This window comes from Scardinius erythrophthalmus, assembly GCF_964197995.2.
Source record: "Scardinius erythrophthalmus genome assembly, chromosome: 5".
In the NCBI taxonomy this organism is placed as follows: Eukaryota; Metazoa; Chordata; class Actinopteri; order Cypriniformes; family Leuciscidae; genus Scardinius; species Scardinius erythrophthalmus.
The window spans coordinates 9,794,273-10,018,981 of record NC_138225.1 but is presented as its reverse complement, the minus strand read 5'-3'; the positions used below and the strand labels follow the sequence as shown (position 1 = coordinate 10,018,981).

At 37.9% G+C, this 224,709-nt stretch overlaps 2 protein-coding genes across 5 annotated transcripts; one reads left to right on the top strand and one right to left on the bottom strand.

Annotated features, from left to right (window-relative positions):
• The first annotated feature begins 10,387 nt into the window (after positions 1-10,387).
• Positions 10,388-145,701, top strand: gnb1l (guanine nucleotide binding protein (G protein), beta polypeptide 1-like). 3 transcript variants are annotated; one of them, XR_014030132.1, is made up of 8 exons: positions 10,406-10,454; positions 20,709-20,868; positions 20,972-21,100; positions 21,676-21,838; positions 25,172-25,264; positions 31,334-31,543; positions 38,726-39,847; positions 40,040-40,323. XR_014030132.1 is itself a non-coding variant. In XM_081364586.1 (8 exons), exons 2-8 carry the CDS (start codon positions 20,759-20,761, stop codon positions 145,582-145,584), a joined length of 882 nt encoding a protein of 293 aa, XP_081220712.1. In that variant the 5' UTR covers positions 10,433-10,454; positions 20,709-20,758; the 3' UTR covers positions 145,585-145,701. The 3 variants fall into 3 exon arrangements, 2 of the variants coding, with proteins under 2 accessions (XP_081220711.1, XP_081220712.1); XM_081364586.1 differs by lacking the exon at positions 40,040-40,323 and adding an exon at positions 145,567-145,701 and having other exon boundaries at positions 10,433-10,454; positions 38,726-38,884; XM_081364585.1 differs by having other exon boundaries at positions 10,388-10,454; positions 38,726-40,323.
• On the bottom strand, positions 45,073-55,222 carry tbx1 (T-box transcription factor 1). 2 transcript variants are annotated; one of them, XM_081364582.1, is made up of 8 exons: positions 54,903-55,222; positions 53,309-53,699; positions 50,627-50,728; positions 50,243-50,414; positions 49,169-49,324; positions 47,896-47,963; positions 46,865-46,965; positions 45,073-45,591 (listed from the first exon to the last, which is right to left on the bottom strand). In XM_081364582.1, the coding sequence occupies exons 1-8, from the start codon at positions 55,087-55,089 to the stop codon at positions 45,209-45,211; spliced, it is 1,560 nt and encodes a 519-aa protein (XP_081220708.1). In that variant the 5' UTR covers positions 55,090-55,222; the 3' UTR covers positions 45,073-45,208. The 2 variants fall into 2 exon arrangements, with proteins under 2 accessions (XP_081220708.1, XP_081220709.1); XM_081364583.1 differs by having other exon boundaries at positions 53,309-53,648.
• Positions 145,702-224,709: the final 79,008 nt, after the last annotated feature.

The window sequence follows — 224,709 nt, the reverse complement described above, 5'->3', positions numbered from 1 at the left end:
TTCCTGACTTGATTTTTAGTTGTTTGACCCCTAGAGTGAAGGTATGCGTTCACCTTGAGAACTTCATCTTTGTTTCCAAACGCAATGACTTCAGTTTTGTCTTTGTTTAACTGAAGAAAGTTTTGACACAGAGATAGGCTACGTTAACAAATGTCTTCCTGGCTCTTCCAAGCTTTATAATGGGAGTGAGTGGGGGGTGAGATTTTGAAGCCCAAAAAATGCACCCATCCATCATAAAAGTAATCCATACATTCATAAAGGCCTTTTGAAGTGAAGCGATGTGTTTGTGTAAGAAAAAAAATCCATATTTAAAACTTTATAAGCTCTAATAATAGCCATAGACAGTATATAAACTGGACACAGCGACCCCATTGGATTCAACGGAGACAAGTGAAGTCAATTAGAAGCACTAACTTCCTGATGGTCGAGCGTTTTCGTGTTTCTTTGGAAATAAATAATGGACAAATGGAGTCTTTAAACGCCTCAGATGTAAAGTTATTCGCTGTCAAAGTGACGCCAAAATGAATGGGAGTCAATGGGATGCTAACAGCAGGTGATGGTCTGCTAGCCAATGGCGGCGCCCGGGAAACTTCAAAATAATATGAAACGCTGCCCCCCTGATAATAGCTTCCGGAGAGAATACGCATACTGCGCAAGTCGACTTGCGCCACAAGAGTAACCCGTGACGCGTGTATGACGTAGGATGTAGGAGTATCGTAAACTTTGACGCATCTCGCGGTTTAAACAAACAGGGCTGGGCAACAAACTCAAGCTCCTCTTATCTTATCGAAATCCTCCGACATGTCTCTTTAAAAATTCTTCGGTGTTTTGTTTAGCTCTATCCTCTGCTCTTTCGCGTTCGTCATTGCGTCAGGTCAGTGGTTACTTTTCCCCTCAAATCGCTGCGTACAGCCGTCTGCCTGAAACTAAAGCTAATAACGTTTTAAATATATATATTTTTCTTTCAAAAACCCATGATTTCGGTTTATGAGGCCTTCATTAACACCCTGGAGCCGAATGGATTATTTTTTATGTTGGATAAATGCATTTTTTGGGCATCAAAATCTCACCCACCCATTCACTAACCATTATAACGCTTGGAAGAGCCAGGGTATTTTTAAATATAACTCTGATTGTGTTCAACTGAAAGAAGATAGTCATATACACCTTGGATGGCTTGAGGGTGAGTAATTTTTGGGTGAACTATCCCTTTAATTCCCGCCCCACGTTTTTTCTTGTTTGAGAAGCCGTTTCACTTGGACAACCAAGCCACACTATCAAGCCTCATTTATTTGTGCGGTTTATAGTTTTTTTAAATGTAATAGTACACATTCAATTTATTCAGATATTTATATGGATTTATTTAAAATGGTGTCCTAAATTTAATGGTAATACTTTGTCTGTTGATCCTAATAGGTCATTTCCCTCACGTACGTCACACTAAGCTTGAAATCCCAATCGTCCACACAGCAACAGAACAGCATTTCTTAGCTACTCCTTTCTTAGAGTAATTCAGATTTACTCAGCCTGAAATATTTTCATCCAGGTATGTATATGAGGTTAATGTAAGACAGAAAGACAAATGAAAGTCATATTTAGATAAACACTTAAATAATTCTACTTCCCAGCTAACAAAAAATATGGGTAGCGCTTTATTTTACAAAGCACTTAATTGTGCATGTTCCTCATGTACATACAAATGTACTTATTACAGTAATTAGCTACAGTAACTGGGTAATAACGAGGTATTAACACTGAACCCACTCCTAAACCTAACCTTAAAGGAGAACTCTGGTCAATTTTAAAAATTTTATTTTATTTTTTTTATATTTACATCCTGTTTTCGGTCGAAGGCCACAGTAGTCGATTGTCGAGTTCACGCGCGTGATCATATGCGCGTGAACTCGACAATCGATTACTATGGACTTCGACTGAAAACAGGATGTAAATACAGGTATGTGCGCTGGCTGAATAAACATCATTTTTATTAATATCTTTCACATCTACTGCAGTCAGATTGACCCGCGTTCACTCTGAAGGAATCACTCACATTAGCTGTGCACTTGTAATGACATATCAAGGATGTTAAGAGACTAAAAGCAGGTTTAAAACTTGCCCCATTGAAGTCAACAGGGTGCAAATTTTAAAAAGAGGATAACACGATGTAGGCAACACCGATTTTTGTCGTTGTTCTCTGTACTGACAGCACTACAAATGTACAAAAAAATGAGCTCAATGTTAAAAAATTGACCGGAGTTCTCCTTTAACCCCTGTATTTACCTTACACAGTATTTTCTTATAGGTACGCTGTAAGTACATGTACTGTAAAATAAAGTGCAACCAAAATGTGTTCTAAGAACGTTTTGCTAACATCCTATTAAGTTATTAAAACATTATTTTCTTGAATGTACTCTGAACACCCACTATTGTTGTATAGATATTCAGTTTGTGATTTGCTTATGAAACCAAACAAAATGGGAAGTGGTGAATCACCTGTCATTATCTCAGAAATCTTCTTTATTTGTTTTTCAGTAATTAAATAATGACAGTCTGCTCTCAGACTTTATTTTGCATAATACAATATATCAATAAAAATGCCACTGAGATAATGAGGCATTTGATTTGCTACATAATACCTGAGAGGGTTTGTTCGGTTGTTGTCTGCTTTCGTTCCTGTGAGACGGTGTGAGACATGCCTCACGGGCTCCATCAACTGCACCATCTCTGAAACCTCCCTCGTGCTGTTTACAGTAAACACTCGCAGTTATGCAGAATGCAGTACTTTTACTTCACAGGGAAATCATTTTTTAAGTGTTTTGTTTGTGTATGCCCAGCACTTATTTTAACAGAAAACGTAGGGTTGATTGTGTTTTTAAGCAATCCTACTTTTCCATCTGTGATAGTTGGGATCCGATGCTTGTGTCTTTGCCATTTAAGGAATAGTTTGCTCAAAAATCTAAATTTGAACTCTATGACTTGCTTTCTTCTGCTTATAGTATTCAGAGGATGTTTCAAGCTAAAAAAAAAAAAAAAAAAAAAAAACAGTTGAAAAAAACACGAAAGTGGCATAAAAGTCTATTGACAGAAAATCTTCAAATGACAGATTTAATTGACATTTGAAACACTTGGGATGTATAAACTTTTTTTTTTTTTTTTTTTAGCTTGACATCCCCGGTTTTACTATAGTTTTATGTACGGTAAACAGCAACAATAATTTATGGCTAAACATCTCCTCTTGTTTTCCCATATAAAATAGAAATTCGGACGACTGAGTAAATGATAATGAGTTCTCCATTGGTTGAATTCCACCTTTCAGTTCGAATGTAGAAGCAGATTCATCTCTCCAGCTCTTCAACACAGCGTGTCTCTTACTCACTGTTCAATCTTCATTCAGGTGATTAAATGCTCATTGAATCTGGTTCTGTGTTCTTTCACTCAAGTCTTCAGGTCTGCAGTGGTGAGAAATCCCTGCCAAAACATTTCTTCTTCACTCCTACTCTCCGTCCTCTCTCTCTGCCCTGTGGCACTGTGATTATTATCCTCACGCTCTCTGTCATAAATCACCTTATCTTTACTGGCTGTGACAATACTTCCCACTTTACAGCCACAACATTAACCCTGGGCTGTATGACTTTCAGTGAGCATGCCACATTCTCTCTCTCTCTCTTTCTCTCTCTCACTCACTCTCTCACTCACTCACTCTCTCACTCACTCACTCACTCACTGTGGATCAGGGACATACACTACTAGTCAAAAGTTTCAAGACACCTACTCATTCTTTGTAAGGACTATTTTCCAGGGAATTTTATGAAACTTATATATCTGCCTGACAGGTTTTGGCAACTCATCCATCCATCCAAAAAATAAATAAATAAATATATATATATATATATATATATATATATATATATATATATACTAGCCTACCATTCAAAAAAAACTTTTTTTTAAGAAATAATACTTTTATTCATCAAGGATGCATTAAATTGATCAAAAGTGACAGTGAAGACGTGTAATGTTAGATTTCTATTTCCAATAAATGCTGTTTGTTTCATCAAAGAATACTTAAAAAAAAAAAAAAAAAACATTTATCATGGTTTCCAGAAAAATATTAAGCAGGACAACTGTTTTCAACATTGAAAATAATAAGAAATATTTCTTATGCAGCAAATCAGCATAATAGAATGATTTCTGAAGGATCATGTGACACTGAAGACTAATGATGCTGAAAATTAAGCTTTACATCACATAACATTTTTTAATTTTAAAGTATATTCAAATAAAAAAAACATTATTTTAAATTGTAATATTTTTTGTTATTGTATTTTTAATCAAACAGGAGATTTTCTTCAAAAATATTACAAAAATGCTGAAAATTCTGATTTACATCACATAGGCCTAACATTTTTTAATTTTAAAGTAGCCTATATTCAATTTAAAAAACATTATTTTAAATTGTAATATTGTTTGTTACTGTATTTTTAATCAAACAGGAGATTTTCTTCAAAAGTATCACAAAAATCTTAACCCAGACTTCTGGACGGTATATATAAACAGAATGTGAATGTAAATTTGACATTTGGTTTAATGTCTGTACAGGACATTAGCTGTGTTGAGCATCATATAGATGCTGATATTTATCAGTGATCTTGCATTTCTTATACAATAAAGTAAATTATCCATTTAATGTTATTTAGACACTTAAAGACACATTTATAGTAAACCTCATTGCATTAGATAACAAAATATCAAACCAAGTGGCATCTGCAAACAAATGCTGCTCCTTTTTTCAGAACTACTGTAATTATTCTGCAAATGCAATGCCGTTCATTCTTTGTGTGTTTCACAGCTGTGCGGTATTATGAGATACCATTCAGGGTGAGGGCATCAGCCAGAGCTGTAGGGAGGTTCAAACCTCTGAGATAAGGCCGTGAGGCTCTAATGTACGATCCTCTCTCATCCCCTTCACCAGCTCCAGGGAGGATCTTAACCTTGTGCTGAGAGGAGCAGGATATCTGCCTGGCTTGGGTCTCTGCCATGCCCTCACTGGAGGAGTGTTATTAGATTCTGCTTTTCACAGACACCATCAGGTGCCTTCCAGACCCCAGCAGTCCGTCCTCACCTTCCCACCCACCCACACACACACACACACACAGAGACGGCTGGGAGATGATGCAGAAGTCCAAAACATCTCAACTGAGGTTGTGTTATCCAAAATCATGCAAACATGTCTTAAATAAACATACCTCTCCCCATTTAATTTGGCTTGGTTCTGTATGCATTTATAATGTTGCGAAAGATTATTTCAAATAAATGTTGTTCTTTTAATCATATTAGAATGATTTATTGAAGGATCGTGTGACTCTGAACACTTGAGTAATAATTCTGAGAATTCAACTTTGACATCACAGAAATAAATTAGGCTACATTTTAAAATATATTTTAAATCGCATTGCACTTAACTTACTTTCTAGGGACCTGAGATGTAAATAATCTCTATTTGCATTGTATTTTGTTTCTCTGTATTTTCAGCTACGATTATATTTTTGTTCTCTCCCTACAAATAAACTAAAATATAAATATAGCTGCAAGCAGCAATAATGGGGCCAAGCACAACGAAGGCACGATCAGTCATGACTACATGTCTGGGAACATCAGACCAACTGCAACAATGAGCACTTTAAGACATTAAGAAGATTCACAATGGCTAAACAATCATAAATAGTGACTAGAATATGATTTAATGGTTTATCACTTTTGACCAGTAGGTGGCGCTGTTACAAAATTGATTTGGTGTGGTCAGAGTAAGGTGACAATGATACTTTGGTGTCAATATGCCAAAGCATTGCAGAGATACATCCTCGGTCAGAGTCGTTTTGGCATCATGCCATCAAGTTTGTTGATGCGGTATATGAAAACAGTTTTGTTTATCGACACAAAATCCATAACTTTTTTGCAGGCATGGTCTTAAGATGATACGATTCGGTTTTGGTGAAAATCAGACTAACAGTCTAGGAGGACTTCGAAAAAGTAGTTCAAAATCAAAATGGCGGACAAAGGCAAAATTGGAATCCATGTTCTCGGTATGACCCAAGGAATCTATTTATGCCAGATTCATTACTATAAGCTAATTTAAGCAAAAATATTAACATTTTTGGAAATTTGATTAACTTTTGACCAAGGTGGCACTCTTAAAACTTTTTGAGTACTTTCAGGGCATGGTGTCAATTATTATCATTATGAACACACACATAGGTTCATAATGATACACCAATGCGTTCGTAAAATATAGCATTTTAGACAAAATTCTAAATGGGTTTTGTTCGACTAGGCATGATGCACTGAATCAAAAGAGACCAGAGACCATAAACTCAAAAGCGGAAGAATTCTAAGAAGAAAACCCCACACCTCTGGCGCTTGGCCCCTAATAAATAAATAAATGCTTCTGAATGAGATGTGCATTCAGTAACTGATGTAGATTATATGAAAATATCATGTTGAAGGTATATGTTGAATAAGCAGATTTCGTTGTAATGTAGCTTCTTTAGTGTGACACAGAAGTGATCACGTTAAGCTTAAAATATGTGAAATGTTTTTAAATTGTACATGTAAAAATTTTAATTCTCATTACTTGGTTCAATTTACTAACAAGTGGTAGGTGTGGAATCCACACGCACCAGATGTGGGCCGGATCTGGGCCGACACTGTGTTGTTAACTGGGCTGCAATTTTTACGTCACTGTAAATAATGTACCACTGAACGGCTAATAATGTACTACAAATACAAAACAGAGCCACAGATGCTATGTAAAATGTAAGTAAATGTATTACTATTAGAATAATGTGCAGTATTTACTGTAGTTGTTTTTCAAAAGGATCTGTAATATCAAGTTCATGCCTGACTGGTCTAAAAGAGAGGCTTGTTTGACTAAAAGCTTATCTAATTTAGTGATGAGCTGTAAGCTGACCTACACGCCCCTGTGACGAGAGAGAGCCAAGGGATTTCCTTTCCTTTTCCACCATCAAGATGGACAATGTTCGGCCCCCTCCTCAGGCCCAGGGAGACCGCAGCGCTCCCTCACTGGCATTGTGGTATATTGTGGGTAATCTGAGATGGCACCAATAATTAATGGTTACGTGGGGCATGGCATCTGACCAGTCTGAGCAGAAGATGCCGTTTTTAAGGGCCCCCTCTGCAGGGTCACCGGCCTGCCGCCTTCCATTTACGTTAATTGCATCTCATCACTCCATGACGGCCCGAATAGAATACTAGCTTACTGAATACTGATCAGTGTAAGTGGAACATGATGCATAATGCATTTTAATTTCTGGTTCAATTATATACTTAATAGAGTTTGTGTGTATGAGTCTATCTATCTATCTATATATCTATCTGTCTGTCTATATGTCTGTTTATCTATCTGTCTGTCTATCAGTGTGTCTATCTATCTATCTATCTATCTATCTATCTATCTATCTATCTATCTATCTGTCTGTCTGTTTGGTTTTCTATCTATCTATCTATCTATCTATCTATCTATCTATCTATCTATCTATCTATCTATCTATCTATCTATCTATCTATCTATCTATCTATCTATCTATCTATCTATCTATCTATCTATCTATCTATCTATCTATCTATCTATCTATCTATCTATCTATCTATCTATCTATCTGTCTGTCTGTCTGTCTGTCTTTCTGTCGGCCGAGACTTTATGATCAAATTAGCTTGTGATATATTTTGTATTAATGCAGATTTTGTGCAATGGAAATGGAGATTTTATCACAAACAACAATAAACTATTTAAACAATACTATTCTAGATCATTGTCAATAAATATGGTTATTTCGTGTTTTTTTCTATTTGGGCTACATTTATTTTAATTGTATATATTTTAATATACCCTTAATCATTTATATATAATTAAAATGCAGTGTATTTATTTTTTAATTAAATTTTCTTAATTCAGTTCATTTGTCACACTAAACATAAAGTCAAGTGCATTGCATTCTGATTCTGTGGACAGTATCGTGCAGAAATAGAAAGAGTTATTAAAAGATGGAGTGGAGAAGTGTGTAGGTTGTTCCCACGCTGTTTGAGACTCTCACCGTGATGAGTTTTCAGAACCACCTTGAAAAAAGTGTAATAATGCTTTAAATTTCCTCATCTATAGATCGCCTCACATTCCTTCAACATTCTGCGCAGCACCTGTGTCCTTGTGGATCTTATTGTCTCATTTAAGAGAGATGAAGAGATGCATGGAGAGATGGAGTAACCCTCAGTTGAGCTAATCCAGGGCCTCTAAAGAGGTTTAAACTGCTCTGGTTACATCTAATCTTTTTGCTCAGACCCAGCTGAGCCTGAAACCTCTTCTCCATGATCGAAACGTACAAATAAAGGTCTCTCTCTCACCCGGTGCAAGTATGAAAGGCGGCTATGTGCTCTGTGGATTAGAGTGGACTTTCCCCCTCCCGGTTTCTCAATTAGAGAAAGGATGAAATAGAGGAGGGAAACAAAAAAGACCTGAACTGTTTGCAGAGTAGCTGCTCTATACCGAGCAAGGGGACCTTTCAGAGGGTTTGTGTCATTTTTAGGCAGTATCATCATAGCATTTTCACTTGGTACTCCAAAGAAAAACATGACCATGATGCCATAATAGTAAAATCAGAAAGACTCTTAAAGCTTCTCAAATTGTGCTCATTTATTTATTATGATTTTCAAATCCTTAAAGGTTGACCCAAAAATGAAAATTCTGTCATCATTTATTCAAGTTGTTACAAACCTGTATGAATTTCTTTCTTCTGCTTAACGCAAAACAAGATATGTTAAAGAATGTCGGTAACCGTTGATGGACCCCATTGACTCCACATTTTTCCGTCTACAATGGAAGTCAAGGCCCATCAACTGTCTGAGTACCCATATCTTCAAAATAACTTCTTTTGTGTTCAGCAGAAGAAGGAAATTCATACAGGTTTGGAAAACTTGAGGGTGAGGGCTGCCAACTCCCACGCATTCAGCGTGAGACTCACGCAACTGACACTTTTCAAACTCTCTCAGGCCACACATCCATTTTCTCACGCAGACAAAAATCGTCAAGCAAAGAGGACACTGACACCGACAGACAAGACAGAGCAGGTTACTTTTCATATGAAACAAAATCTCAGCTCTCAGATTCAGTCCATTTTATTACGAAATTCAAACAATAAATACCGTTTTGGCGCTTGTAAAAATGACGTGGCAGATCGCTGTAGCGCCTCAGTTCAAGCGGCACGTGAACCGATAGTTAATAGTTAAATAAACACGAATAAACAATAGGCATGTTGAAAGATACAGACAGTGCAACTTACCGAAATGAATATGCCTTATACATAATATCGATCAATCAGTGTTTTTCAATCGCGGAAAGAGGTCAATAAAACAGCTGGAGAACAATAGTTAGACTATACCATTTACATCAGTAAAATTAGCTATAGAGAGGAGTAGTTTGCTAAATTTGTGCACTATATAAAATATTTATTATATTTTAACTTACATCATTAAAATTTTATAACGTTGTTATAATAAAATCAGCATTATATTTAATTTGAGTTGTTATTTTTGACCTTTAATAAGCTGACAGGGCTCTATATATATGTTTACATTATTTTGTAAGATAGGCCTTTTTTTTTGTATCTACTGTAGCCTACCAAATATTTAGCCTATCCAAAAGGGATCAATATTGAATCAAGATCGAATCAAATCACAAGAACTGAATTGAATGAAATTGTGAAATTTGTGTCAAGCAATTATAAAAACAGTTGCCTATCATTGGACCATGTCAACATTGTAACATGTTGTCCCGAAACTTAATAAAATTCTGTTTAGTTACCAAATGTTTTGACAATCACAGTTATTGTGATGCAAGTGTTTTTGTGTGTGTGTGTGTGTGTGTGTGTGTGTGTGTGTGTGTGTGTGTGTGTGTGTTTACATCCCCCAATCCAACCATCCCTAAACAAAACAAAAATAGATTAAATAAATAATCGAAATGTCAGAAAGATTTTTTAAATATTCTCACATTGTTTGATGATCTTCCAAACTGCTAATTTGCTATCAGCCACCACTGTCAAATAAATAGCCTAAATAAATAAATAAACTTGTTTAGGCTAGGAAAATTGATAATCAACATTTTGATGGATGTTATTTTTTTTAAATAGCCTACACTGGTCAGAGTAATTAGTAATTGTAAAACTATTTTTCACTATTTTTCCTGAAGAAAGCAAATGAGAAAGAAAGACTGTTCTCCTTTTACTTGTTGGTAAGTAATGTTAATAAATTAGATCAAACTTGTTTTTCAACTTTTTTTTCTTTCAGGCAATGCTGAAGACAGCTCTCCTCCTCCACGGGGCTTTTCATGTTCGCTGTCGCATGTTCTGATTCCATTCGTCGCACGCGGGATTCCGCCGTTTGTACAGGTACCGTGTTTACATTCCTAAAACGGATTGCGCAATGTTTGTTTGAGCTTTTACTGATGATTCCGTGCAAAATAATCGTCCGCGGAGATATGTTGTTACATCGCGCGCTGTTTTGTGCTTATCAATGCTTCAGTTGGTTGTGTTTATGCCATAATGTGAGCAGTGAGAGCAGGTTTCTGCGTGTAATGGAGCTGTCAGTGGTTTATCACAGCTGTCAACACTGAATGCTTCACTCATCCACTGCAGTCATGCTGTCAGACTCATCAGCGATCTGTTTTGTCTGGACTGTAGGGTTCGGAGAGTTACAAGCTATAATCCATACTTCATCTACTCTAATATGGGATTACCATTAATGTCTGATTCGTGGTAAACTTGATGACACAAAGTGGTAAAACTGTATTTATGCATATTGTGACCCCAAAAAGCAACGCTTAACCATGAAAGTCATTGCCTTAATATTGCATTCAATCTACTGAAATATCAAACTGGCATTTCAATATTTGATTTATTATTATTATTATTATTTTTTGGCTTCACAAGCAAAACATTTTCGACCCTTTCTGTTTGACTAATGTAAGTAGAACATGCTTATAACTTAGTTATTATGATAAACACACCTGTGATTACGCTGCTAGGACAATTGTGTGAACTTGATGGAAACTGACTAAAATAACTGTCTGTAAACTATGAAGCTGCTCAGTCAATGACCAGCGGCGTGTATAAGTTAGGACGTTGATGTCAGATCAGGTTCAGTGGTATCACAGAGTCGTATCTAATGATCTAGTACAGTGGTTTTGCAACTTTTCAGAACTACAAAGTATAGTCTCTCAATTCCATTGTTCAGTTCTTTTTCAGCATTGCTGCAAATATAAATCTTTTTGAGTGCTAAGGATGTTTAGGATATGCAAGCAATACATTTTTATTATTATTAATATTCCTGTAGTTCAAATAAATCATGCAAGAGCCTCATCAATCCCTTGACTGGACTTTTGCATATCTGTGAAAGAGTTTTATCAGACATTAGAAATGAAACATTGAAAAATAACACTTAGAGTAAATGTTTTGGTGACACTTTGCAATATTTGCTTTGGTTAATGCATTAATCAACATTATCTAACAATGAGCAACAGATTTGTTACAGTATTTATTAATCTTTGCTAACTTTAGTGAACAGAAATACAACTGTTCATTGTTAACTCATGTTAGCTCATTAAATAATGCTGACACAACTTTTAACAACAGCTAATACATAATTTTCATTGTTATTTCGTGTTAACTTACATAGTTAAATAATGTTAATAAATGGACCCTTAGAAATTGTTACCCTTTTTTATTATTTTAATTGTATGTCAAATTCCAGGTCATGGAATACTACTTAAAAGTTTGAAGTCAGTAAGATTATTTTGTAAACATTTTGAAGTAATTAATACTACTTTTATGCAGCAAGGCCACATTGAATTGATCAAAAGTGACAGTAAAGACATTTATAATGTTAGAAAATATTTCTGTTACAAATAAATACTGTTCTTTTGAGTTTTCAATTCATCAGTGAATCCTGAAAAAAATGTTTCACAAAAATATTAAACAGCACCACATCGATGATAATAATGTTTCTTGAGCAGCAAATCAGCATATTAGAATGATTTCTGAATGATCATGTGACTCTGAAGACTGAAGTAATGATGCTGAAAATTCAGCAAATTACATTTTAAGATTTAAAATGATTTTAAATTGTAATGATTTTTACTATGTTTGATCAAAGAAATGTAGCCTTGGGGAATATAAGACACTTCTTTCAAAAACCAAGAAATCATATCGACACTATATAGTCTATGCACTATGGTGCTCTAGAACAGATTTCAGTGAGCTCTCTAGAGACAACCAAGCAAAAATGTAGTCACTAAAATTTTATATATAGATATGCTCCTTTAAACCACTCCAAAAGGCGCAATTTTTATTCTGTCCACTGCAAAACCAAACACACTATTGTGGGATAGGCAGTGAAATGTCTGAAATTGACTAGGGTGTGTGTGATGCATGTTGTTACTAGTTATGCATCATTTGTTTGCAGGTTCCATGTGGTTTCATATTTTGTATTTAATGCAATTAAATGTATACAGTTTAAGTGTGACTTAAGCAAGTGCACATGAACCTGTCTGTCCAGTAAACCTCCGTATCACTCAATACATCATTGCTAGGAAGCAGGTGATAATGTCCACAGATAAACATGTTACCTGCAGGTCTCTTTGGTAATCAGCTCTAAAGCCCCTTAAGTCCGGGTGCAAAGACAAAGTGGCCACCATCACTTCCCTCACACGCAACTATGCATTCAGCCCTTATCTGTGTCAGCCTCCGCGTGGCATTCACGCCATGGGCAGGAACAATGAGGCCTGTCGCTCGCCTCCGTCAGCTTGAGTGACAGTGGGTGTGGAAGCACTTGTGTCTGACTTCAGCTCTCTATCTTCCACAGAGCTGTTTTTCCAGTCCAGAGACTCCCCCCTTCCCTCCATTTTCCTTTACCGATGCACGGCAAGCACAATAAAGGGTGTGTGTGTACCCCGCACTTCCTCCTCTGTTTGTTTAACTGAGCTTTAGAATGGACCTGCCGGCCCGTTCGCCACATTTGTTTCCTCCACTGGAGAATTTGACTTTTTTTTGGCACAAGGGGGGTCGAAAGAAACGCTGACTAATGAGTATGTGGGTGTTGGGCTCGGTGAGGTGGAAATGTCAATGAAGTCCAAAATAAGAATGAAGAAAAGAATGACTAATATCTGAGGTATGATATCATTAAAACCAGGGAGTACAGCACACAGCCATCAAAGTCATTCTACTCCCTTTATGTTCTTTTTATTATGATTCATTTATGTTTTATCTCAAAAATTGGATTACATTCAAACATTTGATAACATTCCCAAACTACATTTTTAAATTGTGACTGGTGCTTGTCTGTGAAATGGTTGTTGGTGTTTTCCAGGGCATTGGTATTCAGTTGCTAAGGTTCTCTGAGTGGCTGTTAGCATGTTGCTATGTGTTTGCTTACTGACTGGATCTTCTTAAGAAGATCTTTTTTTGGGGGATAAATGAACTCTATGCACAACGAATTTTAAAATTATAATATGCTTGCTGTACAACTCGTATTTACCTTGATTGTAATCCTAATCCTTCGAAACTTTACTAGCGAGACGCTGGTTTGCGTAACATCTGGCCATACATTGGTGGAATGTCTTGACGTTTCGTTCAGCGATGCGTGAGGTCTTGCGCTCTTTAGAAACAATTACATAATATGACAGAGAGAGGTCATGTTTTAAAGCGAAACACTCACTGGAATGAATAATTCACTTAAAACGCAACGTGAGTCTCTGTTCTCTCTGCCATCTGTGATGTAATCAGCCTGGTTTTCTTTACATTAGTGCTGTTTTGGACTGATTGTTTGAATGAATTCTCTTACTGGATCATTGGACTGAAAACTTTCCCGGAGTTTAGCGTCTTAAAATTATCTGTTCAGTTCTCTTAGTTTTTCTGGTCTGGATCAAAAAAGAAAATTATATATTTAGTTCACTTAGTGTTCACTCTGACATTTTTAAAGTGCTTTTTCACACATTACCTTTCATGCATTGAGTAATACAGCAGTTTGTGAATGTAGAAGCTCTACAAAGGTCAAAGTGCACAATGAATGTAAATGAGTTATTGTCTCCCAAAAGAAAGAAAAACTGCCTGAAGTGAGTCATCAGTAATTCCAGCCTTACTTCCTGCACAACCCTACGTAGGTTTGTAACAAGTGTGCATAATGCCCATCTAGGGTCTTCATTGGCTGCCTGCAAACAACCTCTACTTTTGCCGCGTTTCCACCGAAATTACCCGGAACAATTTGTCCCAGGAACTTTTTTTCCCCCAGACCTGTTGCTAGCCGCGTTTCCACCTCTGTCTAAAATACCGTGAAGATTAGGCAAATACTCCGGTGACGTAGGACTGCATGCGACTTTACTGTTCCCATTGGATTTCATCCTCTAAAAATTAAAGCTTAATAAAGCCTAAAACCTCTTCGTCAGGCCATTGGTCATATTTTTTTGATAACTCCATTGTTGATTCGAATAGCAGACGACTGTTACTGCACGCACCGCAACATATGATGGTTGAATAAAATGCTGCTGAGTCAACCAATCATGAACTGCGGCATGAACTCAACCAATCAGCATGTTCAGCGCCCAAGTCCCACCCCTGAAAGTTCCTGAACTTTGAAAAAGTACTACCTCGCGAGCAGGGACTTTCAGAGGGGTAAATATTTTCCCGTAACTTCATTTAGACCCTGGTTCCTGCAGTGTAAACACACCGAGTACCACCCCAAAGTTCCTACTTCCTGGGGAAAGTTCCTGCGGTGGAAACGCAGCTTAAGACATCCTTTCAAACACTAATTGTAGCTGAGGCTTGGAACGGTTTGGGTTCTATAATCGACATGTCAAGAAGACGCTGTTTTCTGCACTGCGAAAGCAAATCCAATTTGCATGCACATCGATTCAGTTCAAACGAACTGCAGTTGCACCTTTCGATTTAATTAAACCATATCTGCAAAGTGTGAACACACCCTAAGCCCACATGATTTTTGCCTGGTGTACAGTAAAACAAATGAAAAAGCCCTAAGTCTGGTTAGATGGGTAATAGCACAATCTTTTTGGCCTTTTGCAACGTTTTTATTTACAGGGAAGAAAATGGAGAACACAAAATAACTTGTGAACTTAACTTGCATCTCCTGTGTGCACACCTCAATTCACTAACCACAAGGACACAGCTCCTGAAAATCAAACGCAAGGTAATAAGCCGCCTCCTCAGACTTTTTTTTTTTTTTTACGTTTCCCATAATGCTTTGTCACAGCAGCGCTTTAAAGATGGCATCCACCTGCTCCACGAGGGCAGCAGTAATCACATTCTATATTCCCACAATCTGCAGGATCTTAGTTGGGCTTATTTATGAATGGCAGCACATGACAGTGGTTTGGGCAGAGGTGTGTGGCTGCCCATCACTGAATCCACTGATTCCACAGAGAGAGGAATGCGGACCGCCTATCCTCGATCTTTGAAGCCCACATTAAAATGACTGGTGCTCCCCCTCCTCCGGTAGAAGTCGCAGCGCAGGGGGCACAGATAGAGCCTGTGTTTGATCTGAAGGTCGCCAGCCCTTTGCCTGTGTTGAGAGATACCTGGCTGACGTGGCTGCTTCTTATTTAATAACATGAAGGGGAAGCGAACTCTCTCTCATAATTAGGCCTAATTACCAAGCAGGTGTTGACAGACGGCCCACGAAGAGACAAACTGCCTTTATCCAGAGTCTTAGAGTCAGATTACTGGAGCTGTCTTATCTGTTACACCAAGAGAGCTGAAAAACGCTCTCTCTTTCCTCCCATCAGAAACAGGCATTCTCATTTCATATCTGCTTTTGCTTGTACATTTAATTACAGATCCTGAATAATTATGCACAATATTGACATTCATAATAATTATGATTCAACGATCGTGACTCATAATCATGGCTTTGCTGTCAGATGTAATAACATTATATCACTGTTGAGAGAAATATCTTGCGTGAGGTAAAAATTGATATTTTGGATGGATATCAAAAATACAGAAAAAAGTCCTTCAGATATCTTTATATTATGCGGATTCGGCGCTCTAGGAACATTTTCTGTTAATATTAATGTTGAAAACAGTTGTGGTATCTAATATTTTCCAATAGAACATTCAAAGGAACAGCATCTATTTGAAATGCAAATCTTTTTGTGAATGTCTTTACACATTTGATCAATTTAATGTATACTTGCTAAATTAAAGCGCTAATTTCATAGCTTATGTTCAATGAGAGTTATGTTCTGGGCGTTCCTGAAACGTCAGTGTGAGTAAAGTGGTAAAACTCAACTGTGGTAAATGAAGTAGTCTTCTCTTAATAGTCTACTGGTTAGTGCTGTGGTTGACCAATATGGGGTTTTTATTGGCTGATTCAGATATCTAGAGAGCATGTTGGCTGATGGATGCTGTAATGCCAATAAATATAACAGATACAGTCCACTAATTTAATGGGATAACTTGTGACAAGTAGGCTAATTATGGAAAACAAGAGTTTCACAACAGCACGGGAACTTTTTCACTGTTGTATGATTCACTCCACTTGTTTATTTGCTATATAGAATTCCTATTCTCTGTTTTGCAACATTGTAACTCGAGTATTTTTGTTAACAGCAAAAAATAAACAAATATTGTCTGAAATGTCAGGTAATTGATATCAAAAGTTTTGTAGAAAAGCTTTATCACACTCTCTCACTCTTGTTTGTGTAATTTTTACTCAAATGGATAGTTCAACCTAAAAAAAAATAATAATTTATTAACCCTGATGTTGTATGATATAAAATATATATATATATGATTTGTTTTTTGTCCATACAATTGAAAATCAATGGGGTCCAATCAATGTTGTTTGCACCCGATATAGTTTCAAAATAAGTTTATAATAAATGGCGATGAAATCTTTATTTTTGGGAGACGTATCCCTTGAAATATACATTATCCAATTTTAATAATGCCAGCAAATGAACACCCCCATAACACTATGCGTTCTGCTCTCCTCTGTCTCCATCCATGTCTCTATCCTCTATGAAATAATGATCTTTCTTGACTCTTTGGCCTAGTTCCTCAGCCTGTTTTTCCACTCCATCCATATCTTTACTTCTCTCTATCTCTGACTGACAGCACCGTATGGCAGAGGTATGTTTTGATGCGTCGTGTTTGCACAACGAGAATATGCGTCTCCAGACCCGTGTGTCAGTGAACTTCACAATACGGGCATGTTAATCCTCTTTAAACCTATGAAAACCTCACTGTCATATGGACGATCGTCCGATAGTGCATTCCTCCAGGTTTTTTTCTTTTTTTTTTTTTTTTTGGTTGGGGGAGTTATTAAAGTTGAAGGTGCCTATATTATCCTATTTGAAATTCTTAATTTTATTTTGTAGCCCAGGAGGCCTTCTACAATCAATTTCCATGCATCCCATTCAAGGTCAAAAAACACTTTAATTTTCCCATAATAAAGTCTACATCACCTCATTTCTCAAAGAGTCTTAAAATGGTTTGTTCGAAAATTCAGTCTCTCTAAACCCCTTCTTTCAGACAGCCCAGTCTATTGTGATTGGTCTACAGCTCACAGCACGTGTTGGAAAGGAAATGCGTATTACCATATCAAAATATCAGGCTTCCTCCTTGTATAGAGCTGGTAAGTCCCGCCCATCCGTAAAACCCCAAGTGGACCTCTAGGTTGAAAAATCGTCAATGCAAGTGAATGGGGGAAAATAATTATTTTCTGGTCCCATTTGAATTTTGCCATGAATGTGAACATGTTGTCTGTGAATTTTCTATATCATAATTTTCATGTTACGAGTTTGACAGTATATGGTATGATTCTTCGGCTAGCAGTTGTGGAAAAGACATAACGAGAAAGACTACATGTCGCCTATGTGACGTCACCCCATAAAGTTGACTTACCCGTGGTTTTCGCCAACCTCAACGATTTTGTCCTCTCCCTGAAAGAAGGCGATGAAGTGCACCAAAGACACAGCCATGTTTAGCGGGATCCGTGAGCTAGTGTCCGTGTGCTAGTGGTGTTGACGTTTCAAACGCGTCGAGAGTTGTAGTCCACAAAGTGCTCTCACACAAAGTCTAACCGTATCAAACTTCTACCCGCTAAATTGTAGCATTCTTTACACGAAAACTTATATTAAAAATTCACAGACAACATATGTTCACATTCATGGCACAATTCAAACGGGACCAGAAAATAATTATTTTCTTCCATTCACTTGCATTGACGATTTTTCAACCTAGAGGTCCACTTGGGGTTAGCGGAAGGGGCGGGACTTACCAGCTCTATACACAATGATACGAAAGATGGCGTCGGTTTTTCTGTTTCAATTCCAGCGAGAGTCCTCATGGTTTTGACAATTTAATCATAATCATACACTGTTCGTTCATTGGCCAGAGGAGAACTGCCACCCCGACTGAGCCTGGGTTCTCCTAAGGTTTTTCTTCTCCATTCTGCTCTGCTATATATATATATATAAAATAACTAAATAACTTTTTTTAAACAAAAATCAAACATCACTGAACTTACTTAAGCCAGACTGTGAGGCTATTTTCTTCTGGAAACAAACTTTTTTGCATTTTTTTTCCTGTTATCTCTGTAAATCTGCTTTGAAACGATCTGTATTCTAAAAAGGCTATATAAATAAATGTGAATTGATTTGACTTGACTTTTGAAATGCCTGCAAAGTGCATATCGACAACACAAATCAAACTTTTCCAGGCCTCAGCTACTACTACAGTGTTTGAGAGTGGGTCAAAGTTACGACGTTCGCAGGCAGCCTATGAAGAACATTTGCTGGCATTATGCGAATTTGTTACATTTTTTGTGTAGGTATGTAACAGGAAGTGAGACTGGAATTGCAGTTTCAACAGTTCAGAATCAGTTCTTTCTTTTAGGAGAAAAAACAATTATTTGTCGTACAAATATATCTTTAAAACTTTGGCGATGTTTTCACATACAGCTATATTACACACTGCATGAAAGGCAATGTTCAAAAAAGGGAAACAGTACTACTTGTTGAATGTCAGGATTTTTTTTTTTTTAGGCGAACTGCTTGCTAACTTAAGCTAGTTTAAGATGTATTAGTATTCCTTACTTACCCATGATCCCCTTGTGGCTGGAGACCTTCACTGCTCTTTAAGCCAAATTGTCATGTTTGTATAATTATATGTGTGTAAAGTCAAGTCATATTTATTTGTAAAGCACTTTTTACAATATACATTTAAATTTACTTTGTTTCAGTATTGTGTATGCAAGTTCCAATCGAACAATCTAAGTTCTGAGTGTCTTCTTTAAAAAGAGACCAACCTGTATTCCAAAGCATTCATGAATTTAAGTTCAGATCTATGCTCAAAAAAGGGGGTCAGAGTTAGCAAGTTAAAGGCCCTATTGCAATTTTTTGGCCATTTTAAATCATTTCTAACTGCACTATTAAGGTAAATGGCTTTAGTTTAAGATCTAATTCAGCTGGATAGGCAGTTCCCCAAACCAGAGTTTTAATTTCAACCCCTATATGTGCAGTAGACAGGGTCTGGCTCCTATACAGGCCTGATGGCGACTGATAGTCACGGGTTCTAATCCCACTGCCTCCCTCCCAGCTCTCCTGTAAGAAACTAGAGGGGCGTTTAGTGACTGTCCCCTTTGTGAGGGGTTCATATGGGGCGGCTGGGGGCTCGACTCTTAATTAGGAAGGTAGGGCAGTGAAGAATCTCCGCTTGACAGATTAACATGCACAATTTAACCACTAACCTTCCGAAATGAGCTACCCCAAAATACCTGTGGGTCCGGTTTCAGCGCAAGGGCAGAGGTGACCAGAGATGACACTGAGCAGAAGGGTCTTCATTAACCGAGCGGCTCCATATCTTAAATCAGCAATATCAGTCACCACTCAAAGGACAAACCTGGCTCAGTCTGTGGTTATGTAGTTATTTTTGTTTAATTGTGTTTCAGTTTAATTTTCGCTTCCCTTTTAAATGGTTTAATTACTAATATTATGGTTATGAAACTTTTCTCAGTGTCAAGTACCTGAAGCATTTCTAAGGTGAGTCGAAACTTGAAACTGACATCTTATGACGTCTTGCAGGTTCAAAACCACATCAATGTGTCAAATTTTGAACGTTTTCTTTTATGACGACCTCAACAGATGTAGCTTTTTGCGGCCGTTTGAAAGGGATTTGTCGCTGACATCTAATCGTCTAATTTTCGTCTGGATTTTTGTGGTCTGTTGCATCTCCACTGTGGCCCTCCCTGCAGCCATCAGCGCTGTTTGCGCTCGCATGTGCTTTGAAACCCTTTTTTTTTTTTTTTTGCTGTTGATGAAAATAAAAATTAAAAAGACTGTTTCCAGTCTGTTTACAGTGATTAAGTTGTCTCGCTATGATTTATGACGTATTGAGCAAGAGGGTTTACAAAGGAGAAGGAAGACAAGGGAAAAAAATAACATGATCACATCTTCCTTTTGCCAAAAGGCCTTTAGTGTTTACAGTGTTAACCAAGAGATATCAGTGTATTCATAGGGGCTGGTGCTAATAATTATGAGTAAGTTGTGTAAACAAATTCCACCTGTGCTGGTCATGTGGTCGATACATTTTTCTAATCTTTTTGAATGTCAGGACTTGATTTTTTTTTTTTAGGCAAACTGCTACAAAATCCTAGGATAAAGATCACTGATGTTACTGTGGTGATGTCCCGCCCTCCTCCAGACCCGCTGTACATCCTGAGGGGTTCAGGGGCCGCAGTGAACACCCTTCACTTCTGCTGTGGTGGAGATGGACCTCCATTTCTCTACTCTGGGTTGGTGCCAACTTATTATATGAGTTGATTTTCAACATTTTCAACATTTTGGTTGCCTTAAAACTGCCATGTTTATGGTAATCTTGATGCTTGTGTGCTTTAGGTCAGGTAAAGGTGCAATCCATGTCTGGAACCTGACCACTAGGAGAGCAGAACATGTTTTAGAGAGCCATGCCGGGAACTCTGTTATCTGGCTCCACACCTTCAAAGACAGCAGCAGCAGGCTCATCAGGTAGAGGAGAGGGGGGTATGGCCCTGTTTACACCTGGTATTAAGATGTGTTTTTGGTCGATCGGATCGCCAGTTAGAAATGGTGAGAGAACTTTGTGCTTGGCAAGTTCTTCGCCTTCAAACCAAACTTGGGTCTCAAGCTGACAAAGTTTAAATCCCGTCTGGCTAGTGCACTTCCCATAATGTTTACGCGTTAAGTCAGTAGGCAGAGAGTTGGTGGATTTTTTTGCTGTTCGAACGCTTTTGACCACATGAGCATTTACACTATGAAAGCAATCTGGTCGAATGCGTTTTCGACTACCTCTGGAATTTAGCGCCATCCGCTTGTGATCCGATCAACCGAAATGCATCTTAATACTAGGTATAAACAGGGCCTAAGATGTGTGTCACTGCGTAGCCTATCAAACTGTGCATTATTATGTGACCATCTAAAACGCATGCATCAAATATGTTAAGCTGTGATGCTCATGCCATCTGGCCAAACTGGTTCAATTCATTTGTGATATTCAGTGTGATTGCTATGATAGGTTTGTGTTTTTGTTCTGCTGTGCGTGTGTTTGTTTCTGTGGCTGTCAGTCAGGGTCGAGACATGCGGGTGTGTGTGTGGGATCTGTCCGAAGACCGCAGCACAGTGACGGACTCTGTCCTCACGGGCAGTGTGGGGTTCAGTCAGTGCTCTCTGCTGGAGTCCCGGCCCGGATCCGCTCTACTGGCCCACCCCACAGAACATATGGAGGAGGTTAGTGACTGCAGAGATAATAGCTTCATCACACACATCTCAGGACAGTGCCCACCAACACTCCGGAATAAATTTAGTTGCTTAAGGTACTGTCATCAATAGTTGGATTTTAGCCAGTGACCAATAAAAAGATTCTATAATTCAATGGCAGTGGCAGTTCTTGCTTGAATGTCGCCCTGGGCAAACCACAGGTTTGTTTATTTTAGAGGCAGTCATGGCCTAATGGTTAGAGAGTCAGACTGGTAACCCAAAGGTTGTGGGTTCGATTCTAAATACCGGCAGGAAATGACTGAGGTGCCTTTGAGCATGGCACCTAACCCCCAATCACTCCCCGGGTGCCGCAGTGAAAATGGCTGCTTACTGCCCACAAATCTTACCAACCTCAGACTTTTGAATGCTAGTGTATTTTTAATTAATTAACCAAGCAGTTTCATATATAATTCAATATCAGATTTCAAAATAGCTAAATATTGACCAATAACCAAGCATTGCAGGTACTGTATGTTAAACCACTACTAGTTAGAATTATTTTAATCTGGTACTACTGTAATTTTGGCAAGTGTTATTATGACTTTTTTAAATCATGTTGATACTAGTTGGGTAGTGGTCATTTTAGGTAAGATTCAGTCAAACCGGAGGTGTGATTTGGGCAGTCAAGCAGACAACAGAGAACAGAGAGTGTGAGTTCTGCTCTGTCCTGGCTTTTATTGCATCCAGATTCATGTTTCACTGTTCAGTCTGCCAGTTACTCACTTGAGAGAGCTTGAGCTGTCACTCGATCTACATTTACCATGCTTCAGCTACCAGCAGTCCTGCAGCCAGACCTAACACAGAGCTTCAATATTGCCGTTATCCTCGTCCTTTTCCCTGCAATGCTCCAAATGCTCCAAATGCATCGCCCTTCCTCTTTATTTCATCACTCCATGCCCCCAGCCACTGTTATATTGAAACAAAACCGAACTAGATCGCTACCGTTACAATCAACAAAGGTGACGTCAGTCAGCGGTCGATGCTCCAAGCCACATTTTCCATTTTTGTCACATTGCCAAATTTTTGTCCTCATCCAGCTGAGAAATAAAAATCCATTTGTTCAAATTCCCATTTTATTTTCTATATACTGTACTGTGTGTGTGTGTGTGTGTGTGTGTGTGTGTGTGTGTGTGTGTGTGTGTGTGTGTGTGTGTGTGTGTGTGTGTGTGTGTGTGTGTGTGTGTGTGTATATACATATATGTATATATATATACACACACACACACACACACACACACACACACACACACACACACACACACATATATATATGTATATATATGTGTGTGTGTGTGTGTGTGTGTGTGTGTGTGTGTATATATATATATATATATATATATATATATATATATATATATTTATATTTATATTTATAAATAATCTTAATTTTTATATTTATATGTATTTAAAAAAAATCAATACATGTTTATTTAAATACATAATAATAAAAATATGAAATTAATAAATGTATACAGTAGTTAAAATAATTTTTGATATTAAGTGTTTATTACGGAAGCTTTTTTCTGTCACAGAATAAAACATTAAAAAGCGAACTGACTTTTTATTTCACAATTCTGACTTTTTTTTTCTCACTATTGCAAGTTTATGTCTCGCAATTCTGAATTTATAACACGCAATTGTGAGTTTATATCTCGCAATTCTGACAACTTTTTTTTTCAGAATTGTGAGATATAAAGTCAGAATTGTGAGATATAAAGTCAGAATTGCGAGATATAAAGTCGCAGTTATTGTATTTTGTTTTTATTCTGTGGCGGAAACAAACTTCCATAGTTTAAATATCTACCATTTTGGTGAAAAAGGGGTATAGGAGTATATATAACTTGATATGCAATGTAGTGTGCACTACCCAGTGTACTCTTTTCCCCATAGTGCTCAAGCATATGGAAACATTAGGTCTGGCATTTACAGCACTCTTACATCCCCCTCCCACCTTGTACTAACTAATGAAGGCCTTGTCAAAAGCCTGTCAAGGTAATAACCGTCACAAGATAACTGCAGGCAAACTACACCACTATACGTCTCTTAAAACAAATAACAATGCTGCAAGGCATGCTGGGAGTCCGGAACTCAACCTCATCTGTGTCTTCCGGTGTTTTTGGAGGCTTTCATGTTTAGCGTTCCAATGAGGCTGACAGTGTAGGGCTTTAATTAATAGACTCACTGTTATTTATCGACTCTCTCTCTCTCTCTTTAACCTGGGGGGATGAGAGCTGCCCTTCTCTACTGTTTATAGTTACAGGCGTAAACACATGTAGAACGTACAGATGTGTCTTAGTGTTAAAATATGAATTGGTCTGAAGTCAGAGATGTTAAATTGAACTTGATTAGAATGATTCTTAATCATGGCTGCCTCTGCAATCAGCCTAAGACATATGGGCCTGGACCAGTTACTCAGGGGTTAATACATTGTGTGTATGTCATATACAGTGACCCCAGAAGCATTTGGACACTTAAACACCATTAAAAAACATTGAAAGTCATTGCATTAGATAAAATATTAAACCAAGCACACTTTTCAAGCATAAGATGTCACCAAAACGTGTTCAAAATTGAGATAAAGTGGATAAAGGAAACTTTCTGGGTGTCAAACACTACTAGATCATGTTCATGGATAATGTGATGGACTCCACCTGTGGTTAGTTCTGTATGAACTTGAGGAGAACTGACTTCATACATCCACTAAAAATCACCTTGAGGTCAATTGTATATCATCATTCATTCGCAAATGCCTCTTGTTTTGATATTTTGTTGTTAAATGCAATGGCATTCTGACATTTTGGGCATTTTGAGACAATTGCTATGCACGTTCACCAATGCTCTTCACACCATTTTTATGTTGTTAGTCAGAAACATTAGTGGGTCAGTTACTTATTATTATTATTATTATTATTATTATTATTATTATTATTAATGGTCGTGTCCCTTCTGTGTTGGAAACTGTTGTGTTTTAAATCAATTGCCTCTGTTTGGAGTCCAACGAGTCGAGACAGGCAGAGTGCAGGAAAGTGGGAAGCTGCTGGCAACCAGCCCAATGTTGTCTGCACTCACTTACCACCTGTGAACATGCATCATGGCAAACTAACAGGACTGTTGTCTCATACACACCTGTGCAGTGCATTCTTTTGAATATAAATTATTTGGAGGGTATCACTAATTTTAGTCTGGATGTGCATTCAACTTGCAGTATTTCAACATTAATAGTGGTGACTCCTGTAAAGTTAGAAGAATGTTTTACAACACTGAAAATTTGAAGCTTTTAATGTGTATGATATTTTTTTTCAGGTGAGCGTGGTGGATATGAGGAGCTGGTCTCCAGTGTGCTCTCTCAAACCAGATTCAAAGCTGGGGATGCTCATGTGTATGAAGATGTGGCAGGTAAGAGTCACGACACTCCCCTACATATGTCCGAAAGTGTGCTTGGGAAAAAAAAATCTATTAAAAATCAGCCACCACTATATAAATTATGGAGAATGAAAGTGATTTGTTTTATGTAATGCTGACATTATTAGTCTATTACATTTTTCATTAACTTTAGATTATAAATCTATAAATAAATTAGGATTTTTAACTGGGAGTATATTTAAAATATCTTTTTGCACTGTTGAGGTTTAATGGATTACTTGCACCATTCTAATGTTAAAAAAGTACAGTAGTTATAGTGCATTCAAGTCATGTAGAAAAGATAGTTTTCACGAGTTGAACACACATGAACATCACCACAATGTCATAAATATAAATGGGAAGCTCTTGCTTTTCCCGAGTTTACGAGTTGGGGGCGTCAGTATATATACCACAATAGGTATTTATAGGTATAGGCATTTACATTTACAACAAATAAAGCTAATTGCCTGCACAAAATATAATAGCCTTTCAACAATATAATGTGTGATGATAAAGTTTAGTGGCTTTATAAATGAATCCCCCTCCCCCACTTTAGAAGCTGTGTCAGATTTTCCCAGGTTTGTAATAGTTGTCGTTTTAAATTTTGGCATTGCCAAGTGTTGCCTTTTGAGGTACTGACAAGCAAACCAAGAGCTCACAGGGTAACTGAGCAGTTGGCAAGTGTGTAAAGCAACAGAACTTATCTGATTTATGGCTGCGACCTGTCCGGGCTTTTCCTCCCCCCTCTACCCCCGCTGCACTGTAATCATAGTGTTTGGAACAACTTTGCTTCAGTGCCATATATCAGCTGCCCATGTGTGTGTTGGTTTTTTTTTTGCTTCCAATAACGAGACCTATAATTATTTTCACTGATAATTAATATCTCTTTTCTAGTATTTACGAGTTTTCCATCTGTACCCTGAGTTGATCTCAGGTCAGTTGACAGAAAGGAGGAGTTTCCTCGCAGTTAATTGGCAGCGCTAATCAAAGCGCTTGATGAAGACGGCTCTGGCCTCAGGCGTTTTGGCTGGTTTTATCTGTGTTGTAATTCTGTTTGTTTTTCACCAACATTCCCTCATCCTTTCTGCCTGTCTTGTGTAGACAGTGGGGCTCTTAGTGCCGCCTGCCTCGATTAGAATTGATAATTATGAAGTATTAATGGGGCGCCCCACAGGTAGGTGCTGACATCTAACAGCAGGACCCTGGGCGGCAGTGAATCGCTCCAAGCTGTCGTCTTTCATTTGCTCAGACAGGGAGATCTGTTACTGTCATGCTCAGTTCAGAGGTACCCGTCTACCCAGATGAGGAACCCAGCGTGAACGTGTTAAGCAGTCCTCTCTCAGTGTGGGCACACTTGGCCCGGTCACTTCCCCAGCGGCTGTAACACATTGCTCGCTCCCGGCGTCAATCAATCATGAAGCGGTTGTCTTGTTATCCTCATGATCCCTGCTGGTGCAGACTGCCGTTTCCTCAACCACACACACACACACACACACACACACACACACACACACACACACACACAGATGATCGCTATCCTCCTCACTCTTCTCTTTGAACACGTCTCCAATAAAACAGATTTATTGTCTTTCTGACTATCGGAACGGATTAAATGCCATATTAAGTAATGTTTTTTTGGGGTTTGGCTTGAAACTCACTTGGCACTTTTTGACTGTCTCCCTCTTCTTTGTTCTTATAGATCCACGTGGCTTATGATTGGTTAGAAGCGTCTCAGTCAGCGCTGTACAATTAGAGATGCATGATATACTGTACTGACATCGGTGGCTGATATTGGGGATTTTGTAGGCACTTTATTTGGTAACACTTTATTTTAAGGTGTCATTGTTACAGTATAATCATATAGTAATAATTACCTACATGTACTTACTATAGGTTTAGGGTAGGATTAGGGTTTGGTTGAGGGTTGGTTGCATGTAATTATGCATAATTCACCGTTATCAGTATGGTAAGTACATTTAACATACGTAACAAGGACACTAAAATAAAGTGTTACTCTTTATTTTACTGTCCTGTTCCCTATGTACATACTTTGTACTTATTGCAATAACTGGGTATTAACTAGGTACTCACCCTGAACCTTCCCCTAAACCTAACCTTAACCCATGTAGTTACCTTATATTACCCAGTACTTCCTTAAGTAAACCAAGTACATGTAAGTGCACGTACTGTAAACTAAAGTGCAACCGTGATTTTTAATTTATTTCCCTGTTGATCAATTCAGTGTTTTTGTTAACTAAAACTATTAAAAACAATTTTTAATTCATTTTTGTTAACTGAAATAAAGTATAAATATTAGATGAAAACCTAAACGAAAATTTTAAATGTTGCCTTGGCCCACTAACTGAAATAAAATAAGTTGAAGTACTAAAATTACTAAAATAAAAATAAATGAAAGCTAGATAGAAATATTTAAAAAAATAGCTAATATAATGACAAAATCACACAAAATGTAAGCTGAAAATATAAACTGCAGTCAATATTGGATATTTAATTGTTTACAGTAGTTATTTTTTAGCACTCACTTAAATCACCATCAGCATCTCAAATTTAATTCCTTTCATTCTTTAAATTATGCTGAGTAATTTTCTAATGGCAACATTCATTTATAGCTTTTTAAAACTGTCTTTTAGTGTGGTTTTTTTATTATTATTTACCAGTAATTGACCATAACAATTAAATAATTATGAATTGGTCAGTTTTAGTATCATCGCTTCCTTATTTTACTTGCACTTTTCGTATTCAATTCAACATATTGTGTGTTTGTGTATGATTTAAATGCGTTAATCATACTAAAATTGTACCAGTCCATTGTGAAGTTGAATAGGCAGATAATGTAATTGTAGCTTAGCTTCCTCCAGCTTATCTACATATATCTGTTACTTGGACCGATATATAGTATACAGATTGACTATGAAAATAAAAAGCCCCTCTGGTGTTGCTTAATTATAACTGCACATGTAAGCCTACTGGGTGAGATTGGACAAGCCTGATGTCAGGGATGCAGTGATGTTCAGATATCCATTAAAATCCCCCTGACATCACCCTCCACCAGCTCTGCTCCATATGTCCTCTCCCTAAGCGTTTGCGTTTCTTTGTACTCCTCATTATAGCCCCGTAAACCGCTTTCGCTTTCATCAGCGTGTTGCATATTCTTGTAACCCTGTAGCACATCTGTTCGCCCTTGCTCAGGTGTGGCTTACACACACGCCACCCACAGTCCTTCACACGACTTGACCTTGAGGAGCTCCTCTCTCCCGGTCTTCCTTTGAAAGCCCCCAGAGATGCGAGGAGGGTCTCTGCCGGGATCAACTCTGTGGTTTCCCACTCAGCGGGGGCTTCGCTGGTGCATGGCGACTTGTTGCCATCCAGTGGAACGCCACCGCTCTCCTCTCCTCCCCTCCGTTCTGTTGTGGCTTCAGTCTGGAGCATCCATCTGATGCAGCTGTTGGGATGATGAATCTTTCCCTGAAGCTCGAGTCCTAATCCGGCTAAAGCGCCCTCTTGTAGACCAGCCATGGAGGATATAATGAATTAGGTGTCTACCCAGGGTTCCATGACCCTTGACCTGTGACATCATCAATCAGGGAGCACCTACACTTAACTGAAGTGCAGGGGCCAGAGGGCAACAGACGGTAATGCTTAACAACTGTCTATGAGGCTTGGGGATTGATTTCCAGTTGTTTTATTTTTTATTTCATCCTAATACACTTTCACGGTGATGTGTTTACATGGCATTAGTGATTCGAGGGGGAATTTTGTTTAAGCGGTGCAGGAAAAAGAAATATACTATGAGAGGACAGTCTTTGCGAAAAAAGACGAGGCGGAGAAGGGGGAAAATGAGTCCCAACTTTTGGGCCCTTACACATATGGAAAGAATTTTTCCCTTGCCAGCTTTGCCTGTACCAAGTACACTACCATTGCCCAAGGGCACATGATTTGTAAAGATTCCTCATCCTTCTGTAGGTAAAACCCAAAGCGAAAACAGTCTGCCACCTTTTATTTATTTTATTAATTCATGTAATTTTGTTGTGTGTTTGTCTTTGTGTGTTTGTCTTGTTTATATCATTGAACATTACTGTTACAAATGTTTGGGTCAGTAAGAATGAGGAAAATCTCTTATTTATCAAAAAATCAGGAAAAACTAAAATATTGTGAAATATTGTGTCACATGATCCTTCAGAAATCATTCTAATATGCTGATTTGATGTTCGAGAAACATTTCTTATTATTAACACTGTTGAAAACGGTTGTGCTGCTTAAGATTTTTGTGGAAACTGGTACTTTTTTTTCAGGATTCTTTGAATGTAAGAACAGCATTTATTGTAGCATAGTCTTCTGTCACTTTTCATTTAGTTAATTGAATGCATCCTTGCTGGATAAAGTATTAATTTCTTTAAAAATCATACTGACTCCAAACATTTGAACTGTAGTTTAAGTATTTATTACAGTGTTTCTTGTTTCTAAAAAATGATAAGAAAACCCAATAAAAGTGTAATATTATTTAACAAGTGTTTTTATTGTGATTGATGCATACACAACGTAGTGTAAACCAAGTGTGGTAAATGGCACCGCTGTGTTGTCACTTGCACAAGGAGATGAATGATCTTCTGGAGGAGGGGTGTGTGTGTGTGTGTGTGTGTGTATTCGTTGTGTATCTGAGAAAGGAGGGGAAGGACACCTCCGTTGTAAATCTTGTTTTGTAGACAGCACGCCTGCAGCTCTGTTCTGAGTTATGAGAGTGTAGGCTTTTATCAGCTCCCTCATTCTGCTTTTATCCGCTAAACTGATTTATGAGACAGTATACTGCGTGTAGCCATGTAGCTCGAGCGCTTCTCCTTGCAGATAATGAGCGGGGAACCTCGGAGGTGCTGTAAATCTGAGTAAACAAACAAGCACATGCACCTGAGCTGTCGCTTTTTTTTTAGGTTAAGTGAAAAAAGGTCTGAGAGTGTTACAGGAAGTTAGAGGTCACACTGATTGTGGCGGTATAAAATGACCGAGGGCTCAGAGCGAAGATTTGTAGTGACGTGTTCAAGCAGTTATGGGTGTTATATGCAAATATTTTTCAGAGACTTTTCTGTTTATGGTTTGCAAATATGTCTGTCTACTTGTCTGTTTATTCACTCACTAGAGCTGTAGAGTAGGGCTGGGTGTTATTGGCCACAAAAAAATATATAATATTTAATATATCTCTGTTTATGTATTTGCTCTGAAATGTTGAGCAATTCTTATTTTATTTCATGTATTGTATATCTAAAACTTTTTTGGGGCTGGGTGATATAGCAAAATATTCTCTCTTTTTTTCAACTATTTGATGACATTTGATATCTCCATATTTGCTCTAAAATGTTGAGTATTTATTTATTTATATATTATATTATATTATATTATATTATATATATTTTTTATATAATGTTGATTATCCACACTGTTTTAACTAAATTAACACAAGGATGAAATTCAATAATTTTTAATGCAGAAACGGTGCTATTACAATAATATTCACCAATATATATTTACTAAAATACTTTGTGTATGTATATATGTGTATTTATATGTGTGTGTATATATATACATATACATACATACATACACACACATACATATATATATATATATATATATATATATATATATATATATATATATATATATATATATACACATACATACACACACATACATGCATACATACACATACATACATACACACATACATACATACATACACACATACACATACATTTAAATACACACACACAGTATGATTGTGTACATTATAACCACATGTATATAATGAAGCTCTAATGAAGTGTACAGTGACATGTCCTGTGATTGGCTAAAGGCAGCATCAGATGATTAATGCTGTGGTTCATCAGAGCATGAGCAGTCTGATAACCTCTGATAAACACTGCTGCCATGAGCTTCTGTTTGTCTCTGTTCCTCTCTCTACCTCCCCCTTCAGTATTTCTACACTCCTTTTCTTGGATCTCCATTATTCTCACATGTCCTCACATCTTTTGTTTGTTTCTCTCTATGTAGGCTGATTCTGGTCCGGTTCTGTGTGCCGGGTATGAGGACGGCTCTCTGGTGTTATGGGATGTTTCCCATCGCCGTCCGTTCAGCTGTCTGAAGGCGCATCCTGAGCCAGTCATGTGTCTAGACGTTGATGTATGCAGGCAGAAAGGCATTTCTGGATCTTCAGAGAAGATTCTCCAATCCTGGACATTTGACAACCAGCAAAACTTTCAGGTTAATTTAACATGAACACAAAACTGAGCCTCTTTACTTTTCTCACCAACTTTTCTTATTGAGAACTTTTCATCAGTGAATGTTTTTTTTTCAGTGAAATTATCAAAGGCCTTGTTTACACCTGGTATTAAGATGCGTTTTGGACGATCAGATCACAAGTAGACGAGGGAGATGATTCCCGTTTACACCAGTTTTTTTAATCTGTCTCTTTTGTCCACTTTCAACCACTTCAAGGGGGGAGGGTCTATGGGAGTGTAAATGTATGGACTTTTTAACTCCAATAAGCTCACGGAAAAACATAAGACGAGCATCAGCTTTCTTTTCTGTTCTGATAGCTGCAAGACCACGCTGAACAAGGCGAGTGCGTGTTAGAAATCAGGAATGGTGAGAGAACTTTGTGCTTGGTACGTTTTTCATCATCAAACCAAACTTAGGTCGTCTTTAGTCAAAGTTTAAATCATGTCTGGCTACTGCGCTTCCCATAATGTTTACGCATTTGGTCAGCAGGCGGAAAGTTGGTGGTCTTTTGTGGCTTTTCGAATGCATTCAAACACATGAGCGTTTACACCACAAAGGCAATCCGGGTTAATGCGTTTTCGACTACCTCTGGAAGTGCTCGAAAGTTGACAAGCTTAACTTTTAGACCCCGTTTACACCTGTAATTAGCGTCATCCACTTGTGATCCGTGCTTGCTACACCTCTAAATTGACTTTCTCTTTTGTCTGATTTCACCAAGGTCTTATGGACTATTGGTTAATGGTTAAATAGCATCAATGTTAACCAATATAGAAATGGCTATTTATGCATTTCTTCAGGATACTGTTGTAAGTAATATAGCCTTTCTAAAACCAAACTTTCCAATAGTTAATGCGGTTATTTAGTTTGAGTTATTTTAATAAAGGACAGCAATAATCACAAATTGCTTTAAATTTCGAAAAGAAGCGTTAGCATTGAGATGCGTCGAGATGCTCTCAAAGGTGAACTTGACCTTCAGCCTCAAAGTTCGGTCAAAAAGCCTTCTCAAAATTTGATAGCATCAGTATTTTAACAGGGTATTTTAGTCCTCCCCTTTTGACTGCAAACTCACATTCTGTTACAGGGCACTTTTCAGGTCCATGTTCTTGTTTTTTTTTGGTAAACATTTAGTTTCACTTTAAAAAGTTACATTAAGTAAAATGGGTTGCGAATGCCTTTTCAGTTGCAAAATGATAATCTTAGCAACGTTTTGTCGTTTCTTTGTCTTTTGTAGATGAGAAACAAGGATGCCAACAGTTTAACCCATTTAGTGTTGGCTATTTTTGGCCAAAGTAATATTAGCGACTAGAGATGTTTTTATAATTGTTCGTCAGTTAATAGTAAACTGCCATCTATCCAATTAGCAACTGGTTGTTCAGTTCAGTTCTCTACAAAGATTTAATTAAAATCCAAACTGTAATTAATCAAACAAGGTGTGTGCAGAACGATTTAGGGCTGAAATACACTACATCTGCCCAGATTTTAAAACACTAGGCATCATGCACTTGCCAACTTTGGTTACAGAGAAAAACAGGGCGTCATACACTAAACAACTCCGGCCCATAAGCTGCTTTTTGCACAAAAAACCTGTAAGGAATGGTTCCAGTTATATTTCCACCTGAGCTTGGTTCAGCGCGGCACGATTACAAACCGTTCTCGGCCCGGAATTCTCAGCACGGTTGGCTAAATATGTCAACTCCGACTGCCGCAAACCTTTAGCAACTATTGCCAACTCGTCCAGACTGCAAATTGCGGCAAAAATCTGAACAAATGTTGTGTAGTGAATTCCAGCCTTTAGTAGTGGACCGTGAACAGTATTGGAGTGTATTTAGCAGGAGTGTGTACGTGGCCATGTAGACACACACCTCCTGGTACACTTGGAAAGTATTTGGCTTGAATTTGAAGTTTCCTCATGTCTGTTATATAATAAATCAGTCTCTTTTACTTTAGATTGGCAACTCTCTGCTACACTCTGATGTCATACTGTAGGTCTAGGCCAGATTTTCCCCGTGACAAAAACATCTCTTCTCCCACAATACTGTGCACACACAAACGCTTTTATATTTATATTTACACAGCATTCTTAAAAAATGAGCACACACCAGAGCCGTGTTTTATCTTGCATAACACTTTACTCATCTGAAAGGTAATGCCTCATTAGCGGTCATATTCTCTGCAGTGTCTTACAGATTCAATATTTCATATTCGGCTAGAAAATCTGTGTGAAAAAGCTCTGATATACAACACTCCAGTCCTGCGCATGGATTGTTATTCTTTCCAGTGCCTTTTACACATGAATGGGTGAATTAGAAATATTCCCAAATATTCTTCCTCTCTATTTTGTCTAGCACGCAAAATATATTTGCAGTAATAAGCGTTTATTCACAAAATAGGATCTGTATCGACGGTTCAGTTTATTTTGCACGTCGAAAAAAATTTGATTTAAAATGTAATTCTTGGCGGAGAGGGCCTAAAAAAAGAGGAGCTCGGAAAAGGAGTCTGCCGGGGCTTTTAAATTACCCCGAAGTGCAGCGCAGTGTGACGTCCAGACAGCCGCTGCGAGCTCTTCCCACAGGCGTATTTTTGTGTGGCGGTAGAGCTGGGGGTATCTGCCGGGTGGCTGCTCCTCTCGCTCGCCCCGCTTGACGAACGACCCGCGAGAGGTAATAAAAACATCAAAACCCCGCAGGCTGCTAACCAAACAAAAAACACATCTGCAATAAAAGGAACAGTAGTTCACAGTGGGAGGCTCTACGAAAGGCTGAGAAGAGATGAAGCAACGGGGTCTTACACCGTCCGACCTTAACATGCTGCCGAAAAGCGCACGCTGCGGAAAACGCTAACACTATCAGCATCATTCGTTTTCTTTTCTTTTTTTCTTTCGTTTGTTTCTGTCAAAGTTAGAATTTTGAAGAAAATGATCATTTTGTACAGTATTTTAGTCAGTTTTACTCTGACTTAGATGCTAAAATGGTATCTAATTTTAGTTGTTAAAAATTGAATTTTAGTTTGAGAGAGTGCAAAATTTGACCAAATATTCAGATATTTTATTAATTATTTACATGTTATTAATGTTTAAAGCTTAAAGTATAATTTAACCAAAAAATTCATCATTTACTCAACCTCATTACTTGTGTATTTATGGTGTGTATACCTTTAAAGTTTGCGATCACTATCAACCCCAAACTTTTGAAAGGTAGTGTGTCTCTGATTAGTCTCATATCTGTATAGGATGCTTTTGGGTAAATTAATTAACTCTATAGCAAACCGCTTCATTTTACTGGAGTTTATTCGGTGTCAAGCGGGTCAATTCCTGAAAATATTGTCTACTATTGGATTGTTTTAGACGGTCATATATTGTCTTCAAAAAAAAACAATAATGCAGTGTTAATATAGTGTTGTGTTATTTTTGTCTCGTCCCATTTCTTGCAACAGTACAAATTGTTTAAATATTGTCATGAAGCGCATTTTTCGTCTCACCTTCCTTATCGTTGTGAAATAGACAAATAAATTGATTAGTAAATGTGTAGATAAGAAACCTTTCAGTTTCATCATTTTGCAGAGAAGTGTTCTGTAAGATGGTGTATGTGAGCTGAAGAAAGGGTTGCGGTTTTTATCAAGCAAAGATAAACAGTGGTTCGCCTGGGGCGGCCCGCCGTTCCACACTTGCTCATGGATATGATAGCCGTGGTGGTGGAATTCAGCAGCCGCATCTGTCACACAGGCTTGACTAAGAGTGATTACGCTTGCGTATCGCTTTGCATGTGTGATCCCAACAGTGTGTGTGATGGCAAAGGCAAGACGTTTGTTGATCAAGATTTGGCTATGGGTGGTTGTCTGCGCTCCTGACTATTGACAGATGTAGATGGACAAGATTTTAGAGGGTGAGGCAGAGATGGTTGTTGTATGTGTGTAAAGATTACTGTAAATCAAGCATGGCTGTCTGTGCATGCTGTTGGAGACGTGCTGACAGCACTCACAGGTGAATCTCCACATCTCTTCACATTCAATACCTACATTCCTACCGCTTCTCTCAATTAAACAGCCCTCCCTCCTACTACCCATCCTGCACCACACCAGGCTCCGTGCTTCAAGTATCCAGCATCTGTCAGCACTCAACTGCCCTATCAAGGGGTGTCTTGGAATGAGGAAGCAGGATGCTTTGTGAATTCCTTTTGCTATCGTCAATAATGTTAGGTATTGATTTCCCTTTTTTCATGCGCTTGTGCCAACATGTTTTTTTGTTCAGGTGTCCACTAGGTGTAATGCCAAATTGAGAGGTGCATGTTAAAAAAACCGCGATTAAAAGCGAAAGGGGTGTGTTGTAAAGCGCTGTCGCCGGAAAATGCAAACACACCCCTCATCTGTACTGGATTGTCAGGCTCAAGTGGACAAGTGATGATAACTGGTTTCAGTGGATCAGTGTGAAGTCAGTTGAGTCTGCCAAGTCCATGCTGGAGAAAGCAACATACTGTGCTTTGAACATCCCGTTCCGTTGCTGCCAAAAATCGTTCGCACTTAGCTTTTTAATTGGCTGTGCAACCAAGTGCGCTGTGAGTCATCGTGCACCCGTGTCCCGTTGCATTGCTTCCAAAAATGGTCAAGGTTAACTTTCTTTAAAATAAAGTGCTACAGGAATTACGTGTTTTTGTAGGCCAAGCCGGAAGTTAGCATCACCATGGTTCCCTCGACAAAAAGCCAATAGGATTTCTTTGAATTTTCGAGAATAAAAAAAGATGACCAACGAATTTTAAGATTCTTACATGTTTTGTTTGTCAAAATAATATTCATAAACAAACCCAACTTTAATGAAGCCTAAATTCAATCGCCAGAAGGAAAGAGCTAAAGTTAAGCTTTAAAGTACTACACCATGTTTGCATAACTTCAACGCCACCAACACTAAGCTTCTGACAACTTTCCGTCTTTATTCAAAATCTACAAGTTGGAAAGTTTGAGTTAGAATAGTGTGTAAGAGCCTGAGTATAAACACAACGGGGCTGTGGAAGCAGACTAGTGAGTAGATGAAAGTCCCATTTAGCTAACTTGTTAGCAACTGTCTTTTTCAAGAGAAAACATTGTAAACTATTGACTTTGGGACGATTGATCTAGAAGTGCAAAAATTCTATTTCTTTTCTGGGTTTTAGGACTCATTCCTGTGACGCTTTATTGGTCTTGATGTAGTATAACCAAGTAGATATGTTGTCCTCGAGTCCACCATTGGGCCTAAGGCAAGGTTTTGAGGTTTATTTTTGGTTAATCGTCAACAGGACTAGCATATGTGTGTACATTGCGTGCATAGATGGCCGTTTGCTTTGTATACCCCATCAGGAATCAATAATCCTACAGAGAAATGAAGGATAGTTCATAAAGACTGACCTCTTTGATGTCTGTATGTTCATTGTAGAGGATCTAAACCCATGGAGAATAGATTCCATAAATGAAAGCTAATGATATGACATTTCTCAGACTCTAAAGGCTGTGTTTGGTATGAATGCTTCCATATTGAATTTGAACGAGATTGAGTACGGGGTAGACACACCATTTAAATTCTGCATTTGTGTGAAAAAGCGATAGCCAGCCGTGCTAACTTAGCAAGACTTTTGGAGTAAACAAAAGAACTTCTGTTTTTAAACTCTCTGGAACAGTGAAAGCTGTAGGAAAATTCAGTTCATACGATTATCATTCAAAAACGAAAGTGTGGCAATCTGTAAATCATGGTTTTCTAATGGTTATTTCATGATACAGGCCTCGCAGCTCACTTTATAAACACCCATTTACCTTTTTTATCGCTTTGCTGTGACCTCTTAATTAAATTAATGTATTTTCCTGACACAAACTATGGGAAGCATAACAAACACAGATAGACACATTAACCCATCATTATCAACTCTGTAATATGGACCAGATGGGCGTTTAGTTCAGGCATACCAACCTCGGCTCGGAGCGATTCATCTTTCTCCCCCGTCCCTCTTGGCCGCAGCACGCAAACCCGTCTTTCTCCTTTTCCCTTTGTGGGAAAGTTTCTGCTCGCAGGTGACATCATTACCATTCTCCAACATTTTTAATTTGGACTATAATGTGAGTTGATTTCAGATATGAACAAAAGTAATGCTAGAGTCTTGTTTTGGCTTCTCTGTTAAAGAATAATGTTAGGGACGGTTTTCCCGGTGCATTCTTCTATCCGCTTGGGTCAGGAATACCTGACTGGCTTATATCTTCCACATGCAGGAGTGACTGGCTCTGATTTTCCAGGCAGAAACAGGAGCACGCCGACAAATTCTTCACTGTCTTCTCCCGCATGAGAGCCATTAGTCTCTCTGGACACCGCTTATGAAGTCAATTTTACGCTGTCCAGTTCGATTCCAGCTTCGGGACCAGATGCATCCCGTGGAGAGACGGCTCGTACGCTCGCGCACACACACTTAGAACACGTGTGTGCTATTCTCCAGGAAATACCTTGAACGTCCTTAAAGGAGAGGGGCCGAAGATAATGAGCTCTCGGTAATACTTTATACGTCACATTGTTGCCCATTACCGAGATTTATCTGGTCTCCTGGCCACTGTAGATCACGGAGAGCAAGGGAAGGTAATCTTTAGCCAGAGTTTGCTTCCCTTGCACTGTTGACCAGACCTTTCAATGCAAATGTAGTTCACCAGAGACTGTTAAAACAACAAGGCCTTCACAAACAAAGATTTCAGTGAAAACAGTCCTTGCACGGTGACAAAGGTAACTCACCCCACCTCCAACGCCTCTCGCTCCAAACCAAATAGTCATGCGCGTAGCGTTTTGCTCGTGCTCGAATGTTTTACGGCCGATGATTGAGGCGCTGGAGTCGCGCACGGATTTCCTCTGCCAGGTTCAACAGCTATTTAGCCGTTCATTTGCGGCTCAATCATCAGATCAGCCAAAGGTGGCTGGTGGGGAATCGCTCTCGCGCTCTGCCCCATTCTTTTTACGGATCTAAATTTGCTCTTGCTCAGGTCATTAAACAACAAGCTCATTTGTGTCTGGTAAATAGTTTATGCGTCGTGCATTTCAACTCTAATCCTTTCTACCCGCCTGAGACGGAAAAGCGTGAACTCCAATGGGGCCGTTTGTTAATTAAAGTCCTGCATTTGTCTATTGCGGCTCATTTGGATTAATGTCTGACTTGTGTTCCCTTACAGATGCACGACTCCGTTCAGATGACCAATCCTGGGGTCTCCCAGCTGCGCATCCGTGCCGACGGCAAGATCCTAGCAACGGCGGGCTGGGACAACAACATCAGAGTGTTTGGCTTGAAGAAACTGAAGCCCCTGGCTGTTCTGCAACATCATACTGACATGGTGAATAGTGTGGCCTTCTCAGACCATCAGGACCCCCCACAGAGGCTTTTGGCCGCAGGGTCTAAGGACCAGCGGATCAGTGTGTGGTCTATATATAGCAAAAGTTGAGTTTGAAAGACAGAGGCCCACTTTACCATTTCCTTCAAACTGATTGTTGCAAATTACTCTGACTTTATTTACATACTTGAGCGTGGTGCTAATATATTTTTCTTTGAATGAACGCGCCTAAATTAGTGGCTGACTGCAATTCGGAGGCGGAGCTTCAACGCCATCACATTTAGCAAGACGTTCAGCAGTGTTTGCCACTATTGACGCGTCCACGTGAACGAGTTCCTATTGGTGAAATGCTCAAGCAAAAGCAGCGAATATAAACACACTCCATCACCGTGTTTTGTTGCAGTTCGCCACAATGGCAAATAGTTATTTAAACGCGTTTTATTGTCAAAGGCAGAGCTTAAACCGTCCTCTCTGATATGTTTGCTTTACCTCAGGTTGATGTGCTTCACTAGGCGTATTTGCTCTTGAAGTCGCACCTGAGCGGCAAAGTAATCCAGCGCTGTTTTTCTAAATCTGCCTCTGAGTTTAAGATTGCCCTCTGGACTGACCTGCATACATCACACAGGGTTAATCACAAGGGCTCAGGCTTCGCAGACAGGCCTGTTTGTTAGAAAGATTCATTGAGCAAGTTTCGTTTCGTTCTTCCTTTAAGCTCATGAGCTGATGAAGGCGGCTCTATTTTCAGCCTAAAGACAAGGCTGACCTCTGTGTTCGGATGTGGCTAAAAGACAAACTAGTTGTTTTTGTATTTATTGCTTTTGCTCTGCGAAAACTGGACAGCTCACTCAGCAAAGCAGTTTGCACTTTTTGTTTTTCTTTTCTTTTCTGTGTGTGTGTGTATAAAGACTTGAAGTAACAGATTAGGAAAACTGATATCTAGTATTGTTTACACTATTTGTAAATGAGGTTCTTAAAGGGATAGTTTACCCAAAAATGGAAATTGTCACCATTTATTCACCCTCATGTTGTTCCAAACCTGTATGGATTTCTTCTGAACACAAAAGAAGATATTTTAGCCTAATTTTGTCAGTAGCCAAACAGTTGATGAGACCCCATTGACTTCCATGGTATTTTCCCCATGCTATGGACGTCAATGAGGTTCATCAACTGTTTGGTTTTCATTTGTGAAATACATTTTAAGTAGGCATAACCTATTCCAACCAACCAAAGTATAACTCATAGCCAATTCTTATTCAGATCCAGTTCCATTAAAAAATATATATTTGAATAACTTTTGATTCTGTTACCAATTTTCAAATGAATTACTGTTATGAACTGATTCTTTTTTGGTGAATCAAACATGACCAGTGTAGTTTGATTCGCTAATGAAAGACTTTTTAATGATTTGCTGTGAAAAGTCATTAAAAGTTATTTTGATTTGATTTCTTATTTGTTATACATGTTTTTGTTGAAATCTGAAGTAGGCCTAATTATTTGTTAACTCTGGCTATACTGTGTAGACAGTAAATGTGATAAATATTGCATCACTTTCTTCCAAATGTTTCTTACAAAAAAAATCCTTACGATTACCATCTCTATTCTTACGTGTTCTTCAGTGAAAAAATGTATAAAGATTCAAACAAAAACTGTTGGGTTTTCATATTTTGGCGATAAACATGGTATTTGGAAGCTCAACTGATTATTTAAAGCAGACATGAATATTAGGTGACTAACATGCAGAGAGTTTGAAGGTGAATATTTTTGTCAGCGTATATGCGGTAATAATAGCCACCCATGGTACTAAGCTAAGTGGGATTTCATGCGTCTCAGAGCGATGGCGGTGGAACTTCAAACGGGCCACAGCCGTCCTGCCCCATAAAGCACGTGTCTCTAGGGACGTACCCAGACTGGAATATCTCATCAGACGGTACAGGAAGCTCGGGGAACTTGGAGGCCATCCTTTTAAAGGAAAAACAACAGCGGGCGAGTCGCCGGTCGGAGAGGAAGACAAAACAGTTCATTTCACAGTCCGCCTGGTCATTAGCCTTCTCCTTGTCATCTGTGGACCCTCACGCACCTTTGTCCATGACCTCTGTAGAGCTTGTCCGATTGGTAATCACTTCCTACTTTTGTAGACTTTGTGGGGGGGCACAACAAAGCCATGCCAGGGGTGCCTTCCATCCGTTCTGTGAATAAGCACATGAGTGTCTATTGCTGGAGATTTCAGCTTATACCTCCCAAGTCAATAATAGATCACTTAAGCAGTCAGTATAAGCAGAACCTCGACATGGGCCACTGACAAAAACCTGCGGCTCACTGAACAACAGACACACGCCTGTCTATGGCATGAGGGGTCAGAGGTCATCTGACCATTCTGCGCCAGCTTAAACAAACTCATAGTCCCCCATAACAGACTCTACATGGCATGTTTTGCTGGTTTAAAGATACTCTGGGTTCTTAGGTAAGACTGGATGAATGGATGTTAGTTTTTGGAAACAAATAATAATCCCAGGTAATCACAGTCTGAGGAAATGGCCCTTTGAATGAGAGAAACTCAACACTGGTTGTGTTATAGTAAATTATTTATAAGTTGGCAAGCTCAGTCGGAATGAAACGATTTCTGTTGTCTGAGATAAGCACGGGGTGATTTGTTTTTATATGCAGCGTTGACAAATGGAACACAAATTCGCTGGAAGAAACGCGGGAAAATGTGAAACACGTGCATGGCTGTAGGTAAACATCTTTACAGGGTTGGTCCACCTTAATTTTTTTTTTTTTTTTTTTTTTTTTTTTTGGAAGAGCTGTCTTTGGACGTGCCAAGCAAGAAAAATGTACACAAAAGATAGGCTTGTCACAACAGATGTTCCAGATGCGACCCTGTGTCAGATGATTTCCAGTTATTTTTTCTTTAGCCCATAGTGTGATGTTTTACTGAGTTTTTAGTTATCGTCTGATAAGAAATATCCATATGCGGTGAGTTACACTCTTTCAGGCTTTCAACATGGACTAATATATAAACCAACATTTACACAATAAAATGTAGGCCTATTTAAAAATGTTCTACTAATGTTTCTAATCAGTTTGATTCATTGCGTCTCTCCGTAGCCTACACAAAAGATAGATTTGGACAATCGTTACAACTGCATGATGAATCCAGAACATGGCAGAAGACATTAAGGTAGCCTACAGTTAAATGAGAAACGGGGTCAACATTAATTTGGCATAATGCAATAATGTTCATTGGGAAATGTAAGCATGTTTTGTTTTAGGCTCTGGATGGCTGAGAGTCCTCGCGCCAGAAAAGGTTACAAAACCGGGAAAGTGCAAAGGTGGATGATAGGCTCTCGCGCTTTAGGATTTGTATATTGATTTCTATAGCCTGTTTTCATATATTGCCTTTTTAAGCAGGCGTGTAATATTGTTTTATATCCAGTGCCGACTGTACAACACTACGTCATTTTTTCCTCCGCTCGTCATGATCGTTAATATAGGCCTAATTCGATCATGTTATCGAAGTTAAGAGCATGGAATACCGAAATATAGCTACCTAAGGCCTGCATGTTATTTTTTTATGTAGGCTTTTACTTCGTTTAATTTTGTGTCTTTGCATAAAAATACTATTATCCAAGTTTGGGGAAAAAAACAATTAATGACATTTTTTTTAATCTAAGATATCCAATTAATTAAGATAGCCCTACTGGATTTAAGTTTTTGCAAACCACTTTTTTGGGGGGCCATTTTTGAATTTAAATAGTTATTTTAAATTATCCATTTGTATAAACGCATTGCTATTTAATTATTAGCAACACGTTTCTTTTAAAATGAATTATATTATGATCTAATTTAATCTAAATAGGCCTAAATTATTTACCTCAGCTTAGTCAAATTTAGCAATTTTACTTTCTTCTTTTTTTAAATAGCAATGTTGAATTTGTAGCATTAAATTGCTGAAACACCCTTGTTTTTAAACTTAAAATTAAGTAATTAAATAATGTTCGTAATTATGTGTTGTACACGTAGCCTAATTACTCGTATATGTCACTCTCTCTGTGTGTGTGTGTGTGTGTGTGTGTGTGTGTGTGTGTGTGTTTTCGATGCGCAGGTATTTCCTCTATAGGATCAAACAGTGTTTCAATGCCGAACTTCGCACGCATCGAGTTTAAACTTCAAAGACGGATACAATGTTCGGTGCATTTCGGCCCATAAATAATGATCATTTTTAGACGCGGTCATTGTTGGAAACAGCCGTCAGTCGTCATTCATGGATGCAGGTACAGACTGCGCGACCGAGGGCCCCAGTCGGCCCCTCTCATCAAGGCGAAGCGCTACCAGAGAAAACACAGATGGGTAGACCCCTGACGAAGAGCCATGGGTCCGGGTGTCCCGGTCTTCCTGATGGGCCAAACTCATTAACTCTAGCCGGGAACAGGCTCACGCGAAGGGAGGCACAATCCTCCAAACGGGCCCTTCCGGCCCCAAATGTACTAGGGAAATAACACGTACGCTTCACTTCACAATGAACGGATTGTTAAAAATATTGAATTACAAATTAGTATCAATATTATAGACTTTATGAAGAACTATAATCATCTTTGTCATTACGTGTTTGTTGTGAGATTAAATATTAAATAGCCTATATAGGCCTATCAAATATTTTATTTTTTATTTTTTTATTTTAAATAGCCTAACAGCTACAAAAAAAATAATACATTTTATATATAGGCTATATTTCTAATCTATATTTATTTTATTTAAAAAGAGAGAGAGTCAGAAGAACATTGCATTTTAAATGTTCAATTTATTTATATTAGCCTACTAATGTAATTCGGCTAGAAATAGAAATACATTTATAATGACATTAATAATGCTATTTGGAAACATGCATAAAATCCGTAATAATGAAATTCTCGTTCGTGTTTAAAGTTTTTCATTGCTCTTGTTTTTCCTTCATTCATTTTTTCCGTTTTAACGGTCCCCATTACATCGCCGGTCCCAGTGCATCGAGTTGTTACCACAAACAAAAAATTATACGACCAATTAGTCGTCGCTCAAATGGCTGGAAACATTGTTTAACCTTTGATACTTCAGAAAGTCGTTAGCTGTCAGAGGTCAAATGGTGTGCAAGCGTTTCTTTCCTCTACCATGGGATTACCTAAATCACTGTGTACAGAGAAACAGTATATACACTGCCAAGCGCGGTTTGCCGCATAGGTGAATCTAACGGTTCACTTTTATTTACAGTGGAATTACATCAATACTGAGCAATATCATCTAGGCTATAATATCCTTCTTATTTTGTGCATTTCTTTTCTTTTTGTAAATCCACATTAAGTCGTCTTGTTGTTCATGGACATTTTTTCTCTAGTTCTTGTTTTCTTTATGAGTCTAAGCGAATTTGCATAGTTTGACTGAGCACATTGACTTTATGGTTAAGCAAAAAAGTATAAGCGTTTTAAGTAATGCATATTAAAATGTAGCTGTATTCAACCATTTCATCTGATATTTTTAAACTACTAAATATTTTTTTTACTATCACAGGAGATAAAAAAAATAGTTCTGAGGTTGAAACAGGCCCAAACTGACAATATTGCAATTCTCTATGTGGTAATGCATCAATAATTTCTTTCCAAATGAAACATGTTTGGACTTCTGAGGAGAATGAAAGTTGCATTCCCTCTAAGTAAGGAAAGAATTAGATTTGCAAATGCTAATGGAACATGTTTAAAGGTAAAATATTTAATGTTTATTTTACAAGTTAAGCACAGTCATTCTGTTCATTTATTTATTTGAATTGCTGCAAGTCAGTGCCACGTTACAAGCTTCATGGACCTGCTAAAGTTGGTCTAGCGTTTTCAAAAAAAAACTATTCATTCTCAACCAGGAAAAAAAAAAAAAAGTCATTAGGGCATTTCAGCACCTTCAAAACAGCGCAACATGCAAATATTCCATCTATCTAGAAGCTCGATGGCTCAAGGGTAATATATAATTTATGGCTTTTTAAAAGCAAAAACAAAAAGTGCATCCAACACAAAAGTTCAGTTCCAGTCCGTGATAATGCATTAGAAGTCTTTGTCCTCCTCATTACTCCAAACACTGCAGTTTCCACGTGCTCTGCCATTGTCCAGAGCTAATGTTGGGCTCATCCTTATGATCCACAACATTTGTGACATTTCTCCCTTCAATAAATATGGCAGCTTCTCTTTCCATCTGTAAGAAGCCACTGCAAAAGATGTGCCCAACCGAAAACTGGGACACAAGAAAAAAGTGTTTGTCTTTTTTCATTCTGTTTTGTCCCGTGTGGCTCTCGATTTGGTGCCGATTGAGTCATTATCTGGGTCCGTAGTCGTAATTGGTGGGTGCGCTTGTTGCAGAGTACATGTTGGCTGTGGCCGGGTTCATGTGGGGGTGGTAACCGTGGCCTCTGATGCCCGGTGAGGGATACGGGGACGGCCTGGTTTTGGCTCCCAGGTAGTGTTCATAACTGGTCGGATACTTGTACGGATGATGGTGCAGGGTGTCAGGGGGTTGGGGGTGTCCGTCGAGGCGTAGTTCGTGGGGTGGGCTGCGGTGGCCGGCTGTGAGGGGTACGGCGTGGAGGCCGCCGAGGACTGGGAGGGCAGGGCTGAGGACTCGGGACATCAGCTGGTGAGTGGGGTCGGTGTGGAGGGGAGTGCCGCTAGGGTCACGCTCATATTCTCGCCTGCTGTCCTCTGTGTTCGGGACAAAAAAAGAAAAAGTGTAAGCTGTAAGATTTCAGAATATGATATGGTGCAAAATATAATCAGGCGTGAGTCATATTTTCAGGATTAGTTTGCACAATCACACTGTTGATTCTTAAAGGTTTTAAAATGAGGCTTTTCCAGCAATGCAATAGAAAAAAACATTTTGGGTAAACCTTTCTATAAACAGTTTTTTTTCTTAGTGAAAATATATATATATTTTTTTTAATAAAGAACCTTTTGTGCAATAGCATAGTTCCTTCATTAAAGGGATAGTTCACCCATAAATGCAAATGTTGTCATCACTTACTTGCCCTTATATTGTTCCAAACCTGTATGAGTTTCTTTCTTTTGTTGAACACAAAAGAAGTTATTTTAAAGAATCAGACAGTCGACGGCAACCATTCACTTCCATAGTATTTTTTTACTATGTAATTCAATGGCTGCTGTCAACATTCTTTAAAATATGAAGAAAGAAACTCATACAGGTTTGGAACAACTTGAGGGCGAGTAAATGACGACAGCATTTTCATTTTTGAGTCAACTATCCCTTTAAAGGTTCTTCTTCATCGATACCGATAATGAATATTTATTTTCTTGCGTATAGATGCAGTTTTGAATGGCTCTTTACAAATGTTGGAAGCCCAGACAATGAGTTCAAGGGGACCTGAGCTGGAATGAAAACGTGGTGTAATTTAGTTTGTTTGTGAGTGATATGTGCTGTGGTTGATTGGCAGGAGAAGTCATAAGTGTCCTTCAGCCGAAGAGGTAAATTCTCACAGGAAATCATTTTACGCTGAGCGTAGGACCGAAAAAATCTCAGTCTGAGCTTGTCCTCCGGGCATGCAGCTGTTCAAACCTTTGTGTATTGAAATTTGCAGCGCTCAACTAGACAAATGTAACTCTTTTGCGCAGTGGAACGTATATGCTGAGAGACCAAACAGACTGGAGCCATTACTCGACTGAAAATCCTAACTGCCTTTATTTGGGCCTGGTGCTCATTTCTAGCAAATTGGCTTTTACACGGTAATCACAGCTGAATACGGTTTAATGTTTATGCGTGTGAGTGTACATTCCTGTACGCACTGTTTGATCAGTAATGGATTTAAATGTGTAATAGGCACACAATATTATCCATACAGCAAATGTGACCATTCGTCTTGTCATGTTGTAGAAATGTTCATTTGTAAACTCAGGAATATTGTTTTAAAACATTTTTTCCCGTGCTAAATGAGATTTTGTTAGCTGTGTTTTATATACAGACCTTTCTCTGTGCCGTTCTGCTGCGGGGGAGAGGACATGGGGTTCCTGGTTCGAGCAAACGCACTCATGATTTGCAGAGAGCCCGGCCTGTGATTCCGGGGCCTGAAAAGCGGGCAAGATAGAATCAGTGACATGTTCTGGAATGCATTGTTTTGAATGAGTGGTATGTCTAATGGTATTCTAGCAGAAATGTAATTTTCATTCAGAGCAATAAATCATCGTCTTTCAACTTATTTTTTTTGGCTTATATATGCCCTAAATATAAATGTTAGGAATTTTCATTAAAAAAAGAACATCAAAATTGGTTAACTGTAATGAAATTTTTTTTTATATATTATATATTTTCATATTGTAAAAAATGTTTAGAAGTAAATGATATGATCAATAAGTTACGAAAACATATTTTGATGAGTTAAAGCAATTTATAAACATAAGTTAAGCAGTTTCAGCCTTTTTTTATAAGTTAGATTCAACTCATTTTTTTAAAGTCAGTTTAATGTAATTTAAGTTTAAATGACTTAAACATCCAAGTTGATTGTACTTATTTTAAGGCAGCAACTTTTTTCTGTTTTTTTTTTTTACAGTGTCCTGTATAATTTTTACTGTATAAAAAATGTTTATTACACTCTTAAAATAAAGGTTATTTATTGACATTAATGGTTCCATAAAGAAGCTTTAACATTCATGGAATCTTTCCAGGCACAAAGGTTCTTTATAGTGGAAAAAAGATCTTAAGATTAAAATGTTTCTCACACTAAAAAAGAAAATGCTATTGCTTTTCAAACTCCCTTTTGGAAGCTTTATTTTAAGAGTGTTCATGTTCGTTACTATTTTAATGGTTAAGTTAGCAAAAAAAATAGCCTAGTGTAGTAGCCTAGCCTATGGTTATGCTACAAATTTGAATTCCTTGTCTAATTTGTTAGTTATAATTGCATTAATTGTTCAATATAAAAATCAAATGTCCTTATAATATTTCCAATACATTTATCTTAGTTGAGCAGCAGCCAAAAAGAAAAGAAAAAAAAATCTCACCAGTCCTCCGGATCACAGTCTCTGAATCCCTTGGCAAACGGATTGCTGGCGATTTTCAATTGTGTTATCTGAGAGGAAGAGAGTGAAAACGTGAAAAATGTGGCAAAATTATTCATTTATTTTTATTAAGACAACGAGATTGTTTATATATATATATATATATATATATATATATATATATATATATATATAATTTCTCAAAGTCCACTCAAAGCTTGTGTTATTATAAGGCGTTTTTTAAATTGTAAACTCATTTTTCTGCAATGTTCGTTCCAACTAATCGCGTATACAGCACTGTTAATGTATGTGCAGTATTCCAGAAAGGGCGTAGACACTCGACGATTGTATTTATATTAACAATAACACATTTCAACATTTATTTGGACACCGACTGGAAACTATTTATGTTAAATATGAACACTCGAGGCGAGGTAATGCCTCATGGCTGTGGAAAAGCGCTGGATGAAGATGTGTGCGTGATTTTCCGGAATGAGTCGAAAAACAAATGTAAAGCCCGCGGTGAGAGTTAGAGATCAAGAGGTCAAACTGATAGAAGACAGAGCAGGAAAGACAGATGAAAAAGGAGAAGAAAAACACTGGACAGCTGCGCGAGAGCATCGGTGACACCACGGTCTTTATTTAGAGCTCATCTGTAGTCAATGTATCGTTTTAAATTTCATTTTTAATTTAGCCTTTCATTAAAATGATTTGTGTTCAGACACTTTAAAAAAAAAATTGATCAGTATTTTATGTCAACATGTTTTTACATTGCTTTAACTCATCAAAATAAGTTAAGGTATTTTCAACTTTCAGATTCAACTCAGTTTTTTTAAGTCAGTTTAATGTAATTTAAGTTGAAATGATTTAAACATCCAAGTTGAATGTGCTTAAAAAATTAAGGCAGCTTACAGGGAACAGTGTGTTAATTATAATAGCCTACATTTAAATACTTATTGCTTTTAAAAGTAAATTGACATCACATGAAAACAATAGTTTATTTTAAAAACTACATACGTTTTTTTTTTTTTTTTTTTTTTTTTTTTTTGCATTTTAAAGAAGCCATCAAGTCGATTCTAAAAATACTTTCACCATACTCGGATTTATTTCTATTAGGTTCGTGCTTTAGGAAACCGCCATGATTGACAAACAATAAATAGCTACATACAGCAAAATAATTACATTAGCACTTCTCCGTAAACTTCTAAAGGGTTTAACTTGCCAACAGGACGTCCTTTCTAAAAAGTGGTAATTAGTGTCAGAGCTGAGCACTTACTCTGTGGTTTTGATAGGCTGTAACGGCGGTAAATCTGGTCTCCTCGAACACAAATGTCTTGTAATTTTCCTCGGCGTATTTCTCACTGTCTTTTCTAGGATCCACGTAGACCACATGGAATCTGGGCTGGTATCTGTGCATTGAGTTCAGTATGATCTGCAAGAGCAATAAATATCATTTAGCATGATTTAAAAAATTAGAAATCAGGCTGTCATCGCATCTTTTGAGGCGAATTACGTGTCGCGCTTTACCAGTAGGCTACTAATAAAATAATACGTTTTATTTTCAAAGCGCCTTTCCCAAGCTCAAGGTCGCTGTACAAGTCAATGAGATAATAGCCTACATAAACACCGCATCAAACATAGGCTAAATACATGCAGGCCCTACAGTACATACACATACATCGCATATAGCCTGCACAATAACTTAACAACAAATCAGAGGGCTGGAAATACTATAAGAAAAGATACGATTTAGTGGTTTTTATTTATTTATTTATTTATTTATTTTAGTTGATTAAAAGTGTCACGAAGGGCTACCACCCATTGATGAAAGACAAAAACGAGGTACAGTAAGCAGGTAAAAGTCAGATTACCGAAGAGCATACATTAATTAGACCTAGATAGAAACTTATTTGGAAAGTGTGAGGTACTTCACATTAATACATTTGTAAAATAAAAATACATTTTAAATGTGAAAACTAAGAAGCAATCAAAAGTCTAAATTATTATTGGCAATTAATGTAGCTTTCATGTGGATATAATTTTTTTCCATGCTCATTTGTGTTTACGCCGTTAATGATAGGCTACAATATAGGCATAAATAACGTCCGAAATATGCAGAATATACATAAATAGCCCTACACTAATTAGTTCCACTTCCACATCATTAAATATTGCCTTTAAATGTGCAGATTTGTCACATGCGATATTTACTCCTCTCAATCTTCCACTGGTCTGTGCTGTTCTCAAATAAAAAATGACAAAAGCCGAATATCTCATAATTAAAGGCAATTTACATTTATAAACATTTCTTTTTTAGGACTCTGGTTTAAAAAGAAAAGGTAACACCTACATGTCCGTTGTCGTCCAGCAGATTGTTGGTTAGTTTTAGTTTATCGAAGGAAACGATCTGTTTCATCCACTGCGCGCCTTTGGCAGGTGAGTCGGGGTGATAGTGCACTCTTCCTGGAGTCGCTGGGTCAGCCTTCCCCGCCACCAGCCACGATGAACTGTGGAAGGCATACCTTCAGAACAGAGAAGAGAGAGAATGAGTACTCAGCTTGCAACGTCAATGTTGTGCTCTTTGGGTAACACTTTATAATAATATTCACTAGAAATATGATTCACTATGACATTTTGCGCATTCAAATAGTAACGTCGAAACATGTTTATTCGTTTTGATGCAGAGAGTGTATGCATAAAAGTAGGCGTAAACGTATGTGCCATTATTGCATACCTGTATCGTTTATCATCCACTGGTAGGAAATCCATCAGGAGCATGTAATCTGCCATTGGGTCCATTCCAAATATTTTGACTTGAAATGTAGGAAACATTCGTCTGGAGAGGAGAATGCAACCCGTTGGTTATGAATAAACAATCTACTTACTTATAATGAAATCATTTCATATACATCTTTCTCTATAAATGGACTCTTTTCATTGTGATGCCACGGTATTTTTGCAAAATGTTGCTGACAATTTGGAATTTTACTTGCATTCTTATACAGACTGCAAATATGTGTTTAAATGATAGGCTGTAGAATATTAGGCCCGCGTTACGCGCAAGAATTATCTCCAGCAAACCTCGGACCTTCAATGAAACATAGCACTTTTCTTTCTCTCTCTCTCTTTCATTCACAAACACACACATAACCCTGCGCACAAGGATGCATTTGTCGATTATGCCGAACAAACACATAAGGACGCATACATTATTCTGAAACCGTATAAGCCCTTCTGCATGCAACCTTCTGAAGGAAACATGCTGCATACCAGTGAAAGTGATACTGGAATCATTGTTCAGTGAACGTGAGTGTCTTTTCAGAGCGCTAGTTGTGGATAGGTGAAGCTAAAGTAGCTTTTAAAGTGCCTTCCCTTAGATTCAGTGTAGTGAGCACCTTTGGAATGACAGATGACCTTGCGCGCGCGCACACACATAAGCGGACAGACAACCAGGTAAAATGTCGCACTATTAGTAGCCCACCTTTTTTAAATGTCCCTTCATCTTTCTCTTTTAGCCGAATCTTTCACCGTTTAGCATCGAGCATTACGCAGATCATTGTGAATCAAAGCTGTGACTTCATAAGGGTCATTGATGATCCTCTTACGCCGTATTGCAGATAAATTAAAGAAAATCACACTGTTTCTGTAGTTTGAATCAGTACTTGTAGTCTTATTACTTGCTTTTAGTTCATAAATTTGTATGAATTATTGGTTAAATAAATTTATGTTTTTAAGTGTATAGCTGCTTAGCATGGTGGCTATTGCATTTGAGATATTTGGATATTAAACTTAATTTGTTATTTCACAAAAACTTCCAGATTTCTTTTCTTTTCTTCCTAAAAGCGTGCAGTGAAATTAATAGATTTTCTTGTTTGTTGACATTCAATATATACACGTAAAAAAAAAACCTACTAAAATTAAGCTGTCTTCATTTATTGAAATCAAATTGGTGCTAAAGTTTAAGTGATAAGTTAGTTGAAGTGGTAAATTCATTGCCCTTTTCGACCACTTTTAATTCAATCCGGCCTACTGATGAGAAAAAGAAAAAAAATATCTTTAAAAAGAACGAGTAGCCTAGCCTATGAATATAGCAGAAATGTTGACAAGCTAAATGAATGGTAACAAAAGAGCTATAATTCCATTTCGAAACATTTGTAATGTGTATAGTTTTTCCCCCAGACGTACAGCCATTCATCGCTATAGGCCTATTGGAACGGATAGTGACGCTATAACTGATGCACCGTGAAAGAAAAATTGTTCTGTGCAAATGTTTAGCCATAAGGCAAATTGGACTGAAATATAAGTAGAATAATACATGCCTTGGGGGGGAAAAAAGCATTTTATGTGTAACATGTCTGGGGTCTGTAGCAAATATTAACAGTGAGATTAGTGTTATCGCGATGTTCTGCTACCTATCAGAATAAAAGCCCAATTTGATTCCGACGCCTGCAATGTTTTATTCGCCTCTGAACTGCTTCGGGTTAAAGTAGGCCACAGCAGCTGCAAGAAATTAACACTAAACTAGATGAACTGTCCATGTAGTGGTCTAGTGACCTCATTTACGAAGATGCGACGCTTCTAAAATTATGGTATGTGTCATTCAGCTCCCTTTTGCCTTCTCCCTGTATGTGATTTTTATTTAAAAGATTTATTTATTTAATTTGCTGATAGTAACGTACCTTGGAGCATAACACTTCCTGGCTGAGGCCTGGTTATACCCAAATACATGTGTGAATTTGTATGTGTGTACGCTCGCGCGCATTTATCTTAGTCATTTAGTGTATATATATTCATTTATTTTGCATTAATTTAATCACGGTTTGTTTTGCACGATGTAAATGCAAGCTAAAACTTGACATTCACCTGAATAAACAGACCGTTCTGTACAAACAAGACACTATAGCTATGTATATTAATCGTGAAAGCCAGCGAGGAGCCCTTTAGCACATAGGTGAGCTACAAAATGTACTGTATCTCATGCTATCTGTCTTATCACTGTGTAAATACACACAATAGACTGTTTACACTTCATTTTAAATGGCCATGAGGATTGTGCTAAGCTAATGCACTGTTAAGGGAATTTATTCAGAATCAGACCTATTGAACTTTCTGACAATAAGATGATAAAAGTAGATTTTAAGATTTCTTTAGTTGCTCCTAAAAATGGTCAATAGTTTATTCATTCATTAAGAAACGATATGTAATGCTTAATCCATCTGTAGTTCAAGTACATTGATTATGAAGTACATTTAAAACATTTAATTGCATGTTAAACGTTATACGTTTTTTAGTGTTAAATTAAAAATCGCTACAAGTCTTTTATAATTTCCTGCGCGTAAAAGTCGATCAATTATATTAAAACAACAACTTGATGTCAAATGATCTCAAAGTTCAGTATAGAAACCTGTCAACTCACCTCCCAGCTTTTGTGACAATCATTTCAGTTCCAAGTTGATTAAATTCATCCCAGAGCGCCTTCATTTCCAACTGTACATTAATATTGGCTACTTTAGGGTTCTTTTTGATCAGCGTTTTGTTCGGAGTTGAGCTTGAGGACGACGAGGAGCAGTTGGACGTCCCGCTGTCTCCCTGTGCCGGGGCCTGTGCTGGGTTGGATCCGGAATAGTTGTAGGCGTGCTGGGCAGCCGGGCACGGCTCAAACTGGGTTTCATGGTGGCCGTAGGGATCCCCAGGCGACGGAGAGAGATGGTAACTCCCGGGCGTATTGAGGCTGCTCAGGCTGCTGGTCGTGAAGGCTGCAACATCGCAAAAATGGGACAGCTGCGTCAGCCACGGGCTTGATATTGCTGAAATCATTCCAAAAGTTGGGTTTACAATTTGCGCAGGACTCGAGTGTAAAAGCAACAATATGCAAGTGAATACAGGAGTTCGCCTATGATGATCAAATATACAGTGATGTCCTCGAGTGTGTCGCGTATGGGAAAGTTTCCCGTTTTAACGAGTGTATCCAAGAACGTTTAGAACGATGGTCTTCTTCTAGGTTAACGCATATTGCCTAGATGAGGTGCTTAGAAAGGCCGCCTTAGAAATTCCCTCTTTTTCGCTGAACCTGTAAAACGCCTTCCTAAGTAGCTTCGTATTGATTACCGATGGTCTAAAGTTGTGCGTATATGCGCGGTCCGTTGTCTTCAAAGGCTTGCGCGCTGTGAACTGTTCCAATCGGCCTCTGTCCTGCCCCTCTGCTAAACTGAAATCCAGACTTCTCTCTTATCTCACACATAGGGCCTCCCCTTTGCGATAAAACCGGTTCTTATTTCTATTTAGATAAGGAACTGCAGGTAATGTGCCTTTCCTCGCCTTGGGACGAGACTGATTGACAGAGAAGTGCGCCCCTTATAATGGGCTTTCCGGCACCCATTTACTTTTGGATAAGTGTATCGCCCACACCACCCTCCTCTAACAATAGACTGGTTAGCTGGCACGACGGAGAGTAATTTTTTTTTCGCAAAGCAAACAAACACCCGCGCAACATGGACAAACAACTAATTTTGCAAAGGAACAAGTCTCCCCGTCAATTTCTTGAACGCTATTTCCTTTTGTTCACAATTTTGCTGTTGGCCACTGCTCGTCTGACAGGCTCATCCTTGGGTTGGAGGTGGAATCCGAGTTTCCTAGACTTCTGAGGCACTTTGCAAGCTTTTGCATTGCGCGCGCTACTTAATGCTTACTTGGTCGGTTTACGTTATTGGAGGACCATGCAAAGACTATCATGTTTTAAAAGTTGCAGCTAATGTGCAGCTTAGGACATATTAGCCTTATTTGCATGTCTGTCTATTGTTCAAATTAGTGCACGGAGAGGAAAGCGCGGCGGTTTATTTACTACGTAAATAGTCAGAACGTGCCGTTGAATTTTGCTTTACAATATTAAAACAAACGTGTCTTTGGCGATAACTGAACGTTTCTCGCGCGCTCTAGGCGACGCGAAAGTATTTAAACAAACAGCGCGAGCCCTTCAAATCACAAGGTTATTGTCAATATCGTACCCGTACCTTCCATCTCCCGCGTGACAGTGCTGTAGTGCATTTTAATGGATCTGGAGCAGTTTTGCACCACTTGCTTGTCCAGGCTAGTGGCGTGTTTGTCAAATGTTGTGTTTCCTGCTTGATCCCTCGCTGAAATCAGACAGGCAATACTGAAAGCATTTGCCTTTGGAGAAAGGGGACTACTGTCGTCCATAAGCGAGAAACCGAGTCAAGGAACACCGCTTCCACCTCTTCCGAGCTACTCCATGTCGAGAACACAGACAGTACAAACAATAAGTCGAAGTACACGAAGTTTCATTCTTTGAGAAAAGGACCTATTGGCGATGTTGGTGCTCTCCACTGTTTTCAAAACAAACTATTCCCACGGAATTTGCTCCGCTTTATACGCTCCAATTAAAAGATCTGCTCGAACACGTCCGGCTGTATTAAAACATCGCTCTTCCATACACACACACGCACACACACACACACACACTTGAGAAAAACAGTTTTCTTCAGCCGCGGTGTCTGGGTGATGTCATTAGGGCTCGCTGGAGAGGAGCTACTGCGGGAGAGAGTGTCAGAAGCGCGAGCTCCACGCCTCCCGTGCACGGTTGAAAAAAAAAGTGTGCACGCTCTCCACGGGATGTTTTATTTGAATAGGACCTTGTCAATCATTGTACCAAATTTGAATTCACTGGCAAGAAAAAAAGAAAAGAAAAAGAAAACGTCAAGCGAATGTCCTGCTGTACTTTTACAGCAAATTATATGTTGTGACTTTTCCCACTGGTAGAGGAAAGCATTACAAGCACAGACACTCCGAACTGTACACCGGTGATCTGCACGCAGACACTCTGAACTGCTTGCTAAATGAATCCAGTTTAAAGCGGTTGACCTATCAGTGCATTCAACGAAGGTTCTTTGCAGCATCTGAGGATCGCTGTATATTGTTTCCTTAAAAGATTCTACAGTATAGGCTCTTCAAATCGTCATGTTTATGGATTTTTAAAAGCTATTACACTGTAAACATTATTGTTGGTTTAACTTAATAAAGTTAATTACCTTGTTGCCTTTCATTTAATAGTCAATACAACGGAGATTGGTTTAATCAACAGAAAAACAAAAAACCCTTTGTTTATTTGACAAGAAAAATAAATCATGAAAATAATGATTTTTTTTTTTTTTTACATTTCAGGAAGTTTAAGAAATTTATACTGCAGCTGTGAACCTTTTTTTTATTATTATTCTATTGGAACCTTTAAAAATATATAGGCTATAACTAACCCATTGAACGTTTTCATGCCTTAGTTAAGCTTTTCTTCTTTGCTTTAGGACAGTGCCCTTACGCACTGATGACAGCTACTTTTATATTTAATTTAATTTGCTAGTTTGTGTCATGCCATTTTGCTTTTTTTCTGAAATAATTTATTTACTGTTCTCAATGGGCAATAACTGCGAGCAAGACATTGTCTTGCTGAAATGTTTGCTTTTTTTTGTTGTTGTTGTTGCAAGTAAGTCTGTCGCCAAGCATGCACGTCTGCAGCCAGCCTTGCAACCCAAGTGCACGTGAAACGTAAGCAGTGTATCGCGTGGCTCAGGCACTTGACCCTTCTCTCTGGTATACAATATCTAACTGGTTATCGGCTTATCAAGGTTCATAATTAATGAATAGAAACAAAAGTTATGTTTTGTTGACCTGCGGCGATAGCAACCGGATTGAATCTAATTTACACTCGGGCGATTGAATAACAGGCAAAAGCAGCAGGGCTCTAATGAGATAACCTAGTTAACGACACCACTGTTTTCACTTCAGCTTAACACTATTTGTTTTTGGATGTTTATCTTACGCCTAGCATGCTATCGTTCGTAAATAAACAAATGTTCTTTTCTTCTATAAGGAAATATCCTTAAGGAAAAATCATTTACATGATTTGATTGAATTAGATTTGACATACAAATCCTAAAATACTTCCAAATTATTATTGTTTCATCATTATTTAGTATTGCATTCTAAAGTGCGTTTGCAGTAGCATTAAAACAGACAACCAAATTGTTGCATTGTGTCGCATTCCTCATTTGTCTTAGTTTTTCTTTCTTTATTTGCAGGAAAGATTGCAATGATTGAGATTTTGTGGCAGATCAAGAGTCAGGCGTGCGTAAGTATTTCCTTCTTTTATCAGATGCTTCTTTTGATTCCAGATCACTTCATCACTGTCAAGTCGGAAGCGTCCTTTGTAAATACTCAGGTGATAACAGACACAATTCAGAGCTTGATAAAAAAACTGGACAGACCGTAATGTTGCGTAACGGAAAATAGATCTTAGCCTACTTTTTGCGCAAGGAGGTTATATTCAAATAATAATCATTAAGTGGCGCATATATTGTTAAACAGCCACCCTCCCCCTCCTGATTTTTCCACAGCATCTACAAGTAGCCTAGAAGTTCAAAATTGGCCAACATCGGGTTCCGACCTTGGAAAAAAAAATGTCTATATCCACTCATATAACCCAATTTGCCTCACAGTGAAGTATTGTACACCCTTTGTCTTTTTTGGCACCCGTATTTTTTTCTTTACAAATTATGTTTTAGAAAAAGAATATTTTAAAATAGACAATACTGTGTAGATTTTTTAAGATTCGAGGCATTTATTATATTTTTTCTTGTATAGGCTATGCAAGCTCCTCTTTATCAGTATGTTTTAAATTAATCAATTAAATTCACGTTTATTTAGCGCTTTTCACAATATGGCTACACATCGTTTCAAAATGCATGTGTCTATACAATTTAGAGTGATTTGTTAGATGCACAAAAATGTACAGTTGTAAGATAATAATCTTGCAGTTAGCTAACATCATTTTAATTTAAGGAAGAAACAATGAGCTCATAAAAGTAATTATTACAAATTGTGAAAATAATAGCTTACAATATATAGAAAATTTGGCAGTGGTGCAATAAATAGTCTAAGCCTATGTTTTTCTGAAACTTCCGTTGGATTAAATTTGACGTTCACAGTTTAATCACAGTGATACGATTGCATAAGATTATGCTTTAATGGAATTAGCATGTATCCTTAATTTGTGGTTTGGATGATGTTTTCAATGGAGACACACTTCCTGTTTTGTCTCTCAGCGGCGCCTTTCAGAATCCACCAGGTGTGTATGTGTGTGCGTGTGTGATTTCTTTCTGGATACCGTATTACATCTAAAGTAGAAGCCATTTTTCCTCCAGACACGGATAATGCGAGATAAAATGTCAAGTCTTTAAATGAATCATTGTTTTGTTTGTTTGTTTTGAGAGATTTGGAATGTATCTGAGCAAACTCTTGTTTTGCAAGTTCACGTCTAGACTATAATTGACACGAGTACACGGTTGATAAAAATATTTATTTATTTTCTTAAAAAAAATCATTTTGTAATGATGGCCGTATTGTTCATATGCAAATTGAGAACAAATATTGTTAAACTTATTTCTCTGTTTTAATATCAGAGCACCATTTGGAGATGCTTGAATAAAATGAAAATTACAGTTAATGTTTTAGGTAGGCTAATTAATTATTAGACGTTATTTTTTCCTGAAATAATGAAAGTAAGGTTGAAAATCACCGCTTACAATTCATTTAGTTCGGATGATCAAATAATCAACGTTTTTAATGAATAAGTAGGCTATAATTTAATCTGAGATCATTTTTCATCATTTATTTTACGGCTCTTTTGTTGGTAGGCTAACTCTTACAAAACGCTTAGGCCTATATTGTTTAAGAACAAACAACAGTGCTCATTTATGCAAATATACAGAACATATTATTAGCATTAATTGACTCGATAGTAGCCTATTAATATGAGGATGTTCTTTAAATGCTGGATGCTGCTTGTGGAACATGAGAAAATGAATTTATAAGCCTTAATTCTTTACCCCCGACAAGCCGTATAAGAACATGCTCCATAATAATAGCCTTTTAATTAAATTTATTATTAAATGAAGTAGATTGCTCAAAGAACACAACTTCATATCGAATTATTTTTTAAGTGTTTTTTTAATTATCTTGTCTTTATTTTCGGAAGCAGTTCTTGACATAAAAATATAGAAATAAACTTTTTCGTAACCTAAAACGATTCCCGAATCCCGTATACATATTTCTGTAGCCCTATGACTTCAAGTTTTTATGTTTTATTTCGGTCTTCAGTTGTAGGTTTACCAAGGTTTGTAGGTTTGTAACTATACTGAAATATATAGGCTATTGTTTTCTCGTTGTGATTCTTGGTGGTTATTTTTGTTGTTGCAGCAGTATTAATAGTAATGAGTTTCCTAATCATTGTAAAGAAAACGAGATTTTCTGGAGGATGTTGATGAATATTTATGAAGGGGCTTAACTCGCAGTGTTTGGTGAACTGTGTGGTCCTGCGCGCGGGATTTGGGGGTTCTGCTGTGGTAACACGAGACTCGATGCCTCATTAGAAACTTTCATATGTCAAGACATGTTCTGTATCCTTTCAAAGGTGTGAAGATGATTAACCTGCAGGGAAAGGCATTGCAAACACCTAAACAACAATAGCCCCCTATAATTTCCGTCGTCGTTTTCATGTTTTACATGGGATCTGTTTGTAATATTTGCGTCTATCAGCATCCAATGATCATGAATGGGATCCTTCCACACTGCATATATCTCCCAGTGCCTTCAGGCGTTTTTAGCTATCTCTCCATTTTTTTTACAAAACCCTGGAGAGAGAAAACGGTCAGATGTTAATTAGAACCCGATATCAATTAGCAGATAATAAATCATGGCGTGTCAGAGGAGCGCGCGGCGCTGATTTTCGAGCATTCATGTATGGGGACGGTATATAAAATCCTATCCTATATAAATATTAGCCCAAATCCCTGAATAAGACCCGCAGGAAGTGAGCAGTTGACCGCTGACAGTTGGGTTGCTGAGTAGATGTCCCTTGATTCCCAGACCGGTTTCACATAGCAGTCGTGTGCAAATACCCCCTCCAAAATAGATTCTGCATGGCTAATTGAAAAAGTAATTGTCCTTTTGCAAATACTGCATAAAGTTGGGCGGAATGTTTTCATTCATCATGTCACACATGATTAATGAAATCAGTTTCAGAGGTATTGTAATTTTGTGATCACATAATAGTGATTTGTATCACACAAGCCCTTCGAAGGCTATTCGCGGGATTAGTTTTATTGTCGTGCATGTCAAATCTTTTCTATTCCCGGTGATATAGGAATGTTATAATTATAATAATACTATTATTAATAACTTGTTGTTAGTGTTAGTCACATGAAGGTTCCAACAGGGGGTTTTCGCAGCGATGCCATAGAAGAACCATTTTTTGTTTCCTCAGAGAACCTTTCAGTGAACAGTTCTTAAAAGAACATTTGAAGAACATTTTATAATCTAAAGAACCCTTTTCCAGTATAAAGAACCGCGTTTGTGCATTGATGTTCTTCATGAAACTAGACATGCCAATAAAGAACCTTTATTTTTGGGATGGTGGTTGTGTTGGTGTATTAGATTATTATTGGTGGTAGCATACTTTTTTTGTTACTATAATAGGCTTTTAGTTGTTAAAGTCCTAAATAAAACATCATATTAAAAAAAATAATATATATATATAGGCTATATATATTGATGTGGGTTTTTTTTTTTTTTTTTCGTTGATTGAAGAGACCGAATACATTTTATGTTCGTATATGAACTATATTTTCTATTCCTGGTGAGAAGCTTAACAAGTTAAAATTCATAACAATCAATTAATAATAAGATTATAGCAGTTTTTGTTCATTTAGCCAGGCTGTTTAAAAATCGATCAATATATCTAAATGTCTTGGGGGTTTTATCAGTATGTTTTGAAACAAATTCATCGTCACATATTATGGTGTTTGTTTGTCGTGTCTTTAGAGTTTTTAGAGTTTTGTTCAGCATCCCTGTCATGGGATCTGTCTGTCAGAAACGGGAAATGTGACAATAACTGGGGACACGAACTGGGCATGGTTAAAGAACATTTACTGTAAACACGCTTCCTTTTTGGCTCAAAAATTCATGTTTCCTGTTAAACTGTTCGTTTTTTTATTTTGGTCATTTGAGTATTGGGACATAAAAACACAATGGTCATGGATACAATGAAACAGTTATCCTCATGTGTCCAAACAAATATAGGAATTGTTTGTCACGCACATTTTGCGCTTTAGGCAACAGAGAGTTCAAATATCAAGTTGACCCTTGAATTTGTTCCCGTTAGATGACAGTATAAATGCAATTTTTTATAGCATTTATCATATTTGTTTTTTATTCGTAGTAATTCAGTTAATTGTTAGATTTTAGGTCATGTATTTCTTTTTATTATTATTGGAAGCTCATTGCGTATGCTCTCGATAGTACAAATTTGTCCACCTCTTAGAGTTTTGCTTATATGTTAAGAATTTTCATAGACCACTGAATTAACTAGCAGTACTCACTAAACCATGACACTTGATATATAGCTATTCATTTATAGAGAAAAAAAAATATATAGTTTTAGACAGAAATGCCTACATTTGTCATTATTTTCATTATTAGGAAATCCACATTTCAGCTCCACTGACTTGTGATTAACCCTGCATTGATTTTCTCTTTGTATAATCCAAATGAAAAATAGATTGGCTATGTTATATTTGCGTATTCATGGATTAATCCTTCCAACTGTAAGTTTCCTTCAGTATGGGAATGTTTGGGAGGATGGTAATGATTTTATAGGTGCCTGCTTTTAATGTTAAATGTGCAGATGATTGACCATTTCTGACAGATTTCTCATCCTTTTTTCATTTTAAACTTGGCGTGTATTTTTTTCCACTGTGTATCTAATGATAAATGTGGTCTTCCACAGGTTCACGCTGCATATAAATCCAGGCAGTCTTGAAAGGGTCACGAAAACATATTTTGTCGAGCAGATTTCTCACAGAACACAGAGAGACCCTGGAATGTCCCACGAATGAGGTTTTTCAGAAAAAAATCACCCCCCTCCTTTGTTTTAAAATGGGAAAGCTTTTAGCTTTTGAAAAGTATCCTTTTCCTATCTGAGCAGAGGCGGCAAGCCCATCATCACCTAACCCCTCTCCAGCCCTCTCATTGGCCAGCTGATAAATAGCTGGCATTCCTCTTACAAAAAACCCATGATGTGGACTCACGGCCGCAGTGATCTTCCAAATTAATTAAGACCTTTTTCTCCGTCTCAGATGGATCTGGTGCAGTTGCAACTCTAATTTGTTTTAAGCTCTGAATAAAATATAAGGAGAATCTCTGTTACTACTTAATGTAGAGTCCGCATCTCACCATTTTCCTCCAGTTGACCTCTTCAGCCAGTGTTTATTTCAATATGCGAAGGTCTCATGTTGTTATTCCGGAGAGATTGCAAGCTCATCTCTTTCTTTCTCTCTTTCTCCCCCCTCCTGCTGCTACTGCTGTCCTCTCTCTATTACCTTCACTCCGTTTCTGAGAACTGGAGCCTGTTTTCAGCTGCTCGTGTCCTTGGACTATACAGTAAAGGCCAACCGTGATCGACAGCAGTTAAGGACTCCATGTCTTGCTGTTTCTCTCTAGCTCCCACTTTTCTGTCTGTTTTCTGTTTTAGAGTTTTCGCCATTTTAAGGAGGGTGATGATCTTTGCACATGGGCACATAACTTGTTCATTTCGTCAAATTTAGCATAAGATGCTTTAAAATCTCTGAATGGTGAATTTATACTCATCACCCCTAGTCACAATGACCAAATGATGTGGTTGGAAAACCAACTAAAATAAAGTTTGGTCCACAGAGGGCAAAACCTAGAGGAAATCACCATGGCTCTTTCCTGTGCTCCTCATCTCGGCCATCCAGATGAAGAGCAGGAAGTCACATGGGCTTGTGAACAATATGGGGTTTGAGTGAAATGCTAAATTTGGAAGAACTCTGGTCCTTCGCCAAATGTAAATTGATAGAACATTCACTGTGAAAAAATCTGTAAATAAAGCAAAGATTATTGGAGGAGGAAGTTTTACAAGAAAATACAAGGTCAGTCATTCTACTTCAATGTTTTACTTGTCACTTCTTTAATTATTTGTGAAATTTCCTATAGGGATTTAGTAAATCATACCAAATTGCATGCATTTGGCAGATGCTTTTATCTAAAGCGACTTGCATTTAAGGGATACATTCTGTCATGTATTCTCAGAGAATCGAACCCATGACCTTGGCATTGCTCACGCCATGCGCTACTGTTTGAGCTACAGGTCTAATCTCAATGAATAAACTCTAAATCAATGCCGTAAGCATAACCACGGCAAACTGAAGTGTTCAAAGTTGTGACCAAATCCAAATCCGTGGCGCAGCCTTACGAGAAAGAAAACAGCCTCTCAGCCAATCAGATGGCAGGGCAGGTCAGACGATTACGATTCGAGTTATTCATCATCTTGACGCTGGCTGCCTCCACACGTTTGTTTTGATCTTTTTGTGAAGTGTGTTCTAACACCGAGAGATGAGGTAGCGTGTGGCCCAGTCAGGTAGCTGCGGACGGTGCTGTGCACTAAATGTCTGTGGAATGTGAAAGTGCATGTGTTTTTCTGTTGGTGTCATTGACAGAACTGCATATATGCAGGTGCATATGTCTGAAAACGTGTGTATGCGTGCAGTTGTGTGTGAAGACCACGGCATGTTGACGTTTGCTCACTGGGACCAACACCCCCTCACCAGTTCTGGAAATCCCTGGCACTGCAGGAGCACACCAGGGCTAAGGCTGTTTATGGTGGCCGGAGTGTCATGGGAGAGGTGGAGATTGACCGCCGTGTCTCGCAAAGCACGTACAAGCCATGTGTTACGTTTGTCACGCACTTCCTCCATTTGCATCCATTAAGGCATGTTTAGTAGGTGGCACGAACATTTGAGACTGAGAAAAATAGTACGGCAGATTATGTTTCCTGTTTATAATGTAAGGGTTCATTCCGTTCTGGCATTTCCATTTTCTGAATTCCGAAGTTCTTCGTCAAAACATATTTGTTCCTAATAAGGCAAAAGAAAGGAAGACAAATATAAAGTATCTGTTTTGATATTTGTTTACCTCTTCAAAATTGTTTGTTTGTATTATAATTAATGCCTACAAATAAGATTAGTGAATATTTTATTATATAATAAGCGAATAACTTAATAACTATAGTTAATAATAGATATTTTCTTCTTTTTTGATCTTTTTACCATTCTAATTTACAAACTTTGATCTAATGTTGCATATAGTTGAGCTGAATTTCTCGGAATATACTAATATATTTTAATTATAAGTACAATATTCATCATATTTTATGTTTTTCTACTGAATATTAGTGTATTTATGTTGTTTTACTTATTGTTATACAGACAAATTATTAATTTACATTTCAGTTTAAGTTATTTTAGTTTGCTGATATAGAGGAAGTGTGTGTTTATATATATATTCTAAATTAACTTTTATATTCTTTTAGATTTAGATAGAACAACAGAATCTAAATGATCTTTCTAAACCAAAAAAATCAAACAATTTGCACATTAATTCTTAAACATATACTGCATTCTTGAGGATTTTGCATGTACTTAACTTAAATATTTTAATTTAAGGTCTGTGTTGTGTTTTAATAAACAACAACAACAACAACAAAACACTTTCAAACATGTATACAATTTATTATTATTTGTTTGTCTCCCTCTGCATAATTTCACAGTTTCTGAATCACCTGCCTCTCAGCACCTTAGAAATGCAATCACACACCACCCTAAATCCCTAAAATCCCTCTTCCCGTATCCAGTACATCAACACAAAACGTTGTGATTTTCTCAGGATTTTCTTTTATTTTCACTTGTCAAAAGAATTGTGATTTGTGTGAGCATATTATTTGTTTTTTTGGTCTCCTTTTCTACTCTCAGCCGCACAAAATTCACAACACAGACCTCTTTTTTTACACCCTCACCCAGATTGAAAAATGGAGCGAATCTTGGGCGAGCGGAGAAAAGAAAAACAGACAACATAGTGAAGTCTCTTGCTGCAGCGTGTTGTAGTAACCTCCCATGTGGTTAAAACGAGAGGAGCGAAAACACATAATGAGACGAGGGTAAAAAAAAAAGACAGTGTGTGTGTGTGTGTGTGTGTTTGGGTCCAATTTCTCCCTCCATTCATCTTCACAGCCCTGGGTTTGTGTGGGACTTGGAATGATGGGATATTTGGCACAGCCCATGTGTGATGATATTTACTGAAGCGTGTTTACGCCCTTGGACCGCCTCGCAGTGGTGTTGTGCTAAAGACTTTTGCGATTTATTCTCGAGGTCTTATTTAGAATTTCTTAAAGTTATTCGTTTGTTGAATTGTCAGGGGTTTCTAGACATGGAGCAAACGTGTGTGTGGTTCAGGTATTCCTTACATTGTGGGATGTTTTTTGGTCCCCATAAGGAAAACAGTCTACAAATCATACTAAATGATAGGTTTTTTTGAAAATGTGAAAATGCAGGAAGTTTTCTGTGCTGGGTAGGTTCAGGGTTAGGGTTAGGGTATAGAATATGGAGTTTGTTCAATATAAAAAAAACCCAAAAGTTCCCATAAAACACGTGTGGGTCTGCAGTTTTCCAAAAAGCTGCAGCTCCCCTTTGTGGTCCAGCAGTGCTCTGCAGTGCAATGCGATGGACGTGGACAGATGGAAAGGGAACGGAAACCCTGTTTTGTGTCAGCCTATGCAGAGCCAGGAATGATTGTCCATCAAAGATCAAAATAATTGCTTTTGTCATTTTATGTAATTTTCCCACTCAAAAGAATGCTTTTAAGCACACCGAAATTCTAAATTGTTATATTCTTGTTTCTTTTCACATGGGATATTTTTGTTTTGTTTTTTACAATAGATCATTGAATTGCTTCCTGATGTTTCTTGTTTATGCATATGGAAATTTGCAGATGGATGAAGAATTTTTGATGGGATCCTAAATGCAACATTTACTGCTAAATCTGCCATCCTCATCGAGCCCACTCACGCACAACCGATGCGCTTTCGGTTGTTTGCCCGTGGCACTTTAGTTCAAGTTTGTGTTTGTGGTGCGGTGATCATCAGAGGAGTACTGCTTCTCTAATGTTGTATCAGGTGACCCATCTATATTAGGCGTGTTTGGACACACACATGTTTTCGGGTCGCAGGCCTGAGATGGCTCACTCTCTCTCGTGATGGACCACTTCACCTTTCACACACCTGTCGATGCAACCTGGGTGGCAATGAAGGCGCATATATGCAAACACGCTTAGAGCACACGATTATGCTTGCTCTCTTTTGATCATGCATATTGGACAAACCCTTATGCAAAAATACATACTGGAAACTTATGCAGAATTGTAAACATGAAGTTCAATGGTAATTTACATTGGAGCAAGAATCAATAAATGAACACACGCACACGCACACACGCACATTCCAGCATCATGGCTCATTGCCCGCTGTGCTTTGAAGGAGCTGCATGAATGTTTACTGATGCAAATTAGGCTTCAGAGGCAGAGCCTGTAGATTTTCAGTGTGTGTTAATGGAATGTTGAGCGAGGCAGTGGCCTCTGCTGCTTCCTGCCTTTTCCTCTCGTTTCTACAGCTCTTCTCACAACTGAAAGAGCAGATAGAGAAAGAAATGTCGACACCTATCAATGCTTAGTAATTTTCTTTTTAGATCAACAAATCCATTGTTTAGCTTTAAACAGGCTTTAATCCCCCCGGATTACATTTGAATCTTAATTTAGAATCTTAGAGGGAACTTTAGAACGTCCAAAATAAGACATATATAAGGGAAAGTGATACCCTAAAAATAAAATGTTCAGTATTTTTGTCTTGTTTTGCTATAAAAAATATCTAAACAATCTTAAATCAAGATACATTTACTTCAGATGCTAAATTACATGAATTATGTTTTATTTTCTGAAACAATATATTTGAGTTTTTGCAGAAAACAGCAAGTAGAGTATAAGAAAAATAAACCGTTTTCCCCCTTTAAATTAAAGTAAATTTTCACATCTCAGTGGCAGATATTTTTTTTTCTTGTTTAAACATAAACTCACTTAATTTTGATAATAAAAAAGAAAAGAAAAAAGAAATATTGCTCCTTAAGTAGGCTATGTATCAAGTATCTTGATTTAATAATATTTTAGTTATATATTTAAATTAAGATATTTGTACTGGAAAACAAGGCAAAAATACTGAAAAAAAAAACAAATTTTCGTATGTGTATTTTAAGTGCTGTGACTGATCTTTTTTTCTTCTTGTCTTTCTTTATTTCTTTTTCAGACAAATGAGAGTTTAGGTAGTCAATTAATGTTATCATAAAATCAGTATGCTAATACAATAATTCGAAAATTAAATGAAGTAATCAATTCAATTTAAATACATAATAATTCAAATCATTCTAATTATAAAATAATTCAATTGAAAACAATTAAAGAACAAATTAAAACTATTACAATAGTTTTAAATATGTCAAGTCTACTACTGTATTATTTGTTATGATACATGCAAAAAATGCTAATAGGTGTTTATTTATTTATTTAAATGCAGTTCTCTGTTAGGGTTAGGTTTATGAATTCATGAATATGTGTTTCTAACGTACACGAGCTATACGTTTGGCAGAGAGAGTTCTCAGTGGTTGGTACAGTTACTAATACATGACCTCACTTGACCCTGCAGAGAGATGAACTATCTAACTAGCGATTATCAAAATGGATGGCATGATTGGCACCCTATTTTATAATAAATATGAACCATATATATAATTTATATATATTTATATACATATTAGATTTATATACATATATATATATATATATTTATAATATATATGAATAAAACCGTTTGCTTTAGTGTGATTCAATGGTGAAATCAGTGTCCTAAGTCAATCCTCCTGTACGTAAAGAATGTTTATGGCTTGTAAAACACCCAAATTTAGCCCCTATAAATAAACTTGCAGTGATGAATGGGTCTGTGATAGCTTCAGAAGCCTCGCTGAATCAGGGCTGGATTTTCTGCGGTGGTTTTAAGTGTGTTTTTCCTGGCTCTGCACAGCAAGCTCATTATTGCTGATGCAGATGAGCTCCTATGGCTTAAACCAGCAGCGGGTGTTTTTCTTTTAGCGGCCGTGTGTTGGTTTCTCTGTGGAGAGAGGAAGCCAGACCACAGAGGCTGACTGCACGACCCCGAGCGGCAGGGGTCAAGCCCCGCGCAGAGCTCAGGAGCTTTCTGTGGGGAAGAGGAGTTGCAGAGGTACTAGCTTGTAATAGAGATGCCAAACGAGTCTATGAAATAGGGAGGAGAAATGTCATGAAGGAGAGCTCAGATGTTTCTCCTAGACAGCAACAGTCTTCCGCTTCTCAGGGGTTTCAGGAAAAAAAGTTCCTTTTATGTTTTTTCTTCTTCATCTGTAACGAATATGTATTTATATTATGCTTTTATTATGTAAGTGTATTATATATGTGCTTTTTATACTGAGCTTTATATGCTTTTTACCTGTTATTTTACTTTCAGGCAAATGGACTGTCGATGAAAACTTGGGTACTTTTATATTAATGTGAATATTAATGATACATATATTAATGTACACGTGGAGAGTGGAACTGGCAGATATCTGAAGGTGTGACTGTTTCCCGCCACGCCTAATATGTTTTAATCTGGAACGATCAGAGTTAAGGAGCTATTAGCCTTTAATTGCATTTCAAGTTAAGTCAAACTTACTGTTGGAAAAACAAACAATGATGTGACTTAATGCATCTGCCGTTTCAAATTACATGGAATCTTGCTGGCATTTTTCAATGGCGTATATGTGTAGGTGTGTAACGTGCATGCGAGAGTGTGTGAGGGAGACGGCAGCTCTCTCCCTCCTGGTGGCTGTTTGTAGATGGAGCTCTCGGATCTCCTCAGGGTCTCATCACTCCTCCAGCAGTCAATGATTCAGTGGGTGGTCCACTGGTCTCTCTCTCTCTCTCTCTCTCTCTCTCTCTCTCTCTCTCTCTCTCTCTCTCTCTCTCTCTCTCTCTCTCTCTCTCTCTCTCTCTCTCTTTCTCTCTCTCTTTCTCTCTCTCTTTTTCCTCCTGTACTTTTAATGTAACAAACATGAAGCAAATCCGGGCCTCTTTGCCTACACAGCCATTTATGTGCAAACCAAACACACTCACATACTCACACATACAGTGTGTCTGGAACTGGAATGGTGAAACTCTGTGATTATCATCTACTGACACCTGTGCGGTTTGAGACATTTTAAAATTCCTCAGATCAGGTGGTTTGTCTTTGCTCCCACACCCTCTCTCTCTCTCTCTCTCTCTCTCTCTCTCTCTCTCTCTCTCTCTCTCTCTCTCTCTCTCTCTCTCTGTCTATTTCCCAGCCCTACAGCTGTACTGCTCTGTGTTGTGAGTTATATTTCTTCTGAAGTATGTGTGTCTGTATAATAGGTTGTGGCGTTTAAAGTGCCTGAAGTGCTTTGCCTGTTGTGTAATATGTTTCCTGTACTTCTCTTTACTCATTTTTGCACTCTGTAACACATGACACACAATGTACAGACACATGATCCAAAATGAGCTTTTTGCCGCACCTGCCAATGGCAGTTGAATCGAAAACATTTACTATATGTAATTTTCTTTTTTAAAACCCTGTGACAGTGGAATAAAATTTTTATTAGGAATTTTGGTCACTCTTTATACTAATTGTCTTTAACTATTATGTAGTTTCATCAGTAAATAAGTTCAGTGTACTTATCGTGTTCATGTTGTATTGCGAAACACTTTTGCTGCTATTGAGGTGGGATGCAGGTACAGTTAGGGATAGGTTTGGTGGCAAGTTTAAGGGTCGGTTAAGGTGTAAGGGAAGGGTTAATGGTGTAATTATAGGTGCAGTAAATTGATTACAGCAGTAATTACATGCAGGTACTTTTTGAAAATAAGTATGTGAAAACATGTATGTACACAATAAGTGCATTGTATCAAATTATTAATTTAAATTTTAATACATGGTATTTAAACACCCAATTTTTTTTTTTGATAATAAGAAACGTTTCTTTAGCACCAAATCAGCATATTATGAGTTTTTTTTTTCTGTATTTTTGATTATATAAATGCAGTCTTGGTGAACATATGAGATTTCTTTCAAAAACGTTTAAATGATAATGTACTGGAATTTTCTCCCTCTTTTTTTTTTTTTTATCTCACTGCTATATTCAATTAGATTTATACTTAATTTGCCAGTGGGGTAAGAAAAATAAATCTTATTCAAAATATATTTGAAAATAAGTCTTATACATAGTTTAGTAATATTGCTTTAAGGATGTTAAGATGTTAACTGAAAAACTTGATTTAATATTTTCCAATACTATCCAACTTGCGAAAGCCAATTTTACTCTCATTTGAGGTGTGTTCTGCAGACACTCAAGGGCAGAGACGTCCTCATATCAAAAGTGATAATGAAACCTGTGATGAAATAGCTGGGTACTGTCCTTATTTTTCTTCCTTTTCTTCCTCCTTCTCACTCTCTCTCGCGCTCTCTGTTTTTTTCTCTCTCTCTCCCTCATGCTGATTTATTTGGTCGACTGTTTTCTCTAGCCCACATGATCCTGGAGTTTGCATGAAGCTTCCTCAACCAGAACCGATGTCATTTAAATCCAGTTAAATGAATGACCCCATAAATTTTCTCCAATAATAAGTGGGACAGCTGAGAGGAATGCCAGGAGGTGAGATGGAGAACCAGCGTCTGGCCACTGTGTTCTGCTTAAAGAATCTGCCATCTCTCTCTCTCTCTGTGTCTCTGTCTCTATCTCTCTCTCTCTGTGTCTCTCTCTCTCTCTCTCTCTCTCTCTCTCTCTCTCTCTGTCTGTTTCCGAGGCTGTTCCCTGAGAATAGGACCTCAGGGGGGTGGGGGTAAGACAGCCCACCCAGGGTCTGGATTCACTGGAGGCCACTAAACCTATGCATTCATGAGAAAGAAACAGACGTTTCTCAAACATTCTCTTTCCTTTCTACATCCACATTTCATGCCTCTATTTCATGTTACTTTTGCGACTCCGCCCCCCTTCATACTATCAGGTGTCTTTATCTTAGACAGGCTGATAAACCCAATAAACCACATCACCTACATTTTCAGTGGCCTTGGTGCTTGGCATTTAATTCATCTTTATAATTTAATTAAAATAATTTGTTTTCAGAAAACAGCACGAGTGTCCTTTATACTGCAATGCTCCATCCCATGATACACATTTAAAAGTTTTGGGTTGTAAAGATCTAATGTTTTTGAAAAAAGTCTCTTATGCTCACCAAGGTTTCATTTAATTGATCAAAAATCTATAGTAAAAACAGTAATATTCTGAATTATTTTTACAATTTAAAATGTCTGTTTTCTATTTTGTAATGTACTTTTTTTCCCCCTGTGATGGCAAAGCTGAATTTTACTCCAGTCGCCAGTGCGACATGATCCTTTATAATTAATTCTATTAAGCTCAAGAAATCATTCTATTATCAACTTGAGCTTGAGCAGCTCAATAAACATTAGTTGTTGTTGTTGTTGTTATCAAAGTTGAAAACAGTTGTGCTGCTCAATATCATGTAAACCCATGACAGTTTTTTTTCAGGATTCAAAATGTATTTTTTTAATAGATAAGTTTTGTAAAATTATAAATGTCTTCACTGATACTTTTTTGTCAATACTATACATGCCGAATAAGTAGTATTTATTTTTCCCAACAACAATAACAAAAAACGTACTGACTCCAAACTATCGAACGGTAATGTAAGTAGCCAGCTAGGTAAATAGCCATAGTTACTAGTAGGCTACCTACATTGTAGAGACTCAACAGAATAAAAATGGCCACTTTTTAATTTCCAAGGCAACAACGGCTTCTATGCTTCTTTGGGTTCATGGACAGTGACGTTCTTCAGTTGAAATTAGACGAATTCAGAAACCCTTTGTTATTAGCGACACCGGTGGCCGTTAAGTGAACTGCAAGCCAGCAACTTATTGCTCGTGCTCGCACTCTCGTGCTCACGTCACGTAACGTACCAGCGCGTGATTCATTTCGTTGCTCCTCACGGCTAACGTTATTCACAGCGAAGTTCTTTTTTGTTGTAAATTGCAGCAATGTACTTTTAACGAACATCCCGACGGCACTCACGATGTTGAGAACGACATTTAGTGTAGCTTAATGTGCTGTGTGCTTTCCACACAACAAAAAAGACAGGGGCGAGAAAGCAACGGTCAAGAAAACATCTGATCAGAGCGATGTGGATATGTTTGCACCACAAGCTCTGCACTTCACAGGCATCATGTCGCCAGATGAGGTAATTAAACACTGTTATTATATTTTGATTACAAAGTAGGCTATATCTGACACTAGAACAGCCTACTTGCCTATAGATCTGGCTCGGTTCATGTCTCGTATTACTTAAGAGCGGGAACTCGGGAACGCGCGTAGATTTCCCTGGCAAAAAGTCTACAGGCTTTTCATAGACAGTTTTGTCAAGCTGTTCACACATTGGCAATAAAAATGTGATTCATATTTTTTATACAACACAATTCTTATAGGCCCCTTTAAACTTGTTTTTTTTTTTAATCTGAGAAATTTGGCTGAAATAACACGGACTACAGAAACATTGGCTACTGTATATATATATATATATATATATATATATATATATATATATATATATAAAAATCTAATTTTTTTTCCCGCTGGTTTGTACTATTTCCTCGTGTGCTTTATTTGTTGTGGAGCTGAATTAATGTAGCAAGTATTTTGCTGTTGATAACAATACACAGATTGATTTGAGGTTGTAAGCATTGCAGTAGAAACTCCTAGGATGTGAACTTGTCTGTTGACATCTCATAATTACATAATTACTGTGATTCTGACACAAAGTAAATGCAGCACTTAATGGCCTTTTACCTCACAAATCCTACTCCTGTTGTAATGTGGTCTGAGGGCACTGACATGTCGGGTACAAATCTGAGCTGGGATGAATCTCTCTCTTGTGAAGAGACGAAGGGCTTTGTCAGGTCAAGTGTTTGTGAATATGTGTGTTGTTGGACTGATGTGAAATTTACTAAGGCTTCCACAACTCTGTAGCCACTGCTGCACTGTGGGAAACAGGAAATCTCAATATTATTCCAGCTCACAGCTCAGAGATGCGCTAAAGTGAGAGAGGTCGAGAGAGATGGAGTGTACAAGCAAGACGGGACCCAAAGTAAAGGGTAGACTTCAAGACAGCCTTAAAGTAAGGGTGATGTACTGTACACATTACAGGCTCTTTAGCTGAAATAGGGCTTACTAGTCTACTGTTTTTTCTAATGAAAGTAACATGCTGTTTGTTTACTGTGGAAAGTATGCAAAGTGAATATTCTGCATAAGGTAACTACAAAATGGGCAAAGCAAAACACTGCATGGAATGCTATCTCACAATTCAGTCACATTTTTTTAAATGAATTTATTCAGCCAAATATTTTGCTTATTTGATTGGACTGCTAAACATTAAGAAATATTTGCATATGTCTTAATGTCCCCCCCCCCCAAATATGATATTTGTGATGTCAAAAAAGTAATGTTTTTAGGCTGGTCTGCCTCAGTGCTCTAACAGCACTCGTCAAAATAATTGATGTACTAAAATAATAGATTTTTTTCAATTTGTGATTGAAAATAATATAGGCTATAATTTACGTATATTAATTCATAAAATTCGTACTGAAATTCAATTAAATGTGACTAGACCAAAAACATTAACAGGCCAGTTTTCAACATTAACAACCCCCCACCCAATTACAAATTACATTTTCAGAATAACCATTTGAATGAAAAGTTTATTTAAAAAATAAATTTCACAATGTGTTATTATTGACAAGGAAATTACAAAAAAAATCTGCCCTTTTGTACAATGGAGTTCAAAAGTTTTATTTTTTTTTATATAATGATACAAATGAATGATATATTCAATTAAATTTGGACTCAAACTTTTGTACTCACTATAGGATTCTAGATGTCACTTGCTGAATTTAACATGCAACATGATAAGGTTTTTTTTGACGAGTGTAGCATATACTGTTTGAAACATGAATTGTTGCATACTGTTTCCACATGCTATTTATTAAAATATTTTCGCAGTATGCAATATATATTGTGCAATAAGTTGTAAGCAGTACGCAAGTATTCTGTTCAAACATAGCCATTTTCTGCTGCATTAATCGAGACACAAATATACAGACCCTGCCATCCAACACTGTGTGAAATGAGGAGGCCATTGAACCCTCGTACCCCAAACTTAGAGCGAGAGGAGGGAGTAAAGAGGGTGCCGTGCTTCCCGGGGAGTGTGCTGACTGAGGTACTGTGTGATTTCAGTGACCCAAATCCCATAACTGCCTTTCCAGGTCTACTTAAAGAGAAAAATGGGTGAGATACTTTTAAATGGGGTGGTTAGGTTTAAAATGAGCTGGTCTTCTTCTTTCGTATGGCTGTAGCTAATATGTTGGTGGACTTTTTGTCCCCCCCCCAGAGGGCTGGGTCTAGTTTGCTGCTGCTGGTTGAAATGGGCCAAATTAACCGCTACTGACAAGCCGTAAGTTGATGGATATTACCCAGTTTATATGGCCTACAAATGTAAACCAGTAACTCAATATTTAACAGCAGAATCATCATCATTAAACATCAGAATGCATTATGTAACTACAATTCCCTCCTCAGTGTAAAATATCCTCTTGACTATGTGTGTGTATTTGAATGCGTGTGGCTTGTAATCAGCAGAGCACGTACATATATCATTTTCATTCTGCTTACCTGTCGTCTCAGTCATGTGTAAGTCGAAAGTAAACAACATTTATCATTTCATGCAAATGACCGATTTTGTATCTTAGTATCAACAAAGAAGGCCATTCAACCAGTCTGGTTTCTGGCCTCAGATGAACTGATACAGGAAATTACAGACTTGTTCTTTTCCCATGTTTTTCTCGTTAAGCAAACTATAAGCATAAACACTTCTATCTACTCATTTACCTATACAGTATGTGTTTTTATGTACAGTACGTGTGCATGCATGTTGAGAGCATGTGTTTAGACAGTTTGCATGTCAAACCCTCTTAGAAATGTTCTGGTTTTTTTTTTTAAGTTAAAGGGATTTTTCACCCAAAATTTGTAATTTTTAGGGATGCACCGATGCATCGGCTGAACATCGGTAACGGCCGATATTTGCCTCGTTAACTGCCATCGGCCATCGGGAAATAAAAATGACATTCGCCGATGTCACATGGGCGTCAGTTTGGTTTGATATGCTGGGGACAGAGACGCATTCGGAAGTGCATTTTCAGAAGTGCTGGGTACAATGACGCATTTATTTATTTATTTTTCTATGAGAAAACTCCTTTTCTCGAGAAAAGAACGACCATGGTGTGTAGCAGAAGAAGCGGCGGAGTATGCACGATCCGCGAGTGCTGAAGACGTTCTGCACGGCTTTGATGGGTGCGCAGGAGGACACAAATGGGCGGCGACCGCTTCTTCCAGTGGCGGGAGCTTTTCCCTCAGCGCCGTCAACAGATAGAGCGTTAACTGTACACACCGCCGCCGACTTGAGCTGCAAAGAAGCTCTGGCCTCCCTGTCAAGGACGCTTGTCAAAAAGTACGGGGAAGCTTGACCGCTCTGAATAGTGAGTGAGAGCGCGCGCGCGGTCGGGGCTCTCTCTCTCTCTCGCAGAAGAGCGCGTGCGCGTTTAAAATTTAATATGAACATTCACCCGTGTTTTTTCCCTCATAAATGCGAACACGAAAAATAAAATGAATATTATAATGTTTTTTTTGTTGGGTCAGACAATGATTACCAAATTTCTCTCTCATATTGCTCCTCATAACAACTGAAAAAGAACTTATAAATAAGGTTATAACTGTCAACCAGAAAGTGACATTAAAGGTTTTTTTTGTTTCATAAATTGCTTGGTCTGATTGAATTTGTGCTCATTCTAGGATAGTGTGATCAAGAGCCGAAAGACTTGTATGTTTCAGTGGCACAAAAGAAGGAATAAATAACAAAAAGAAAAAACATCGGCATCGGCATCGGCCATCGGCCAAGTTGTTATGTTAAACATCGGTATCGGTATCGGCCCAGAATTTCCCAATCGGTGCATCCCTAGTAATTTTGTCATAATTTACTCACACTCATGTCGTTCCAAACCCGTAAGACTTTCGTTCATCTTCAGGACACAAATGAAGATCTTTTTGATGAAATTGTGAGCTTTCTGTCCCTCCATTGACAGCTACTCAACTACCACTTTGACGCTTCAGAAAGCTCATAAAGAGTTGGTAAACCAAACCATTTGAATTGAGCGGTTTAGTCCAATTTGTCTGAAGAGACTCGATTACTTTATTTGATGAACAAATTCAATTTATTCACATTTAAACAATGATCAGCGAACATAAACAGAAGCTCAACCGAACCTGCTTGATGCACGAGAGCAAACCTCATTGGTTCTTGCTAAAGCTCAAACGTGCTGCGCAACACGAGAATGAACCTCATTACTTGAGCTTCCGTTTACCACAAATCATGTGTGAGTTGATGAATATTTGTAAAAGACTAAATTAAATCTGTTCATCATATAAAGTGATTTTGTCTCTTCGTAAAATTTGGATCCGTTTTCCGATCTCTTTATGAACTTTTTGAATATTGAAAGTGGTTGTTGCTTAGCTGTCAACAAAGGGCCAGAAAGCTCTCAGATTTCATCAAAAATGTCTTTATTTGTGTTCCGAAGATGAACAAAATTCATACAATTTGTGGGTGAATCCCTAACACCTTTTAAAGTCATGACCTGACTGCTTGCTTCATGCCCATTTTTTTAAACCTCCACTAGGTTACCATCTCCTTCTCTATTTTGAAAATCGCTAATGTAGAGCTTTAGCTGTTTGTTCTGAGTTGATGATGAGTATCGTTTAATGCTAAAGCCAAATGGCGGTAACTTGATTTTGAGGTTTACCTGTAACTCTGAGGGAGGTGTAGTCTACACTATTATTGTAGTAATTTTGTGGTAAAACACCTTTGGCTATATCCGCTTCTTGTGTGGTTAAGGTTATGAAGTCTAACGTGAAGTGTCAGTACGGAAGGAGTTGATTTATGTGCAACTAATAAGCAGTGTGTTTATTTTCAAAGAAAGGTACAGACCGTCTCAAAATGAAAGAGACAAACACAGAGAGAGAGAGAGAGAGAGACGAAGCGAAAATTGAGACTCATAAATAACTGACTCATGCTGTTTTGGATGCACACCAGCGGTAATTAGCTTTCAAGAATTTAGATTCAAGATGCTAACGCATTTGGTTTCTGTAACCAGATTCAGCCTCTGTTAAACTACTTCACAAGTCATTTCAAAACCAAAATAGCTAATGAGCACAGTCAGACTCAAGAGTCTTAAAGGGCAACTCTTGCCAAAATGCAACCTAGGGTCTTTTTGTTAATCTACCCAAGGCAAACTTTCGTTTAAAAGCATAATTAGAATGGAAATGCAACTTTTAAATTTGGCCGTATTTCCGTTTTCGGTGAAGTGCTTGGGGCACTTCTATGATAGCATCAAAAATCGCTATTTTTTAAACACTAAGAAGGCTTGACACAACATGAAACTGTGCTCGAAGTATCACCAGGGGCTCTACACATGAACTCTTTGCAGAGCATTGACAACATTGTTTGTGTACACAAAGTTTACTAAAAAGAAAGATTTTGAACAACTCACTCTAGCTGTGTCTGCCAGCATTTTGACAGTCAAAAATAGTCGATCTCCGAATGCAACGTAACAGGGAAGAGAGTAAAGATGGAAAGCTCCTAAAGCTTAGTTTCATATAAATTCACGGATAATTTGTTGTTTTGTCGTTAGTGAAAATCAATATTGACCATGTATTTGAAAAAGGATGCTCATATAAGAAGCAATACTAAAATTCAGAGTCAGTTCATTCACATTCGGAGATCGACTCTTTTATCAGTACTAAATTGAATTCTTTTTTGCTGCTTATTATGCATACTGTATACAATTAAATACACACAAAATAATGTCAATATGCCGGTCTTGGTGAGTATTCACATAAACACAGTCAGTTAGCCTATGTTTTAAGTGAATGTAAAATGTTTTAATGAAAATGCATGTGTAACTGTATAATGGATCTGTGTGTCAGGTCTTAAAGTGACAGCAGCCTAATCTACCTGATATAAAGACATAAGATATCTTTGTGTCTGTGTGTATGTCTTTCATTTTAAGAAAAATATTGGACAATTTATTTTAACTTGCATTTGCAGAATGAATTGCATGTGGGGACTGCATGAAGTCAAACTTAGCTAAAAACATTCTTATTTAGAGTATGTTTCAAGCCCCCTAGGTAACAGTTCTTCATTCAGGACAGGTAGGCTACTTAAATAAATTGTTTTCTTCGACTAAAGTTTTCTTTGCGTATGACTTATAAATTGCTTTAAGAGACCCTTAAAAAGCAATAGACAATTATAGAGGCTCTTTGTAGGTTACTGGGTGAGGACTAATCACACTCACTGCAAACACAGTAGATCCAGGTTGGTTGAGCGTACAGGTGTCGGTCCAGACATGTTCCTCCAGCTGCCTGAAGTGCATCAAAGTGCCGTGTACTAGTCTGAGACAAGCTAACAATACACACAGACCTGTGCAGGTAGACAAGGCCCTTTTTTAAGAGGGGGGTGAATGAAGGATTTGGTAAAATCACTCAGTTTGAGAAAGACATGGGGAATGAGGAACCACACAAACTGCAGGTGTGCAGCGTCTTTCCAGACAGCTGTCTGCACACAAACACGCACATGCACATACTCATTCACTGATACATTTTTTTTAGACGTTTACTTATTGGTGGCAGCTGCCTGACTTTCTCAGGCGTTCGTAGAAGTGGGATTACAGGGCTTTTATGAAAGCAGATCCTGTGTTTATGTGTGTGCATGTGTGTGTTTGTGCTCAACCACCAATGACGGCGCAGTGCCACTCCATCACCTCCATAAACACATTCTCCAGCCTTTACATGCACAGCAGCAGGGATTACAGAGGCTCACTTTCACTCGCTCTACATATACACATTTGCTGAAACACATAAAAGTATGTTGATGTTATAATCTTAGTTATGTCGAATTTTAAACACTCATGTCTTTCCAAAGCTGTATGACTTATTCGTCGTTGCAACACAACATGAGAAATGTTGAATTATTGATTCTTTTTTTTTTTTTCTATGACAATTTACAGTGAATGGGGACTGGAGCTGTCAAGATTAAAAAAGGTTTCAAAAACATCATAAAAGTGAAGCTGTATGATAACTTGACTTAACATGAGATGGACTAATGGAAATTTAAGTTGTCATTCACTTTTAATTGTCCCCTCATGTGAGCAGTTAATGGAGTTTAGTCTGATTCATGAATGAATCATTCAAACTGGTTTTTGAACTGGGTTTTAGCAGATTGTTTGAAAGGGTAACACTTTATTTCAATAGTCCACTTTAGACTTCTACTAACTACAAATAACTTTGCAACTACATGTCAACTAACTCTCATTAGAGTATTAGTAGACTGTGTGCTTAATATCTGCTAACACTTTATTTTGATGCTCCCTCAACAGACTGGACTATACTGTATGTAACTTTTCAAGTACATGGAAACTTATTCTACTAACCCTAACCTCTAACCCTACCAGTCTACTAATACTCTAATGAGAGTTAGTTGACATGTAGTTGCAAATTAATGAGTTAGTTGCCTTGTAATGCAAAGTTACTTAGTAGAATGTCTAAAGTGGACTATTAAAATAAAGTGACTCAGAAGAACTGAATGTGCCAAGCAGTGCTATTTTTGTATTATTCATGTACTATTATAGTTTTATTAATATTTGCAATACATTTTTAGTAATTATGTAATGTGATTCTGTCATTTTTATTAGTTTTTTATTATTTATTTTTAGCTTTAATTCTTAGCTTTAGTTTTAGTAATTACAGCATTTTAACTTATTTTATTTCAGTTAATTGTCAAGGCAACATTTCTAATTTTCATTAACGTTTTTGATTTAAGTTTTTCATACAGTGTTTAGGCTATATTTTATTCTATTTCAGCTTTATTTGAATTAGGATATTCTTCAAAATGAAGAAAATCAAATAAAATCACAGAACAAACTGAGTGTGAGTAAATAATGACAGAAAAGTCATTATTGGATGAACTTTTACTTATTATATTCAACATTATGAAATGACTGCTTGGCTAATGACAGTTTATACTGAGGTTTCCTGGATGAAGCTTGTGGATTGATGATGCTTTTGTCCGTTGAGGGCTCCACAGGAAAACGCCGTAATTAGGAGTTAGAGATGTGGATCCATCTATTTACTTTCCCTGAGTGATCATTAGTCCGACTGTGGCTGTTTCATTAGTCACTGATGAAGCATTTGGCATCAAACCCACCTTCAGTCTGTTGGGCCTATCCCACGATCCCTCTGTTCTGGGGACATCATTAGGACATTTAACACTTACATTTAACACTTTTAACTAACAAATTATAATTTAGAACTGGTTGCTGATTATTAGACTGAAAACTATTGAAGGTCAATTAGATTTGCATGCTTTCTGAAGAAATGGCATGTGAGTTGCTGCCACAATTTTGAGTGTTATGACCGGTTGCCAGGGCGTTGCTATGTGATTGCTAAGGGCGTTCTGAGTAATTCTTAAAATGTTGCAATGCAGCATGTTCGAGGTAGTACAGGGTGTTCGAGGTAGCACAGGGTGTTCTAGGTAGTTGCTAGGATGTTTTATAGGTCAGCCCAAGTGAAATTTTCCATCCTCAAGTATTTATACGTTTCAGAAGTTTGGAGGCAGTAAGATTGAAAAAAAATTTTTTTGAAAGTTGTCTCTTATTCTCACCAAGGCTGCATTTATTTGATCAAAAATGCAGTAAAATAGTAATACTGTAAAATATTAGCTATTTAAAATAACTTTCTATTTTAATGTCATTTATGAATGTGATGGCAAAACTTAATTTTCAGCAGCCATTATACACCCTTCAGAAATCATTCTAATATACTTATTTTGCACTCAAGATTTCGTAATTCGTATCATCGTTGAAACCAGTTTTGCTGCTTAACATTTTAATGCATGCTTGCTGAATGAAAGTATAAAAAAAAAAAAAATGTTGTGCTTGTTTTATCAAACGGCAGGCAAAAACCATATGCCAGACCACTTAGAAAAAAAAAGTAATAACACCTCTCCTCAAAACCGTTTGGTGGTTTAATAATTACATTTTGTTTGTTTAAAATGTACTGGATCAGACCGTGAGAGATTTGTGCTGTCGTAAAATTAGTTTTACATATGCTAAGGTATAGAACAAGAAAAAAAGAAAAAATGTTTAGTTGGTGTTTAGTGAGACCAGCTACTTCTTAGGTGGTAAGTTATATGGTACAAGCTATAAGTTAATGTGTATTTATGTGTGTGTGTGTGAAATTCAGAGGGGTCCAGCAGCTGTGATTTATGAGGCTAGGATTCTCTCTGACTGCAGTGTTTAGTGTATGGCTTGCCCTTGTCAGCTCACACTACACAATGCCATAAATTATTGATCATTTAAAACAACAAAGCAAAAACGTGTGTGTGCGCATTGGAGAGCGTGTGCATGTGGCTTTTTGTTATGATGTGTATATACATTTGTGTGTGTGTGTGTGGAGAGAGAAAGAGGGAAAATGGAGAGCAAACAATTGATTTACGACAGGGCCATAGAACTTAATTTCACCGTTTAGCGAGCAGCTAGCTAATACCCTATGAATCCTCCATGTTTTTACAGCAAAACGATTGACTCTAAATCAAACGCTTCACTTCCCTCTTGAATGCGAAGACAAGACAAAAGTGAAGTGTGTAGGCGGCATATGGCACAGCAAACTGAAACCTTTATTTTAAAGTTTTTTGAAACTCTGTTTTAAAGGTTGATTGGGCTATTTGTTGTAGAAAAAGTTTACATTACATCAAATAATGTCTATTTATACTATAGCCAAATTAATATTAACTAAAAGGATGCTGAGCCTGCTCAGTTTGAACATTGATAATGCACTTGAATATTTTGTTTTTGGTCAAAGCATTTTGGAGACTTTTGAAAAAAAAAAAAATTGTTATTCAAAATTATTAGATGTTTTAGCTCTATCATAGTGATTGTAAGTATTTTTGTAAAAGTTTCAAGAATGTTTCGTGTCACCATTACAGTGATTAGTGTTCACTTCGGTGAAGTTTCTTCCATTTTAGGAAGTATAAACAACTTTTTTTGGTATAAATAACTCTATATAACCTTTTTAGTTTGCTCAACAAACTGATCCAATGCAATTGCATACGATTCAATTTTTTCACTGAGGAATCTAGAAATGGCAAGTAACACATTGAATTAAACATGAAATTCTGAAGTAGAAAGACTGAAATAATATTTCCTTGTAAAATGTAATCAATAATCTTGGTGCATTTAAAACTTTGAAAAATATTTTTTACAGTCAAGTTACTGTTATGTAATAGCGCTTTATATAATACAGATGGGTTCAAAGCAGCTTTACAGAAGCTTTTTTCACTTTTATGAAATTTTTATCTTCAGTTTAACTTAAAATGTAAGCTTATTGAAATTGTATAGACAAATAAAAAGTCATTATTTTTGAGTTTTAGAGCTTATTATGTTTAATGAAAGTACAGACCAACTTTAATTTAACTTAAAAGTTATGGAAGAAAATGTCATCCTTTTCTTATGAATGGGAAAGAAGGATCCTGTTTGGACTTGCACGGCCCAATAAAAGACTGAGACAATTAAAATCTTGTTTCCTGGAGACAGCCCACAGATATGCTATGAGCTCCTCAGGTGTTTACTTGCGGCGTGAGTGCATGTGCGTTTCCTCCACACACCCTGGAATGTGTGTGTGTGTGTGTCACATGTAGGAGAGTTCTGTCTACATGAAGTTCATTGTAAACTGATACTATATTGGCAGCTCCTCTCTGGTAGGTGGTCCCATTTTTGCGGTAGGCCACATACAGTATGTGTGTGTGTGTGTATGTTTCTATATGTTTATCAGTTCCGGGCCGGCACTTGTGGTACCCTTTAGAGGCTGGGTTAAATTCTGAGCAAATGTGTGTAGGTTACAGTGTGTCTCTCCGAAAGTCTTCCCCAGGGATGGAGGCTGGTCTGGCTGGCTCTCAAAGACAGCCTTTTTTCATCCTGGGGGAGCTTCCCCTCCCTCCTGTTCTGAAATTTATGCAAAGACAATACTCTCTAATTGCAGTATCACATTACCAGCACATTCTTCCAAAGCCCATTACAATTTGCTGATGTAAAACGCTAGCATTTCTCACAGACAGAGAGACAGAATGAATGAGGGAATGAAAGAAACATAAATAGAAAGAGATTATCATTAAATGTGAGTGCCTCTGTGTCTCTTTCATCCATTAACACTGGGGATTTTCCTTTGGTATTAAAATTTGGCATGCAACTTGTCCGGCACCATTTGTTGAACCGACTTTTTGTTGAACTTGAACCACCAACCAACTTAACCCATAACAACCTAGCGATCACATATGCTCTAAGAAACGACTCAGATCACCTTAGCAATGGAAAAATATACAGTAAACATATAAATTAGGGCTGTCAAATCGATTAATAAAAGTTTGTGGTTATATAATATGTGTGTGTGTGTGTGTGTGTGTGTGTGTGTGTGTGTGTATACACATACAGACAGACAGACAGACATACATACATATAGCCTATACTATATTATATTATTGTATATAACAATATATATACACACTCAAATATTATATTAAAACAAACAAACTATATATATATATATATATATATATACTGTACATACAGACAGACAGACAGACATACATACATACATATAGCCTATATATACTATATTGTATTATTGTATATAATAATATATATACACACTCAAATATTATATAACATTTTTATTCTAAAATATTTTCTTATTATATTATGTTACATTATTGCGGTGTAAAGCTTCTCTCTTCTCTTCTTTTTTTTTTACTATGACAGTATAGCTACTTGCATATGAATCTGAGAGAGAGAAATGGTGAGAAGAAGATGGAAATAGAAGAGAAAGAGACCAAACTCCGAAATCCATAAACATATTTTACAGTTCCATTTCAGTTCAAGTAGGTGTATTACAAAAATGAGATGATTCACTGTTTTCCAGAGCGACACACTGCTCTGTCTCCTGGTAAAACACAAACATGGCTATACTTCTTTTATGATACAAAAATACTGGCTTTAGACTGTCTGTCCCGCACTGTTTGGACATGTTAAAGGTCGTCTGTGGACAAAGACGCGGCTTATCCCTCAAAAACCAGTTGGCTGTTCGCCCCATGGATGGAAGTGTAAAACAAGCCAACACCCCCATCCGTCTTTGAAGAAATGGTACAGCTAAATCTCACGGCACACAAACCTCACCGCAAAACCACACGCCCTGGCAGAGACTCGTACAGCTGGGCACCTCTCTATAGTATCACACATTTCCCCTCTCTCTCCCACTCTCTCCTCTTAAGTGGTTTCCATTATCAAGATTGTTCATTTCAGATGCGATGCATGGTCGAATCTTTTCTCTGCCCGGGGGTTTTACGTGTCTTTGTGCTCTCAAAGCTGTCTAAACAGACAACACCTGAGAAGCAAGGAGGATTATGGGCCTTTGAGGGTGGCGGGTGCACATGTGCGCTGCAGTGTCTGAGTCAGATCTAATATCGGTCAGGCCCGTTCACCTAAGCCTGCTTTATTGGGTCTTCTTTCTATTCCTTTAATGTGAGCATTAAGCACTGCCTCGTGCATTGTGCGTGTCACGATGGGCCGACGGGTGCGGGTAGGAGATGATATGAGGATCAGTGTAAGATTGAGACGAAAGCAAACCCCTGTAATTAAAAGGTTGCAAATTGAATTTGAACTTTGATGTGTTTGAGTGCTGGTGTCCACATGGTAGTAGTTTGGAGGAAGTCAGAATATGAAAGATTAACCTTATTATGTTTGTCTCAAAGCTTTTCATACCAGTGTCTGGCTAGATGGGAACAGCCATGATGAAGACTCAACAGAATATGTTGATTACAAAAGGAATGCACACAACCCTTAGGGATACACTAAGATTCTGTAAAATTTACGGGCGGAAAAATGGCACCTGTAGTTGCCAGAACTTTACCGTAAAAAAATACAGTAGCAATATTTTAAGTTTAACAGATTGAACCTTAAATTTACAGTACTAAAACGTATATTCTGTAACTGATATAATGCTAATATTACTAAAATATGTTTATAAGGGAACTTATTTTAACCAACTTACTGGTTTTTTAAGAGTTAAAATTACGGTCACAGAAATGAAAATTGCCATTGTTCACAAACCACTAAATTTGTATGACTTTCTTTGTTTGATATAGAAATTCGTAAGAGTGTAATGGTTTTCCATGCAATAACAATGAATGAGGACTAAAGCTTTCAATCTTCAAATAAAGACTGAAATTTGTCATTGGTCTTTGAAAAGAGAAGTAGTGATTTTATGAACATATTATATTACATATTATTATTATTATTACAAATAACAAATGTATTATTACATTTTAATGGAAAATTTTGACTTTTTTGGTTCACTTTTAAAGTGGACACAAGTTTGAAAACATTCAACATGAACATTCCACATGAATGACTTGTTCACAAATCAGACGAATCTAAAAACACACAGAAATTTTGTGTTATAGATAAGAAAGAAAGTCTTACAGGTTTTGAACAACAGGAGGGTGGGTAAATAATGACATAATACAATTTCTTTGGTCAATAATTCCTTTAACTTTTTGGTCATCCTGTGTTAGCAGAGTCCTGAAAGTCAGGAATTCGTTGTCCTTTCCTTCGCTTTCTCTCTCTCTCTCTCTCTCTCTCTCTCTCTCTCTCTCTCTCTCTCTCTCTCACTCTCTCTGTCTTTGCTCTTGCTCTGCAGGCAGTAGATGTGTTTATTAAAGCCCACAAAGTCCCAGCAAAGCGAATCGCTGGCCCACGGCTCTACATTTGCCCCCTCTCCCCTCCATAACTGACGCTACGGCCCCTCTGTGTCTGTCTACAGCTGTGGTCCTCACGACTCACAGAGGGCCCTGCCAATCACGCTGCTTTCTGTACTGCCATTAATAACACATGAACACGCATCCTGTCTGCACTGTATCTTCCTGTTCGTCTTGATTTTTTTGTGTCTCATAGTTTGCACATCTTCGTGTTTGACAAATGGATTCTTTTGAATTCTTTAGGTTGTGACTTTCATGCATGGCAGCTCTTGAAAAGTGTGAGTTAAAAGTCACTGTAATTTTCAGCCTGAATGTCAAGACAAAAATTAGACAATGTTGGCGTCCCCAGCAGATAAGCTAATGGAATGGTGGCAGCGTGGGAGTTTTAGATGTAATCGGTTTGTTAATCCTAGAGTGAAACGAGTGCGAACCTGCAACCGACCACTGAGCTTACAGTCATACATGAATTAATGTAAACACTCCAAACAAACTCAGATCCCTTTTAAGTAAACCAAAGTAATGTCGGGTTTAGACTACACAATAATTTTGTCTGTTACGATAGTCACTGTCATATTATGTGATTTTGACTCCTATATTCTTGTGGTGTCATGGACAAGAAACATGTCAGACTACACGTTGCTTCCTGACCAATTGTTGCTTGCCGTTTATAATGAGATGGCGGAACAAGCGACTGACTTCCGGAAACAAGAGCAAACAAACTACCGAAGTGGCCGTTATCATTCGTTATCATTCGACACCATTTATATTTTTTCACACCCGAACCTGTCATAATTCCACCTAGCAGCACCAATACCATCATCTCTCTCGTTTCGCCATGTTTGAAAGCGGCGTACGGGGCACTTCTGTGATCCTATTGGTGTTTACATCACAGATGTGATGGATCCTGTTGTGGATGACAGGAAAAAATTAAGCATACCAGTCTCTCTGTCGTGACATTGTGAAGTGGCGCAGCTGCAGCGTCAGTTGTTGTCCACTATGACACACTATACAAGATGAAATGATTGATTCTTGCATCCCCTTGTATTACGAATCACCACGACACCCTCTGTCAAGTGGATCATGCCAAAATCGGGCTGATAGTCTGAACCCGGCATAAGACCGCATCTCAGTAAGTTTGCTGTGTCCCAAATCTCATGCTGTCTGAATAAGTACTACATTTGAATTAGAATTTTCTTTGCAACTGTTTAAAAAAGTATGTTACATATACGCGTAGTATGAATGAAATTTGGACGTACTACATCCAGCATGTTGTTACTGTCACGTGACCAACCATCGTCAGCTGCATCACTTTATGAATCCTCTCCCGTGGCCACATGGGATAGTAAAATGTCCATCAAATGCATAGAATTCAGAATTGCAGTGGAAGTAGTAGGTCATCTGGGTACATTTCGCCAACTGTTTTTCGAATACTATGTATTCAGACATAATACTCTTTAGGAGTACTGTTTTTCCGCATACTATAGAGTAGGAAAGTAGGCCTATTAAATTTCAGATGCAGTGGTTATATGAGTGTTTTGAGATTTTTTTCTTCTAGTTCTTCTTCTACTACTACTACTACTTATAGTGATAATACTAATATCTATAATTGGGTCTCAGTCCACTTTCCATTCACACTATAGTATTTTACCATTATTGTGATTATTTATTACGCAACTGACATTTTGACGCTTCAAAAAGTTCATAAAGAGATCTTAAAGCTAATGCGTAAAGCTAATCCATGTGAATTGAGCAGTTTAGTCCAAATTATCTAAGAGACACAATCAATTTACATGATGAACAGATTGAATTTAGCCTAGTTTTTTACCACTCATCAGTTGTGTAAACAGAAGCTCAAGCATGTTCGCTTGACGTGCGAGAACCATTGAGGTTAATTCTCATGTTACGCAGCACGTTTGAGCTTACGCAAGAACTAATGAGGTTTGTTCTCGTGCATCAAGCAAGTACAGTTGAGCTTCTGTTTATGTTTGCTGATCAATTTAAATATTAATATTTTTACTACTAAGGCATGATGTGAACATAAAATCAACTTTGTTCTCTTTTTGGTTTATTTAAAAGCCTCTGAGTTTGGTTCTTTCCAAAGAGGACACAAGTGTGAAAACTTCCTTAAACTCCAGCTACTCACTGTAAACTGCTTCATCCTTTAATTCCTGTAGTTGTGCTGGATAAAGGAGAGCTAAATGATAAATGACTCCATATTCTGTCTACTGACAATATACTGGTGTGCACTCACCTTTGTAGTGGGGATTACACATCCACTTATGTTTGTGTCTGCACAATAGATATACAAACACAACAGTACCATATTTGTTTGATCAGTCTCTTAAATACTTGCTATAATTTGTAGTAGGATCTAAGGCCTTGCTTAGACAGGATTGTGCTCGCATTCTGTCGTATTTGTCATGTGTGAAAAAAATCGATGACTCTAGATCTAAAGATTAGCTGAGTACACTGTACCAAGATTTGTCCCCTTTGGCCCAGCAGGCGCTTGAAATCCAGCAGGAATTTACTTTCAAAGGTGCTACACCTGAGCACACTTGTACGCAAAACACAAGATTAACTGTGCCCATCTATTCTGAGCAATATGAGTGTAAAGCAAAACAACTCTCATTCTTATAAACGGGTTTGAACAATCCAGACTCTAATGACATTAATGAAAGGGATGGAGAGTGCTAGATAATTCCGCAAAGTTAACTAACCAGAGCTAACACACATGCATACACAGCACAACCATCCCATACTGTGCATATCACATATATTTTTATACACTGTATATATATACATTTCATGTGTGATGATTTAAAAAATGTAATAATGTAATGTAAAAAAAAATGAAAATGTAAATAATTAAAATATAAAAACATAAAATACATTTTACAACCCCAAATCCAGAAACGTTGGGACATTTTGTAAAATGTAATAAAATCAAGAGTCTGTGAATTATTATTATTATTATTATTATTTATTTTTTAACCTTTATTTAGGCTAACTGACAAACGTACAAAGATGAAATTTCCAATGTTTTCACTGGCCAAATTAGTTGTATTTTGTAAATATATATAATATTCCTCTTGCAAAACTTCAAAAATCAATATCCTCAATTCCCAAACATTTAAGAAGTGCAATTAAAAGGAAAGGTGATGTGACACAGTGGTAAACATGCCTCTGTCCCATCTTTTTTGGAATGTGTTGCAGCCATCAAAATAAAAAAATATTATATTTATAAAATACACTTTAGTGAAAACTTTTCTGTGTACTTTTGTCTGTTAAAATGGTTAAAAAGAAATAACAAGATTCTCACAGATTCTTTATTGCATTTTACAAAATGTCCCAACTTTTCTGGATTTAGGGTTGTATATAAATTATAAAATATATTTGAATATACATACATATATACATACATACAAATAAAACATAATGAGTAAAGTAAAAAAGTAAATCCTTGATACTGTCATTCAGTTTTTTTTTCCCTAGAGGCCTCGTACTACTGAAGAATTTAAGAGTGTGCATTTTATTACAATGTTCGTTGCAAACACTATATTGTGGGTCGTAAAGTGGGAGATTCAATTCCTGCTCGTGCCAGATTGGCTTGTAGCTTTTGATGGTAAATGACAGGGTGAAATCTCTAACAGCTAGCATGTAATTTGGCTGGCCCAAATGTGGATGGGCACAAGCCTTACACATCATGTAAGAAACCTAACCTTGGCATTTTTCCGAAAATCTTGTCAGAGAAAGAATTAATGCATTGCCCTCTGGCCTCTCTCCTCCTCTGAAAGCGGAATACAAAAGCACTGCAGTCAGAACAGATTCTTCAGTCTTAAACATGTTGCCGTAGCTTGCCAACTGTTGTAAAAATATAAAGCAAGAGAGAAAAAAAGATTGTAATCGTAAAAAAAAGAGCAGAAAGGGCAGAGATGCCAAGCTGAATATTATCCCCAGAGTAACGCAGGCGCGCCTTCTAGAATGACTAGAATGTTATTTTATATGGATGACAAATTGCAGGTATCTTCTTTTGGCGTTTACTAGGCTCAGATAGGGCATGCTGCCAAAGTCTGCGGTTGGGTCTGAATTCGCCCGACTACGCCATCTGAAAAAACACAAACACACACATACACGCACATTGTGTAGCGTGACACTCACTTGTACATGTCCGGTCTGTCAGCCCCCACTCTCGCCCACCACACACCCTGAGAATGCACAACTGAAATCTGACATTAAATATAAGTCTAATAGCTCATGCACTGATGATGAGTTGAGTTTTGCACAATATGGAAATTACTTGATTTTATCTTAATGTTAACTGACAAATCAGGCATGTCAGTAGGTTTTTTTTTTTTTTTAAGCAGACACTAACCACACCTATGCATTAATTTTGGTCTCAGTAGTTTATCTGCAAGAAAACGCTGATGGTACATGCGTCTAGATTGTTGCAATCTTGACAGCCCGCATTGAGAGACATTGATTTATGCAATTCTTGTCATATTTGTACGATTTTTAACGTTTGCATGTGTAGATTAGCACTGGGAAGAATGCTTGCCCATTGTTTGAGGCTGAATCTGGTTTTGGCAATTACAACTGTGTAGTTATACACACCGTGACATTAGAGAGGTAACTTCCACAGTGTAAAGGGTCTAAATTGTAAAAAAAATTCTAAATTCATCACTTTTTTTTCTTTGTGAAGTCAATCGGTAGGCCTGCACCATTAAGACTTCTGTTTATTCAGTAGTTTATAATTGGCTAATCTCTTTGCATGTGAAATAAGTAATTATGCTGCCTTCACGTGCTATCGGAATTAGCGTAAATACGAGTTTCCTGGTTGGAAATTGGACATGAACACCCTCTCAAGTCATATTTAGCTTACTACTGGGATACTCTGAGATAATTTTACCTGATAAAGATACCTGAGTTTGGGTGTACCATAAACTTAAAACATGACAAACAATTGCTGCCGTGACCTTGTCACCCTTGTCATTAAAGTAGGGCATATTAACATGTATGAATAACCATTTGAAGCATGTTGTATGTTTTATACACAGTGAAAGCATGTATTTGACTGAAAGTCCAGAATAGTCAGCAACAACTATTAACATTTTAGTGAGGATCTGTAGGCAATTTTAACTTTGTTGTGAATGTTCTTTCCAACAACTAAGCACTTGAACGTGACAAACTTGTGACATAAGTAAGTTAGAAATAAGGAAGTAGGGAATTTCTGATAAAATTCATATCAAAGTTGAGAACAGTTGTGCTGCTTAAAGCTGAATATTTTTGTGGAAACATAAAAAAATTGTAAGATTCTTTTTTTTATAATAGAAAGTTCAAAACACCATTTATTTGAAATAGAATAAAAAATGTATATGAAGAAAATAAATAGAAAAGTTAAGTCTTCACTGTCACTTTTGATGCATCCCTGCTGAATAAAAGTATTAATTTCTTTAAACAAAATCTACAAATCTCTTTTACTGAACTTTTTGTTTGGGGGAAAACATGTACCTTTAAATATATATATATATATATTTATTTTTTATTTTTTTATAGTAGCTGACATTGAAACATATAGGCCTGGTTTCACAGACAGGGCTTAGATTAAGGCAGGATAAGGCCTTAGTTTAATTAGGACATTTAAGTAGCTTTTAAAACATGCCTTAGAAAAAAACATTACTGGTGGATATCTTGAGACAAAAATGGCACTGACATATTTTAAGATATCTCAGTGCATGTTGCTTTCATTTAAAACAGCGCAAACATGCATTTTAGTCACTAGCTTAAGCCTTGTCTGTGAAACCAGGTGTAAGATCTTTAACTCTGTTTATATTTACAACTGAAGTAAAGAAGAAATGCATGTATTAAGTTTACGTTGTGTATCTGTGAATCATCTCATATTTCTGCAGATATTTAGTGGATGCAGATGTGTTTTGCTGGAACAAATGGATGAAGAAAGCATGTGATTGGAGGTTTTTTTTAAGATGATACAATCAGTCATTCTGTCAGAGTCAGCACACAGGCTAAAGCCGTAAAACGTAATAAAGATCTGGATATTTCAGGCCCTCATGAGCAAGTATGCCTTTCGGATTGCTGCTGGCAGACCTGTGGCTCCCTCAGGCAATGAAACTCTCTCTTCTACCCTGTAGTCTCTTTCTCCATGAACTTCCTTCTCTGCCAGATCATGCTGAGCCAAGACAGAAAAACCAACAACTGCACTCCATGATGAAAGCAGGGACAGTGGGGGGCTTCCCATAAACGACTCTCCCACTCTTTCTGCTGTCATTCCGATTTCCACAGAGCACCATTATACACGTCGCTCTGATGTGAAAGGCATGCTGACATCTCTCTTTCCATGCAGGCGAGGGAGTGCGTCTGTGTGTTTGTGTATAGATTAGTTCAGGTGTATGACACTTGACAAAACTCCTCCCCATTTTAAGTCAAGGTCTCTTGCTAAATCTAGTTTGTCCTGTTTAAAAAAACAACAACAACAATTGTTTTTAAGAATGTATGGCAGCTGTATAACCTACAGTTTTTGCTGTTATCTTTTAACCGACTGCCAGCGACCCATATAGGAGAAAATATATCGGGTGCAAATTGATTGAAATGACATGGTAACACTTAACGATAAGTTTAGTTAACATGAGCTAAGAATTAACAGTCTTCAGCATTTATTAATCTTGGTTAATATTAATTCCAACATTTACTAATACGTTATTAAAATCAAAGGATGTATTTGTTTATTAACATTAGTTAATGCACTGTGAACTAACATGAAAAAACAATGAACAGCTGTATTTTTAACTAACATTAACAAAGATTAATTAATACTGTAACAAATGTATTGCTCATTGTTAGTTCATGTAAGTTTATACATAACTAATATTAATAAATGAACCTTATTGTAAAGTGTTACCAGTTACATAATATACAAAAAAAGGTTGAAAGTAGACATGCATATATATATATATATACTGTATATATATATATATATATATAGTATATATATATATATATATATGTAATTATTATTTATTTACTTCAGTTTTCATGATCCTTTAGAAATCATTCTAATCATTTTGAATTTTATAATCTATACACACACACCCTAAACAGCACCAAAAACATTCTCCAATAATGCTTTCATATAACGATAGAGACTGTGTTGCATAACTCTTTCACAAATTTGTGGTAAAGTTTTCCAACCCCCAGTCGTCTCCTTTTCAAAGCACCACCATAGTGCAGACCAGTTACTTCCTGTTGGAGAAGATGTAATGCCCCAATAAGAGCAAATAAATACAGCAAAAACCCCATAGCAGCCTGACATGGGCCTTCCATCTCTCCGCTTACTCTTTTGATTCCAAAGAGAGCAATACACACAAACACTCTCTCATACCAGGACAAGCTATTTGTTTTCCTGCTGGCTCTCTGCGTTTGTTCTGGTTGGAGCGATGAGGAAAGGCTTGAAAAATCCATGTGATTTGACTCTCGCTCTTGTGGCGAAGCGTTTTTGCACATGGAGCCCATCAGAAGCTAAATGAGCTGTTAATACCACATTAGCTGAGCTGGAAAGAGCTTTACGTTACCGTTCTGCCACAGATTCAAGCAGGAAAATGTATGTAATATTATCCCTGCAAACCAACTTTTTTAGTGCCTGTGTGAATTTGGTCCCACAACAGTCAAGATAAGTCAAGATAATCAAGATAAGTTTTGTGTTGTTGTTGTTAATAAGGCTTTTATTTTGGCATACAGGAAGATTGTGGGCATGGAAGGTCATTTTCTTTGTGATAAAGATCTGGAAAGACTGCTTGTTAATTCTTCAGAGTGTTCATACGATCTAGAATCTTGGCAAGCGGTACACAGGGAAAGAGTTCGCAGGAGGCGGGCAAGTTAAAACCTAGCTCTTTTCGATAACACAGAGGTGGTCTTACACACCTCCTCTGGAGGCCCCAACAGTAACTTTGGTCAACAGAGACACAGAATATCAAAGTGAGGTTTCATTTCAGCCTCAGGCAGTCATCTCAGTGAAACACTTACATAGCCATTAATTTGTGGGCCAGGAAACATTAGTGACAGAGTGTGTTTGGACAGAAATCTGGTTATTTTAGAGAGGCTACTATTGCACGGCATAGAAGGCGGAGCTACATACTTTGCATGCAGAAATCATGTTTTGTTTTGTTTTTGTTATTGTTATGTTTCTGGACTTTTTATTCTTGCTAAGCATGCGAACAATCACTTTACCCTAAGTATTAAACTTTTGGAACATGACTTATCTTTGTTTGCATTGTTTGTGCATTCAACATTTCTGACTTACTTTTTTAAGCTTTTGTGGGTGATAAATGGGGGGTTTGCATTGAAGGACTATATTAGGGTCTACAATATCACTTGAGGTTGGATTCAATTGTTTTTTTTTACTAAAACGAAAACAACCAAAAATCACTAGCAAATGCATAGCAAAAACTGCCAACCACCATAACATACTAGTATAGTGATTGCATGGACAAACACACTCATTTTGTTCAGGAAAAAAAAAAAATCTTGTTAGGCTTAGGTAGGTCTTGAATATACTGGATCATATTACAGCACTCACACAAGTACATACACACATCAGAAGACCGTTACTGTTCAGTGATATTTTTTGGCTGCTGTCATTCTATTGCCTGCTCATTGCTTTAAAAAGAGCCTGTACCCTGACAGAAAGGAGCTCTGCCTTTTTCTTGTGACACCTTTTGGAAAAGTAAGCTGATCCTTATCACTGCCGAAGCACGTGTGTGAAATTGTTGAACAGTATGTAGGTCATCCAATTGCTGCAGTTCAAGAAGCCCCATCAGAATTTTCCTTGCATGCCAATTAAAACACATTACACATCGCAGCTCTTCCGCAAGGAGACTGGTTCTCCAGGGTGCATTCGGGGAATATAATCTATGAGTTAGTCAGCGGAAGAGTGAAGTCAGCAGAGTTTTTATTTTTCTTTAGTTCAGTCCATGTTTGCAGAACATTTGATATGTAATGCACCGTCGTTCCAACACACAGTACAGGTCAGAGGGATTGACTGATATGTATCAGTTTGGGTTGACATGCTGGGCTCTGGTTTAGGTCATTTAAATATAAGTCATGCACACTTTATTGTTGCACATTTCCAGACAGTATGTATTCGTATTTTGACAATGCGCATTTTAAAAAATTGAGGTTTAGATTTGATTTGTTGCCGTTGGTTTGTCTTTATTTTTCTGGCACATTTTGGGCTACTTGGTATACCAAAGTTCACATCATACAGTATTTTTTTGGTGTATAATACTTGAGCACTTCCTTTATGAGTTTTGCATTGATTAATGCCCCTTGAAGTTATTAGAGTTTATTAAAATATATCATTAGAATTTAATGTTCTCAAATTGATTTGTGAACTTTGGCATACCAAGTAGCCCAAAATGTGCCAGAAAAGTAAAGACAAAACAACGGCAACAAATCAAATCTAAACCTCAATTTTTTAAAATATGCATTGTCAAAATACGAATACGTACTGTCTGGAAATGTGCAACAACGTTGGAACGACGGTGCATTACATATCAAATGTTCTGCAAACATGGACTGAACTAAAGAAAAATAAAAACTTTAAGTTATTAGAATTTATAATACAATATTATAAGACTTTAAATAAATGGCTTAAACTATATTAATTTCAATGTAATTACTGCCTATTTCAAAGTATAAAAATTGATTGAGTTAATGTTTTTTAAGAAAATACTCTTGCTTTATCATTTAAATGTCTGTTTTAAATACACGAACCATGTTTTTAACATTTTAAATGTTCATCTTCCTGAAGTCAAATTGAGTACTTCACCTTTATTTGAATGACATATCCTTTTTTTCCAATAACAATTATTATGTTATTATATTTCATCAGATAGATAATAGACAATACAATTTATGAATATATAAATCTTGATCATTTCAGTTTGTGATTCAGTTTGTGATTTGTGACATAAGTGACAAAGTTTTTAATGACCTGTTAGTAGCCACTGACTCATGCTCCTAGATTTTACGGCAGTATTTGATACTGTAGACCATAATATCTTAATTTCTCGTTTGGAGCATTGTATTGGCATTAAAGGTACTGCGTTGGTGTGGTTCAGATCCTATCAGTCAGACAGAATTTTTTTCTGTCCGCCTTTGGGATTTTGTGTCCTCCTCGGAATCTCTCTCATGTGGAGTCCCTCAGAGCTCTATTCTTGGGCCTATCCTGTTCATCTTATACATGCTTTGTCAGAATGAGAGTCGTAGATCCAAATGCAAGCAAGCAGTTTATTGAAGACAAGTAGAAACAGGGATAATACTCAAAACACCATGTATAGCAGGCGGGCGACCAGGATACAAATTCTCAGGAGAGGATGAGTGATATGAATAAACCCAGCGCGGATGCCAAACTGGAACTGGATGAGGAGAACTCCAAACGATCTCCAGAAGTCTGGAAACACAGACGAGATTGAGGAAATAACTCTGTAAGGAAACTCAGGCACCGGAACTGGGTAAGAGAGCACAAACAAGAGTGACGGACCGACACCAAGCAATAATCACTCCCGCTAGATATAGGCAGCTAACAACAGAAGTAACTAGCTGCAGCTGCGGGCTGATTAAGTGATCAGCTGGTTACTAAGCAACAAACTAGCACTACACACTCAGACCCCACACCCACAACAACCAACAGATACACAAAATGAACACACAGATCGATGAACCGTGACATGCTTCCCTTAGGGTCAATTTTTAGGATGTATGGCATCTTGTTTCATTGTTATGTAGAAGATACACAACTCTATCTGCCTTTGAAAAGAAAGGAAAGATGCTAACTCCCTAGCACCATAGTTGGACTGTCTTGAGGATATTAAAGCCTGGATGGCCTTCAATGAAGGGAAAACAAAAGTCATGGTATTTGGACCCGGCGGTGCTCTTGGGTCCCCTTATCTGGATATGGGTGCTATAAAACCATATGTGAAGCCCACTGTAAAAAAAAATAAATAAAAAAATACCTTGTTGTTGTTGTGGACAGTGACTTTAAACTGGATAAACAGATTAAAATCCAGTTGAGGCAATTATCCAAAGTCAAGTCTTTTCTGTCTTTTAATGATTTTGAAAGGGTTATATATGTTTTTTCTTGACCCACCTTGACTACTGTAATGGCCTTTATGTAGGTATTAGCCAATCCTCCCTAACACGTTTGCAGATGGTACAGAATGCCTTTGCTCATCTGTTAATAGGAATGTGCAAGTGAGAACATATCACACCAATATTGGCCTCTCTTCACTGGCTTCCTGTTCTGAGTTGAGTTGAGAGAAAATGAAATGGTCAATGTTATTTATTTAGATTTATGCAAAATTTTATATTAACTTTTTTTAAGTTAATAATTTAAAATTCTATTATTATTTAAGGATTAAATTGACATTTTGTAAACTTACAAAAGTTGTTTCTCATTCCTCAGATACATTTCAAGAATAAATCACTGTCCCTCTGAGTGGCAGTGCTTGTGGGTAAAAGTGTGATTTATTCCATCCTCTTAGCCTCTGCTCTGCCGCTGTGGGAGAGCTGACACAGCTGATGGATGGTGGAAGCCGCTCTGCCCAGCAGGCTTTGTCAGGCTTCATCTCTTTCTGCTGTTGGAATTAGTGAAACCTTAATCAGCGAGAAGTAACTGATATCTTTCAAATGGTGAGGCAAAACTGATCAATTTCAAAAACTGATAATGGTCAGCTAAGATCTCCTCTACTGACCCACAGCCAATCACATATTTGTGAACTCTCCTCCTAAACATCATCTTGTTATTCAGCATGTTACTCACCCTGCAAAGTTTATTGCTCTGGATATGGATGATACCTCAAATTAGGTACAGTGTAACTCATCGAGGAGAGGCGTGTTGTTTCTTTTTAAAGCAATCAGACTTCTCTGGTCCCATATCTAGACTATACATTGGGGTAGATTCTTTTGACTTGGGCCAGTAAGCAACCAGATTAAAACGGACGCCCTCAGAACACCATAGCAACTGCATAGCAACTGGCTAAAAAGTACGTCTTTTATCTTACAAAAGTACATCTTAACCAGATGACAAGACCTTGATAACCACCCACTACACCATGGCAGTGAGTTTTGCAGGTAAAAATCAAGTTTATTATTTGATTCAGTATCTGTACATTAACTGAAGCAATATTCATATATTAACTCTTTACCCGTCTGCATTTTTTTTGTAAATTTGCCAGCTGACATTTTTGACCATTTCAACAAGTTTCATGGCCCTCAGAATATATATTTTTTTTTGTATGAATATCTGAACATGCAATATACAGTATGGTAGCAATATATAAGCAGACCCTCTTCTCCCTCTACTGATCACGTTATTTTACATATATGCATCTGCTTACATATGCTATCGCTTGTTTTCTGCTTCTTCTTCGCATGTGTTTTGATCACTATATTCTGTACTCTTTCAGAAGATGCACTGTAGTGCCCCCTACCATATAAGAGTGAAAACACGGAAAGTCGGAAAATGGCGACAATGGCAGGGAAAGAGTTAATATTTGGATATAATTTTGTAGATAGGTTTTGCATAAGAAACATAATACATTCATAGTGGAAGCAATTAACTAGACTATCAGCATCCAACATTAATAACATTTAAGAAAAAATATGATGATTTGCTTTCATGTTTCTTATTCTATAGATTACTTTCAAAATTTGAAGTAGATTTGCTAGAACATTTTGACTAGATGCCAAAACCACACATTTGATAAATGTAGGTAAGGACGGTTGAGTTTGCTGTGGGAACTTGTGAGCGGGAGCTGAGGTTGTCTGAAATTATAAAGGCGATCAAAGAGTCTGCTGGAGATAACTGATGATTCCTCTGTTCTATTTTCTCTTCTCTTTTTCTCCCTTTCACTTTCCACATTGTTCTGGAAAAACCAACGAGCTGCAGCTGAACAACATTTGTAACAAATTCCTCATGCTTTGACAACATGTGCGGTGGGATGTTTCTATAGTTCGGGGCAGCCCTGGTCTTTCGGCCTGTCCCATAGGTTTTACATTACATCCATGTGGAAATGTCCCAAAAAGAACAAGGCCGACTGGCACACATGTCCTTGTACGCTCCTCTCTTCTTAAACACAGTCCAATTGTCCGAGATATCTCCCTTGAATGATTTGCAGTTGGTTTATTTTTTCATGTTGCTGTTTTCCACAGAGCAGTTTTACAGACCGCAGAACTTCAAAAGACGTGAGCTGTGTTTCAGTAAAATTAGGCTCAAAAACAACTCTTGATGCCAATTTTCCACCATAAGTAGTAAAACTACCTGTTGCTCTTGGCTTTATTCAGTTGCAGTTTTGTGGCTGGAATAGGAGAATCTTGCCACGCCCTCAAAAAAGTCATATGAGGTAACAGTATAATTAGTGATGGAAGAAGTATCTATTCTTGGTAATCACTGACATGAGGAACTTTATCCAAAACAATGCAGCTACATCGGATCATAAATGTTACCCATGGCGGGATGCTTTGTCCTATAAAACACTAACATATTAAGGTAATGGCAAAGTTTTGCTGTAGGATTTTCATGCACTGTTTAACTTCTTTTTAACCCCTTGACGCATTTTACTTTTTTTTTTTTTTTTTTTTTTTTTTTTTTACATTAGGTCTAATTATAATATTAGTAATTTTAATAAGATTTTTTTTTATATAATCATAAACATTAAAATAATAATCAGCAATAATCATAATATATTAGTGAAGTTGACCCCCCCCCTCCCTCTTAGAATTAAATGTGCCGTTTTGCTATTACTTTTAAGATGGCGAGACACATTTTTCTGTACAAATGTTTATGCACCATAATTTTGATGTATTGTGTCATCGACACATCAGATAAAGTCTGAACATAATGTACAAACAAAGTGAACTGTAGTTCGCCTCTTTATGTGTTGGTCAGATTTGTTGTTGTTTTTTCATTTAAATATGTGATTCCTATCTAGAAGAAGCTTCTTGCCGTCTAGTCAAAAGTTTTCGTATATCTGGTATCATCTTGCTTTCTCCCTATGACCTCATTGTGAATGGGCATGCAGGTCAGATTTCTGAACACCAAATATGCATTTTGATATGTGAATGTGATGTATCTGAATCAGTGATGCGCGGGTTGATCCGAAATGAGCGGGTGCCTGCGGTCACCCGCGGTCACCCGCGGTTACGAGTCATCCAAAAATATTTTTAATGATATTCGGATCGCGGTCGGTCGGGTCGTTTGAAATAAAGATGCCAATTAAACCTTTGTAATTTATATAGTACTAGAGAGCATATGAGCGGAGTGGAGCGGTGAGAATCTCCGCTCATCGCTCACGGAAATGTTCACCTCTCCGCTCCCCCGCTCAAAGCTACATCAGGCCGCTCCGCTCATTATCGCTCAGCGCTCAACGCAGTTTGCTCCGCGCTCCACTCGAATCGCCCCCTGCTCGCTCCAAAAAAGGAAAAAAATCTACATGTATATCACTTTTAGCTTAGACCACAGCCTTACCTCCTAAAGAACTAATGAGCAACAACAACATTTTTCAAATAGACTACATACATTTTTTAAAAGTAAATTTATTAGGCCAGAATTTTGATAAGTGAACTTTTGCGCAACGCGCACGATTAAAATTTAAATGGGCTTATATCCATTGTACACCCAAACTGCTGTAAAATAAAACGAATAAATGGGCCTAATAATATAAATAAAATTTATATAAACAAAAATATATAAAAAAAATACATAAACGTTTTAAAAGTAGGCTAAATTAACTATTAGGCCAACATTCTTATAACTGAACTTTTGCGCAGCGCGCAGGAATAAAATTTAAATGGGCTTGTATCAATTGTTTGAATATTAAGCTATATTTAATTTACACTTTGTAACAAGTTACCATATTCAATTTGCTAACCTTTTGCTTTCTTCCCAGCGTGTTCACATAGCACACTGCATGTTTTTGAGAGATGTGTCCTTTTAGATTCCAAAATGAATTTACTGACTGAAACGATGTCTCCACATTCGTTTTCTTCTACCACATTATAGTTAGTTTTATATTATAGTAGGCTAGGCTACACCTGTATGACTTCTTATTTTCCTTTTTGAAGTAGGCTAGCCTACTTTTTTAACTCCATTATTGAGCCGAGTTTTCACTGAAAATAGAATCCATCTTGCAGTCATCAACAGTAGACTGAGTCAGGCTTGACTGAGCATGCTTCAGAATCGTGGTGTGCGCGGAGCGAAATTGGAGCGGGAAACAGGGCGACGCTCCGTCCTTTTAAAAATGCCGCTCTGCGCTCTGTTCAAGATCCGCTCGCTCCCGCTCACATGCTCTAGGCCTACACTTTATTGTCTGAATAACTGGCGCGAAGATGACACACGAGCTCAGTCTGCAGGACAGGTAGAGATGGAGGCGGCAAGAGAAAAGGTGAAGACTGGGGAGTGGAAGCTACTTTTAAAAAATGCGGGTCGGGTACAATATTTTCTTCTTTTTTTTTTTTTGCGGTCCGAGTTGCGGGCGGGTTAGTTGAAAACGTCGGTCGGGTGCGGGTTGTTTATATATTGACCCGCGCATCACTGATCTGAATAACATAAAATTGTGCAAGTATGGAACTACCCCTTTTTTCAGTTTCAACAAATGCTCTTTTTGGACAGAGGAACACGTTTTAAGATCTGAAAGTTCTTTATTTAAAGATTATGATGTGGCAGTTGATCAGTTGATTAAATAATTCATCGTGCTTCTTTGTGGATAAATGTGGCCCCCTTTAATGTCAGTTGATTAAATAATTCATTGTGCTTCTTTGCAGGTAAGCAGTGTGTGTTTAGAAATGGTATATGGAATGCCCTAGTTGAATGTTCTTAGCCAACAATCCCAACTGTCAATACAACTCACTTAAAATGTTTCTAAAGTTGGTTATAAACATCATAAATGTTGCTTCTTTGCAGGTAAACAGTGTGTGTTTACTATGGAATGCCCTACTTGAATGTTCTTTGCCAACAATTGCAACTGTCAATACAACTTACTATAACTTTTTCTAAAGTTGGTTATAAACATCATAAATGTTGCATGGTTTTTACTGAAGACCTGCCAGTCAGTTCGCTTTTGACTAATTTCCATTGGAACTATCTCCTCAACAACCTCATCAGGCCCTGAGACACACATGCAGATTGGTTATGCATTCATACATTTTTGCATTTGCATATTGCTCAAGACAACCATGCATAAGGCCTGAAAATATTTCACGGTATGCCTCAGGTGAGTTTCATGTCTTGGGTGTGTGTGTTTGGGTATGTGTGCTTCCTGCAACTGCCAACAGACAGGAGTTAAGTGCTATGCTGTCCTGTCGGCCAACTCCTCTGTCATTCAGAAAAACAACATGTACAAATGATCTCAATCACACCTACAACCTGTCAGTCAACACCTGCTGGGGGAGTTTCAGGAAGACGGGCATCCTCAAAAAGAAAGCATGCCTGACATATATATATATATATATATATATATATATATATATAGAGAGAGAGAGAGAGAGAGAGAGAGAGAGAGAGAGAGAGAGAGAGAGAGAGAGAGAAAGTGCATTCCTGTGTGGCTGGCTCTGTGCCATTGCATTCACTGTTTTTTCTGTTGTGTTTTTTTTTTTTTTTTTTTTTTTTAATGTCTAGCTCATATACTTCTGAAGAAGTAAACTGCTAGGAGTCCTCTTTTCATTTCGAAATTCTCAAGTTTTAACTTATGTACATAACTTTACTAGCCTGGCAAGCCAGACCTACATCAAGATGTTAGGTCTGGAAACTCACCATTGTCACGGCTCAATCCGAGGGGCGGGATAAACGGCTGTCTTTCAAATTCCCTCTGCACGCAATAGGACAGCGCTTCAACCAACCAGAGCGTTTTCCCAACAGCGGAGCTTAGTTGATAGATTCAACTTTTGCCATATCTGGCTGGCAAAACGATGAACACATCTTCCTTTTTTTAAGAATGACTTAAGTGCCGTTCTTTGCTCTTTTCTCAAAGAAAAACTTAACTCCAAGTCCTCCAGAGTCGCGGCCAAAGCCGATTTGAAAGACCGTTGTTCTCCATCAGCAGCCGCCATTCTTTGTTTTCAAGTAGCAGCAGCCAGGTAACCGTCGCAACTCTGTCGTGTATGTTAAGCCCGCACCCGCCTACTCTATACACAACGTGATTGGCCTGACCCAATCTGGGTTTTTGCAGCGAGAAGGTTTATTGAGAGTTGCTAGACTACCCTGGCTGCGAAATACATGTTGCTGCCGCTAGGGTGCGTCTAGATTTCTAGGCTATAACTTTACACTCTTTAAACGAAAGCTTTTAATTTGAACCAATAAGGGTTTTATATTTCTCTTGGAGAACCCTTTCTCTACTCAGCCAACATTTCATTGTGGGACCAATCTAGACTAAAAACACATCTCTTTAACCTGGCATACACATAGCACATTATCAATTTCTATTATTTAAATCAGTTAAATGATTGTTAGGCTGCATAAATTACGTCAACTGGAACCGTACTTGTTACATCTTAAGAAGAATGGCATCTACGCTAATATTAGCGTATTATTATGTAGCGTCCCGGTCTACATTAATCGGGATACATTTGAAAACACTACACTAGCGTTACACTATGCCTCCACACTATCCACACTAACGTTTTCAGGCATTTTCAGTCATTACAGTATGGATGAGAAACTTTTGGGATAACGGCTGAAAACGCTAAATTCACCTTATGCAAACCTCACAAAAGCTCACTGAGATGTAGACGGAAAAATAAATAATAAAGTTACCGACCAATTCTTCTGAGAGGATAATTTTATTTAACAAATTATCTCAGCATTCACTTATGTGTCCAAGTCACACTCAGTCACTATATGTTTGATCTACAACGCAACTGCTCTTATGTATTGCTGCGGGACAGCAAATGTGAGTATTTTTTTTCTGTCATCTTTGCAGGACTGTGATATGAAGAGTGTACAAAGTAGGCCTAACAAAAGTGAATAGCACATAACAGGCACAATACCGGTATAAACATAAATATCTATTGGTACAATATACGTCACATGACTAAACTTACGTTTTCGTTTTTAAATACCTCCGTTTTGACAAGTCCACACTACAACACGAAAACGGTGTTTTCAAATATATCCACTTTTGGAGAGTGTTTTCAAAAGGAGTCAGTGATTGAGTCAGTGTTTTTGAGAACACCACAGAGTCTAAGGGAAATCAACTTATAATGCTCTTAAAGGTGGTATCAGTGATTTCAGGCCCAAAAATATTTTTATTTTTTTTCCTAACGATCCGCTAGCTGCCCGCCCCATAAGCATGCCGTCAAAAAACGCGTCTCTGTAGGCAGCCTAGGCTCTGAGATCTGCACACAAAAACAAATGGTTTAGCCAAACACTCAAAACCAAAACAAATAGTTTTCCAACCAATCACCGACAGGGGGAGGGTTTTGTGAGGTTTTGAGCCAGATTTTTCTTCAGCTCTGACTTCGCGTGCAGCCGTGCACGAGCACAAAACCTCACAACACCCTTCCCCTGTCGGTGATTGGTTGGAACACTATTTGTTTTGGTTTTGAGTGTTTGGCTAAACCATTTGTTTTTGTGTGCAGATCTCAGAGCCTAGGCTGCCTACAGAGACACGTTTTTTTGACGGCATGCTTATGGGGCGGGCAGCTAGCGGATCGTTAGGAAAGATTAGATGAATGTGATAAAATATTTTTGGGCCTGAAATCACTGATACCACCTTTAAGGAGCATTCACACAGATTGTGTTTTTGTGTTTAAAAAACGAAATATGCAAGGGCAGTGGAATGAAAAAAAGGCAAGGTCTCAAGACATGTTTTTTAAACTTTTTTTTTAGCTTGAGCACTGTGTTTTTAGAATACCTTGTCATTCGCAAGATGCTGCAAAAGACGCAAGATGGGAGGAAAACTGTAAACACCTCAATAGTGCATGTTTACAATGAAACAATGAAAAAGCAGCACAGTGAAATGCAAAAACACGTTCTGTGTAATTGGCCTATTATAATCGTTTTGGAGAGAGTGTAAATGGTCTGTTTTACATTTTTCTGTAATGTTTTATTAATTATAGGGTTATATGTTTTAAATGGGGAAAGTTACTTCTCAGTAACTTCATAAACCAACATGAATTGTGATAAGATCGTGGATTGTGATCGTGCCTGAAAAAAATGGTGATAAGGTATTTTTGCCATATCACCCACTTATTTTTCAATTATTACATCTGAAAAATTTGACACTTTATATACCGTTATGTTGTACAAAGAACATGTATCTTTTAGTTCTTTAGATTAGTTATTTCTATACTGGTGCTTTACAATAATTCACCAAGAACCAACAGACAGATGTGAAGAACCTAGAACATGTAGATATGGTTATAAGGTACATTATGTCATTCAGTGTTAGTCAGTGGATTTTTGTTGTTGTTTTTGCTTATCATATTGATTGCTTGACTAAAATAGTTTGTCTGATCACTTATAAAAGAACAGCACAGCTCTTCAGCAAGCCATTCATCAATTTGGCATCATTTCCATACCACAAACTATAAGGGATGAGTTTTGCATAAGTTTAATAGGCTTAGGGGTTTGTTCAAATCTCTAATCTTAAAGTATATGCAAGAGCTGATACACTCTGACCCTTTCAGACACTCAACGATAAGATATCCAGGATGTGCAGTTAACAAGTCGCCACACAGTCACAATCTCCAGCATTACTGCACACATCCTACTGTCTTATCACTGCTGTCTTCTGATACATTCCTCTTTGCAGCAGTCTGCTCTCAGCAAGAATGACACTGGCAGACTTTAATCTGTTTTACGGCTTAGACGGTCCCAGAAAACTGCACTTGACCAAGCTAGTTGCCATATGGACCAGGTCTACTTTAGTTTGTGTTTTTCAATAATGCACTGTTATAAATAAAGGTTTATTATTTGCACCTATGATTCCATGATGAAACTTAAACATCCACCGAACATTTTTATTGCACTAAAGATTCTTTATAGTGGAAAAGGGTTCTTTAGATTTTTTTTTTTGAACGTTCTTCACACATACACACACACCAAAAAGTTATTTTAAGAACTGTTCACTGAAAGGTTTATTGGAGAACCAAAAATGGTGGTTCCATGGCAACCCCTTTTGGAACCTTTCTTTTTTAAGAGGGTATCGACTTCAATTATCTTTAATTTATAACTCAGAAGGGTAGAAATTGTCCTGATATTTCTACTCAAGTCACCAGTTGTAATCCAGTGACAGGGATTTTGCCTTGTTGAAATGAAGGTTGTGAAATGATTTTTGACATAGTCTGACATGATTTTTTCTGGGGTTTTTGGGCTTTCAATCACTTTTGTAACCGTAAGTTTGATTTCAGTGGGACTAAAGCATTACTTGTTCTTTTTAAATTGTCATGTAAATGCCTGCATGAGCACCATAACACACTGTGTTATTACCACTTGGTTATGATGGGTCAGTGCATTTCGTGTACTGTTAAATTACCTCATTTTAACAATAGTTGATTTTGGCATCTGAACTTGAAGTATCAGTTTATCATACATCAAATCACTGAAGCCTGATGTAGTGATTCAGATTTCTTGGATCTAACTGGAGGAAGGTGCTGTTTGCATGTGAGTCTGTGTGTGTGCTCATTGCATGATTGGTTGAATTTATAGGTTTGCTTCATACCTCTGCCATTCATGGCAGGTTAGAAAAATAACAGCTTTCACTTTAATTTGATTGATTGTTAAATAGGAGCTTCTGCAGTTTCAGTCAAAACAGCTCTAAATCAAACATGTCACAAATTTCCGGATTTAACGAAGGCATCCAAAGTCAAGGAGCAGGGACACAAAAGTTTATTGTACACACACACACACACACACACACACACACACACACACACACACACACACACACACACACACACACACACACACACACACACACACACACACACACACACACACACACACACACACACACACACACACACTCACACAAACACACACACTTCTCTACAGTGATTTGGGCTTTTATCCTTCATAAACATTTGAGGTATTCAGCTCTCGTATTCACACACTCACCCATAACTCGATGTAAATGTGTGCTGTGTTGACATCCGTTCTGATTTGTGTAGAGCTAACTTTTTTTGTGCAAGTTGTTTATGGATATTTGAGATCATTTGACTCGATATCTCTGTTTATTTTCCCACCAGGACAGGAGGTGTAACAAGGTGTGAAAGCTTCAAATTCTATAAAGACGTGAGATTGTGTCAAAGGTGTTCCAGTGTGACTTTAATGATCCTAGAGGGACGCTTCCCTGTCGAACTGCTCCAATAAAACTCCAGGAATATTACAATAATGAGAAACTGAGCAACACACATACACAATTCACCAAGTCTTTATCTTTAATGGACTTTTGGAGTCCACCTGGACTTCATCATTTCGCTCTTTGCAGCAGCTGTTGTGTGTGTGTGTGTGTGTGTGTGTGTGTGTGTGTGTTCAGACAGCCTCTTACTGTGATGGATCAGTATTCTTTTTGCCCTGTGGCCTGTATAGATTCATCCCATAAGGAAACAAGTGTGTTTGTCCTGTGTGAGTGTGTTTTGTTTATCTGATTGTAAATTACATAAAACGTTCAAATGTTATTTTTTAATTATATTTAAAAGAGATAGTTCACTTAAATGGAAAATTTGGTCATCATCTACTCACCCTTGTGAACACAAACGATTTTGAAGAATGTTCAAAATCATTTTGGACCCCATTGACTTTCATTGTATGAAAATAAAAATAAATAACACTTTATCTAAAATAAATTTTGTGTTCTACAGAAAAAGGAATATGTAGGTTTGGAAGGACATAAGGGTGAGTAAATGATGACAGAATATTAATTTTTGGGTAAGATATCAGTTTTTGCAATATAAAGTCACATTCTTTGAAAGAATCAATTTAGTGAATGAATGAATGACTCACAATTTTTGTCACTGAATGAATCCGTGTTTTGAACAAACTGACTGACTCACTTATAAAAATGGTCCAGGTTTGTTACTGAATTGTTACTGGATCAGTGTTCTTGGATTGACTGAATAATAGTCTCACTCATAAAGACTACTGGTGTTTAAATGTAACCTACAGAAAGAGTCAATGAAAGGTTGTTTGATTCGTCGTCAAGCATGTGAACTCACAGTTCTTTTGGTTACAGTCCTTAAACACTATACTAAAAACCCATTGAAATTCCCAAGCAAATTAGTCATCATGAATGAACATTCTATAAGTTTATGTCAAGGGTGTGGTTCTGTGAACTCATCCAGTTAGATTGTCCAACCATCACAAACTCTTAACTTATTTATGTGTATTTGCTATACAGTAGCCGCACCCTGCCATGTGTGAATGACATCAGATGGAGGTTCAGTTGGTGTGTTTTGAGGTGCTATAGCTTGCTAAGCGTGAGGCCCTGACATAATGGCGCTGTATGTTTACACTTCACTCAGCATATTAGCTCTGCCTGCTCTTCACACTACCTTCATGCTGGTACCAAAAGTGAGTGTGTGTGTGTGTGAGAGAGAAACTGAGAGAACAACAAAGGAATGAATGTTTATTCACAAGCAACACAGTGTGTGTACAATGTCTGGATCATGGACATACAGCGCAGAAAAACACACATACATGCTCTCCTTCAGACTCTCATTCTCTTTTCGGCTTATCAGTCTTTCCTGGTTTCTTCTAACGGCACATCCATGTTATCTTTCTGTCTGGACCTGATACACATCACATATGGTCTGTGCACACTGCCAACAATAACTTCTCACTTAGAAGTAAAAAAGACATTTGTTTATTAAACAAACAGATAGTGTTTTTTTTGGAGCCATGGACCTTATGTATTCCAATTTTCCCATTAAGTCTGAACAATTAACTGCATGCAAACTTTAGTTCCAAACTCTGTCTATAATGGTTAAAATATTGACTATTCATTTTTATATCTATTGCTTTATTTACACTGACAGCCCAAATAAATTTTAGACCATATTTATTAAATTCTGATTGCAATTCCATTTTTACAAATCTGGTTCCTTAATGATTCCATTAATGATTCTTAAAGTAATTTTGAGTGAATTTTGTCATAATAAAAGCTTTTATATGCCTTGTATGTATGCATTTCATTTTGTAATGTGTAACCAGAGATGTGTACAGTAGCAGTCAGAGATGTGTACAGTAGCAGTCAAGTGTTGTTTAGAGGAAATTTGTTTTTAATGAACCTATACAAGTTTGATTGAACCATCAAAATATGAGAAAAATATTGTATATATATATTTTTAAAGATTTTAAATATGAGGGGAGAACAAAACACTAAACTTGGTTAAGGTAGGCTATATATCTGCCAAAATGTTTTGCCAGAAAAAAGGGCAAACTACATCTACAGGTTTTATTTTACTATGCAAAAAAAAAAAAAAAAAAAAAAAAGCTCAAAGGAAAAAGCACATACTACAACATAATCCGTTATTTTGTTGATTTTCTCTTGTTTTTGCATAACTTCTTTGTATGACAGCCTGGCCAAAAATTATGTCCACACAATTTGGCATGTTTCATTGCATTATCACAAGTAAAACAATGGACTCCAAGCACAACTACGCATTATGATTACAAAATCTTTAACAAATTTATAATAATATTTGAATAAAGTGTGAAGATGTCCATTTTTCTATGCCAGGCATCACTTTTGGCCTCTACTGTATGTGCAAACACTTGTATTTTGCTGCTTTTTAAAACAAAAACCTGGTTCTAAATAAGAACTGTTTTGATTTTTCCTGATTTCCAAAATAATAGTGCCAAAAACCAGTACATTTTCTGCAGTGTGAACATTGCCTGAGAAACATGTATAAGGTATACTATCCTGGAGCAGCGTGAATGGAATGTTGTGTCTTTGTGGGCGTTTTTTAGTGGTTTGCCGAGAAGAGAAACTAGGGCTAATGACGGCAGCGACGGGCAGCTGGGTCCTGTTTTCAGCATGATGTTAGAGAGGAGATCATGATTTACTCAGACAAAAGCCTTTCTTCCATTATATGCATTATACAGTGACGAGCCATGTCTGCAAGTGTATCAGGTTATATCGAAAAGAAACAAATGAAAGGGACAGAAGATCACCATGGTGTGTCTAAACCCAACTTTGTGCATTAAGTAGCATATTTTTTCGTAACACTTGATTGTGACTATAAGTAACTTTGCAACTTAATGTTAAATAACTCTCATTAGAGTATAAGTAGACTGTCTGCTTAATATCTGCTAACTCTTTATTGTAATATTCCCCCAACAGTCATTCTACTGACTATAAGTAACTTTGACAGAACATGTCAACTTATTCTAACCCTAAACCTATACCAGTATACTAATACTCTATTAATACTCTAATGAGAGTTAGGAAGCATGCATGTTTCCTAATACGAAAAATATAAGCTAGATTTTGTTTAAATTATTATTTATTACATTTACATTGGTATATTTTAGTTGGAATAATGTAGTAATAAGATTGTTGTGCATCATATATTTCCCCATTTATAAATAGCCTGTATGCCGATTTCTCTGGGTAAATGAATTTGTTGTCAAGTCCCCCCCCCCCCACTACACTTCTGTTCGACCTTTCTTGTAAGCATAGCCGTTCTGATTCTAACTGAATTTATAAACTCTTGCTGTTTCTGTTTTACACCATATATATTTTCCCTAGTTTAGATTCCTTGAATACCTGGAAATAGGTGGTGCACGACCCAATGAGGCCACCAGTGGGAGAAAAAAAAAAGTTTGAATGTTGCCGAGAACAGATGATTGAATTATTTAATGTATATCTGTAATTGGATCTATTTTTCTGTGATGCGGAGGTACTAGAGAGGTTCATTTGTCTTGTGCCACAGCTTGCTTTGGGTGGTCTTTTTGTTTGGATGGTGGATGCAAATCTTTGAATGGCCTAAGCGGGCTCGAAGAGCCCCCCTGAGCCCCTTTACCCAGCCTGCTCTGTTTAATGTGGTCTACGATTGCAGCCGCCTCATTTGGGTTTTGTAGTTTAACAGTATTCGCTTTCGTCTTTTTCTTTGTGTGTTTATTAAGAGATGAAACCCTACTATTTAAGAATGTAATATTAGCAACTGTTGTGTGTTGTTTCATACGAGTATCTTTGTAATGTAAAGCTTTTCTTGCTTTTTTAAATAATCTGCCAGCATGCCCATAACTGACATCAAGGCACATGACATTGAAACATACGCGATACTCGTATACATTCTCTTTTATACTTTTTCCTCACTCTGTACACTAGGGCTGTCACTTTTTATTCGATATTCGAATATGCATTCGAACATGACGTGAAATATCCGTAATCAAACTATAAATAAACTATCTGGTTTTTAAAGTGCCATGTGTAGTGCATTTTTTACAGTCTATGATTTGACCTTTGTTTTTTTATTTTATTGTTTGCCATCTCATCCAGTAGCAGGCGCTCTAAACGTATTGTAGCGTAGGCCCATGACCAAATCAAGCGAATAATAGCCAACAGCCACCCTGTTTTGAAAATGGAAGATAACGCACAGAACGGCCAGCCTGAGCAGACAGTTTTTTTTTTTTGTAGATATTCGAATATATTCAAATACATTGCTTGATATTTGATATCTGTTCGAATTTGATTTTTCTCAAAAGTGACAGCCCTACTATACACACACTGGCTCGGATGACTGCAGACTTCACCTGTCAAGTTATGTTCAGAAACAAAGCAAATAGGGTCAAAACAGAGTTTCTCACGCATAGATAGCCTACATAGATTGAATCAGACCCTGCTTCTGTTCATGCTGATCTTGGCTAAATTGCTTAATATGGCTTCCATATTGAATTCTCAGTTGCATCTCAATTGTTTCTCCTAGGCTTTTTTTCAGTATCCAGCTTCTCACTCATGTCTCCTAAAAACATTCAGAGGTAATTTTATCTGGCCAGAGGTTTTCAGACTGGGTCCCGAGACCCACAAGGAGGTGCTTGTTGGTTCCATGGAAAAGTTCCAGGAAAAATTACTGTACTGTTAGGCTACTCTATCTATCTATCTATCTATCTATCTATCTATCTATCTATCTATCTATCTATCTATCTATCTATCTATCTATCTATCTATCTATCTATCTATCTATCTATCTATCTATCTATCTATCTATCTATCTATCTATCTATCTATCTATCTATCTGTAGTATATAAGTGTGCTAAGTCTTATAAAATAGCACAAAAAAAAGAGGGCACTGGGAAGGAATAGTGTGATTTTATGCCTTTATTATTTGTGGTTTATTATGACATGAACAGCCTTTGAGAAAAGATTTTAATTGTCTTGCATCTTTTCTCGGGTGTCTTTTTTCAAAATGATTAATACGGCTAATAATGATTAATTGACTCCTCTATTTTATGATTCATCATCTGAAACGAAAGAATAAATTAATGCGTGCGGGGATGTCGGACTCACTCTACGTCTGGGGTTCCTGTGATGAAACCTTTTTTAATTTCCCTCAACACCAAAAGGAAAAGAGAAAAAACAACAGAGAAGGAACAAGAATCATAAATCACTTCATTGCAAATAGTGCTGACAAGGGAGTCCGATCTGAATTTTGATATACAATTCAGTCGACCTAAAACACTGAAATAGGATGGATCATAAAAGACCTTATTGTAGTCAACACGTATAGTCTCTGTATATGGAGCAGTATGAGAATCCCATTATTAATTTGCAGAACTTCTACGCAGGACGCTCACCCATTTGTAAACTTCCGTATTCGAGACAATGGACATCATTCAAGACCACTCACCTTCCATTTGTCTCCCTCCATCCTCCCCTACCCGTCCCTTTCCTGCCATCCCTCAATGTCTTGACAGAGACATTAGTTGGGACCTATTCAGAGTTTAGACCGAAAGGAGTTTATGACACAGATTGCTTGCTAACATGGTAAAGAGAGTGCCATCCTCTCTGACCAGATGTTGTACTCTAATTTAGGAAAGAGATGAAGCCATTCGGGATTCATCAATCAACACTATAACTACTTGTGACCCCGAGATCACAGGCTTCCTTTCTCATCACCTGCAACCTCTTATGCGCTAACCCGATATTGCGTAGTGAATTCACAATTTAGAGTCTCCCACTGAAATATATGTATTCCTCATCCGTGAAAACATTTTCATCACATATTCATATAACTTTTCAGGAAATATGACAGTTTTGTGACTTTCCTCTAAGGTCCAACCAGATGTGTCGTGTCAAGGAGACGCTAGCTATAGGGTGTCGACGGGTGGCTTTTATTCACAGCTGCTGATGAGAAAGACTGAATCCATCCGGTCACACAAGGTCAGTGTCGTCAGAGTACTTGATTAAGATCAGCACAATTGCAGATGTTTCAATAGAGATGTTTTAGAGCCTGATATATACCTGGGAACTGCTGTTTATTTATTATTCATGGTGTTTTGTCTCTTATCACAATGAACTGGCACTGTATGGTTTCTAGATTACTGGGGAACAAAACATAATCAGCGTGCACCATAATACAGCCATAAAATCATAATACAGGCTCATTGTCCACCTCCACACGTAAAAGCATTCAGACTGAAAGGCACATTTTGTCCTATAGTAGCATTTAAAGGATGTCAGTTAGTTAGCATGTGTGTATGTCTGTGAAGTCTGTTATTAAGGTTTAGGTTTCGGATGGGTGCTCACAAGCTCCCCCTTTGTGGCAGATTAGAAATGCAACACTCATGGTATAAATCAAGATGCTCAAAATGTGTAAGACCATAGCATTGTGCTTAAACCCATTCAAACCCTGCATACCTTACTTAAGAAATGAACATCACTTTTCTGCTTTTTTTCCCTTCCTTTTGGCCAGTATTATTTTACAACCCCCAGCATCAATACTCCTGTCTTCAGTGTCACGTGATCCTTCAGAAATCATTTTAATATGCTGATTTGCTGTTTTAGAGATATTTCTTATTATTATCAATGTTGAAAACAGTTGTGCTGCTAAAAAAATTTTTTTTCTTGATTCTTTAATGTATAGAAAGATCAGTAGGCATTTATTTAAAATATATTTTTTTTGTAACATAAATATATTTATTGTCAGTTTTGATCAATTTAATGCATGCTTGTAATTATTTTTAAAAAAGACCCCAAACTTTTGAATGGTAGTATAAATCAATATTCAGTACAATTCAATTCATTAAATGTATTGTCATTGAGTAAAGTATGAATACAAAGCCAATTGAAATACAATTAACATCCAACCAGGATGCAGGATAAGATAGTAATCATTCCAGGTTGTGCAAAAAAAAAAAAGTGACTGAATATAACCATATAGACATGACCATATACATTCACATACACACACTCGCACATTAAAATATATATAACATAAAATAGTAAGTACAGTTAGATGAATGCACTATATGAATCTCTGATCATGCCAACCACCGTGGTATCATCTGGAAATTTGATAATGATATTTGAATCATATACAGTGACACAATCATGAGTGAAGAGAGAGTATAAAAGAGGGCTCAACACACAGCCTTGGTGGCAAACCAGTATGCATGGTGAGAGTGGAGGACGAGCGGTTATCAAGCTTAACAACCTGGCGTCTGTTAGTCAAAAAATCGAACGTCCAATTGCAAAGTGAGGTGCTGATCCCTAACAGACTAAGCTTGGAGACTAGCAATGAATGAAGGAATCACCATATTGAACGCTGAACTGGACATGTAGAAATATCTGGCTTTTGCTGTTGTTCAGAACCCATGTCCATTTTAAATAACTTAAGAAATAGACATGTAAATATTATTAGAAATAAATTAGTACAAACATTGACCTCACTATTCAACTAGTATGTTGCCAGTCCATGAGTTTGCATTTCAAAAATAGGTAGCATTGTTTGTGAAGATTTCCTGACAAGTCTGCTGGCCCGGAGGCAGCTCGATGTTTGTTCTGGAAGTGTGTATGTTTGTTGTGTTAATGGCTGCGTTAACTATTCAGCAGGGTGGAAGAGTATATGCTCTGCTAATTAAGATAGGACACACACTGTTTACCTTTCATCGCATCCGCTCATGTGAGATGAAGAGATAAAGAGAGAGAGAGAGAGAGAGAGAGAGAGAGAGAGAGAGAGAGAGAGAGAGAGAGAGAGAGAGAGAGAGAATGAGATGGTTCATCTGGAGTGGTGATAAAAGCTGTCACACGTAGTCTCTCTCTCTCACTCTCTGCCAGTTCACGGAAGGCGGGTTATCTGTTCTCATATCTTCATTCTCTTCCTCACACCTGTTGATAAAAGAAATCCTTGCAAGAAACCTCTTTCCTGTCATCACCTCACAGTGTCTTGTGCTTCTGATCTTTGAAGTGTCAACGATATTTTAGTGCCTCCCAGTCCTGCCCAGTCTCTTTCTTTCCACTGTTCTCTTAAATCTATAATTAGAATAGGATAATATGCATCATATAAGCATCATATAAGAAGATAAGATCATAAGATCTTATAAGAAGTTCAAGGCTAAATCTAATCTCTGATGTATGTATATTCTTTTGGATAGTAGAGATATTAGATAACACTGATAATAGACAGATAAAACATGGATTAGGGATATTAGATTCAATAATGATTTATATATGCCTTGATGACAAGAACCCATGAAGAAAACATTGTTATTTGGCTATCTTGCATTTAATGTCTTTAAAAAGCACTTTAATTGACAGAGGGAGCTGAGACATTTCTAGAGACCTGAATATAATAGACTTGAGGGTTGGCTTTTTTTTTTTTTGTGACCATAAGTTGTGTATAAGTAACGTTCTTTTGTATGTTTTTTTTTCTTTGCTTAAGTAGTTAGTGGCAGAAACGTACATCCAGAATAATCTTGCAACCGGCAGAACACCACAATTTACATGCCCATCTTACTGGCTGACAAATTTATATTCAGTTATGTTAAGTATAATAATCTTGCCAATCATACATCACATCGATCAGGTTGCCAGTTTTGCCAGCTTTTTTGCATCATGGAAGAGTATAGACCCACCTTGGGGTCAAGAGGTGTAGAACTCTGACTTGTTGTCAAAGGAAGTATCGAAATAGCTATTTGAAACCAAACCCATTTATATGTACTTCACATGTACTAAACCTATACTCATTTTCTATCTCTATTCAGCCAAACACTGTAAACTGCCTTTAAGGGGTACCTTAGCACTAGATGAGAAAGACAAATCAACGCCTTCCATGTGTACATGTTTTTTCTTTTTCTTTTCCTTTTTCTTTTTCTTTTTTTGGTCTGGCTTTTATGCCATTATTTTCACTGCAAGTTTGCAAAACACCAGTGAAATGTTGATTTTTCACTTTCTTGGATGCCAAGTCATTTCTGATGTAATAATGCCAGTCAAGCATGCTTCAAAATGCATGCATGACTTCTAAACAATAATACAAAACACATGGGAAGTGTTTCAGCATGTTATTGTGCTATTTTTGCTCAGTTTTCAAAACTTAGTGAGCTGCTCAGAGAAAACATTAGGCTATTATCTAGTCCTGTCATTAGAACATGCTAACATTAAAACCCTGTTGAAAACTATTGCGAGTCTGGGATCCCATGCACAGCACTATTTGTATGACGTTCAGTTGCTGCCTATGTAGAGTGTTTCATATTGGTCAAGAAGATTAGACCTACACATTCAGGTTTATTGCATTTGGACACCAAAAGAATTATTCCTCTTATGAAATTCTTGACAGCATAAGCTGATCACAGATCAGTCTGTGCCCAAGCAGGCGTAGTGACTTTGCGAGTTTGATTTTATTTTTTCTACCCTGATACGGGAAAAGACTAGCGTGCTGCCATGATTTCTGTTGAGGTTGGCAGGGCAGGTAGACACAACATTGCATGTTTGTTTGCTGTCAGGCTTCAAAAAAGAGACAATGCAACCCGAGGCGATCCAGAGGTATGCTGTGAATGTGTGTTTTGAACAGCAACATTGATACCTTGGCACTGTGTCATTGTGAGAACTTTCACTTTAATTCCTTTTAGATCCTTTTGACTACATTAAAGTGCCTGCTGCTATACCACACAGTGACCCAGGTGGTCTTTTTCTCTTGCACATTCCCCTTCCCAAACCCAAAGCCTACCTGTCAACCTGAGATGTATGCAGGAAAAGGCAGGTTTCCTGTCTGAGAGCGCAGCGCTCACTCTGGGCCGAAACTCCGATGATGTGTACAGAATCCAGTGGTGTTGGTCATGTTAAACGTAGTCAGTTCTTCAAACGCGCTCTGCTTTACATCATCCAAGTCATTTTAAGGCAAGAAGAGGGAAGAGGACACAACAGTTCTTCTGTTACATAGTGTGATCTTATAAGTCATGTTTTGTTTTTTATTGTGATGTTTCCTGCGTTTTCCGTGTCTATACAATGCAAGGATTTTTGTTAATCAGTATCTTTGTCTAGTTTTCCAGTAAAAATGTACACTTAAAATGTATCTAATATATAGATACATTTATATTATATATATAAATGTAATTTTATCTTATACAAACTTGCTCAATTTATGATATAATTTTGTAATACATTATTTAATATATAATTTAAAAAACACATATTTTAATATTATATTTTAATATAACACATATTCTAATTTTTATTATTAATATATTTACATAATAAAATATTTAAATGAGTAACTATATTACAAATTACAATATACACACTGTTTATATAATATATAATTTTTATTATATATTATATTTTTATATTTTATGTTTATATAATATATCATGTTTTATTATATAATTATTATATTATATATAACATTATATTTATGTTTTATTTATATAATATATATAGATATTATTAAAATAATATAATATTTAATTGTGAAATCAATTAATACAAATTACCAATACATTTTATAAAATGTTTCTTTTTTTTTTAGGATGTTTAGGTGTTTTAACAGGAAACATGACACAAATACTGATTTAGTGTACTGCCGATTCATGGTACGTCGTCCAAATGTAAGTTACTTCTGTGAAATATAATGCTGTTTGTATTTCCTTGATTTTTTTTTTTTTTTAAATCCTAAACATTTACTTAGATTTTGCACATATGTTTCCTTTGACTGTGTCTTCTCATATTGGTTCTGGCTCCCCCAGAAACTGTAAAATGTCCCTCCTCCCACTCAGTGTAAACCTGACTCCAGACAGGTAAGACAACCACCCACTCAATCCTCGGCAGAAAGAGAGTGAGAGAAGATAAATATTCCCTTCACGTGGGGAATGTGGTAATGTAGGCCTTTGAAAAGCATAGGCTGTTCTTATCCATCATATTGCATCATATTTCACTGCAGGCAGACTCCTCTGCTGTGGACAATGTCACTGTGAACTCATACCTCATTTCTCACTGAGACCTGCTCAACACTGACAATTAGTCATTCACAAAGCTCTTGGGTCTTTGAAGGCATTGTGAATATGGTATTTTTATGACCCCTGACAATTTAGAGGCATTCTTGACAGCTGGTTTAAGTTAGGCCACATCAAACTGTCCAACAATTTTGTGACCAAATAATTTCATTTCATTTTCATTTACTCTCATTTCATTTTATTTTGTTTTTTGTTTTGTTGTATTTAATTTTTGTATATTTTTTATTTTATTCTATTTATTTAATTTTTTTATATTTTTTTATTTCATTTTTTTATTTCATTTTTAAAAATTGTATATATATATATATATATATATATATATATATATATAAATATATAAATAAATTATATAAATTTTTCGTTTTTTTAATTTATTTATTTAATTTAATAATTTTTTTTTTTTTACTTTTTAGAGGACCTCCAGCCTAAAATATGAATGCATCTTTATATTTTCATATACATAGATTTATTTTTATTTTTTGGGGAACTTTTCTCGTTGTTTTTATGTCTGGTTAGGATGAAAATGTGGAACAGACCGATTAGGACAAGGAGGTTGAAAATAAACGTTTTATTGTTAAAAATGTAAGCATAGCCGGACTGAAATCTTGAGGTCATTTTCTCCTTATTGCTTCTTCTACCATTGTAACACTCAGATATTGCTAATTTTTTCACCCAGTAACATCTAAAAAACTGTTTGTATCCCAGTCTGCTGTAAGGATTTAATGGAGAGAACAGTGGCACAAGAGCTATATGACCTTCCCAGATTATATCCCGCCAATTAAAGCACATCGGACTGAACGTTCTCCCTCTCAGACTACATTTGGTGTTTGCATTCAAAATACCAGAGCCCAGAGAGCCAAAATTACCCATTGTTTTATGCTTTACATAAATATTTACAAATGCAGCACCAGAGAAGTTTAGGCTAAATGGACCATAGAAATATTCTGAGCACAGGGAGAAAGATGGTCCCATGAGGGCCACAAGTTGTTAAAATTAATGTTTGTGGCAGAGAGTAAAGGGGATTACAGTTAAACGCCATGAAAGCTGTTATTTTTGGTGGATGCTATTTTTAAGAAAGGTTTGCTGTTCTCCCTGCTGAGCCTAAAGCTCAAACATTCTGTTTTTCTTCAGGTTGTCAACTTGTGGGATAGTTAGCAGACAGTTTCAGTACGGAAGAAAGTTTCCTTGTGTATTTAAAGTCATAATGAAATGGGCAAAAACAAAATAACAGTTGATTAAATAGGGGGGGATTTTTTTTATTTATGACCTTATCTAATGTATTGAGACCTGCATTCTCAGTATTTATGAGTACGTCATAAATATCAAAATACTGAGTCAGCATTGGTTACTGTTGCAACACTGAATGTGTGGGGGCTATTTATTTCTACTCAAAAAAACAAGAAGGTAGAGTCAGAACCACAGAAACTTGAGTGTAAAGATGATGATGATGATATTAATAAATAACTTGCAGTCTATTCATAACCATTGTATAGGTTTCATTTTGAACATTGGTGAGACGTTTTTCAAGAATAACACAATCAGGGAGCGTATGCTGTAGGCGTTACTGTTTGAGCTGACTATTATAGCAGGAGCATCGCCAACCTCATTTTTAGCTTCATTCATGTTTTCTGCTGTTTTTTAGTTTTCTGGTTGTTAATATTTCTGTGCTCTGGATTGGGTGTGTAATAGGATGTTAAGATTTTAACATTTATGTTGATATTGCTGTAACTTGGGTATGTTATGTGAAATAGTACAAAGTGTTTGGATTTCATGTAAGATCTTTACGAGTCTTTTGTTAGTGTGTTACCTATTGAAACACATTTTGGACAGGGCATATCAAAGTAATCAACAATCTCATCCTAGAAAGCATCTGATTGGATAAAGATGTGTGTGTAGTGCAGGATGAGTCATTAGTTTTGGTCTATTTTTCTTGGGGACAGACTACATTTTAAATGTAATTTATACAATAACTTCTAATGTAGTATTACATAATATACTAATGTGAAATTATTAGAATTCAAAATAACTTTTTTCTATTTTAATATTTTTTTTAATGTAATTTAAAACATTTGACATCAAACAAACTTTTGACATCAAAGCTGAATTTTCAGCAGGTATTACCCCATTCTTCAGTGTCACAGGATCCTTCAGAAATCATTTGGTGCTTTTAGTTTGTGTGTTTGCATCGAGATTTTATATATAATCTCGATGCAAACACACAAACTAAAAGCACCAAATTGTTTCAATCATGTGACAATGAAGACTGGGGTATATATTATTATATATTTGTAAATATATTGTATTTTATATATATATATTTTTTTTTTTCAAATGAGCAAGATTTAGGGTGACATTTAACCTTCTTCCTATGGTTTGCAAATGAATTAGTGAAAGATATATATATATATTGCAGATGAGAACTTGGCCACAGCAGAGGCCTGTTAAAGTGATTGTATCCTCACTGGCTATTTCACCTACAGCCCAATGACTCATTAATCTAATTGTCCTGCTCATTCTCATTCTCTCCATCATATGAATTTATTGTTTTTGGCTACCATAAGTCACTTAAAAGCCAACTTTATCTTAAGGGCCGATTATTTGGTTTCTGAATCAGCCTGACTGCACACTTTCAAGAGTCTTGACCTCTGAATTAACCCACCGATAGTATCCATTTAAACTAAGATGTGTGTGAGAGAGAGTCCTGTGCATCTGCTGAGCCTCAAGAGGACTTAATCGGAGTTTATTAATGATGGTTTGATTCCCTCAGAGTTCAGCGCCTCTCTTTAAACTATAACCCATCAACATTATCAGGGCTTTCTGTTTTCTGTCTCACAGATAGCCTGTCAAAGCCCAGGGGCGGACCTCAAATCTTTCTTAATAATACTCAAAGATCAGAACACAGCTGTGATGCTCATATAGAAACTAAGACACATTGCTTCCTCAACTAAGTGTTTTATATTTACTGCTGCATACTATTGCTCAAGCTTAGAGTTAAGGATTTAAACAAACCCTAAGCCTTCAGCTTGTAACTCGTCCTGCACAGTTTCACTGACATGAATGATACCTTGAATCATGTGGCTTGCTTAGGAGAGGTGTGCTGTTGTTTTCTTAATCGGACAGATTTATTTTCCCCTTGTGGTCGATAAAATCAAATAGACTTACATTGAAGTTTTGAGGGGACATCCATTTGTGGTGCTGTCTGAAACCATAGTGGACATTATCGAGTTCAGATAAAACAATATATCGATTTTAAATTTGTAAGAAATGTTTTGTGTAAGAAAGCTTTATGTGAGGAGGCGTGAACACATCATTAATATTGATAGCTTTCACATAATGGCCCTATCAGGTGCTATCAGGCCCTATCATTCTGAGCAACCTTGCACAAAGAATGAGGAGATTTAAAAAAGAATGGCTTTTTGATTGTTTGGATTTATTTTACAACACAACATAATCCAAAGATACACAAGAAATGACAAAAAGGACATTATTTAACCCACTGATCTAAAGACAGAGACTTGAACAGTCACACACCTTTGTGCAATTCCTGAAACGTACATACCAAGGTGTTTGATTTTTCCTTTTACCATGTTCATGTACAGAGACTCATGTGAATGAAGTCAGCAGGACTCATCAGTGGCATCTGGTTGGCGCGTTTGCTGACCCCCGAGGGTTAAACAGCAAGCACAAACTTTGCAAAAGTGGCAGCCCTTCTGGTGCACTCAGGGTCCAAATTAATGGACTAATGTAGGGAATAGTGATTGAGGGTATAGGGTGAGATTTCAAACACAGCCTCATTAGACACAATAAAATAAATAAAGAAAGAAATTACACACACAGAACATGGAACAGGTGTGTAACTCAATTAGCAACCTTAGAAACAAACAAGGAACTAGAACTCAGGAAAACAGGAACAGTGGAAACTAGGGTACGTTTACATGACAAAGTACTCCTTTATTTTTTTTCGCATGCAGACGAAAAAAGCAAAGCAACAACTTTGAAAAAAAGCAACTACTTGTCAAAACAATCCCTGCTCACATGGCTCTTTGAAAACGCTGTATTTTTCTGCCAGGCCAGTAGTTGGCGATGTCACTTTGTAAAGAAACACTACACTCCTATAGACTGCACATAATAGGCATGCGCAGGACGTCATCGTTTTCAGACTATAACGGTATCATTTTCAAAAACTTGCCCTTTGAAACCCGTTTTAAAACGTTTGTGTTTTCAGGCCCCCAAAACGCAGTTGTTGTGTAAATGAACGACCAAAACACAATAAAAAGTTCACCGTTTTTGGTTGAAAACAGTGTTGTGTAAACGGCCCCTTAAACACATTGAAACCAAACATAATCCTAACAAAAATATTGTGGCAGAGAGCAAAAACTATAATTGTTCATTAAAGACACTAAAATAACACACAATTCGTTCATTCATTCATTCATTCATTCATTCAGGATACCTTAGCATTGTGGCATCAAGTTTTTTTTTATTTAAATCCACAATACCTTAACTTAGTGGCAAGTTTATGAATAACATTTATTTATTTGTTTTTAAACCCAGAATAACTTAGTTTAGTGGCAAGTTTTGCACAGATAAGATATATTTATTTATTTAAACCCAGAATACCTTAGTTTAAGGTTTAAGTTTAATTTAATGAATAACATTATTTATTATCTTTTCATTTATTATCTTTTTTATTGAAGTACACTGTATTCTATTGTTGATTTAAAGGTCTTCAGTTTGAAAGCTTTTGCAGTGCTCTCTAAAACAGACACAGACATGTTGGCCTTCAAGCATGAATCGACGTACAAGCTATTTCTTAAGCCAGTCTGACAGCAGAATTTGATTTTTTAAGACACCTTCCATGACTGCCTTCCTACCCATCCTTAAATAATAAGAGATTATGGATAATCTCCTCTTTTTAAGCTACGCTGAATTTCACAGTGCTAAAATGGTCTTAAAGCTCGCAGGAGGGGACAAAATAGAGAAAAACCAGCCCTTTCATAGTAGAACAAATGTTAAAAGCTAGAGCTATTTCAGGCAGGTCTCCTTTTATGTCTGAGAATGAATTGAAAGAAACGTTAGTTCTCAAAGCGATCCATTTCATTTGTTTATGTAACATACAATCAGTGTTGTTCACCTAAGTATGTTCACAAAAAGTCAACACACTTCAATTTCATGCCACAACAGGCTTTACATCAAACGGCAAATTGAAAGATTGAAAAGCCTGTTTTCAGCAGGCTAAATATCAAGACATAGTCAGCCTTCAGGAGCCTTCACAAGATTGTGCTCAATGTGTTGTTCATTCACAAGTGATTGTCTGCAATGCATCTGATTCCCCAATGCCCGACTTGTAAAGACTTTTACAAAAAAAACATTTGAGTGATTGCAGGTAACTTGAATCCTATTTGTGTCAAAAAATGTATAGAGGGAGGCACAAACATACTATGAAGAACGATCAGAAGCATTTTTTTAAAATGTTAATAATATGTAAATGTAACAATATACTTGTCAGCGAGATTCTGTTAGTTGTATATGGAGAGAGAAAGTGCATGTTCTAGTAGTTTTTAGTGTTTTCACATGTGTTTAAAGCATTTGGGAGTTGCGTGCATGTGTGTGATTGTGTTCGTTTGTCTGCTATGCTTAGATAAGCTGAAAGATTTGATTGTGTTTTTGCCAAATCAGACGTGTCACTGTGAGCTCAGTGCAGCAGAGACAGATGAATATTTAAACGAATATCTTTCTGATTGATTAATCCCGGACATTTTCTTTCACCACCATCAAAGATTAGATTTTCACCACCGAATCCAACCTCTATTAATGTCTTTTCCAGCTAAGCTGCAAAGCTTGTGGTGACATTTCCAAATGTTTGATGTGGACCTTTATTACAGTTTTCAGGACAGTGACTCAAGTTCCTGTAGCTCAACTGGTAGATTGTGGCTCTAGCTATGCCAAGGTCATGGGTTTGATTCCCAGGGAAGTGTAAGCTTTGGATAAATGTGTGCCAGATCCATCCATCCATCCATCCATCCATCTATCATTCTATCATTCTATCTATCATTCTATTGTTCAAACTTTCATCTGTCTATATTTTTCTATGGATCTATCAATTTCTTGTTCTATCAATTGTTCTATGTATCTCTCAATCTGTCTATAATTCTATTTATCCATTTTTGATCCATCAAAACTTTTACAAGGCTTTATTAAGCCAACATTCAAAGTTTATCTTAAAACTTCAGTTAATTTTAATAAAATTTCTTTGCATTCAAATCCCCCCCCCCACCCCATATAACGACTTTATTCAACTATTCATTTTCTTCTGTGTAGGCCTCTGAGTGAGTTCAAGTAGTGTAACAGCGCTTTGCTTCTGTAGCCGCGTTTCCATTACCCTTCAAATTGAAATTGCGAGTTGAAAATACACCCAATGGAAACACGTCAATTTCGCAAAAACTCCATTTATCGCAAAAAAGTTTTTACGCTCGCATGAGGTGGATTTTCATGCAATTTGAAAAAATAAATATTCTGCAAAACTGCAATGGAAACAGTTTTTGCGCATTTACAGGTCACCTGACGTAGATGACGCGGTATGTTTGGAGAGGCGGTATTAACATTAAGTGACATGGCATCTGACGCACAGAAGCCAATGGCACATGTCACTATGCGCATTGGCACATCCGGTGGCACATCCGGTCTTCATTGGCATGTGCCAGTGGATAGTGGCATGTGTCACTGACATTATTGGCATGTGCCAGTGGTGGATAGTGGCATGTGTCACTGACATTATTGGCATGTGCCACTGACATCGCAACACACTGACACTGACATGTCACCTGACTGACACCGAGTCGCGGAACATGTCACCGTGTTGCGACACCTCCAGTAGTGACTGACAAATTAATCGAACACCTAATAGCCTACTGACGTAATTGTGCCACAAAACCCTAAATAAATAGCATAATTTTGTGATATTTAAAATACCAATTAAAGTGCATTAATATTTTTTCAAACGTGTTGTGTCACGTCTGTATTTGATTGGCATGTGCCACTGAATGTTTTGTTATACCAGAGCTACTTTATGTTGTTTATCTCGCAAAGTCACAAACTGCCCATTCTAGGAAAGACACGAAACAAATCTATCATGGGTCACTACGAATAACGTATTAACAGTCGCGTCCGTTTCTGTAAACCTTTATTTTTGCGTGATGCTGCACAGACGCACGCCAGTAGGTGTCAGTATAAGTGAGTGTAACACTGGCCAGCGCAAGATTCTCATCTGTGGCTTTAATATTTCAAAAATAATTGTATCGATTTATGTATGTTGTAGGCTACACATTAACTTAACGATGTTATAAATCATATTTTTTGACAGCATAAAGCAAATTGTTATGCAAGTGGCATATGACGCAATCCATTGGCACATCTCACGTTTTAGTGACACATGCCAATACCACTGGCACAGTATATGCCAGTTGGCCTGTGTCACTAAAACTGACATGTCTCTTTATATTGTGGCACCTCCAGTAGTGACACCTGCAGCTGTCTGCCGGAGTATAATGTAGATTATGTAACATATGCACATAGTTAATTTGTACAACAAAAAATATTTTATTTATTGAATAATTCCATAAAATTATTTTTGAAATATTAAAGGTAGCCTACTGAGGAAGGTCCTGCGCGACCGAACGTTTGTTGCACTGAGCACTTTTTTGCCATTGTATGCTAGTAGCTCGGTATACTCCTTTTCAGATACATAGCCTAACAAACAAATGATTTTTAATAAAAACATTTTTTACACTTTTTGGAAGGATTTGAAATATTAAAGCCACAGATGAGAATCTTGCGCTGGCCAGTGTTACACTCACTTATACTGACACCTACTGGCGTGCGTCTGTGCAGCATCACGCAAAAATAAAGGTTTACAGAAACGGACGCGACTGTTAATACGTTATTCGTAGTGACCCATGATAGATTTGTTTCGTGTCTTTCCTAGAATGGGCAGTTTGTGACTTTGCGAGATAAACAACATAAAGTAGCTCTGGTATTACAAAACATTCAGTGGCACATGCCAATCAAATACAGACGTGACACAAATAACACGTTTGAAAAAATATTAATGCACTTTAATTGGTATTTTAAATATCACAAAATTATGCTATTTATTTAGGGTTTTGTGGCACAATTACGTCAGTAGGCTATTAGGTGTTCGATTAATCTGTCAGTCACTACTGGAGGTGTCGCAACACGGTGACATGTTCCGCGACTCGGTGTCAGTCAGGTGTCATGTCAGTGTGTGTCGCAATGTCAGTGACACATGCCACTATTCCACCACTGGCACATGCCAAGAATGTCAGTGACACATGCCACTATCCACTGGCACATGCCAATGAAGACCGGATGTGCCACCGGATGTGCCAATACGCATAGTGACATGTGCCATTGGCTTCTGTGCGTCAGATGCCATGTCACTTAATGTTAAAACTGCTACTGTATGTTTGGACAGAATACGAGACAGAGTTCTTTATTAAATTCATATAAGACAAAAGAATTACAGGAATACTGGATTCTAAACCTCAAATAAATGCCAGAATCAAGACCTCGAAGCAGAAATGAGGGAGAAACACCCAGAAACACCTCATATGTGCCGCTCACAAGTATAATAAGGGTCGTTCCTTGCCATTAATGCTTGGAAAACACACATACATCTCCTTCGATTAATAATAATGGCTAGTGCAGTGGCTGGGATATAGTACATAAACCTACCAAGTTTTAGTCGCATTACATCGGTCAATGGAAACGCCGTCATTTCGCAATAGTTTTTGTCGACATTTAGAAAAAATCGTGAAAGTTTTGCATAAATCTGTAATGGAAACCCGCCTTGTGTCGTACGTCACCATGCAGGCTCATGCCTCACACACATGACCAGCATCGGCCAATACTGAGCCTATGTTCTGACGTACAACACAGAAGCGCTGCTGATTCAGATTTAATCAAAAATATATTAATCTGTGTTCCGAAGATGAATGGAAATCTTACGGGGTTGGAACAACATGAGGGTGAGTAATTACTGACAGAATTTTCATTTTTGGGTGAACTAACCCTTTAAAAAGTCTACACCATAAACTATATATTTATTTCAGATATGTTCTGATTGGTTGTGGTTGTGTCATGTTGTTCAGTGGGAAAAGACAATTAAGGCCTCATAATGCCTCATAATGTTCTGTCATCTCTGGGAAGGGTATCTGTTGGCATCAGGCCTGAACCACTATCAGAGTATCGCAGCACGGCCGTTTGAAAGCTGCACTGGGCTGCTGTTTGGAAACGACTTTACAGCTGTCAGGTCTCATGACACCTGTCACCTCAACACACACACAGCTCAGAGGAGAGCCGGATTAAAGACGAGGCCTGAAAATGACTGCTTAGAGAGATGGGGGTGGGTAGGGCTCGCTTATATTACTGAAGTGAAGGAGTCACAAATGGAAAGTTCAGATATGGTCTGTCAATCTGTCATAAAGAAACACCCCAAACATGAAAAGCTTTTTGTGAAGTCATACAACTTGTCGTCACCTGTCTCACTGATACTGTTACACAATATATCAGAAGTTTCCCATTTAGTACTGATAGCAGACTATAAAAATGTAACATGATACTTACAATTCTTCTCCTCTTTGTATTTGCTGTTGTTCCTACAGTTACTGTAGCAAGCATAGATTATTATTTACTAGATATGTGCATGGTAGCCGAAAACTATGTTCGGAAAGGAAATTACGCATTCAATGGAAAAAAAATGGGATGGGAGGAAAAAATGTATTTTGATGCTTCTGCTTTCTCTCGCAATTATATAGCTGGGTAATTATATTGTAAATATTCGCGATCACGCGTACTCTGTGTGTAGGGAGCTGTGGTACTGACCACACATTTTACAAGATAAGATATTTGTCTATGGCGCTCAGGATCTGTTGCACACCATATTCTTCAACAGCAAAATGTTTATTAAACGAAAACTCAAAACACTCAGAAAACAAGGAAACAGAACAACCGGTATAAAACAACATAGAACAAACAACTGAACAAAGGAAACCGAGGACTTAAATACACAGAGGTAAACAAGGAAATGAAATGAGCAACAGGTGAGTTTATTTAGTGAATAACTGACACACACAAGGAAACTAGGTCAACATACCAATGTAGGGAACAGAAACCAAACCAAAACACAAACTGAGCAGAACAAAACATAATCCTGACAGATTTGCTATTCAAGAAATATTTCTTATTATTGTCGATGTTGAAAACAGTTTTTCTACTTAATATTTTCGTGGAAACCTTGACATGTTTTTTTCTTCTTCTTCAGGATACAAGAATAGAAAGTTAAAAAGAACAGGATTTATTTGAAAAATACATATTTTTTGCAACAATGTAAACAAACATATTTACTGTGACTTTTGCTTAATTTAATGCATCCTTGCTGAATAAAAGTATCTCACTGACCCTAATCTTGTGATTAGCCATCACAAAATTGTTGTCCTTAGATGTAAGTTTACTGTTAAAATCTAGCATTTAAAATCTCCCGACTACTGTTACCGTAGTGGTGTCTGTTCCCTTAGGCCTGATAGATAAAACGGAGCACGTCCCATAACGCGGGCCACTTGACTGACTAAGCTAGTTGTCATCGTCTGAGAGAGATTCCAGGACTTGTAAAAACATAAGGTGGAGCCCTTCACTTCGGCTCAGTTGTTCGTTCCTGTGATTGTCAGGTTAGTAATAATATCAAATGCTCCTGTGTTTCAACACCTCAAACCAAGACACTAAAAAGCTGTAAAGAATACGACAGCTCATTCTCACAGGTGTCATGCTGTTACATGGCAGAGCATGCTCTCCGTGTTGCTGTAAAATGACTCAAATTAGCCCTAATAGTGGCTTGTATCGTGAAGGGTAAAAGCAATTATGGTGTTTCGCTGTTGTTTAGATATTGCGTGCGTTTGAAGAATAGGATATGACATCATACAGTGCATGCGTGTGGGATTTTTTAACTCAGTTGAAAATGTGATGCTTTTTGTGCAGTATCTTTAAATTATAAGCTGAAATTAAAAGCTGTCTTATTTTAGGTACTGTCCTATGTCCAAGTCTTACTGTTTTTTCTTTTCTCCTCACATGTTCTAGAAAGAAAAAGAGAGAGAAAAATAAAATGCCTGAGTTAAAATGACTGACAGTCTGCCAGCACGGTCATGTTTGATGTGTAGAAAAAAGGGAAGAGCACCGTCAGATTCTATGAAGCCTGCATAGCTGGATTTGACATACCGCATAGGATTCAAGTTCAACTGCACTATTGATTTTAACACAGCTTTGGTTTTGGCCTTCTTTACTTATTTGGTTTTCACTATAGCAGATTGAGCATGTTTTTGTGACTTAAGTCAGTCACTTGCTTGCTTGCAAACTTGATGATCAATACTGTATTGCATCAATGTTAGGAACAATTAAGTAAAGTTAGATACGCTAGAATAACTAAGTAAACTAGCGAATAAATACAGTCTTTTTAATGGAACATTGGAACGGGTAATTGATTCCCTGCTTATTTTATTTAAATTTTTTTTTTTTATAATTGACTGCACAATATTTAGGGAAATACTGCTTTTCATTGCTATGTTTTCAGTTTAATAAATTCCGGATGTTTTCTAGTTTTTTATTGCAAATGTATCCTTTTAAGTTTTATCAGCCTAATTGATATTTTTCCTTGATAAAGGGAGATGGTGAAGGAAAAATAAATTATATTAAGGAAAACAATATTTGTCAATGCTTTTGCGTTACTGAAAATCTTTGCGTTTGCTTGCAAAGAGCTCAAAAGGTTTTGCGAGCGAATGTAAAGTTTCTCGGGGGAACTTAAAACATTTGCTAGAGAAGGCAAAAGCATTGACTCATTTTTTCCCACCACCATGCCCCTTTTTTATTTTTGTGCTAGGAAAACATGGCTCTGATTAAATTATAAACTATCTAAATTTTCATTGCACAGTTACAGAATATTGCCCCCTTTTAATGTAGCTTTATTGTATTTTGCTTGTAGTCTAACTAGCTACTTTTTCCAAAAGGGAAGCATAAATCATTTTATATTTAATAGATTTATGTAAGATGCTTGTACTTTGGCAAGATAAAGTTTTAAAGTAGCTTCCCTAACGATGATTTCCGAATGTCATTCATTGTGCATGTTGTTGCATTCAGAGGTAAATATGCAAACTAAATTGATTAAATGAGGTGTAAAGTGATCGGTGAAAAATGCATGCTCGAGGGCGAATGAGTCCCATTCATCGTGTCTATCCTAGCATGTGATCATTGTCTTGTTATCTTGTACCTGTATGTTAAAAAAAAAAATCTCTTAATTGTTTTCCTGGAAGGCTAAGGATGCTATAGCATTAACACAGCCAAGCTACATGTTTTGTCTGTACGCTGATCAGGAAGCAATAGAAACCGTACATTCGCAAAGAATCTCTGGCACCGATTCCCTGCAGGAACATGATCCGGGGGCCACTGTCTGCGTTAAACCCCTCTGTTAGGTGTCAGACACGCTTCTTTGTAGTCCTCGCTTCGAACCCTGACGGTAAACACGCACAAGACAAATCGTCACCTAACCATGTTATGCTTTTCATCTGTGCGGACACCCAGGCTAAAATATAACAGCATTTTACAGTGTGAAAGGGATCTGAGCCATAATTACCCATGAGAATGTCTGATTTTGCATCATTGTGCAGGAATGAGTGGGAGTTTGGCATAGCGGCTGGCACCCAGTGCCACTCATTAGTGGGTCACTGCTTGGTCAGCCAAACCACCCGCCTCAAATACCTTCTCTTCTTCATCCAGCTCTCCCTGTATATGCTCGGTAAAAGCTAGAGTTATATAAAAAAAAAAAATTAGACTCTGTTTTCCCCCCCCAGTTTTCTCTAAGGGGGGAATAAAGGCTCTTTCTTCTTAGGCACTGATGGTTTGGCAGGAGGGCAGTCAGGTTGGAGTGCTGGGTCAAAGAGAGCTCTGTGTCCATAGCAGTGGCTATGAGCTCATGCTAACTGAGAGGCCTAAAGCCCATGCTGGTGTGTGTGTGTGTGTGTGTGCACGCACGGTGGGTCACGGCTATAGCAGCTGCTCTCTCTCATATCTCTCCTAATGGAGGGATTCATTTCATTCTGACCTCATCAGCTCTGCAGTCATCCTCTCGGCTCAAAAGCTTCGTTTTATCATGCGGGACACCCCGAGTCCCCGACGGAGTGTTTTCACTCTCTTTTCTCTTTCTTCTCACTCTGTTAAAAAAATTCTTAGCTACTGAATGTGTATTGTCCCTGTGTTCTGTGGTCGATCGGTCAAATCCGACAGCCTGTTGTGGCAATAGTGATATTTCAGATAAATTAGAAGTTTTGTGTCAATTCAAATTTTTAATTGTAATTTTTAACTCATTACCATAATTAAATGATAAAAAGTGTTTATTAGCAATGTACTGTTTATGAACAAATCGTTTTTTTTAATCAGACCTTTTGAGAGCAGATTGAATGTTTTGTTCATGAAACAAACTGAATTGATCTTGGCTGCGTTTCCCAAAAGCATCGCCACCAATGTGTGCCACCAATTGCCACCAGAGACTCGCCTGACCCATGAGCCGAGAACCAATGTGTGAGCTGATAGGAAGAGCATTTGGAGTGAGCTGAAGTTACTTTAATAGCTGAACAGCAGAAACGTTACAAATAAAATGTAATGGGAATATATTTGTGACTTGATTGTGTGACAGTTTTATCAACAACAAAAAAAAAGTTTAAAAAAGTTAATAGACACTTACACTACTTAAAAGTACGATTTTATTTATTTTAAAGGAATTCATACTATTATTCAGCAAGGATGCATTAAAATGTTTAAAAACAGTAAAGATGTTTACATTGTTACAAAAAAATGCTGTTCTTTTGAACCTTCTGTTCATCGAAGTATCCTGAAAATACTGTATGTATTATGGTTTCCACAAAAATATTAGGCAGCACAACTATTTTCAACATAATAATTAGGCTAATGTTCCTTGAGCAGCAAATCAGCATATTTTAATGATTTCTGAAGGATCATGTGACACTGAAGACTGGAGTAATGATGCTGAAAATTCTACTTTGCATCACTGGAATAAATAACATTTTTAAATGTATAAAAATGCTAAATTAAATTGCGATATTTCACAATATTTCTGTTTGTTTTAATGTATTTTTTTTTCTTTTATCTAATCAATGCAGCTTTAGTTTGCTTAAGAGACTTTTTCCAAAACATTAAAAAATCTTACCAACCCCAAACTTTTGAACGGTAGTGTATACACAGTACATACAGTATGTACACTAAACATTAAACATGTACAAATCTGTACAAAATCCTGTACATATAGCTACAAAGACTTGTGGCGAATATAGTATGACATTCACATAGTGCTTCCTAGTGGTTTTGCTATAGTATGAAAAGGCCGAATTGCCTTTTTTCTCTTCTGCAGCAGCTCACATAGACCTTCCTCGTCGAATAGATGAATAGAATCAATACTGTTTCGGTTAACCCCCTATGATTCGTCATCATAATTTGTCAGCATGGGCCTTTTGAAGCGCTGCTGTAGCTATTTTTGGGCACAGCAGGGCTGCAGTGAGCCTTTCAGTAAGCTCATTGCTAACGTCAGTGAGAGGGATCGCCCTGCCATCACACACCCCAGCGGTTAACATGGTCAGTTGCTCTGCAGCTGCGATCAGTCATTTCTCTGGTAAGCCACAGAACGCGGGCGGCCCTGTTGCTTTTGTCTGGGGAAAAAAGCCTGACACAAACGGATATTTTATTGATGAGAAGAGAGACTGAAGAGAAAGAGTAAGGGGAGGAGAAAAAGGGTAAAAATTAGGTGGAGAAAGAAAGAAACAAAACCGACAATGAAAGAAAACCCTTTTGATAAAAAAAGATACAATGGTAAATGTGATTTTACTATGTGCAACTTGTTCCTGGATCAACATCTTCTTGGCCCTGGAACAACATTCCAATCAACCAATCAGATTTGAGAGACAAGTTTACAGTTTATGTCAAGTTTAGGCTTACCACCAGGGTTAGGCTGTGGTTCAAAATAATTCCTTTGTTAATATTTTTTTACACAGAACTTTATTATATTAAATATTAATCAAAAATGCTTCACACCTTCACAAAATCCACACACCCAACCCAAAATCCAAACATTTAACACCCTAAAAATTACATAACAATCTATGCGACACACCAAAGCAGTTTGTTTATATATCTTATGGATCCAACATGGCATCAGACGCGAAGTTACCTTTCGATGCAGCCTTGGATAGTGTTCTAAGTAGTTTAGAACGCAAGTTTATTTTGTCTTCTTCCTCGTCGAATTTCTGCCGCTCTACATACGTCATCTGATATAATTGAAACGATTGGCTATGAGCTACGTACAGGCGCATTTGATAGACATTCGTAGCGCCCAATAAACGTCTCTGGGCATTCGTAAACCACGCCTCAAATACGAGAAAATTAACATATGGTTCCCTCACCACGTCTCAATGAGAAAGAGGTCTGACGTTAGCCAGGCTAATAAATATCAGCAACTGCACCAAATTACATATTTTTGCTCAGTTTGGGCCTTTGAATATTTGTTTTCCCTCTTTGAGTATGAGCAAGATATTTTCATATATCATACTATATGAGCCATAAAATCCTGATATATCAAATATAATAGGCTACTCAACAAAAAGCTCCTTCAGTAATTATTCCATTAAAAATATATTTTCGAGTATTACTTCATATGTCAGGCTTTATAGGATTAAAGCATTGAAGCTAATCTGTACAATACTGACCAAGTATTATCCCTGCCAGGAAGTACACTAGCTAGTCAGCAAGCTTGTTTTAGTTTGATTTCCAGTATGCAGAAGGAGGAGTTAGTTGCAGGAGAGTCTTTTCAGAGAGAATAAACACTGAGGGCTATTGAGACTCTAGCACACAGATTGGTATCATGTTTTAAGTACTGCGGGTAAAAGCAGGGCCTCCCACTGTGGTATGGCAGATGAATCTGAATACTTTTCACTGATGCAGGTCCAGACTGACCCAGGCTGAAAATAAAAACATGGCTACAAAACATTTGGTCTCCGGGCAACAGGACAGCTAACAGTGGTAGAACAGAGTTACACAGGACAGTGGCACATGATTGCACTCATAGATTTGGTTTCAGGGTCTCAAAGGAAAACAGAATGAGAGGAAGGACTGGACACATCTGTCCTAAAATGTCAAATGTTCATCATGGGAAACAAGACTGGGATTCTGGAATCCTACAAGGACTTTGTGTGCCCCGCTCACATAGTGAGAGCTTATATGGTTTCTGCACTACATGCTACAGTTGATTCTGGGTGACACATTTAATGAAGAGACATGATCTGGAAAATACATCAGATATGCTAAAACATGACAGATTTACACATTTGCATTCACACAGGATGTGTTCTTGTGTTAACACAGACAGAGCACAACGAAATTAGACAATAGGTACGTTTACAGGCACATCAACTCCCATAAACCACTGATTACAGTATTCATCTAATTGAATCAGATTCATTTCTTAATATTACATAAAATATTAAACTTGTGTGTAGGTGCGTGTGTACCTGGTATTCCCTACGTCATGGGGACCAAATGTCACCACATTAATAGTAATACCAGTAGCCTATTATTTAAATTTTTTTGTTTTAAGTCATACTAAAAGTGTTTTGAAAATTTAAAAATGCAGAAAGTTTTCTGTGATGGGTAGGCTTAATGTTGTTTGATACAATTTTTACAGTATAAAAATCATTTGTCTATGGAAAGTGTGTGTGTGTGTACACTAGCATTCAAATGTTTGGGGTTGATAAGCTATTTTTTTTTTTTTATGTTTCTGAAAGAAACAATATTGTGAAATGCATTCTCAAGTATCTCAGAAAGCAATCTGCTGATTTTGTGTTTAAGAAACATTTCTTATTATTATCAATCTTGAAAACAGTTTCATGATTATTTGATGAATAGAAAGTTCATTTATTTGAAATAGATCTTTTGTAACAGTATACATCTTCATTGTCACTTTTGATCAATTTACTGCCTCTTTGCTGAACAAAAGAGTTGATTTGATTAAAAAATACAACTTTTAAATGGTAGCATATAATATAAAATATTGTATATGTTATTTCTTTTTTCTTTACATACTCCTGTGAGTCCAAGACTTAGAAAATGTTTTTTTGTTCAATTTCTCTGGAAGAGAGGTGTATTTTTCATGGCATTTTGTTTGGTGTGTTTTGAAGTGATTCGGGTTGCTCTACAGCATTGATGATCACAGTTTTCCTTTTACAATACTGAATAAAGTTTATTTACTACAATATATTATGTGCCTAAACAGCATCAGTTGTTTGTTGGTCTGGAAATTAATTTTGACTATTTCAGTGCATAATTCTTTACATTAGGCTTTTAACTTTAGGGTCATAGTGACACCATGGCCCACTCTGATCTAAATCCCCACCTCTGCTAATGGACAGGAACGGCACATTTTTAAGCCCTCTCTAAAGCCAATAGCTTGAGTAGTTGATGGGTAATATGGCTCAGAGAGTGGGGAGAGGGGTTTCATGTAATTAGACCGTAATGTGAATTCTCTAAAGAGACTGAACTGGCTGACTTGTGCCATCAACAACACATATGAAAGGCACCTGTCACAGTGAGGAGCGATGCAGCCTGTTGTCCATGTTTCCCAGCGGAGACCCACTGAGTCTGGGTCTCATCCGTCTCGCTGCGTCTTTATTTACCTACACAAATAAACCGATGATAGTCGAGTTCATGTCCACCTGTGCAGTGATGCCATTTAGTAATGAGAACTGAAGAGTCTTGCATAGTTGAAACGTAACTAATCATTTATTTCACATTAAATATGTTGCTGTTGTACAATATAATATATATTTACCATGAGCTAAAATATTCTGCTTGTTAGTACGTGTGTCAGATTGCACTTGGGTCATTCTCACTAAGCAGTACATTTTCCTGTCCCAATCATATATAAGTTAAAATATAAACAATGTTTGTGCTGTTGTGTTCTACAAAATGATGTCACTTCCTGGAGGATGATGTCATTAGGGGAAAAAAAATAATGAATTCTAAAACATACCCATGTGGAAATATAGGCTATATATTTATATATACAGTGGGGAGAACAAGTATTTGATACACTGCCGATTTTGCAGGTTTTCCTACTTACGAATCATGTAGAGGTCTGTAATTTTTATCATAGGTACACTTCAACTGTGAGAGACGGAATCTAAAACAAAAATCCAGAAAATCCCATTGTATGATTTTTTATAATTAATTTGCATTTTATTGCATGACATAAGTATTTGATCACCTACCAACCAGTAAGAATTCCGGCTCTCACAGACCTGTTAGTTTTTCTTTAAAGGGGACATATCATGCTAAATCCACCTTTTTAGCCCTTAAATGCATTTGTTGTATATTTTTAGTGTTTAGAAGTATAGGAAATTTGAAATTAGTCTCTTCAGGTGTTTCGTTGATATCTTTCTATTCTGTTTTGGCCTTATTTTTCAACCTGTTCCGATTTTTCTATTCTCTGTGACGTTTTGTGAACAATTACGTCACAGTATTTGCAGCGGAACTGCCAAATAAGGACACCGACTACCGGCTCAACACTTCGAGCAATCCACCATTTTTATTTCTCGCTACGATTTTGTAGCCCAAGCTCAAAGATGCAGAACTTACGAGAGGGTAAGTCAAAATGTTCGGTTGTTGGATGTAGTAACCCACACGCTTCATTACACCGTCTCCCAAAAGGAACGATTTAAAAGCATGATATGTCTCCTTTAACCCTCTGGGGTCTGAGCTGTTTTCTGGCCCTGGAGGTGTTCTGACATGCTCTGGCATTTGTGCTTATTTCTGTTACTTGTGACATTTTCATGGCTAAAGTCTAATTACACTGTATTCAGCACAAACTCTGCTACAATAATATATCAGCAGCATGTGTGTAAAAGTTTGTTGTTTTGAGATAATGACATTTATGCGTGGTTTGTGAAAATACACAAAACAATTCTCACTGAAATAAGGTCATGAAACCCATACTGATTATCTCACGAGCTCACGCTCAGTGTCACACCGGTTTCACACTGCATGCTTTAGCAGAGCGGAGGCAGCGTAGAAGCATAGCGTATGGTGAGCGGGATCAGCACACACCTGTTTTGCTTTTACACTGGCAGCGTTTGTCGCGCGCAGCTGAACCGCGGCTTGTGTACAGGTTTTTGAGGTTGTGGTCAATAAGTACTTTGACAGATTTTGTATATTTTTTTGAATAAATACATTTTGATTGGTAATTGATACTTGAATTATATTTATAATTATATATTATCTGCATATTTATTACATATTAGCACTCATCTCCGTGAAAAGCGTTCTGCAAAAGAGAAAAACTTTACAAAATCATTTAGATTGTTGAAATATCTGATACACATCTAATTTACAAACATTACTCATCATAAACATTGTAAATAGAGACATATTGTAAATGAGCAAAAAAAAAAAAAAAGTAAAAAACTCAACAAAATCATGCACATCATAGATGTGTATATGTTGTACGTATGCTATATTTATCTGTCTGTTCTATTTACCTTTCTATATTGAGTTGTTCGCTCGTGGGCCAGGGAAAGGTTGTCAGAAACACATTTTAATGACTTGACGGCACCAAGAGCCACTGCAACTTCATCCCATGCTTTTTCCGTTGCCTGCAAGTCTTTATAAAGCACATTATGTGGATCATAAATAACTTTATGCTATTGGAGTGTCGTCCATTTTTGTCGTCTTTTTAGGTGCACTCTGAAGCCCACCGTGCTTTTGTTTATGATTGTTAGCATGATGTCAGCATGACATCTGTTCTTATGCCAATATATATATATATATATATATATATATATATATATATATATATTACTAAGTTTAATTGATAAAGGTTTGTGTGAACAGAGCATGGAATACCCATTTATAAAAATACTTTCCAAAATTACACGTATATTCCTTTTTTTTTTTTTACATTACTGAGTTCAAAGGTATACTGCTGAACAGACATGACCCATATAATTGTATTTCCATACTCCACCACTATAAATGTAGTGGTTTTAAGGGTTGACTCTTTGGTTTATGTGAGGGAAGAGTGAACACTTCTGGTTTTACACTTTTATGTCATAGCCAGATTGGTGTCAGTCATCTTTATCTGTCAGCATGCTGATTTACCGCAATTTGTTTGACATTGTCTCAGTGGCGCATAGTGAAGCCTTCAGCAATGACAGTTATGCCCTCAATCCCTGCCACTCTACTTAATATCTCCACTCTCACCTCTTCTCTTTTCACACCACAATTAGAAAACAAAAGACAAAATGGCTGTTTAATTGTTTGCCGACAGCCTGTTGTTGTTCATGGTTCCCGTGCTGTAGATTTTTTGTCCCTTGGCTGTATAGTCATGTAATCCAGAAGCCATCTGGTTAGGGCAGGGTATAATGTGTTATATAGGGATGTTGGGATGCTGTTTTAGTGAGTTTGAAATGATTACCTTCGACAGAGGGCTAAATAAGTGGTTTTGCAGACCCAAACTGCATGCTTGATTATGGTATGCATAGCTGACCAGGTGTGAGGGCAGCATTCTTGAACATTTGGATGGCGCTTTAACATATGGAGGAGCTTATAAACATATACACAGTACTTTCTTGCAATAACCAAATGAACCTTAAAAAGTTTAGAACAGAAGTTACTTTGATCTGGAGTGAATTATGATGGTTACATTTACTGGCTACCTTACGCTTTGAGTTGAAGAAAGTGAGAGAAATGTATACAAGAGGAAGAGCATGTCTGATTGCATCGTTTCCAAAGGCCATTTTGTGTTGCTGTTTAAAGATAATGCAGTTTTATGATATACCAGAAAACTCTAGATCAGAGCTGTTTGCCTCCAGCTATATACAAAATGTGTCACTGTAACGTCACTAGAAAAAGCGATCAGTTGACTTAAAAAGAGTTAAAGAGAAAAAAAAAGTTATGTGAAATTGTCAAGTTCACATAACCTAATTTTTTCAATTACATGAAGTTTATTTACTTAATAATTTTAAGGCAAGGAATTTCCTGACTTTAAGTTAAGTCAACTGATCACCTTTTCCAGTGTGCACAGTATGCTTTGACTAATACAGAAAATACGGCACATATTACTCTAAGTTATTGCAGCACGCCTATTTTTATGTCACTGAAAGGTATTTAAATTAATATATATACACAATCATTCAAACGATAGAGGTCAGTAACAGTTTTTTTTTTTAAAGAAATTAATACTTTTATTCAGCAGACACATACAAATTATCAAAAAAAATTTACAGTAAAAGATTTTATAACGTTACAACAGATTTTTATTTAAAATAAATGCTGTTCTTTTGAACTTTCAATTTAATTTCTCATATAATCTTTTAAACATGTCATGGTTTCCAAAAACATATCAAGCAACACAACTTAATATTTCTTGAGCACTAAATCAGCATATTAGAAAGATTTTTGAAGGATCATGTGACACTTAAGACTGGAGTGATGGCTCCTGACAATTCAGCTTGGCATCACACAAATGAAATAATATAAAATATATTAAAATAGAAAATAGTTATTTTTGAACAGCAGTGTGTTCATTTAAATGTTTTACAGATACTATTTTTTAAATATGCAATATAATAATATTTTGTGGGCTATATGTGTATATAATGATAAAATAATATGAAAATATTGCCATATATGTGTAATGAAAATACAAATCTTCATTATATGCCCATATGACAATGTTTTAATAAATAAATAAATAATATTTATTTTTTATTTTTGTGGTAATATAAATGACATACATAACTGCACTAAATATTTTTATGTTGTCAGGCATCGTGGTTCATAAACAGTTATATGTACGTATATTGACTTTGAACGTGATTTATCCAGTTAGGTTTTAGTTTTATAAACACCATATAAAATAGAAGAGATATTTTTTGGAGATATTAATGTCACAGTTGACCTCAGTACCGAAAGACTAGCCCTACTCTCTCAGCTCTGGAGCATTAGAGCTCATTGGCTCTTTGCCTGTCACTTTGAATGACTCCATGAAAACCAAAAGCCATTTAGAGCACAGTAGCTGGGGTAATTTGTTTTGACATGGCCTAATACCTCTCTTAAACTTGGCCGGGTTTGGGTTCAGCAGCCCCATTCAAGCCAGGCTAGGACAGAGTGGCCCTGTCTGCGTTCTTCTGTGAGAGGATTGTTTCTGGCATGTCTCAAAGAACTTGAGACAGAGATCAAGACCAGTCTGACATCCCACTGGCCTGTCTATCTTCTGTCAGTTTTCTTGAAACTGTTACCGTGTTGATGTGGGCGTTTGGGGGAAGGGAATTAAGCAAGTCCTGGTAGCCTTCCCCAAGCCTGTGCTAACTGAACGCTAATTTTTCGATAAACCCTATTGGGTTTGGGTAAATCTTTATAAAATCGCTGTCTGACAAGATGATCTTACGAGGTCTCCTAATGTGGGTGGGAAGAGCAAAGGGTTTAGTAGTTTGAGGCAGGTCTTTGTCTACACTGTCAAAGTGTGAATGAGGGAAAGTAAACTCGAGAAACCCTTCAAAATGAGTCACACTAATTGAATAGTGGTGGCTTAACTGTCTTTCCTATCTCTTTCTCTCTTAGTAATGGCAGACAGATAAATATCTGAAAGCACACTCATCCAGGTTTTAACATGGTCCGTCACCCTGCTGAATGTGACAAAACATATAGGAATTCTGATGTCTTTCAAGAGTAAACCTGTACCTTCAAGTTTTTTCATTCTTAAAGGTGTAATGTGTGTATATATATATAAACTCTGTGTATATACTCGTCCTGGCAAAATGAGCCACAATGAGAAAATTTTCAAAAATGAGTTGTTATTTTCCCTTTCTCTATTAAAAAACCTTCAAAATTATGTATGATTTGTTGGACAACACGTGTTTGAAGTCGACAGAGTCAGCAAAGTCAATTTTGAGAAAAATCTAGGTAATCACCTTTAAAATCCCTGGTAATAATACCAAATCTGGCACCAACTAAGTCAAAACCATATATTTCCTATACATCTGTAGGAAAAATATATATTGAACTTTTTTCCATGATACCATTACAATTGTTTGATTAACATTAATGAAAGATACTGTAGATGTAGACTACCGCACGGATGTAAAATAATGTTACACATCAGATGTTTTTCATGGAAAAAGGAAAGGTACTCCTCCCAGAAAACGTACACATAAAGATACTTTTATACTTTCACTTGTTTTGCCTGTAGCTCGGAATTATCCTGTGCGCATTTCGACTACTTTTGCCTGCACAGGTAACATTATATATATATATATATATTTATATATATACAGTGAGGAAAATAAGTATTTGAACACCCTGCTATTCACTATCATCTAAAAAATATTGCAAGAATTAGATGCTTTGTTTCCAGTCAAGACTTAGAAAAACTAGTGCATGCTTTCATCACCAGCAGGGTGGATTGTTGTAATGGACTCCTCACTGGCCTTCCCAAAAAGACCATAAGACATTTGCAGCTCATACAGAACGCTGCAGCCAGGATTCTTAGCAGAACCAGAAAATATGATCATATCACACCAGTACTCAGGTCATTACACTGGTTGCCAGTTACTTATAGGATTGATTTTAAAGTATTATTACTAGTATATAAATCATTTAATGGCCTAGGACCTCAATACATTGCAGATATGCTCACGGAATACAAACCCAACAGATCACTCAGATCATTAGGATCACATCAGCTAGAAGTTCCAAGAGTTCACTCTAAGCAAGGAGAGTCTGCTTTTAGCTATTATGCCAGCCACAGCTGGAACCAGCTTCCAGAGGAGATCAGATGTACATTAGTCACATTCAAATCCAGACTCAAAACACATCTGTTTAACTTTGCATTTACTGAATGAGCACTGTGTCACTGTTTGTCCGACTGTTTATACTGAGTCTTATTTTAGTCTTTATTCTAAACTGTTTTAATTATTTTTAGTTCTTTTTCGTTTCTTTATTTTAAACTGTTCTTTATTCTAAACTGTTTTAATTATTTTTAGTTCTTTCTCGTTTCTTTATTTTAAACTGTATATTCTTATTTCTTCTGATTATTTTTAATAGTATGTAAAGCACTTTGAATTACCATTGTGTATGAAATGTGCTATATAAATAAACTTGCCTTGCCTTGCCTTGCCTATTTTGCAAGTTCTCCCACTTAGAAATCATGGAGGGGTCTGAAATTGTCATCGTAGGTGCATGTCCACTGTGAGAGACATAATCTAAAAAAAAAAATCCAGAAATCACAATGTATGATTTTTTAACTATTTGTATGATACAGCTGCAAATAAGTATTTGAACACCTGAGAAAATCAATGTTAATATTTGGTACAGTAGCCTTTGTTTGCAATTACAGAGGCTAAACGTTTCCTGTAGTTTTTCACCAGGTTTGCACACACTGCAGGAGGGATTTTGGCCCACTCCTCCACACAGATTTTCTCTAGATCAATCAGGTTTCTGGGCTGTCGCTGAGAAACACAGAGTTTGAGCTCCCTCCAAAGATTCTCTATTGGGTTTAGGTCTGGAGACTGGCTAGGCCACGCCAGAACCTTGATATGCTTCTTACAGAGCCACTCCTTGGTTATCCTCGCTGTGTGCTTCGGGTCATTGTCATGTTGGAAGACCCAGCCTCGACCCATCTTCAATGCTCTAACTGAGGGAAGGAGGTTGTTCCCCAAAATCTCGCAATACATGGCCCCGGTCATCCTCTCCTTAATACAGTGCAGTCGCCCTGTCCCAGGGCCCCCAAAACACCCCCAAAGCATGATGCTACCACCCCCATGCTTCACAGTAGGGATGGTGTTCTTGGGATGGTACTCATCATTCTTCTTCCTCCAAACACGTTTAGTGGAATTATGACCAAAAAGTTCTATTTTGGTCTCATCTGACCACATGACTTTCTCCCATGACTCCTCTGGATCATCCAAATGGTCATTGGCAAACTTAAGACGGGCCTTGACGTGCTGGTTTAAGTAGGGGAACCTTCCGTGCCATGTATGATTTCAAACCATGACGTCTTAGTGTATTACCAACAGTTACCTTGGAAACGGTGGTCCCAGCTCTTTTCAGGTCATTGACCAGCTCCTCCCGTGTAGTTCTGGGCTGATTTCTAACCTTTCTTAGGATCATTGAGACCCCACGAGGTGAGATCTTGCATGGAGCCCCAGTCCGAGGGAGATTGACAGTCATGTTTAGCTTCTTCCATTTTCTAATGATTGCTCCAACAGTGGACCTTTTTTCACCAAGCTGCTTGGCAATTTCCCCGTAGCCCTTTCCAGCCTTGTGGAGGTGTACAATTTTGTCTCTAGTGTCTTTGGACAGCTCTTTGGTCTTGGCCATGTTAGTAGTTGGATTCTTACTGATTGTAAGGGGTGGACAGGTGTCTTTATGCAGCTAACGACCTCAAACAGGTGCATCTAATTTAGGATAATAAATGGAGTGGAGGTGGACATTTTAAAGGCAGACTAACAGGTCATTGAGGGTCAGAATTCTAGCTGATAGACAGGTGTTCAAATACTTATTTGCAGCTGTATCATACAAATAAATAGTTAAAAAATCATATATTGTGATTTCTGGATTTTTTTTTTAGATTATGTCTCTCACAGTGGACATGCACCTACGATGACAATTTCAGACCCCTCCATGATTTCCAAGTGGGAGAACATGCAAAATAGCAGGGTGTTCAAATACTTATTTTCCTCACTGTATATATACACAAACGTTAATATGCAGTGAGAACTATAAGTACCCCATTTATAAGTTGAGTTCCTGACAGGTGTAGAAACTGTGGCGCTATCAAAACATTGCTCTTTTCCAAGGGTTTTAATCTTTTTTCAGACCTTGGTAAGTAGAATTACCCCTGTGGCAATGGCTATAATGAGGTACGTATTTACATGATGCATTATGATGCTTACATTGCAAGAGCATTTCACTAACCATTACTGATATACAGTATACTGAGTCATATGTAGTTGTAGGACAAGGAAACATTTAGGTAAATCTTCAGCTTTGGTTAAGGTTAATGTAATATTGTGCTTTTGTACTTAAGATTTTTTCAGGAAAAAACAAAATAGTTGAGCTCTAACAATAATTGGCCTAGGAGTGGTGGATCTCCTGTAAGACCTTTCCTCTGTTTGTTTGAGCATCTAAACCAGCCCACAACAACATTGATTTAGCCAATGGAGTAAGTTTGGGGCGGGACTAAATGTTTGTTTAAAAGATGACAGATGGGGGAAATGTTTTGGAAAGTCTCAAAGTCTCGATGATACGGAAGTAGTGTTAGATCTTTTCTATTGTGTTGTGATGTGCATCTGAGTGTAAAGGATTATCGTAAAAATAAAAAATGTAGGGCAGGAACTTGGTTCTATGCTTTGGTTGGTGAAGTCTTGCATATGTCACCAGAGAGAAGTTTGGTGTTTTGAATGAAAGGTCCAGTTATGTCATTTTGATTAAACATTATGAGGGTCAAAAAGTATATAAAAAAAATGAAACGGGTGAATTGTTCACAAAAAGATACATAACATGCATTTTGAAATTTTTCATTTCATGCTGACTTTAAGGTGCCGTCACATTTGCTGTTGTTGTGCTTATTTTCACGGGCGAATTGCGACTACGTATTTCAATAGGAATCCACACAATCTGTACTTTTGCGTGAGGGCGAAAGATTCCCCCACACAGATTTCACAATGGGTTTAAGCTGATAATGCAAATTTTCTAAGTTTACCAACAGAAAGCTGCTTGGTTTAAAAAGTGACTTGTAAATGGTGCTTCATACATCACTACAATATTGACAATAGAAACACTATTGTTTCCACTATTGACCTTTTTGCCTCCGAAATTTGTGACCGCACATATAGACTTTTTTTCTAATTATATTAGGTAACGCTAGTTGTCAGGAAATATACGCTTAAACAGGGGTTAAGTGAATCCAGAAATATTTTATACTTTATTAGGGATTGCAGGGTGAACACAGGATGAAAGGGTGAGTAGAAGTGCACAGTCTTGGAGAATGATGTTGAGGGTAACAGTCTCTTTTGTCTTACAGGAATGGAAAATGGTGTAGGGAACCTGATAGCACACACCTCAGCGGCTGGTCCAACGGGTAAAAGTATTGCAGGTCGATAACTTCAGGAACAGATGAGGAGAACTAGGAATACACACAGGGCAACACGGAGAACAGGTAAGAGAGTCTTTTCCTTGTTCAAGGCCAGACACAGACTGAAGCTGAGGTGTGAAACCCCGCTGGACCTCAAAGTTGAAAAACCGTCAATGCAAGTGAATGGGAGAAAATAATTATTTTCTGGTCCCGTTTGAATTGTGCAATTAATGTGAACATATGTTGTCTGTGAATTTTTTATATAACTTTTCGTGTAAAGAATGATACAATTTAGTGGGTAGAAGTTTGATACGGTTAGACTTTGTGTGAGAGCACTTTGTGGACTACAACTCTCGACACGTTTGAAACGTCAACACACTCGCACACGGACTAGCTCACGGATCCCGCTAAACATGGCTGTGTCTTTGGTGCACTTCACCGCCTTCTTGCAGGGAGAGGACAAAATCGTTGAGGTTGCCGAAAACCACGGGTAAGTCAACTTTATGGGGTGACGTCACATAGGCGACATGTAGTCTTTCTCGTTATGTCTTTTCCACAACTGCTAGCCGAAGAATCATACCATATACTGTCAAACTCGTAACATGGAGAGTTATATAAAAAATTCACAGACAACATATGTTCAATTCATGGCACAATTCAAACGGGATCAGAAAATAATTATTTTCTCCCATTCACTTGCATTGACGGTTTTTCAACTTTGAGGTCCAGCGGGGTTTTACGGAAGGGACGGGACTTGCCAGCTCTATATAGGGAGCTGATGAGGTGATTAATTAGAGACAGGTGTGGGTGATTGAGTGAGTGGAGGTGGGGACCAAGAGGGATTCTGGGAATTGTAGTGCTGGAGACTGGGCTGTGACTGGGGATTGTGACACTAGTAGCACAGATATTACACTTCACCTTTACATTTGGGATAAAATTGTATGTAAAATGATTTTATGATCTAGACATTTTGCCCTTTTATTTACAGCATTTAGTGGAGCCATGCTGTATAAAGAAATCAAGATATGCTGACCCTATTTAGTTACTATGAGATGCTGAGTCAGTTTCTGATTCTGAGTGTGTGAGAATATACACATCCAGAAATTCTTGTTTTGCATCCCAAAAACAATTCCAGCCCACATGCATCTCACCTTTCATAGACAGTACACCACTTTAGTTATTAGTGCCATCTGTTGGCCAGTAGAGCTGCAGTCAGTCTGTGTGTCTGTTTATGTGTGTGTGTGTGTGTGTGTGTGTGTGTGTGTGTGTGTGCGCAAACCACTTTCTAGCTTTGCCCTCAGGGGCTTCAGCTTTTAAACAGCATTCAAACTGTGTGCGAGTGATTCATAATAATAATGATCCATGCAGTTCACTTTAAAACCGGAGACATATTGCATGTTAAATGCGCATGCAAGTCATATAAAATGCACATATGGGTAGTTAGTATTGAGTCACAGAGCCATTGAGGTTCAGATGTTACATTGTTCACTCATAACCAAACCAACACCTGTCTAGCACGACTTCAAATGGTCTTCACAAGTGAATCAATGTGCCAGGCAGATGCTTTTGTCCCTGCAGACGCCGTGTTTCTGTTTCTTAGTAAAATGATTGAATGCATCAAACATCAAATAATAGCAGAGCAGCAGCTGGCCTTTGGCATTGTGTGCCATGCAATAGCTCATAAACATTGCATTCTTTTAAAAACAATAAACTAAAGGCCAAAGGGACAAAAAAGAGTATCACTTTTCATAAGCATTGGTCAAACATCAGGTACATGCAAAAAAACAGATCATGCCCACGGCGTAAAGAGAAAATAAAGCAGGCAACAGTTAAAAGGAAGGTGTTGATACACTGTATCCGCTCGTGAACAATTCACCTGCCCGCGTCTCTCACCACTGCCTTTGAACGGACAGCGTGTCTTTTCTCCCTGCAAATTGACATGTCATCGCTTGACTGTATTGATCCAAACCTCAGGTGCAAAGTGTGGCAGCCCGCTGGACACCTTGCCACTTTTTTTGTCTTTCGTTTTTGCCCAGGAGAACACCGCTGCAGCATTTGTGATTCAAAAGTGGGCAAACAGTCTGTGAAAGCTGCGGTTGTCTTAAAAGAAAAGACTAAACAAAAGTAATTTCAACTGTATCAAGCTCTCAGGTCTGTACAAACACAAGCTGAAGGGATCTGTAGGAGAGACCGTGCTTAGCATCCTCGCTGTGGTGTTGGCTGCTGACAGCTTCTGTTAAGGGTCTTTTGTGTGGACATGGACACTGAAGACAGGAGGGCTCAGTAACGCACACAAAGAGGCAAACGGGCTGCCCGCAGCTGCCCAACAGCGCTGGTCTGCCTGGGTCAGTGGGAATCAAAGAGAACAGATAGCGGCCTTTAACCTGACAGGGGCCTTTTGATAATGAACTAAATCAAAACCAGAATGTGCTCAGAATTTAGATCAGTGAATGAAAATGCACTGGTCTGCAATGATCTGTTACACAGCTTTTTGTTTTAGCCATAGCTTTTATTTTTTGATAAATGTCATTTAAGTTTCGTTAATATTTTGTGATGTAATTTTCATTCATTTGAATCCATTTTAGTCTGTTTCAGTTCAAGCTGATTCTCAAATTCTCAGAATTCTGTGGTTGGATTATTTGCATAACCTCTGTGTTTTTCATGAAAAACATTGTTAGTGCATTGTTAATATTTTGTTGTTACCCTTTCCCTCATAATAGTTTTGTCATATTTTACATTTTTTATATATATATAATATATACATTTTCAATTGCATTCAATTGCTGTTGTCTTGTTTTTGTTATCATTGTCAATACAGTATATAATATTTGGCTGGTCATGCTCCATTGTATACAATACTAAGAAGCCTAAGAAGTGATTTGTATATTGAAAAAAAAAATAAAGAAAGGAAGACTGAATTCTTCATCCAATGGGTTAGAGTTGCACGATTCTGAATAAATTGAGAATGATTTTTTGTTTAAAATAGACATCAGGATTCGCCTACAATTCTGAATAGACCACACATAAAACATGTAATTTACTAAAGGTTTTGACAAAATGTTAGTTGCTGCAGTCCATTTAAAAAATCTTCAGTTAATTTTGAAATAATTATTTAAAAAATAGGTAAGAATTAATAAATGATTCAACGACTCACTCATAATGACATCACTTGTTTCATTATGAACCAGCGTTTTTGGGTAAATCTCTTGAATGAATGATTCAATTAAAAAAAAAAAATAAAGTCACTTGTCGCCACCTACTGGTGTTACGATGTAATTGATGCAGTCTTTTTTTGAAGTGTCAAGATGCTTTTAAAAGGTGATTTACCCTATTTTGATCATTACCGTAGATATCAGTGCTTATATCCAAACCATAAACTTTTATTCCAGTACATCTGTGATTATTTGAATTGTTGTAATACAGAATCAATGATGCTGTGTGGTTGAAAAGACTGTTTGTAAAGCAGTTTCATACCAATTCATGACAACTGCACTCTCTGGGTCAGCAGCAGCCGCAACACAGATTTGAATGTTCACTGTGATCGTACTTGTTAAAGGTTTAATAGACATACCCAAATCGATGTCATTTAGGAATAAAGTTGCTTGGGTGTTTGAATTGATATCACAATCTTTTAACGTTTAATCATGCAGCTCTACCATGAGTGCACATCACTTTAAACATATTTTGTTTATAACTTTATTAATGACTGAATCATTACTAAAGTGCAAGTTAACAAAACCTGTTACATTTGAATTCTATGAAACATCTAACTTTTTGAAATTTAGAAATGTGTAATTGTTTCAGAAAGAGACATAGCTGATAACCTTATATATACAGTAGTCCCATATTCTGCCGTTTTTTTTATTTTTATTTTTTTTACTCAATCACATATGCCCTATTTGTTATTTAGTTTTATTTTCAATAAATAAGTGACTTTTTAGGCTATCTGAAATGTAATATCTCTATGGGCCCAAACACTCTTACTTTGAGCTCCCAATATAAGGGATTTTGGAGACAATTAAAACGTTCATAAAAATGAGAAGGTCATTAAGGTCGAAGAGACAGAAAGCACATTTATTCTCGGTGGAAGTCCGGCGTGGTGGGGATGACAGATGCCGGCAGCTGATTGGCCGGTTCCTGCTCGGATGGGACTCTCTGTCAACAGGTCCCAATTAGGCCAATCAGAATGGAAGGAAGTAGCTCAGATGGGTCACTTTGTTAGTAGCTCTGTTTGTGAAGCTGAGATGAAAAACAAAACACAATTGCTTGTTCTTTCTTCCCTCTATGTGACCCGTTACTGATTCGGTGGAGGCAAACTGACAAGGGATTTTGTCTTGTTTTGACCTCTGTGTTTCTGACGTACGTTGAAGCCATTGAGCCATTGTTGTTGCTTTTAATGCTGTCGATGATATAAATATTGCCCTGCATTGCATCTGTGAATATGAATAGAGGGTAATGGGTGAGACAATATCCTGCTTTTAAATGTGTCATCACGACCCATTCAGCGAGCATACGCAATCTGAATCCAGACAATAATGGGTGGAATTAATCCTTTTGTAGTTTTGCTGCCTGAAATTATACTAAGCGGTGGTAGTATAAAAAAAGTTAGACCGCAAGATTCCGTCAATTGAACCATTTTTAGTGCGTATTTCCATGCTTTGAAATGGTAATATGGTCACAATGCATTATTATCCTTTTTAAATTCTGTTTAAAGCTCAGTATAGGTAAGATTTAATTTAAAAAGCAATACTATTTTTTTTTCATGTGTAAAATAATAATAATGAGGGGAAAAATGACTTAGTGCACCAAGAGACCAAACAAAGAGAATTCTTTGACCAATTACTTACCCTCATGTTGTGTCAAATTTTTAAGCATTTTTTCTTCTGTAGAACACAAAAAAAGGTATATTGGAAAATATCTGTTCTTCTAAATATATTCTTTTGTGTTCTGCAGAAAAAAAGAAAGGACATCATACTCCTGGCACTGGGGAAAAAACTTCTTAATTCTTCAAGCATGCAATACATATACAGAGTTACACTTTATTTTAAGGTGACGTAGTTACATTGTACTAACTCGCATAAGTACTGATTAATATTAATTAACTACATGTACATATAGTTATGGTTTGGCTTAGGCTTAGTTACATGTAATTATGCGTAATTTACCGTTATTACTATAGTAAGCAAATGTAGTTACATGTATCTATGTCACCTTAAAATAAAGTGTTAACAAAACGAAGTGTTACCAAGTATAACACAGTGCATTATTATACTTAAACACATTTGAAGTCACTTGTTGGAAAATGTACAATTGTTTCAGAGGACACATCTGCTCTTTATGTAGAGACATACACAATTCATTTACATTGACAAAACATTAATTCCAACCCATATTTCAACCTTAAAACAGTTTTCAGATGGCGTGAGGGTCAGACAGGGAAACATTCTGCAATCCAAACCGTCGTTCTGTGATGTGGGGTGTATTTTGAGGCTGTCTGGCCTTTAAAAAGAACAAGCAATATTTTTGTTAAGCTCCTAGTGGAGCATGATGTTGTGAATGGCTTCGAGGGCAGACAGATGCCTGCCTCCCATAGCAAGACCCGGGGGCCCGAAGCCAACGGAACCCCTCGGACCGGGCCAAAGACCCTGCTCATTAACCAGAACCCCTTTAACACTTTGATGTAGTGCGATGAACATGTGGACTGTGCAGTATGCATATTCTGTTTTGTTTCATTTAAAGAATGTTCTTTAATTTAGACTTTCAGTTTTAGACATCCAAAAGTCAGCTGTATTACTTAGTGGCTCCTTTTTCAGCAGTACATACTGTTGTTATATTTTCACCATTCATCTTGTGCAAGTTATTGCTGATTTAAGTCTTTTGTGCTGCAAATGCAGCAAATTCATTTAGTTTTTGGCGTTTAAGCAAGTACAGACCGGGAGAGCTGTTCTCCGTCCACTGTTGACATAAAGTTCAGCACGCTCTCTGTAGAGTGAAACAGAATAGAGGATTTCCCAGCGGCCCCTGCTTCTTTTCCCAGGCTCATTAATCATAAACCCTGCGGGGACCAATCACGCAGCACCCTGCTCAGCCGAGACTCCCTGTCAGCCCCTCTTCTTGTGTCCACACAGGGTTCCAGGAGCCAATAGGGTTCTGCAGCCATTAGACTGTAAAGAACATTGCGTCTCGACGAGGGAAAAAATTATGAGCTCCTTTGTCAACAATATTAATTACCAGCGGCCTGAGCATAAGGGTCGTGTCCATAAAGATTTCCGAAACATTAAACCTGAGGCATCTTTTGTTACGAGCAGAACACTCTGGGTGGTGTTACACAACCAAAGAGAAACATATACGATGCCTCTGAGACTCGCCTGAAGCAGCCTGCTTAACTGATTGTAAATGGCACTTCCTTTGGGGAGTCAACTGAGAGGTTTCTATGTGGACTCCTGCAGAAGTGCTAACTATGGTAAGATTATCACCCGGGCCCTTGGTATCCTCTTTCGAATATGTTTTTGTGTTGTGATTTGGACTGAGGATAGTAGAAATGAAAGAGATCACATTGGAAGTACATTACAGCTCATTCAACCATGCAATCTAGACCGATATGCCAAGCATCTCAGAGTTTTTTCTCAATAGTAATTTGGGCTTTTTACAGAATTGCTTCAGAGTCAGACAGTCTAAGGGACACCCTAAATGCCTGTTCACATGTTTGATATGACTAAATGACACAAAAGTAAAATAATTGAAGCTTTTTTTCTTATGACATCTTATGGCGTCTTATGCTATATATATATATATATATATATATATATACACATATACATATACACACACATATATATATATATATAGCATAAGACGCCATAAGATGTATATATTTCATTCTATCACAATGAAAAGAAGTGCTGTTTTGCCATATGAAATTGCACTAATGCATTTTCTCATTGTGGGTTTAGATATATTGCTATATTGGTCACACATTAAGTTAGGGTCCAATTCCGCTATTAACTACGACTTTTGCCTCAATAAACTCCTAATTACTGCTTAATAATAGTTAGTAAGGTAGGGTATATATATATTTTATATTATATTATATTATATTATATTATATTATATTATATTATATTATATTATATTATATTATATTATATTATATTATATTATATTATATTATATTATATTATATATGGCCTATATGTTAAAGATGCATTGCTTTGTTTTTAATCATTGTGGACTTTTTATGACAAAAGTGTGGACTTGGTATGTGACTAGGCCTTAAAAGGTGAAATGCAGCCCTTTGAGTGTGTGTATACTGTATGTGTGAATTGTCTTGTAAATATGCGTCTTCGCTTAGGGGGATTGGTGGGGGAAATGTTCAATCCTGATCCTGAATTCCACAATTAAAGTGACTGAGTCCATTTTAAAAAGTCCTTTGATGATGGGGACAGGGCATCAAACCAAATGCTCTCTGTAAAAAAAACCCCAAAAACTCTGAGACCAAACAGTGGCTCTGCCAATCAAACACACTTTAAGTCGATGACATTAGACAGATGGAATCACTCTCAGAGCGGTGCCTGTAGCCGTCTGTCTTTTGCCTGGAAATAACATGGATGCAGGTCATGTGAAGTTCCTTTGCAGTTAGGAATAATTATTAAAACATCTTCTCTAGAGTTTAAGCAAGAGTGTTTCTTCCAGCCCTCTTTAACAGAGCACGGAGGTGTGATTGACATCAGGCCTGATGCTAATAGTTCCCAGCGCTCAGCTGAAGCATGACACAATATGTTTATACTGCATAACCAGTGAACCCACCAGCACTGCTCGTCACACACATTTATACAACACAACGCATGCCGTTTCTGTGAAACATGGATACAATACTTTGCTTGCCGTTCTCACTTACAAATACACGCACAAGCGTACACAGTGCCTTGGCGATATTCGTAACTAAATAAATGAGATCCCTCGGGCACTTTATCCCAATGATTTATGGTTAGACAAGAACCGTTGAGACAAAGAGTTATGGCCTGTGAATTGCTTGTTTTGGCTGTTCAATAAAAAGCATCTCCTTGTCGGCTATATCAATATGCTGGATTCAAGCCCTGCAAACAATGACTTCGTAAGAAGTTTTTAATTAGTCTTTTTGGTATCTACAAATCCTTGAACAAGATGAATTTACTTCTAAAAAATACTGTACAACATGTTTTAACTGGGACTTTCTTGCTGTTTCAGTTGTTTCAAGTATGAACAAGTTAAAAACAAGAGAAAAATAGTTCTACTCATAAAATCTATGAAACCAACTAATATGTCATTCAGTGTTATACATAAATCTGGTTTTATGTTTTTTTTTTTTTTGGTATATTTGATTTGTTTTTACTAGCATATATATATATATATATATATATATATATATATATATATATATATATATATACCTATTTAGAAGAATATATATATGTATGTCTAAGTGTATTTATGAGGGTGCGTGTGCATATGTATGTATATATGTGAATGGGGTGGATGTGTACATTGGATACAACGCTAGGAAAATCAGCTGCTCTCCATATGGGTGGCCTTTTCCCTTAACCCTCCACTCTCCAGAGGTCCCCCAGGAGACTCAGAAAGTCATGCAGTTTCAACTTGTCCAAAAAATAAGCTAAAGAAATGCCATAGGCCACCTCCTCTAGTGTCCAACCCGTCTCATTATAAACAAGCAAACGTCTGTAGTGTCAAATGTAGATTTATTTGCTGAAAGATTGGCTGTCACCCCGTTAAAAAGACCAGCGTAGACAAGCAAGAAGTACTGGTTGGTTTATGCTGGTTAGCGTTGGTTTGGCTGATGGATCATCGTAGCTTCTGTTCAGCAGCAAACCTTACCTTAAAGCTTGACAAAGGAAGCCAGGTGGGACACCCGAATTCCAATATCCCATGATGGGAACCAGCATGCATAATGCACTATACCATATGCTGTTGGCCACCTAAACTAAACTCTTTTTGTTCACACTGATTAAATTAATTAATTATTTTTTTTTCTGCTTGTTCAATTTACTTAAAGAGATAGTTCACCCAAAAATGAAAATTAGCCCATGATTTACTCACCCTCAAGTCATCCTATATGGTATATGACATTCTTCTTTCAGACAAATACAATCGGGGTTATATAAAAAAATGTCCTGGCTCTTCCAAGCTTTATAATGGCAGTCGATGGTTGTTTCTGTCTTGGAGTCCATAAAAGCGCATCTATCCATCATAAAAGTGCTCTTGCTTTGGAGCTTAAAAAAGTGGAGCTTTTGCTTTGGTTGAGGACAGATCAATGAAGAATGTAGAATGAATAATGAATTAATAAGTAATAGCGCTAATTTGAATTAGGTAGTTCACTAGCTAATCAATAACTACTTTCTTTTTCATACCTCCCAGAGGACTACAAAAAACTATGATATACTGGCTCATATTTAATGAATAATGCATAATGTATAATTAATTCTAAAGTGAAGATCATGGTTACCTAGTAATGACTCAAGTATTACCAAATTCTTCAAAAGGATTTACTAATTATTTGGACCAGTATTTTAAAGTGTAAAGCATGATAACATGTTCTTCACTTTAGAATACTGATCCAAATAATTAGTAGGCTAATTCATAGGATGTAGTAACACTTGAGTCATTATCCAAATCTTACAAAAACATCAAAAGCTTACAATGTCTCCAGTCATTACTAGAGAGTTATCATGTTCTTCACTTTTGAATAAATAATTGTTAATTCCTTCTTAAGGATTTGGTTAAGTCATTACTAAAAGGTTACCATGACCCAGTGGTGTAACAAAGTCAGCCCTGGGCACATATGCAAAAAATATGCTGCATACCCAGGTGCTACGCCAATGCCACTGCCATGATCTTTACTTTAGAATGAATTATACATTGTGCATTACTCTCATTACGTGTGGACCTGTATATAGTAGTCCTCTGGGAGGTATGAAAAAATTGTAGTTATTGATTAGCTAATAGTGAACTACCTCATTCAACTTAGCGCTATTACTTACTAATTTGTTAAGAGTTTCTTGTTAGTTACTAGTGTTAATATTGCATTACTCGTTTGTTCCTGTGCAGTTATTCATTAATGATGGAACAGTATTCTAAAGTGTTACTTAATTGAATAATTAAAAAAATAGCAAATTAAGTAATTACTTATACCTGTAGCTTGATGGGGGCTCATGAAAACACTGAATCTCAAATCCAAATCTAACATCTAGCAAGTTAATTTATGCCTGTACATGTGTCAAGTCCATCTCACTGGTAAATTTGCATGCATCTTGGCTGAATCTATCTTGTTTTAAAGACTTTTTAGATATTTTAATGGGAAGATTGAAGATACACAAGAAGTTGTGTAATGTAATCCGTATTTAAGATAAATTCTATATTGTTATCAACAGAATAATGGAACAGCATCAACAATGATGTTCAGAATGATGTTCTAGTTGTCATATTAGCAATAGCAACCAAAGACCACCAACACCGCTGCGCCAAGTATTCTTATTGTCATGACTGATAGGGTGACAATGAAAGATCATCTTCACGTTTTTCCCCCAGAGCCAACTGTGAACTTTGATGGACGAGGCCTCCTGTGTATCCAGGTTCACTGCAAATAGCTACAGAGATGCACTAAATTCATCTCCTGTAATCTTGAACATCAGTATCCCGCCGAATAGTCATCTGGTGCATACCGATAGCATGTTTCAGTTCGTCCGTGTTTATTATAGATTTAATGAGGGGTGGTTATGTGGTCCGTCCCATACATTTCTTGGGTGGCGTTAATTCCAAGGTCATGAAATCCAGCATGGCTCTTCTTCAGTTAGCCTTCATTACATCCAATTATACTTCAGCTGCCTGTGCACTTTAGTTAGTTGCTGCCAAATGGCGTATAGTTTGCCTGGCCTTTCCCTGGCCCTGTGTTATGAAAGTGGAGAGGCTTTTGAGTGGACAGCAGGTGGTCCGAGATCCCTCTCTTTCTCTTGCCCAGGCCACGTTCCCACACTGACATTTCATCAGCTGCAAAACAAGTTTGTCAAGCCCTCCTGTCAGTGAGATGAGTGGCAGTTCAAACAAAGCGCTAAAGGAAGCTGGTAATGCTTAAAGCAAGATGCATGATATCACTAAAAAGTCTTTGAAAAGTTGGATGAACTGCAGGTTTCTCTATGAGGTCACGTGATACGGCGTAAGGAAGCTTTCTTGGCTGTCGGCCCTCTGTCATGGCGCTCAACGTGGCATTGAAGGGAAATTAGCACCAGCTGTGTGACTGACGGGCAGAGCGACCTACAGGAGCCAGGGCAGCACTGTAAAATCTGGGTTGTCCACTGACTAGACTGTACAATGCTCTCTCTTGGGTCCGGCCAGGTGTCAAGGATCAGTGCAACACGGCGGTGCCTGGACAGTATTTCATGCTATGAGAAACATGTTAGAGAGGATGAGATCCAGAAAGGAGGAAACACAAGGCCAAACACACTGCTGTTCCTCTTTATATTCGTGCTCAGAAGTTTGTGAATTGCAAGGTATTTTAAGCAACAGGTTTTAAGTTCACTCCCAACACATAACACGCTGATGGCCTATATTGCAATTAAATGTCAGCAATCAATTTTTTATGTTAACAGTGTAAATAGACTATTAGCCATGTGAAGTATGTTATGTAAAATTTGTAAAGCATTATCAAAAAGAAAACAATTGTAAATGCAAATGTTTATGGTTTAAAGTTAATCAATGTGAGTGCGGTGTAATCCACAGATTTGTATTTAGAAATGTGTGTCGAAAAGTATATACACTACTAAAAGTTACTTTACTAAAAATACTTTAATTCAACAAGGATGTATTAAATTGCTCAAAAGTGACAGTAAAGACCTTTACATTGTTATAAAAAATTATATTTCAAATAAATGCTGTTCTTTAGAAAATTGTATTAATCTAAATTCTGGTTTCACGGTGTCAACAAAAATATGAAGCAGCACAACTTTTTTAAACATTGATTATCATGTGACATTGAAGACTGGAGTAAGGATGCTGAAAATTCAGTTTTGCCATCACAGGAATAAATGATTTTTTAAACCAGTTATTTTTAAATTGTAATAATATTTCACAATATTACAGTTTTTACTGTATTTTTGATCAAATAAATGCACCCTTGATGAGCATAAGAGACTTCTTAAAAAGAGAGAAAACCTTAATAAATCTCACCGACCCCAACCGTTTGAACAATAGTGTAAAATGTATGGTTCTCACAAAACTGACATTTCTGTTGTCCTTTATTCATCTTCATTTTGTTCCAAATCCAAATGATTTGCATACAACAGAAAAAAAAGATACTTTAGGTCCATCATAATGGACATCACTTTCATTGTATGTAAGAGATGCAATATGGGATGCAAAAGTGAATGGGACTGTAGGTCTCTCCATGAACATCTCCTTTAGTGATCCACAGAATTCATACAGGTTTTGAACAATATGAAGGTGAGTAAATGATGATATTCATTTTTGGGTGAACTATCCCTTTAAAGTTTAAACATTCATTTCATGTATTCCTTTGAATTGACTCTATCACTCTCTCTCCTCTCTCCAACTATAGCTGGTGTGTGGTGAGTGCACTGGCACCGTTGTACTGTGGCTGCCGTCGCATCATCCAAGTGGATGCTTCACACTGGTGGTGGTTGAGGAGAGATCCCCTGATATGATTGTAAAGCGCTTTGGGTGTACAGTAGTACATATGAAAGCGCTATATAAATGCCTCATTCATTCATTCATTCATTCATTCTTTCATTCATGTATGGAAAAAAAAATTATGTGATTTTTTTAAAAACATTTGAATCTATAATGTGCCTAGACTATAAAAGAATAGTGGTAAATTGAGTGCCCTGCAAACTCTGCTATGTATCAAACTTGCAGCTGGGTTTCCACCATTGTGTTGGGTAGCAAGCGTTGAGCAGCAAATGCAAACCCAGAGTGATACAAAATGCTTTGAGAAAGGTATAGAAATCATTGTTTCTCCACATACTCCACTAAGAACTAGGGATGCAACAATACAGTTAGCCCACGGTTCAATACGTACCTCGGTTTTTTAACCACGGTTTTCGGTTCGGTTCTGATGGCTTGACACATAAGAGTGTTTTTTTGTTATTTTATGCTTAGGCAATAGGAACAGTAAGAGGTTAAGGAGAAAACAATAAAAACGATTTATTGCAATACTGCTTTATTTTACTTAAAAGCTTAGAAAAGTCCATTAGTTCCTAGTGTATTGTATAATAGAAAATTAACACTGACATCTCACAGCTGCTGGTAGCCCATGTACAAACTGGGGAACACATAAATTCCTAAATTTAGAAAATAAACATACAAGTGAAGTTAGTAATAAACTGACCATTTCAAATAAGCATATTTGTGCCTTCAGACAGTGATATTGCTGGGTGATGGCGCCGCAGATGTGCAGTCATGTTGGAAGTGTTTCCGTTTGAGTAGGCTACACGTGTAAAACAATGCTTGCACACAGTCATTTTTTTGTTTACCGTTTTTTCCTCCTCGGCATTACGCTTAACGGCAAAACCAAAATGTCCCCACATCACGGATTTGAAGACGCCGGCGCTTCCTCGTACTGTAGCCTCACTTCACCGCCGCTCGCCATGTTAAAGTGTGGAATGATGGTTAAGCGCCCCCTAACTTTAGGGCATAGTGATTGAATATTTACTCGCAGGGAGGAGTTTCGTCATCTCAGCTCGTAGACTGTTACAGGCACACACAAACAGTCAGTTCGGAGAGAAATAAAATGCTCATAAATTATTCAAACGCAAAACCGTGTACGTACGCACGTATTGAACCGTGGATGTCGTACCGATCGGTTCAATATTATATTGAGATTTGTGGCATCCCTACTAAGAACGTCTATTAAAAGTAAGCTTTTGCTTTATATTTAGTGTGTTGTGATTCATGAGTAGAGCTATGCAAGTTTGCAGGCTGTGATTTTACCCAGAAGACATGAATATAAACCCCAAAAAACAAACCCCAATGGTTTACATAGAAAATTAAAGGGCTCCTGTGACTTCTCAGTCAATGGAAACGGACGCCATAAATTTTTGTGTACATCCAGTGCGGTATTTCCCTTGAGGTTGGATCCTGCATTTTGATGGTGGGAAGCCTTTCTCCCGGTGTGTGTGCTTAAGACACATAGACCAGGAAGCAGCATGGTATGGCCTTCTCAGATTTGCTCTCTTTGCTTATTTTCTCCTGTCTGCTCTCTCTGTCTGTTGGTCAGAGTTGGCAGTTGACGTTACAGGGGCTCTAACGTCTCTATTCATGTGGAGTCCATATAAACACACAGCAGACTGGGCCTGACCAGAATATGCAGCCAGATAGCACAAACTTAAAACAAGCTGAAACTAGGAAGTGCTGAGGGAGTGGTAGAAATTCTGAAATTTAGCACAAAGTATCTATCTATCTACAGGTATCTATCAAAACATCATCCATCCATCCATCCAACATCTGTCCATGTTCTAACCCTCGTTTCATGTCCTGAAACTCTACTCTCTCAGATCGTGTTCGGGGCAAGAAGTCACGAACATCTCTCTTTTGTACAGAGCATGCTTGGACATAAAGGACCAAGAGAGAAGAGTGTAAGAGAGCCGTAGGAGAAAAGAGGAAAGCTATCTCTTCATTCTCTTTCCTTTTTCTTCTGTGAAACATTCTATATGTTCAATGACACTTAACAGTATCAGGTGGAGCTCTAGACTATTTATTATTGTACAATGACTGCTGTCACATTCTGTTAAGATTAATGAGCCCAGTTTTAAAGGAGCAACGGCCTATATGTTACATTTGCTGTTTACATTAGCTTGTCTGGCTAATACAGTTAATATGATTCAAATAAGTGGTTTTAAGACTTTAAATCTTACATATAGGCTATATAAAATTAGATGGTGATTCCTGTCATTCAAGTCTATGCTTGTGTATGTTTGGCATTCAACACAATTATTTACCTGGAACTGTGCAATTAAATAGTAGCACAAATCTATTTCTAATTGCTAGTTATTAGCCTGGCAATATCTTCCAAAGAAACACAACTTGCCTGTGTTTACTACCTGTGCCAGATCTCAGGAAGTGACTCATTTGCTCCTTACAAAGCACACCGGTAGAGAGATTTATGCTTTGTTGGGGAAATCACAGTGTTCTACATGTTGAGCATTAGCTCTGTCTGTTTAAACTAGTCTCTGGTCAGCGTATCAGATTAGCCCATCCCCACAGGGCACAAATATATCATTCTGGCAGAATTTGCAGGTGATAAATTGAGTTTTCATACATATCACCTTCACACAAGCAACAGCTATCTTGTATCCTCTGCTTCAAGTACTTAGGTGAGGTGAGCATGAGGTTAGCACGGCCAACCGATGTTAGCCTTGAGCCACATCTAACCATTAGAGCTTTTGTAGCAACAAGATACTCGCTTTACTCAACATGTCTGTAACGTTCTGATTGTGTGTCTTAGCACAACAAATAAATAACAAAGTGACAAAGGCAAATGACAGCATCTTTTACCAGCTGTATACATTTGAATGCTATCTCCACAGAAATAATATTTTTCTTTTTTGCTAATACCAATATCGTTTCATAATCGCTTTCTGATACTTATTTATTTGAAGTAAATAGTACCTTTGTTTCCTTTTTCTTGTGGCTAGCAGTGTTGGGACTCAGTGCCTGGTTGGTGGTGCAAGATGGCTGTCCCAGGTGATTCATCAGTGACACTTTAAGGGTAGGCAGGTAATTACTCAGCCTCAATGGGACGCTGTGTTATTCTTGCTTTGGGTGAGATGTTTATCTGCTGGTCTTTAGGCACTTGGACAAATGAAGCGATCGTCAGTGCGCCTGCTTGTTCTGTTTAATGCGGATCAGATATTTCTGCTGTCCATCCAGATAGTACATGAGATACACGGTATCAGAGCAAAAATTGTGTAATCTGGAAAGCTACAGGTACATGCGCACTTCGTCATCATCAACAACAGGACTAAAGCGGCATTCAAACTTACATCAGCTTGCAATACATATCATTTGTGATCAGATTATATGTTGGAAAGAGTGAGCAATAAAAAGTTGATTAAGACACAGCTACAGATGATATTATGCATGTTACATATGCATTGCATCTAAATGACAAAAACAACTACTTCAAATCTAGTTCAGTCTGGGGGTACGTTTACACGACAGTGATGTACTAAAAACGGAATAGTTTTTCCTTTGCATTTTTCGCGTACAGACAACAAGGTTGGGAAAACGATCCCTGTTCACACAGATTGGCGAAAATGATTAAAATCGCTGTATTACGCTGCCAGGTTAGTAGTTGGCAATGTCACTTTGTAAAGAAACACTATGTGCCTATATAGACTGAACATGATGTCATCGTTTTAACAAATTCACATTTTTGATGATAATGGTATCGTTTTCAAAAACTTGCACTTTGAAACCCATTTTCAAAAGTTTGTCTTTTCAGGCCCCCAAAACACCATTGTAGTTTAAATAAACAGCCAAAACGCATAAAAAGTTTTCCGTTTTTAGTTGAAAACGATGTCGTGTATATAGTCCCTTTGTTGCATTTCCGAAGTTTCAATTAATTTCAACTAATTTAATCTTTAAACCATCTATTAATATGTTTTGGAGTTTTTTTTCTTTCTTTTTTTCTTTTTTCTATTTTTTTTTTAATTAATTTAGATAATTCAAGTATACAGTTCTGGATGGTGACATTTTAATGACGTGAATGTGAGAGCAGGATCCAAATCATTATTCCACATGCGTGGTGGTGTGAGATATGAGCTTACACTTGCCCCCCCGGGGCTTTACAGTGTTTCATATCCTATACGTGTCTTACTACGAATGTATATTTATTTGGCTTGTTGCTCAAGGAGATTAAAGTGCCGATGCAGCTGAATGTTTTGGTTCCCGTGTCAATGCCTGAAATGTAGCGAGGAAATGCTTATGGAAACCACAGGACATTGGGGGGAAAAAAGGAAAAATCTGTTTGATATCCATTCAGATCAATGGCAGTGGTGATTCAATATTTTTGGGGTTTCCACATGCCACTTTTGCAGAGAGGTTTATCCTCAATCACGGGTCTTTTCCTGCGGTCAGGTCTGAATGCTGACCTGGACCTGTTTTTGTATGCTTTTGTCAGAAATGTTGTCCCCTCATCCTGCTTTTCCAGTTGATTGAAGTGGATTAATTACACATGAAAGCACGTGTAATCACAGAAACGCAGCTCTGGAAGATCAAGAGATATGGATGATGTTTTTTTACCGGAAAACTTACGCTGGAAATCTCATGATTGTTTTGAGAAATTATATATAAAGCCCTATGGATGTGTGTGTTCTCAGCTAGTTATCCAACATCTTTTGTGATACTTCCTACAGTATTGTATAAGGTTGACTATTTTATTACATCCAGCGACACACTACATCTGTTGACCTCCTTAAAGGGATAGTTCACTTTGAAATAAAATTTTGGTATGTTTTAGCTTACCTCAAGGGCATCCAAGATGTAGGTGTCTTTTTTTCCGCAGTAGTTTCAATTTTGATATTTTTAGGTGACCGTTCTTGTCTGTCAGTCATATAATGCAGGTCGATGGTCACTGTCTCAAAACACAAGCACAGAGTCCAAATTAAAACAATTCCCCATCGTCCAAATTAAACAATTCCCCATCGTAAGTACACATTGATGGCCTAAGACACGAAACGAGCGGTTTGTGTGAGAAAACGAACAGTATTTATATCGTTGTTATCTCTTGAACACAGCACACGTCCAAATAATCTAACGGCGCGGGCGGGTATAGATATATAAATAGATGTCGCCTTGGCTACTGCAGTTCATTGGAACGAAACCGTAGCCAAGCGACATCTAGTGTATACGGGCGGGTATAGATGTATACACTAGATGTCGCCTTCGCTACTGCAGTTCATTGGAACGAAACCGTAGCCAAGGCGACATCTATGTATATATCTATACCCGCCCGCGCCGTCAGATCATTTGGACGTGTGCTGTGTTCAAGAGATAACAACGATATAAATACTGAAATACTGTTAGTTTTCTCACACAAACCGCTCGTTTCGTGTCTTAGGCCATCAATGTGTACTTACGATGGGGAATTGTTTAATTTGGACGATGGGGAATTGTTTTAATTTGGACTCTGTGCTTGTGTTTTGAGACAGTGACCATCGACCTGCATTATATGACTGACAGACAAGAACGGTTTGACCTAAAAATATCAAAATTGAAACTACTGCGGAAACAAAGACACCTACATCTTGGATGCCCTTGAGGTAAGCTAAAACATATCAAAAAATAATTTCAAAGTGAACTATCCCTTTAAAGAGATGTGTGTGAAATGATCTGAAAGAGTGCGGGCAGTATGCACTAATTATGATTACCTTAGTTTAACTAGTTTTTCTTCAGAACCAAGATTTTACATTGGACATCAAGTGGATACCCAACACAGTATTAAAATTATACATGTATATACATATATGTGTGAAATGTTGGGCCCAATTAACTTTCATTATATGGTAAAGAACAATTGAAATAATAATAAAAACAACTTTTTGTGTTCTGCAGAAGAAAATAAGTCATACAGGTTTGAAAAAACTGCATGCGGATGAGTAAATAATGACTTTTTGAATTTTAATTTTGAATTTCCTATTTCCAAAGGGAAATATCCCTTTGATGCATCCAAGAAATTTGCAGTATTATAAACATGTTTGGTGTCCAAATGTCTCTTTTGATGATTGCATATTCTTGGCAGCCAGTAATTCACTTTTCAAACTGTAGTTTAGGATATGTTTTCTTTTACTTCAGAGATTTTTGTTCATAGTTTTTTTCATGTAACCTGTCTATGTTGACATCCGTCTAATTTGACTAACTTCTACCAAACAACAGATGAATTTGTGCCAAAATACTGCAAAGTCCCTTTTTACCATTAATTATTCATTTTTTGGCCTATGATATGGGCTGCATCCGAAATCGCATACTTACCTACTATATAGTAGAGGCGAAAAACAGTATATGACAAAATAAGTACAGTACCTCTCTAAAGTGAGTACACCCCTCACATTTCAGCAAACATTTTAGTATATCTTCCAAAGGGACAATACTATAGAAATGAAACTTTGATAGATTTTAGAGTAGTCAATGTGCAGCTTGTATAGCAGTATATATTTACTGTCCTCTGAAAATAACTCAACATACAGCTATTATTGTCAAAATATCTGGCAACAAAAGTGAGTACACCCTAAGTGAACATGTCAAAACTGTGTCCAAAGTGTCAATATTTTGTGTGAGCACCATTGTTATCTAGCACTGCCTTAATCTTCCTGGGCATGGAGTTCACCAGAGCTGCACAGGTTGTTGCTGGGATCCTCTTCCACTCCTCCATAATGACATCACGGAACTGCTGGATGTTAGACACATGGCACTTCTCCACTTTCCGCTTGAAGATGCCCCACAGGTGCTCAATAAGGTCTGGAGACATACTTGGCCACTCCATCACCTTCACCTTCAGCTTCCTCAGCAAGGCAGTTGTCATCTTGGCGGTGTGTTTGGAGTTGTTATCATGCCGTTCGGCCCAGTTTCTGAAGGGAGGGCGTCATGTTCTGCTTCAGAATGTCACAGTACATGTTGGAATCCATGTTTCCCTCAATGAAGCGCAGCTCCTCAGTACCAGCAGCACTCATGCAGCCCCAGACCATGATGCTAGCACCACCATGCTTAACTGTGGGCAAAGCTACAATTTTCTTGGTACTCCTCACCAAGGCGTCTCCACTCATGCTGGACAGCATCTGAGCCAAACAAGTTTATCTTAGTCTCATTAGACCACAGGACATGGTTCCAGTAATTCATGCTCTTGGACAGGTTGCTTTCAGCAAACTGTTTGCGGGCTTTCTTGTGAGCCAGCTTTAGAAGAGGCTTCCTTCTGGGATGACGGCCATGCAAACCGATTTGTTGCAGTGTGTGGTGTATGGTCTGAGCACTAACAAGCTGACCTTCCGCTTCTGCAACCTCTAAAGCAATGCTGGCACATGCCACTCATGCGTCTGTTTTTTGAAGCCAGCTTATGCACCTGACGCACAGCACGAGGACTCAACTTATTTGATTGACCCTTGCGAGGCCTGTTCCAAGTTGGAAAACCTCTGTATGACCCTGGCCTGTACTGTAACTCAGTTTCAGGGTGTTACCAATCTTCTTATAGCCTAGGCCATCTTTGTGGAGAGCAACAATTCTAATTATCAAATACTTAAGGAGTTCTTTGCCATGAGGTGCCATTTTGAACATCCGGTGGTCAGTATGAGAGAATTGTACTCAAGGCACACATTTTAACTGCTCTAATACAAGATACACAAATTTGTATGGTCCTGTCAAGCAGACAAAAACATGAAAATGATGAATAGGACATGTGGCTTTGCAAGGTTAAACGACGTACAGCTATTATCACTTAGGGTGTACTCACTTTTGTTGCCAGCTATTTTGACAATAATGGCTGTATGTTGAGTTCAGAGGACAGTAAATATATACTGCTATACAAGCTGCACATTGACTACTCTAAAATATATCCAAGTTTCATTTCTAAAGTATTGTCCCTTGAGTAGATATACTAAAATGTTTGCTGAAATGTGAGGGGTGTACTCACTTCCGTGAGATACTGTATGTCTGAATTCCCAGTATTCATAATCGCAAAAAATATCCGGATGACCTACTGTACTATTTCTGTAGAGATTCTGAAGTGTGCATATGATGGACACTTTACTGTCCCATGAGGCCACAGGAGAAGATTTGTGAATGGCAGAAGTATGAATTTCAGAGTATGAATTTTTTCTGCTGTCTGAGACCTGTGATCAGAATACTGTTAACATGACCATGACATGACCATGACCATGGGTAGATAGAGAAAATTAAAATCAAATTAAAGTTGTAATGGTTACATGTTTCGTTCCTGCGTTTAGTTCCTGTTTGCTTGGTTTCCTTTTTTTCTGATTATGCCCTTTGTTACTATGGGTACTCATTGGTTAATTGATTGTTCACCTGTGTCTGGTTCTGTTGCTTAATTGCCTGTGTTTTTAAGCGTTTTTGTTTTTTAAGTGTTTTTTTTTTTTTTCTGGTAAAATATTTCCATTTTTTTCTCATATTCACCCCAGGATGGTGTCATAGTAACAACGCTGCCTGCAACACATACAAGAACATAGTACATAGAATTTCAATATTTATTTTTACTTTAGTTAATATTTACTTTGAATCTATTTAAAAAATGCCCTGTGTTGTGCATGTTCTAAACCAGCAACAGTTTAACTCTGCGTTATTCTATCCTGCTTTTTTACAAACCCATTAGGGCCCGATAACCACCCGTTAGAGTAGAGAGGGACCTGAAAGCCCTGTGACCTTTTACCTTGACCTCTGACCTGCAGTCAGCGAGTGGCTGGTCCCCAGGGCAGAAGGAGAGACTCCTGGGTCTTGAGTTACTCAAGCATGTGGATTCATTAACAAATATCTGTCTGTTTGCCCCAGTAATAAGGGGCATTTAAACACACTGGGCAGCCGTGGAATCCCAATGAGTGTAGCTGCCTGTGTCACTCAAACCCAGGTTCATCTGCAGGCCAAACATTTACCTGCTATTAGGCCGGTCTCTCTTCTTAATATAGATACTCACTGTTAGGATACTGCACTCATCAAATGTCAGGAGTCATTTGATGTGGTGCAGAGGAAAATAAATTGGATCATTAAGAAACTGGAGGCAGAGAATGGAAGCATTGAGCAAGTGCTCTAGCACCCCCTTTTGGATGTAGCGAATAGTGTTTTAAGATATTGGGCAGCAGCCAGCATGTCACTTGCAGAGATGTAGAATTATCATGCAACTTTATTTGACTTTAGAAACATTAACTTTAATTTTGCTATTGGACAAATATGAATTAATTCCACAGAGTAATTGCATACTATAATACATTTGTACATGTATTACTATAAAATAAACACTTTATTTTGGTGGTCCACCTTAGACATTCTACTAACTATACAGTAAGTACCTTTGCAAATAACATGTCAAATAACTCTCATTAGAGTACTAGTAGACTGTCTGCTTAATATCTGCTAACATTTTATTATGATGCTTCTCCAGCAGACATTATACTGACTATAAGTAACTTTACAACTACATGTCAACTTATTCTACAAACCTGAACCCTAAACTTGCAGTCTGCTAACAGTCTACTAATCCTCTAATGAGAGTTAGTTGACATGTAGTTGAAAAGTTACTAATAGTTGGGGTGTCTCAAATGGATCATCGAAATAAAGTGAAATCAGTGTTTTGTTTTTTGTTTTTTTTAAATAACAGATATGAATCCTGTTTTGTGTTCAGCACGACCTTGTAATATCCATCTCTTCAACATGCCCCTAATGCATGAGAGTTTATGGAGCCAGAACAATAATACTGTATTTAGGCAAAATGTTCATGTAGAATTGCCATTTTAAATAAATGTGAATTGTTTAATTGTTTTCAGAAATAGGATTAATAAGTTTGTACTGGTTAGCATAGCCCAGCTCCGGCTCTTTCTTGTGGTCAGCGTTGTTATGCCATCTTTTTGCTGTGCCAACCTTCAATCATGTGTGCAGTAATAAAAAAATTCTATATTTAAATATATATTTTAAAAAAGTAAATTATTATTGTGATGGCAAAGCTCAATTTTCAGCATCATTAGTCTTCAGTGTCACATAATAGAAATCATTCTATTATGCTGATTTGCTGCTCAAGCTACATTTCTTATTATTATCAATGTTGAAAACAGTTGTGCTGCTTAATATTTAACCATGATGATTTTTTCAGGATCCTTTGATGAATAAAAAGTTCAAAAGAATAGAACTTATTTTAAATAAATTTTTGGAAATGTAAATGTAAAAAGTCTTTAATTTAATGCAATCATTTGTGAATAAAAGTATCTATTTCATTTTTTTTTTTTTTATTGTACTGAACTTAAACTTTTTAATGGCAGATTTGATTTCAGTGAATGTCAAAAGTGAATGTCACAAGGCCTCGGATAGTTTTTATGACATATAATAATAATTTGGATCCATAAACTACTTATAGTAATTCTTTTTGTGTGTGAGAGAGATTAAATGTCTAAAGGACCTGGATGGATTCTGGAGGTCATTTTAAAGGTGACTTTTTAAACTGAACTTTATTGAATGAGATTTTTTAATTGTTTAACTGGCAGTGTGGTAGAGTTCATCCTCGTCACATTTCTGCTGCACTAATTCTTCTCTGCAGGCGTTACCTAATGAGCCATTTAGAGTTTTATGAAAGTGCACCGATTTGTGTGTGTGTTTCACCAGGAGCGTTTTCGCGGTGAGCGGACGAGGGGGTCCCAGGGCTGGGAGGTGGAAACTAGGCATGGTCACTATCTGATCAAGCGCCCCATTGCTGGGTGCTTTAGGGCCAGGGGCCAGTTAGGGGCGGACAGGCTGTCAGAAGGAACAGAAAAGGTGAAAACAGGTATTTGTGTTTGTGATGTGATTGGGCCAAAAGATAGTGCAGAGAGAACAAGGTCTTCACTGATTACCGTGAATCTAATTTTACAAGAGCTTTTGGTTTTGGAAGAGTAATTTGATAAGGAAGCCTTTTGATTTCCTGTTAACGGCAGAGTCGTGATGGATTGGAAGTGTCGCGCTGGGATACACACTTGGAATCAATCTCCTCTGAGCCTTGCAGCCCAAGCAGGCCAAGCTAAACTAAATATTTCATGTAAAATGTAAAACATGCTAGCTGCCATAAACAGGGTGTGTTTTGAAACACAGGGGGAGTCAGACCTGAAAAATGATTTTAACCAAAACTGTAAGCTTCCCCTCAGTGCAACGTTTATTTATGTAGATTGGATAGAGTGGCACATAATTATTCCAGCGCTGCCAAGGTCCTCTTTATTTATTCTCAGTTTCCTCTCTTCCACTCTCTCTCTCTCACTCTTTTTCTTTCGTTTGTCTCGTGATACTTAAGCGATGCTTTAACATCTATCTTCAGACCCAATCCCTTTTCGGTAATCTGATATTCAGACAACTCTCGTTTGTAACCAATTTAAACAAAAAGGAAATTCTCCGAAAAAATGACATCCCTCGGGAAAGGTGAAATTCATTTAACTTTCCTGCTCAATTTTTTCACCATTAATTGTGTATACGTGCTGCGTATGTGTGCGTTTCCACCCAAATCTGTCCTGCAGAGTTGTTTATTGCCCCAGCGGTTCTGGAGACATAATGATATATATGTAAGGATCCTGGATGGAGGAAAAGTCAAGAAAAGAGAGAAAGGGAAAAAAAGAAAGAAAGAAGAGCTAGACAGAATGAGGCTAAATTATTATACTAGTAATTGTTTTTCCTCTAATGAGCCACATGATGGCAATTATTACTGAGGAGAATGTGTTTCATAATGAGATACTTTTTTTTGGAAACAACACTTTTGTATTTATGTACTTATTACTGTCTAATATAATTATTAGATACAGCAGCAGTTCTTTTATATGAAAATAATGTTTTTTGAGCCTCTAAATAGCTTTAGTTTGAATTTTGAAACAATTACAAATATGAAAAGTTCTGAAATAAAATGAAAGTTTTAAAGATATTTCTACGTCAAATAAACAAATTTCTTCTACATTCGAATGTGAACTCAACGTACAATTTAATTTCTTACACAGAAGAACAGAAGATGATCTTTGAAATATTTTTAAATCATGCTAGGTAAAATGATTATCAGGTTTTACATAAACTTTAATCAATGAAATAACTAATAAATTAAATCATTTAATTATTGTTAAAACCTTTCAGTAAAATTTTTATGATGATAATTTAACATATGTTTCTATTTTTCAGCACAATAATTTTCTATAAGTTTCTATTAAGGACAATAATTTCAGGCTTTACTTTTAAAGTGAACGTCCCCTGCCAAATGGAGTGAAATCGACAGATTGAGTGAGTGAACATTTCCCCTATCGTCTCATCTGTGTATGTTTCATGTTGTGGACTTTGACACATTTCTGTTATCTTGTTAGTATCGTGTGTTTTACAGTGTTTGTAACACTTTCACGTCCACACGCACAGATAGAGCATCACTTCAGCCTTCACCTCGCCCTGATCGGAACATTACGCCCCCCCCCGTCTGTTAGCACCCTCAGCATTGTGCCTGCTCCAGTTTGTTTGCCGAGGTGTGTGCACAAACAGAAGGAAATGGTGTGTGCTGTTGTGGGAAACACAGGTGTGTGGGTGTTTCTGTGCGTATGTGTGTTGAAAGCCGCCATGGGGGCCGATAGCGTGCTGAAAGCTGGGCTCGTTTCGTCCAGTCAGAGATGGACACGAGAGAGGGCGATGACAGTGACAGCCGAAGGACTAAATTTCACCCGCAATGGGGAAAGCTGAGGACGCCTTAATGTACTGTGTTAGCAGGGCAACAAACCTTTCCTCAAGTTAACTTTTGACCTTTACAAAGTTCCCACACACAGAGGCAGATTTATGAGATGAATGCACAACCTTACGAGTTTTTAGAGATTTCAAGCGCTGTCTGGCAAATTAAAGTCTTAGTTGAAGATAAATGGTTCTACTTTTCCTACAGTATGAGAAATTGAAATGCATGGCTTAATATATCAATTATTATCGTTTGGTTATGAGTGTTAAAAGAGACACAGCAATTATTGCTTGCTGTTATTTATGCTTGGCTACATTTGCTGGTCATTTGGCTTATTCTACACACAGACACACACACACACACACACACAGACACACACAGGTGCTCCTTCTTTCTTTCTAGTAGGACTACAATTAACCTTGGTTCCTTCGGCCATGAATCAAGTCAGAATAAGGAGAAGGTTTTCAAGATAAACAGAGGCTGCTGGTTGCCTTTTCTCCTCCAGGATTTATGGACGCGTCCCAATGAATGGAGTGGCAGTTCTGACTGTCCCACGCTTCACTGGTCAAGCTGACACCAGTCATACAGGTGAAGAGGTCAGTGACATAGAGCAGACCCACCTGACCGACAGAGCAAGAGAGAGAGAGGTCATGTCGAGGTCAGTGACCAGGGCTAAATTCCTCTTCACATTTTGGAAATATTACAATAATTCTGGTCTTATTTATGACGAAACGCTATCACAATGGGGAAAAAAAAGTGGTGTTTTGCCATATGGAATTCCACTAATGATTTTTCTCATTGTGTGCCTAGCTATTTAGCTATTGTTTGAAAATGTTTATCATGATATAATTATATTAAATAGCACTAACACACACACACACACACACACACACACACACACACACACACACACACACACACACACACACACACACACACACACACACACACACACACACACACAGCATTATATTAGGAACAGTATTGATGAACACATAATGATTCACTTAATATTATTAGCAATTAAAATATTAATTTATTCATATTGATACTCATATTTTACTTGTGTATTTATTAATTAGAAATTAATGAATATTGAAGAACACATTATGAGTCACTTAGTTTTAGTTTGAGTATAAATATTTTAGTTATTTATTCATAAATTGAGTAAATTATTATTATGCACTTTTATAATGTAATTCTAAAAAATAATTGTTTTATAATTTAATTTAATAAAATGTAATGTTACTCAATATTAATTTTGGTCATAAAACTAGTTTTTGTTTAACATGAAACATTTCTCCTTAAATTAAAATTTATCTAAATTCAAGGATAAATTGATAGTTTTTTAGAAAAACTAGTTTTTGGACAATTTTCCATTGTCCAAAATATTAATATTAATTTAATTCAAAGAGTAATTTATTCTCAGTATATCATTTTGCATTGTGTTTTTTTTATGTTGCCTTTTTGTTATTAGAGCTATTTTACTGTCGAAAAATCTTTTTTTTTAAATCCATCATTAGAGCGTAATGCACACCGTACAGAGTTTGACTCTATTCTTCCTAACCATATTCCATTGGCCAGACTTTTTGTTTTAATACACCTCATCTCGTGACCATGCTATATATCATGTAATGTAGGGACAGATATTAAAACAGATGGGGAATCCATTCAGCCTTTCTTAGCGGCATTTTCTGTATGAAAGCGTCTGCGGCTCTTCCGAGCTGGCGGCCTATAGCGAGCATGGTTCTTATTTCAGCATGACGACGGTTCCAGCTCTGCGGCCCAGTCCGGCTCGAGAGCGTTATTTACAGCAACTCTGGGATGGCCTGTTTGTCTTAGTAGGAGACCTTGTTGACCCGGAAGCTGTAAATTCATGTGTGATGTTTCTTTTTCCCCCTTGAGGGTCAGATTGGTTTGGCCTGAGGGGAAGACGGCAGCCAGCAGTCAGAGTTCTGTCGGTGGAAACCTGCGGACAATCGCAATTGTGGCCTTTATTGCTGTAAACCGGGGAAGAAAGTGCTCCCTTGTGTATCTCCAACAGCAATTGCAACAGCGTGAACCGTCTGTAGCACGATAATAACAGGGCTAAATGTCCATTCAGAGGTGTTTTGTTTCTTCTATGGTGGGACTCTTGAATTCCCCAGACTCGGTGTAGATTTAAGGCTAAACAGATTTGTGGGCCGAGCGTCATTCTGAGATTAAGAGGGACACTGTTTGATTTATCTCTCTACATTCGGTGTGGAATTACCAGCGAGATGCCGGTTGTCAGGGACTTGCTCTCAAGCGTTGCTTTTGGGAAATTTATAGCAAAGACGTTGTTCCCCTTCACAGCTGATGTTTTCTCCATGCGGAAGGTGAGTTAGCTTTTTCTTCCTTCCTCTTTCCGAGACCCGAGCTCTGGTGTCACGGAGGAGAGGAAGAGAAGATGGGAATCATTAGAGTGAATAAAGAGGAGAAGCTAATTCACCTCCTGCCATTTATTGATCACGGCCGAGTGGAGCGTGGATTCATTACGGCTCATTCATTCTCCGCTCAGACACATCTAGTGAACGAATGAGCCCGGATGTGTGAGCAGCTTGATGAAGCGCTCTGCATTTCACGTGCTCTTGTCCATGCAGTGTGTTCATGTCCTAATCAACCCTCTGTGCACACAGTGCGTAGGAAGCAAGTGGCAGTTTGTGAATGGAGATTTCTAGAGCATGAAGATAATTGAATCCATTACTCAAAGGCCTCTGGACCTACACGTCTTCTGTCTTCACATCGTCAGACGGACTTGGACACAAATGCCTGGACTATGACGGATAACAGCTGGACAAGATGGATGCTGATAGCTAGGAGTTAGCTACATAACTAGAAGTAGACGTTGCAATGTTTCTACGACTATACGTTTTGGTTGCAGTAACGTTAGTACAACATTTGAAAAAAATGTTGTAGAAACCACAACTAAAATTCAATAATAATAAAAGCAATAAAAATAATATAACCAAAATAATATATTTAAGAAATGTTGTGAGGATATGTGGTTTTCTATTTTAATATATTTAAAAATGTAATTTATTTCTGTGATGCAAAGCTGAATTTTCAGCATCATTAATCCATTCACATGATCCTTCAGAAATCATTCTAATAGGCTGATTATAATATAATGTGCTCAAGAAAAAAATCTTTTTCCTTTTATTATTATTTATATTATTAATATTTTGTGGAAAACATTATACACTTTTTTCAGGATTCTTTGACTAACAGAAAGGTCAAAGGAAGAGCATTTATTTGAAATATACATTTTTGTATCAAAAAGTAAAGTCTTTAATGTCACAATGCGGTATAGTGCAGGGATGCCCAATCCTGAGATTTTCCTTCATGCAAAGTTCAGCTCCAACCCTGATCAAAAACACATCCAGCTAATTAAAGGAATAGTTCTGAATTAAATTCTGTCATCATTTACTCACCCTCAAGTTGTTTCAAACCTGTATGAATTTCTTTCTTCTGCTGAATACAAAAGAAGATATTTTGAAGAATGTTGGCAACCAAACAGTTGATGTGCCCCATTGTTTTCCATTGTATTTTTATTTAAAGGGGGGGGGTGAAATGCTCATTTTCACTCAATCTCCTGTTAATCTTGAGTACCTATAGAGTAGTATTGCATCCTTCATATCTCCAAAAAGTCTTTAGTTTTATTATATTTATAAAAGAAAGATAGGCTGTACCGAGTCTTTCCGGAAAAAAACGAGCGGCTGAAGGCGGGCCGTGTGGGCGGAGCTAAAGCTGTGCTAACGCGCCGAGCTTACAACACAACACACATCCACTGGTCCCTTAACGCTGGGTTCTTTGGGAATCTGTGCAGGGTTGTCTTGCCCTGGCAACCAAAAACCCACTTCTTTGGTGACATTGACTTCCCTAAAGCCGAGCATAGCGCTTTGATGGGCGTACTGCTTTCGCTCTCTTGCTCTGGTCTATGGTTGCGCGCGCGCCCGCGTCCGCGTCCTTCCGGAGAAGTGCCTTTAGGACCCGTATAAGGAAATTCCGCTACATCTGACGTCACAAATGCCCATACTCGAAAAAAAACTTTCCGAAACTTGTGACAAACCGGAAGGAGCATTTTTGGAACAGAAATACTCCTTCAAACGTACAATTTAATTTTTGAAACTTTGTCCATGTTTAGCGTGGGAATCCAACTCTTTAACAGTGTAAAAAACTCAGTATGCATGAAATAGCATTTCACCCCCCCTTTAAGTCAATGGGGTCAATCAACTGTTTGGTTGCCGACATTCTTCAAAATATTTTCTTTTGTGTTCAGGAGAAGAAAGAACATCATACAGGTTTGAAACAACTTGAGGGGGAGTAAATGATGACAGCATTTAAATTTTTTAAGTGAATTATTCCTTCAAGGGCTGTGTCTGAAATCGCCCCCATACCTTTAAACAGGGCACTATTTGAGGGGACAGCCATTTGTAGTGGTGTCAGAAACCATAATGCACCGCAGTAATGAGTGTACAACTGTTGTACGCTCAACTGCTAGAGAATACCCATAATGCACTGTTAGGGTCGTGCCGACTAAATTCCCTGGTCTCGCCAGAAGATTCCCGCATCTGAATCATCCATCCACCCATTTTCCAAACCGCTGGTCCAATGTTGCTACAGTGTAATATTATACAAGTATAAATTCTATTTGATTGATTATTAAATTGTTTAATAAGGATTATACATGATGTTTTCCATGACATAAATCTTTTCATTACTACTGGATCTGCCAGTTTACTAAGTTTCAAATGATTATTAAACAGCAAGCACAAGCTATGCAAAGGCGGCAGCCCTTCTGGAGCACTCAGGGTCCGGGATATGAACTCTGCAGGTAAGCAGATCTCCAGGAACAGGATTGGGCGCTCCTGTATAGTGTATATTTGTTACTGTTATGGATTTTACAAGTCCCTTGTGTTCAGAGACCAACAATAATCAGCTCCACCAATGGCTGTCTACCGCACTGCTTCCAGACACATGACTGAAATGCTTGTCTTATTAGTCTGTGTGTTTTTCCCTGGCAGTGTCAGGGTGGTGTCTCAAAAAGGAGAGGGAATGGAGAGGTTTCTGAAGGCTGTCAGTAAAGATATTAGATAGACAAGAAATGCTTATTAGCTATTTGAAACAAGTTTTTCAGGTGTTATGGTGTAAATTAACATCTCTCTTTGCTTCTTGATATGATAATATGATTGTATACCATCACATGCTGTATGGTCATACGCCCTTTGGCAGTAGTCAGTGCTTTTGTGATTGACTGGATGGCCTGATAAAGATCATGGGGTCAGTGGTCAGGACACTCAGGTTGAGTGGACAATGCTCCAACCAGGGCCGGGATCCCATCCATCATGGCGGGGAGACAAAAGCTAATGTCATTCCAGGAGGATAGCACTTTTCTGGTTTGATTAGCTGGCGGCGGGCCATGATGACAACACCATCATCTGCTGATAGGCCTGAACGAGCCTGAAGGAGGCTGCTGTTGTTGCCTTTTTCCAAACACATCGATTCTACTTTAAAATCCATGCCCTTTTAAACCACGCCACCCCTCGCCTGGGTCCAGAAGCATGTGATGAGTTTGATGATGAAGGCAGAGTTTGAACCGTTTATGCCAAGCTGATGAGAACCATTTAAAAGGCTATTAAAATATCTATTAGGAAGTCAAAAGCCTCATCTTCATTCACAGTCGGAGCTGGGTTCTTGAAGATTGCTGTGCAGAAGTAGTTACTGCTCTAAATGAGCTCAATTGAGGTAATTAAATTTGAAGGAAATTACTTTTAAAAGCTGCAGGGGGCAAATTAAACTTAATGCATTGCCTAAAATCATATAAAATTATTACTCTTTCAATTTTCTCTATTCCAGAAATGACATCACTTCCCCCGTAATTCTGTAATGTTTTCTTGGATGATTTTTGATAGCCTCACACTGCTAAAAGTGCAGCATAAATATCATTGCTGTCAAGCTTTCTGATTGGATCAGGCTAGCTGTCAGTTTGTCAGTGGATTGGGTAAGAGAGTTGCCCACTCACTGGCTCATAGCCCGGTTGGACTGTCTCTGCCATTGGAAACAAGGCGAACATCCAACACGGAGGTTTACTGGGTTTTGCAATATCAGTGTGAAGCTGCCAATGTAGGCAAAGAATGAAGCAAAGCTGCACATGCAGTAAATTTACAATCAACTTAAAAATAGCAATTGCTGCAGCAAGATGATGGACTCCTATAGTTTTTCTTTAGGTAATACTTAGAATACTTTAGAATAAAGTTCAATTTATTAACAAATGTATATATATATATATATATATATATATATATATATATATATATATATATATATATATATATATATATATATATATATATATATATATATATATATATAATGTGCGTGTGTGTGTGTGTGTGTGTGTATTTATTATTATTATTATTATGATTTTTAATTTACCCTAACGTTTAAAAGTCTGGGATCGGTTATGTCTTTTTTAACAAATATTACAGGTTTAAAATATTTTTACTGTTATGACCACTGAATTATAGCTGTATTGTTTTTGTGGAAACCATAATACTTTTTTTCAGGATTCTTTGACTAATAAAAAGTTAAAAAGAATATCATTTATTTTAAATATGAATATTTTGTAACATTATAAATGTCTTTAATCTGACTTTTGATCAATTAAATGCATCCTTTCTTTATGAATGCATTTCTTTCACACAAAAAATGATTTTTGAACAGTGGTGTATGTTTGCTCGTAAAACATGAACTTAAGCATTTATACACCCTAAAATGTTAAAAATGTATTAGCATATGGATAAATTAACATCAGTCAAGACTAATAATTTCTCAAAAAAATTCCATTGCATTTAACTACCGGGTATATATATATATAAAAAAAAAAAATTGTCAACATTTGCTCACTTTCATTTGTTTTGTTCCAAACTTGTATGACTGACGTTTCTTTCATATAACACAAATGGTATTTAAATAATAATTTCCCTTGCAATGAAAATGAATGAGAACTGGGTCTCAGATTACAAAATTACAAAAAAAAAAAAAAAAAAAAAAAAAGTGGTCCATATGACTTGTCTTCTGTTGCCATATGATGAACAGTTATAGTATGCATTGAAAACCTTGCTTCCAACTCTTATTTACTATAGAATGTTAACTATACATTGCTTTCATATGACTATTGAGATTTTGAATATAGTGCATAGACCACTTTTATGATACTTTTTGTAGTGCTTTGTGTAACTTCTGAAATTTGACAGCCTCATTTACTTTCGTTATGTTGAAAATAGTTGCTAGGATGTTCTGCTAAAACCTCAGTAGAAAAAGAAAGTCATAAAGTTTTGGACGCCATGAGGCTGAGTAAATAATGACAGAATATTCTTCTTTTTTGGATGAACTATCCCTTTAAAGCATAACACTGTATCAGCTCTTGAGACTCTTTGTTTCACAATTTTCCTCTTCTTCAGCAGAGATAATATGAGGTCAGGGAGAACAGGGCGACTCGGCCCAATTAATCAAGGCCTGAATCTTGCATTGGGCTGAGACAGAGTGCCTGTGTTCTCTTTCTCAGCCTGCCCTGTGGAGTAGACATCACCTCCCTCCAATCTGGGTGTTTTGGATCCTGAGGTCCATTCATCAAAGTCAGAGCCAGGCTGCAGGGCCACCAGAGCAAACCGAGATAGTAGGCCTGTTTGGATGGGTCTGTGTGTTCGGACCAGGCCAGGTAGAGCAAGCTGCTACATCACCTCTTGCTCTGCTGAGAATGTATAAATACACAAAACATGTCTGCGTTTCGTCATAGCGCAGAGATGGCTATCTCATGCCAGGAAACGGAGAGTGTGAGAGCAAGAGAGACAGATATGAATGAATGGGTTTGTTGCTGCAGGGTAAGAGATTTACAGTTTGGTGCTGATTCAGCTTTTCCACGTTGCTGTTATTTGTCTTCAATGCAATCAGTGCACGCACCTTTCCAACAAATGATGCGAGCGCAAACTAATGTGCATTGATCTTTCATTAAAGGCAGTGGGTTATTTGAAAAATAAGAGATCAGATTGCGGCGTCGAACCCTTATGTCTCCAGTGTCTAGACGTTGCTGACAAAAGCATTTGGTTTGCTTTCCCAGCGCAGCTTCCAGCATGCTCAATTGCATTCTTGCTTGTTTGTCCTTGTAAACAAGCAGATGAACACATACTGGCTCTGGCTCTTAAAAAAACAAACACTGTTCATGACAAGCTGGGTGTGCGTCTCCAGTCTGGACAGAAGGAGGAGCAACCTCCAGACGTCTGAACGAGAGATTAGGCATGTTGAGAAGTAAAGATTTCCATCTGCTGGCATGTTCGGGGTTTGCAAGAGACCAGTCAGCGTTGACTGGGGTTGTACACCGTTCAGAATTGAATTGTGAATGATGTGTAACCTTCACGTTCAGGCCAAGCTTAAAACTATCAGTATAATTTCTCTTGTAGTATAGTTGCAGTACAAATGAAAAATGTAGTTGTAAATTAGTAAACTAGTTTACTAATACACTTAAAATATACTTAAAACTATACTTTTATATACTAAAAAGTGGGAAAATTTTGTCCCAAGTATTGAGTAAATGGTATACTTATACAGTATTCTGCTAGTAAATTGATATCAGTATACAACATAAAATGTACTTAAAAATATACTTGAATTGTACTTAAGTATACTTTCTAAAATTAACTTGAAGTATACTTATTTTTGCGAGGGAAATTACTCAGTTACTTCTTTGTAAAACTTCAATAATATCGGATTAGGGCAGCCGAACATATTTAAAGAATTTAAAGTTTATCAATTTTATATACTTTTAAAACAATTTTTTACGAACACATTATTGATTTTAAAAACGTAATTTTATTTTAGGTAGCAAGCAGGATGCAGAAATGTTATTCGAGTTTAAATTCAAGAATTAAAAATGTTTTTTATATATTAATGTTAGTTTTATTTATTCATTTAAACCTAATAATCAAATATTAAATTGTATGCCACCTATATAATTGTACACATCTATATATTACACATTATAGATTTGCCCAATTGCAGTTCAGTAAATTTATCTTCCTGTTATTCCAATTCAGCATCCAACTTGTAATAAGACATGGAAATCATTATTAATATAGTGTTAACATTTAGGATCATTTTCATTTCTATGCTTTAAGCACTTTACATGTCTTCTTTTTTTCATTCACCATGGCCATGCAAAGCAGTATACGGACTGTTTATGCATTTACTTTGCTGTTTCACACTGTAATTTTTATTTTTTTTGGATTAACTGTTGGATGTTTGGCATGGAAGGTCTGAGACCTTAAGCCTTGTTGCTCATGCACACTGCACAGCCCTTCACCTCATTTTCCCAATAATTTCCTGTCCTCTAGAAACTATTAAATGAAACTGGCCAAAATATATAAAAGTATAGTTTTTCTCTTACATGTCAAAACACAACCAGACTCCAGACGAAATGAGAAACCCTCCTTAACAGTTCATCAGCCATCACTCAAGCATAGTGGAATACCTCAAATGAATATCAGTCTTCTCAAAGCATTCTTCAGGACAATGCCATTGACAGTTTTAATAAGCCAAAGTCTTTTATCTGCTGCAACACTAGCCAATGAGCAGCCACGTTACTATATTTATACACTCACACTGAGGTTGATTGACAGATCTTGTGGTCAAGTTGCTGGTGAATAGAGTGGAGGAATAGGGAGGAAAGGAGCATCTTCCGCTGGTGGACGGCCCTCTGTCAGCAGCTGGCACTCATCGCAGCCTGGAACAAGGGCACCTGCTGTGGGAAGCCCACCAGCACCTTCCCCTTTGGTTAACAGGATCCACCTGTCGATTGACATGATGAGGGGCTTTGTGAATAGAAGACCGCTGAATGTAGTCTCATTCCCAAAGCAATGCTTCTGTCTTATAATTATACAGAATTTCCTTTGAGATCAGTTTGGTTTCAGATTTGATGGTACGATTCATTTTTATGGCTTAGTTTTAAAGAAAAAAACACAAATGATATCTCTCTGAGCAACGAAGACACATGGAGACTTTTGACCTTTCAGATCTCCTGAGATAAAAACCCTAGTGATCTCACACGGGCCTCCTCTATATTTGAAGCTATTAATTAAGATAAATAACTTCACTTGAATAGAATCTATGGAAACACTTTACATTAAGGTTCATAAGGTTCACATTACTGAAATTAAAGGTTGTATTTGTTTTAAAACAGTTAATGCATTGTGAACTAACATGAACAAACAATGAACAGCTGTATATATATATTAACTAACATTAAAAAAAGATTAAAAAATACTGTAACAAATATCTTGCTCATTGTTAGTTCATGTTAGTTAATACATTAACTAATGTTAACTTTAATGAACCTTATTATAAAGTGTTACCGAATCTATGTACATGCTACATTTTTATGCTGCCTGACTATTACTCCTGTCAATTTCTTGTAGGAATTTTTGAGGAAATTGATGGATGGATCCTTCACATGATCATTCAGAAATCAATTTAGTACGCCTATTTGGTGTTCAAGAAACATTTGTGCTGCTTAATAGTCTTGTGAATATTGTGATTTTTATTGTTTTTCAAGATTCTTTGATAAATAATAATTTACCAAACGCTTTTGTCCAAAAGCAGAAGCAGTCAAATCAACAATAGGGCAACAGTATGCAAATGCCCATGATGCATCTTCCCGCATGGTTGTTAAAGAAATTAAAAGCTACAAACTCCAACACATTAGGGTTAGAAGAACTTGCCAAACATATAAATCCAATTTTATTTTTTTGTCCGGGCAGTGTATTTGTATTATACAGTAGGAATACTTTGAATTGCAAAACGTATTCTATTCTCTAATTCTTATTCTATAACTCAACAGATTCAGAGAACTGATATCTTACACCTGGAATTGTTTAAGCTAATAACCCGAAAAGATCTTCCTCACTGTCGTCGGCTCACTCATCCACAATGAATGAGATCTGCTCACTGGGTAGAATAACTATCTTCTGAATACCTATAAATCACTGCATCGTTGTCTAGAATTTTAAATCGGAGTATTTATCCTATAGCCAGGGTCCAGTGATTTATGGGACATGCCTCGACCCGCTGTCCATTCCGACTGCAATCAGTATCTTTCTTCCGACTTGGCCGTGCCGTGTTTTGACGTGAAATTGAAAATCGGTTTAACAAGAGATACTTCTCACTCAATCATGCATCTGGGCTCAGGTTTGCAGCTCTGTCCAACAGGTTAATAAAAGAATATGACATAAGAGGCGAGCTAACTGAGTAAACATTGTCTTTGGGGGAATCCTGTCTTTGTAGTTGCAAACATAATGAGGAGAAATGACTTTAAAATGGGCTGGAGTGAGAAAGATTCTTCCAGTGAGACTGTACAGCTGGAGCTGTTGCCGTGGATTTGTTGCCATGGTAACAGGGTGGATGTAATGGGGGAAAAGAAATTATGTCTATTTAGGCACAACAGACACCCATCTGGCATTAGCTTATAATTGGTACACATGTTTGTCAAATGCACTGAACAAATAAAGCCCATCAATTTTTCCCCGCTAGGTGACGTTTATGATGTTTTGACAAAGACCTCGCGGAGGAGTGGGCTCAATACTGAAAGTGGTTTTTGAAAATTTGGTTTTTCAAGGACTGCAAATACAATTGAAATGCATTAAGTTATGTCTGGCCTAGGAAAATGTACATCTAAATATTATAAAAAAAAAATCATTAAAGATTTTGTAAGCATATTGCGTAGTTGTGCTTGGAGTCAGTTTTTGTTTTTGTGATAATGCAATGAAACACTTTTGCGGGCATAATTTTTTCCCAGGCTGTCATACAAAGAAATTATGAACACATGCAACAAGAGAGAGCCGACGAAATATTAATTGTAGATGTAGTCATTATATTATTTTTCCTGTGAGCTTTTTGTTTTTCTATGCATTTTTTGTGCATTCTATGCATTTTTAGTGTAAACAACTTGTAACGAAATAAATGAACTAAATTAATAACCTTGTTACAACACAAATGAAGCATCGCTGAACTTACTTAAGCTGGACTATGACTATTTTCTTCTAGATATGCTGTACAGCAGAAACAAACTTAGTTGCATTATTTTCCTGTTATCACTGTAAAGCTGCTCTGAAACAATCTGTATTGTAAAAAGTGCTATATAAATAAAAGTGACTTGACTTGACTGGACTAATGAAACTTAAAAACCGAGACCTTCCCCGACTTCCTATGTTGTCTATGAAATCCTGCAGACGGATTTTTATGCAAAGGATACAGGACGTTTTTGCCAATCACATATTCACTTGCATTGCCGAGAGCCTATCTTCCGTTCTATGACACATGAAACAAATGCTTATACAATGTTCAGTATAATGCTGAAAGAACTATTCTGTGCTGTAATGTCAATGTGTAATGCAAAGAAAATTGACTGGTTCAACCTATAGTCACACAGATTTATAGTCTCAAATACACACTACTTTATAATCAAACTACCATAGAGTAACTTTAATGACCTCATCTGTCGACATGATGCCGGTGAATTGCAAAAATCGCTATGTTCAGATGCTTTCTTAACTGCTATGCTCTTTTCTGTCAGTTTTGTGGTGTGTTTATTTTGTTATTGAGAGGAAAGCGCGCAGCACATATTTTAAACGGGCTATATGTAGAAATTTGAAACTGAAAGTGCTCTCTTTCATGCACTCAGGTCTAACGTACGAGAGACTGAACGTGATTCAGTGGCCCTATATACTCACAGTGAAGATTCGTTCTTCGCTTAGAAGCAAAAATAAGTCAATTTTGTGGCGGTATAGCCTACTTTACGAACATCCAGACGTTGCCCATGCTGCTGAGTGTGACATTTAGATGAAATTTAAAAAATATAAAATGTTTTTCTCATATTTTGATGGTTTAACATGAAACCAAGTTAAATTCATATACACTCTTTGCGCAGAAAAAGCATGTGCCAAGCAACACTGGGAGCTATTTAAAAAGATGCCAGGGGCAATGATAGAAACAGTGCCCGAGGAACGGGGTTCTTATTGCAGCGCTGTCACTTGAAGAGAGACATGGCTATAAAATAAAATAAAACACAGGGATTAATCACTGTCACAATGTGGAACCCAAACACTATAGCATCTTATGATGTGCTATAATGCTTGTGCTTTATTGCAGCTCGGAATCATGCTGTTAGATGTTGAAGTAGAATTTGAGAACCGTAGGCAATATAGCACAACACACAAAGAATATTGATCCTGACGTGCGTTTAAAATAATTTAAGTGCACATTTCTCTTGCCTTCCAGCATTAGTGTTTAGCAAACAGTTTGGCGTGAGCATGCTTGAGTTGTGTGCAGTGCATGAATCATTTATGAGTTTTATTAAAATGCCCAGATTTGAGACGGGGATATGTCTATCATTTGTGCTTTTTTTAAAAAGTCATTTAAATAATTCCCCTGCAATCCGAGTCTCATTAAAAGCAGCTGCTTTAGCATCTACAGGTAGTTAATTTATTTCCACTGCATTAATACTGCAATGCTGGTGTCTTGTTTGACTGAACGGCTTGGCTATATAGGGAGTGATTGCTGTTGGATCTGATCCACGGTGAGTTGAGCCTACAAATGTAGACTTTGATTAAAGGAAAAGGAAAATGAAAATGCTTGCGACTGGGCATGCATTCAGCTTTTATTTATCATGCCACGGAGGGGCTTTTTTAATGGATGTGGTTTGTGGGCGTATTGGATTACTGTGTGCGCTTGTTAACCAGCGGTATCAGAGTTTGTCACTAGGGTTTAAATGCAAATAGAGCTGCCACAAAAGAGCGTGCAATTCCCAACCTGACCACATGGTGGCAGTGTTACATTTTGATTACTCAGATCATTCTAAATGGCTCCACACCTGGGGAAAGTGAGCTGGCCTTTGCTGCCTTGCCAAGTCGGTTTTGCTGGTGATTAAGGCTTGGATGTGGACCCAGATGAGCACAAAAGGACGAGCGCTGATCTGTTCGTCCCGAGCCCTCTGGGTAATTTACTCTCATATCTGTAGCAGGAAGTCAGAGCGTAAACGTTCCCTCCAGTTGCTTATCAGTCTATGCTGTCTTCAAACCTAAATACTCACATGCTCAAGCAACAGATTTTGACTGAGTCATTAAATCTGGGAATAAACAAACAGAGCAGTTAGTAGACCCGGGTTTGTGTTTTTGTCATTGTCGTCCATCTGACGGTGGATGCTGCATGTTGTGACGCAGAAACTCGCACACGTACACAGAATCACATTAGCAGGCGCCCACAAGCCTCACGCGGGCACTGAATCACAACTGAGACCCGGTGCAGGAGGACTTGGGGCACAGCAGGAGTTTCTTCCTCTCCTTTTCTTTGTTCTTTCGGATGTCTCCCTCTCTCCTCCCTGATGCTTTACAAGCTTTGGGCTGAAAATGGTAGAATAGATAAGAACAAAGTGGCTTCTGTTGTTATCATGGAAAAACATATGCACAAACAAGAATCGAGCATCATTCACATGAAAAGAAGAAAAGAGCACTTTTTCCATTACCATCAGTCTCGTCACAGTCTGTGAATCACTGGTATCTGACGTTTTCTTGTTGCTTAGCAGAAGATAGCATCTATGTACAGGTGCACATCCTAATATTTGGGGAAAGCTGTCTGTTACTGTTAGCATAGTCTACTAATACATTGAACATGAATTGAGGAAGAAAACAGGATATTATTTCAATGTAAGGAAGTACAATTGAATTGAAATTCCAAGAAATTAATTTAGCCTATTTGTCAAAAGGCCACCTTTAGAAATATGATTAATTATAGTATGTTAAATATCTGCAATCAATAGATATGTTGGAAATGGAAATTTGGAAATGGTATATATATATATATATATATATATATATATATATATATATATATATATATATATATATATATATATATATAATATAAATTAGTTGAGCATATGAGACTTCTTACAAACATATTTTTTTTTTATTATTATATTATATGTGCATTTATTTATTTATTTGTGGTATTTTGAAGTTTCTAAAACATGTAGAGTGGACTGATCATGTAACAACTTGAATATACCCTTCTTTCTCACAACATTTATGTGACTTATGTGAAACAGTAACTTTAATCTTACGGTGTAATTTTAACAAATAACACATTACTTTAACTTGATTAAATTAATCTGATAATATAAAGTGTGTTACTTGTAACTTGTTATTCCAAGCACGTGCATCTTTGATAGATTTAGCTGTCTCACTCATCTTTTGAAGTGATTCAATCTCCAGATCTGTGTCACATGCCGTTCTTCTGAGTGTGTTACATGACGTGTTACACACGCATATAGGCATGCACGCGCACACACAGGATGGCTCTATGCAATGCTGAACATTGCTTCATGGCATCACATAAACATCTCCAGTCAATCCGAGCACAAGCCTGACTTTTGAAACAAAATCCAATTTCACTGTGAAATGTAATAAGAGCAGTCTGGCTCCAGGATATGTTTGGCTGCTCGGAGACCTTAGGATTACACTTATTAGACTTCACCGTTGAGGCACAGCCTTGAGACAGTACAGGTTATTTAGATGAATGATGTGAAACAAAATATAAAGGTGACAAAAAGAATGACCATGAAAACAAAACACCAGAGCACGTCACCCTCTTTATGCTGTGTTTTGGATACTCTCATAGAGAAGAAATTACTTTCTGACAGTTTAATTTGAAAAATTAAGCAAAACATGAGCTTATTGTGAGTTTTTGAGTCTGAAGTGAGAAAACATCATGGAGTTTATAGAACTATTTTTAAAAACAAACACAGAAGCTAACTTAATTGGAACAGGAGCTCAATTTAGTGAAGACATAAGAAGTAAGTAAGGTTGGCATAAGTGTAGGCGTGAAATAAACTTTTCAGTACACTTATGCATAAAGGTGCTATAATAATTTTTTTTTTGTGAAATACCATAAAATGTCCCTACTCCCCAACAGATAGCACTGAATTTGAAGTGCTGAAAAATATTTCCTGTCTCAGTACACAGCAATATAAAAGTAGAAGCAGGGGGCCGGCCCAATCAGAACACTAGCCAATCAGAAATGCTCTCGACATATCCATCTTTTTTCTTTTTCTTTTTGGATTGCTGACATATTTTTGGATGAGATTGGATGAGATGTGATATAGATAGACTATGTGTAAATAATAAAGTAGAGGTTGAACAGAATGATTAAATTGTCTCATCACCACATTCTCATCAACCTGTATTTCATTATTTACATGTAAGAGTAAGCAGGAATTAAATAAGCTGAGAGAATGAGGAGATAAGATGAGAAAAGACAAGATAAAATGATATAAAGACAGAGTAAGAAAGTAAGAGGGAGGAAAAAAGATTAGATTAGACAAGCTGAGATGATGTGAGTAAGTGATGAGAGGGTGGAGAGAATGTAGAGTTGAAATTAGTTGAGACATCATGAAATAACGGAGAAAGTTTATGTAAGAAATAGTGCAGTCAAAATTAACGTGTTAACGCATGCAATTATTTTTTTCAGTTTAACACGCTAAAAATATTTAACGCAGCATCCCGTCATCCTTTGGCTATGGCGTTACATTATATGACCAGACTTTTTATTCATGCAAATGCTTTTAAACCATACAAGCGTAATAAGACACAAAAGAGAACTCAATGCAGTACTAGCAAGCGTCTGTCAGTCTCTTGTCTGTATGACACATACACGACTTGTGCGCACAGAAACCCGCTTCAGACAGCAATTGAACGGACGAAAACACTAAATTATGCCAAAAGGCCAGTTTTGTCGAGTATCCTCACAAACACAGTATTAAATTAGTTAAATGAAGTCTTAAATTATTGAAAAGAGTTGTGAGAAAAAGTAAAGTGACAGCAGCCTAATAAACCTGCTGCTGTCTGTCATTAAGGATAATCAAAGAAAAGAACAAAAGAAAAAGAGAAAATCGATCACAGTTCTTGACTGAATGTAGCTTTAATATAGCCTGGTTCTACCAGACTCTTGTACATTTGTACAGAGAGTCTGGAATCTCTGCATTGAGAAACGTTTACTTCCTTGTAGGCGGGTTCTCTGTTAAAGTTCAAAACTATTGGATCTGCCCAGAGTCACTCAGGATCTGCCATAGCCAATCACTAACGTGTGGTCGTGACGTATGTCATGCGCCGAAACCGGCCGGAAACATTTACAAATTCAAAATGTATAAGGACAGTGATGTATTCAGTCAACTGTCGAAGCTGGGTCTAATCATTAACAATACGCTGCTGCGGTCGTTTCGGATCTGCCGCAAATGCTGTACAGTGATCACCAGGCTACTGCGCGATACGGGAACAACTTTTCTGCCTCCTTCACTTGGTCCTCCATTAGTGCAACAAGAGGGGAGACGACAACAACTATCGGCTTTGCATCCCTATCGTTCGCCTTAGCTAACTCATTCACCAGTCACCACTAGAACTGCCATGGCGGTCATTTTGACCGTTTTGAATTTTATATCTGCAATAACTTACTTGAAAAAATAAAAACAATCCTGCTGGTACCTGACTTTTCCTAAAAGTGTCTGTATTTTCATTTAAAATGTTTTTCATATAAATTACCTATGTAAATTACACATAAGGAAAAAAAAAACCCAAGTGAACATATTTACCTATTTCGGCCATAAACGGTCATATTGACCGCACTGAATTCCGCGGTATTATTATACCAATATACGCAACAATAAAATGTGGTAAAAGATACACTAAACATGTTCAACAACAAATCATTTAAATGTAATGATATTCAGAACAGAACAAGAATGAAAAAATAACTAAAGCCAAAATGAAATGCTTTATAAGCGTAAGTGAAAGTAAGCGGCGTTGGGCTCACGTAACTCTCTAATTAGAATCAAAATGTTTCAACATTTGCGATGTATTTGGATGCTAAATTTTTCTTTATCATAGGCTTTGAACTTCACTCATGTTCCAATATCGACGGAAAAAATCATCCTCTTCACGCATAAAATGGTACGAATTGTAGCCTACTAGTACTGAGAAACAGAGCAGTGGAATTTTTATATGTTAGGTTGACTATTTTATTATTATTTTATTATGGCTATAATGAACAGGCTGCAATGCTGGAATATGGTGTGTGTGTCGGCGGGCGCGATCGAACAGTGGAAACATGAAAACATCTCCGTCATTTTGTTCAGGGCATCTACGAATATTATTTATTTATAAATTATAATTAAACTTGTTTAAATGTACAGTTTGGTGTTGTTTTGTTTTTAAAAGACATCCTAATACAATAAATGCATTAATCTCTCAATTGAGGATTTATCATTAAAGATATAGAGTTTTGAATCGCGATCAAAATGACTGCTTGCGGCAGTTCTAGTAGTTATGGAATTCTGGCACTTCTAGTGCTGAGTGTGCTGGAAAATCAAACTTTTCCCGAACCCCGTGGGGAGGAGGGCCACAACATCATGGCCACCAACAAAACTTTGCAAACATTGTTCTTGCTCCGGCTTTAACTTCTGTATATTCGGCAGTTTTGCAACAACGGACCGAATAGCTTTTCTCACATTTTTCTCCGCTGCCATTACTCCAACTCAAACTGACGCACTACATCAACGTCATCGTTCTCAGCCACTCCCTCTGTTCGCTGATTGGTCCTACAAAAAATTGGTTTCTGGAAACCTAAGAATATACAGCAGTCCCAGACATAGTACTGAAGGAAAATGAAATTGAGCGGAAGTACGTAGGAGGGCGGAGCCAGGCTAGCTTTAATAAGGATTAATCTATTAATTTATAATTTATGCAGTGAGGACTGAAGTGTTTGATAACTATTACATTTCTGTTTATATCCTGTAAGACCTACCTGGACATCTTAAAGCACTTCTTAAAAGGTTACATGTGTCAAAAGTAATGAAAAACATAAAAGATAAACTTAAAAGATAAACTTTCGTGACTGCATAGCACAGCAATGTCACGTGTGTAACTGCGATAGAAACGATAGTCCAAAATCTTTACCGGTTGACAAATTTATTTACCGGTTAATCGAGTCTACCCGTATATTGGCTGAGAAAATATGGAGATTAATTGAGACGATATCAGAGTATAGTATGTGAGAAAAAAGAGGGTGAAGAAAATTAAATGATGAGATTATTTAAGACATCATGAGATGACAGAGAAAGTTTATGTAAGAAACTATCAGGCTGAGGTTATATGGAGATGGAATGAGACGATATGATACACAGTAAGTCCATCCATCCATCCATCTTCTTCCGCTTATCCGGGGCCGGGTTGCGGGGGCAACAGTCTAAGCAGAGATCCCCAGTGGGACATGCCCGGAACACCTTCCCGGGAAGGCGTCCAGGAGGCATCCAGAACAGATGCCCGAGCCACCTCAGCTGACCCCTCTCGATGTGGAGGAGCAGCGGCTCTACTCTGAGCTCCTCCCGAGTGACCGAGCTTCTCACCCTATCTCTAAGGGATCGCCCAGCCACCCTGCGGAGAAAGCTCATTTCGGCCGCCTGTATCCGGGATCTTGTCCTTTCGGTCATGACCCAAAGCTCATGACCATAGGTGAGAGTAGGAACGTAGATTGACCGGTAAATCGAGAGCTTCGCCTTGCGGCTCAGCTCTTTCTTTACCACGACAGACCGGTACATCGACCGCATTACTGCAGAAGCTGCACCGATCCGTCTGTCAATCTTCCGTTCCATCCTTCCCTCACTCGTGAACAAAACCCCAAGATACTTAAACTCCTCCACTTGAGGCAGGAACTCTCCACCAACCTGAAGTGGGCAAGCCACCCTTTTCCGACTGAGGACCATGGCCTCGGATTTGGAGGTGCTGATTCTCATCCCAGCCGCTTCACACTCGGGTGCAAACCGTCCCAGTGCATGCTGAAGGTCCTGGCTTGATAAGGCCAACACGACAACATCATCTGCAAAGAGCAGAGACAAAATCGTGTTGTCACCAAACCTGACACCCTCCGGCCCCTGGCTGCACCTAGAAATTCTGTCCATAAAAATTATGAACAGAACCTGCGACAAAGGGCAGCCCTGCCGGAGTCCAACACGCACCGGGAACAAGTCTGACTTACTGCTGGCAATGCGAAAACCACACTGTTCCTCCTGGATCCGAGGTTCTACTATCGGCCGTATTCTCCTCTCCAGTACCCTGGCATAGACTTTCCAAGGAAGGCTGAGAAGTGTGATCCCCCCTGTAGTTGGAACACACCCTCCGGTCCCCCTTCTTAAAAATAGGGACCACCACCCCGGTCTGCCATCCCAGAGGCACTGTCCCCGACCGCCACGCGATGCTGCAGAGGCGTGTCAGCCAAGACAGCCCACAACATCCAGAGACTTGAGGTACTCAGGGCGGATCTCATCCACCCCCGGTGCCTTGCCACCGAGGAGTTTCTTGACTACCTCTGTGACTTCAGCTTGAGTGATGGACGAGTCCACCTCTGAGCCCTCAGCCTCTGCTTCCTCAATGGAAGACGTGACAGGATTGAGGAGATCCTCTAAGTATTCCTTCCACCATCCAACGACATCCCCAGTTGAGGTGAACAGCTCCCCACCTCTACTGTAAACAGCGTTGGTAGGGCACTGCTTCCCTCTCCTGAGGCGCCGGACGGTTTGCCAGAATCTCTTCGAGGCCAGCCGATAGTCCTTCTCCATGGCCTCACCGAACTCCTCCCAGGCCTGAGTTTTTGCCTCCACAACCACCCGGGCTGCAGTCCACTTGGCCTGCCGGTACCCGTCAGCTGCCTCAGGAGTCCCACAAGCCAACCAGGCCCGATAGGACTCCTTCTTCAGCTTGACGGCATCCCTTACTTCCGATGTCCACCACCGGGTTCGGGGATTGCCGCCTCGACAGGCACCGGAGACCTTACGGCCACAGCTCCGAGCGGCCGCTTCGACAATGGAGGTGGAGAACATGGTCCACTCGGACTCAATATCTCCAGCCTCCCTTGGGATCCGGTCGAAGCTCCGCCGGATGTGGGAGTTGAAGATCTCTCTGACAGGAGACTCGGCCAAACGTTCCCAGCAGACCCTTACAGTACGCTTGGGTCTGCCGAGTCTGTCCAGCTTCCTCCTCCGCCATCGGATCCAACTCACCACCAGGTAGTGATCAGTTGACAGCTCCGCCCCTCTCTTCACCCGAGTGTCCAAGACATACGGCCGGAGGTCAGATGAAACGACCACAAAGTCGATCTTCGACCTACGGCCTAGGGTGTCCTGGTGCCACGTGCACTGATGGACACCCTTATGCTTGAACATGGTGTTCGTTATGGACAAGCTGTAACTAGCACAGAAGTCTTATAACTGAACACCGCTCGGGTTCAGATCAGGGGAGCCGTTCCTCCCATTCACGCCCCTCCAGGTGTCACTGTCGTTGCCCACGTGGGCGTTGAAGTCCCCCAGTAAAACGACGGAGTCCCCAGTCGGAGCATTTTCCAGCACCCCTCCTAGAGACTCCAAGAAGGCCGGGTACTCTGCACTGCCGTTTGGCCCGTAGGCACAAACGACAGTGAGAGACCAGTCCCAGACCCGAAGGCGCAGGGAAGCGACCTTCTCGTTCACCGGGGTGAACTCCAACACATGGCGTCTGAGCTGGGGGGCTATAAGCAAATCCACACTAGCCCGCCGCCTCTCACCATGGGCAACTCCAGAGTGGTGAAGAGTCCATCCTCTCTCAAGGAGTGTGGTTCCAGAGCCCAAGCCGTGAGTAGAGGTGATCCCGACTATCTCTAGTCGGAACCTCTCAACCTCACGCACAATCTCAGGCTCCTTCCCCGCCAGCGAGGTGACGTTCCACGTCCCTAGAGCTAGTTTCCGTGTCCAGGGATCGGGCTGTCGAGGCCCCCGCCTTCGACTGCCACCGGATTCTCTAAGCACCGGCCCCTTACGGTCCCTCCTGTAGGTGGTGAGCCCACGGGAAGGCGGTCCCACGTCGCTCCTTCGGGCTGAGCCCAGCCGGACCCCGTGGGGGGAGGCCCGGCCACCAGGCGCTCGCATACGAGCCCCAACCCCAGGCCTGGCTCCAGGGTGGGGCCACGGCTGCGCCATACCGGGCGACGTCACGGTCCTTCGATTTAATTTCTTCATAAGGGGTTTTTGAACCACTCTTAGTCTGACCCGTCGCCTAGGACCTGTTTGCCTTGGGAGACCCTACCAGGGGCATATAGCCCCGGACAACATAGCTCCTAGGGTCATTCGGGTACTCAGACCCCTCCACCAAGTTAAGGTGGCAGTTCAAGGAGGGTTACACAGTAAGTGTAAGTAAAAAATTTGCAGGCTGCGGAAATCGAGTTATGATAAAAAAGTGATACAGACAGAACCAGTGTAACACTGTGTCCTAACAACACGCGACGCGATAAAAGGTATCTTTTCCATGTTAATCAGAGTTTTTGTCCTAACCAGCCGCAACGGCGACACGTGACGATTCTATTTTATAAATGATTTATATTTTTCTTGCTGGATCAACAAACACAAAGTGTGGCAATGATAATCTCAGGTACTGTTTATGTGCTTTATTTAATGTTAAAAGCATGTAGTGTGACTTTGAATATCATTTAGTGCTCCAGATTTGAGGCTGTAAAAGCAACAATGGATAATTCACCTCAGATCTTGAAATTAAACAAATGGAAACAAGAACGTTCAAACTGTGAACAAACAAGTGTATTCTTTTACAAAGATTGTTTTAGTAACTAAGTAGCCTATGTATTTCTAATAATGTTTAAATGGTGTAATATTTGTGAATTTGATTATGTAGCCTACTTGAAGGTTACTCTCTGGTGCTGTGCACTTGCAGTGAGACTCCGCCCACACGCTGTTCTGATTGGCTGTGGGTTTTGATTGATTTTGACGCATCTCGCAGTCGCGTCGCGTCTAATGTGGACAGACAAATTATTTGTTGCTGGAATCTTACCGCATCGCGTCTGGTTAGGACACGGTGTAAGTGACAAAATAAGAAGTTGTGAAGAATGTGGAGATGAGATGAGACAAGATGAGGTGAGTCGAGACGGAATGATGTGAGAATAAGTAAGAATTAATTGGCTGAGATACTGTGGTGACGAGATCAAATGAGACAAGATGACATGAGATAAGAGGGCTGAGAGAATGTGGAGAAGAGTTAAGACAAATTACATGAGACTGAATAAGTGTGAATAAGAAATTAGAGAGTGGAGAGAATGTGGTTATGAGAAGAGATGACGTAAATTGGAGATATGACATGTTGATACTATGTTGAGACGAAGTAAGTCGAGACCACATGAGAAACGTTTCTTATTATTATCAATATTGCCAGTTGTGCTGCTTAACCCTCTGAGGTCTGAGCTGTTTTCTGGGCCCTGGAGGTGTTCTGACATGCTCTGACATTTCTGGTTATTTCTGTTACTTGTGACATTTTCATGGCTAAAGTCTAATTACACTGTATTCAGCACAAACTCTGCTACAATAATATATCAGCAGCATGTATGTAAAAGTTTGTAGTTTTGAGATAATGACATTTATGCGTGGTTTGTGAAAATACAAAAAAAAAATTCTCACTGAAATAAGGTCATGAAACCCATACTGATTATTTCTTCACAAGACTTTTGAAAATTGTATGACGTAGCCTAGAATATTTGCTCCAAAACTATATGAAAATCACCCTGACTGCTCATTCAGATAAGACAATATATTGATTTAAAAATTTTACGACGTGTTTTGTGTTAGAAAGCTCATTAATATGTAAGCTTTTCTCACCTGAGAAAGACAAAGAACCTCCCCTAACGGCCCTATTAGGAGCTATCAGGCCCTGCCATTCTGAGCAACCTTGTGCAATACTGTAAATAAGGAGATTTAAAAAAGAATGGCTTTTAAATTGTTTGGATTTATTTACAACACAACATAATCCAAAGATACACAACAAATGCCAAAAAAGCACTTCAAAGACAGACCTTTGTGCCATTCCTAAAAACATTGTACATACCTTTCATTTCCAAGATTTTCACTTGTACCGTGTTCACGTACAGAGACTCATGTGAATGTTGAAGTCCTCAGTGGCATCTGGACCCTGAAAAAAAAAGTGAACATACTGATATCAAGAGAAAGGCCTGCACGATTTTTCTGTTTAAAATTGCTTTTTAAAATTCCTTTTTAAAATTCACAGAATACACACACACACACACACACACACACACACACACACACACACACACACACACACACACACACACACACACACACACACACACACAAATGTTTCCAACATAATATAATGAACACCAGGTTTGTTGTGCCTTGTAGGCATAAGGTATATGCGCAGTGCCGGATAAAATAATAATAACAATAAATAACCTATAGCAGTATAAATCTTCCAAAAGATTTCAGCTAAGCTAGAGAAAAATATATTGATTATCATGTTACTTCAAATGTTTCCATCCGTTATGATGATATGAAATGAGATAATAATAAAACATGAAGCCGTTTGGTGCGTTTTGCTTTCATTCAAAATATGATACAGTACATTCAAACGCGATCGCTATCAAAAATATGATACATTCAAACGCGATCGCGCTCAAATATAAAACATTATGGTTACCATATACATATCTACGTTTGAGCAGATATCCACAAACACAGTAACAGTAAACACGGGTCTAAATATTATAATATTCCCCATATATCTAGCAACAGTTCAACTGCAACGTGACATTTATGCAACAATAACAAACTAATATGCAAGAATTTCTTACCTTATCTTTCTTGTCTGCAAATCGCGTTCTTCTTCTTCTGAGGTAGCCTAAATCCAATGTAAGCTCAGGCACGTCTTTCAAACTCGACGAAAAGTGAAGTGTTTTGTTGTTGAGGTAATGAGCGAGTCCGCGTTCCATGTGGAGATTTGCATGTGAATCTCTTTTGCGCGAGTGGGCGTGGCCAAATTAAAAATAATTAGGAAGCGTTTGAGAAGCTGGACATCTTGTTGGTTTTATACAAATTACTTAAACAGAGAATATTTGTTTTCGTTTTGAATCCGATCATTTAAAAGTACACACTTAAATGTTTATAAAGGTATATGGCTCATAAATGTGTGACAAGTATTCGCTGAGTTTTGTTTCGGTTTATAGACGTGCTCAAGAAAAAAAAGTTCACCGCGACGGAGAGGCAGAACGCACTCCCTGTTTATTTTCTTTATTTTACAAAAGCACAATGTTTTGGTTTGATACAAAAGGAGAAATATCACAGATTCTTTTTTTCTTTTTCTTTTTTTTCTGTATGACTATAAATGACTGAGTAATTTAAGTTTATAGTGCTACAATGTGGAGAAAATCCAGCAAAACGTTTGTCGACCTCAGAGGGTTAAAAGGGTTAGTTCTCCCACAAATGAGAATTCTGTAATTAATTACTCACCCTAATGTCTTTCCAAACCTGTAAGACTTTCATTAATCTTCAGAACACAAATGAAGATCTTTGTAACGAAATCTGAGAGCTTTCTGTCCCTGTACTTTTATGATGTCTTTACTATCTTTCTGGGTCTTGAAAGTGGTACTGTATTTGCTTAGGCCTTCAATTGAGGGATAAAAAGCTCTCCGATTTCATTAAAAATATCTTCATTTGTGTTCCAAAGATGAATAAAAGTCTTACAGGTTTGGAATGACATGAGGGTCAGTAATTAATGATAGAATTTTCATTTTTGGGTGAACTATCCCTTTAATATTTTTGTGGAAACTGTGCTTTGATGAATAGAAAGTTTAACAGTTAAAAGAATAGCATTTGAAATGGATTTCTTTCGAATATAATGAATGAATATAATTTGTATTTTATTTTTTACAAAACTGACCCTTACTGACGTCTAGAGTGGTACTGACCTCTACCGTCTACCTGACGGTAGAGTTGAGAATGTGATGAGATGAAATAGAGGTCGTGCAAGAAATTAGAAAACTGAGATAATGTGGTGTTGAGACAAAAATGAGAAATGATGACATGAAACAAAGCCTATGTAAGTCAGATTAAACCGGCTGAAAAAACATGTACACAAGCAGTAGAAGAGGTCAAGACACAAGGAGGAGCAAGAGAAACAGAGAGCAAGAGGGTAAAGGGGTAACTGTTTCCAGTCTATCCATGATCCATGTTTGGCATGTTTCCATGAGTATCTCATCTCATCTCATCTCATCTCTAAGTGTAAGTGAGATGTAAGAGCACTGAAGGAATATGGATGAGAGTGGAGAGCAGTAAAGCAGAATGCAGGAGAGATGCGGAGTGTGTGTGTGGTTTCTGCCCAGATAGAGATGAAAGCTGCTCTCTGTTTGTCAGATGCATCTCTAATTATGGCTCCTTTAATTAGTGCATCTCAGAGCTGACGTTCCTGGAAACATGCCATTTTGTTCAGCCCCTTTACCCTCTTGCTCTCCATCTCTCTTTACCTTCCCTCTCATCTCCCTCTCTTCTCCTTGTGTCTTGACAGCTCATACAGCAAGTAGCAAATCAAGGAAACTTCAGCTGTAGCCCTTAAGCCAGCCAGAAAGGATAGAGAGACCTAGAGAAAGAAAGACTGCGAATAAGCGAGAAAGGAAACACGTCAAGAGTTCATATAGGCTTCGAAATGGGCTCTGTGCATGCATGTGTGTTGTTTCACAGTATACCGCACAAAATAAGATTGATGCCGTGAGGTGTTTGGCAGGAGGTGATGGGGTTGAGGCGGAAAAAGTGGAGCAGAGCGACATTGTGAGATGCCACGTTCTCCAGAGGAATTACCGCTCGACGAGGTGAAGACGAGTGTCAACGCCACCGGGATTCAATCTCCCTCAGTATTTACTGTAGCTCCACTCAAGCACAAAGTCCACATCTGAGCGAGCGGAGCACGGTGACACGATTTCACATGGTTAGGTGGGGGTGGGGGTTCTAACTTGAAATTCTGATTCCGTTCATGTCCGTGATTCTCACTTAGGGAATACTGCAAGATGCTGCATAAATTAGCTAAGAGGATGTAGGGCGGGTGAGCTTAGAAAGAGAGAAAGAGAAGGACTTTTCTTATCGCGCCCCAGTGGCAGGACTCCGTTCAGCTCCTCAGGAAAGTCATTAGCCCCCGAAGACCCCTCAAATTCATTATTTCTTTATCACGCACTGTTTACAATACGTCCTCGTGAGAAGAAATGTTAAAAGCTCCCGCTAAGATGTGTGGTGACAGAAAGAACGTGTTGTGTGTTTTATTTGTGTGGTCATGTTCTGTGCTAAATCTGTTGTTTTTCTCACATTTGTCCCTTCATGAGCCAATTTCAACAACTCTGCTGTTTATAACTATTAGTTGTGTTAGTTGATTTGTCTACAGTCAATTTGTAGTGCACTATATGTTTTTAAGTAGCCTACTGCAGTACCATGATTATACTAATTGGAATAACCATGGTTGTCATCAGATTCGATTGGCATAAAATAATAATAGTTATTTTTGTGGAGCAGTGTTCTTTATTGGCATCGATGGTTCCTTGAAGAAACTTTACCATCCATGAATTTTTTCCATTGCACTAAATGTTCTTTATAGTGGAAAAAGATTCTTATTAAAATGTTCTTCACACCAAGAAAATATTGGTTCTTTTTATAACTGTTCACTGAAAGGTTCTTTTGGGAACCCAAAAGGGTTCTTCTATATCATCATTGTGAACATTGTGAAGGAAAAGTAATTTAATAATAGATGACAGAACATGAAACTTAAAATTCTTTGTTTGAATTTATTCATTTAAACATGATGAGATGGAGATGTTTGCAACATTGATAAAAGGACAAAGCCAAATTAAACAGTTATTACTGCCCTCAACTGCCTCATCAGACACAGATGGTGAAAAAAGTTTGCTTGTCACAAAATAAATTAAACTCGTTTGATGTCTATTTGAGGGCATGAGCATCAAGACTAATTGTGTTATCAATCACATTCATTAACCTGTCGTTTAGGGGTGTGCAGTATCACCCAAATCTTTATTTCACAATATGAGTAATTTTATTTCACTATAATTTGTAGGCCCTGTCTCAAATTAGTTTTTTTAATTATTTTTTTTATAAAAAAATAATAAAGATGCAAATGACAAACAATAGGACGAATACAGTATAAGATAATAAATATAAGCAACATTTTTTTTTAGTTAGGCCTACAGACTAAATAAGAAATAGGTTACTACAGAAAATGAATAATCAAATGTGAAAATAAAGCACTGCAGTCTTTTAAATCAAGTCAAGTCAAGTCAAGTGTATTTGTATAGCGCTTTTCACAATACAGATTGTATCAAAGCAGCTTCACAGTATTAAATTAAAATAATACAACAAGGTTTGTTTCTAATGGAATTTATTGATTGATAAAATTAAATTAAATATCCCTAAAATATCCCCAACTAAGCAAGCCAAAAGCAATAGTGGCAAGGAACCGAAAAACTCCATCAGGTGACCTAATGGAGAAAAAAAAAAAAAACTTGGGAGAACCCAGGCTCAGTCGGGGGCCAGTTCTCCTCTGGCGTTTATAAATTAGAGGTCTGATTTAACTGTAAGATTAAAAGTATTATATGAATGCCTGGCTGAAGAGATGCGTCTTTAAACTGGGAGAGCGAGTCTGAGCAACGAACAGTATCAGGAAGGCTATTCCAGAGTTTTGGAGCTAAATGTGAAAATGCTCTCCCTCCTTTGGTGGATCTGGATATCCTAGGTATGACCAAACGCCTCGAATTTAGTGATCTTAAAGAGCACGATGGATTATAGGGCGATAGAAGATCCGTTAAATAGACTGGAGCTAAGCCGTTTAGGGCTTTATAAGTCAGTAGCAATACCTTGTAGTTAATACGGACTAAAGGTAACCAATGTAGTGATATTAAAATCGGTGTTATATGATCATATTTTCTTGATCTAGTAAGAACTCTAGCGGCGGCATTTTGGACTAAATGTAGCTTGTTAAATACACATTGATCTTTATTAAAGCTACAAAAGTTGTTCAGTCAAGAGCAATGAGTGATTTTCTCTTTGTATTTTGTTGTTTGATTCGCATTAATGACACAGACTGCAGCAGGTTTATTATTATGCTGTCACTTATAGACCTAGAACGGTAGGGTAGGCAATGCTTTATAAATGTTTTTTTTTTTTTGTTATACTGGTTAAAACTCTCTTTGCAATAATAGAAGTTGTCTTAATATGAAAAAATGTACATATATCTTCTGTGGAAATCTTGGGACAAAAAAAAAAATTCATCCATTCATTGCATTTGGTCCGAATGCAATTGTCATGATTCTCATAGAAGCAGAAACGGTAGTCGGATCTAAATGCAGCAGTAGACTTTAATAGACTCAGAACTAGATAAACTCAGCACGGGAAACAGGTACATGCACACAGAACCTACATACAATAACTGACCAGGAACAAGAGAGCACACAGGGTTTAAATACACAGAGGGGGATCAGGGAACGAGACACAGCTGGGGCAAATGAGAACAACGAGAAGGACCATACAAACTAACAAGACAACACACCTGAAACAAGGGAACTAATGATTAAGCAAGCTAGGGATAATTGAACAATAAGCACCGGCAAAATCAAGGAGACTGAATAAAATAAAACAAAGTCCAAACACAAACAAAACATGACAAAAACAGAACCTGGTTGTCACATAATTCCCCCCTTCCAGAAGGCGTGACCTCACGCCATTCAAGACGACAACCTGGGAGGGGAGGGCGGGCGTCCTGAAGTCCCAGACAGAGTAGCTAGAGACCATGGATTCCAGGACGACATCGGAGCGGGTGGCCACGGCGGGGCAGGTCGTGCGGGTGGCCACGGCGGGGCAGGTCGTGCGGGTGGCCACGGCGGGGCAGGTCGTGCGGGTGGCCACGGCGGGGCAGGTCGTGCGGGTGGCCACGGCGGGGCACCCTTGGACGGGGACCAGAACGAAGCAGACTCAAATGGAAGCCCTGTCGGCGGAAACTCAGACGGGAACCAGAGTGAAGCAGACTCAGACGGGGACCAGGGTGAAACAGACTCAGAAGGGGGCCAAGGCGTATGAAGCACAGAACTGGACGGAACCAGCAGCATAGAAAGTTCAGGCGACACAGGAAGCTCAGACGTGTAAAGCCGTGCAAGGGTCCATGTAGGCGCCGACTCCATGGCCCTCTCAGGGTACCTACTGCCCCCCCCCAAAAAATACTTGGGGAAATCCACGGAAGAAACCTCCGGGCTGTAAGCGGGCTCAAGAGAAGCCTCCCGGAGCTTAAGAAGCAGGGCCGGCAGGGCGAGGCGCAGAGGCGGGGCCGGCAGGGCGAGGCGCAGAGGCGGGGCCGGCAGGGCGAGGCGCAGAGGCGGGGCCGGCAGGGCGAGGCGCAGAGGCGGGGCCGGCAGAGCGAGGCGCAGAGGCGGGGCCGGCAGGGCGAGGCGCAGAGGCGGGGCCGGCAGGGCGAGGCGCAGAGGCGGGACCTCTGAAGCCAATCGAGCCGAGCGGGTCCTCCTCTTCTTCCTCCTACGTCGGCGAAGGCGCGCCACCGGTGCCTCAGACAACTGGGCAGGGCTGGACTCAGACAACTGGGCAGGGCTGGACTCAGACAACTGGGCAGGGCTGGACTCAGACAACTGGGCAGGGCTGGACTCAGACAACTGGGCAGGGCTGGACTCAGACAACTGGGCAGGGCTGGACTCAGACAACTGGGCAGGGCTGGACTCAGACAACTGGGCAGGGCTGGACTCAGACAACTGGGCAGGGCTGGACTCAGACAACTGGGCAGGGCTGGACTCAGACAACTGGGCAGGGCTGGACTCAGACAACTGGGCAGGGCTGGACTCAGACAACTGGGCAGGGCTGGACTCAGACAACTGGGCAGGGCTGGACTCAGACAACTGGGCAGGGCTGGACTCAGGGCAGACTCGATGAGCAGAATCCGCGGGACCCTCTTGAAGCGTTGGCTCCACGAGACTCATTTGTAATGCTAGTTCGGCAGGAGCTTCTCGCAGCGTTGGTTCGGCGAACCTCTCATGAAGCGCTGGTTCGACGGAGAACGTGTGTAAAGCTGAATCAATGGGACTCACGTGAAGCGCTGACTTGGTGGAGCATGTGAGAAGCACTGGTTCAATAAAGCCCACGTGAAGCACTTGTACCTCCTCCGCTAAGCCCACTGAAAACGACGAACCACTCATGGAAAGAGCCCACTCGATATACTGAATCAGAGTCCCGTTAGGCTCAGGCATTGACGAGTAGAGGGGCTCGGACAGTCCTCCACGGAAAAACAACATCAAACAGACCTCATCCAGAGGAGTCTGATAAGCCAGTTCCAGAAAGTCTGTCACGTAGTCCTCGATGAGTCGATTCCCCTGACGGAGACACATGATCTCTGCTACAGGATGCATAACGGGGTCCTGGGAACTACCTGCTAGATCCTTTGTAGGGGTCAGTTATTCTGTCATGATTCTCATAGAAGCAGAAACGGTAGTCGGATCTAAATGCAGCAGTAGACTTTAATAGACTCAGAACTAGATAAACTCAGCACGGGAAACAGGTACATGCACACAGAACCTACATACAATAACTGACCAGGAACAAGAGAGCACACAGGGTTTAAATACACAGAGGGGGATCAGGGAACGAGACACAGCTGGGGCAAATGAGAACAACGAGAAGGACCATACAAACTAACAAGACAACACACCTGAAACAAGGGAACTAATGATTAAGCAAGCTAGGGATAATTGAACAATAAGCACCGGCAAAATCAAGGAGACTGAATAAAATAAAACAAAGTCCAAACACAAACAAAACATGACAAAAACAGAACCTGGTTGTCACAGCAATGATTGGATGTCCTACATGCCTGTCAACTAGGGATGCAACAATACAGTTAGCCCACGGTTCAATACATACCTCGGTTTTTTAACCACGGTTTTCGGTTCGGTTCGGTTCTGATGGCTTGACACATAATAGTGTTTTTTGTTATTCTGTGCTTAGGCAATAGGAACAGTAAGAGGTTAAGGAGAAAAAAATAAAAACGATTTATTGCAATAGGCTACTCCTTTATTTTACTTAAAAGCTAAGCAAAGTCCACTAGTTCTTAGTGTATTGTATAATATACAATTAACACTGACATCTCTTTACCTTTAGAGCGTCCGTTAACTGAATGTCACCTGAAAATCTGATAACATCAGCAATTTTCATTCAAGCAGCTGATTTCTGTGAATGAATGTAAAACTAAATGTATAGGCTATTGCAGCACAGGGTAAAGTCATACATTAACGACGATTTGAGACAAATGAATGTACATTTAATGTAAAACTTTATAGATGGCATTCTGTGGCGCGGCAGGATTTTGAACACGGTCCTGAGCCGAAAGGCGCCGACGGTGTGTGTAGCGCTACTTACACTCATAGAGAATAATGTTTTCAAATTTAAAAGATGTGGCGCTGCGCGTCCGGTGTGCGACCCCTTTAAATTGACCATTTCAAATAAACATATTTGTGCCTTCAGACAGGGATATTGGGTGATGGCGCCGCAGATGTGCAGTCATGTTGGAAGTGTTTCCGTTTGAGTAAGCTACACGTGTAAAACAATGCTTGCACACAGTTATTTTTATTGTTTACCGTGTTTTCTTCCTCGGCACTATACTTAACGGCAAAACCGAAATCCCCACACCACGGATTTGAAAGACGCCGGCGCTTCCTCGTACTGTAGCCTCACTTCACCGCCGCTCGCCATGTTAAAGTGTGGAATGATGGTTAAGCGCCCCCTAAATTTAGAGCATATTGAATATTTACTCGCGGGGAATTTCCTTATCAGCTTGTAGACTTACAGGCACACACAAACAGTCAATTCGGAGAGAAATAAAACGCACATAAATTATTTAAACGTAAAACCGAAAAAAACGCAATTCACAAGCGCGAATTGAACCGTGGATGTCGTACCGAACGGTTCAATATTATATTGAGAATTGTGGCATCACTACTGTCAACCTATGCGTGCAACCTCACACAGCACCACAGTTATTTTTTGCATGGAATAGAACATACTATTTTTTTAACAGTCACAAAGTAATCATAAGCAGTACCTACTCAGAGAGTATTCGATTTTGGACACAGTGACTGTCTTTATGAATGACTCATTGGGCCCTATTTTAACGATCTGAAACGCAAGTATCAAGCGCGAAACCCAAGTAACTTTGTGGGCGGGTCTTGGGCGCTGTTGCTATTATACCGGTTGGATAAATAACTCTTGCTCCCGACGCAAATCTAAAATGGGTTGGTCTGAAGTTGCTTCGTTACTCATAGGTGTGGTTTGGGCGTAACGTGAAATAAACCAATCAGAGCGACATCTCACATTCCCTTTAAGAGCAGGCACGCTTGTTCCATGGTGGATTGCTATTGTAACGGCGGATTTGCCAGGCGCACCCCAGGAGCGGTTCACAGCCGAGGAAAGCAACGTTCTCGTCAGGGCTGTAAAACACAGAGAAGTGACATTGGGGATGGGAGAAACCCACCCAAATTAGCTTCGGTTAAACAGGCGTATAATAATTTGGGTAAATGTGTAAGCTAGATTTATGCCTATTTTTTCACATCTTCATGGACACAACAATTATTTCCCTCGTGTGTTAATATTTTTCCTTGTAATAATGTATGGTTTTCTAAAAATGAGAACTGCTGCGTCTGTGTGTAGATGAGATAAGCAAAGTACATGCGCGTTGTGCACACGCTACATTGATTATGGCCAAGCATGCGCCCTTAAAATAGCATATAAATAACACGCGCAACGCGCCACTGACTTTAGACTAGGTTTTTCCTGGTTAGTGGCGGAATTGTTTTCTAAACCTGCAAAATAGCAACAGGGAACGTTTGCGCCGGAACACGCCTCCTCTTTGCGCTGAACCGCCCCGGGAGCGCAAATGCATTTCCTAGTTTACCGACGTGCGTTTGTGGAGGGAAAAGTCCGCTGTGCGCTGGTGCAAGATAGGGCCCATTGAATCATTCGTTCAACCGATTTTTCAAAAAACACTAATTCATTCTTGAACATCATTATTGTCTGTTGGCTAATTCTGTTATGTTTTGTTTGGACCTATTTTACTCTGCAGAGCAAAAACAGACATGGTGTCCGGCATTGATGTGTCTAAAATGTAAGTTGCTCAATATTAACGGCTGATTTACTGAACTGTTGTATATAAGGAATAGTACACTCGCAATTGAAATTCAGAATATCAGCACCACTGTGTTTACCTGCTGCCTGTTTTATAAATGCATATAGATTTATATGTACTCCACAAATGCAGATCATGGTACATAAGAAGGAAGGGAAACAGGATATGGATATTTTAAGCAAAGAGTCTGTGGGGCATTTTTTGTGAAACTGTCGTCTCATTGTTCAATAGCCATGACTTCATTTCTCTGTCCTTTTGTCACATGACGTTTGTCCAAAGGAAATGATCCAATAGTTGCCTACAGTGGGTTGAGGCATTGTAGAAAGAGCAATGGATAGAGCATACAGTATGTGATGTCAATCATTGTATTTCATATATAAAAATGTTTACACATTAATGGATGCATCTTTTACACAAGAAAATATCTAGTACATCCTGCTCCATGTCATGCATTGTTGTGGGAAAGAGCAAGTGATCCTGGGTGTGAACATATGACTTTCTTCTAAGACACCTACACAGTAAACACTACACAATGAGAAATTTTGGAGACCAATTACAATTTCCTTTCTTGCTCTTGAACTCCTCACAGTACTTTTGTTCTATGTCTCAGTTTAAATTAAATCATGTCAGTTGTCTTTGTTTGGGGCCACAAAAGCAACTGCATTTGCCAAGAAAGAATATTGCTAACAGGCGAATGTTTGGTACCACAAGACACAGGACACATTAATTTACCTCGGCCAATATAGCACTGATAAAAAGCTAAGGGAATGTGGGCTTTATTTGCGTGTTTTATGTGTGTTTGTAAGAGATGTTTTTTTTTACTGAGGGAAATTTTACTGTACATGTGTACACGTAAAAATGTGAGGAAAAACCTATATATGTAGTGTACATAAATTAGCATGGCATTACTGCCACAGGGTTTTGCCGCAGGATATTGCTATTTGTTTTGGAAAAATATTTTTTGATTGTTTATTGGACAGCGAGATTGTTTATTCATTCAGATATATATATATATATTTGTCCCATCTGGATGTCTGGCTTCTACGCGCTAAAAAATGCTGGGTTGTTTAAATTGGTTTTAAACCAACATGGGGTTTGTCCACATTTGACCCAAACATGGGTTGAAACAACAAAGCTTTTTTTAGAGTGTGTATGTGTGTGTGTGTGTGTATATATATATATATATATATATATATATATATGATATTTGAAGGAGCATGATTATGCACATGATGCTTCTAGATGTTCTTTTGGCAAAGGTTTTGTAAATATTGTAAAAATACAGTTTTGGGCGTGGTCAGTTATTTTTAGCAGTAGTTTGAGAAGCAGTTTTTTGGAGCAACATCAGCACCAGCCAACTGATTCAACATATGGTTTGTTTGTGTGCCAGAACTAAATTTAGAATGCATTTGAAATTCCAATTGAATTCCTTTTATTTGAATTAAATTTTAATGGGATGTAGAACTGAAATTTGAGTTTGAATGTGGAATTACATTCAAAGAAATCTTTAATGTTATAACAAAGCCATTTTGAAAGTTTTGAAAGAAGCTTAATAAACGTTGAAGTTTGAAGGTTTATAGCCTAGACAGATACAACAAATGAATGATAGAACGGTAAATAGAACTATAGATAGAACAACAGACAGACAGACTGACAGACTGATTGATTGATTGATTGATTGGTTGGTTGGTTGATTGTTCTTCTATTTTGAATTTTGCACAACTGTGGTACACGTATGTGTATATATATATATATATAAATATAAATATATATATATATATATATATATATATATATATATATATATATATACACACACACACTGCAAAACACTGAAAACTGCAAAAAATAATTATAAAGCAAAGCAAAGGCACATACACAAAGCACGCTGTACACAATACATGCACTGAGCTGGTGCGTCCTCTGCTCATCTGCACAACAGTGTTTTTGAGATTCTCCTCACACACACGCGCTCTGACTCTAATATCCCAACACACACACGGGCAACATAAAAGGGCACACGCACCGTAATTGAGAAACATGAAAGAGAGGATTGTGATCTGGCTCAGGAAGAAATAGAGGATTAATTAGACATTCTTCTCCAGCTATATATAGGTGGGCCTTTTTGAGCATTGTTGGCTGGTAGAGCCGTAAGTATGAATTCTAATTTAGAGAAACTGATGAGACTGTAGCCTGCCCTAGAAACGATTCATCTGTATGAGCTCACATGGACCAGAAAGGAGGGGGTAATGATTCCCATGGCAGCTCAGGACATCCTGCAGGAGGAGTCGCCTGGGGTGGACAAAGGAGGAGGGAGAGGAGAGGAGAGGAAGGGAAAGGAAAATGTGCTGGTTAGTGCTAATTAAAAAAAAAATCTCAATTGACAATTTGTTTTTATAAACAATTTATTCATGCACATCATATTTTTTAAATTTGTGCCCTCGTAATCTGTAATCAAAAACATTTGACATCCCCTCTTCCTTTCCAAACTTCATGGTGAAATCTCTCAAGAAATTCACGATTGCGTGGATACCTACGACTGGATTTGTGAAATTTTGCCAAAAAAAAAAAAACGCACCTTGACTGGTAGACCAGCAAAACTATGTTGTCCATCAGTAAAGCTAATAAATGCTAATTCCGACAATCAGTGTTTTCACTGTTATATGGTAGCGGGAGCTATTAGTCATCTTCTGAAAGAGTACAGAATATCCTGATCAAAACACAGGAAAAAAGAAGCAGAAACAAGAGATAAAAGCATTGTTTATGCACCTATACAATAGCGTGATCATCAAACATTAAACAGCATGTAAATCAAAACTGTTTAACGTTACCGAATGAAATCAGACAAGTTATCAGGACAAGTTATACGACTGAAGCTTTGGGGGTGTTGATGGACGCAATCTACTCTATGCAGGGTTCGTACGGGTGCTTGAAATCCTTGAAAATGCTTGAATTTTGATGATGTGTTTTCAAGGTTTGAAAAGTGCTTAAATTTTGGATGAAATGCTTAAATAATAAAATGTAGCCCTTCAGATACAGAGCAAAAGTTTTCATTTTTATTTACGCACTTGTTTGGATGCCCTGTTTTTTACTGGCCGCGCAGGTAATCGTCACAGAGCGCAGCGGCAAAAGTGACCTATTTTTAACTTTGACCGTGGCGTGCGCACAAGCTCGCCAATGCTGCGCTCTGCTTTGGTCGACGCAGCAACAAACGGTCCTCACGCGGCGCAAGCCATTGAAATAAATGGGTGTCATAGCGCAGCGCATTCCACGTCCTGTCTGAAAGGGCCATTAGTGACTGAGAGTACTTGGTGTAATAATGTAATGTTAGTATTGCATGTCCGTTATGGCACGTTCATTTGTGGAATATGCAGTGAACATAGCCAAAGTTACAGCACAGTAACTGTAATGTTAACTATCCTCAACTTAAAACCTGCAAACGTTAGCCCAGTGCATAACAACAATCTTTGATTGCTGAACAGAAATCACGCCAGATGGAGTGTCATACAAGTAGCCTACTGTAAGGTTGAGGATGGCCTTATGCAATTTTTACAGTGCTGCTATTTTTTTCTTTCAATTAATATAGGCTATTTATCAGGCAGGTGCCTGTGCACTGTCAGAGTCTTCTGGGTTAAAATGGAATTACAGGTTGTTGTTGCACTGTCTCAGATTTTGTTCAAACCTTGTCTATATCAAGAATGTGTCCTAAAACCAAGGCCTGTAAAATATTTCTGTTCAAATCCTATGTCTTCATATTTTCAGCCCTTGAAATTACTTCATTTTTACAGCCTGAAAATCACATTATCTGGGAAGCAATATTTGGACATTAATATAATGAAAAGTATTATTCATAGGCATTATCTACTTAGACAGTGATACATTTTGAAAAATAAAACTTGTGATTTGCTTAAATATCTGATCGTTCTGCTATTACGAAACACAATTTTGGCTGTTTATAGCATTATCTCTTTTAATGTGATAACAACACTAAATAATAATTTTGACCATGTATTGGTATGTAATTTACGGTGGTGTAAGGTGCTGAAAAAAGCTTTGAAATGGACCTTCAAAGTGCTTGAAAAGTGCTTGAATTTGACCTTGGAAAAGGTGTACGAACCCTGTCTATGTTTTGATCAACCTTCTGAATCGGATTCAGAAGTTGTCTTTGACAAAAAAGACTTAGCTTTTTGTACAAAATATTGCTTTATTTATGAAACTCTCCAACATTCAAGTATTGATAAAAAATGCATGGAGCTAGAATAAAATGTTTGTTGAAAAGCAGAGGCTCTGTTCTTTCTTTTGATATATTGTATGGTCAGATATTCATACAACAAAATATTCTGGGGGCCATGACAATTTTGTGAAAATGATCAAGAGTTAAAGTACAGTTAAAGGAATATTACAAGTATAAAAATTCATTGTTTGAATTCAGTTGTTTACTGTTATAGCCTACTTCAAAGTGTACTTTCATAAACTAAAAAAATGTGCTACAAGTATTTGACTTGTAAACTATCAGTATATCTATAAATATACACTTGTAGTTGCAGTACAAATGAAAAACAACTGTAAACTAGTAATGTATTCAGTTTACTACTGTTACACTTAAAGTATAATTTCATACACTAAAAAGTGGACCAATTTAGTCCCAAGCACTGAAATAATACACAAAAGTATACTACTATTGATATCAGTATACTTACTACATAAAGTACACTTAATAAAATCACCTTGAGGTATACTTATTTTTTGTAAGAGTAAGCTGTTTTTTGTAGATTGGTGAGAGCAACAAACTTCCAACACACTCAGATACAACATGGTATTGCTATGCTGGTCTTTTCAGCAGGAAAATGCATTTGGTCTATTCCCGGTTGTGGCAGACAGCAGTGATGAGAGGAAATGAGAACATCAAAGCGCATCAGTAATGCCGAGGTTAGTTTGCTTAATTACTGATGAGTAGAGAGCATGAGAAATGAGTCATTACGCTGTGTAGTTTAAGAGACAATAATAACCTCTTCAGTATTCACCGTGATTACTGACGCTCTCCCGATGAGAGTGAACCCGACTCTCCCTCTGTTCAAAACGGTGGCATTTGTCCCACTGTCCCTGCCTCTTCAGTTTTACATCTCACACAGATTGAACACCTCCAATACATACACACACACACACACACACACACACACACACACACACACACACACATCTGCACATTGTGTGATACACAGACACAAACAAAACACAATCAAACTGCGTCCAATCACTACTCTGTCTTTCTCCCAGTAGACTGGTCCTCCAGTGACCTGTTCCATGCAGTTACAGGGTCTTGTGATCATGTGAATGTGTGCTCATGCAAGAGAGAGCGAGCGAGTGTTGCAAGCCCATCCCGAAGGGAGCAGGTTCAGAGTGGGGTATCAGCGTGATGAATTAGTCTGCTGCTGGATGGTAGGCAAGAGCAGTTCATCTTCTTCATCTGACCTTGAGCTTATGAGCAGTAATAAAGCATCGCCCAAGCACTCCTGGAATCGCTCCGCTCAATAGCACACACGCTGGCGGTTATCATTTCCCTTTAATTCCCTCCATTATGATTGCAAAGAAAATCAATTAAAGCACCTCTGCAGTCGTTTTGTAAGTTTACAGTACAATTTGCTGTTTGTAGCACAGAGTTTTGCGGGGTTTTTTGCAAACGATGCCTGCAAGTGTAAAACATCTCCAATTTTGTTCAACGTAATTAGCTTCTATGGAGGCTAAAGGTTGAACGCTGTATTGAATTTCTTGTGCTTGCTTGAAGTAACAGGCCCTAGTTTGTTCATTATAGTCTTTAGGTTATGGGGGAATATAAAATGCTATTGTAATCTATTTGTACTTTTTGAACTTTTTGCAGGCCTTTTGAAAGGACTGCTCCATGGTTCCGCATTAGCACATCTCAAACAACTCTACGAAATGTGTGTGTGTGTATATATATATATATATATATAATTATATATATAGTGTATTTTATATTATTTACAAAATTTTATCATATTTAATACATTTATAGAATATTCATTGAATATTTATGATTTATTTTTTTCTAAAGCTATTTTTCTAAAGCTTGTTCTCTTATGTAGAATGATTGCTTCATCTGTTTTCCTGGATCAAAGAATCAATGAGCTCTTGTGAAGAATATTCGTCTGAAAACGTGGCCAGGCATAACAGCGCAGTGTTTGTTTGTGTTCGGTTGTCTTTGTGCGTCTGTGTGAGCACCTGATGACACACTTTCTGAACATAGCTGAGGCCGAACACCTCTACAGGGATTATGTGGCCCCGTTCAGCAAACGGCCTGTCAAATCCAGCCATGTAACAGCTCAGATTAACTAGCTCTCCTTTCGTTTTTGTTGTCTTTGTAGATTCTGTGAAGTGGAACGCTCCAGAATAAAACTGCTAGCGAGGCATCTTCTGTGCTTTCGGCCTGAACGTTCTCAAAAACAACAGAGGCGAGACATCTCAAACATGTGTATTTTAGGTTTCTCGTTATTATCGCACTATATCTCCCACAAGCTCCTGGTTGTGGCATAGGAAATAGATTAAGGTAATAAAAACAACTCGGTAACAGTCATGCATGCTGCAAGCATCAGAATCCTTGTGCCTGTGTCCGTGATGACAAAGTGTGTGTCTGTGTGTATGCAAAGCCTATTTTTGGTTGAATATTTCCCGCTCAATATGTGGCACCACAATTTGAGGTAATTTTAGGTAATTTGAGGTTATTTGTACTGTAGCAAACAAAATGGGAATTGCAAAATTGAATTTGAATTTGAATGTAGGGATGTTGATTTAATTTAAAGGTAGGGTAGGCAATTTTCGTAGAGGCTAGCAATAGCAAACTGGCTTTGAAAGCATAAAATCCCCCTTCCCTCCCATAAATTCGAGTCACGAAATGATGTTTCATTTACACAGTTCGGGAGGATCATGTTCAAATGATCTATCCAATCAACATGTCATCAGCGATTATCACGTCTATCCTATCAGCATGAGAGGAGATATATACAGTATATACACAGTCGACTCACCTACTGTATGTTCCTCAACAGTTTTCAGCATCCCTCCACTACCCCAACTCCTCACTCTTGGCTGGTTCCTACCACAGCCATGTATATGGGGGAAGTACTCTGGTACTCGTGTGATGGTATGGAAATACAGACGTTGACAGGCAGGTAGGACATCGTATCATTGCAGTCAGACCGAATGCAATGATTGGACACTAATTTTATGGTCCTACACCTTCCACAGATGAGATACATATAAATATATATATTTTAAAATCTTTAAAAAGTTTTAAGGTTCATAAGCCTTTCAAATAGATAGATAGATAGATAGATAGATAGATAGATAGATAGATAGATAGATAGATAGATAGATAGATAGATAGATAGATAGATAGATAGATAGATAGATAGATAGATAGATAGATAGATAGATAGATAGATAGATAGATAGATAGATAGATAGATAGATAGATAGATAGATAGGCCATGCATTTACCAATACTTCTGGCCTTAATCTATACTTCGAAGGAGCTGGACAATCGAAATCGGCCATCCGTCTCTCACTGCTTTTAGCTATATCGTTTGAGAACAATACTAATACAGTCTCCACTCTGAACCAATTGATCAAGTGCCTTGCAGTGCACTTTCCCTCCGAGTGAAAGCACTCCGTCTCACTCCTGTACTGTTAATGTAATGTATTCTAGCCGTAGAGTAGCTTTAATTTAATATATTCAGAGTGATCCTGGCAGATGAGGGTTAGCTGGTGTTTTACAGCGAAGAGAAAGGGGTGGCGTACGGCGCAGAGTATTTTTGAAGGTGTGAAAGATTTTGGCTGATGTCACCGAAGACTAGCAGGCTGAAAGTCGGTTAAAGAAGTGAGAAGAAATGAAAGTGTTTGGTTTCTTTAACCCGTACCTTTGTGAAGTCGTTCTTTCTCTCGCTCTCTCTGTCTGTCTGTCTCCCTTTTCTCTCTCCTTGGCTAAGAGTGGGCCTGTAAAATATTCATCTTATAAATATTTCACTCATATCTAATAAAAGCTTCTCTCTTCATTAACGAGGTGACTGGGGGAGCCATTGATCAAGATTTCTGTTTCATGGCATGAATATTCCCTCTCAGCCTCTGCCTCTCGCCCTTTCTCGCTCCCTTTCTCCCTGCTTCTGAACACATGATGCTTAGTTAATGTAGCGATGGTGGCAGCTTCTCAGCACGCTGCGTCTAATTCAACTTCTGCCCAATTACAGCATGAGCGTTCCTCTAAGAGTGCACTCACTGCCTTTATTCTCTTAAAAGCATGAAGTTTAAGTTCTGTCGCACTTGAGTTAAAAAGGAAAAAACACTAAAGGAGAAGCAAATAAATTACTTCCTGGTTAAATGTAACTTCGGAGGGATGGATGGATGAACGGACAGATAGATGATAGATGTACGGATGGACAGAAAGATAGATAAGCAATAACTGTCAAGACACATTTTGAATGTTGGCTTTACAATCCTTGTTTGAAAGTTTTGCAAAAATATATATATATATTTTTAAATCTTTAAAAAGTTTTAAGGTTCATAAGCCTTTCAGATATATAGATAGATAGATAGATAGATGATAGATAGATAGATAGATAGATAGATAGATAGATAGATAGATAGATAGATAGATAGATAGATAGATAGATAGATAGATAGATAGATAGATAGATAGATAGATAGATAGATAGATAGATAGATAGATAGATAGATAGGAAGAAATCGAAAAAACACTAAATGAGATGGATGGATGGATGGATGGATGGATGGATGGATGGATGGATGGATGGATGGATGGATGGATTCACCAACTATTACTCCAGTCCTCAGTATCACATGATCCTTCAGAAAGGTTTCTAATATGCCTTTTTGAAACAATAAGCAATATTTCTTATTAAAAACAATGTTGAAAACAGCTGTGCTGCTTAATATTTTTTTGTGGAAATTGTGATAGCCTTTATTTGAAATAGAAATCTTTTGTAACATTATTAATGTTTTTGCTCTCACTTTTGATCAGTTTATATCCTTGCTGAATTGCACTTGAGTAAAAAAAAAAAAAAAAAAAAAACCTGAATGAGATGCAGAAAAATACCTGGCTAAATGTCACTTCCTGTTCCAGTCAACTACCTCTAAAGCTTTATGTTGCAGGTGGCACAGGATGTTCCTCAGCCATCGGGTGTGTGTTGGTGTGTGTCCTCCCTGCTTCTCTCATGTGTGTCGCGTACACTTCAATAGCTTAACAGGCCTGTTTGGGCATTTCCAGTGATAGCGGGAGACAAACTGTTCCCAGACTGATGCACTAATGCTCATGTCTCCTGTTTGTTCGGATGAAGACATGGATGAGAGGAGGGTCACAGTGCACCTCTGATGCATAAGCCTGTTGCTCATATATTGAGCTCTTATTTAATCTGACATTGTAAAATCAATACGTCCCTCCATGTGAATACCGTTCGCACACACATAGTCACGCTATTTGTTCTGTTTCGCATCCTGGAAGGGCTCATAAAGTGCCGGTCTAGGCACTTTTATTATGACGTTAATTAGCCGACTCTCCAGTGAGTCCTGTGATGGAGAGAGTAACTCTGTCAGCACTTCGCCGAGTGTGTATAGTGTGCTAGGTGGTTTCTCTCAGGTTCTGTAGGTCAGACTGAACAGGGGGATCTGTATAATCCAGCTGTTAGGATTTAATTGCTGCGGATTGGATTAGAGTGCCGTACTTCAGCTCGGTGAGACAAGCTGTGATCCGTGTTAATGGGGTGGAGGAGATCAGATCAAGAAAGTTCACGCTGCTAGATCTTATGATTCGGCTGAGTTTGCATATTTGTGCATGTATGTGCCTCGTGCTTAGAAAACCGTTCCATTTGAATTCTCACGACTTGCTATAGAAAGACAAATCACCTAATGTTATTGTATTCTTTGATATAATTTTTTTTATATATATATTTTTTAACAATTTATAGCAGAGGAGATATTTTGAAGAATGTTTTGGTTGCTCTTACAATGAATGGAAACTGGAACTTTTAAATGATGAAGGACACAAAAGCACCATAAGAGTTTAATAAAGTAGTCCACATGACTCATGCACTTCTGAAGCCATACAACATTATGTGAAACAAAGAGATTCACTGATAATCTTCTCCTCCAGTGGTCTGTTGTGAGACTGGCTTTGTGAAAAAGTCTGATTTATTTAGAATATCTGACCCAAAAAAGAATGATTTGTTAATCAATCCAACATCACAGCTTCGGTAATGAACTCTCATGACTTTTTTCAGGTATTTTATTTATTTATTTGTATTATTGATTATTATTTGTATTTATTAATATACTTTTTCAAATGTCAGCCTGTTTCTCACACAATATCTTCATAAAACTTGGATTACCGTTGACTATATGCACCATTATTTGCATTTACTTGATCAAAATATAGTAAAAATTGTATTATTATGAAATATTATTACAAATTCACTGAAACTGTTTTTCAATTTAAATATATATTAAAATGTATTTTTTTTCCTGTGATGCAAAGCTGAATTTTCAGCATCATTACTCCAGTTTTTAGTGTCACACAATCCTTCAGAAATCTTTATGTGTTGATTTGCTGCTCAAGAAACATTTATTATTATTATCAATGTTGAAAACTGTTGTGCTGCTGCTTATGTAATACTTTTTTGGAAACTGATTTTTTCAGCATTCTTGAATAAAAGATCAAAATAACAGCATTTATTTCAAATTGTATGTTTTACCGTCACTTTCAATCAATTTAATGCATCCTTGCTGAATAAAAGTATTAATTTTTTTTTATTATTTTTTTTAACTTACTGACCCCAAACTTTTGAATGGTATGCATATGGACCACTTTTATATGATAGTTTTATCATTCACCTTCTTCTTCTTCAAAAAAAAATCTTTTTATTCCACAGAGGACAGAAAGTCATACAAGGTTGTAAAGGAATGGGGGTGACTAAATGATGACAGATTTTTTTTGTTTTCAAATTCCAAATTCCAGTTATTCATTATTTTTTTATTGAACAGTACAGTCTTTTGTCATTTTTCTCTTTAATTAAGGGGTTTAAGCAGGGACAGTAAACCCATTAGGTGGCATCGTCGACCACCTACAGTATATGACACCATCTCTTAGGGGTCAAAATGGGACAGGAGGACTGGCTAGCCTTACCTGAGGAAAATTCACTAGTGTACAAACCTCTTTCTTGCTTCATTAAAAACATTTTTGTTAAATATTTTTGTTAATATCAGGCAGTTTGTATTCATGAACCCATTTGTAACAGTTAGCCTACGTTTTAAAGGTTTATATGAAATCTAATTGTATAAACACTTATAAAGCACTGCAGATCTATGTGGCAGGACTTGCTCCATCAGCCAATCAATGGAGCTCTGCTGATACCAGCGCATCACTTCCTACTGACCTCTCTTTCTCTTTCCATTCCTGGATGCCAGACGCTCCCAATTGTCAATCATTGTCTTCTATTCTCGTTTGCACTCACCCTTGCCACTCTTTAGTCAGTGGGAGTCAATTGTTTTGCATGCGTGTGTGTGTGTGGCAGCAGGCTGCTAAAGAAAAACATTCAGTTTTGCCAAAGTCAAATTAGCATATTAGTATTCTGCATGGAGAGGCACTTTCCATCCCTCTGTTAATGGTTCTTACACATTCGGCTCCACCATAAGCAGAAAGTCCATGACATGCCGGCCACATAATTATAGGTTGGCGGTGGGGGGACACGTGACGTGACGCTGAAGTGTGTGTGTTGAAGTGTTGGGGTTCATACTGTTCTGGAGGATGTGTATTTTTAGATGTCTAAACTCCATTACATCATCATCATGCGAATGTTAAAAAAGTAGAGGAAATATCTTCGAGGGAACATATTTTCAGGATTTTCCTTGCTCTTTTGGGATAAAAAAAAAAAAAAAGCTCTGTCCCTAGTCCACCCAGACCAGTTTGTGGAAACAAACAATAAGGTGCAAAAGTGGGTCAATTAGAAAATATCATGGTTATGACGTCATCATCATGAGTACGATAGAGACAGAGCATATTTAGGCCACGTCCACACCGGGGGGGGAAACAATCCAACCGTCTCCATTGACTTTGCATTGCGAGAGGCTGCCTCCTTGTCATTTCTGACTTATAACAAAAGACAAAACAATGTTGAAAAGCTGCTATGTGACAAGGTGTACAGCAAACAAGCTAAAAAACTCAGAAATAAGTTTTTATAATCTGTCGACCCCAAAAAACGAGCATTTAGGCACAAAAGTGGGTACAGGCAATTGAAACAGAGCGCAAGGTGTCATATTACTCTGAGAACTACGTCCACTGGAGGAGCAGGGAACGTAATCGGTGGCAGTATAGCTTAGGTACAGAAATATAATATATAAAACTGACATTTGGATATTCGAGTTGCCAGTGACAAAATGTTTACTGCATTTTTTAGTGCATACTGAGTGTCAGGATCCCAATTTACCCATTCGTTTCAGCCTGTACCCACTTTTGTGTCCTTAAACGCTCGTTTTTTGGGGGTCGACAGATTATAAAAACTTATTTCTGGGTTTTTTAGCTTGTTTGCTGTACACCTTGTCACACAGCAGCTTTTAGGCATTTTTCTGTCTTTTGTTATAAGTCAGAAATGACAAGGAGGCAGCCTCTCGCAATGCAAAGTCAATGGAGACGGTTGGATTGTTTCCCCCCCCGGTGTGGACGTGGCCTAAATATGCTCTGTCTCTATCGTACTCATGATGATGACGTCATAACCATGATATTTTCTAATTGACCCACTTTTGCACCTTATTGTTTGTTTCCATTATCACCAAGATGGCCGCCGCAGCATGGTCACAGCAGTCTCGCTTGGAACATTGTAATTTTAACCCTAAGTTTTTTAAACCTATAACTCGTTTAAAGACTGTTCAATGTTTTACTATCCTTAATCCACCTAAAAATGTGACATTCACTGTCCTGCTAACACTCTGCGTCCTTTCCTGTTTGTATCGTCACCTGTTTCTACCCAAGGAGAACGAAAGAGCTTATTTTCCAGTAGCTCGTAGTCAACTCCTTTTGTACTCTAAGTTTCTGGATGAAGGTCATTCAAGAGTACAAGAAACACACAGGAGAGAAAACGGGACGTGGAACATCCGAACTGCACTATTGCATTTTGTAGTAATGATTCTGCTGGCAGGGGATGTTGAACTAAATCCCGGACCGCAGGGGCCGGTGGCAGAGCACGACGGGCTAGCTACGACGACGCTAATGCCACCAGCTGTGTGGCTCGGGCTAGCGTCGAAATTACTACAACCTGCAGCGGAGCTCGGGCTACCACTGGAGCATTGGCAACCTGCAGTGGTCCACGGACTGGATCTGGAGCTATGTCCACCTGGAGCGGGATACGGGCTAGCATTGGAGCAACACTCACCTGCAGCGGGCCTCGGGCTGGTGTTGGAGCCGTGTCCGCCAGCGGTTGGGGGCGGGTTAGCACTGGAGCTTCCACATCCAGTGGCGGGCTGCGGGCTAGCGCCTGAGCCACGAACGCCTGCAACTGGCGGCGGGTTAGCATCGGAGCTTCCATCTCCAGCGGTAGGCCACGGGCTGGCGCCTGTGACTGGCGGCGGGTTGGCATCGGAGCGTCCGCCTCCGGCGGCGGGTGGCGGGCTGGCACCTGAGACACGGGCATCGGCAGCTGGCGGCAGGTTGGCATTGGAGCTTCCATCTCCAGCGGCGGGTAGTGGACTACTATCGGAGCTACGACCACGAGCAGCGGGGTTCATTGGACTAGCGACAGGGTTGATAAAGCTTCCACCACCAAAACCTACAACTAATAAGGTATCAAACAGACAATTGCAAACTAAACTTTTACAAACTGTTAACCATGCGAAAATTCTATGGGACCCTGAAACTAAACCAAAGGGGATTTTTGGTGGTCACATTAATATTAGAAGTCTTCCATCTAAAACGGAACAATTGGAAAAATTATTATATGACTCAAATCTAGACTACCTAGGGCTCACCGAAACTTGGTTGAAAACAAATACCCCTGCAGGTGCCTATACTATTCAAAATTATAATTTATTTAGAAGAGACAGACCACATAAAAAAGGAGGTGGTGTGCTGTTATATGTTAAAAGGAATATCCAATGCAAACAGATGGTTTTTCCCGAAAATGGCTTGGAATGTGTGGGAGTTACGATTTGTTTATCCCCTGAAATGTCTTTTAATGTTGTAGTATTATATAGGCCGCCTAATGAGAAGGATGCATTCTTTGATATGTTAAAAGATGTATTCAAAGTCTGTAGCAACAAGGAAACAATTTTTATGGGGGATTTTAACTTAAATTGGTTGGATAAAACACGTTCCAATAAGTTAAGACACCTTGCCAAACAGTTTAATCTAACTCAAATGATAAAGAATCCAACTAGAATAACTAGCTCCACTAAAACACTGCTAGATCTGATATTCATTAATAAGTCAGATCGTATCAATAAAACATATAATTTAATAACCGGTTTATCGGACCATAATCTAACATTGGTTTCTAGGAAACTCTCCAAGACCCGTTATAGAAATCAAAATAGAGAAAAGACCTATATATCTCTTATTCCTAAGCGTGACATGGAGCTCCTGGATACTGAAATAAAAACTACTGTCCAAAATAATTTAGTTTGTGGCCAAGACTGTGAGCTGGCCTGTAGCACTCTTAAAAATACAATTACTCAAATTCTCTCTAAATACACAAAAAGGCAGCCGCGAAAATTTAAAAGTAAAAAAACCTTACCATGGCTAAGTGAGAGGTTATGGCTTTTAATGAAAGATAGAGATGCTGCCCTAAAAAAGTATCTCAAGTCAAGGTTGGGGACTGACCAGTTGATTTTCAAAAGCCTGAGAAATAAAGTGACAGGACAGCTCAGAAGAGCTAAAGCAGATTTTTTCTTAGAAATAATTAAACAGGCTAAAGGGAATAGTAAAATGATATGGAAGTGTATTGACAATTTATCTGGGAAAGAGCGGACTAAAAATGGACCTATCGAACTTAACATAAACATTGACAACAATGAAACACGCGCATCAGGAACGCAAGCCACTGCAAAGGACAGCTTAATGGTTGCCAACATGTTTAATGACTACTTCATCACTTCAATTCTGGAACTTTGTAAACCCTCAGAGCTGCTTTTAACACCATCTGAAGCCTTTGTTGGGGCCACGGTTGCTGGTCCCACAGGAGGACTACAACCCACTCTGATGGAAGTACTGAATTTTGAATGTGTAAATGAAGGCAAGGTCAACAAAGTTACTACATCACTCTCTAACTCGAGAGCAAAGGACTCATGGGGTCTTGATTCGCTGTTACTAAAAAAACATAAAGAGGACTTTGCAGAACCAATTGCGCACATAATTAACCAATCGTTTAGTGAGTGTCTATTCCCTACGTCCTGTAAGACTGCAATTGTTACGCCCATTTTTAAATCAGGAAATAGAAAGGACATTAAGAATTATAGACCCATTAGTATATTGCCTGCAGTTTCTAAAGTTATTGAAAAAATTGTCGCCGAACAGCTGATTGAGCACCTCGATAATGGAAATATGTTACATCCTATGCAATTTGGCTTTCGATCTAAACACTCCACCGACACAGCTTGTTGTTATTTCCTCGAGGTGATCAAATCCAGTCTGGACAAGGGAGGGGTGGTTGGGGCCGTTTTTCTGGATCTACGTAAGGCATTCGACACCGTTAACCACTCAGTGCTGCTGACAAAACTGTGGAATTTCAATCTCGCTGCAAATACTATTAGTTGGCTTCAATCATACCTAGCAGACCGTTACCAGTGCGTAAGAATAAATGATAAAACTTCACCGTTCAGATCCTGTACTACAGGGGTACCCCAGGGGTCTATTCTGGGGCCATTGCTCTTCAGTTTGTACATCAATGACCTACCTTCCATCTGTGATGACGTGGAGGTCTTGATGTACGCCGATGACACGGTTTTATATACTCACGGTTCTAATGTCAATTCTGTCGCTGCTAAACTATCTGTGGCAATGAACAAAGCAACAGAGTGGATGAACAAGTCTTGCCTTACACTGAATACAGAGAAAACGGTCACAATGTATTTTTCAAACAAAAGAATTCAAAGTGCCATTCCAAATATCTATGTGGATAGTTACATGATCAAAAATGTGGAAGAAGTTAAATATCTTGGTGTGATTTTGGATCCTGTACTAAATTTTAAAAATCATGTTAAAAGGGTATGTCATATTTTGAAATATAACATCGCTAATTTCCAGCACATCAGAAGCTCTTTATCATTGGAAGCAGCAAAATCGTATTTCCAGGCCATGATTATATCGCATATATTGTACTGTATGTCATCGTGGTCTCAAGCCAAACAAACTGTTTTAAACCCTCTTAGATCATTATATAATCAGGCCTTGAAAATCCTCGATAAAAAGCCTCGGCGGTACCACCACTGCAATATACTTGAAAAGTACAGTATTCTAAGTTTTGACAATCTGATTAGGTATTCTGATATCCGTTTGGTTCATAAAATTCTTAATGATGCTGCCCCACCCCCTTTAAAAACGTATGTACAGCTACGCTCTGAATTAACAAACAGAGCGTTGAGGTCTGTATCTAGGGGTGATTGCAATGTACCTAAAAGAAAGTCTGCCTTCTCTCAATCAGCATTTTCCTATAAAGCCATCAAAGAATGGAATGGGATTCCAGACAATCTAAAGAACATTGCAGATTTTTACAGTTTCTCACGGACAGTCAAAGACTGGCTTTTAGACCACCAGTCCTGTTCACACTAAAAGTACCAGACGGGTATCTGGCCATCAGATGATACCCTCGTGGGTACCATTTGATGGCTTTTACACTGTATTGTGTTTTGTGTGTTATAAAAAATAAAAAATGTTGCATTTTATATATGTAGCACCTTATAGCATTGCAACTAGCTAATTTTTGCACACAAATTGGTAATTTGCTTTTTATATTTGTATATTGTACTTTCTCTGTAAACTGTTTTTTATATTGTATTAACTGTCTTAACTTTAACTGTATAACTTTGTTATGTAATTTTAACTGTGTAGGACTACAGATGGAAATTAGCATAGTGCTAAATCTGGTGCAGCCATCTCTTTAATGTAACTGCACATTGTCCTCATATAAATAAACTAATCTAAAAAAAAAAAAAATGGAGACGGTTGGATTGTTTTCCCCCTCGGTGGGCGTGGTCTTCAGATTATGAGGTGTTGCGCTCTGTCTCTATAACATACTGTACAACCCCCCACATTTACATTACCTATTTAGTGTTCAGGGCTCATTTTACTCATAAAAGCTTCAAAGGATATCTGATTACATTGCTGCTTTTGACATCAGTTATAAATTACATTTCAAAATATATTCAAATAGAAAACTGTTATTGTAAATTGTAATCATATTTCAAAATATTATTGCTAAATTTGATCAAATAAATGCAGCCTTGGTAATAAGCATAAGAGACAAGATAAGAGAAAACATTTTTTTTTATATACCAAATGCTACAAAAGTGCAGAATATGGTCCCTTTGAACCGTAACCGCAGTGACTAATGTTTAAAACACATTTGCAGTCTGTATGTGGTCAGTGTGCATGTGTGTGTGTGTGTGTGTGCGTTTCAAATGCTGTCTGGATTTCTCCTCATGTCTGTGTATTAACATGACAAGCAGAAGTCTCTCAAATGTTGAATCTCTAGAGATTCTTAATGTCAGTAAATCATCTGGCATGCTTAACCTTGTTGAGGAGAAGAGAAAAGACGAGAGAACAAGAGACGAGAGGAGAAATGAAGAGGAAGAAGAGGAGAGAGAAGATGAGATAAGGTTAAAGTGGAGGAGATTAGAGAATGTGAGGGGAATTAGAAAAGTAAAGGCAAGAGGAGTCGAGACAAAAGAATAAAAGAGCAGAGGAGAGGTGAACGATTATCAGTATGCCACGGCATCTCTGACTGACCCACTGTGTGTCCAATTTCAAATTCAAATCCAGGAGCTCATCCACAGCCAAGTTCACCCTCCCTCCATCATCCTCCTCACACTCTCCTTTCTTTTTCTCCCTCTCTCTCTCTCTCTTTCTCTCATCACGCTCAATTCACGTTTTCAATTTTGAAGTGCTTTGAAGGTTGGCCAGCAAAGTCATCTCCGGAGATTGGACTGTAGCGCTTACCTTTCTCTTTCTGTGTTTTTCACTTCACTGCTATCACACCTCCCACACTCACTCACTCACTCACTCACTCACTCACTCACTCATTCATTCTCTCCCATCACCCCATTGTCACCTCTTGAAAAACCTGTTTTTTTTGGGACATTTGATATAAATCCAGTGTGAACCCTCATAATCCCATATCTACTACTGCTACTTACTCTCAGATTCTCAGCTTCCCTCTCTCTCTCTCTCTCTCTCTCTCTCTCTCTCTCTCTCTCTCTCTCTCTCTCTCTCTCTCTCTCTCTCTCTCTCTCTCTCTCTCTCTCTCTCTGGAATTGCTGAGGGCTGAAATGTAACAATGTAACACTGATACAGTCAGGTGAAAACTAACCTACTTGGAAACAAGCTTTCTTTCTTTCTGGTCTTGAGGGGAAATCCATAAGAATATTAAGAAGCAACGCTGTTTTTAACATTGATAATACTAATAAATTATCCTTGAGCAAATCAGTATATTAGAATGATTTCTGAAGGATCACGTGACACTGAAAACTGATGAAAATTCAGCTTCACATTTTAAAATATATTGAAATATAAAAAAGTTACTGCAAATTGTAATAATATTTCACAATATTATAAAATGGTGAGCATAAGAGAAAAAATAAAAATTAAATAAAAACTTACTCCCAACAAATGAGTCTTGTGAATAGGTTATTTTTAGTTAATCAACTAATCAGTATAGTTACTGACAAATGAATTGTGAACAGCATTTATGTCGCCTCTAAAAACGCTGAAAACTTAAAAATAAAAAAGCCTTTTGTAACTTGTTTTAAATGTATTTATTATTGAAATCATCTCATGATTTGGAAATGTGTTTGTTTTAATGAAATACTTATTCTTATTAAAAAATCATTAATGAACCATTAAACAACCAGTTTAACAGAATCAGTCGATTCGTCATGATTCTCATCCCTAAACTCCCCACATTGTGAAGACCTGAATACATGATACACACACTTTGTTTGAGGAGGGTTGGCATCAACTTAGCAACAGACCACCAGATCGCTGTGCAGTTCTCCAGCTTTGTTTTCAATAAGATGGAAGAACAAACATACACTCTCTTTGGAGGATAATGCAGTTTTAAAGCCACAAGCACACTCATTCAATCCTCCTGATTTGGCATGAATTGTAAAGCGTGCTGAAATATGTGCTGTTGTTGATTCAAAAAAAAAAAAAAAAAGATTTTGCAAAGAAATATTTCAATAGAGGCCTGACAGTTTAGAGAACAATGACTC

Excerpts from the sequence above, each read along its gene's own strand:
- tbx1 (XM_081364582.1), bottom strand. The coding sequence starts at position 55,089 with ATGGACGACAGTAGTCCCCTTTCTCCAAAGGCAAATGCTTTCAGTATT. Across the intron at positions 50,415-50,626 it reads GTGGATGATAAACGATACAG|GTATGCCTTCCACAGTTCAT; the intron begins GTATGCAATAAT and ends TCTGTTCTGAAG. Across the intron at positions 45,592-46,864 it reads GCAGAACGGCACAGAGAAAG|AGGACAGCAGGCGAGAATAT; the intron begins GTCTGTATATAA and ends TCCCGAACACAG.
- gnb1l (XM_081364585.1), top strand. The coding sequence starts at position 10,394 with ATGTTCGCTGTCGCATGTTCTGATTCCATTCGTCGCACGCGGGATTCC. Across the intron at positions 10,455-20,708 it reads GGATTCCGCCGTTTGTACAG|GCAAACTGCTACAAAATCCT; the intron begins GTACCGTGTTTA and ends TTTTTTTTTTAG. Across the intron at positions 31,544-38,725 it reads ACAACCAGCAAAACTTTCAG|ATGCACGACTCCGTTCAGAT; the intron begins GTTAATTTAACA and ends GTTCCCTTACAG.